Here is a 288,358-nt window from a genome sequence, read left to right as displayed (position 1 = left end):
TTTTTTTTTTTAAAGTAAGTATAACTTGACCAGTGCCTTGAAGAATGGGAAGATTTAACAGAGAGATTACCTTTGCCAACAAAGAGAAAATCCCACATAACATACTTGGGTATATCAAGAGTCCAGTAGCAGACCAAAAGAAGTAGAATTTAATGCAGCAGAAAATCATCTCTTTACCTCTACTCCCATAGTATTGTTTCTTGGTTATTATTCTTTAAAATGAAGAAAACAGATTTATTAAAAACATAAGTCACATACTAATTCAGACAGTCATGATTCTTGCCCGATAGGGGTTTTAATTTATTTAGAAATTTCAGAAAATAAACAAGTCTTTGTTTTGATTAATAGCTATAGGACAGAGCACCTATCTCAGATTAAGGAAAGTTAAAGTAAAATTCTTGGAAAAAGTAGCATCTAAACTAAAACTTTAGTAAAGTCTGAGTAGAAGTTAGCAAAGATTCTGAAATGAGCAAAAGCATACATGGTGAATCAAAACATCAAAATGGTAATAGTGAGGTACCTGAAAGTGTACAAAGGGCAACAAATGAACTTAAACTCTATGGAGGAAAAAAAGTGCCATTCAGCAGCTGTGCTCCAAGAGTGTGGGCCTCTGGGGCTCCCTGAGACATTTTCAGAGAGTCCATGAAGTCACATAATTTTTGCAATAATACTGGTACATTATTTGCCTGTAAAAGCTCATTTTCTCATAAGTGTACAGTGAGGTTTTCCACTGTACACTTGGGAAATCTACACAAAAGAATGAACCAATATGTTCCAAATAACAAATCATGCTGTTACAAAAATTATGCATAAAAATACATTCAATGTATAGACAGGCCAATGTAACAGCCTACAAAAAAGTTCATGAATATGGTTTCAGATACAATATGACAATTAATCTTTAAGAAACAACCACTTTTTGAAGTTTGATGTAGTATAAAAGAAGGATATTCACGATGATCTAAAATTGCCATCAAAATGCTTCTCCTTTTTCCAACTGTGTGAGAGCAGATTTTCTTCATATACTGCAACCAAAATCACAGATCACAATGGATTTAATAAAGATGCAGATATGATAATTCCACTCTATTAACCCAGACCTTTAAAAGATGTTCAAAAATGTAAAACAATTGTACTCTCATAACTACAGTTGATCTTTGAACAATGTGGAGGTTAATCCTCTGTATAATTTATAGTCGGCCCTCCGTATCTATAGTTCCTCCACATCCGTGGATTCAACCAAACAGACTGTGTAGTACTTTAGTATTTACTATTGAAAAATATCTGTGTATAAGTGGACCTGTGCAGTTCAAACCATCATTGTTCAAGGGGCAACTGTAACTTTGGGGGGAATAGTGTTATTCTGCATAAGAAAATGTTTATTACTGTTATTTTAAAAATAAGTTAATAAATATTTTATTTTTTTCTGTTTTAATTTCTAGTGTAAGATATATAGACAGATAGAAGCCACATAAGCTCTTTAGGGTTCTTAATAATTTTTAAGAGTGTAAAGGGGTTCTGAGACCAAAAGTTTGAGAATGGTGGCCACAGAGTGTATCATGGGGATTCTGTTTCATATCTTTTTGAGATCTCTTCTTTTCTTGATCCTGTGTGTTTGATGAACATTCAGTAAGCTCTCTCAATAAAAGTTGAGTCACTTCTTTCCTTTCATTTGGTCACTGTTTCCAACTGCCCACTGTTGTAAGCCTGAATGAATAAATGGATCTTGCTTTCACATCACTACTGCCTCTTTTTGTCCTGAATCCTCATTTCCCATTGATAATGTGTCCGAAGTAATAGCTGCTATTATGACAATTGGACAACTGAAGAGAATCGTGTAAGGATCGATGAGCAACATGATCAAATTCACAAATGTGTCTGCTTCTCGGCAAAGCTCTCTGTCTTGATGAAAAACTTGAAATTGACTGGGGAGACAGTGTTGCTTCCCTGTGGTTTGGAGTGTTTTACATTATAAGGGGCAAAACTTTAAGAACATAAAAACATTAGAATATTTGAAGGCAGCAAAAGTTATGACTTCTTCTCCAACTCTGAACCAAATACTCGTGGAAAAGATTATAATGACTAATCCCTTATCTTCAGAAGAAAAAAAATTCTGATTTCTTCCTTTGCTTTGAAGTTTCTGATTATTTCTTGCTGTTTGCACCACATTTTGATCTTTGGATAAAGATGCTGTCCCCGGGCTCCTTTTCTGCTGAGGTCCACCAGAAAAATCTGAAGACTTTTACCAGGATTTTATATTTAACACTTGATGGCTAAAAGATTTCAGGAAAAATGTAAGCATCCACTCAGATGCAAAGCTCTATGGCCCTCTGCAGGAAGGTGGTCTGGACACGGAACAGAGTGGTGCTGGGGGCAAGAAGTGACAGCTACATCAGGAACTCAGAGAAGGCTCTGCCTCTCACCTTTCTCCTGGCCTGAAGCATTGCTGTTCTTCCGGGCTCCAGCCTCCTTCTGGTGGGCTGGTTCAAGGGAGGCATTAGGTTGGCATTGCCTTGAAAAGGGAAGAGACTTCTCCTTGGAACTGAGTTGAGACCATTCCATTGTTTTCAGTTACAAATTTCGGCAATTTTGACTCCATGTTATCAGTCAGAGGACATCTTTTCAAGTCAAAATCTAGCATGTGCCTAGTTTTGATTTGAACGAAGTCTTTCTCATTCTTTTTGAATAATTAGCATTAGTTTTAAATGTTTGCTCATTTCAGGTTGACTTAAAATCAAGTTCAGTAGAAAAGGATTTTTATGTTTGTTCTTATTTGAATTTGCTAGTCAAAATCCCTTTAAAGTGATGTGCATAGTAATCTTCCAAAAATTATCTTTTCCTGTTTGCTTTTATTTATAAAAATAATATGTCATAGCAATGTTATATATTATTTTTACATTTTTTCAATCCTTTTAAAAATGCATTGATTATTAAAGTCAATCCTTTAACAACTGAAAAAGTTATGTACAACTGTATATGAAATACATGAGTGCCCTCTCTTGTCCACTTAAAAGTAAAGCAGTTTTAGTAATCAAAGGATTTTCTCTCTTTAGTGTCAGCAAACCAAATCAGCCATCTCTAATAATATGTTATTTGTCTTCCTTCTTTGAAAATTTGATGTATAAATATATGATAGAGTTCATTGAGAGGAATTTATTAGAGGATAATGAATTTTAAAGTGAACACAGCTTTTCTTACAAGTTAGAATGATAGCCTTTATAACACATTGATACCAGTTTTAATCCATTTTTTTTAAATCTCAGAGGGTACATTGAATTCAAGTAAACCTAACTTTTAAGATGAGATTCATTTTCATTTTGACTGAAACTATTGCATTGTAAGCACGTTCTAATTTCCCAGAGAGTTAAATCTGTAAATAATAATGGTCTGGTTTTCACTTTTCTTAAACAACTGAAGGGAAAGCAACACAAATATACCTATTGTTTGGAGCCAATAATTCCTCATCTTGCTGCTCAGTGTTGGAGCTGCGCAAACAGACATACTATAGCGCTGTGAATTGTAAAGAACATTCACTTACCGTTTCTATAGCCCTACTATTTTCCTCAAGAGGTATTGAACCAGGCAAAATGTACATAAGTCTTTGTGATTGATCTGAAAGACCAAATTGGAGTAGAGATTTCAGGATAGAAAGACCTTAGATCAGGAGAAATTCAATGCTACCCTCAATGAGGATAATAAGGAATGCTCTGGTTAAGTGTCAGGAGTCTTAGGCCATTTCAATTGCAGCTCCTGAATAAGAAAGCATTGGGCTCTGTATAGTTGCCTCCTAGAATCTCAAATGAGATAGTCTTCACCATAAATCCATCACATCCTGTGTAAAACATTTCCTGAAGGCAGGAAGGGAAGTTGTATTTATGAGAGGGATTTTTGCAAGAGCAGCACAGGTTTCTAAGCCTAAGAATCTAGACCCTCAGCTCTCATCACGCACTCCACCAGGATTTTACAATCTTGTCAAGTGTGCTGATTGCCATATGAGGTACCTTAGTGCTACTGCCACTACAAACCTTGTAGTGACTTCCACCAGGTGGTAGATATACTGCTAAAGGATTGGGTTGGTCCACGCTGAGTCTAGGAAGAGAGTCCCTCAATAGGTGGCTGAAGCTCTTTGCACAGTCTAGGATCACATGTTCAAGGATGATCTGATGTCCCTTTCCTTTTCCATATGCTGTGAATGATGCTGTCTGAATACTTTCCATATCCCAGTTTGATACGGATAGAGTAGGATAATTAAATAGTTAGCTTAGAAATCCCAATAGGAGATTAAAGACAGAAAGGGAATTTTAAGAGAGTTTGGGAGACAGCTGTAAGCTAACGACCACTCAAGAAAAGAATCCAGTAACCAAGCAACAATCTACATATGTACTTAAAGTACAAGACAATAGATATGGGGTCTGAATCTTGTTACATGAAGTAAGGGAGTTACTGGTCCTTAAAGAGTAGCATTTCTGCATGTAGCCAAGGCAAGAATATAGGCGAAAGGGGAAAGAAACTAGGTGAAAGGGACATTGTACTGAAACCTGAGATGATTACTATATTTTCGTATATGTTACCACCCTTCTGTTAATATACATATGATTTAAATAGCGCCATGATAGTCCCGGTTAGACCATATAGGGTAAAAGGAGGAACTAATGATGTAAGCCTTGACATCTACCCAAGAATGAGGAAGAAGGTGGTCTTCTCCCCTCCCCACTTTTTCTTTGATCATAAAAATGTAGCCCTCTCTGTTCCCAGGGCTGCTGTGCTCCCTTGCTGGCCCGCTTGTATCTTCACAAGCATCCTATGCTAATAAACTCACTCTTTGCCTGCCACTTTGCCTCACACTGAATTCTTTCTGCGACAAGACAAAAAAACCTGAGCTTCAGTAAGTCCTGAGACCAGGTGAGTGGTTTCAATTAAAAGACAGTGGGTTTGAGTCTCCTCCTAAGTCAGGGACTGTGGGTTCAAGTCCCAATCTGTGGTGCGACTGACTTCTAGCCCCATCCAGGAAGGAGTGCAGTTTCAATTTCACTAAAGAAGGTCTGAGAACTAGATCACTGGTCACCAGAATTGAATCTGATATTGTGCCTTTATCAGGAAAATCCATTCAGTAACTAGGGATATCTTCACAACTACCCTAAAAAACAGAACCTGTTAAACCATCACTATTTTACCCAGAGTGGTTAAGTAACTTCATCCATAATTTACCAGATGGAGCTGGAATTGGAACCCAGAAGCCCAGCTCTAGAGTCTATGCTATACATTATTATAGCCCTTCTCACCACACAAAATCTTACCTATTTTTCAAGGCTCTATTCATAAACTACATCCTTTCAGAAGCTTTCTTGTTTCTCTTAGATGATCATAATTTCTTCTGAACTTCCATAACACTATCTTTAATCATTCTCTAATGTCAACTTGCTACTGGTGGTTTTATTATTTATCTACTTAAGTTTTTTCTCTCTAAACTGTAAGGTCATCAGGGTAGTAGCCCTATATAATTCATTTTTGTAGGAAAAGGCACTTACAAATTTGCTGGTAATTCAAGAAACAGTTAACATTTTATATGAAGTTGTTGGATTTATAACCTCTCAACAATGTATTCATTTACTCTCCCAATATTTATTGAGATCCAAATGATATGGCAGGCCTATCTCTAGGGGCTACAGTGATAAATAAGCCAAACTGCAGACAAATCTTTAAGATATAACTAATGGATTAAATGCAATAAGATTTCTAGTCACAAGTCTTCAATTAGTGCACAACCTTACTATTAATGGTCAGGTATTAATAGAAAAGTAAATTGCTGATCAACTTTACACAATAATTGACAGAATAACTCAGAGACTGTCTACTGTATGTGAGGAGCTTTCTGGGGAGCATTTTAATATAAAAGCTAGAGGCAGGAATTGTAGACAGAAAAAGGCAGCATATCATTTATACAACAGCAAGGAGCCAATAGTGCAAAGAATATAAAATTTTCTGATGTTTGAATATGGGTAGCCACTTGGAATTAGTTTCAGATGATTTTGCAAAAAAATGGCAGAAAGAGTACAGACCCTTGGAGTTTTTAACAAGAAAAAATGAACCAGGATCCAGAACTGTTTCATTCATCAAATATCCTCTCCATGGGTTCAACTTGCCTGGGAAAGGTGAAACTTATTTAACATCATTACTTTCTGGGTTAATTTTTTTCCTTAAGAACTTTCTTTAAGGTGCTGTCCAGACCTGACCTTGTTTATCAGATAAAATTAAACCAAATAGCCTTAAGTTGTTTTGACCACTGATGAATGAGATTTGGAAAATGGCAGTCTGGAGTCCGTGAAAAATTGCAGTCATGTTAAGTTGATTGAGATTGCGTGTGGTACACTACTTTGATTTCTTCTATTTGGCCCATCTCAACAGATAACTTCTAGCAAATTCAAATTTGCAAAACAAATAAAATAATCTGACAGCTTGTAAGGGTGGGAAAGGATGTTGGCTCATTTCCCTAAAGACTTATCTCATAGAAAGGCCGTATATTATATGAAAAAGATATATAATTCAACATTTCTCTGCCAGAAAAGGCAGCCAAAATTTTTATATTGTTCCAGAAAGAAAACGATCTTTCTGCAATTTCCATTTACTCCTTCCTTACCCAGACTTGACTCTTTGGGAGATGGAAATGGTATTGCAACATTTTCAGGAAGTGAGCTTTAAAGTACAAGGAGGTTTCATTGCACAAGACCCCAGCCTCCCCCCTTTTTCTCAGTTGAAATCTATTGTGGTCTTTAGCTTCTCTGCTCTCAGTTTTGGCTTCCTGGTTACCTATATCATCTGTTTCTCTGCCTTGTCTGACCCTTCACCACGACACTGTGGTATTCATTGCAGTAACATGTGGGCCAGAATGAGCTCACACTGATTACCATAGAGCGTGTAATGCCATAGGAATTTTATTATAATTGAGCAATAGTTCTTATACACCTATATAAAAAGTTTATCAGGAAAGCAAATTACAGTAGAGTATTTCTCCAAGGCTCTTAATAACATTATCTGTTTTTAGGAATTCTCTCTCCATGTTCGTGCTCTAAACTAATTAGCTCAATAGACTTGACAAGAAAAAGAATGAAAGAGGCAGAGCTGTTTAAGTTATTTTTAGTCCAAAGCTGGGTTTATTATTAGTACTGTGTCCCTATTGTGCCACCCTAGAGCATCCAAAATAATTGGAGTAGAATAGATAGGAAACTAAACTGAACACCAATCATCTGCTAAATACATGTTTTGCCATCATTTTACCCTACCCCAACCCTCTTTATATATTCAGGTATAGGTAGAGTAAGTATTTAGTTCTCCTATTCAGTAGCTAACTGTGGATTGTTTTCTCGTTTGTTTCATCCTAGATAGAAGGCAGAAAAGGATGGCTATTCGGGTAGGTCTCAGGGTGGAGAGTAATAAAAAAGGAATTAATATTTATTTGTTCCTAATGAGATAATAAAATGTTCTTTACACATATACTCTTATTCAATGCTCATAACTAAGCCATGAGTTGCTTAAAATTGCCTTTTATAAATGAGCAACTGAGTCTTCAAGATGATAATGTATCTCAATATACTGTTAATAATTTTTACCTGTTTAAATACTATGATTCCAAGCAGAGATTTATGCAATAGAAACTTTCTTTCTTCCCTCTACCCTCTCCTCAAATCACTCCCCTGAACACATACACAAAAATACACAGACTTAGAAAATTGTATACCTATACCACCAGGCTCAGGAAAGCCTATCATTCTAAAATGGAAATGCAGTTACTCATCTCAGTTAGTAACCCTTAATAGATAGTTTAGCCATCAATGTGATTAACTAATGAACCACGCTAAATGGTATTTCTTCACCCACTAAGGCTAGGTGTTGTCCTATTTTTCTCACAGTTCCACTTAGCCATCCCTACCCCTCTCACACCACCCATTCTAGAATGAGTTGTTATGACCATGTTTGATGATTTTCCTATGGATTCTAATAAGTAAATTAGAGCTGGCCTGGTCTTGTGGAAATGACTTAGGTAACTCCCTCCACATAGTATGAGCCCAGTTGATGACGTTGAGAACACTTGCTTTCTTTTCTTTGTTCATTTTGTTATTTCACTTGCAATCCAATGAACTCTTTCTTTCCTAATTAGTTGTCTGCTCCGCAGCTAATCAGCTTTGTCTCCTGCAAACTAAATAGATCAAACAACTCTAGATCTTAGGAGACAACAAAGTTAAATCGTTTGAGGAGAGGTTAAAAATAGCTCATACTGAATCTCTAGTGGGGTTTGGGGAAAACTAAAATATGTTAATTTTTCTTTCCAATTGGCTGGCTGGGTTCAGTCTTTGTTTCTAGCATGGCAGCAAAGTGCATTATTATTATTTTTTTATCAATAGCATGGCAGTGTCTAGATAAAGCAGGGCAATACTAGTCAGGCTTTTCCACTCCTGGATGAAGACGAGCAAAATCGTATGTTTTGTCAGTATGGATTTTTCTCCACCAAGATAGTCCCCAGCTTGGTTCTTCATAAATGTTATAAAACTTCACATTAAACAGCCTGTGTGTGTGGGTACAGAGCCCAGAAGCACCTGACAGCTAATGAATAAACATATACATTATTTCTAGCAAGGCTTTTTTAAGGGGATGAGGGAGCCTGAATACTTTTGGCAAAAAGACCCATTTATTTTGTTTAAAAAACACATACGCTCACATGGAAACGCAAGTAAACCTGCAGAGTGTCACTCCAATTCTTGAGTTTATATATAGGTAAATCTCTAACAATTTTGCCCGAAGGATGTTAAAGGGACTCAGCCCCATTGAATTCAGAGAAAATGTTCCTGCTGCATTTCCAGCTCCAGGCCCACAGTCAAGAGCCTGGTGTCACTTGTCCATCTCAGGCACTCTCCAGAGCACTTATCTCTTTTTCAGAATGCAAGGACTTCTGAATACAAAGTTCAAAGGTCTTTCCAAAGCACAGCCAGTTTAGCCCTTATTTGGAGAGAGAAATAATGTTAAAAAAAAATCTAACAGATACAGCAGGTATACCCAATATAGAGTTTGGAGTTAAATTTTCATTCCTTCTGTGTGTGTGTGTGTGTGTGTGTGTGTGTGTATCCTTATTTTGTACCTGTGGGCTTACATTGTTTTACTGCTGTATGAAACATACACATGCCTAGATTAAAGAGTTTACCTTCTTTCAGCATCATAGTGAAATGAAGGATTACTTACTACTTTTTGTCTCATTAATAATGAATTTATTATCCATCTTTCCATAATTTATCTGGGAGCTATAAGGCCACTGATAGCTAAGGATATTAGTACAGAAAGCTACCTACTCTAAACGTACAGCACAAAGTTTATTCATTCAAATAGTGTATATGAACTAATAAAACTAGAAGGGCAAGTGGGTATAAAAGTTCATATATATATATATATATATGGAATTTTCAGAAACAAAGCCTACTCCTAACCACACTATAATGCCTCCTGGTTTACCAAAGTAAGAGGGACCACTTTGGTAACTACTCCTTCTATGGATGGCTGAAACTTGCATCACCCACCAAACACAAGGAAGCATTTGAGAGCTGACTTCCCGTAACAAAGTGGACATGCTCAGAAGGAAGTCCAGGGCATTCATGGTTGCTGACTGTTCCGTGGACAATGTCCTAGGCTCATCTTTGCATCATCACCTTGGCGCTGGACCTGTGATTAACAACGAGTCAGCCTGAGACTGTGAGCCTCTTGATGAGCTCTGTGCTTTAGAACAAAGCCATCATTCTAAGGCGTCGCTTAGTGTGTTAGAATGAACTGAAAGAAGGCAGAAAGTAAAGGCAGAGAGATACAGGCACTCTGCTGGAAAGCGGGGTCATTAAAAATAATGAGCAGTCTTTCACTTCCTTCTTTTTATTAACTTTCTGCAAAGGACAACCCGACACTTTATTTTTCAGCACAGTCTCTACTTTTACTAATATCCGTTAGCAGGTGGCTAAAAAGTTTTCCACACACAAAAAATTATACCCCATAATATTTAGAAACACCCTGGAAAACACTCAGGGTCTTTTCCTTTCCCTTTTTTACTTTGTACATTTTAAAACTGGCTTTTCTAATAACTGCCTCTAAGCTAAACAACAGTGTGCCATCCATCCTCACCTCTAAAATATCCAAAGGCAGCACTTTAGGGGAAAGTTGAAAGCACAAAGCAAGAACAAAGAAAAAGACTTTAAATGCTCATCCTAAAGGACGATTCATTCCAAATTTCTCCCTCCAATTGCCCCTGCAGTACTAATTCATGTCTAGGAATCTCTAGGAATGGTTTCAATGCTTAATTATGGTACAGTTTTGCATTCAGAATTCTGATAGGAGAAGAGAAGTTTGAACTAACTGGATGGTTGGTCAAAGGCCAGAATTTTAGTCTTGAAGAGATTTCTAGGATGAATTATGAAATTTACTGCTCTGAGTTGGTACTTTGTTCCCTTGGAGACCTGCTGCCTTAGTGCCAAATAACAGAACTGAACTCTAATCTTTTTCCCATGTAGTTAATAACTTAAGCCAAACTTTTGATCAAAGGGAAGGAAGCACAAAGCTAAGAACTAAGGAAATTATTGGCTTGACCAGAAGTCTCTGTGACCTGTGGATCCAAGTGACCCAGGCTTCTATTAATCAGAGAACAAGAGAGGAAGTAGTGTTTGAGCACCTATTATATATCAGGCACCTGTCAGGTACTTTATTTATACTATTTCATTTAGTCCTCACATAAACCCCATTTTTATCCATGGCATTTTTATCCATGAGTGATATATAGAAAGTTAGGATCCATTGTTTCATCACTTCATTCAACAAATATTTCTTGCACAATAACTTTGTTCCAGGCACTGTGTTAGATGCTGGGGATACAATAATAAACTAGACAGACACAGTGCTTGCCTTCACAGAGCTCCATGTTTAGCAGAGATGATAGATGTTGCATAAGTATTTACAAGCCTGATGAGCATTAGAGAAGAGGCAACAGGTGCTTAAGCATGTATAGAAAATAGGGAGATCATTTATTCAACCATTCAACACATGATTACTGGGCTCTCACAAGATACACTAACTCTGAAATCTACAGCAAACTTGGGAAACCAAGCAGTGGTTCCCAAACTTAGCTTGGGAAACCAAGTAGTGCTCTTATGGAAATGTTCTATATCTGTGTTAATACATGGACATGTGGCTATTGAACTCTGTGTAACAGAAGAACTGAATTTTTAAATTTCATTTAATTTAAATTAATTTAAAATTTATTTTTTATAGTTTTTAACATGACTTTTTCCTTTTTTATTGAAGTTTAGTTAATTTACAATGTTGTGTTAGTTTCAAGTGTATAACAAAGTGATTCAGTTATACTTATATATACGTATATTTTCTTTTTCAGATTATTTCCCTTATAAGTTATGACAAAATATTGAGTATAGTTCCCTATGCTCTACAGTAGGTCCTTGTTTACCTCTTTTATATATAGTAGTGTGTATATGTTAATCCCAAACTCCTAATTTATCCTTCCCCCTCACCCTGCTATCCCCTTCAGTTACCATAAGTTTGTTTCCTATGTCTGTGAGTCTATTTCTATTTTGTAAATAAGTTCATTTGTATCATTTTCTTTTTAGATTCCACATATAAGTGATATCATATGGTATTTGTCTTTCTCTGTCTAACTTACTTCCCTTAGTATGATAATCTCTAGGTCCATCCATGTTGCTGCAAATGGCACTATTTCATTCTTTTTTATGGCTGAGTAATATTCCATTGGAGATATAGATAGATAGATAGTTAGTAGCTACCATATTTGACAGTATAATTATAGATGATTCCCATGTGGCTGAAAGTATTTTAAACTTGCCTCCTCTGTCATTACATTTGGGAATTTGGGGGTATAAATCAGTCTAAGAAGCTTAAAGGAATTTGTTTCTGCTGGAGTCATACTGACTCCTCTAATATATAGGAGCCTTCCTTACATTTCTGGGGTGGTGCCAAGGAAGATATAAGGTAGCTCTAAGAAACCAAGTCCAACCTAGACTCCAATTAGATCCAGTCTGAAGTAGACCTGGATTAGTTCTTAAACTGAAAAGTTCTACTGGGTTTAGCCAATCAGAGATAACCCAGCGTTAGGCCATTTCAGCTAAGAACAGAATCCCACGTTTCCCTGCAACATCTCAAAAATGATGGGTCCCAAGCCCTGCTACAGTGCCAGTTAGAGATGAAAAGAGCAGGCTTGCTTCTGATTATCTCAGTTACCTATAGGGGAAGAGGATTTAGGTCCCGCCTGTAATAGGGTCAGAGCAGCAACTGTAGGAAGTATCACATTCATGCACATATACACGCCTTTGGGAGTTGGTGCTTCTATCAGACTTGGTGACTGTATGTGCTCGACATAGTTGTGTTGTTAAAGAGTTCTAATCAGGGAATGAAGTAAAAGAAAGGATGATTTAAGCCTAAGTAAAAATGGAACTGAAATTGCTTTAGATCCTTTTGCCAAAGTACCTAATTTATCACTAGTTTTAAGTAAGGAAATGCTATCCATCAAGCAATAAATAAAATTAGTCTTGTCAGATATTTCATTATTCATGATAAAATGTATTACATTGTGTAAGCTCCCATATTTGGTGGGTCTCTTGGCCTCAGAGACACATCCTTTCGGCTCCAGACTATGTTTTAATAACATACAGTCTGATATCCTTCATATTTCCTCTTGGGTGGAACAACTTGACCATTTTTCTTTGTCTCTGCTTTGAATCTACTGGATGCTACCTTCTTAGGCAGCCACTTGACCTCACACCCCCTAATTCTGAGATGATGCCCAATGCTTCTGATGTTACTGCACCTTATTACTCATTCAGGCCATTACTGACAGACTGCTGCCTCCAGGCCTGCCGTGGGATCTGGCAGCCACCTCAGGAAGCAACAGGAACTAGAGTCGTAATTATCTCTTGCTCTATTCTTAAGGAAAGGAAAGGAATCAGACCATTAAAAATATGATACATATTGTATTTTAGTATGCTTGCTAGTTGCCAATTATCCTCTCAAAAATTGGTCTTACGCAAGCACTATTCAAAAGAAAATTGGCTTGGGGCATGACTGACCTCAGATCATTTCATGAAGTAATAAAAGTTCGCATTTATTGAAAGCCAGTAATGTGCTAAGATATTTATTACATACATTCACTTTTACATTCAGTTTTCACAACCAGTAAGGTAGAAAAAGTTATTCCTGTTTTTCAAGTGAAGATACACAACATCTATGAGTCTAAACAAGTAGTCCAAGTTTACACAGTTTGGAAGTCACAAACCTGTCTACCCACTGTAGTCTGTGCTATTCCCATTTTGCCATTCTCTTTTCCTGTGATTAAGGTCCCTGGGAAGAGAGAGAAAAAGAGAGAGAGAGAGAGAGAGAGAGAGAGAGAGGGAGGTGGGAATTGGGCGGGGTGGGGAGGGGCAGGGAAGAATGCCAAGTTGTCTTATTTTATCAGGTTAGTAGAAAGTGATCAAATGTTTGTCTTTCAATATATGTCCCTTACCTTTGCCTCATATAATACTAGGCACAAATGAGGTATTTCTTGAATGAAATAAATGTTTAAAAATCTGTTCTCAAAACATTCATTTGAAATATATTTTTCAGTGTACGTTATGCGCAAGCATTGTATTAAGTACTGGAACACTGGGGAGAACAGGAAAGAAAAGGTCCCTGCCTTTGAAGGCTTAAAGTCTGGAGGAGAAGATAGAAAAAATAAGCACAGCAAGGAACAACATAAGTTCCAGATGGTGCTGAGGACTATGAGGAAAGTAGAACAGAGTGATGTGATCCGATGCTCTAGAGTGAGTGTGAGGAGCTGGGGCGCTAATTTAGTTGAGGCTGTCAGGAAGTGCTCACTGTGGACTAAGGATGTCAATAAGGAACCAACAAGATCTTGAGAAAAGTGTGCCAAGCAAATGGAACATCATATTGCACGGACAGTGAGGAAAGGGAGGGACCAGAGATGCTTCCTGGAGTTTGGCTTCAGCAGCTGAGTAGGACATCAACAATTTACTGAGACTGGAAGACTCGAAGGAAGCAAACTGTGCGAGGGCAAATAAAGCATTCTATTTCATTTTCAAAAGGCATTTCTACACTTACTTTTGAGTTGTTTTTTTTTTTTTTTAAATCAGGTAGACGTGAAATAAAATATCTTAATCCTGTTGATTTTATATGAAGATTTTATACATTTAGTGACCCCATCAAATATTTCCATTTTGAAACAAAAATTACAAGAAATGTTTATAATTATTCTTTTAAAATTAGCTCTATTTAATAAAAGCCATTCTGACAGGTGTGAGGTGATATCTCATTGTGGTTTTGATTTGCATTTCTCTAATAGTTAGTGATGTTGAGCATCTTTTCATGTGCTTGTTGGTCATCTCTATGTCTTCTTTTTTTTTTTATAAACTTATTTATTCTTATTTATTTATTTTTGGCTGTATTGGGCCTTTGTTGCTGCACGCGGGCTTTCTCTAGTTGCAGCGAGTGGGGACTACTCTTTGTTGTGGTGTGCGGGCTTCTCATTGCAGTGGCTTCTCTTGTTGCGGAGCATGGGCTCTAGGAGCACAGGTTTCAGTAGTTGTGGCACGCGGGCTCAGTAGTTGTGGCGCATGTGCTTAGTTGCTCCCTGGCATGTGGGTTCTTCCCGGACCAGGGCTTGAACCCATGTCCCCTGCATTGGCAGGCGGATTCCCAACCACTGCACCACCAGGGAAGCCCTCTATGTCTTCTTTGGAGAAATGTCTATTCAGATCCTCTGCTCACTTTTTAATCAGATTATTCAGGGTTTTTTTGTTATTAAGTTGTATGAGTTCTTTATGTATTTTTGATATTAACCCCTTAATGGATATATATTTTCAAATATCTTCTCCCATTCAGTAGGATTTGTTGATGGTTTCCAGAAATAGCAAATGTTGGAGAGGTTGTGGAGGAAACGAAAACTTCCTATGAGGCTGGTGGAAATGTAAATTGGTACAGCCACTATGGAAAACAATATGGAGGTTCCTTTAAAATTTTAAAATAGAACTACCTTACAATCAGCTGTTCCACTTCTGGGAATTTATCTGAAGAAAACAAAAACACTAATTCAAAAAGATATTTGTACCCCAATGTTTGTTGCAGCACTATTTACAATTGCAAAGATATAAAAACATCCATTGATGGATGAATGGATAAAGAAGATGTGGTATATATACACAGTGGAATACTACTCAGCCATAAAAAAGAAGGAAACCTTGCCATTTGCAACAACATGGATGGATCTTGAGGGTCTTATGCTAAGTGAAACAAGCCAATCAGAGAAAGACCAGTACCATATGATTTCACTTATATATGGAATCTGAAAAACAAAACAAATGAACAAAACTAAACTAAACTCATAGATACAAAGAACAGATAGGTGGTTATCAGGGGGGAGGGGTGGTATAGGGAAGGGTGGTATGGAATAGGTGAAAAGGGTGATGGGTCAGTTCTATAATGACAAATGGTAACCAGACTTATTGTGGTGATCACTTTGTAGTGTATACAAATATCGAATTATTATGTTGTATACCTGAAACTAATATAATATTATGCAACAATTTTACCTAAATTTTAAAAAAGAATAATAATGAACAAATAACAATAAAATTAGCTTTATTTTACACATTTTAATAAAGGAAAACAAATCTTTGGACATGTCATTTCTACTTTTTCAGATTTTCTAAAGTAATTTTAACTCCTCAATTGTATCCTTGAACATATTTTTAAAGAAAGCTTGTGCTAAGTCAAAATTCAATTTTCTGTTTGATCTACTCAAAGGTCCATAAAAGGTCATAACAAAAATCTCATTTTTTTCATGCTCCTGTGTTTCTTGGACTTGAAGAAGACTAATAAAATCTTTTATTTTAAAAAATGCAGTGATTTTATAAAGTCAGTGCTGGAAGAAACAGTATCCTAGTTACATTGTTACCATGCAATAATTGCTACAAAGGAGGCAAGAAGAAAGAGAATCATCTATTCTGTGTGGGGAAAGGAGTCAAATCTCTTAACCCAGCCTTGGAAGATGAAGCATTTCCTTAGCAGGCAATTGTTAGGATTGTGGGAAGGGTAGTCTGGGCCAACAGAGACATAAAAGCTTGAATCTTTTTGACAACATAATTTGCCAGACGACTGGACAATTTAACATTCTCCAGGTATATGCACCTTAAAAGAAAAAATAAAATCATTTGAAAGCCTTAAGATCTGATCCATCTTGATCTTTTGTTTAGTTTTTATCAAAGTACCTTTGCTCTCCTAGTTTTAGGACTACTTCAGAACATCAGAGATGATAGCAGAATCTTAAAGGTGGATTGACTTTTAAAGTCATTATATGTTACCTTAAAACTATTCCAAAGAAAGTATTTGATGATTTTAAACGTAATTATCTATATATTTGGAGAGATATTCGTTTGTCAGAGCATTGACATTTGGCTGAAAGTTTTGTTCTTTAATCAGATATTTTAGTATTATGCAGTACTATCCTCTATAAATATATCATTTTAACATAAAATCCTTGTCATTGTAACTTTTCATGTACTTGGAGATTCCTATAAGTAAAAAGCACATTGAGATGCAAACTTAATTTGAATATAAAGTGTATCTTAACTAGTTTCTTGACCTAATGATTTACTATCCATAAGTTAGTAGGATTACTGATTTTATTTAAAGATGATTATAAAATCTAAATAATTTAAAATATGAAGCCTGTATAACTTGGTCAATTTCTGCTGACTAGTAATTATATAATTTAAAATATATATTTATTAATAACAGCAGTCTACATAAATTCTAATTTCCCTTCTATACTTAGATTTAGCTGGTAGCCATTGTTTATAGAGTTTGATGATTTCTCCTCATTATCCTAATTGTGAGAACAGGAAAGTATGCAAATTACCAGAAAAATCTCCTACTGATAAACTATGCAAATGAAACCTCAAGTGAGTGGATATATTCTTTTGTGCTATTAGTCAGTTGATTAAACTCTCCTAAAATGCAAGTTGACATGGCTGACCCCAGCTTTCAAGTCTCCAAAGAATCATTTATGTTGTCAGTAATGTAGCCAAGATAACAAATGCATATTCTCTGCGTTTAGTTTTGAAAGGCTGGAGACTTTTTAGTTATCCTTGCAAGGACCCCAGATTATAGCCTATCTATCATACTACTTATAATAATATCATTAGAATCCCAGAGCAATACCTAGAGTGGTTGAACTGCTCAGCAGGCAATATTATAATAGATGAGCTTTCCAGACAACAGTTCTAAGAAAGAAAACCTGTTGGAAGAGAAAGGAGGAGAAGTTCAAGTATTGTTTGTTTTCTTTTTCAACTTGGCTTTTCTACATTCTTTTTTCTAAGATGCCATTTGTGCATACAAATCACTTCAGTTTATTTTTAAAACCCACACAGGGAGATATTGTTTTGCTGTGGTTCATCCTAGTCAGTAGAGGCCCAAAGCCTCCCATTGTGAGAGGAAATGAAGGCTGGCTGGGTCTTTAAGAAGCCTCTGTATACACGTGGCTCCTTTTATCTCAAGCTTGTAATTGCTGTGATTCAACCCCAAGCAGATTTCCAAAAATAGCCTACTGACAAAATCCTCAGTAACCAACTCAAGATACATTAAAGAGGTTGGTCCCACAAATGAAGCAAAGTTAGTATTTATATTAACAAGCAAAAGGACAAAGTCACTTTCTTCATTCATCTGAAGTTCCTTCAGATGTAACAATATGCTGAAGTCTTCCTACAACTAGGAGAGCCAATGCACTTTGATAAAGCACAACAAAACATCAAGGTGGATCAGATCCCAAGGCTTCCAAATGAAAGTTTTTTCTTTCAAGTTGCATATATGTGGAGAATGTTAAATTGTCCAGTCATGTGGCAGATATGTTCTTTCAATAGAGAAATTGCTGTGTGCCTGGGTTGCCCGAGAATGCCCTTCCCACAGCCATAATACTAGCTTGCTAAGGAAATGCTTTTTCTTCCAGGACTGGAGTAAGAGTCTCCTCAAATTTGATTCCCTTCTCGCAAGGCATAGAGGACCGGCTTCCTTCTTTCTACCTTTGTAGCAATTACTACAGTATAGTGTTACTGATTAGTGATCTGACCTCCAGATTAGAGTAGACTAAATTCCATGAGGGTGGACACATTCTTGCCATGGTTTCATCCCTTGGGAACAGCATGTGGTAGACCTAAATAGTTATTTGATGAGCTGAGGAAGCATGGTCTGACCATGTGTTCAAATTTAGATTCAGAAAACTGGATCACTCTAGTGCTGAGTCTGATGTCTTCTTAAGATGATATATTTTCTGACATTACAATCGAGAGAGTACAAATTTGTCTACCCGGAATGGGGAATTTAACCACTTTGGAACTGCAGACGCTTCTCAGAAACAGTAGAGGAAACTAATAACTAAAGAAAGTGAACTGGAAAAGGAGGAAATAGTATCATCAGACAAAAGAGAGTAACATGACTTTTTTTTAAATAAACTCACTATCAGCGCTTCACTGTGATTTTTAGAATATTTTGCAAGGCTAACAGATTTCCCCACCCTCCTTTATTCCTTTTTATACACTGTGTTTGCAAATTGCCTAGGAAACAGTTAAAGTCTTGAGTTATTTGTGAGAGATTATTCCATCATTTTTTGTAGAAATATATTTTAAAAACCTATGTGAGACATTATTGCTCTTGTATATGGTCTAACACCTATAATTACATGTAATTAAACATAGTTAACAACTGGAAATAAAAATTTAGTATATAAACCAATTAACAAATAAAAAAAAATCTTAATCCCGCTTATTTTCCAAATAAACTAAGATATAGATAATATAGAATTGCTTACCAAATGATAGAAGTTGTAGTGCCACTACTTCATCAAATCATTCTAATAAATGTTAAACCATTTCTTGAATTTTAGGAATAATTGATGTGCTTTTTGACGCTATTGTCATCAGTTAAAAGATGTCCCTATCTGAACTACAACTGGACATAGAAAGCCTGATATTTCCCCATTCAGTTGAAGGTATTAGGTTCAAGCTGGTTCTCTGCTGCTGCCAGCATGAAGCAGGGCAGGCGATGCCCAGATCCAAACAGCCTGCACCTGTACCCGCACCAACATCACTGTTATCACTACTGTCTGCCCTGTCACGTGCCTCACCACCCTCGTCTATGCTGGGCCATTCCAGAGCAGGAGATGGGCTGCAAATGCTTCTGTCAGCATCCATCTCAGTCTACACTGCAGCTGCTGAGGGTCATCCTCACCAGCACGCACTACTATGCAGCTTATTAGGTAGCACATGGGCTCAAGATTTTAAATCATTCACCATCTGGTACAGAAGCCCTGTATTTCAATATTTTAATGGCTAGTATGTTTGTAGTGGTGCTTACCAGCTGAATATCAGCCCTGCCTAGAAGGTTCTAGTCTTTATAGATAACTAAATGATGGAAGTCTAATTCTCTTAAATTAGCCAAGTCATCCTCTCATTCTGCATCAGAATTTCTAGAAACTTGGCTTTGACAGTCAGGAACATGAAGTGAGAAAGCGAAATAGACAACTACTTACACTGTTCAATTAAATGAATCAAATAAAAATGAGCACTTAGTACAAATCAAGCACTGGGTATATTTTATCTCATTCAGTCTTTATATTAACTCTGTTTTGAGGAACTTACTATATTCATTTTATAGGTGGGAAAGCTGAAGCACAGAGAAGTTAACCAAATTACCCAAGGACTAATATCAATACTTCGGAAGAGGAAAAGACAGAATACAAATCCTCACCATGTGTCTTCAGTCTGTTCTTTTAACTGCCATTTATACTGTCTTCCTATTAAATGATTGATGTATTTTCTCTAAATGATCATCCTGCTGTGGTGAAATAATAGAACTTTGATTTGAATTCTCGTTTCATCACTTGCTAGTTGAGCCCTTAGCAAAATTATTTTATCACTTGCAAGCGTCAATGTTCTCACCTTTAAACTGAAAGAGTAAAACCTCCCTCAAAACAGTTATTATGAGAATTCAATAATATAAGAAAAATAAAATGGTCGTATTGTACTTGGAACATAATAAGCCTTTAATGGATATCAATTCTTCACTGTAAAGTGCCTCTCCTTAGCACTGTGAGGGCAATGAACATGGCTGGTTCATTGTTATAATGATAATCATACTCACTAACAATGTAACCCTCATAATGTGGCTAGAGTACTATTCTCAATCTTTTACTTACATTAATTCATTCAATCTCAGCTACCTTCAATATGCATGAGATAATATTATTATTATCCCCATTTTACAGGTGAGAAAACAGGGGCAAGAGAATCAGGTAACTTGCTCTAGGTCACCCACAGAGAGCAAGTGTGGAGCCTGAACTTTCACCCAGACAGCCTGGCTCCAGAATCTGTGCTCTTAGTCACTGCATTCATTCTTAGGATTTACTAGGGTTTCAATAAACATTTGTAGAAGAAATGTATAATTCCTGAAATTCCACAATTATTATTTCTTTTGTTAGCTTTAAGACTTCTGACCCCTAAGTAATATGAAACCTAATGGTAGACTATTAACTTTTTTTTTTTACTTGAACTCTTATGAATTTGTTTATTGGTCCTATACGGCAAACAGATTTTGATAGGAAAGAGAAAGTATGACTAAGGAAGAGACCCAGTTAAGAATGTATATTAAAGTTGAGACTCCAAATTTGGGTTCCAAATTTTCAGCAAATGGATAAAATAAAACACAAATCAGAAAATACTTCAATTGCAATACATCTTCTGACCTGGATTGTCTCAGGAATGCATCACATATACTCAATAGTTTAAAAATCTTAAGTACATCTTAGAAAAAGAACATCTCTGATAAAAAATATTTTTGAATACTTCTACCTTGTCCTTCAATTTATTAAGAGTTTAAAATTTGTTCCTATATCATGTACAAGTAGGCCATCTGAAAACTGTTAGACACAAATACTAATAAACTTAGTTCTTGCTAAAAATAAATACATATTGTTTAATATGATTACTTAATCTCTATTATTTTTTTGAGGATTTACACAAAATGTGTAAGTCCAAATCAAACTTCTAAATATCTTCAATGGTTTTTAAGAGATAAAGCTTCCCTGGTTAGATTTATTTTCTCTTTTTTATTGATATTATCAGTGAAATAATTCCATGCAATGAATTTGATACTATATTTTCTCACTTTTACTGTGTTGTTAAACCATGAACCTGACAAATGGGAAATAAGTTTAATTACATCATCCTTTACAATGGTAAGAATTTCTTTTATATCTGAGAGGTTGCCTAATCGACCAAAGTCACATAATTAGTAATTTGTGAGGATAAGAGTCCTTTCAAGACCATGCCTGCAGTATGAACCTCTACATGTACAGCCAAGTATCAGACTATTTAAAAAGTGTTTTGTGGAAAAGGGAAAGATCTGAAGACTGTTGAGCCTTGACATACTAATAACTTGAAAGTTGACACACACTAATTTTTAAAGCAAGAGTTCTTCATAAGAGATGTAGGAAGGACTCTTCTCTGTAGGTCTAATTTTGAACTCTTGGATGAAGAATAATCTTCTTGCACTTCTTTGAAAATTAGCAAATAAGACACCAGGTACAACCTATTTTGAGCTTCAGAAATACTCTCAAGTGGGGAATTCAGTCATTTAAAAAGACAATAAACCATATACTGCTAAGATTATAAATTCTAAAGTTAGTCCTGGGGTGAGTCCTGCCACTATCTTTATTGAATCTCCTTTTAAATGTACTCATCTTTAAAGGGCTGCTGTAAAGATTAAATGAAGTAACACACGTAAAGTGTGTAATGCAGTGCCTGGCCAAAACACCTCCAAATCTCCCATTTGCCAGCTATTTGACACTGGGCAATTCACAAACTTCGCTCTGCCTCAATTTTAATTCTGACGAAAAAAAGGAAATGTAATACAAATTTTGAAGATTTGTTATGAGAATTAGGAAACATATGTGCAAAAATTTCTGACATTTAGAAGGTACTTAATAATTAGTATTAAGAAAGTCTCAGGGCTTCCCTGGTGGCGCAGTGGTTGAGAGTCTGCCTGCCAATGCAGGGGACACGGGTTCGAGCCCTGGTCTGGGAAGATCCCACATGCTGTGGAGCAACTGGGCCCGTGAGCCACAACTACTGAGCCTGCGCGTCTGGAGCTTGTGCTCCGCAACAAGAGAGGCCGTGACAGTGAGAGGCCTGCGCACCGCGATGAAGAGTGGCCCCCGCTCGCCGCAGCTAGAGAAAGCCCTTGCACAGAAACGAAGACCCAACACAGCTAAAAATAAATAAATAATAAAAATAAAGGAATTCCTTAAAAAAAAAAGTCTCATTTCTGCAACATATATTGGATATGTGTATAGTGTGTTATGTTGAAATTTTACTCAACAATTTTAAAAAGAGCTGTTGGCAAAGCTAAAACATAGCAGGCATAAATGAACTTGTGCTTCTGCAATATTGATGTGTATTTGAATGAGGAAAATAGTTAAATAAATCCCTTTATTTTAGCTTAAATTTGTTCAGATGCAATCAAATGCTAGTCCTAGACTAGGAACTGTTTTGGAAAGTTAGTCACTGAAATGATTTTTTTAAAAGTATCTTCAAAAATTCCACATTATAGTAGAGGCACAAACTCTTCCTTCTGTGTTCTGAGTTAATCAAGCAGGGCACTTTACGATTTCAAAGCAGTTTTCATATTTGTGTATTCTGGATATTCTCTCCGAAGCTTTTGAATTCTTTTTCTCACTTTTAGTCCCTCTGAAGTATAGTCAATATTACAATGATTTTTTACTGTATTTTTTTACTGTTTTTGTCCCAGTAAAACAGAATTTCTTGAAATCTTCCTTGTCATTTGTTAGTTTTACTTCTACTCAACACTATGCTGTTTGGCAATGAGCACCATTTGAGCATGAAGAAACTTTTTAAAAGCTTGCTATTTTGTTGAAGACCATGGGAAAATTAAGTTTGACTTTAAAAATAAAAAGCATATGTTCTCCCAAAACTTAAGCAAGCAAAACATACACACACAGCACAAACTGGTATGGTTTCATGGTCAGTGCCTATACAGCTAAAGATGGCCACAGAAGATCCAGATCTTTCATATCCATCCCAGAAGAGTGTCACAATGCACAAAGGCCCACTTGGATTGGGGCTTCATTGATGAGTTTGAGTTACCCGCTCATGCTTGAACTTGTGCTAGAGGGATGGACTCTGCTCATGAGCTTAGGCTTAGGTTACAACTCCATCTCTTAATTGGGCAATGGGGGCCATCAAACCACATGGTCAGAGAGTGGGAAAGAGGTGGATCCCTAAGCCAGAATCAGGAACAAGGACCCCGGCATGACCAAAAATCAATATCAATCATTGGACATTCATACTATTTACAAAACCAGTTCAAGTTTCTTTCCTGTGACTAGCTGGGTAGGTCCTGAGGGTAGGGTTCCCATTACAGCCCCTGACAGGCAATAGGCATTCAAACACTGCATTTGCAGGCTTTGCTTCCTCCGATTTCTTCTCAACAGCAGTCACAGTGACCTTGTAAGGGTACAAGTTAGACCATGTCAATCCCAGTGTCTTTCCAGCTCAAAGCCAAACTTACTGCAAAGGACCCAAGGGGCCCTTCACGGTCTGGTCCCCCATTACCTCTCTGACCTCATGTCCTACTATCGCCTTATCTTGTGCTCTGCTCCAGCCATGCTGTCCTCCTCACTCCTCACTGCTCCTCCAAAATGCCAGGCCTGTTGCAGGCATCCCTCTGCCTTGAGCCCTCTTCCCTCAGACCAGCATGAGGCCCACTCCTTCTCCTCCCTCAGTAGCTATTCAAATTCCCTTCAGTTAACCCTTCCTTGGCCAGCTTATCTCTGTTGTATCCACCCATGAACACCTGTTCCCTCTTTCCTGCTTTATTTTTCTCCATAGTCTTTAACTCCATCAAAAATACCCATGCTATTTTATTGTTGTTATTATTATTATTATTATTATTATTATTATTATCCCATCACTAGACTATAAGCACTATGAGGTCAGGGGTGTCGGATGTTTTTCTTCAAGACTCTATCCCCCAGCACCAGCATAGTACCAAGCACAAACGGATGCTCAATAAATATCCACTAAATGAAAAGACGATTCTTTCATTCATCCTCCAAGCCTTAGTGTGGGAAATGTCTCCTGTACAGACTGTCTCCTGTACAGTCCTATTCTGTATTTCAATAGCACTTTCTCCATCACTCTGGGCTCCATAATGTAGGTGCTGTTAACTTCACTCACTCTTATTTCCCCAGTGCCTGGCACAGAGGACATGCTCAATAAATAAGCAAATGAAGTTGAGGAGATGATGAATGCCCTGAGTATGGCATTAATAGTGAATGCTCAGAAAGATTTCAGGAAATTTTATATTGGTGTCAAATTGTCAGCTATTCCAAGCCAAGGCATGGAAACAACTGGAATGTCCATCTACAGATGAATGAATATAGAAGATGTGGCATATGTATATAACGGAATACTACTCAACCATAAAAAGAATGAAATAATGCCATTTGCAGCAACTTGGATGGACTTAGAGATTATCATACTAAGTAGGCCAGAAAAAGAAAGATAAATACCATATGATATCACTTATGTGTGGAATCTAAAATATGACACAAATGAACTTATCTACGAAACAGAAACAGACTCACAGACATAGAGTACAGACTTGTAGTTGCCAGTGGGGAGCGGGAGTTGGGGGGGGATGGATTGGGAGTTTGGGACAAGTAGATGCAAACTATTATATATAGAATGGATAAACATCAAGGTCCTACTGTATAGCACAGGGAACTATATTCAATATCCTGTGATAAACCATAATGGAAAATAATATGAAAAAGAATGTATATATATATGTATAACTGAATCACTTTTCCATACAGCAGAAACTAACACAACACTGTAAATCAACTATACTTCAATAAAATTGTCAACTATTCCAGAGAGAAAAATAGGTCCACATGAAATCAAATATGGTTATCATTTTTTGGCTATTATATCATCCCACTCATGAGAAGTCAGGTGTATGTCCTGATAAGCCTATTTCAAATCAAACCAAAGACTCAAACTTTCTTTGGCCATTCACTTTTTCTAGTTTTTTGCAATGCCCTCATCCCTAGACACACACACACACACAAAACCTGAGATAGGTTTATCATTTAGTATAGCATATTACAGCAATATATTCATTAACATAAACATACTGGCAGGGATTATAAGACTTCTAAGTCTCTGGTTTTTTGGCAGAATGTTCTGTGGAGTGGAGTAAGAGGCAGAAGCCTGAACTAACACAGGAGAGGATGGGAGGGAGGAGGGAAAGGCCCAGAAGTGATACCCAGACTCCCTGGGACCCCTTTGGCCCAGTACACCAGGCTGGCCTCCAGCATGACTCAATGTGAAGCCCCCTCAGAAGACTTGGCTGACATTACTTCCTGCCACAGTCAGACTTGGCTCAGCTACTTGAACAGGCCAAAGCCTGCTAAAGAGCCCATTAGGAGATTCCACATTCAGGAACTGGGGGAAGGGAGAGAGGAAATAAGGCAAGAACTGAAAGCTTCTGTTAAAACAACATAATTCCCCATAAATGTCATCTTTTATCAACAGAGCTCACATTGAAGACTTGTGAAAGGTTTGAAATTTTAAAAAGGTTTTTCTGTGCTGGACACTCTTCCATACCCAATATAAGACCCAGAATACTGTTAAGTTTCTAACAATTATGAACCTGAAGAATATCAAAACTTCCAAAAAAAAACAGTGAGTCAAAATAACCTGACACAATTAGTCTATTCCACCATGACTATCTGTGGGTGGTTTGAAGATACCTTGTTTGTTTGGATATTTGACTTAATTTTTAGAGGAAAAAATACATGTATAAATGTCAAATTAATTGGGACAAAAGCCAGTTACATATGGAATCACAGTGAGAAACACAGGTAGGTAGCTCAGAACATTAGCCTCCAAGACTGTTTTTAAAACCTCCTAGGTAAATACTGATTTTTAAAAATTGCAGTATTATATACCTAGAGTACTGTGGAACTTCTTGATTTTCTTGGATGATGATGATGATGATGATGATGATAATAAAGACTAATATTGAGTACTTACTATATGCCAAACAAGACGCTCTGAGATGTCTATAACGTACGTGTATTCTCATTATCCCCATTTAGCTGAGCAAAAGGAGGCACAGGAAATTTAAGAAGCTGTCCTTACACAGCCAGCAACCTGCAGAGCCAGGATTTAAACCCATACTGCCGGGATCCTGAGACCACAACCTTCACCATCTCACTGTACTTCTCAGTGAATAACAGTCAATTTTAGCAATCACTGAATCCTTGTAGCTTGCAGATTAAGTAATTCCTGGGTTAGAAGCCAAGGATGGCGCTTAGGCATTCAAGGTACATTCCCCCACCCTCTAAAAGAGCTCCATCTTGATAAGTTATGGCCTGCTGGAAGAACGTTGGACCTTCTACATTTCCCTCCCAAATTCTCATTCTCTGATGACTTGTTATCTTTAGGTTGTTCTTGGCCATGGCTCTTTTTCATACTTTGGACTGTGACATTTGTTCTATTCAGCTCTTAAATCCTCCTATCATATTTTAAAAATGACTTTGCTTCACATTTTTTACATAGCTTATCTCTCAGAATAGGTTTGTTTAGGATTTGCTTTTCTCTGTTCTGCTGCTGGGATAGGACAGTCTGGAGGACTAGAGTCCATTGGAATATTGACAATTCCATACACAAATGCACCATATGCTAGAACGTGTAATGTCTTGAAGATACGCTCTCGCCATGGGCTGTGACCAAGATTGCTTATCTTTAAGAAGATTCCAAGTGAAGACTCTATCATGATTTCTCAAAATGGTTGAATACATCCTTAGGCCCTTCTCAAATCTTCTGATAAAATTATAATTCTTCACCAGGTGTTTGCAGCACCCAACTCGGAAAATGCTACCCTTTGTCTATTTAAACTTCATTGTATTGTAGGCTGGAGACTTATCCAGGTGCTGCCACATATCACCCAAACCAGCCACTGGACTGTTGGAGGAGATTAAGTAACCATCATTGTTAACCTTCTTTATGTCCCAGCTAACATATCATGAGCAGCGGCACCACGCGTTACTAAAGGGAGGAGGGGTGTCTCGATCATTGGTCTCTATCCAGACTCAGCCAAAAACTTAAAAGACAATTATGATTTTGCTTTGGGAATTAATTTCACAAATACTTGTTAAGTATAAATTATGCACAACATAGTGTGGTAGGCTGTGGAGCTAAAAGAACAAATTATAATAATAAAAGTAGTAGTAATAATGGTTAATATTTTTAACTTCTTTCTGTGTTAAACTCTGGGCTAAGCACTAAAAATGTTTAATTTTCATTTGGTCCTCAAAACAACATTATGATAATTATATTATAACGATCCTATCATCTCATTTTATAACGGGGAAATTGAGGTACTGTACAGTAACTTGCCCGAAGTCACACAGCTAATATGCGAAGGGGCTGGATTCGAATTCTGACTTCAGTCTGGATCCAGGATCCTCACTTTGACCACTCCATACACACGCACATTTATAGGATAAAGAGGTCAAACAGATGTGCAAATAATTTTACTACTCTCTGCACTTATTCTTGCTCCATGAATTGTAAACGTCTCTCTGTCACAGATACTTTTCAGCTCCACCAGTGTGGGTGGAGTTAGAGTTTTCCATTATATGATGTCAAGAGTTCAGCCACACTACTCAGTGTGGTAGCGCCACACTGAGCAGTATTTCAGACATTCCTCCTAGGTTGTTATAAAGCAGCAGAACTCATAGAAGCATCTTTTCCATGACCACGATACCTTCAATTTTTTATTATAACTGCTGATGACTAGAGCCACAAAGTGAAAGAAACAATGGCTGTTGTTTGCTTGTTTCCCACTGCAAATGCTGATGTCTAGAGTTGCAAATTATTTCTTCTCCCATCAGTGTTTTACCATGAGAGGTTCACAACAGAATGTCACCTTAATTTTAAAAGTTCTACCTAAGATGCAGGTGGTTACAGACTACTGGGCAGTAAGGTCCTTCATTGGTAATGTTTTTATTCCTTTTCAGTTATTGGAGCTGTTGGCTAGAAGGTTAAATCCTGGAATCATGGCCAGACAATAAACAGCCTTGTCAGCCATGCTGCAAAGTTTAGACTTGATAATTTATTTTATTCTACCCCAAATGCTCCAAGCCCTAACATGATTTCTTCCCAAGATCTAGCCACACTCTTATCCATACTAACATTTGATAAAGACGTTCTCCTTGACCAACCTTCAGTCAGTCTCCTCTGAGTTGTCTTTTTGTCTAGGTCCTGCCCTTGGGCTATGCCTTTGGTCTGCTTAGTCCAGTTTTAGCAAAAATCCTGCTGAGTCAAATTAAAGAAAATCCCTACCCTTAATATTTTATTAATCTGGACTATCTTCAGCAAGAATTTTGTCAAGTCATGTTAGCCAGAATCACCTTAACCTTGATATTTACTTAGTAATTTTCCATCCACTGACCACCCCCCACCCTGCTCCTTGGCTGTAAATCTTCATTCTCTCTTCTCAAATTGAGTTGAGCCCCATCTCTCTTTCCAACTGCAAAACTCCCACTGCAGTTGCCCCTCTTGAAGAAACTTTTCCTTACCATCTTTAACAAATTTCATGGAAAACTTTTCATTAGTACTTTTAAAATACTGTTTTCTGTCACTAGAGCTGATTTTCATGTCTTTTCCCGCTTTCTGAAAATACATGTTGGTAGGTTATTACCAGATGGACCAAACCCAGCAAGTAGAGAAGACCAGATGAATTGTTAACATTCCATCTTCCTGCCTGAATCTGATCACTCAGATCATTCTTACAAGGGTCCTAAACCACATTAAAATTCTCTCTGGGGGGCATTTCTAACTGGTAATGAAATAAACAGGATGTGTTAGTTGTAATTCTAAAAGGCTTGCATAACTCAACTATGATTTCTGTCAGTTAGTTTACCAAACAGTTTTTAGATTATAGGATTTCCCCCCAACATTCCTCCCTTTTGCCTCCTCCTCCTCCTCCCCTTCTTGTTCTTTTTTTTCCTTCAAGAACTTCAAAAAATAGCAGCAAACTTATTCTATATAATCTCTTTCTAAAGTCTGCGTTTAATGCTGGCGTAAATTGGACAGACCCCTCTCACAAGGATATTTTCTGAGTGATTCCAACTTTCACAACAGGCAGATGTGAGTGGATTTTCTCCAGGCAAGCAAAGAATGAAAAAGAAAAATTCCAAAAAATTTTGGCATGTAAGTTTCTGAAACTATGGTTTGATTTTCCATAATTATGAAAAATATCAAGCATCAAATATAAAGAATAATAAATAATCACCCATTCACCTATAACCCAAATTCATCAAATTTTGGCATTTTCACTGTAATTGTTAAAGTTTTTTTTAAATAAAGTGTTTCAGATTGTTCAAGCCCACATTGTATACTTTCTTCAGTTCACTTTCTTTCCCTCACAGATGTAACTACTATCTGAAATTTGTAGCTTACTATATCCATAAATACATTATACTTTCATTACAAATGGTATATTCATTAAAAATACATTGTATCTTTTGCATGTTTTGAAAAAGTCTCTTCTGTATATATAATTTTTGTATTAAAAAAATTATATACTGAAGGTATAATTTGGTTAATATGTTCTTTTTTTTATTGATGTGTTTTTTTTAACGTCTTTATTGGAGTATAATTGCTTTACAATGTTGTGTTAGTTGCTGCTGTATAACAAAGTGAATCAGCTGTATGTATACATATATCCCCATATCCCCTCCCTCTTGCGTCTCCCTCCCTCCCTCCTTTTCCCACCCCTCTAGGTGGTCACAAAGCACTGAGCTGATCTCCCTGTGCTATGTGGCTGCTTCCCACTAGCTATCTATTTTACATTTGGTAGCATATATATGTCAATGCTACTCTCTCACTTCGCCCCAGCTTACCCTTCCCCCTCCCCATTGCCTCAAGTCCATTCTCTACTCTGTGTCTTTATTCCTGTCCTTCCCCTAGGTTCATCAGAACCATTTTTTTTTTTTTAGATTCCATATATATGTGTTAGCATACGGCATTTGTTTTTCTCTTTCTGACTTACTTCACTCTGTATAGCAGTCTCTAAGTCCATCCACCTCACTACAAATAACTCAGTTTTTTTCCTTTTTATGGCTGAGTAATATTCCATTGTATATATGTACCACATCTTCTTTATCCATTCATCTGTCAATGGACACTTAGGTTGCTTCCATGTCCTGGCTATTGTAAATAGAGCTGCAATGAACATTGTGGTTCATGATTCTTTTTGAATTATGGTTTTCTCAGGGTATATGCCCAGTAGTGGGATTGCTGGGTCATATGGTAGTTCTATTTTTAGTTTTTTAAGGAACCTCCATAATGTTCTCCATAGTGGCTGTATCGATTTATAGTCCCACCAACAGTGCAAGAGGGTTCCCTTTTCTCCACACCCTCTCCAGCATTTATTGTTTGTAGATTTTTTGATGATGGCCATTCTGACCAGTGTGAGGTTATACCTCATTGTAGTTTTGATTTGCATTTCTGTAATGATTAGTGATGTTGGGCATCCTTTCATGTGTTTGTTGGAAATCTGTATAGCTTCTTTAGAGAAAGGTCTATTTAGATCTTCTGAGCATTTTTGGATTGGGTTGTTTGTTTTTTGATATTGAGCTGCTTGTATATTTTGGAGATTAATCCTTTGTCCATTGCTTCGTTTACAAATATTTTCTCCCATTCTGAGGGTTGTCTTTTCATGTTATTTATAGTTTCCTTTGCTATGCAAAAGCTTTTAACTTTCATTAGGTCCCATTTATTTTTGTTTTTATTTCCATTATTCTAGGAAGTGGGTCAAAAAGGATCTTGCTGTGATTTATGTCAAAGAGTGTTCTGCCTATGTTTTCCTCTAAGAGTTTTAGAGTGTCTGGCCTTACATTTAGGTCTTTAATCCATTTTGAGTTTATTTTTGTGTATGGTGTTAGGAAGTGTTCTAATTTCATTCCTTTACGTGTAGCTGTTCAGTTTTCCCAGCACCACTTATAGAAGAGGCTGTCTTTTCTCCATTGTATATTCTTGCCTCCTTTGCCAAAGATAAGGTGGCCACATGTGTGTGGGTTTATCTCTGGGCTTTCCATCTAGTTCCATTGATCTATCTCTCTGTTTTTGTGCCAGTACCATACTGTCTTGATTACTATAGCTTTGTAGTAGAGTCTGAAATCAGGGAGACTTATTCCTCCAGCTCAGTTTTTTTTTGCAGGATTGCTTTGGCTATTTGGGGTTTTTTGTGTTTCCATACAAATTGTGAAATTTTTTTGTTGTAGTTCTGTGAAAATGCCATTGGTAGTTTGATAGGGATTGCATTGAATCTGTAGATTGCTTTGGGCAGTACAGTCATTTTCACAATGTTGATTCTTCCAATCCAAGAACATGGTATATCTCTCCATCTGTATGTACCATCTTTAATTTTTTTCCCCAGTGTCTTATACTTTTCTCCATACAGGTCTTTTGTCTGCTTAGGTAGGCTTATTCCGAGGTATTTTATTCTTTTTGTTGTAATGGTAAATGGGAGTGTTTCCTTAATTTCTCTTTCAGATTTTTCATCATTAGTGTATAGGAATGCAATAGACTTCTGTGCATTAATTTTGTATCCTGCTACTTTACCAAATGCACTGATTAGCTCTAGTAGTATTCTGGTAGCACATGGTAGAGAAGATTCTCTGGTAGAGAATCTTTAGGATTCTCTATGTATAGTATCATGTCATCTGCAAACAGTGACAGCTTTACTTCTTCTTTTCTGATTTGGATTCATTTTACTTCTTTTTCTTCTCTGATTGCTGTAGCTAAAACTTCCAAAACTGTGTTGAATAAAAGTGGTGAGAGTGGGCAACATTGTCTTGTTCCTGATTTTGGAGGAAATGGTTTCAGTTTTTCACCATGGAGAATGATGTTGGCTGGAGGTTTGTCATATATGGCCTTTATTATGTTGAGGTAAGTTCCCTCTATGCCTACTTTCTGGAGAGTTGTTATCATAAATGGATGCTGAATTTTGTCAAAAGCTTTTTCTGCATCTGTTGAGATTATCATGTGGTTTTTATCCTTCAACTTGTTAATATAGTGTAACACATTGTTTGATTTGTGTATATTGAAGAATCCTTGCATTCCTGGGATAAACCCCTCTTGATCATGGTGTATGATCCTTTTAATTTGCTGTTGGATTCTGTTTGCCAGTATTTTGTTGAGGACTTTTGCATCTATATTTTTCAGTGATATTGGCCTGTAGTTTTCTTTCTTGATGACGTCTTTGTCTGGTTTTAGTATCAGGGTGATGGTGGCATTGTAGAATGAGTTTGGTAGTGTTCCTCCCTTTGCTACATTCTGGAAGAGTTTGAGAAGGATAAGTGTTAACTCTTCTCTAAATGTTTGATCAAATTCGTCTGTGAAGCCATCTGGGCCTAGGCTTTTGTGTGTTAGAAGATTTTTAATCAGAGTTTCAATTTCAGTGCTTGTGATTAGTCTGTTTATATTTTCTGTTTCTTCCTGGTTCAGTTGTGGAAGGGTGTGCTTTTCTTAGAATTTGTCCATTTTTTCCAGGTTGTCCATTTTATTGGCATATTGTTGCTTCTAGTAATCTCTCATGATTCTTTGTATTTCTGCAGTGTCAGTTGTTACTTCTCTTTTTTCATTTCTAATTCTGTTGATTTGAGTCTTCTCCCTTTTTTTATTAATGAGTCTGGCCAGTGGTTTATCAATTTTGTTTATCTTCTCAAAGAAGCAGCATTTAGTTTTATTGATCTTTGCTATTGTTTCCCTCACTTTTTCATTTATTTCTGATCTGACCTTTATGTTTTCCTTATGTTTTCACACAGTCTGTATGTGTTCTTAGGTCTGAAGTGGGTCTCTTGTAGACAGCACATATATGGGTCTTGTTTTTGTATCCATTCAGCCAGTCTATGTCTTTTGGTTGGAGCATTTAATCCATTTACATTTAAGGTAATTATCGATATGTATGTTCCTATTACCATTTTCTCAATTGTTTTGGGTGTGTTTTTGTAGGTCTTTTCCTTCTCTTGTGTTTCCTGCTTAGAGAAGTTCCTTTAGCATTTGTTGTAAAGCTGGTTTGGTGCTGCTGAATTCTCTTAACTTTGGCTTGTCTGTAAAGGTCTTAATTTCTCTGTTGAATCTGAATGAGATCCTTGCTATGTACAGTAATCTTGGTTGTAGGTTTTTCCCTTTCATCACTTTAAATATGTCCTGCCATTCCCTTCTGGGTTTCAGCATTTCTGCTGAAAGATCAGCTGTTAACCTTATTGGGATTCCCTGGTATGTTATTTGTTGCTTTTCCCTTGTTGCTTTTAATATTTTTTCTTTGTATTTAATTTTTGATAGTTTGATTAATATGTGTCTTGGCTTGTTTTTCCTGGGATTTATCTTGTATGGGACTCTCTGCACTTCCTGGACTTGACTGACTATTTCCTTTCCCATGTTAGGGAAGTTTTCAACTATAATCTCTTCAAATATTTTCTCAGGCCCTTTCTTTTTCTCTTCTTTTTCTGGGACCCCTATAATTCGAATGTTGGTGCGTTTAATGTTGTCCCAGAGGTCTCTGAGGCTGTTCTCATTTCTTTTCATTCTTTTTTCTTTATTCTGATCAGCAGTAGTTATTTCCACTATTTTCTTTTCCAGGTCACTTATCCGTTCTTCTGCCACAGTTATTCTATTGATTCCTTCTAAAGAATTCTTAATTTCATTTATTGTGTTGTTCATCACTGTTTGTTTGCTCTTTAATTCTTCTAGGTCCTTGTTAAACGTTTCTTGTATTTTCTCCTTTCTATTTCCAAGATTTTGGATCATCTTTACTATCATTACTCTGAATTCTTTTTTAGGTAGACTGCTTATTTCCTCTTCATTTGTTTGGTCTGGTGGGTTTTTACCTTGCTCCTTCATCTGCTGCATATTTCTCTGTCTTCCCATTTTGCTTAACTTACTGTGTTTGGGGTCTCCTTTTCGCAGGCTGCAGGTTCATAGTTCCCATTGTTTTTGGTGTCTGCCCCCATGGGTAAGGTTGGTTCAGTGGCTTGTGTAGGCTTCTTGGTGGAGGAGACTGGTGCCTGTGTTCTGGTGGATGGGGCCGGAACTTGTCTTTCTGGTGGGCAGGGCTGCATCCGATGGTGTGTTTTGTGGTGCCTGTGAACTTAGTATGATTTTAGGCAGCCTTTCTGCTAATGGGTGGGGTGGTGTTCCTGTCTTGCTAGTTGTTTGGCATGGGGCATCCAGCACTAGAGATTGCTGGCAGTTGGGTGGAGTTGGGTCTTAGTGCTGAAACAGAGATCTCTGGGAGATGTCACACTGATTGATATTACGTGGTGCTGGGAGGTCTCTGGTGGTCCAATGTCCTGAACTTTGCTCTCCCACCTCAGAGTCTCAGGCCTGATACCAGGCCAGAACACCCAGACCTTGTCCGCCACACAGCTCAGAAGAAAAGGGAGAAGAAAAGAAAGAAAAAAAATTTAAAAATAAAAAATGAATAAATTTTTAAAAATAAATAAATAAAATAATTAAAATTAAAAAAATATTAAAATAAAAAAGTAATAAAAAAAAAGGAGAGCAACTAAACTGATAAACAAATCCACCAATGATAACAAGCACTAAAAACTATACTAAGATAAACATTAAAATCAGAAACATTCAGTCGCAGGCAGCAAACCCCAGTTTGCAATTGTTCCCAAAGTCCACCGCCTCAATTTGGGAACATTCGTTGCCTATTCAGGTATTCTTCAGATGCAGGGTGCATCAAGTTGATTGTGGAGATTTAATCCACTACTCCTGAGGCTGCACAGAGAGATTTCCCTTTCTCTTCTTTGTTTGCACAGCTCCTGGGGTTCAGCTTTGGTTTTGGCCCCACCTCTGCATGTAGGTTGCCCTCAGCCTTCTGTTCCCACCCAGACAGGATGGGTTTAAAGCAGCAGTTGATTAGGGGGCTCTGGCTCACTCATGCCAGGGGGAGGGAAGGGTATAGCAGTTATAAATGGAATGCTGGGTGAGCCTGCAGCGGCAGAGCCTGGCATGAATTTGCAACAGCCTGAGGCACGCTGTGTGTTCTCCAGGGGAAGTTGTCCCTGGATCACAGGACCCTGGCAGTGGCAAACTGCACAGACTCCGGGGGGTGGGGGGGAGGCGTGTGTGGATAGTGACCTGTGCTTGCACACAGGATTCTTGGTGACTGCAGCAGTAGCGTTAGTGTTTCATGCCCGTCTCTGGTATCTGAGCTGATAGCCACAGCTCGCACCTGTCTCTGGAGCTTGTTTAGGCGGTGCTCTGCCTTCTGTGGGCAGACAGGGAAGGAATCCCCTCTCCTCGCACACCCCAAAACAATGGTCTCTTGCCTCTTAGGCAGGTCCATACTTTTTCCTGGACTCCCTCCCGGCTAGCTGTGACGCACTAGCCCCCTTCAGGCTGTGTTAACGCAGCCAACCCCAGTCCTCTCCCTGGGATCTGACTTCCGAAGCCCAAGCCTCAGCTCACAGCCCCCACCTGCCCCGGTGGGTGAGCAGACAAGCCTCTCAGGCAGGTGAATGCTGGTTGGCACTGATTCTCTGTGCGGGAATCTCTCCACTTTGCCTGCTGCACAACTGTTGCTGCACTCTTCTCGGTGGCTCTGAAGCTTCTCCCCCAACACCCCCCTGTCTCCACCAGTGAAGGGGCTTCCTAGTGTGTGGAAATTTTTCCTCCTTCATAGCTCCCTCCCAGATGTGCAGGTCCCATCCCTATTCTTTTGTCTTTGTGTTTTTTCTTTTTTCTTTTGCCCTACCCAGGTACGTGGGTATTTTCTTGCCTTTTGGGAAGTCTGAAGTCTTCTGCCAACATTCAGTAAGTGTTCTGTAGGAGCTGTTCCACATGTAGATGTATTTTTGATGTATTTGTGGGGAGGAAGGTGATCTCCATGTCTTACTCTGCTACCATCTTGAAGATCCCCATTTTGGGTTGTTATGTTCTTTAATGTTCCTTATTGTTTTAAGCTCATTTTCTCCTGCTGATGGACATTTAGGTTGTTTTCAATTTTTTCCTATTGTAAATAGTTAGAACTTGGTGGTGCTCTCAAGTTAAACAATAACAATTTCACAGAACATCAACATCAAACAAGGCCGTTCTGTGACTGTGATAGATCAGGACAAAAACCAGGAGTACTATGTAATTGTCTCTGAATATAGACAGAAACACGAACATTGTTCAAACAACAAAAATAACCAAACATTCCTCTCTCCTGGCTAATATGAAAGACTGCTTCTCCTTTACCAATTACAGCTTTAGACTCATCCTAGACTTCCCTCTTTCTATATAAGATTTAACAAAATAATCATACAATTACTCCACTTCCGGATAACATCCCATTCAGAGCAAAGCTCCACTTCTTACATCCTTCCCCATAGCACCTACAAAAGCCCCAATCCATAACAAGTTCTTTCTGACCTTCTCTCACTGAGATGCCTCTCAGTTCACCATAGTGAGTGTTCTCCCCCAGTGCAACAAGTAAGAAACCCAAATCATTCAACTTTAGGTATGTTCCTGGTGGCCTGAGGCTAGAGAGACACTAATGAGGTTAAACATCTTTTCCCACGTATGTTGGTAAGAATTACCATTGATGGTGAGAGATGACTTTGTTTACAAGATAATCAGAAGATGCCAAAGCTCTCTAGGATCTCCTTTTGGGTTGTTCTTTTGTTTTTTTTCTAAATTGTCTATTAGTGTGATTTGACCATTTTTTATTGCATTGTTTTTCATTTTTTTATGTATTTATAGTTTTTTTGTTATGTATTTATATTTTCTAGATATAAAAACTTTATAGATTGTACTAAAAATTTGTGTTTTTATATTGTCATCTTTATTGATTTTTTTATGATCTATGATCTTTGTGACCTAAGAAATGCCTCCTATATAAAGGTCATAAATATATATATATTTAAATTTCTATTCTATTTCTAGTATCAAAGTTTTGCTTTTTTCACACTTTGGCCACTAATCTCCTAGAATTTATTTTATGTATGGTAAGAGGTACTAATATGATTCCATTTTTTTCCAATCTGGATAAAAATCTATTCTGATAAAATATATTGAACAGTCTTTCCTTTATCCATCCATTTATAAAGCTAGACCTGATATTTATCGAGTTTCCAAAGATGTGTGGATTTGGTTTTTTATTCTATGTCGTCCCACTGTTTTGTCTATCCCTGCACCAGTAAACACAGTTTTCATTACTACTAGGTCCTATTCTTTCCTTCATAATACTTATTTGTAATAAGTATGTTTTCTGTAATGTCTAACTCCTTCATTAGACTGTAAGTTCTGTGTGGTAAGCTCAGTGTTTTGCATAGTGCCTAACACACTGTAGAGACTCACCATACATTTGCTGAATGAATGGATGAATGAGTGGAAGAATAAATAACGTTAGAATATAACCATAATACTAAGCCAAATGATCTGGCTTTCAACTGCCTGTGGCCTCCTGCATGTCCAGGTCTCAACTCATCTAATTTAGGCAGATGACTCAGGTTCTATATAAAAAGATCTTCTTGATTTATTTCTTCCTTGTTTTGCTATTCCTCAGAGAAAAGAGTTGCAATTTACTTCTTACTGTTGTATTTTGATCTCACCCCCCCCCCTGTATTTTATCAAAAAGAAATACTTAAAGTTTCATGCAAGTGAAGATTTTGTTTTGTATTTCATATCCTTCAAAAATTTCCCCAATATTTGTATCAACTTCTTCCTTTTTTTCATAATAGTAATCTCAATAGTAGATGCTTACATAGTGAGTACTATTGGCCAGGGTCTGATCTATAAGTACTTTATATTAGCTCATCCAATCCTCACAAATACCCATGTTGTGTGTGTACTTATTACAGCTAATCAAAGATGAGGACACTAAGGACAGAGAGTTGAAGCTGCTTCCCTAAGGTCACTCAGCTAGTATGTGGTTAAAACAGGATTTGAACTCTGGCAGTCTTGTTTTAAGGTTCATGCTCTTGGGGAAGGAGAGAATGTAAATGCTTGTGTTCATAGCTTATTTTATATAGACATTGTCAATTATCTATTTTGGTTTTGTTTTTTTGGTTGTTTTTTGTTGTTTTTTTTTTTATTGGAGTATAGTCGTTTTACACTGCTGTGTCAGTTTCTGCTGTGCAGCAAAGTGAATCAGCCATACATATACATATACCTATATCCCCTCTTTTTTGCATTTCCTTCCCATTTAAGTCACCACAGAGCACCGAGTAGAGTTCCCTGTGCTATACAGTAGGTTCTCATTAATTATCTATGTAGTGTATATATGTCAATCCCAGCCTCCCAATTAATCCCACCACCCTCCCTTCCCCCTTGGTAGAGACGTTTGTTCTCTACATCTGTGTCTCTATTTCTGCTTTGAAATGTATTTCTGATCAAATTATTTTCATAAAGATAACATTCATTACATAAGGGGGATATTCGAGGTTGGGTCTTGCTTCACTGGTGGAAGCTGTGGAGCTGGTCTCTCCAAGCCTGCTTAGTTATGGCTTGAAATCTTAAAGGAAGAAGCTTCTTCCTCTTTCAGCATCTATATATTACAAATTATCACTACACATGCACAGATACACATTACCCTTTCTTCTGAATTATCTCTGTTTTCTCCAGAGTTGGACGTTCTCGAGTGTTCGACTGGCAAGCTTTCTTCTGCACGGTATGGGCTGGGAGCTGGCAAGTGGAAGGAGTGGAATCAGCAACGCCCACCGACCCCACTAACCCCCTTACCCTCCCCTCACATAGCTTTTAATCTCTTTTAAAAGAGGTTTGTTTAGCTTGCTCTTAAGATCTTTGCACCCATGAAAGTTGGGGTTGGAGTCAGATTGGCTTGTCTTTAATCATTCCCTGTTCTTAAGCAGGCAGTCCTTTAACCAAATTACAGCCTTCTCATCCTTCCCATGACTGTCCCAAACAGACATGCTAGAGGCTCTATCAGGAAGAGTGAGTTCCCACTGGTTAATTCTTCAGAAAAATTTCAGTTTCACATCCATCCTTCAGCTGGGATTCCTCATAGTCTCTGGACCACGGATGGCCCTGTGCTGTTATGGAATTATTTTCTTTAGTACGCCTTTTTCTGTAATTTAATTGGGTTGAAGAGGAAGGTAAGTTTAACACATGTTTTCTATCTGCCATCTTGAACTGGCAATCAGAATAGAAAAAGTTTATGAATTCTTAAGAAAGACTTCAAATTTCCCTAGATATGTTACTTGACTTTTACAGGTATAGACAAATTAATTTATAAATGAGTATCCCAAACAAAACAGAGCCATATTCTATCACGTAACTGGAAGTATGCCAAAGATCACAAACTTGGTAGTATTTTACAGGAGGTTTTCTTGGCTTCTCCATTGGTGGTAATATATTCTGCCACTTACTTTCATTTTCATTTCATTTTAAAATGAATTCTCCAGGGTAGGGTGACTTTTTTTTTCCAGATAAGGTGAAACAATGAACAAAACATTTTTTAAAAGTATACTAATATAATAATATATGTATACTTTTAAATCTATTGATAGTCTTTAATATAGTTTGACTTATCAACCTCAAGGCAAAATGGGAAATTATTTTTTAATAACTTTTTAAACTGATTATAAAAGTGGTTCGTGTTCATTATAGAAAATTGGGGAACACACACAAGCATAATGAATGAAATAAAGTAAACATATCTCCTAATCTTATCATCAGAATGAGGAACTTCTTAAATCTCTGCTTGGCCTGTGACTTCTCAAAGTATTTAATAATGGAACCAAGAAATTTATCAAAGATTTTTCTCATCTGCTCTTACTAATGATCAGTCAGTAAGTTGCTTTTCCAGGGTCATACAGAAAGTAGCCCTAATGAAGACTTTAGAATTACTTTTTCTTTACCAAGGCATAACTTAGGCTCTAAAAGATTTGACAAACTGTAATTTTCTTATACATGCTCTCTTTACTTTTTTTTTTTTTTTTTTTTTTGGTCAAAATAGGGATTCTTCAGCCATTCTGTACTGACACTAAAAGTCAGCAATTCCAAACCTGGCTTGCCTGTATTTTTCCTCTTTTTGTTTGTGCAAGTAAGATTTGAAAAATGCATATGGGTTTTGAAACTCCTGCTGTGCCAGCCACAATTTCCCATAAAACAGGGAACATTTATTTGTGTATATGAAGTCCTGGACAGCAGTACTTGGTCAGACGTGAGACAGATGTATGTGTGCACAGCTGTTTGTGTTTAAGGACAGAATACAGACATAAATAAGGTTAGATATCCTTGGTTTGATGCTAGAACATTTTCATACACCATATTCAAAGGAATATCTGTCATAACTGAAAACAAGGGGAAATTTATCAGGAACAGAGCACAGACCCCTTCCCCAGAGCCAGGATAAACAAAACCAATATGGGCCTATGAAGCTATGGTCTTATAAAATAAACTTCATTGTACAAAAGAAAACCACCTTATTTATTCATAAAAATATTGGCAGGTAATACTGTCTTTTGTGAAATTAAAGACTAGAGGTACATTTTTCTGGATTGTCTGTAGCTATCAAAATTGCTATTATGTGTAAAGCTAATAAAACTAGAAAAGAAAGCTCCATGAAAGAACACCACTGCTGTCTTTGTCATTAAGTTTACTTCCTCGGCTAAGACACACTAACATCCTTTTCTTTTCCTATAAAAAAAAGTTTGTATTGAAACAAAACTGACACTTTTTTTTTTTGGCTGCGTTGGGTCTTCGTTGCTGTGCACGGGCTTTCTCTAGTTGTGGCAAGCAGGGGCTACTCTTCATTGCGGTGCGAGGGCTTCTCATTGAGGTGTCTTCTCTTGTTGTGGAACATGAGCTCTAGGTGCAAGGGCTTCAACAGTTGTGGTATGCAGGCTCAGTAGTTGTGGCGCATAGGCTTAGTTGATCCCCTGCTCGTGGGATCTTCCCGGACCAGGGATCGAACCCATGTCCCCTGCATTGGCAGGCGGATTCTTAACCACTGCGCCACCAGGGAAGTTCCAAAACTGACACTTCTATAGTATATATCAATGGCCAAATGATTCCCAAAAGATGTTTTCCTCTGCATGATACAAAAAGCACAGAATATAAAATGACAAATCTGAGGCTCAAGGTCACAGAGATTTCTAGAGATTCCTATAATTTGTTTTATGGGGATGATGACCCTGAAGTTTGGGAAGTGTGCCTCAGGAAAAAGGCTAACAGGGAATTTTGCTAATTCATTTCTTTATTTTTATTCTAACTCTTTAGCTTAATCCAAGTAAGAAATATCATTCACATTATGTGCTACCTGGATAAAATAATTTACTTTTAAAGCAAAATTCATTCAAATAAATTTTTCTAATAGGTGGTATAAATAATACTTATTTTCACACTATATCTGCCAAGATTTTTGCATCTCAAATGCTCCCTTTCCTCTCCCCAGGTCTTCCCTTCAAGAAAATCCCTTTAAAAGCTTAGAGCAGCCCTTCAAAGTAACTACACACTTTGTTTAGAAGGTACTCTTGTTTTGATGAAAATCCTAAAACAACTCCTTTAAAGGGTTTGTTTAAAAGAATCCAAGACGCAGAGATACCCATAGGACTGAAATGCTACACTTTATTTACACAAGTGTGGACTCTGAAGAAATGTTTTGTTTTGTTTTCTTGTCAACCCAATAAATCATATTGAGAATCATGGGTGACTTACAGTGTTCAAGACCCAAAGAAGACAACTTGGAGTAGTCTGTCTTTTTAACCTCTGCTCTGATAACTTGGCCATCATTAGCTTAAGCCATATGATGAAAGCAGGAGATTAAAAGGTAGAATTGGCTGTTAGAATTTTGCCTATGTAATTAAAGTACTTTACACTGTGTCTAAAAGCAGATACCTTTTCTAAGATTTTTACATGTCTTCAAAAATTGTAAAATCTCTCTAATACATATATGCAGCACTTGTTTAACATAATTTTGAGAATTACATATTTTGTGTCATCATATGTACAGAGAAATATAACAGGAAAACAATGAAAAGAGAATAAAATTATGAAGAAGTGAAAAGTCCTTTTCATTTATCTCATAGACTTGAAATTAATACAAGAAGCAGTGTTAGAAAGAAGTTCATACTGTAAAACAAAATGTGTTTTTTATTGCCATGGATAGATGGTAACATCATAATTTGAAGGGGTAAAAATTACCTGAAGAGTTATATATTCTCAAGAGGAAACTTTTTAAGTTAAATCATATTTTGTATAAACTTCTTAAAAGTGTTCAAATTTTCTGACTTGATTATTTTATTCTCAGTCTATTTTTACTTGGAGTATAGTGTTAAGAATAAAGACTGAAGGCTACTAGCAGAGAAATAAAATTTACAGATTTACGAAGTAAAATACTGTTGTGAGTCACAAGAAAAATCATGCACTATATGGTGATGCAAAGATTTTTCCCAACACCTGCTTGTTGCCATGCCCGCCAACATAACACCTACAGAACTGGATGACAATGGCTGGTTTTCTTGTCAGTCCCTAACCTTGAACTGTGAGCTCCACCAGGGAAAACAGGATCATATCTTAAGTCATCCTTTTACACTACCCACTTGGACAACGTTAGTTTTGTAGACGAAAGAGCCAGTTCTCCCACGTGAAAAATAAGAACAATACATCATATTCCATCTGATGGTGTCACCATTCCCAAGGGGGTTCCATGTGGAAATTTTAGGCCCAGGCAGTCTTAACTTCTTCTTGGTATCACAGGACCATCATCACTTCATCCTGCTTCCATAAATATGTGTCCCAAATTCTCTTCTTTGGTCCACCCCAACATACACACACACACACACACACACACCATTCACTCTAAGATTTCTGAGTCACCAAGCAGAATAACTAGATTAGGCACAGACTTCCCCCCACTGTGCCTGAGCAGCCTCTCTGAAGCCCACGCGTTGGTGCGTTTGTCTCTAGACTCCCGTCAAGGGGCTACTTCCCCACCATGACCCCTCAGTGGCTTGGTTGTCCAGCTCCTGGCCAATGAGGTGTGAGTGTGATGGGAGAGAGTGACCAAGAGTTCCACCCATCTCATTATAAATGGAATATTCCAAGCATGCAGAAAATTGTAGATAATGATGTAATGAATATCTGTATATAATCAACACTAGCCTTATTAAATCTCAATATTTTGCCATATCTGCTTCAGATCTCTCTTTTTTTGAAACATAAAGTAGAACAGATATGATTAAGCTCATCATGCCACCCACTTTGAACTCAGTCCACCTCTGCTTATGACATATATGAAGGTCAACATTATTCCACGTTTGGTGGGTATCATTTCCTTGCATGGCTTTGTACCCTTACTATATCCTAAATACATCCATAAATATTGTGTAGTATTGACTTGCTTGTTTTACACACATATATTAGTATCATTTTTTACATTTAATTCTGCAACTCTTATTTCTTTCAACATTATATGTTTGAGATTTATATTGATTTTGAGTTATTTCTATGTCTATACTCAGAAATATATAATAATTTAGAACCTAAAATGTGCTTTTTATAATGTTTATGCATTCTAGAAAAAATACATTCATTGTAAATAACTAAATCCCAAAAATATTGCATAGGCCTACAAAAGCACTTCAAAAGTATGTCTTATTGCAAAATTAAACCCCACGTTACAGTAGACAAACAATTACTTTGTAGGAAACTTCCTCAAAAATGAACAAATTAGTTGACATATGAGACTGCATGGCATACTCATTCCTTACTTATAAGATACCAAGATTCTGTATAACTTCCAATATTCATCAGAATGATTTATAAAAAAAATTATTTCAACAAAAATGATTTTTTAAGCAAACAGGAGGAAAAGGAGAAACTACAAACATATGCATGCACGTTTATGCTATTAATACTTGGAATGAAATACATTGACAATATTAATTTTAATTATTGAAATGCTGTCTGATAGAAAAATATAATGAACTTACCTCAATTTATGTTAAAGATTATATCAAATATATATATTTTTTTAATATGTAGCATACTGCTTAGATTTTCTGAATCAATTGTAAAACAACCACAAGAGGGAGCCTTGAGTGAAAAATACATCGAGTCACACACTTTGTTCCTAAATTAGTGATACAATGATGGTAAAGAACCAAACATAAGAAGATGGTAGTGAACAGAAAGTGGAATATCGAACATGCTGATTTGTAAGCTCCATTAATGTGCTATCTAAAAACATACTGTCAATTTCTAACCGACAATATTTGTTAAATAGGCTTAGACCCTCCCTTTAACTTGTATATTACTATATTATATCAATATACTATTAGCAACAGCAATAACAATAAAAGCTACATCTTATTGAGCTTTTAATATATGCCAGACACTATAGATAGTGCCTGATAGTATACACATGAGGGGTTCCCTGGTGGTGCAGTGGTTAAGAATCCGCCTGCTAATGCAGGGGCCATGGGTTCGAGCTCTGGTTCCAGGAAGATCCCATATGCCACAGAACAACCAAGCCCTTGAGCCACAAGTACTGAAGCCCACGCGCACTAGAGCCTGTGCTCTGCAACAAGAGAAGCCACCACAACAGAAGCCCACGCAATGCAATGAAGAGTAGCCCCCGCTCCCCGCAACTAGAGAAAGCCCACATGCAGCAGTGAAGACCCAATGCAGCCAAAAATAAATCAATTAAAAAAATAAAATAAAATAAAAATTTAACTGATACATATATAAGACAACCAGTATTTTGAATTTCAGATAAACAACAAATAATTTTTAATATAAGTACATCACATGCAGAATTTGGGACCTACATATACTACTTATTTGCTGTTTATCTGAAATTTATATTTACCTGGCATCCTGTGTTTTAACTGACAGCCTTACTCTAAAACTGATCCAGAGTCTTAACTGTTATTTGACTCTCAAGAACTAGAAAGTCTGCCTTGGATGAAGAAAAGGACAGCCACTATTTTGCTTGTCTAGACAAGTGAAGGTCAGTGGACTGGGTCTCGTTGCCCCTTCAGCATCATCCAATAGTTCAGTGGTTCCCAAATTTTAGTGGGTGTAAATACCATCTAATGTGTTTATTGTAAATACACGTTCTCCAACAGCCTTTGGCTAGGCCTAGAAGTGTACAATTTTAACAAGACTCCAGATGTTTCTGATGTAGGCAGTCCTCGGCTTGTTCCCTGAGAAACAGTGAAATAGCTGGCTTACTCAAGAAAAATATAATGATACTAGAAAATGTGCTAGAAAAAGTAAAAATCATTTTAGGGACAAGGTGGGCCACCCTATGAAGTCTGACTAAAATTATTAGAAATGCAGTCTGAAAAAATATATGCTGAAGAAAGATCTAATTGAACATCATGTTGTCAGGACACACAGCAGTCAATAATATTTTTTTAATGGAGTAACCAATTAAACCCAATGTGCATTTGATAGGCTACTACTGTTCTTCTGGACACTGGCCATGGGAATTAAGGCTGATATCCTTGAACATGCAATATATATCAAAATTTAATATTTCCTTTTCTCCACTACTAAATTACTCATTTCCGTGCAAAGTCTTCTCTATTTAGGTGGGCCATTCAGGGCAGATGATTCAATCATTCTGACCTTCTTCCAGATTTTGAATTACTTACTGATCCTGAGAACCTTCATGCAGATTAAGAAATTAAAATGAGAACCAATTTAAGTAAATGAGTGCCATTAAATGTTTTTCTGCTAAATGTTATAAAGGAGCTCAAATCCCAAGAAATCTTAGAAAGATATCATTAAATTACTTTAAGATTTCATCTGTCCACATTCTTTTAAATGTTGCCTGCAGGCATTCTAGTATCTATCTTTTTAACCCTTTTTGTTATTTCAGTAAGGTAATAACAATGAGGGCAAGAAGCAGAGAAGACATGTTAAACATGGAGAGGAAAGAGCAAATACTAAAGACATTTTAATGGTAGAATTAATAGCACTTGGAAATTTATTCAATATGTAGAATGAGTACAATATCAATTTTTCTCTATTATGGCCATTATGATCATTTTATTAGTAATTCTATCTTGCTAAGTAGTATGACATGCATGTTCTTGGTATCTATTGGACTGTGAAGAATTCTTTTTTTCTTTAATTAGTGGATGGCTTGATGATGGCTATTCTTTTAAGATGTTCACTTCCAGCAACAGTCCCACTGCCCCTGTTTTGCTGTTTTATCCCTCCTAAGAAGAACTGAATGCCACCAGTAGATAATAATTGATCAAGACATTTACATGAGTAATCTTACTTTTCTATATTATCCAAATAATTTTCTCAAGTTGTGTATACTGAAAGATAATGTTAAATAGGCTTGGACTTGCAGTAAGTCTCAGAGCCGTGGCTCAGTTAACTAGGCACAGCGAATCTCCAGAAATGATGAGGTGTGAATTATTTCCCAACCATAGTGGACACTGAAACCCTTTTTTTTCTGAGGATCCTGTCATGGACTTGATGTTCCATCAAATACACACACACACACACACACACACACACACTCACTTAAAACTATGTATTCTGTTTATGTCAACATGTTTCGGACTTAACAGCAGGAGACTTGCATAGCTGTTTTATTCCTCCACAAAGACATTTTGTTATACGTCATCTGCTTTTTTCTGGATAGCTGAGTTGCTGGATAAATGGCATGGTGCTATCCTGTTTTTGCTAGGAATTATATAGTTCCATCAGTAGATAACATGTGTAATCCCACCGACCTAGAGAATTCTGGGTTCTTTGAATTTCCACATGAATTTTTTAATTGGCTTATCAATTTCTTTAAAAATGCTTGTTCAGATTTTGAGTAGGATTGCATTGAATCTACATATTGGTTTAAGGAAGATTGCCAGGTTAACAAAATTGAATCTTCCAATTCATAAACATGGTCTTGCAATTCCTGAAAGTATCCCTCCACTTGTTTAAGTCATCTTTATTTCATAGTTTATTTTTCAGTTCTAAAATTTCCACTTGGTTCTCTCTTTTTTTTTTTTTTTTTTTTGGCTGAATTTCCATTTCTCCATTGATACTTTTACCCCCTGAAAACATGTCTTTCAGGTTTTTTTCTGTTTTGGGTTTTGTTTCATTTTACTTTATTGAGGATAGTTATAATATCACTTTTAAATCCTTGTCTGAAAATTTCAACATGTAATTCATCTTAGGTTCAGACTGGATGAATTTTTTTTTCTCTTGAGAATGTGTTTTTTTCTTGGTTTTTCATATTTTGGGTAATCTTCAGTGTATCCTGGGCTTTATGAATTTTAAGTTGTGGGGATTCTGAATTCTATTCTTTTTCCCTGATGAACATTTGCTTTCAGCAAATAATTTTCTCCACTAGGCTTGAACTTCAAACACTGCTGGATTTCTTGAATGACCTCTCTCATCTCAATTCAGTTCTTTTGCCTTTAGCTGGGCTGCCTTTGGCTTTGCTTCATGCATGCATTGTTCAGGTGTCAGTCAAAAATGTAGGCAGACAGAATTTGGGGATCCACGTTTTGGCTCTTATCCTTGTGAGGTTTACCCAGTCTCTTCAGTGGATCAGCTTTTGTGGCTACATGTTTCTAATTTCACTGGTCAGAAGGTCTGGGTCTTTCCACATGAGCCCCGACTCCTTCTGTGTGTATTTCCTGGACTGCACTTAGCCCAGGATAAGAGCGGCAGAGAGGGGAATTTACTTAAAGAGAAAGCCCTCTGTTCCTTCCTTCAAGCGAGCATAGACTCCCCATCAGGTCTGTCTTCCCCTCACTGCCCAGTATCTTCAGGTAACTGTTTTATGTGTTACTTCCAGGTTTTAAATTTTCCTGCAGATTTTTTTTCTAGTAGGGTCTTAGTCCATCACTCCAAGAAATAGAACTCCCTACCTAAAAATCTGTTCTTCCAAACTACAAAGACACCATTGAATGCACAAATTCATCTAGGATTTGTTTGACATACCATCTCTACCCCACTAAAGACAACTCCCTTAAATTCTGGTGAGTCCGACATGACTATATTTTCTCAATTTTTCAGTGATGGTCATTCTTGAACATCTAGATTCCAATAATTATTTATGTTGTCATGATATTACATTCTTCCCTTCATCAGTACGGTCATCAAATGGTAAAGTTCAAAGTAATAAACTCCTGGTCATTGTTTTCAGAAGACTCAAAAAAAAAAAAAAAAAAAGAATAGGAGGGAAGCTGTATAGGTTTGACTGTAGTGAGATTTAGGAAGTTGCACAGGATCTATTTTTTCTTGCTGCCCTTAACCTTTAGCTCTGATTTAGGTGTAGAGCCTGCTCTGACAAGTTTCCTCTCGAAGTCAGTTTTAATCTCTCTTTTTATTCGGTGGATTCAACCAACTTACTCATTGCATACTTATTTTCTAAACTTTTACTTCTCCCTCCTAAATGTATTTTTTTCTCTGCTACTTATCTCTATTTCCCCTGTTTTCTTCTCTTTTAATGGGCCACCCACAAAGCCAGTAGCCTACCTTTGGTATAACTTCCTAACTAAGCAGTTTTTGAATCCCTCTTTCATTCTCAAATCTCTACCCATTATGGCAGAGACAGGTTACAAAAGTCTACATTTCTTTCCTTCCTTGACGTCATCCATTTTCCTCCAACAACTGACTTAGAGTTGTTCTTGAAATAGTGTAAATATTTGCTTAGGGTTTTATCCTAATATCCCACTCTATGAGACATTCATGCTGATAATACAGCAGGGACATGTCACAGAGAATTTTCTACATTCTACAACTTAACAACTAAAGGGAATCTTTATTTAATTAAAATTTTTTATCTGTCTTATTTCCACTTATAAAAAACGCTGAATTTCTCAGGGCCCTTATTTGCATTTCCATTTCCTTTACACTGATGATGCCTTGAATTCTTGACTAGACCTCATCAGAAAAGTCATTTTCCCTTGAGTATGAGTAACAAATGGAGTATACCTCTTAGACATACTCTAGATTTCCCAACAGTTTCAGAATGGAACAGGTCACTGCCAGGGCCATTATCCTGGAGTATCCAAAATCCCACAGGTAATCAGAGAGGTCAGACAAGATGCAAATCAGCCATCAATAATTATTTTTAATTTTTTTTTACCTGTAGGTTAAAATAAAGATAATTTGCAGTTCTATACAAATGTAAGACAGTTCTACAGTACTTTCTCTGCATTAGACACTGTTCAAGCACTTTACTAATGATACTTGAAATATATACTCAAAGGGGAAACCTAATAGTAGGTTGGAATTAAAAACTCAGGCAATTTTAGTAAGATCTGGGAATTAGTCGGGGTGGGGGCTGGGTAAGATGGCAGAAGTAAAATAAAGTTCTCCTCCCTCAATGAGGGAGTGTGGGAAAATAAAAATGCACTAAAGGTCTTATCTTGGTGAGGAGATGCACAGCTGGGAATAAGAATGCCTTCGCGTGTTGGGCAGTGGTTCAGTGTCTTATTTTTGTTGAAGAGTGGAGAAATATGTGTTTGATCACAAGCATCAAAAAAGGAAAGGTGTTTCTGGGAAATTGACCTTCACTGCAGGCATGTAGCCAGAGTCTGCAGAACAGGCTCGTCAGGAAGGGTGGTGGGCGTTCAGGACCCAACCCTTTACAAGGAATTTCTCACACCTGGTCAGAGCCTTGCTCTCTGTGGGTGGTATCATTCACAGCTGTACACAATCTAAATATGCTAGCATCTTTTATGAGCTGCCTCTGGTGGAACACAAGAACATAAAAATATTGTGACCTAAAGAAATTGCCTTGCTTTGAACTCTGGGCAAAGTTGTAAACATTGCTGACATTTCTTGATGTCAATTGGATTATGCTTTCTAGCATTCTTTCTTAATTGGTTTTGACTGGACTGAGACATACTGATGATTACAGTAATCTTAATAATTATGTCTACAATTGTCTAAAAGTCTTTAAGAAACTAGAGCACACTACTAAAACTGCTTGAGATAAAAGTTAAAAATGACTTTAATAACTATGAACATGAAAAGCTAGAAGGAGAGAGTTTTAGGTAAAATCTGGAGAGTTTTATTTGTCTCTAATGTCCATTTCATATCCCTTGCCTATTGAACTGGATGCTCTCTGAGCTATCATGTATTCTGTTCTTGGGTAGTGTGTGGAGTGCCCTTGGAGAGGGTTGGGATTTCCTTTTTACTTTTCATACAAAATTAGCACCCTTAATGGAAACAGCACACTTACGTGCAGCTCCAGCGTTATTGTAAAGGGAAATGGAGAATTCAAAATTGGGGAAAACACTAATTTGAACACATTGTTTGATATGTCTATTTTAAGATAGGCATATTTAGTGGAAAGAGGGGAAATGTATTAATAAGTTCTTACATTATCGCAAAGTAAAAAAGACACTTGAATTGGAAGTAGCAGCATGACTTTTGAACTTCCGGGAAAAAGGAGCTACTTGGAATAGATTCAGCTTGTGATAGGCTACATGTCAGTGAGGATGCTTTACAAAAACAAAAAATATAAAGTACACTCGAGAAAAGTCATACCTACTGGTGAGAGTGAAGGGATCAATGCCCAATGTCTACTAAAAGTAGAGAAGGTTCAGAGAACAAATCATTTCATTAATAACAATGATCAAACATTTTGATATGTTTAATTGATATATCCTCTTCCTTATAATTCTGGTTGAGAAGTGAAAGATAATATGGAAACTAAGAACCAAAGAAGGAAAGAAAGAAAAAGGAAAAGAAGAAAAGAAAAAGAGAAGAAAAGTCTTGCTGATTTGACACAGATGGCATTTGGGGTCCTGGAATGGGTAACAAGAACAGTCTTCAGACAAACTGAAGCCTGAGTCTGTTGAGGAGTACTCTGGGTTTTGGGGAAATTGATCTTTGTTTTGCCCAATATCTCAGTAAACATTCCGGAATGTGCTGGAATTGTTTATATCAGCCACTTTCTTCTGATGAGCAGGCCAGTTTTCAGAACAGCCAGATGTGGGGGAGATCAAGGAAGAAAGCCCTCGTGAGAATTACAAAAGGAGCTTCTCCTGGCTGGTAGAATCTTCACTCGTTGTGAGTGATATCATTCACATTCCTTAGCTTTTGTCATTGAAGACATTTTACATCCTCTTCTCTTGACATCTCTCAGTCAATAACACCATTACCTCATTGTAACAAGCATGATAAATTGTAACTGTTAGTAGAATAGACACTTCTAAATTAACAACTGGAAATTTTTTTTTAAATAGCAAAGTCAAGTATACAGAATACACAGCAGAAATAAAATCAAATATATTATTTAGAAAATTAAAAGTGATCAAGATTAATTCCCCTCTTAAAAGACTTGAGAGTAGGAGATTAGGAAAAAAGTAGGAGAGTAGGAAAAAAGTTATAACAAAATATTTTTTTAAAAACCAACCTACTCCCTTTAATGTATAGGTGCATGTGTATGTGTGCATGCATGTGTATGAAGAGAGTGAGCATGAGAGAGAAAGATGTTGCTTGCAAATATTAGACAATTGACAGTTTTAAAATTTTACTGGTATAGATGCAAAATCAATTCATTATTTCGCCACAAACAAACCTAGATGAAATCAAAATAGTAGAGATTTTACAGGCTACATTTTTTTAATCATAAATCAATTAAATAAAATATAAACAGGTAATGGGGAAACTTGATTATATGGAACAATCTGGAAATTAAGAATTATCTTTCTGAAGAAACTCTAAATCACAAGCTAAAAACAAAAATTACAAAACTATACACAGAAAAAAGAAAACATTATACCAAAATCTCCAGAGACAGCTAAAACTGTATCAAATTTAAGGAAGGAATACAATGTAAAAATTAGGGAAAGACTGGCAAAATTAACCAAAAGAAAATGCATAGACAAAAATCAATATCAAAACTTGGAAAATGAGAAATAGGAATGAAAATATTTAAGAAAGTATAGATATACTCAATTGCATTATTTGAGAAGGCCAATTAGAAAACAACAATTTCTAGCAAGCTTGATTAAGGGAAATATGCAGAAAGAAAAATCATACAAGTTTAGAAATGAGAAGACATAATACAGTTAATATTATGAGAGTTATGAAAGAATATCATCTACAATCTATAATAGACATTTTTAAGACCCAGAGGAAATTGATGATTTCTTTGCAAAATATCAAAATTGACCAAAGAAGAGGTAGAATGCTTGCATAAACTGGAGGAAGTTAAAATGTGTGGCAGTTTCCTTACTCTACGTATATCTATACCCTGGTCATTATGTATTTTTTTACCTCTTGACTTTGCACTTGACCATAAGACTTTCTTTAACCAATAATATATGGGTGAAGGGCGAGTATGCCTGTCTGAGTTTAACCTTTCAAAGGCTTCAGGTGTTTCTGCCTTCTCTCTTTGCCTCTGACACAGCCATGAAAAGGATATGGAGAAAAATAAGAAAAATAATTATAAGCTAGTTCCAAATATTTTTCTTTGGCTCATTAATTTTTAAATAATTCCTCTTATTTGATAACTTAGGGGAGATCATTTTTTCAGTTGTTTAAGAATTTACAGTGTAATGATAGCAAGTTCTAGTTTTGTTTCAAAGTTAGAATTTCTGATTTGTCTGCATATTCTTTGATTTTATCATGTATATAGAGGTTCTGATGCAGAGATACTCATATAAAAACAAGTTCTGTTATGTCATATTCCATTTGTTTAGAAGGTATTTGAAATAAAATAAAAATTATTCTTGGAAAAAAAAAGGATATACCCTCTATAGTCACCTCTCCAAGGAAGATGGTACAGAGGTGCCAGCCAAGGCCAGCAGAAATCAGTCTGTAGACAAGTAAGCAAGGTCAGTGCAGATGATCAGAGCTGTTCCAGATAATCTGTAGACCTGTAGGAATAAAACATGGTTGTTAAATCTTTGAGTTTTAGGTTGGTTTATTATGCAAACAATCCTGAGTAAAAGCAAGCACATACCAATGTTATGAAAGTTCTTCCATCATAATTAGGGCACAAATACAAGAAGGTTTCACAGCTGATTTTTCTCTTATCTTAAGAACAGGTAATTTCAGGATATATTGGATCTTTCCCTGACTATAGTAAAAGGATGTAAAGATTCTTAGTTCATTTATCAAACCAGACACTTATTACCAAAACTTGATATAATACCAATAAAAGAGGAAGAGACAGAGAGACAGTGAAAGAGATATAAATAGAGAGAGGCAGAGAGAGAAAGGGGAGGGAAGAGAGAGAAAACTATAAGCCAATCTCATTATTAAATACACAGTGAAATTCATAAACACAACATTAGTTTAAAAATCTAATTAGTAACTCACAAAATTACCATTCAACTGATGAAGAATAGTTTGTCAAGGAATACAATTTTAGTTCAATTCTCTCTTCTGCTTCTGGCATACTAATTCTATATTTATTAGACTGACTGATAATGTCCTACAGCTTTTGAATGCTCTATTCTATTCTTTTCACTTTTTTTTCTCTTTGTGTTTCAGTTTGGGTAATATCTTTTGACCTATCTTCATGTTTTCTTATGCTTTCCTTAGCTTGTTGAGTCTACCAGTGGGCCCATCAAAGGCATTCCTCTTTCCTGTTATCATGCTTTTCATTGCTAGAGTTTCCGTTTGATTTTAATTTGATAAATGTACCATGTGTTCTTGAAAAAAATGTGGTTGTGTTGCTGTTGGAAGTTATGTTCTTCGCGTGTTCATTACATCTTCCGTATCTTCCAGATCCAGTTGAGAAAGGTGTGTTAGAGTCTCCCACTAAGATTGCAAATTTGTCTGTTCCTTTCTTTTGAAACTATAATTGGATGCATCCAGATTTTACTGGCCGATATCATTATGAAATATTCTTCTTAATCTTCAATAATGCTCCGTGCCTTAAAGTTTACATTTTCTTTTATAGGAATAGTCACATCAGCTTTCTTTTGGTTAGTGTTTGTAAGGTATAGTTTTTTTTTCCCTCTCATTGTCTTTTTGAACTTTCTGTGTACTTGTATTTAAGTGGCCTCTTGTAAGCTGCCTGTAATAATCTTTTGGCTCTTTATCCAGTCTGACAAGCTTATTCTTTCACTTGAACTATGTAGTCCATTTGCTGATAGACATGCAGATGTATCTCCCACATCTTCAAGAAAGGCCTGTTGCCCTGCTGCAGGGCACGTTACCAGCAGACTGCCTCCACTATCAGCTCCCTCAGGGTCTGCCTCAACTGCAGGGGAGCACTGCACCCCACGTCTCCCTGCTTTGTCTAGTGCTGCATGCATCTGGGGATTGAGCAAGTTGTAAAGGCCTGGCCATTTCAACACAACATAAGACAACTCCTGTTCCTCTGCCCCATTCTCCTCCCTTTGGGTCTTTCCTTTTTCCTAAGGCATGGCCTAGGATGGAAGCCTGACAGACCTCTGTCACCTCAATCCTGACTGAGATCTAGCTCTGCTCTTCAGAGTTTCCAGACATCCTTCTAAATCCGTCAAATGTCTTGAGGGGGAGGCCTGTGGAATTCTTGGAGGCTGGTCTCTGTTTCCTCAGCCCTACAACACTAGGATACATTCATTCTGCCTTTAAGGCCTTTAGGACTAGCTCCTGGCCTTCTAAACAGAGCAGAATTTAGCAAATATGCTCTGGGGGAAAAAAAAAAAAACTGAATTTGAGTCATCTCAATTTTCTAACTTGTCACACCAGATCCCTAAGCCAACAGCTTTGCTGATCTCTATTTTCCCCAGCGGGGGTTCTCTCTGCTTGGGAAACCCCAAAGTTTGCCTGTGGCCATGCTCAGAATCAGCAAAATCTCCAAGCAGAAGCAAAGAAAACAGCTGGAGATCTTCTCTCAGCTCAGGAAGCTTCCTCCTCTTTGGGATTTCGGTTGTTCTAATAAGCCTTACTTAGATAGCTGTTCTGACGCCTTGAAAAATAGGGTTTAAAAAAATTATCCAGCTTTTCTAGTTGTTACAGTAGGGGCATTGGTTTGCCATAGCATCCCACCAAAGTGGGAGACTCAATTATCTCTTAAACCTTCTTTTAGTCTTCTCCTTCTTTGTGCATTCAACTGACACATCCCATTGATTCCATTTCTGCAGTTTGCTTGGATCTTCTGCTTTTTTTCTTTCCATGGCCACCACTTTAGTTTGGTTACTCCAGGGTGATCCCAACGTCACTAGTCTCTCCTGCACATCCCACTAGACTTCTCTGTAGACTAAACATTGTTAGGCACAACTCTAATGATACTAATTTCCAGCTAGAATTTATCCATGGCTTTTTGCTACAATTGAATGTCAAATTTTTGTCCCAAGATATTTCTTGTTTTATGATTCCTATTGCTTATGCTTCACGCAGACCAGACTATTTAGTGCTCCATTAACATACCCTGAAAATCGGCACTACTTGCCCTTTGTCCAAGTTATACTTAGTCATTTTCCCTTTAAACATATGCTTTAGAAATCCTACCCGTGATTTGAGTCACCATTTAAATGCTGCCTCTTTCATGAAAACTTCTTTTATGCTCCAACAAGATCTCATAGTTTGCCTCCTCTACATCTTCCTGTTATGTAGAGTTAACTTGTCTTTTGGTGCTTCCTAAATTCTGTCCAACATTATATTGATTTGGGTATCACCACTGCTAAAACGTAAAATTTTGAAGTCAGGGACCTATTTGTACTTTCTGGTAAAATATACACTTATTAAGCACAGTTTGCTCAACAAAGAATAATAAAATAGACATTGGTAAATGAACAAAAGAGTGAGTCACGTAAATGATCAAAAATAAGCTGATGACAAATTGTATACAGATTTTCTAGTGTAGGGACCTTTTCTCTCCCTTTTTCACTTTGTTTTTCACCATATTTCTGCAATATTAGGTGGGGGGGATGGATACTCAGATTACCTGTAATGATTGCTTGGACCAAAGTCAACCTCCTCCTTGCCTTTTCTTTGTTAGCTCCAAAGCCATTGTACAGAGAGAGATAATTTGGGGCAAGTACAAAATATTCCACAAAGCAGCATAAAATGTTTGTCTTAATTTACAGTCAATCTTAAAGTATAAAAATTCAGTATTTGCCCACAAAGTGCTTTCAGCACCTCAGAAGGATAACATAACCCAGATCCAAAGTGCCATTGTGTTGTTATCTTCAGTTTCTCACGTTATGAGGTCATGCTTATTACTCATGTAGTTGGATACTTTACATGTCTTACAAATCCTTCCCAGAAACAGCCTCACCCTAAATAAAACTGTTCAAAGTAAAGACCCTTAGTTTTAAAGTATAAATAAGTAAATGATGAAACTTGGTAAAATGATCTTTTAAACCCCATTTGGAACAAAAGAACATCAATGAGAAATTTTATAAATGATGCAGAGAAACATTTATTTCTGCATCAGCTAAACTCCTTTCTCTATCGCCTGCAAAGGATCAACTGTCATGTTCTATAAAACTCTGTGAGTCATATGAGTTTCCAACAAACACTTATCATTGGCTGTCATCGACTGATGTGGACTTGAAGTTGGGGAAAACAAGCATAAAGGTCTCAAGCTTGAAATATTAATAATATAGTTGAAAGAAATTATAGCAGGAGGTCCTTCTCGCATCACTGGATAATCTGATATAAGCTATTTTGGTTGTATCTACATAAGAAAAAAATAAAACTCTTTAAATCAGTAAATCTGATTTTTTAAATGGGCAAATTAATAGCTAATTGAAGCTGTGTAGTCTGTACTTAATACATGTAAATTATGTAAATAAAACAATATATATGTTGTGATATGCATAATTTTAAATCCAGCACTCTCTATCTCTATACTCCAGGATTAAATTGAAAAGCAACTGAGGATAAACAGCAAAGTCAAGGGTATGGACTCTGAAACCAGACAGCCTAGGTTCAAATCCCAGCTCAACAATTAATTATGTAGCCTTAAACAAGTTAATTAAAATCAAGTTTCCCATAGATTGCTTACCTTGATAGGAGTGTTGGTTACTGGGTGTAAAAATTTGTCAAACCCCATTTAACTGAACACTTAAAAATCTGTGGATTTTATTTTATATAAATTACATCTCAATTAAAAGGGAACAAAATTGTTTAAAAAAGCATTTCTATAAGAAGGGGAAAAAATCACTCTGCTTATCACATATGTTTGTCGTATGGATTAAATAAGACTGCATACAAAATGCCACAGAAATCATAACTATTATCATTTGAATAAGTGATCAAAATTTTGCAAGGTAAATATTGCTGCCCTTTTTTGTTTTGAACTAATGAAGGAACAGTCTAGAAATGTGTACTAACTTGCCAAAAATTTGAAGCAGAGCATTAAATCTTGGTCTGCTGAAGGTCAGAGTTTTCTCCACTCTAAGAGAAAATTATAGTGTGGACTTTTTAAAGGAAGTTTAGCTGGATTGAATGAACAGTAAAGTGTAGATTCTGTTTTTTCTTGTAGTTTAACCATGGGAAAAGAGCTCAAAGTTTCAAACGTTTTAGTTTAAAATATTCTGTTCACAGAAAATTTTAGTTTGAAAGTTTACAATTGTAAATCTTATAATAGGGTATAATAGGGAGGGGTAGTAACATTATGGAAGATGAGAACTTCATTCTTCCTTTCTGCTACCTGCTAAGGGAATATTTCGTTGTGTCAAATATGTTTAGAACTGGTACTTTTCAGACTGACAGCCTAATGGACGATACTACCAAACAGATAAAGAGACTCTATTTCTTCCTCAGGCATGTGGAGAAATATACATAAACATATGAAATTGGCTGCAAACATGTTGGTTATATGGTTTGAATAAAAAGAAAACCACCATGAACTATATGATGGCTTTCCAAATGACACATTGTAGGTTTCATCTAAAATTATTTATAATTCCTATATAAAATATTTCTATAAAAAGTGTTTCCAAATTTCTGCTAAAGCACAGGTGAAGTTAGCTCCACTTTTTAGCTCATCACCTCTTGCCATATGATGAATGTGATCTTAAGAATTAAGTAACATTTTAAATAATAAACCATCAACTTTGATTCTATATAAGTATTGTAAATTCATTCATATCTTATGATTCGTTCTATTTTTTGAAATTCTAACATTTTATAGAAATTATGTAAAAGGTTTGACTGTTTTTGGGGAAACGTCATTTAAAATACTTTTTATATAGCTCATCTTAATATAAAAAAATCATTATGCTTCCTTTATTCATTCATTAAAATACTACTAGCAATCACATTCAGAAAGAAAAAACCTGCTCTGTGATTGGTATACAAAGTCATCCTCAAAGAACTTTCAGTTTAGTGAGGGGAAACAGAATTTACACTGAAGTGACTATCATAAAAATCAATATTTAAGGACACCGTTTAACCCAAGAGCAATGGGAGCAAAGCAAGAAACATATTTCTGAAAAGGTAACTTATTCTAAGTAGAGAAATTTCAGATTGGAAAATCTTATCTTTGATACAATAAGGATATGGTAGACTTAACAGAGGGTGACCTGGAGAGAGGAACTAAAATAAGCAGAGACACAAGAACACAGGAGCAGAAACCCAAGGGTAGAAAAATGACCAAGAAGATTAATAGCAATTGGTTTAACTACACAGTTCAGGTAGTAGAGAAATGGGAGATAAGTATCTGAAAGGATGGTTGGAGCCAGATTTTGAAGGTCTGAGAATGTTAAGATAAAGAGTTTGGACTTTTATTCCCCAGCCTCTGAAATCCTGGTTTTAACATTGTTCTAAGCAGTGATTCTCAAAGTGTTGTCTAGGGAACCCCGGGGAGCCTCCATGGGTTTATAGAGTCCATGAGGTCAAAACTATCTTCATAATAATACTAAGATATTAACATCATTCTCATTGCCTCACAAGTTTACTGTGGAGTTTCCCATGATGTGTCACATCACAAAAGATTAAATGCAGAAGCAGATGTAAGAATCCAGGTGTCGGGCTTCCCTGGTGGCGCAGTGGTTGGGAATCTGCCTGCCAATGCAGGGGACATGGGTTCGAGCCCTGGTCTGGGAAGATCCCACATGCCGCGGAGCAACTAGGCCCGTGAGCCACAGTTGCTGAGCCTGCGCGTCTGGAGCCTGTGCTCCGCAACAAGAGAGGCCATGATAGTGAGAGGCCCACGCACGGCGATGAAGAGTGGCCCCCGCTTGCCACAACTAGAGAAAGCCCTCGCACAGAAACGAAGACCCAACACAGCCATAAATGAATGAATGAATAAATAAATAAATAAATAAAAATTAAAAAAAAAAAAAGTAGTCAACCTTTAAAAAAAAAAAAAAAAAAAAAAAAGAATCCAGGTGTCTTCTCTTGAGCCAGACGTTAAAGGGGTCTATAAAACATAAACCCATGCCATTTTTCTCAATAACAGTGCTTTGTTTTGGAGAATATAGTTATTTTTTATAAGACTATATAACTTACATTAACAAGTAATGGCTCTCGGTGCTTTGTGACCACCTAGAGGGGTGGGATGGGGAGGGTGGGAGGGAGGGAGATGCAAGAGGGAAGAGAAATGGGAACATATTGTATATGTATAACTGATTCACTTTGTTATAAAGCAGAAGCTAACACACTATTGTAAGGCAATTATACTTCAATAAAGATGTTAAAAAAAAAAAAACAAGTAATGGCTTATTAATCTTATTTTATAATAAATTAATAAATATTTTTAAAGTTCTCAGTTTTATTTCTGATATATAAAATATAGTCTCAGTAGATATAGCTCATCTAAATAAAAGCTCTTTGGAGTCTTCACCAATTTTTAAGAGTTTAAAGAGTTCCTGAAACAAAAGATTTGAGAACCATTGCTGTAACAGTAACTTGGACTTGATACAGATTTTATCATGGCCTCTAGAGGACACATCCAGCCATGTCGTAAATGTGGGGAAATCTGATTCAGTCACCAAAATAAAAGGACATGATTTAAAAAAATTTTTAATAGCCCAGTAAATCCAAGAATATCATTTCAACATGTAATCAATGTAAAACTTGTTGAATGAATTCAAAAGAACATCATTTGAAATTCCACCGTCAATTCTTCTTGAGACTTCACTGCAGCTCTTCTATCAGAGGTGCCATATCCAGGTGCAGCTTGGTTGGCTCGGGCCAGGGTGTCCCGAAATCTCCCTGCTTCAAATCACCTGGGCAACAGCCTTCTAAGGAAGATTCCTGACTCTTACCCAGAACTTCCAATCATCTTTTGTGGAAGATCCCATCTGCATTCAATCAAGAGTCCCACATTGTTCTTAGGAGCACTGCCATTTAAAATTCTTGTTTCAGGATATTTATGGTGTACTTAACAAGTTTACAAAGAAGCATCAAAAAATGGTGGTTAAAACACACATGGAGTCAGACATTTCACTCAGCTGGAATTTCAGTCGCCACTGACATAGGTGTTTTTCCACTAGAAGGTATCTTGTTTTCAGGCAAAAATTGAGAAACCCTCACGTTTACAGAACTTGTCCAGAGAAAAAGAATTACTCATGGGTCCCTAGTGAGACCTAAATTCATCAGACACCACTCTGCCCTCATGGAAGAGGAAACTGTGGATTAAACCTGAGCTTCTGAGACTTCAAGATACAAGAGAATCACCAAAGATTGCAAAGCCTAAAATATTTATTATCTGATCATTTACAGAAAAAATTTGCTGTCTCCTGCTCTAAATCAGTGCTTTTTAAACTTTAACAAATTAATCTTTCAAGGATCTTGTTAAAATGCAGATTCAGATTTGGTGGATCTGGAGTCAAGATTCTTATTTCTAATCAGCTCCCAGGAGATGCTGCTGGCCCACTGGCCACCTCAGGGCAGGTCTGAAATGCAAGACCTCAGGCCCCAACCTGCAGTCCCACTGAATTGGAAGCTGCATTTCACCAGGATCCATGGATGTCCCTCATGCCCATTAATGATTACACCAGAAGCACTGAAGTAGATTACAAAAAAAGAGTGTGACCTTTGACTTCAGGCAAAGCAGAATCGGAATCCCTCTCTCTCATTAGGCATGGGGATGTCTGCATGCAACGCAAGCTCTCCAAATCCCCTTTTTTTCATCTCTAAAGTGGGGACAAGAATACTTTGTTCACCCACCTCATAACTGTTATGAAAATCAAATATGGCAATGGAAATAATTTATAAATAACACTAACACATATTGAAGGTTTACTATATGCAAGCCATTATGGCAAATAATTTACAAATAAAGAGACTGAGGTTCAGAGAGGCAAAACAACTTGTTGGGAATCACATTGCCAACTAGAGAAGAGTCGAACTGGTACACAGTCCTGGCCAGTAGTTACCTGCTCCTGTACTTTTTATGACCATATAATTGTGCCACCTTGAGGGTCTTTCAGCCCTATTCAAATGCCTGTGTTGGTGGCTTCTGTTATTTTTTACAATCATATTCCAAAATACATCTCCATGCATAAATGAAAGAAATCTACAGTCTCGGCCAGTAGGGTAAATGCTGCAAACCATAGTGCACACACTTGACCTTGCCAAAAGTCAAAAAGCAATGAAGTAAATCAAAATAGTCCTAACCCATGTCCTACATTAAAGCAACTTTGTTTAATTAAGGTCAAGCTTCCAGAAATCCAGGAATGGTCAACTCTCATGATGACTAAATCATATATTGAGGGAGATAGCGGTGTGCACTGCTCAATTATATAGTTTCCTGGTCTTTGAAATCACCTTTGAGTATTGCTCTCAGGACAGCTTTGTCAGCAAAGCCTCCATCTGCTTATAATTTCCCTTGCATTTTCTTGGCTTTTTCAGTCCTTGCTGTTTTGCCCAGCAGGAAGTCAAATTGGGTGAATCGTTTTCACCAGGCAGTCCCCATCTCTGCAACTCACTTTCATTTTCCCTTCCTGCCCTAAGTAGAGGGTCACTGCTGTCTTTGAAAGAGCACTTTATAAAAGATGCAACAGCATCCTCTACTGACTGTGGCTTACTATGTCAAAGAGGAAACAACCCACTTTAGTGTGATTTGGATCATTCTTTAGTGCATTTATCAGTGCTTTTTATTTTCTTATTTTAGGCTGCTTTGGAATGAAAATAAAACCTTGGTGCTTAAACTAATTTTTAAAACCACTTTATTGAGGTGTATGACTGACATAGAAAAAGCTGTACACATTTAATGTATGCAACTTGTTGAGTTTGGAAATAAGAATACGTCAGTGAAATCATCACCCCGATCTATGCCATAAACATACCCATCAGATCCAAAAGTTTCCTTCTGCTCTCTTTATTATTATTATTATTATTTGTGATAAGAATGTTTAACATAAGATCTGCCCTCTTGAACCATCATACACTGTTGGTGTGAATGTAAATTGGTGTAGCCACTGTGGAAAACAGTATGGAGGTTTCTCAAAAAACTGAAAATAGAACTACCACCTGACCCAGCAATTTCACTCCTGGGTATATATCTGAAAACAACAAAAACACTAATTTAAAAAGATGCATGCACCCCAATGTTCATAGCAACATTATTTACAATTGCCGAGATATGGAAGCAACCTAAGTGCCAATCTACAGGTGAATGGATAAAGAAGCTGTGGTATATATATACTACTTAGCCATAAAAGAGAATGAAATTTTGCCATTTGCAGCAATATAGATGGACTTGGAGGGCATTATGCTAAGTGAAATAAGTCAGAGAAAGACAAAAACCGTATGATATCACTCATATGTGGAATCTAAAAAAATACATGTTAGTGAATATACCAAAAAACAAGCAGACTCACAGATATAGAGAACAAACTAGTGGTTACCAGTAGGCAGGGGAGAGGGGCAATATAGCGGTTAGGGGAGTGGGAAGTACAACTATTGGGTGTAAGATAGGCTCATTGATGTATTGCACAATACAGGAAATATAGCTAACATTTTGTAATAACTGTAAATGGAAAGTAACCTTTAAAAACTGAATAAAAAATTTTAAAGTTAAAAAACCTCTCCACTATCCCTGAGACCCTAGGTTTCCAAAGAAGTACCTGCCCCCATCTCTCAACACATATAACATGTTTGTATACTTTAAAACTAGTTCACAAAAGTATTATACATGATCCCAGAGGTCATGATAAAAGTGGTAATTACAGCTAACATTTTAAAAACTTATTGGAGAGAGGATTCTGGGAAAATGGCAGAGTAGGAATCATCAAGAATCTGTGTCCCCTCCTAGAAAACAATTGTACTGGCAGAACCATTTTGGATCTCTGGCATCTATTGAAGCTTTGCAACTTCCAGGGGAAGGCTTGGACAGTAAATTGTGATGAATTTTAGTCAATTTCACCTTTTAGCTCAACAGCAGCTACCTGTACCCACTCCCCAGTCCCAAGGCAGACAGCCATGGATATGTTCCTGGAACAGCTTGCACTCAGCTTGAGGAATCCAGGGTGGGCAATAAGGACCTGTCCTGAAAATTTGGGGATCTATGTTCTGTTCACCAAGAGCTGCCTCTGATCATGACAATACAGACATGGAAGCAGGCAGTCACTGTTAAACACATCTCCACATACACACCCAACGTTGCAAGCCCCTCACCTTCAGGCTGAAGCAACTTCCAGGAGATTTAAAAGGCCAGATCTTTTTCCCTCCTTTACTTTTCTCCTTTTAGAAGCCAGACATTAAAGACAAAGACATTCAAGAGCAATTGCTTTCGAATTTATAAAGTCACTGTGTGTGGTTAGGGAAAGGCACAGGCTCAAGAAAGATCTGAGAAGACTTTAAACTTATACCCAGGTTTATCATTGGCACAGAGACAGCCTATAACAGTCAAAACCAAGAGAGAAACAACAAAAAGCAAACCCTGTGAAAAGGGGAGAATCTGACTACCAGAATTTCCACATGATTAAATTTAAATGTCCCATTTTCAACAAAAAGTCACAAAACACACCAAAAAACACAGGAAGGTATGAACGATTCATTGGGGGAAAATAAACCAACAAAACTGCCCCTGCAAAAGACTAGATGGCAGATCTACTAGATAAAGACTTTAGAACAACTGTCTGAAAGATGCTCAAAGAACTAAAGGAAGACATAAAGTTAAGAAAATTATGTATGACAAAATGGAAATATCAATAAAGACAGAGAAAACCTGAAAAGAAAATTTAAAAGAAATTCTGGAGTTGAAAATACAACAATTGAAAAGTAAAATACACGAGGGAAATTCAAAGGCAGATTTAAGTAGGCAAAATAACCCATGAACTTAAAGACAGGACAATTGAAATTATCAAGTCTGAGAAACAGAAGGAAAAACACTTGAAAAAATGTGAACAGAGCCTAAGGGACCTGTGGCACACCATCAAACAGACAACCATATGAACTGTGGGAGTCCCAGAAGAAGAAGAGAGAAAGGGACAGAGAAGTAATCTGAAGAAATAATGGCAAGAAACTTCCCAAATCTGATTAGAGACATGAACAAAAGTATACAATAAGCTCAATGAACTCCAAGTAAGATGAACTAAAAGAGACCCACATGGACACACATTATAATCAAACTGTCCAATGCCAAAATCAAGGAGAGAATATTGAAAGCAGCAAGAGAGAATCAACTTATCACATTCAAGTGATCCTTGATAAGATTTTGGACAGATTTGTCATCAGAAACTTTGAAGTTCAGAAGGCAGTGGGCTAATATATTCAAAGTGTTGAGAAAAAAAAAGCTGTCAGCCAAGAATCCTATACCTGGCAAAACTGTCCTTCTAAAGTGAGGCAGATTAAGACATTTCCAGATAAACAAAAGATAAGGGAGTTTGTTACCACTAGACCTGCCCTGCAAAAAAACACTACGAGTAGTCCTGAAGATTGAAATGAAAGAACACTAGCTAGTAACTTAGCTATAAGAAGGAACAAAGATGTCAATAAAGGTAAATAAATGATTCATTATAAAAGCTTGTATTACTGTAGAATTAGTTTGTAACTCCACTTTTCGTTTTCTATACGATTTAAGACTAATGCATTATGAAAATCAATTACTGGTTTATGTTTTAGGTCACACAAGGTATAAGATGTACTTTTGTGACACCAATAACTGAAAGACATGGGAAGGAGCTGTGAACAAGGAACGTTATTGAAGTTAAGCTAGTATAAATTCAAATTAGAGTGTTGAAACTTTAGAATATTAAATGTAATCCCCATGGTAACCACAAAGAAAATAGTTATAGAATATCAAAAAAAGGAAATAAGAACGGAATTAAAACATTTTATTTAAAAAATTGACTAAACACAAAAGAAGACAGGAATTCAGGAAATAAGGGACACAAAAAGCACCATAAGTCATATAGAAAACAAATAGCAAATAACAGAAGTAAGTACTTATCAGTAATTACTCTAAATGTACGTGAATTAAACTCTCCAATCAAAAGATAAAGATTGGAAGAATAGATAAAAAAACATGATATGCTGTCATGTCAACTATATGCTATCTATAAGAGGCTCACTTTAGTCTGAAGATACAAATAGGTTGAAAGTAAAAGGATGGAAAATAATATTTCATGCAAATACTAAACAAAAGACAGCAGGAAAAGCTATACTAATAGACAAAATAGACTTTAAATCAAAAAAAGGTATAAGAGACAAAGAAAAACATTATATATTAATGAGTTTCAATACATCAAAAATATAATAATTAGAAACATTTATGCACCTAATGACAGACAATCAATATATATGAAGCATAAATGGACAAAACTGAAGGGAGAAATAGACATTTCCACAATAATAGTTGGAGACTCCAATGCTCTACTCTCAATAGCAGATAGAACAATCAGACAGAATTAAGGAAATAGAGGACTTATTACACAATAAACTGACTAAATCTAACAGACATATACAGAACATTCTATCTAACAACAACAGAACACACATTCTTCTCAACTTCACATGGGACATCTTCCAGCAAACACCATATGTTAGGCCACAAATTAAGTCTACATAGGTTTAATAAGATAGATATCATACAGAATATCTTTTATGACCACAACAAGATGAAGTTAGAAATCAAAATAGAACTAAAACTGGAAAATGCACAAATTCGTGGAAATTAGACAACACACTCTTAAACAACAAATGTATCAAAGAAGAAATCACAAGGGAAATTAGAAAATACTTAGAGATGAATTAAAATGAAGACACAATATATCAAAACTTATGGGACATAGCAAAAGCAATGCTAAGGAGGAAATTTATAAACACATTAGAAAAGAAGAAATATCTCAAATCAACAACCTAACTTTGCAACGTAAAGAACTAGAAAAAGAAGAACCAACTAAAAATAAAACTGGCAGAAGGAAGAAAATAATAAGGATTAGAGCAGAGATAAATGAAATAAATAACAGAAAAACAATAGAGAAAAATCAATAAAATCAAAAGTTGATTCTTTGAAAATATGAATGAAATTGAAAACTTTTAGTTGGATTGACTAAGAAAAAGAGAGTAGAATCAAATAACTAAAATCAGAAATGAAAGTGGAGACACTACAACCAATAATAAATACAGACAATAAAAAGGATTATAAAAGAGTAATATGAACAACTGTGGATCAAACTTGGATAACTTAGATGAAACGGACAAATCTGAGAAACACAAAACTTAACAAGACTGAGTCACAAAGATGTAGAAAACCTGATTAGACTGATAACCAGTTAGGAGATTGAATCAGTAATCAAAAACATGGCAACAAATAAAATCCCTGAACCTAATGGCTTCACTTGTGAATTCCATCAAACATTTAAAGAATAACTAACAAACACCAATCTTTCTCAAACTTCAAAAAAATATTTGAAGAGGAGAGAACACTTCCTAACTTCTAACTCCTCATTCTCTAAGGCCAGCATTCTTCTGACACCAAAGCCAAAGACTACGAGAAAAGAAAACTGTAGACAAATACACTTATGAACATTGATGCAAACTATGCAACAAGAAAAAATATTTGCAAATAAAGGACTAATATCCAGAATAAAACTCAACAACAACAAAAACAAATAACCTAATTAACAAATGGGCAAAGGACTTGAATAGACATTTCTCCAAAGAAGATATATGAATGGCTAATAAGCACATGAAAAAACTGCCAAAATTACTAACCATTAGGAAAACACAAATCAAAACCACAATGAGATAGCACCTGACACCCATTAGTATGGCTACTATCAAAAACATTAAAAATAACCACTGTTGAAGAAGATATGGAGAAATTGGAAATTTGGAAATATTGGAAATTTGTACTGTTCATGGAAAACAGTATGAAACAATATGATGGGTCCTCAAAAAAATAAACACAGAACTACCATATTATCAGCAATTCCACTTCTGGGTACACACCAAAAGAATTGAAAGCAGGGTCTCAGAGAAATTCTTGTACATCCATGTTGATAGCAGCATTATTCACAATAGCTAAAACATGATAGTAACCCAATGTCCATTGACAGCTGAATGGATAAGCAATATATGGTATGTACAATGGAATATCATTAGCCTTAAAAAGGGAAGGAAATTCTGACACATGCTACAACATGGATGAACGTTAAATAGGGAGTTATTGTTTAATGGGTACAATGTTTCAGTTTTGCAAGATGAAAAGAGTTCTGGAGATGAATGGTGGCAATGGTTGCACAAAATATGAATGCAGAGTATCACTAAACTGTGTATTTTTTTTAATGGTTAAGGTGCTAAATATTGTGTAATGTGTAGTTTACCACGATAAAAAAATTTTAAGCAAAAAAAATGTAACCCAATTTAAGAGCCTGACCTCGTACCAAAATTTTACAGATTAATATTTTCAGCCACAAAGTGAGAAAGATACTATAAACAGCTCAGATTTATAGTTGCAACCATGATGTTCAGGAAGATCTAGTGATTTTTCCAAGGTCACAGAGCTTACATAAGCAGCAGAACTGGAGTGTAGACCCTCAGAACGTGCCGTCTACTCACTATAGTGCTTTCGAGGCTATTTTCTGTATTTAAAATGAGGGAATGTAGCTAATTTGGCACTTTCTACCATTCAAAGAATATTCACAAACATAAACTCATTTACTCTCACAATTTTTATGTTAGGAGGGCAAGCAATGCAATTTTTCTTCTATCCATTTTACAATTTACAATACTGAGGTTGAGATTATGTGTTTTGTTATGATACCGGAAAGATACAAAATGGCAGAGTACATTAAAAACTCAGATCTTCTTAACTATGAAACACTGTGAACAGAACCTATCTTTGCTTTGTTTCGTAAACTGAACAGCTTCTGTGTAGTAAAAGTGAAAGTGTAGTGATCTACCCCCTTCTAGAACTGTGTTTTTTACTCACAATTAAATATCAAATAGTTTTATTTATATAACAAACGTGGTAAAATGTTAAAAATTAGTGAATCCAGCTAAAGGACATATGATAGCTACTTGTACTATTCATGCAGGTTTTTGTAAGTTTTAATTCTGTAAATTTTTATAGATGAAGTTTAAAAATATGAAGGTATAGTCAGATAAATGCAAACTGAATAAACTGCCAACTAAGGCACCAGACACAATTTACACATATAAACTTTTAGAGTTGAAAAGTACCTTGGAAATTATTTATTTTAAATCCCTTATTTTACAGCTGACGAAACAAACCTAAAGTTTAATGTTAACGCTATTTGTTAATATTAGAGCCTGGTCTAGAAATCTGACGTGTCCCCGAACCCTTGCTGAGTTTCCTCTTTTTGTAGCATAAAGTTTCTCCAAAAAAATTATTGCATTAAAAACAATTTCTTTGGCTCCTGGAAGCCAAGGAAGATTCTATATTGTTAAGAATATTCTCAGATTGAAGTAGTGAAAAGAACACATGTATGTTTGTATGACAGAGATACAGATATGGATCTGATAAGGATATAGGTAACAGTGTTCAACTGGGTTAAAGAGAACTCAAAGACAGTTCACCTACTCCATTGCAAGCATTTGCTTCTCAAGCTCTTCAGAAAATTGCAGAGGAAAATTAATTTGACATTTTTTCTTTATCACGCTGAGAAATAGTTAAGAGTGGCCAGCAGATGCCACTGTTGTCAGTTGTAAATAATTTTTCATATTTCAAATAAAGGAGATGAGTCATTACAGAAGGAAATAGGATAAGTGTAACAAAAATAATCATGTTATCTTAAAAAAAAGTAACAAAATAATGCATAATTGGATCTTATTATTTACCTTTAAGCAAAGCATTTAATTATACACTTGGTAGCTAAAAGATATGAACTAAATTATTAGAAAAAAATTAACAAGGAAAACTGTAAGTCTTCTATGTTTGAAAAGAATAATCATGCTTAAAAATTAGAAGTTGATGCAATCACCAGTGTTGACTAATAGCTATATTTAATAGCCAAGATATAGCCTACCCTGATGAGTGACATCAAGGAAGAGTAAAATAAAACATCAATTCTATTCTTTTTTGTTACTATTGAGACATTATAAAAATAGTTTTGTATTTCTCAAGCCTACACTCAATGGTGAATAAGCTGTTACTATAAAATTGACTGTTAATTATGTTACTCTCTTATATTTCCATCAATATTCATAGTGTTAAGTATTTTTAAAATAATTTAAAACATAAATTAAAGCAGACCTACATGGCCTATTCCATGAGAAAAAATATGATGGCTATTGTTTACTTCTAGGCTGGCTTCCCAAATTCCACAGTGGAACATGATTTATCACTCCTGGAATCCCTGTATCTTCCTGAACATATTTTTGGGATGACTCTTCACTTTTTTAAAAACATCAATCCCACCAAAAATCTGTAAATTATAGTTCAAATAGATTTGTTCTTATATTTTCATGTGGATTTGAATTCCTGCATATTTTAATTAATTGACAAGAAAATATTAAAACTATGCTGTAGTCAACACTCTGATAAGTAGCTGTGAGGGATTCAGAAGGGAATAACCATAGTTTCTGTTCTTAAGCAAAGAATACAGTAGAATAAAAAGAAAGGTTTTGTGTCAAGAGTGAATAGGGGTGGCAGAGGAGGACATATTTTTGTTTTAAAATATAAGAGAGGTGAACACAGTTTTTGGCTGAAAAAAAGGAGCCAGTAGAGAGAAAGGAAAAGGAGAGAGAATAATCTGCGGAGAAAGGTCTTGGGTAATTCAGAGTGGGAGGAAATCAAGAGCAGAGATGGGCAGATTGGCCTTTGATATGATCAGGGAAATCTTTTCCCCTTAAGGAGTAGGAAATATAGATAAAATAGATGTAGACAGTGCTTCACTTTAAATGGTAAACAGGTATAGAAAATCACTATACACTGCATAGTAATATTTGTAACTAAGGTACAGTGCAAAAAGCATGCTTTGTGATAAGAGATTCTCAAATGTTTTAAATCACATTCACATAAAACTGCTTGACTCCCTTATATGTTTGTTTCTTTCCTTTTTTATTTTTTTTTATTGGGGGTGGAGTTTAGAGGGTGGGGAAAGGCAGGAAAGGTGGAGGACAGGAGAGGTAAAGTGAACAAAAAATAAATAAGCAATTCTCAGAAAAAGGAACCTAATAGCAAAAAATATATGAAAGGATCTTCATCCAACCTAGTAATTAAATAAATATAAATTCAAACAATGAAATACTATGCTCTGCCCCATAAGATCAGAAAAAAATTTCACATGTCACTGAGGATGTGGATACTCTAAAATTTTTACACCCTGCCAGTGGTAATTTAAATTGATTTAACCCCTTTAGAAAGTAGTAATTTGGCAATTTCTAGGGACGTTTAAGATGGATGGATGTAACATATTATTGTTCAAAAGGATCTACTCCCTCTCTTGGGAGAGGATTGTGAGTCCTCACTCATTTCCACATGTCTGGCCATCCTGCACTGTAGAGGTAGTATATTTCCCTGCCCCATTGACTAGGATTTGGTCATGTGATTTAATTTGACCAATTGAATATGAGTATACATGGGTACCCCTTCTATGAACAGAAGCTGTTGAAGTCATTGCAAATTTTTGTCAGCCTCCTGCCCATATTTCCATGAGAAGGGTATACACTGGACAGGAGCTGTTTCCATCCCAGCTGCAACAATTTGAATAAAATCTTTTTAGAATTTCTGAAGTGATTTTAGAGTTATAGACCTTTTGGTGACGAATCCTTTTTTTTTTTTAACCTGTAAGGAAAATGAAAACAAAGTCCTAATGTATCACACAAATATGTTTATTACTTAAATGTTTATAAATTATAAGATTTTACTTATGAATAAAAACATTTCTAGAAAATGTTACACAGTTTGTAATAATGTTTGTAACTGGTTTCAGGCACATAGTGCAAAATACTTCTTTTCTGATACAGAGATCCCTAAATGTTTATCTAACCACATTGGCACAAAATTGCTTTAGTACCTTATATGGTACAATATACCCCTAATAAATCTTTGAAAAAGAAAAACTCTGTTGGTAAAACTAGTACACTACTATTTACTGGCAAAAATCTATTAGTAGATTCAGTTTTCTTGGTTTATAAAGTAGGTTGCCATAGAAAAATATTATTTGTCTATGATTCTTTTAAAATCACATTATTATATAATACACAAATTATTCACCTGAAAAAAATCTCTTAATACCTGAGAATTTGTCCATGAATAGTTAATTTTTATACTATCTTTTATGTTCTGGCTTTGAGACACCTCAGATATGAAATAACTTGAACATCTCTAATAAAAATTTTGCAAATGTAAACATAATTTTATGTTTACCAAAACAGTATCTTCAACATGTCAATAAATCTTACTTTTCTACTTGATTAGTAAAATACAGTACTTAACTGTGAGAAAATTAATTTTTTAAGAGTAGACATATACATATATAAGATCTATAAAGACATGATAGAATATAAACATTATAAAAACAATGGATTGCTCTTATAAGTACAATCAAATTAGAGGTAGGTGTTTTAAGTCAAAGTCTACTATATCATATCTTCTTCTGTATTATTCCCACAAAATTTCATATTTAGTATTTAACCAAAGCATATATTTTAAATACAAAATTATACCATAATTTAGGATGATTTTTTTCAAGCACCATAACGCACAATTAAAAATTAGAGGAAACATAAAACAAGGTATCTAAGCTGTATCAGTAGAAAGTATAATGGCTATGTACTTTTTTGATGTGACTATTGATTTGCTATTCACCTGACAGATTCAATATGTTTATGGCAGTTTTAAATAAGTTCATTTTCCTAATGTTTACTTGCTCCATTTTAACAAGTAGAATAAACATTCATTGTACAGTAGGATACCAGAGCAGAGATTTACATGTGTGTTTATAGGCATAACGTAATTGTGGTCCAGTCCAAGCTGTTAACAGCAATATTATCTTGGTATAATTCAAGCATCCCTGTATACCCTACCATAAATTACTATATCCTTTTAAGGATCCAGATTAGAATCACATATCGTTCAGTTTATTTTGAAGGCCTTGAAAAATTAAGCAGTGATGTGACTCCCTGTGGAGCACCCTGAAAAAAAGGCACAGACATTTTAGACATGGAAATCTCAGGAAGGGAAGAGTAAAGAACCAAACACCAGCTATTTGCAGGTTCCAGAGAATGTCTCCTCTTTGGGACACACTTCCCACTTCTGAATGTTCATATTACTTGAATTGGGAGACCAGTAGTCATGTGAGGAATACACTTTCCACAGAACCCTCCACATCTACCGTAGACTTTGGTTCCATCCTGAAAATAGGAAGAGGCAGAGATACAGGAGAATCTGTTACAAGCTAGTATCTGCGTGCACAAGGCAGAAAAAGCAAATGCTTTGAATCATGAGGTTGAAATAATTAGCCAAGGTTTCATACAACAATTACACTTGAGGTCAAAGATCATGCCATTTCAGGATTAGTTGAAATTTGTGGTCATGGGAATTAGATAATGTGAGATTCATATTATCTACTTAATGATTATAAACCACACTCTAATTTAGACAATTCATCTCAACCCACTTATTTTTCAACAAGATATCTATTTGCTTCAGTGAGTTTATTAAAACCTCTCCCAATCTGTTGTCTAGCATTGCCATGATTTTATATAAGATTCTCACAGACTAAATAAAAGAAAGATATTATGCAAACATGACCTTAACTGAATCCAAGCCATATTAACCTCAAATATCTCCTGGAAGCATTAGAAACACAGCCTGAAGAAAATATTTAGAAGGTGATAAAATGGGGGGGCGGGTAATAAAACTGGACTGAAAGCAGGAATTATAATTAGACAAGGACTAAAAAGGGAGATTCTTCTTTTTTTAGGAAATCAGAGCTGCTCATTGAGGAATGGGTGGGCAGAGGCTGGTGAAGGAGGTGGTCAGGACATGCTAGATTTTCTTTCCAAACTGTCTTCCATCTTTAGGTCCAAAAGTCAAAAGGCATTTTAATAGGATAAAGCAAAAATAGCTTGAACTCCTGTAGTTTCTAGAAAAGGTAAGTTTTGCTTTGTTTTTGTTTTTTTAATCTAAGGAGGGAGAGTAGAGAAGGAAACTTTGGGTTCCTGGAACTTTTGAGGATGAAGAATGTTTTGAGATCAGGGGCTTTTGAAGTTGCCTCTCCTTTCAGAAGCTTTCTAAACTCTAGAGAGTCTGAGTAAACAGAGAAAGGAATGGCAGTAAAAATTCCAATTTATATACATTCCTGTTCGCAAACGGATTGTATAAGTAAACCCTTAATCTTGCTTAAATTTACTGGGAAATGAAAATATGCGTGCATTTCCATAAGTACATTCGGGTTTCACAAGTCTCAGTTTCACACCAGGCAACAGATCTCAGGAAATACCTTCATGTGCAAAATTTTTGATTGAGGGGGAAATTCTCAATTAAATAAACAAATAATCTTTAGAATAGAACTTAAATAGAAGCAAAAGGAATGACTGTACTAAATATTCATTTTTACTGCTGCCCTCAGCCAGATCTCATTTAACCAAAAGATACCTAAAAGCTGGATAAAATCAGAATATCTCATTGCACTCTCTAAATTTTCTACTTGCTCAGAATATACTTTAACTAGGTAATTAATTTATTTCCATTCTTCTACCAAGAGGGATTAGACCAAAATTTGCCAAATAAATATTTAGAAATAGCCATTTTTAAAAAGCCTACTGCTTGCCCATATGATAGAAATAATAAAAATTTAAATTCTTTAATTATAAATTGAAACACAATTGCATAATATTCAGAAATATAATGTTTTAGTCTCTGATTATTAGAAAATTGAATTTCATTTACAAGTAGTATTCATATAAATAGGAGTGTAACAGAAGTCACTTTTATCAAAAGAAAGAAAAGTTATAAAACCTTAGAGTGGGCAGGGGGTTGTTGATGGTGCTGATTTATGTGCAATATAGGTGAGGACACTTATAATGTAGATCCTGATTTACTATAGATAGAATCATGCTATCTAAGACGTGGTAACTCCAAGTACTAGGAGACATCTCATAAAGAGTATGTGCTAGTACACCATACCAGCATCAAAATTAAATGGATTCTACTTTAGATAATACATGTGCTATAGGTAAAAACCAAATACCAATGTTCTCTAGATAAAGGTAGACAGAGGAAAACATGCATACAGCCATAAAAAATATTCCTAATTCTTGAAGAACCTATAAAGGATATTTGTTAAATGACAAATGGCTCCAACCTCAGCTCTATCACTAAATCAAAGTAGTGAGGTAAATAAACCAAAAAGTTACCTCTCACTTTGAAATATTAAAACCTACAAACCTTTAATAATTAGAGTATAGCTAAAAGCACTACCTCTTTTTGAAGTACCTGCATTTCAAGCCATCAACCCCAAACTTGAGCTACTTCAATCTATATGCTCTGGCATTTGATTTCATGTTCAGATATCTATAGGCTAAACATGAATGTGTACGTATATAAAACCTACATAAGCACATGAATAAAAATGAACTCAATTCCATAATTTCATAAATTAATGTTATATTTCATTATATGTAATATAGCGCATCATATGCAATAACGCATTAGTCATTAACTTCATATAACTCTAAATTTAAAGTAGAGGACCTTTAATGCTAGTTCACAGCACAGAAGTATTTCAGACAGGTTTTTTGGTCCAGCAGGACTTACTTGTGATCTGTGAATGATGACAGAGGCATAACTGCCCTGAGCAAGCCACTTTGCTGTACTGGATATCTTCATCCCAGTTCCAGCCAAATTAATGCTGAATTGTCCCTGGATTGAAAACAAAACAAAATAAAAATAGATAGAATTCATAAAATATTTAAGCATGCACTTGGCTGGAAACACCTGAATTGGAATTATATAAGAAAGGACTCGAATTGATTTTCAAGATTCTTTCTTTAGAAAATGAAAGAATATTGATACAATCTTACACTAAAGAAAATGAACAGGCTAAAGACTTTTTAAATTGATTACAAATAAGTCTTCTCAATTACAAGAGACAACTGAAATAATACCAGATAATGTTATTTGTGCAAAAGTAATTCTGTCCAACACTAGGACTCTAGGGTTGACAGTTAGAGCTTATGCTCCTGTAGCAACAGCAAGTCCAGTCAGAAGGGGTGTTCACAGGGATTGATACCAACCAGACTTAACATTTCTCCCGTTTCAATTTTTGACCCCTCGTTGCTAATTTCCCTAAGTTACACCTGTTTAATGTATTTCCTAGAATCTTCTGTTACTGTTCCCTTACCTTTTGTGTTAAGAATGTTACTTTTTAACCTACCACACAAAACTACTGAATGTGATATTATTGCCCCAGTTATCATGTGCTTTAAGTACCCAGAAGTACTTAATCTGGGTACGTCTGATGCCACATGATTTACACACATGGTATGTGAGCCCCCTAGTGGCTTTATGATCTAATTATTTTCAAGACACAAGAACCAGTTTCATGTCAAAATAGTCCAGACTATCTCTGCTAAAAATTAAACTTTAGGGCTTCCCTGGTGGCTCAGTGGTTGAGAATCCGCCTGCCAATGCAGGGGACACGGGTTCAATCCCTGGTCCGGGAAGATCCCACATGCCACAGAGCAACTAAGCCCGTGCGCCACAACTACTGAGCCCGCACGCCTAGAGCCCGTGCACTGCAGCAAGAGAAGCCACTACAATGAGAAGCCCGTATGCAGCAACGAAGACCCAACACAGCCAAAAATAAATAAATTAAATAAATAAATTTATTTTTAAAAAAATAAACTTTACTTATCTGTTAATTAAGAAAGTGCCTGACTAAAATTGGTAAAATTTGTGGCACATGTATATGATCTTGCAGTACACAATTATACACTGAAAAGCTGAAGTACTTAATGAAAGCTAATTAAACCTACTGCCAATATTTAATATACATACAGATTTAGAGCGATATTAGGACAATCTTAGATCAAATCACAATATCCTATGGCCTAAGACTCAGGAATCTTGAGCAAGACTGTGATAAAACATTAAAGATTATGTTATGTCAATGAAAATATTATCTTGTCATGAAAGCAAAGGCTAAATAGATTTCAAATATATTTATAATATGAATTATTACAACTGCTAAAAAATTATGTATCAGTTTAGTTTATTAAGTTAGATTTCTTAGCAATCTTATATATTTCTTATTTAAAATCAAAATAGAGATTCAAATACATTTATAATACAATGATAATCTATGGAGAATTTTCCCCAAAACAGAAATAATTTGTTTTAGATAAATTTCAAAGAAAATTAATTGCTATAGACATCATTTGGTTATGAAATTTAGAATATGACCTGTATGTTTGCTTCATTGTTGTATTCCTAGAGTCCAAAAGAAGGCCTAGGCACTCAGTAAATGTTTTTAAATGGGTGAATTAAGTGCAACATTATAAATATTAAATTTTAACATTGTAAAAGTTAATACACAAATACACAGCTAAACCCTTCATGCTCGTGATAATGAATGACACTAATGCTAGACACATCAGATTTTTTTTTTTTAAAGCTTGATGGTATTCACATTGCTTAATTTGTGTCATGCTTTATTTATTTATTTATTTTATTTATTTATGACTGTGTTGGGTCTTCGTTTCTGTGCGAGGGCTTTCTCTAGTTGTGGCAAGCGGGGGCCACTCTTCATCGCGGTGCGCGGGCCTCTCACTATCTTGGCCTCTCTTGTTGCGGAGCACAGGCTCCAGACGCGCAGGCTCAGTAATTGTGGCTCACGGGCCCAGCTGCTCCGCGGCATGTGGGATCCTCCCAGGCCAGGGCTCGAACCCGTGTCCCCCGCATTGGCAGGCAGATTCTCAACCACTGCGCCACCAGGGAAGCCCAGAATTTTATATTAGTAAATATTTGAATGAGAAGGAGTAATTCTAAGGATATATTCTACTGGTTAACACTTAGTCATCTGATACAGGTTTTGCACTGAATATCTTCATCCCACATTAACTCATAAATAGGCTTCTCACCAAATAAAAGAAATGGAACTATATTCTGTGGTGTAGGTTTCCTGTGACTAGCCACTTATTGAGTGCCCCAGTTGGGGGAATGCAATGTTTTCACAACCTAATAGTCTACACTTCCATTTATTCTTTACCTCCCTGCTCAAGGTTGCTTGGAAGCATTCAGCTGGAAAGGAAAGACAAAAATCCAACTGACTACAGTACTGAGAGACTTAGGTGGTCATTAACAATGAGTTGGGTCTAGAAATATCTGCTGTTTCATTTCTCCAGACTAATTTTCATGAGCTTTGCTTACATCTTTAGTCCTTGTTCAAAAGCTACATAATACAATCTCAAAGAAATGGCAAAACAATTCAACTGAAATCTGGGATGATATTGACAGAGGTAAAAATACACTTCACTCATTTGTTTGAAATTAACTGAGTGGCAGACTTGGTATGAAGCACTACTGCAATACAGAGAGAGGTCTTGCTCCAGGTTTGAGAAGTGAAGCACAGATTGGTGGTTGCCAGAGGTAGGAGTTGGAGGGGGAAATGGGTGAGGGTGTTACAAGATAAATAAATCTGGGGATTAATGTGCAATATGGTAACTATAGTTAAGTATACTGTATTGTATATTTGAAAGTTGCTAAGAGAGTAGATCTTAAAAGTTCTCATCACAAGAAAGAAAAAATTGTAACTATGTGAGGTGATGGATGTTAACTAAAACCATTGTGGTGATAACTTTTCAATATATACAGTCAAATAATTATGTTGTACACCTTTAATGCAATGTTTAATGACAATTATATTTTAATAAAATGGAGGAAACTAAATCTGATATACACATAAATAAATGTGATGCAATGTAGAGAATTATAGGTGCCATAAGAAAGGTACTGGTACATTCCTATGGAACTTTAGAAGTAATAAATGACTGAATAATTGTATTAATTACTTATTTCAATTCCATTACTTTATTTGAGATTAAAATTTAAACCTCCTTAAACCTAATGTTTAACTTGAAAAATTAGTTCAACATAGTAGAAACTAAAAAATATGGTTTTTTGAAGTAGTATGAAGTTTATCTCCTCTTGTACTCTCGACATTTTTTAGAAGAGGCCATCATAAGAAGTAAAATTCTAAAAGCCAAATCACAAGTGGAAGGTAAAGTGATTCAGAAGACCTAAGAATTCAACAAATTCGAATGTTTGCCCTTGAGTAATTAGCTTCATCAAAGGAAAAAGTAGTTATGGATACAAGACAGAGGGAAAGCACAGAAATAGATGCAAGTTTTAATGTTCCACTTCTTTGATTGACTGGTTGGTTCATATGTGCCCATTATATCATTAGGTTTTACAATTTTAAAGTTTGTTCCACATATTTTATTATGAATGGGATCTATAGATCTAATGCAATTCCAATAAGAGAACTGATTCTAAAATTTATATCAAAAGACAAAGAAATTAAAATAATTAAAACAAGTTTGAAAAAAAATAAATTTGAAGGACCCACACTACCTTGTTTTAACACTTATTATAATAAAGCTATCATAACCAAGACAGTGCTGTGTTGGTGAAGAGAGAGACATGTAGATCAATGGAACAGAAGACAGAGTCAGAAATAGACCCACATAAATATGTGCAATATATATATATATATTTTTGGCCTCACCACGCGGCATATGGGATCTTAGTTCCCCGACCAGGAATTGAAGCCATGCCCCTGCATTGGAAGTGTAGATTCTTAACCACTGGACCACCAGAAAAGTCCCCTCCAATTGATTTTTGACAAAGGCGGAAAGGCAATTTACTGGAGAAAGCACTGTCGTTTCAACAAATGGTGTTAGGATAACTGGATGTCTATAGGCAAAACCCTTCCGACTTCATAAAAAATTAGTTCAAAATCAGTCATAGGTCTAGATGTAAAGCATAGAACTATAAAAAAAAATTAAGAACACATAGAAGAAAATCTTTGTAACCTGGAGTAAGTCAAAGGTTCTTAAATATGACACTAAATGTACAACCCACAAAGGAAAAAAATGATAAATTTGACTTCATTAAAATTTAAAACTTCCACTCTGTATAAGACAATTAAGAGAAAAAAAAGATACGGTCCAGACCAGGAGAAAAAGACTTGGAAATGTTATATACAGCAAAAGACTTGTATCCAGACTATATAAAGAACTCTCAAAACTAAACAATAAGGAACAATAAGGAAACAAACAACTTAATTTTAAAAATGAGCAAAAGACTTGGGCATACACTTCACCAAACAGTATATACAGATGGCAAATAAGCACATGAAAGATGCTTAACATTATTATCCATTAGTGAAATGTAAATTAAAACTGCATTGAGCTACCACAGAAGATGGGAAAACAAACAAAAAACTTGACAATACTAAGTGCTGACAAGGAAGCTAATCAACTAGAAATTTAATCTTTGCTGGTGGGAATAAAAAATGGTACAGCCACTGTATCAAACAGTTTAGCAGTTTCCTATAAAGTTAAACATACACATATCATGTGACCCTACAATCTCACTCGTAGGCATTTATCCCAGAGAAATGAAAATGTACGTTCACACAAAAACCTGTACGCAAATGTGCATCTCAGCTCTATTCATAATCTCCAAAAACTATAAACAACTCATTTTCTTCCAACAAATGAACAAACTGTAGGACAACTGTATGACATCCATTTGATGGAATAATGCTCAGCAATAAGGAAGAATAAATTATTGACACATGCAAAAACACAGATGGACCTCAAAGGCATTATGTTGAGTGAAGGAAGTCAATCTCAAAAGGTTACATATTGTGTGATTCCATTTATGCCACATTTCTATGTCATCCCAGAAAATGCAAAACTAAAGCAACAGAAAAAAGATCAGTGTGTCCCAGGTGTTAGGTGGGAGGGAGGAATTGACTCCATGGAGGAAGTGTGAGGGAGCTGTTCTATATTCAGATCATGGTAATAGTAACATGAATCTGTATGTATGTTAAAACTGTATACTAATAAAGGCAATTTTATTGTTTTTTTTAACTTAAGATGTGAATGAATATAACACCTATTTAAAGAAAAAAATTTCCAATTGGCTTGCAAACAAAACCCAAGTACATGCTATATGTAAGAGACACACTTAAAGTGACTCATAAAGGCCAAAATTAAAAGCATGTGCAAGAGTATACCAGGAAAATGGACATAAAAAGAGAACAGGGGTAACAAATCCTGATAAGGTAGAGTAGAATTCAAGTACGAAATCAGGAAAACATGACAAAGAAGTGCTAAAAACCATAATCCACAATGAAGACATAACATGTGAGTATTATGCATCAAATAACACAGCAACTTTTATGAAACAAAACTACAGGAGATGAAAGGGGACATAGGTAGAAACACCCTAATAATAGGAAATTTTAATATAGCACTTTTAATAACAAAATAGATCAAGCAGGCAAAAATAAGGAGAGAGATGATCTAAACAATATAAATAAAAGGGTAGATCTTATGCATATATATCAAACTCTACACTCTGATAATAAAGAATACACTTTCAAAATATTTAAAAACTGGCTCTGAATACTCAAAATGGGTGCTGGCCATGATCCTCTGGCATTGGTTATTTCTCTTGCTCTCATGTAATCAATATTAATTACGAAACAGCTAAAGAGATACACATTGTGATTTTTTTTTTTATGGCTCTGTGAAAAGTACCAAACATTTTACTTCACTTTTGATATATATATATACATATATACATATATATACATATATATATATACATATGTATATATATATATTCTAAAGTCACATCACACTCCTTAACTTCATCTTATATTACAATGTGGCAAAGTTTATTTTCCCTAGAGAGTGCCATATGTATCCATTCTCTTTTTAGCATTCATGTCCCAGGGTGTCCTGTCATATGCAAACACAGAGGATATGGTTTTGAGGAATCCCAAACAACAGAATAAGTTCTTTCTGTGACATCAAACATCTGGAGAGTATTCATGCAAATCTTGTATAACTTAACACAGAATCTGGTTTATATATTTGACAGAATAGCTTCAAGAATACTGGGCAGTTTGTATTTTTGGTAACAGTAACTTCAGGCACTTGAATACAGACTGAAAAAAATGGGCATACCTTTTTTTGACAGCACATACCTATGCCCAATAACATCTAATTTTGGAAATAGAGCTTTGCATTCCAGAAATGCCACCTAAGTGGGGGAGCCATCTCACCTTGACTAGCAGAGAGGAGCATTTTATTACTACACTGGGGCTACCTCTGACTTCCTCAAGGATCTTGTACAGGTTGTTGACACAGAGTGTCTGTTTCTCCAACTGTAAACTGGGGTTACCCAGTTTATAACTATGTAACTTTCTCAAGATATTGTAGGGAAAAATGACGTTACATAAAAATTGGAGTAATGGAGTTAGAAATTAATGAAAATATTTGTTTTATCATTTAAAAACTTGATTGTGCTAAGATCTCTTATTCTGATTTCATGCTCATTGAGAAATATACTGTTTAGAATAATTTGCTGTTAAGGTATTTTCTACAAGGAAAGTTTACTAATGAGATAAAAGGAGTTTTGATTCCACTTGACAGTTATATTACTTATTTGTATATCAGTCTCCTGTGAACTTTGTTGATGTCTCATTGACCAGATTTATTCAATTCAACATGTAATGAAAAGGACCAGATTCCCAGAATTTCATGACCTTTCCGAGGTAATAGTACCTTGTAGCACACTCTTCACATCTCTAGGTGGCATCCTCAATTTACTTCTTTCTAATCATATCAAGTATATGACCAGAAGGCATTTATTAGAAGGAATATGGATTGTTGGACAAAGTTGACCAGTCTTGACATGGGTTGGTCATTGGAGACTGAATAGTCTCCATTTAAAAGGGTCAAAATGGAAAAGTTATTTTAAATATCCATATGTGAAAGAAAAGATTGTTTAAAGTGCTAAAAGTTTTAGATTACATATCCTTGACCTTAGAACAAGTGTTCAAAGAGACACAGTGTAAGACTTCAGAAGGGGGAGTTCATCAGGAAAAGCACAGTCCTGGGAAGAGAAGTAAATAAAAGATGTAGGTCAGAGAGTCACCATTTTGGAGGGAAACCAATCATCTGGTAGGCCAACATGAGTGAAGCAGGGAAGGAGAATAATGGACATGAATAGAGCTAACCAGGCTCAAAGATTGAATGAGAACCTGAGATTCCTCTGCAAAGCTATGTACCTTAAAAAATATAGCCAATAGAGGGAGTACATTTGGAATGGCTTTTGAGGAGACCTGTGGACTCTTTCTTCAGTGAAACAATAGAGAAAAATAGGAATAGAGAGGAACTTTCTCAACTTGGTAAAGAACACTTACCAAAAATCTATAGCTAACATTAGAGTTAATGGTGAAAGACTGAATGCTTTCCCCCTAAGATCAGAAGCAATTAAAGCATGTCCACTATCACCACTCTTCAAAATAATGCTAGAAGTTCTAGACATACGTACTAGTATGATTCCACCTATATAACATCTTTGAAAAGACAAAAATTATGGAAATGAAGCCTAGATTAGTGGTTGCTAGGGGATAAGGTGAGGCTGGTGGTAGGAGGGAAGTAGTTGTCATTATAAAAGTTCTTGTGGGGCTTCCCTGATGGCGCAGTGGTTAAGAATCCACCTGCCAGTGCAGGGGACACGGGTTCGATCCCTGGTCCGGGAAGATCGCACATGCCGTGGAGCAACTAAGCCAATGTGCCACAACTACTGAGCCTGCGCTCTAGAGCCTGCGAGCCACAACTACTGAGCCTGCATGCCACAATTACTGAAGCCTGTGTGCCTAGAGCCTGTGCTCTGCAACAAGAGAAGCCACCACAATGAGAAGCCCGTGCAACGCAATGAAGAGTAGCCCCCACTTGCTGCAACTAGAGAAAGCCTGCACACAGCAACGAAGACCCAACGCAGCCAAAAATTAAATTAAATTAAATTTTAAAAAATAAAGTTCTTGTGGTGATAAAAATGTTCTGTATATTGATGTAGAGATGTCAATATCCTAGTTGCGATATTATACTATAATCATGCAAGATGTTACCATTTGGGGAAACTGGGTACATGGGATCTCTATTATTTCTTAGAACTACATGTCAGTCAACAGTTACCTCAAAATAAAATGTTTAATTTCAAATATAAAAAAAATATAAAATACAAAACCATTTCAAGTCTCTTGAAATTGTCCTGAGGCTATACAAAAAAATGGAGAAACATTTATTCAGGAAAATCTATGAAATCTAGGTAAGAACAGTAAGCATCTGTGACATCTGAACCATGACCTGTCCTCTCTTCCCCCACTTCAGCAAGATGACAGTTCTACTCTTCGTGGGTGCAGCTATGAACACAGGACTATATTTCCCCCAGCTCTCTGCTAGGGCTAAGCTTCCTCCTAGGGTGTGTGGGGGGCGGCGGGGGGCAGGGGACACCAGCACTCCTCATCTCACCCAGCTCTGTGTTGCTGAAGCTGTCTTAGAGGCAAGAATGGCAGAGAGTCTGAAGCTCCCTTCCACCACTCAGTCCCTACTCATAGATCAGAAGATCTGCCCCAGGCATGGCAGGCCAAGAACACAAGGCCTGAATCAGTCTCACTCAAAATCACTGGTAGGGCAGAAGTTCCATGCTGAGCAAGGCAAGCCAAGAAGACCAGGGGATGTTGCCATTACCCAGCATTCTGCTTATAGACTGGGGATGTTACTCTGCAAAGTGGGTTCTACCCACTCAATCCACAGAATTGGTGCAAAGGTTCTTCCTTGGGGGAAAATCAAGCTGTAAGAACAGAAAGTTCCATAGCTTTTCCTAAGGAGACTGAGCTTATTTGGGACCAAACATGGGGAAATTTAAGCCTAAAGGGTGAATTGAAAATAAGATTTTAGTGGTGTGCAGTTAAGAGGAGGATGGGGGGTAACTGGATGAGAGCAACAAGCCAAATGGTAGGTCAAAGCTCAGTTTAACAGAGAAAAGCAGGGAAAGAGACAGCCAAGAAGTGCTCCTCTTGAAGTCTGACCTGACCTCAAAGACTGACCTGTAAGACTACCCTGGCCAAGGGGCCTGAGTTTAATTGGATCAGACCATGTAGTAATTTATGCCTCCAGGATGTTATTGAAAGAAAAGAGTGATCATATACTAATTAGTGGAGGCTAAGAGCTGAGTGTGATATCAGTAGAGGCAGACCATCTAGAAACTTCATCAAAGACAGGCCAACTAGAAACACTGTCATTCCAGGAAGATAGGGGTGACAGTGTACATGTCCAAGGCTGAGCCCTCTGAGGAGTGACATTAAAGGCTGCACACCACAGGGGAAATAGATGTCCCTGAAATAGCCCAGCCAAAGAGCTAAACAAATAAATAAGCAAGCAAACAGCAAGTCCTAGAGGGAAGGGGAAACTTAGTATCCACAGTTGCTAAAATATCTTATCTAAAATGCCCCGCTTTCAACAAAAAATTGTGAAACAAACATGCAAAGAAACTGGAAAGGATGACTCATATACAGGGGAAAAGGCAACAGAAACTGCCTTTGAGAGGTTTCAGATGTCAGGCTAAGCAGATAAAGACTTCAAAGTACCTATTATAAATATGCCCAAAGAACTACAGAAAACTGTGTTTAAAAAAGTAAAGGAAGGTATGATAATAATGTCTCATCAAATAGAGACTGTCAATAAAGAAATAAAAATTATATTCATAAAAAGAGCCAAAGGACAATTTCAGGAGTTGAAAAGTACAATAACCAAAATAATAAATTCACTAGAGCAGATCGACCAGTAGATTTGAGCTGGCAGAAGAATCAGCAAACTTGAAAAGATATCAATAGTGATGAAACAATCTGAAAAATAGAAAAAAGAATGAAGAAAAAATGAACAAAGCCTCAGAGAAATAAAGGCACGCCATTAAGTGCACCAACATATGCATGATGGAAGTACCAAATAGAGCAGAGAATATATTTGAAGAAATAATGGCTGAAAACTGTCTAGATTTCATGAAATGCATTAATCTACACAATTAAGGAGCTCAATAGACTCCAAGTTGAGTAGACACAAAGAGATCTACATCCAGATATGTCACAATAAAGACATTGAAAGTCAAAAAAATAAAAATAAATCTGAAAGCATCAAGAGAAAAATGACCACATATGTGGGAATCCCAGTAAGATAAATAGCTGAGTTCTAGAAGCCAGAGGACAGTGGGATGGAATATTTAAAGTACTGAAAAATAAAAACTGTAAAACAATAATTTTCTAGGAAATCAATCTTTCAAGAATGAATGCAAAATAAAGACATTCTCAGATAAACAAAACTGAGAGGATTTGTTATTAGCAGACATACTAGTTATTACTAGACATACTAAAGGAAGTTTTTCAGGCTGAAGTCAAGTGACATCAGACAATACAAAACAACCAAAGCATACTAGTAGAGGTGATTGTAGTAATTATAAAAAACACTATAATTGCATATTTCTTTTTCTTTATTCTCTTGTTTAAAAAGCAATTGTTGGGCTTCCCTGGTGGCACAGTGGTTGAGAATCTGCCTGCCAATGCAGGGGACACAGGTTCGAGCCCTGGTCTGGGAAGATCCCACATGCCGCGGAGTGGCTGGGCCCGTGAGCCACAATTACTGAGCCTGCGCGTCTGGAGCCTGTGCTCCACAACAAGAGGCCGCGATAATGAGAGGCCCGCGCACCGCGATGAAGAGTGGCCCCCACTTGCCACAACTAGAGAAAGCCCTGGCACAGAAATGAAGATGCAACACAGCCATAAATAAATAAATAAATAAATAAAAATTAAAAAGCAATTGTATAAACCAATATGTATGTAATTATACTACTGACCAGTATAATATAGAAATGAAGTATATTTGATAATAATGCCACAAATAAAGCAGATGGAAGCAAAGATGTTTTGCAGTAATTAAATGATAGCAGCTGATAACTCAGAACCACAGGAACAAATGAAGAGAACGAGAAATGCTAAATAAAAAGGCTCATGTAAAAAACTCAATGAAATATAAGTTCTCTCATTTCTTATCTGTAAAAGATATAAAATTATATAAAGTAACACTATAAAAATGTATTGTGGTTTGTTACACAGGTAGGTGTATGGATAACAAATATAACAAGAAAAAAAAGGAAGAGGAAAAAGAGTATATATAGCAGTAATGTTTCTATATGTCACTGCAATTAGGTAGTATAATTCTGGAGATTCTGGAGTAGAGTTAAGATGTACATTGTAAGCCCTAGAGCAACCATTAAGAAAGCAATTAAAAATATAGTGAGAAAATGATTAAGGAAATTAAAATGTTACACAAGAAAATGTTCACTGAATAAAAAAGTAGTAAAGAAGAGACAAAAACAATATAAGACATATAAAAACAAAAAGTAAAATGGCAAAGATAAATCCAGACATATCAGTTATAACATTAAGCAATCCAATCAAAAGGCAGAGATTCAACAAAGTGCTCCCTGTAGGAGACACTTTTAAGATCCAAAAATATATATAGGTTAAAAGCAAATGGGATGAAAACATATATACCATGTACTATAAGCAGCCTGAGTAGCCATTCTAATATCAGATAAATTAGACTTTAAAACAAAACAAAACAAAATGGTACTACAGATAAAGAAGAATATTTTATAATGATATAAGGGTCACTATATCAGGATATTATGACAATTACAAGCATACAGTCATGTACAACAAAATCACAAGGTAAATAAATCTAATACAAAGTAAATGAAACAAAAGGATTGAAGTGAGAAGCAGACAATTCAACAATAATAGCTGCAAAGTTTCAGTAGATAGAATAACTAGACAGAAGATCAACAAGGAAATGGAAGAGTTGATCAATACTTTCAACCAACAAGGCCTGACAGACATCTACAGAACACTTCACCCAACAACAACAGAACACACATTCTTTCCAAGCACATATTGAACATTTTCCAGGATAGCCATATGCTATGTATAAAACAAGCCTCAATAAATTTTAAAAGATTGAATAATACAAAATGTGTTTTCCAACCACAATGGAATGAAAGTAGAAATCAATAACAGAAGGAAATGTGGGAAATTCACAAATACATGGGACTTAAACACCACACTCCTAAATAACCAGTGAGTCAAATGAGACACCACAAGTGATAATAGAAAATACTTTAAGATGAATGAAAATGAATGCACAACATACCAAAACTTCAGGGATGCTGCAAAAGAAGTGCTTAAAGGAAAATTTAGAGCTGCAAATGCCTATATTAAAAGAGAAAAAAGATCTCATACCAATGACCTAACCTTCCACCTTAAGCACTGAAATAAAGGAGAGCAAATTAAATCTAAAGCAAGCAGAAGGAAAGAAATGATAATGAATAGAGTGGAAATTGATGAAACAAAGAAGAGAAAAATAACAGAAAATCAACAAAAATCAAAAGTTGGATTTTTGAAAAGAACAAAATTGACAAACCAAGAAAAGAGAGAGGAGACTCAAAGCTCTGAAATCAGGAATCAAAGAGGGGACATGATTGTGAATCCACAGGAATATAAAGGATTATATGGAATATTACAAACAATTACATGCCAACCAATTAGATAACTTTGGTGAAATGGACAAATTCCTAAAAGCAAAAACAAAAAACATAAGCTTACCAAAACAGACTCAAGAAGAACTAGAAAATCTGAAAATATCTACAGTAAGTAAAGAGACTGAATTAGTAAATAAAACAACTTTCACAAAGAAAAGCCCAAGCTCAGATGGCTTTGCTGGTGAATCCTACCAAACATTAATTTTTTCACAAACTCTTCCAAAAAAGTAGAAGAGGAGGGAACACTTCCTAATTTATTCTACAGAGCCAGTACTTCCCTGATACCAAAGCCAGACAAGAACATCACAAAAAAAAGAAAATGATAGGCCAATATCTCTTCTGAATACAGATGAAAATCTAGCAACATATAAAAAGGATTAGACCTCATGACCATGACCAAGTGGGATTTCCCCAGGAATGCAAGATTGTTTCAACATACAAAAATCAATTAGTGGGGCTTCCCTGGTGATGCAGTGGTTGAGAGTCTGCCTGCTAATTCAGGGGACACGGGTTCGCGCCCTGGTCTGGGAAGATCCCACATGCCGCGGAGCAACTAAGCCTGTGAGCCACAACTACTGAGCCTGCGGGTCTGGAGCCTGTGCTCTGCAACAAGAGAGACCACGATAGTGAGAGGCCCATGCACCGTGATGAAGAGTGGCCCCCGCTTGCTGCAACTAGAGAAAGCCCTAGCACAGAATCGAAGACCCAACATAGCAATCAATCAATTAATCAATCAATAAATAAATCTTTAAAAAAAATCAATCAGTGTGATACACCATATCACTACGGAAATGGACAAGAACCACAGGATCATCTCAACAGATGCAGAAGGAGCATTTGACAAAATCCAACAGTCATGATAAAACCACTTCAATTAGGAATAGAAGGGCACTTCCTCAATCTGATCAAAGGCATCTACAAAACACTCATAGCTAACACACTCAATGATGAAGGACTGAATGCTTTCCCTCTGAAATCAAGAATAGGACAAGGATGTCCACTCTTGTCACTTCTACTCAACACTATCCTGAAAGTTTTAGCCAGTGCAATGAGGCAAGGTAAAGAAATAAAAGGCATCCAGATTGCAAAGGAAGAAGTAAAATTATTTGTATGTGACATTACTATGTATATAGAATATCCCAGGGAATCCAATAAAAAACTATTACAACTAATAAATGATTTCAGCAAGGTTGCAGAGTACAAGATCAATTTATAAAAATATTGGCAAAAATTAGTGATTTATTGAGGCCTCGGATTTTTTTGGGGGAGGGGTGGTTTGTTTATTGGGCAACTCTCCTTGTCAAAAGTCTTCTTTATCTTGAGCTGGAATCTTCTGCCCCATTAATGTCTCCTTGAGTAACACATACTGATGTCACTCCTCTTTCATGGAGCTCCTTACATATTTAATAGTAGTTATCATAACCTCCCACTATTTTCCTGGCTACCTTCTTCATTTTCCTAACATAACGTAATTTAAACCTTCCTTTTTTTCCTGATTGTCACCTTCTACTCCTAGATAGATTACAAATTTATCTTTCCCAGACAGATATTTTTAAATAAGTATAATATTCCAGTGTCAAGTACAAATAAACCTTTTGGTCTCAATATTGTGTTTTGGTACCTTATGATTATACTGGGCAGTTTAGAAATTACTACTTGGGGATTTGGGAACCAAGATGGTGGAGTAGAAGGACGTGCTCTCACTCCCTCTTGCGAGAACACCAGAATCACAACTAGCTGCTGGACAATCATCGACAGGAGGACACCGAAACTCACCAAATAAGATACCCCACATCCAAGTACAAAGGTGAAGCCACGGTGAGATGGTAAGAGGGGGGCAATCACAGTAAAATCAAGTCCCATTAACTGCTGGGTGGGTGACTCACAGACTGGAGAACACTTATACCACAGAAGTTCACCCACTGAAGTGAAAGTTCTGAGCCCCACGTCAGGCTTCCCAACCTGGGGGTCTGGCAACAGGAGGAGGAATTCCTAGAGAATAAGACTTTGAAGGCTACTGGGATTTGATTGCAGGACTTCAACAGGACTGGGGGGAACAGAGACTCTTGGAGGGCACACACAAAGTGGTGTGTGCATCAGGACCCAGGGGAAGGAGCAGTGACCCCATAGAGACTGAACCAGACCTACCTGCTAGTGTTGGAGGGTCTCCTGCTGAGGCAGGGGGTGGCTGTGTCTCATCGGGAGGACAAGGACACTGGCAGCAGAAAGTCTGGGAAGTACTCCTTGGCGTGAGCCCTCCCAGAGTCCGCCATTAGCCCCACCAAAGAGCCCAGGTAGGCTCCAGTGTTGGGTTGCCTCAGGCCAAACAACCAAGAAGGAGGGAATCCAGCCCCACCCATCATCAGTGAAGCGGATTAAAGTTTTACTGAGTTCCACCCACCAGAGCAACAGTCAGCTCTATCCACCACCAGTCCCTCCCATCAGGAAACTTGCATAAGCCTCTTAGATAGCCTCATCCACCAGAGGGCAAACAGCAGGAGCAAGAAGAACTACAATCCTGCAGCCTGTGGAACAAAAACCACATTCACAAAAAGATAGACAAGATGAAAAGGCAGAGGGCTATGTACCAGATGAAGGAACAAGATAAAAGCCCAGAAAAACAACTAAATGAAGTGGAGATAGGCAACCTTCCAGAAAAAGAATTCAGAATAATGATAGTGAAGATGATCCAGGACCTTGGAAAAAGAATGGAGGCAAAGATGGAGAAGATGCAAGAAATGTTTAACAAAGACCTAGAAGAATTAAAGAACAAACAAACAGAGATGAACAATACAATAACTGAAAACTACACTGGAAAGAATCAATAGCAGAATAACTGAGGCACAAGAACAGATAAGTGAGCTGGAAGACAGAATGGTGGAATTCACTGCTGCAGAACAGACTAAAGAAAAAAGAATGAAAAGAAATGAAGAGAGCCTAAGAGACCTCTGGGACAACATTAAACGCAAAAACATTCACATTATAGGGGTCCCAGAAGGAGAAGAGAGAGAGAAAGGACCAGAGAAAATATTAGAAGAGATGATAGTCGAAAACTTCCCTAACATGGGAAAGGAAACAGCCACGCAAGTCCAGGAAGTGCAGAGAGTCCCATACAGGATAAACCCAAGGAGAAACATGCTGAGACACATAGTAATCAAATTGGCAAAAACTAAAGACAAATAAAAATTATTAAAAGTAGCAAGGGAAAAACAACAAATAACATACAAGGGAACTCCCATAAGGTTAACAGCTGATTTCTCAGCAGAAACTCTACAAGCCAGAAGGGAGTGGCATGATATACTTAAAGTGATGAAAGGGAAGAACCTACAACCAAGATTACTCTACCCGGCAAGGATCTCACTCAGGTTCTATGGAGAAATCAAAAGCTTTACAGACAAGCAAAACCTAAGAGAATTCGCACCACCAAACCAGCTCTACAACAAATGCTAAAGGAACTTCTCTAAGTGGGAAACACAGAGAAGAAGAGGACCTACAAAAACAAACTGAAAACAATTAAGAAAATGGTCGTAGGAACATACATATAGATAATTACCTTAAACATGAATGGATTAAATGCTCCAACCAAAAGACACAGGCTTGCTGAAGGGATACAAAAACAAGACCCATCTATATGCTGTCTACAAGAGACCCACTTCAGACCTAGGGACACATTCAGACTGAAAGTGAAGGGATAGAAAAACATATTCCATGCAAATGGAAATCAAAAGAAAGGTGGAGCAGCAATACTCATATCAGATAAAATAGACTTTAAAATACAGAAAATTACAAGAGACAAGGAAGGACACTACATAATGATCAGGGGATCAATCCAAGAAGATATAACAATTATAAATATATATGCACCCAACATAGGAGTACCTCAATACATAAGGCAACTGCTAACAGCTGTAAAACAGGAAATCGACAGTAACACAATAATAGTGGGGGACTTTAACACCTCACTCACACCAATGGACAGATCATCCAAAATGAAAATAAATAAGGAAACAGAAGCTTTAAATGACACAATAGATCAGATAGATTTAATTGATATTTATAGGACATTCCATCCAAAAACAGCAGATTATACTTTCTTTTCAAGTGCGCATGGAACATTCTCCAGGATAGATCACATCTTGGGTCACAAATGAAGCCTCAGTAATTTTAAGAAAATTGAAATCATATCAAGCGTCTTTTCTGACCACAACACTATGAGATTAGAAATCAATTACAGGGGAAAAAACGTAAAAAACAGAAACACCTGGAGGCTAAACAATACGTTACTAAATAACCAAGAGATCACTGAAGAAATCAAAGAGGAAATCAAAAAATACCTAGAGATAAATGACAATGAAAACACGACGATCCAAAATCTATGGGATGCAGCAAAAGCAGTTCTAAGAGGGAAGTTTATAGCTATACAAGCCTACCTCAAGAAACAAGAAAAATCTCAAATAAACAATCTAACCTTACACCTAAAGGAACTAGAGAAAGAAGGACAAACAAAACCCAAAGTTATTAGAAGGAAAGAAATCATAAAGATCAGAGCAGAAATAAATGAAATAGCAACAAACAATAGCAAAGATCAATAAAACTCAAAGTTCGTTCTTTGAGAAGATAAACAAAATTGATAAACCATTAGCCAGACTCATCAAGAAAAAGACGGAGAGGACTCAAATCAATAAAATCAGAAATGAAAAAGGCGAAGTTACAAAAGACACCGCAGAAATACAAAGCATCCTAAAAGACTACTACAAGCAACTCTATGCCAATAAAATGGACAACCTGGAAGAAATGGACAAATTCTTAGAAAGGTGTAACCTTCCAAGACTGAACCAGCAAGAAATAGAAAATATAAACAGACCAATCACAAGTAATGAAATTGAAACTGTGATTAAAAATCTTCCAACAAACAAAAGTCCAGGACCAGATGGCTTCACAGGTGAATTCTATCAAACATTTAGAGAAGAGCTAACACCCATCCTTCTCAAACTCTTCAAAAAATTTCAGAGGAAAGAATACTCCCAAACTCATTCTATGAGGCCACCATCACCCTGATACCAAAACCAGACAAAGATACTACAAAAAAAGGAAAATTACAGACCAATAACACTGATGAATATAGATGCAAAAATCCTCAACAAAATACTAGCAAACAGAATCCAGCAACACATTAAAAGGATCATACACCATGACCAAGTGGGATTTATCCCAGGGATGCAAGGATTCTTCAGCATACTCAAATCAATCAATGTGATACACCATATTAACAAATTGAAGAATAAAAACCATATGATCATCTCAATAGATGCAGAAAAAGCTTCTGACAAAATTCAACACCCATTTCTGATAAAAACTCTCCAGAAAGTGGGCATAGAGGGAACCTACCTCAACATAATAAAGGCCATATATGACAAACCCATGGCAAACATCATTCTCAATGGTGAAAAACTGAGAGCATTTCCTCTAAGATCAGGAACAAGACAAGGATGTCCACTCTCACCACTATTATTCAACATAGTTTTGAAAGCCTAGCCACAGCAATCAGAGAAGAAAAAGAAATAAAAGGAATACAAATTGGAAAAGAAGAAGTAAAACTGTCACTGTTTCCAAATGACATGATACTATACATAGAGAATCCTAAAGATGCCACCAGAAAAGTACTAGAGCTAATCAATGAATTTCGTAAAGTTGCAGGATACAAAATTAATGCACAGAAATCTCTTGCATTCCTATACACTAATGATGAAAAATCTGAAAGAGAAATTAAGGAAACACTCCCATTTACCATCGCAACAAAAAGAATAAAATACCTAGGAATAAACCTACCTAGGGAGACAAAAGACCTGTATGAAGAAAACTATAAGACACTGATGAAAGAAATTAAAGATGATACCAACAGATGGAGAGATATACCATGTTCTTGGATTGGAAGAATCAATATTGTGAAAATGACTATACTACCCAAAGCAATCTACAGATTCAATGCAATCCCTATCAAATTACCAATGGCATTTTTTACGGAACTAGAACAAATCATCTTAAAATTTGTATGGAGACACAAAAGACCCTGAATTGCCAAAGCAGTCTTGAGGGATAAAAACGGTGCTGGAGGAATCAGACTCCCTTACTTCAAACTATACTACAAAGCTACAGTAATCAAGACAATATGGTACTGGTACAAAAACAGAAACATAGATCAATGGAACAAGATAGAAAGCCCAGAGGTAAACCCATGCACCTATGGTCAACTAATCTATGACAAAGGAGGCAAGGATATACAAAAGAGAAAAGACAGTCTCTTCAATAAGTGGTGCTGGGAAAACTGGACAGCTGCATGTAAAAGAATGAAGTTAGAACACTCCCTAACACCATACACAAAAATAAACTCAAAATGGATTCGAGGCCTAAATGTAAGACTGTGACACTATAAAACTCTTAGAGGAAAACATAGGAAGAACACTCTTTGATATAAAGCACAGCAAGATCTTCTTGGATTCACCTCCTAGAGTAATGGAAATAAAAACAAAAATAAACAAATGGGACCTAATGAAACTTAAAAGCTTTTGCACAGCAAAGGAAACCATAAACAAGACGAAAAGACAACCCTCAGAATGGGAGAAAATATTTGCAAATGAATCAACAGACAAAGGATTAATCTCCAAAATATATAAACAGCTCATGCAGCTCAATATTGAAAAAACAAACAACCCAATCCAAAAATGGGCAGAAGCCCTAAATAGACATTTCTCCAAAGAAGACATACAGATGGCCAAGAAGCACATGAAAAGCTGCTCAACATCACTAATTATTAGAGAAATGCAAATCAAAATTACAATGAGGTATCACCTCACACTGGCTAGAATGGGTATCATCAGAAAATCTACAAACAACAAATGCTGGAGAGGGTGTGGAGAAAAGGGAACCCTCTTGCACTGTTGGTGGGAATGTAAATTGATACATCCACTATGGAGAACAGTATGGAGGTTCCTTAAAAAACTAAAAATAGAATTACCGTATGATCCAGCAATCCCACTACTGGGCATATACCCAAAGAAAACCATAATTCAAAAATACTCATGCACCCTGATGTTCATTGCAGCACTATTTACAATAGCCAGGCCATGGAAGCAACCTAAATGCCCATCGAGAGTCGAATGGATAAAGAAGGTGTGGTACATATATACAATGGAATATTACTCAGCCATAAAAAGGAACGAAATTGGGTCATTTGTTGAGACGTGGATCGATCTAGAGACTGTCATACAGAGTGAAATAAGTCAGAAAGAGAAAAATATTGTACATTAACCCATATATGTGGAACCTGGAAAATTGGTACAGATGAATTGGTTTGCAGGGCAGAAATCGAGACACAGATGTAGAGAACAAACGTATGGACACCAAGGGGGGAAAGCAGCAGGGGGGTGGGGGTGGTTGTGTGATGAATTGGACGATTGGGATTGACATGTATACACTGATGTGTATAAAATTGATGATAATAAGAACCAGCTGTCTAAAAAAATATATACATATTATTCAAGCCATCCAGTGATGGAATGACCCAGTTGATTGTATGACTGATTTGACCATAAACAGAGTGATGTGAGTAACAAAACAAAGAAACAAACAAACAAACAAACAATTGATTTTCTTGGTTTGTTTATGGCTTATGAATAAAGAACTAAAGTGCTACCTAAGTAGCTAGATAGGTAGATGGAGAAATAGATGGTAGGGAGATAGATCATTTCCCCCTAAAACATTAGGGAGATAGATCATTTCCCCCTAAAACATTAATGAGTGTACTATTTCAGATCTCTATCTTCAAAATTCCAGTAAATCTCTTATGGCCACCCCCCACACACACACCCAACCCAACATATTCTTTTTTTAAATTTACATGTCTTATCTTCTCTCCTAGACTAAAAGCTCATTGAGAGTTCAAACACTGAATAAATATTTACTGTTTATTCAGTAAATACATCAGGCATTGAAGATATACCTAGGAACCAGTTTCACCGGATGCTTACAGAGTAGTGGAGGGAAATGACAAGTAAGCAGAGAATTATAATAAGCTTATTATAGATATGATAGATATTCGGTGGATAAATAGATGAGAAAGAATGAATGGACACATTTCCCCAATTTGGTAGTTTTAATTTCTAAATCAAGTCCAACCATGGGCTGAACAATCCTGAGGCATCTCCAATGCTGTGGCAACTGGCAGAGAAGAAAGCAAAATATCAGGCAGGAACTAAAACCCCTTAATAGGATTTGCCCTGAAAACCTGGCATTTCATAAAGCAACAAAGTAAAGGCATTCTACCCCTCTGCTCAAGTGGAGCACAGACAATATCTTTCCAATGCATCATATGAACCATAATGTCTTTGTTGTTCTTTAGCCTTAATTTAATTGTAAAGAAATGTGGTATCACATTTTGTTCCATGAAGAGGAAAATAATCCATGTATTATGCCAGCCAATAAAAACAACTCAATATGAAAAAAAAAAAAAAAGAAATTACTACTTGGTCTACACGAGTTATATTGAACTCATGGTGGTTGAATAAAACACCTAGGTCTTTTTATATGACACTGCCAGGTTCTACTTGAATTTCTGGACCTAAGATTTATATATTTATTCCAGTTAACTTTTTTCGTATTCATTTCAGCCTGTAGTTCTAGTGTCTTTTGAACTCCTTTAAGTGTCCTTCTCTAATACAGAAAATGCCCTCTCTTTTTTGCATAAGCATACTTTCTATGTCATAGGATGAAAACTGTGAATGAGAAATTCTTAGAAGAGAGGGCTATGGCAAACCCTTTAGCTAGTTCTCTTCAAAATGAAATCGTTATTATAATTACTATCTCCTGGGCAGGATTTTTCATTAATCTATAAATCTACCTAATAATGGTATATTCACCTAGCTTATGTCTCTGTATCTTATCATAAAAAATGTTATTCACACAGACTTTATAAAATCCTATGTTAAAAAAATGAGAAAGCAAATTTCTTCTAGGAAGCACACTTTGTACTGGAAAGCTCAAAGATGACATAAAAGGGTGTGCAAAGAGAACTCTGAGAAAGAAAGGATAAAAACAAGAATAAAGACATGGAAATTTATTATTTCACAAGTAATGGAAAGTTATTCTGAGAATGTTACAGGCCCAGACAGCTAATATAACTGATGCTAGCAGCAGTGTATTGAAAGTCACATGTTTGTGATCCATTCCTTTACCTTGTAACTTATGTCCATTCATTTCTATGGACTAAGTTGAAAGATTGAAAGTGATAAAGCACCATGGAAGGAGAAACAGGATCTAAACAATTTAAAATTTTTATTATTACACCCTTCAAACAAACCCAGTACTGGCAAAGATGCTTTTCCTGCAAAGTTTGTCTATAACCTTTGAAATAAATTTCATGTCAGAAGTTTGCATTTTCTATTTACTTATGTTTCTTGCAGTATTTTGGTCAAGAAAGTGAATGAAGAGAAACAGTATTAACTTTACTCAGTGAGAAAAAATAATCAACTATGAAATACCTGTGGGCATCTGGCAGCACTATAGCAATCTCCAGCTGTGGCAAATGGAACTGCGTTTCCAAATATCGTCTGGGCAAAAAGAAGGTCTGTAGCTAGAAAATGATAAATGAAACTCTTTAGCACTGAGACATTGTATGTTTTCACATCTTCATTGCAAAACACGCAGTCTTCATATTACATTCTTAAATACATTCATATAACTAATCCAAAAGTTTAAGCAAAAATGTTACACAATTGTAGTACATAATATAGATCAGGGTCTCAAATTTTTATTTAATATAAAAATGTTCACCTCATAAATTGCCCTAAAATATGACAGGGACATCTGTAACTAATCCAGATGTTTTAAAAACTAAATAAATGCTCTATCATATTTTACATCATAGTGAATATCTAAAATAGATACAGTGGCATCAAGGAGCAAAATTACAGAGGAAAAAACATTATTTAAAGATAAATTATGATAAAGCAACATATACATGCTTATAGAGAGTATGCATATCAATTCATTCAGAGAATTCAAAAACACGAAGGTAAAAAGTGTGCCATTTTCTTTGATTTCTTATATTACTATTTCATTCTTTCTAATCTTACTTTTTTTTAACGTTGTTAGCAAAATTTCTTGACTGGCAACAATGCTGGGGATTCCATATGAAGTATAAGAAAGAAAGAGTCATTGGCTCAAAAATAGGTTGGGAGGAACCCTAAAGGTTAGCTGGTCCAATCACTTATTCATGCTTGAATCACTTAAATAACATCCCAACTAATGCTCATGCAGTCGGTGGCTCTCACCTCTGCTAATGTTGTTTCAAATATCTTTCAGGAGGACTGCAAGATCACTGCATGCCCCCATGATGACGCCAGTCCCCTAGAGGGAATCCCCAAAGGTAGCATTTCTGGAAATATTTATCATATCTCCAAGGGCAGTTTCCAAAGCCAGCAGGCCTTCCGTGGTGTGCCAAAGTCAGCTTGTACCAAATCATGAGAACCAACTGTGTGTGTCTCTTCCCAACTCCATGCATAAAGAGCTCATGTTGGTAGCTTAAAATTGGCCATGGTGGGAATATATACCCCATGGAAACTGGCAAAACCTACAAATCAAGCTTTTTTTCCCTGATTGTTAAGAGCTGGTTGTTAAACACTTATCCACACACCATTGCTTATGCATGGTACTTAGGGTTAGGCTGGGCAAACTGACACAATTTTCAAATTAGCCTTTGCTACTATCTCCTCCATCATTCCCTGAATAAGCCACAGAGAGCTCTCGCTTAACATGTCCAAAGCTAAATGCATTATCTTTTTCTCCAAACATATTCCCCCTGCTATATTTCTCATCTCATTGAACTATATCAGCATCTACCCAGTTATTTTGGAACTCTTTCTAAATATTCCATGCCACAAATCCCCATATTCCATCTGTTGGAAAATCATAGAGTGTATCTCTTTAATATTTCTCTCAGGCTCTCTATTCTGAACCAAGTCCCTAATTTAGTTCCTTATCATCTTCTATCTGAACTGTTATATTAGCTTCCTAAATATCTTCATGGATACAATTTGTTCTCTCTCCAACTGAGTCTGTTCCCTCCCCTGCTTATACTTTTACCCCAAAGGTCCCCATAATTTAAAAGATAAATTCAGTTGTATAGTTTAGTACACGTTGTTCTTCATGATCTGTTTTCTGGGAACTTCTCTAATAAGCTGCTATCCCCCAACCTCCATTCAACTTATGCTTAGACAAAACTGGACTACTCCTTATTCTCTAGTGGAACCAAAATGCTTCACCATTTCATGCTGTGCTCACGATGTCTCCTCCTGAAACTCCTTCTCCTCACTTTGGTTAATTCAAATTTGTCTTCAAGATTTCCTTAAGATAGCTTCTTGAGGAAAGTCGACTTTTATTCAGCAAATATTTCTTTAGAATCTATTGCGTATTGGGCATTATTATAAGTATCGTAAGAGCACAGTAGTGGATGACATAGGGGCCAATGGAACCTGAGTGCTACCAGAGAGAAACAAGTAATAGAGTAGATACTATCATATGTTCTAGGTGATCATTGCTATAGAAAAAAATAAAAAATAAAGCAGGAAAAGAATGAGAAGAAAGGGAGTTTAGGAGTGGAGAGGGTCCAGGATGAACTTATTGGGAAGGTGTATTTAAGCAGAGACCAGAAAGAAACTGAGGGGTAAACCCGACAGACAATCATTCTAGGCAGATAGAACAGAAAGTGCAAAGGCCTTAAGGAGGTGTGGAGGGCATGCTTGATGTATTCAAGAAACAGCAAAAGGACAAATGTGTCTGAACCAGATCATGCAAGGGAGGAGTGTGGAGGGAAGGAGTAGAAAGGTAATGGAGGTGGGAAGGTCTTATTGAGTTTTATTGACCACCGGCAGGATTTTTAATTCTGTTATGAGTTAGATGGGAGATGTTTGGAGAGTTTTGAGCAGAGGTTGGGGTCATTAAAAAGATGAAATGAGATAATGTATAAGACAAGACATGGCTTATGTTTTATGGGACCACTCTGGATTCTCTATTGAGAAGAGGATCTGCGTCAGGAGTTGGGAGAAAGGTGAAAAGGAACCCGAGTGTTACCAGAGTAAACAGGAATACCAGTCAGTATGCATAAGACTCCAGGTGAAAAAAATATGGCCTTGGCCCACGGTGATAGCAAATGAGATAATGTCAAAGTGGGATTTGGCATGTGTCTTAGCTCAAGCTGCTGTAACAAACTATCACAGACTGGGGGCTTAAACAAAAGAAGTGCAGGTGCAAACATGGTCAAGTTCTGGTGAGAGCCCCCCTTCCTGGCTTGGAGATCGTCTTCTTGCTGTGTCCTCACATGGCAGAGAAAGAGAGTCCTGGTGTCTTTTCCTCTTTTTTTATAAGGGCATTCATCTTACAATTATGGCCCCACCCTCATGAACTAATCTAGACCTAATTATCTCCCCAGGACCAAACACTGTCACATTGGGGATTAGGGCTTCATCATATGAATTATGCAGGACACAATACAGTGCATAGCAGCATGTATGTTAAAGATTCACCTGACAGAATTGGATGATGGATGGCATGTAGGTGTGAGGTAAAGGGAGGAGTTAAAGACATTGCTATGTTTTAGCAAGAGTAACTAGAAGTTGATAGTTGCCATTTACTGAAATGGTAAAAATTCGGGTAGAAGGACTGGTTCCTTTGTAGAGATGTGAATGGACCTAGAGTCTGTCATACAGAGTGAAGTAAGTCAGAAAGAGAAAAACAAATATCGTATATTAACACATATATGTAGAATCTAGAAAAAGGGTACAGATGAACCTATTTCCAGGGCAGGAATAGAGATGCAGATGTAGAGAATGAACATGTGGATACAGTGGGGGAAGGGGAGGGTGGGACAAATTGTGGGATTAGGAATGACATATATACACTACCATGTGTAAAATAGATAGCTAGTGGGAACCTGCTATAAAGCACAGGAAGCTCAGCTCGGTGCTCTGTGATGACCTAGATGGGTGGGAGGAGGGGTGGGAGGGAGGTCCAAGAGAGAGGGGATATATGTATGCATACCGCTGATTCACTTCATTGTACAGCAGAAACTAACACAACATTGCAAAGCAATTACACTCCAATTAAAAAAAAAAGAAAGTTCAGTCTTGGATACATTGTCAGACGCCTATTAGACATTCATGTAGATATGCAGAGTAGGGAGTTGAATCTTGGAATTCAGGGCAGCAGTCTGAATTAGAGATGTACATCTGGGACTGTCATTTAATAGATGGTATTTGAAATCTATAAGTTGAAAGAGATCCTTAAGGGAATGACTGAGTCCTGAAGTTCTTCAATACTCAGTGTTTTATAAGATGAAGAGTAACTAGCCAAGTTGAGAAACAGTGAGAAAGACGGGAGAAAGAGTGACCAAGACAGGAGCCAAATGATGAGAGTGAGAAGTCCTGGAAACCAAAGACTGCTGATGGATCAAGTGAAATGAAAATCAAGAATTTGTCATTGGAGTTAGAGAAATGGAATAAGAATTGGTGATGTAAGAGAAAAAGATAAGTTTGCTGAAATAATGTTCCTGACTTGGTACAAAGCAAGGAGCTCAGAGCACAAGTAGAAGGGGTTGCCTCAGATGACAGTAGAAATAGTTCATCCACAGTGACCAGGAGAGAAGGCAAAGTCTATAGGTCAAGGTTTAGGTAGGTTAGATGGGGCGGTGGTAGTTTGTGGAAATTCCCTTCTGGTTGTTTTTATTTTCTCGGTGAACTAGGAAGCAAGATCATCAGCAATGAGTGACTGGAGTGGAGGTATTAGAAAATTTAGACGTTTGAAGCCAGAGGAGAAGCTGTGAGTCAGACATTGAGAAGAGTTGGCGAGGAATGGACCAGGGTCCGTGCAAGCTCAGGAGTCATGCATTTAAAGTAAGATCAGTCAGGAAGGGTGTGTATTACTTGCCACATATAAGATTCATGGTGCAAGTGCAGAGTAGGTGAAAGGTTTAATTTAATCAAGACTGGGGTTTTGGCACACAAGTATGAGGAAGGAAAAGAGAGAGCAAGTGGAAAATGTATACATTTAACATTGTATCTTCAGAGCCCAGTCCAATGCCTGGCAAAATGAACTTCTTTGCCTTTTCATGTCACTATGTAATTTTCAGGAGGGCAGACTGCCTGATGCTCAGTGTATGTTAGGTTTCATAAAGTATATTTACTTACTTCCTAGAAAGGCAGCAGGTCCACAATCTGGGATCTGTGGGTGGGACTTTATCTCCCTACAATGCCAGTTACTAACTGTATGAATTGGGCCAATCACTTAATTCTATAAGTGCGTCTTAATTTCATCACTTGCAACAATGTGATAAAATTTTGCCTTATCTAGTATAGGGTTGTTAAAAAGATCAAATGAGATAAAGTATAAGAAAATACTAGACAAACTGTCACCTGAAACTAATGTTAATTATTACTTTAAGCCCTTGCAAAAAAGCTTATACAACTACATTGAGGATATTAACTTCCTTATTTTTAATGTAATTGAGGATTTTAAGGTAGAGGGTTATATCTTGGAAGGGCAGTGTCTTTACTATGACAGTATTCTTACTATCCTTACTAATGACAGTGTCATTACCACTACATTTTTATTAAGGGTTTCCATGGTCCATGTCATTGCACTGGAACTATGTAGCTAATAACATTTTTAAAAAAATTCTAAGTAATTATTGTACAATGCTAGGCCCTTCTCTATACCCTAGCTACCACATATACCATATAGTATATTGTTAGACTTGCATTAGCAAACAGATACTTTTCATTTTACAAATAGAGATTCAGCACTTACTTTTAATTTGCATGGAATTAAGATCAATTCTTATTTTGCTGAAAACAGTGTGTCCAGCAGCCAAGTAGTCATTTTTACAGTCACAGTCTTGCCTCCTGCTTCCATTAAAAGGACATTCATACGGATTTTGCAGTCTGTAACAACATTAAAATATTTTAGTATTAGATACTGTTATTAGACCATAATGCAGATAAATGGTAAACTTTGGAAGTGGGAAGGTAAAAGACACACTCTTCAATATTTTAGGGTCAACAAGTTAAATGTGAAAGAAGTAAAAATCGCTCAACAAGTTAAATGTCAAAGAAATACAAAATGATCAATGGGAAATTCAAGACCAGTTTGTGGAAAAATAATTCAGCTGTAGTTCTCCTAGCTTTTGTTACTGGAATTAATTTGATTTCTATGAAAATACACACAGGTCTTAAATTCTTCCCTCCTCTGTTGTCTCACTGCTCACCCATAGTATCCTTCTTAGTCAGTCTCTCTGTGAGTACATGTTAATGCCCAAATCTTTATTATTGAACAGGCATGGACAACATCTGGCTTAGGTCCTAATATGCCCACATGTTCCTAAATTACTTGTCCCACTGGGAGCTATTCAAGTACCACTCTGAACTCTGGAACTTCTAATTCTCTTGAAGGACCATAAAAATGCACAGATAAGGCAAAACACAGCATATACCTAAAGCCATACACTTCAGAAAAGTTGTCTTCTTCACCTTTGACCAATGATATATATTCCTTGGGGTTCTGCAAGTGCATGCCAGCACAATAGATCTAAAGAGAAAATGCAAAGATCTAGAAAAGCTTTTTTCAAAGTCAACAGTCAATGTTAAAATCAAATAGGAACTGTCTTCATAATACCTTTATTATTCTTCCTTTAATGTTAAGGTAATAGTCACCATCCTTGGTAATGTTGTTTTTCACTTGGATTTCTTTACAGCTGGTAAATGTTTTACCTTCAAGGACAAGTGAGTACAACTTATCAACAATGAACAAATTACAGACACAACATGAATTTAACTCAATTACACCAATATTGCTATACTCTGAAAAAAAACAGACGTTTCATTTTGTGGAGTGTATGACTACTCTAAATATTTATTTTCAGATTTTAATTAAAACTTCTTAGGAACGCTTAAGTTCTAGATTTTTGAAGTCTAGTACTTACAGTCATGGACATAACATTTCTTTTGAGCATCTGGTTTTAAACTCTTTAAACATAAGTCACTGGACCAACCATTGTCAGCTATGCATTCCACTCTTCTCTCCATTATCCCAACTCCACAAGTCACAGAGCACTGTGAACAGAGTAAAATTTGAAGGTAAAGTATATAATGGATAATAAGGCCAGTAAATACATATCTCCTCTTTTCAAACTAGGTCCTTTTGGAACAAACTGATGATCAATAATGGCTAGAATTACTGCAGACACAAAAATATCCTGGAGGCTAGAGAGTCACAGGTGGGGCTAATCCTTAAGAAACTGAATCTATTCTTTCTCAGTTACTGGCTTCTTTCCATTTATTTTGTATAGTTAGCTCAGCAGTATATTGTAAATACTTGATAAATATTAATTAATGACAGTTATTCAGACTACTGAGTTTTTACTCATTGCTGTATGCTAAGTTTGCAAAGCAATATTTACTTGCTTTCTATCAATTAAATTGGAAATGGAATATGGTGCAAATAACCTGTATTACTCATACATTAGATTTATTTACTTTTTCACTTAACTAATAAGTATTGCTTAAGCATCTATTCAAAATGCAAGCCACTGTGCCAGGCTCTCTGAGGAACAGAAACAAGTATTAGTTATGGTCTCTGCTTAAGGCAGGTTATAGCAAACATAGAAAAAGAGATGATAACTGATAAATAAAGTGACAGACAATAGGGGTATGAGACAACTCTGATATCTAGTTAGACGTGCAGAATACTAGGCATTCCACAACTAGAAAGTCTCATTCAGAAGATTTTAAATACATAATTATATACTGACCTTGCTCCATTTTCCAACTTTCCAAGTGGCCATATGCAAACAGGTTCTAAAATTGCATTTGTAAACCTGAGGGGAAGGCAGCACAGGGCATTCTTGATAGTCTATAGGCCACAGCTCATGAAGCTTGTATTTCTCAGTAGATCGGATCCCAATGCAATATGTAATCCTTTGTTGGTAACTAAATCCACAGTTACCTGCACACTGAAAAATACAATGTTATGAAGGCAGAAGAAGATGCCCTTAAACTTAACCCGGGTTAAGCACCACTACTTTCCAGGTGTTTAATATATACTATGTTATGGTATCCCCACAACAATCCTATTTATTAGCCTCATTTACAGATGGGTAAACAAAGTTCAGAGGTATTAGGCAACTTTCGCAGAGTTGTACCAGTATGGAAAGGATCCAGATTCAGGATAGATTGTCTATTTGTAGTGCCTATGTTTTTTCTGTTTGTTCATTTGTTTGTTTTCTTGGTCACACTACAAAGAATAGCTTAACTGAATGAAAATTTATCTCCTGATAAGCACAGCTTTAGAGAAATGAAACATATCAAGGGTTCTTACCTGAAATAAAGGACATTTATTAGTCTTAATGTACTTGTAACTCTATATAAGTTTAGCATATATTTATCTCTATACATACAATGTGATGTGTACTACCATTTGACTAGAATAGGTAAGTGATTTAGATATAAATTAACGATCCAGAGAAAAAAATGGGCAAATAGATTTCTGACTTCAGCAAAAAGGAGTGACAAGGAATAGAGTTACCATCTGACCTAAAACAACAAAAACACCTGAACAAAATATGTATTGATAAAACAATGGTTCTTAAGACACTGGACATTAGGCAATAAAGGGCAGTGATCCCTGGGAGATGGGAACAAACAAAGTGACCCTATAATTGCTCCAGCTTAATGTTTTGAGAGAGTTTCCAGGTTTTGAAACAAGGAAAGGGATCTCAAGGGGACAGCAGAGTTCTGACCAGTGCAAATATGTGAGAACACCAACTGAGGCCAACGGATGAACTGATTAAAAGACATATGGGGACATCCCTGGTGGTCCAGTAGGTAAGACTCTGTGCTCCCATGCAGGGGGCCTGGGTCCAATCCCTGGTCGAGAAACTAGATCTCACATGCATGCTACAACTGAAAGTCCACATGCCGCAACTAAGAAGTCCGCATGCCACAACTGAAAGATCCCATATGCCGCAACTAAAGATCCCGCATGCCACAACAAAGATATCGTGTGCCTCAACTAAGACCTGGTGCAACATAAATAAATAAATAAATAAATAAATATTTTTAAATAAATAAATGACATATGAATCACTGTATCTGGCACCCACGCAGGACAAAATATAGTGTCTGTTCCCTTCATTCAGACTGGAAAACCTTATATACATGCAGCAATAGATAGAGTACTCAAAAGGTACTCTTGCCACAGTAGAGAGGAATAGCTAACCTTAGACTAAACAATGCACTGGTCTCCCATAAAAAAATCTTAAGAGCAAGACAAGAAAAGATCACACTTCTTACTGACAAAATAACTGCATTCTGGACAAAGCTCAAAATATACATATAGGAATAAAAACTATCCAGTAGCCAACAAAGTAAAATTCATAATGCCTGGCATGCAATAAAAAATTAACTGGCATGCAAAGAGGCAGGAAAATATAACCTATGATGAGGAGAAATATCTATCAAAGCAGACCCCAAGGGGTGAGTGACATCAGTGAAAACAGTAGAGCAAGGACGTCTGAAAATGTTCTCTTCCATAAAGGCAATGAGAAAACTGACAAAACTTGTGAAAATCAACTTTTTCAGAGCTCTGTAAATTAACCAAAGGCTTGCAGCAATCCAGGAAGCATTTATTAAAGAAATAAGGCTAAATCTCAGTAAGAAGAGTGAGCTTTGTGTGTTTTAGTTTGCCCTATTCCCATTCTCCCTCTTCAGCTCTATAGGAGGCTTGAAAATCAATAGCCCTGTAAACATAGTGAAAAACAAAAGCATGGAAGACACCAGAGGGATTGGACATCTTTCTAAGCCTCATTTCCAGAGAACTGTCATTATTTGAACTGTTTTGTGGTTTTCTGAAAGACCTCACTTGCAAGTCTCTATTTGACTTTACCCAGCGCTTGCCCAGTGCTAAAAGCCTTCTCCTTGGAGGCATTTTTGAACACAATTAAAGGCTATTGTTTAACTTTGCAGCTTCCAGAGGAAGTGGATAACAGTCAGGCAAGCAATGGGCTACCAAAAAAAGCTTAAAAGGAAAAGCTGGGAAAGGAGATGTCCACAGGGGCTTTAAAAGCTCCAAGAGAGTCATAGATAACTAGAAGGCCATGGACATACATAAGGTTGTGCACATGTCTAGGGCTGTGTGCAAGCTTAGGAAATATCTGAGAAGTACCTACACTCTCATTTCTGGCTGATGTCAAGGCTCTACTCAAGCAGGAAGTTAAGGTTAAGGAAGAGTTGTCAACTGCCTCATCTAGTGTTGAAGATGCCCACACATGCACACAGAGCCCCTTGGCAAAGACTGGAGATTACTGGTTCCAAGTATCTCAGGAAATCACTATCTAGTCATTAGTTGAAAAACTAATCAAATAGAGACTTTAGTGACCACATGAGACAAAGAATACAGACTTTACAGTTAGTTCAGAAAAGTCACTGACCAAACAAACAAACAACAACAAACAGCAGTAACAACAAACTCTGGGAAGACGGGAGAACCTGTGTAGAAATCTGTGTGTAGAAATCATGTAGACCTATAACAAGTAAAGAGATTGAATTAATAAACAAAAAACTTCACACAAATAAAAACCCAGGACCAGAGCCTTCATTGGTGAATTCCCCCAAAAATTTAAAGAAGAATTAGCACCCTCCCCCTGCAAAACACTTCCAAAAGATAGAATAGAAAAGAACACTTCCTAATTTGTCATATGAGGCCAGTATTTCCCTCATACCAAAACTAGGCAGACATAACAAGGAACGAAAACTACAGACCAATATCTCTTATGAATATAGATGCAAAAATCCTCAACAAAACACTAGCAAAACAATCCCAGAAGCAAATAAAAAGGATCATACACCATGACAAAGTAAGATTTATCCCAGGAATGTAACATTGTTTCAACATGTGAAATCAATCAATGTAATACATCATACAAATAGACTCATAAAGACCACATGAGCATCTCAATAGATGCAAAAAAAGCATTTGACAAATTCTAACACATTTTCGTGATACAAACACCAAGCAAACTAAGAATAGGAGGGTATGATAAAGAGAATCTACAAAAAAAATCCATAGCTAACCTATTCAATTATGAAAATTGAAAGTTTTCCTCTAAAGAGAAGGATATCTGTTTTTACCACTTCTACTCAACATTGTTTTGGAGTTTCTAGCCAGGGAAACTAGGCAAGAAGAAGAAGTAAAAGGCACCCAGATTTAAAGGAAGAAATAAAACTACCTGGATTTGCAAATGATATACTTCTGTATATAGAAAACGCTAAGTAATCCACATAAAAAAAGAACTGGGCTCAATAAATGTGTTTAACATACAAAAATCAATTCTATCTCTACACATTATGAATGGACAAGTAGAAAATGAAATTAAGAGTATAATTCCATTTTCAGGAGCATAAAATATTAATAAAATTTTTAGGAACAAAATTAACCAAAAAAGTGTAAGATTTGTACAATGAAAACTATAAACTATAAAGCATCCTTGAAAGAAATTAATAAGACCTCAATAAATGGAAAGACATGTCAATTCATGGATTGCAAGACAGTATTAAGACGGCAACATTCCCCAAACTGATCAAGATTCAATGTAATCTCTAACAAAACCCTAGCTGGAGTTAACACAGAATCTGACAAGTTGATCCTAAAATTTATATAGGAATGTAAGGGACACAGCATAAGCAAATAATCTTGAAAAGGAAAAACAAAATTGGTTCTCTCGCACTTCCTGATTTCAAAACTTACTATAAAACTACCTAACTATAAGACCAAGGCTATGTGGTACCAATATAAGGATAGGCACATAGATCAGGGAGTTCAAAAATAACTCTCCAGTAATAGATAATTCAATGAGGAAAGAACAGTTTTTTCCAAAAATTGTGTTGGAACATCTGGATAGCCACATGCAAAAGGATAAAGTTGGACTCGTCACATCATATACAAAAACTAACACAAAGTGGATTACAGACCTAAACGTATCAGCTAAAATTATAAAATTCTTAGAACAAAATATAAGTGTGAATCTTTGTAACCTTGGATGGGCAATAGTTTCTTAGAAATGATACCTAAAGTACAAGTGAACAAAAAAAATAAATTTGACCTCATCAAAATTAAATACATTTGTGCACAAAAGACACTATCAAGAAAGTGAAAATGCAAAAGAAAAAGTTACAAGTGACACTACAGAAATACAAGGATCATAAAAGATTACTGCAAAAAATTATACGCCAACTAATTAGATAAGCTAGAAGACGTATAAATTTCTAGAAATGCACAAATTAGACAACCTAGAAGACATGGATAAATTTCTAGAAATGTTCAATCTCCCAAGACTGAACCAGGAAGAAATAGAAAATATGAACAGACCAATCACATGCACTGAAATTGAAACTGTGATTTAAAAACTCCCAACAAACAAAAGTCCAGGACCTGATGGCTTCACAGGCGAGTTCTATCAAAAATTTAGAGAAAAGTCAACACCTATCCTTCTCAAAATATTCCAAAAAATTGCCAATGAAGGAACACTTTCAAATTCATTCTACAAGGCCAGCATTACCCTGATACCAAAACTAGACAAAGATATCACACACACACACAAACACACACAAACACACACACACACAAATACAGGTCAATATCACTGATGAACATAGATGCAAAAATCCTCAACAAAATATTAGCAAACCAAATTTAAGTGGGATTTAGTCCAGGGATGCAAGGATGGTTCAATATCCACAAATCAATCAACATGATATACCACATTAAGAAAATGAAGGATAAAAATCATATGATTATTTCAATTGTACAGGGAACATACCTCAATATAATAAAGGTTATATATGACAAACCCACAGCTAACATCACACTCAGTGGACAAGTTGAAAGCTTTTCCTCTAAGCCTTCCTCTAAAATCAAGAACAAGTCAAAGATCCCACTCTCACCACTTTTATTCAACATAGTTTTGGAAGTTCTAGCTACAGCAGTCAGACAAGAAAAAGAGATAAAAGACATTCAAATTGGAAAGGAAGAAGCAAAACTGTAACCATTTGCAGATTATAGGATATTATATATAGAAAACCCTAAAGACTCCACCAAAAAACTATTGAAACTAACGAATGAATTCACTAAAGTTGTAAGATACAAAATCAATACACAGAAATCTGTTGCATTTCTATACACTAACAACAAACTATCAGAAAGAAAAATGTTAAAAACCATTCCATTTACAATTGCATCAAAAGGAATAAAATACCTAGGAATAAATTTAACCAAGGAGGTGAAAGACCTGTACTCTGCAAACTATAAGACATTGATGAAAGAATTGAAGATGACACAAGTAAATGGAAAGATATATCATGCTCATGGATTGGAAGAATTAATATTGTTAAAATGTCCACACTACTCAAAGCAATCTATAGATTTAATGCAACCTATCAAAATACCAGTGGCATTTTTCACAGAACTAGAACAAAGAATCCAAAAATTTGAATGGAACCACAAAAGACCTGGAATAGCCAAAGCAATCTTAAGAAAACAAACAAACAAAAAAAGCCCCCAAAAAACCCAAAGCTGGAGTTACCATGTTCTTGGATTTCAAACTGTATTATAAATCTGTAGTAATCAAAACTATATGATACTGGCACAAAAACAGACACATAGCTGAATGGTACAGAACAGAGATCCCAGAAATAAACCCATGCTTATATGGTCAATTAATCTACAACACAAAGCTAGGAATATACAATGGGGAAAAGAGAGTCTCATTGCTAAATGGCATTCGGAAAACTTGACAGCTACGTGCTAAAGAATAAAACTGGATGATTTCCTTACACCATATACAAAAATAAACTCAAAATGACTAAAGATTTAAATGTAAGATCTGAAACCCTAAAACTCCTGGAAGAAAACATAAGTAATACGCTCTTTCACACCAATCTTAGCAGTATTTTCTAGTATACATCTCCTCAGGCAAGGGCAACAAAAGCGAAAACAAACAAATGGGACCACATTACAATAAAAACCTTTGGCACAGCAAAGGAAACTATCAAAAAAGTGAAAAGACAGCCTACTGAATGGGACAATATATTTGCAATGATATATCGAGTAAGGGGTTAATATCCAAAATATATAAAGAACTCACACAACTGAATATCAAAAAGAAGCAAACAATTCAGTTTAAAAATGGGCAGAGGATCTGAATAGACATTTTTCCAAGGAAGACATACAGATGGCCAACAGACACATGTAAAAATGCTCAACATTACTAATCATCAAGGAATTTCAAATAAAAACTGTGATATCACCTCATACCTGTCAGAATGGCTATAATCAAAAAGACAACAAACAAACAAGTGCTGGCAAGGATATGGAGAAAAGGGAAACCTCCTGCACTGCTGGTGGGTGTATAAATTGGTACAGCCACTATGGAAAATATTATAGCATTTCCTCAAAAAATTGTGAATGGGAATTACCATATGATCCAGCAAAATTCCACTTCTGGATATTTTCCTGAAGAAAACAAAAACACTAACTCAAAAAGATATATGCACGCCAATATTTATTGCAGCATTGATTACAACATTCAAGATATGGAAGCAACCTAAGTTTCCATAAATAGATGAATAAAGAAGCGATAGATAGATGATTGATAGATAGATAGATAGATGATAGATATAGATAGATGATGATGATAGATAGATAGATAGATAGATAGATAGATAGATAGATAGATAGATAGATGGATGATAGAGATAGATAGATAGATAGATGGATGATAGACAGAGATAGATATATGCTGTACCCCTTAAACTTATACAGGGCTGTGCGTCAATTATATCTCAATAAAACCGGAAGAGAAAATTTTTTTAAAGCAGCCAACTATGCAGGGACAGATGCCAAACTGTTCCTGGTAGTAGGTTTCAAAGTTGTCACTGCTTCAGAACTGCACCAGAGTTTAACATACATGTCGCTATTACTCTATTTGCACCATCCAACTGCCAGCAATTTTGTCCCTTAGATTGATATGCACACCATCATCTGCTCCCATGTTCAAATTTAGACCCAGTTTCAACTGGGTCAAGTTTGAAACTCAGTTGTGTTTTCCAGGAGCGAAAATTCTCAACTTCTTTTCTTTGCCTTACCTGTGACGAGTCTCCCGTTACCACAATATACTTGCAGGGAGGGTTTCTGCACTTTCTGATTGCAAGAGGTCTGGTTGAAGGATCGCAGAAACTTTCATTCACTTGCATGTTTTGTGCACCCACGCACTTCACTTGCCGATGTGTCTCTCTTTTCTTACATGACGTTGAACACTAGAAATACGATGATGAAATGAAGAACACATTCTTTCACTGAAGGGCTGTCAAAGTTTACTTGACAATACTCACATCCAGCCACTCTCCCGCCACCCAATGGTACTGTATGCAGTCCTGACGCCAACATTGTCTCTGAAAAGAAGGCCGCGTGGACTGATCACACTTTTCTTCCGCCACCCGACCAACGCCTCGCAGTCTGCAGTACACATCCCTTTGCTGAACTCCAGAGCCACAGGTCACAGAGCACTACGAAGAAGCCCAAACGATTGGAATAATTAACTAACAAATATCAAATTATGTAAAAATCACAAAGTAGAGCAAAATTATACCATGCATTAGATAGAAAATACATGCAAGAAGTATTTTTAACCTTGCCTGGTCTGGAGCACCTATACAACTATACAAATAGATGTTCTTTATTTTGCAATACCTATTCAAGTCTTGTAGAAACTATGACCAGATACTCCATCTGAATTGATAGCTCTCTCTTCTGACTTAAACATACTTAATATCTATAAAATTTACCACACAAACTATTCTACTACTACATTGCTTTTGAACATTACTTAAATATTGAAATTACGCTGTATGCATAATCTCCCTCAAAGCAACAATAATTTCCAAGTTTGGGTTCTATCCATCTTTATACCTGCCGTCCCTACTACAGCTTGGGGATCCAAACATTTGCTGATTTGTTGATTTGTGATTATATTTCAGTGGAGAGGTGTTTTGGGAAACTGATCGTGTAAGCTTACAGTTTACTTAGACAACCTTGTCTTAGCCTCTCCTCTCACTTGTCTTATCTGTACAAAGAAGATTTTGTGTTATTTGTAAAATTTCACAGAACATGTCCCACACATTTATTCCTCGCAACAGCTCTACAAAGGAGGCACCAGGGCTAAGGACCCGGGACTTAGCTAAGAGATGCTAAGTCATTTGTCTGAGCTGCTACGCGAAGTCAGTGGCGAAGCAGGTTTAAGTCCACTTCTTTCTGACTGCAGCCTTTGAGCTCTCCCCGTGCTGCCTCCATGGGATGGAGAAGGACTTGGCAACTTCTCAGGGCTTTCTCAATACCGCAAGGCCAAACCATAAAACAGCAGAGCCTGACCACAACCAAGAGCTGGGATGCCAACATTAATAAAGTGGGGAGAATGTCTAAGGGTATTTATTTAATTTGTGAGCTTGGTTTTTATACTCTTTGTTATTCCAGAAGGGATTGGAGGTCACATTGAGTGTTACATGGGGCCTCATGGCTGTTCGCAATGGTGACAGTATAAGGGTAAAAATTCAGGTTTTTCATTAAGGTCTCTATTTCTGCAGGATTCAGAGTCAGTGGTTGCTTTTTTCTCTAACAGTAAATATGTCTCTGCAGAATATGGTTTCACCATGAATTTTAAAACACTTAAAGCCCACAAAAGCTAAGAACTTAGTTCACCTGTTAGAGTCAAGTTCCTCTTATAAACTCTTGCAACAATTTTACTCTAGTGGCACCTTTAAATTTAGTTTTCTGTCTTGTGTGTATAAGCGGCAACCACTGACTTAAAAGAGGATTTTTATATTTTTTTAACTTACAAAGAACATTATGCATATCTACATCGCTTACTTATATTGACCCTCATTTTATGCTTTAGCAGTTGAATTTTGACAGCTCATTGAACGTTTTCACAAAAAAGACATGGCTCCTTTGTATGGAGATAATAATAACTTAATGTGTATTTTGTGCAGGGCACAATATTAAGCAGACTAAGATGTCAGGATGTAGTTTAACTTATCTGAACCTCTGCTGAAAATGTTTAGTCTATAAAATAAGGCTCCTGCAAACATTTTCCAGTGATAATTTCACAAATACAAACCATATTCGGAAAACTTCCTACTTCTAAACCTGAAAAAAAATTCCTGAAAACAAATTTCACAAAACACAATTTAGCAAGAAGTTCTTTCAGATAAATATCGTTTTCTACAGTTCAATAATCCACAGTGGCTGACTGATCCTTTGACCACAGCATGCATTCAGAAGAATCCACTGACACCAGGGAGCTACTATAATGGACCTCACCCTCAAAGGAAAAAAAAAAAACTGGACTACTGCTTGGAAGGACACAAGTAACTTTTGTTTTTCAGCATTTTTTAGAGATAAGAGTACAAAAAACTAAACTGATGTGATTTCAGATTTGAATAGAGGAGAGAATTCATTGCTTAAATGAAGTATTTCTTAGCCTCATGTCATCAATAACCCTAACTGCCAAGTCCAAGAGACACTTTTCAAGTCTTTTCTTAGTTAATCTCACTGACACCTTCAGCACCAGTGACCACATTCTGTTGAGCCTTTCTGGCCTCTGTGATTGAAATCCCCTCTGGTTCCAGGTACTCTCCTCTTGGAGTCCTTAACTGACTCTATTTTCTCTGTTTAGCCTTTGAACGTTAGCGTCTCCCAGGGTTCTCTTTATAACTTGCTTCTCTTTATACCCTCTGAGCTCTCTCTGAGCAATTTCTTCTATGTCCCAATAATTTCTAAATCTGTTCTCTCCAGCCTTGATCATAATTCTGAGCTCTCCATTTATATTGTCATGTATTTACAAGGAATTTTTCATGTATTGACAAGAATTTTCATGTATTTTCTACATAGATATGTCAAAGGCACCTCAAATCCAACGTTTCCAAAGCCTAACTTATCGCCTTTGCCCATCAGTTCCTCTTCTGGGCTGCGGATGCTGCAAAGATATGATAACTCACTCTTACGTCCAGCGACGTATTAGAATGACCTCCCAAGGTACAGCTGTAACTCCAGAGTAGTCACCCTTATTCAACAGCTTTATTGAACCATATTTTTATAAGCATGTTAAATTTTATCTTTCTTTAAAAATCCAAGTAACTCATATGAAAGCAATGCGAGTTTATCATTACGAGTATGACACAAATAATTGATTGGAAGGCACTAACTGACCGCCACTGCATAATTTAACTCAGAGAGGAAAAATCAGCCAAATTTCCTATTCATGCGTACATGTACTACAACACTGCATAGCCTGGCACTTTAGAGACTTGACAGTGGAAATGGAGAAGGTAAGTTTTAGCCAATCCACAGGTACTGTAGCTGTTTTAGCTACTGTAGAGCAGAGATGAAGAAATGTTAGAACATGCATTGCCAAAATGGGTTCATTAAGGCTAACTCACTCTGCTATTTAGCAAATAATTATTTAAAATGTAATAGTAAAGTCCTTTCTTGATGCATTATTTATAATTTCTTGTTAATGGATTAAGGTTTTGATTTTATTATAGTCAGTTATTTGTAACTATAGTTTATTTCAAATGCATCAATATTGTAGCAGTAGTATTAGCAGTAGTACAGGATTTTGAGTTGGAAAAGACCCTAGGAATATTTAATTCCAATTCCTCTTCCATCCTGAAATCCATTTTACAGCAGTAGTGAATGAATGAATATCAAACCTACCCATACTTCCATAGTCTCAGTATGAATAAGTTCACTATATCCTGAAAGCAATCATTTCATTTTTGGGTGACTCTGCAGTTTTAGCAAATACTCTCCTATATTGAGCTGAAATATTCTTCCATAAACTTTATCCACTGTCTAGAACCTGTCCTCCTTATCAGCATAGAACAAATACATACTTACTTTCATGTGAGAAAGTATAAATGTGTGAGGCCTGGAAAGGGAGCAGCTATTTTATGACCATTAGGAGTTGATCAACAGAATCACAGAAATGCCCATCCAGCACCCTGCCATTGTGGAGCTACTGAATCAAACTTAAATCTAGTGACCTTCTGGTCTTGTTAAGTAAAGAATAAATGACTTTGAGTTCAAGCCACTAATAATCAGTGCTTTTCCTACTTGCAACAGAACACAGTGGAACTGATACAGAATAGTTATAACAGTTCGATTGTGCTTCTCTGGGGATTTGATAATTTGTCAAGACTTTTCTTACAGTGTGGGTCTCAGAATAGGTACTGCTCCAAAAATCTGACCAGAATTTATTAGTGCAAAGTTTTGAACACTCTTCATGTATTAATGTAGCCTAATATGTTGCTAGTGATTTAAGCAACTACACCATAGTCAATACATGATCAATTAAACCCTCAGTTATTTTCCTAAGATATGTAAAATCCATATATATCTTAAGTTTATGCAACAGACTTTTTATATATAAATAAGCCTGTAATGAACTCAACACAACATAGAAATTACGTTTCTGTTGAATGCATTGTTAATGTGTCATCCAGTGACATTCTGCAATTGTTGACTTCAGGTGCCTTGTAAGAGGGGAGATACATTGCTAAGGAAGTATAAAGATGAGCTCAGGTAAAATGATAACTATAAAATAATTATGACAGCAACTACAGTAGGTAAGACTCAGACAAGTGTTCATAGGCTCACCCCCCCCCCCATCACTTCCTGGCCTGTGACCTGCACAAGCTATTCAGTACTTAACCCCTATAAGCCGTTGTTTCCTCATCTGCATAATGAATAATACCTACAGTTGGGAAGAATACAGAAGTCTCTCAGCAGTGTCAGGAAGTGACTGTCCCTTGCTGCTTCCTTCCTATTCCCATTTTTTTCACTTTTCTTACAGAGATACAAATATTTTTGCCTTGAAAAGTTTCTCAATACATGCCTCAAACCAAAAAGTATTAGTCATCTCAGCCCACTCAAAGATAGACCATCTTAGGTATCAAGAAAGATGATAAAGGAAGAGAGTTAACAGGCAGCATAGAAATTCGAAAACAGAATTGCTGGCACTAGCTAGAAAAGATTGAGAAGCATAGTTCACCCAGCCCCAGAACAAAAAGACATCCTCTCTGGCCTTGGCCTCAGCCTGTCTTCCTGGAAGAAAACTCACTTAACCTGGGTGTAAGGATGAAGAGGCTCTGCATTCTTGGTCAGGGGCTGTGGGGACTTAAGATTTACTATCTTTTTAGATTATAAAAGATATACATGTATACATCACAATTTTTTCAAATATGACTATATTTGAAATCAAATATGATTTATATATGTATTTTGGAAATATAGAAAATATGGAATTACAGAAATACAAAATCACTTAACCATGTCAGCATTTAGCAAATAGTTTCCAAAAAAATATTTTTTCAGATTAGGTGTTTTGGGAAAAGGGGGCACTAGCCGGTAGACTTGTGAGATTTTGGAACTCATATCACATTTGGTTCCAGCTCTGATCTTAAAATACTACAAAGAAAATAACGGGTCCCTGAAAAGAGGGACCAAGTAAGTGGCTGCTATCACGAGGCTCTAGATTCAATAGGGTTGCCTGAGATTCTTCAAGTATCTTTCTAAGCTGTCCGGCAGGTTTGCCATGATCAAGGGGAGGTGAGACTTCTGGATGATTTTTTTTTTTTTCTGAGTATAAAAACTACGTTTGGAGGCTTCCCTGGTGGCGCAGTGGTTGGAAATCTGCCTGCTGATGCAGGGGACACGGGTTCGAGCCCTGGTCTGGGAGGATCCCGCGTGCCGCGGAGCAACTGGGCCCGTGAGCCACAACTGCTGAGCCTGCACGTCTGGAGCCTGTGCTCCGCAACTAGAGAGGCCGCGATGGTGAGAGGCCCGCGCACCACGATGAAGGGTGGCCCCCGCTTGCTGGGACTGGCGAGGGCCCTAGCGCGGAAGCGAAGACCCAGCATAGCAATCAATCAGTCAATGGATAAATAAATGAATCAAAAAAAAAAAAAAAAAAAAGTAAGCAGAAACCCACAGGTTTAAAAAAAAAAAAAAAAAGCAGCCCCAATCCCAGTCTACTAGAGGGCACACTTCCATTTATATCTATCTATCTATCTATCTATATATATATATATAAACTACGTTTGGATGGCACTGAACTAAGCATGAGACCATGGGGATACTAACACCCCATGCTAGCCTTAAAAACTTGAATTTACAAGTGAAGCTGGTATTCCCAAATAGGTAAAATTAGGTGAAAACAAAAACAAAAAGCCTGGTTCCAGAAATAAGAGGATGAGGCTTTTTTCTTTTTAAATGATTCCAGTATTTATTTTGCCTCTAAACGTATACATCTGGACCCTAGGGACAAAGGACTCTATATAGCAATGTTTGTTCCTGTTTGGCTGAAGTCATTAAAATGCATTACTAAATCCTTTCATTAAAAAAATGATATCAAATACCAAATGAAGAGTGTTAACTTCAGAACTCATTTGAGCACCTCTGTGGTCACAGTTTGCCAAATAAATCTTTCCATTAGAGGTACAATGTAAAATAGTAATAAAATGAAATTATAGTGAGGGATTCTAGTAAAGCAATGTTACAATTTATGCAGTTGGAACAAAGTAGCAACCAGTGATTATCTTGTAACTACCTCTGAAATTACACTTCTGTTGAATATATTATTATATGCACCTCACTGACAGCCTGCAATTGTTAACTTCATGTGGGTACTTTTTATAGAAGAAATCAAAGCCAGCGACTTCACTAGTGGTCATTTGTTTCTGGCAGAGTTTTGGGGACTGTGTGGGTGTATGAAGCTAATTTCTATGACAAGGAAAACCAGTTCAAAGAAGAAAAGCTGACTCTGTACAAAAGCATCTGTGTTTTTTATCATCTTTACATATTCATATCTGTATCTTAGAAACCCCTGAAATACATTCCTTTAGTGAATCTTATATAATTTCAGAGTTGGTGGCAAGCCAAGGACAAGTTGTTAGCACCGATGATTGATTCACTGTTGTGGAGCTGGAGGTCAAGGGTCAGGAAGTGTCCCTCATGAATAGCAACCACAGCAGCTGCAGCAGCTGCAAGGCAGCAAAAGAATCCTGGGGATCAACAGGGATGCTGGTGGCCGAAAAGCAGAGTCTCTCCCACTTCCACCAGCGGCTCCTGCCTGTTGTCAGGTTTAGAAGGTATCTGCCATGTGCTGGATGCAGTGCCTTTAGAGTGTTTCCCCCTCCCAGGGAAAGCTACTTTGCTGTTATGCTGTCATATCTTGGTCCGGATAAACTAAGGCAAACTCCCACTTTAAGCAAAATCACAATATGACAAATATATAAATTAAGAGACAGCAGGGTTTTTTTTCAAATAAATTACAGTATTCAAAGTAAGAAGTATTTAGCCAGATACCAAGCTGGGTGCTTAGTGAACAAGATATCCATTGTATCTAAGATTCTGTGGCCTGAGATAATGCTGAAGAAATAGACATGGTTAGGCTTTAGACTTACCTCCTAAACACAACGGTAAGTCATAGAAGAATTAAGAGACACGATAACATGAGTTCTTCTAGAGCTCACACTAAATGTAAGCAAATAATGGCAAATATATATGTTGGGAGGTCATCATACACCTGGAAACAGATGATGATGAACTAGACTGGGATGATTGCCATGGAGATTCAAGAGTTACTTTTTTTTTTTTTTAACATCTTTATTGGAGTATAATTGCTTTACAATGGTGTGTTAGTTTCTGCTTTATAACAAAGTAAATCGGTTATATATATACATATGTTCCCATATCTCTTCCCTCTTGCATCTCACTCCCTCCCACCCTCCCTATCCCACCCCTCTAGGTGGTCACAAAGCACCGAGCTGATCTCCCTGTGCTATGCGGCTGCTTCCCACTAGCTATCTATTTTACGTTTGGTAGTGTATATATGTCCATGCCACTCTCTCACCCTGTCACACCTCACCCCACCCCCTCCCCATATCCTCAAGTCCATTCTCTAGTAGGTCTGTGTCTTTATTCCCGTCTTGCCACTAGATTCTTCATGACCTTTTTTTTTTTCCCTTAGATTCCATATATATGTGTTAGCATACTGTATTTGTTTTTCTCTTTCTGATTACTTCACTCTGTATGACAGACTCTAACTCCATCCACCTCACTACAAATACCTCCATTTCGTTTCTTTTTATGGCTGAGTAATATTCCATTGTATATATGTGCCACATCTTCTTTATCCATTCATCCAATGATGGACACTTAGGTTGCTTCCATGTCCTGGCTATTGTAAATAGAGCTGCAATGAACATTTTGGTGCATGACTCTTTTTGAATTATGGTTTTCTCAGGGTATATGCCCAGTAGTGGGATTGCTGGGTCATATGGTAGTTCTATTTTTAGTTTTTTAAGGAACCTCCATACTGTTCTCCATAGTGGCTGTATCAATTTACATTCCCACCAACAGTGCAAGAGGGTTCCCTTTTCTCCACACCCTCTCCAGCATTTATTGTTTCTAGATTTTTTGATGATGGCCATTCTGACTGGTGTGAGATGATATCTCATTGTAGTTTTGATTTACATTTCTCTAATGATTAATGATGTTGAGCATTCTTTCATGTGTCTGTTGGAAATCTGTATATCTTCTTTGGAGAAATGTCTATTTAGGTCTTCTGCCCATTTTTGGATTGGGTTGTTTGTTTTTTTGTTATTGAGCTACATGAGCTGCTCAAGAGTTACTTTGATGGGAGAATTGAGAGAAGCTAGGGAATAACTAACTGAGGGGTCAAGGGAGATGGGATGGACCCAGTGTTTCTTTTTTGAACGACTTAGTAGGTAGTAGTGGCATTCACTAAATAAAACAGGTTAATGGGATATCTTTTAAATAATGGCCTCTGCTAAACCACAAAATTAATTTTATTTACTGTACCAAAATTCAGGGTAGAAGTAAGTGCTCAGATATATATTTTTTTGTTTTGAGAAGAAAAACAGAGACATGTTTGCCCCTAGTTTTCAGTCAAAGATGAACCACAATTCTCAGCACCCTAACACTTGACAGAGGCCAACTCCTCTACACAGAAACCTGAGATGCTCACTCAGTTTGGGAGCTTTTTATTCAAAAATAATGATGCGTTGACACCGTCACTTTAAAAGCTGGTGCTCTGCTGCCAAGGATCTGATCTCACGGAGTGAAGGATGAAAACTTAGAGGCCCAGGGAAACCCCACTTCTAGCTCCTGTCTGAACCCCTATCTTCCTAACGTAGCTCCAACATCAGACAGAGACAAGGAAGTTCCATCAGCAGATGAGGTTATTTTTCCCATCGTAGGACTAGCTCCTCTAAGACATGGATAAGTATCCTGAGATACTGCTGAGAGCAGCCAGATAGCTTTGCTGAAAGCCTAGCCCCACTGAAATCAGGCCTCAGGAAATTATTCTAGTTAACATTTCTGGCTTCATTTATAGCTTTTTCCTCTTTCATATTTCCCAGGCTGGTCTTTGCTGGACAACCACATTCAAATATATGGCTTTCCCAGTTTAGATCTGGAGCTTACTTCCCTGAGTGTGCCAGAGCAAGTATCCATCACCCTTCTTTTATAAACTGAGTTTTCAGTCTTGGTCACATCTCCACATCAGCTTCATTTTTGCTGAGTCTTTCCAAGTGCGTCCACTCTGGCCTTAGACCAGCTGGGCTCCCTAGTTCTGTCATGTCCCTGACTCTTAAACCATCTCCAATTATGATCCATCTGGAACTTACCAGTCCCTTTTCCAAGTTGCAAACTCAGCTCAAATCCAAGACTTTAGTGTGGAAACAAGGCAGTTACTAAACATCTTATCATGTATATTTTACTGTTAGGCCACCTGGAATAATATTATAATCATCAATAGCCTCCCTAGTATTCAGTAACAGAATTTCTTGTAAAGTTTATGACCACAAAAAAAAAAAAAATCAAAAGACGAATTTGTTATTAAGCTATGAACTTAACAAACGTGTTAACACTGTGCAGTATTAATTCAGAGCATAGTGCAAAAAAATTGTGTGATAGAATAAAACACATTTAGTGGAGTAAAACTTTCAAGGTTATTGAAAGCATACAGAATGAATGAAGATTTTCTTTGTAAATGCAAAAATACATATATAATCATAAAACATCTTACATACCTCCTTCCATCTTTTGACTTTCCATGAAGGGCATCTGACAGATCTACAAGCTTTATGAGTTCGAGGTTTCTGTAGATGACTGCAATATTTTTCTTCTAATTTCCCGTGGAATTGGTCAATGCAAATCACCTCACGGTATTTTAAACCTTTACCACAAGGAGCTGAGCACTGGAAAATAAATATGAATGCACTTGATTCATGTTATCTTTACTAATTTAAGTTTATCTGCAAGAAGTGTAAAATGAAGCAATCAAAACATTTGATATTTCATCAAGATATACTTTGATATTTCTAATGAGAGAATTTAAAATTTGCCAATCTGCCCTCGACCATCACTGATATTGATATTATAAGGTATCCATTTATTCTTCAAAAGAGTATTGATTGTCTACCATACACCAAGCACTCTTCTGGCACATAAATGCTTTAGATCTTTTGAGGTTAAAGACTATCTGCAGCTAACTCCTGTTATCACACATTTTTCAATAAAACTTGCTTTCAATTTTGTATGGTCGCCACCTATTCAATTTTTAACCCCATATGTCTTGCCACAGTGCAAACTATGCTTTGGATGTCAAAATCAAAACAAAAATCTCTCAATGTAGGAAACTATAAGAAAGCAGAAAATTTATTTTTTTAAGCGCAATTCAGTTCAGGTTTGTTTTTCGTATCCATCTGGCAACTGTATGTCCCCATCATCAACCCTCCAAAATACTTAGTGAAAAACAAATTACCTAAAATCTCTGTAAGGATATATGTAAAACAATGATCGGACTTCGTTTTTCAGCCATTTGCCATTTTATGAGCAAGGCCAGTGCAGAGGAGAGGAAGGGCTTGGGCTCTGGCATTGAATACCAGCTCTGCCACTTACTATTTGGGTGACTTTAAGCATATTTCATCCCCTGGCCAAGCCTCGGTTTCTTCATTATAAAATAATGATAATGACACCAATATTAGTGGTTTATTATGAAGATTAACATGAGATAAAGAATATGAGATATCTAATCCAGTCCTTTTGCACAGGGTACATCTTCGGTGAATATTAGCTTCCTCTTCTACCATTTTCCTTCATATACTCTGAGGATGTTGACAATTTTCAGCATGATATATGTACCAGCGAAAAGTTAAGCAAAGAAGACACGGATTGCAGATAACTCCTCTCATTACTCTGAGACAGCTGGCTACATATGGTTTCATTTAGAAACATATACTGAGTTCTGAGAACATTAGATAATATATTATACATTTTATGTATATTATGAGTTCAAAGACTGGCTAATATAGACTATTAGATGCTTAAAATATTTTAAATTAAAAAAATGAATAGTTTGGGGATAATTTACCTTTATATGTTATCTGCAATACTATATCCCATTTGTGTAGGCAATTAATTTAACTTTGTGCCTTGATTATTAAGACATTACCATATCTCAGATGTTCTCTTCCCGTTAACACCTACAGCTTTACATACCATTTAGAACACACTTTAATTCCATGTGAATCAATACGGGTCTTGATAAACTGTATTAGATGTACATTCTTTCCTGCTATTTTTTTTTAATTTTTTATTTTTGTATTGAAGTGTAGTTGATTTACAATACTGTGTTAGTTTCAGGTGTATAGCACAGCAATTCAGATATATATATATAGATAGATATAGATATAGATATATACACACACATATATGTATGTATATATATTTTCTTTTTCATATTCTTTTCCCTTATAGGATATTACAAAATATTGAGTATAATTCCCTGTGCTATACAGTAGGTCCTGTTGGTTATCTATGTTATATATAGTAGCATGTATACGTTAATCGCAACCTCCTAACTTATCCGTCCCCCCACTTCCCCCTTTGGTAACCATAAATTTGTTTTCTATGTCTGTGAGTCTATTTCTTTTTGGAAATAAGTTTATTTGTATCTTTTTTTTTCAGATTCCACATATAAGCAATATCATATGATATTTGTCTTTGTCTGGCTTACTTCACTTAATATGATAATCTCTAGGTCCATCCATGTTGCTGCAAATGGCATTGTTTCATTCTGAATGTGCCCGATCTCATCTTTCCTACTACTGACCTTCTCTTTCAGATCTACCTTTATGCTCTACTCCTCTTGGCCACTTATCTTGGACACTTCCCTGCCTGTTTCTTGACTACATTGTTTATTTTTCAAAGACTATAACATAGTTTATACTAAAAACATCACATACTATCGAGTACCGGGTGTATATTATCTGGGAGTATACACACATGTTCACACATACAAGGATGTTTTTCTCCTTGGTTGTGTATTATTTTTTCTAACTTTTAAACTGTGACTTTTTGAACAAAGGAGGATTTATTACTCTCCCTGATAGTCCCTTGTAAAAAGTAATCATTATCGTGAATACTCATGATATGAGCCCAGTAGTACTTATGGAAGATGGAAAAATGTTTACTATTTTATTCATTCTATGAATATTATTGAGTTTCTGCCATATACCAAGAGTAGCATATAAATATAGATTCATTAACCATCTTTTGCCTTGACTTATCCTCATAGGGCTTATAATCTAAATGACACCATCTATTAAATGAATAATGCCAGAGTACATCTTAAATAATATTAAATTCAATAAAGATCAGAATAAAAATACTACAAGACAGTAAAAACCATTAAGATAATACAATAAAAATATTATTGAATTAAGAAAATAGTGAAAAACAGTCATTTCTTTATGGGATATTTGGTAAGTACTCAGGGAGAGGTGATATTTAAACTCAGTCTTGAAGATGTAGGTTTGTTGATGGACAAAGACAGATGGTCTTGTATATTTGTCTGATGTGCCTTACCTAGTGCCCATGTGTCTCTGTTTTACAAAATTCTCATAGTTCTTTTATCAGTGCCAAGAATCCAAGAATCACGCAGTAAACATGCAGTAAATTGTTGATATTTCTGATAAGAATGACCAATTCATTTACCAAACTAAGTAACACAAGAAGTGACATTAAAGATTCTACTTTAGAATTGAACAATGCATTTCCTCTATAAGCAGCATTTGTGAGTGGAATGTAAACTGGGACATTACAGTTCACTACCAAAGTGAGGACTGTTTCTCACAAAACTGAATAGCCTCTCCTCATCTAACTGGAAGTCACCTTTTATTCTTTCTCTTCTTTGTTATTCTAATCTGTAACCAAGACTAGTGTTAAACATAATTTTAAACATATTGCTTCTTTATTTTTTTCAAGAACTGATTATGAATCTCTGTTGTCTTTAATACAATACGAAACCAAACCTCTTCCCTGCTTTCTTGATCCACCAAATTTCAGTCAACATCCCTTTCCAGCATGATATTCTGTTTCTTTTCAACACGCAACCTTTGCTCTACTTACGTATAACATAATTACTTTCTCTTTAAGGTGACATCTTCACTCACCACAGTGCCTGATTCCTATTATTTCCTTTTACTTCGACTAATCACTTGCCCTGGTGCTTTCTAAATAGTACTTATCGTTAAAGCTCTAAGTCCACCCCATGTCTAAGGTGAACACATATCAATCTTTCACTTCTCTGAACTCTTCTGTCTCTGTTTTTGGCACTTCATCATTTTCTATTTTTGTCACATACTTTATCCAAACTTCTAGAGGTAAAGGACCTTTTAGATCACCCACGTCACCCACAAAGTGGAAGGTATGATAAATATCAGCTGATTAATTGATGTTGATCCTTGGTGAAAGCAGTTATTTGTTTTTATTAAACTCTAAAATAATTTATTAAAACAGTTTACTTTTCCATGAAATATATTTATTGGATATTAAACTCAAAGTCCTCTAGGAAAGATAGACAAAATGTATAAAAACAAAGAATTGCAAAGTAAATTATGCTTTCATTACACTTTTAAAGTAGCGCTCTCTTTCCCCAAGATCTGAAAAGGAATAAGTACATTATTTTATCATGTCTGATGAATTCCATGTGGGGATTTAAGTAAAAGAGAACACATTATGCAAAGAATTATGTTTTGGTTGGAACGAAGCAGTCATAGAGTAAATAACTAGTGAAATGTTACCTTCCTTCTCTCAAACCACAATACATTCTGAGTTGTAAAGTTTCCACAAAATAGCTTATTTGGTAGAAAAACCCAAACATGGTCATTCTTTGCTCTGGGACCCCAGTAATTCTTTTCATTTTTGTTTTTCTCTATTTTATATCCCTGATACCATCCTATTCCCTTGAGGTTTTATTAACTGTATAATTTATTTTGAACTTTATTTTATTTCTTACACAGCAGGTCCTTATTAATCTGTTTTATACATAGTAGTTTATATATGTCAATCTCAATCTCCCAATTCATCCCACCACCACCACCACCCCACCCCTCTTTCCCCCCTTGGTGTCCATACATTTGTTCGCTATATCTGTGTCTCTATTTCTGCCTTGCAAACCGGTTCATCTGTACCATTTTTTGATTAACTGTATAATTTATTTCCAGCATTCTCATCAAAAAATTTTTTTCTTTAAAATCATCTCTGTCATCCGTAGTTGACAGTCTTACTAACTAACTCTTTCTGAGATTTTTCCATGAATACTAAGGTGCAATAGCTATAGGAAGTGGTGACATTAAATGTAAGTAATCTGAATTGACTATTCTTATAAATTAGGTGAAGACACGTGCCTATTTAAGGAAAACAGGGCATTCAAAGCAAATGTAGAATTTGCAAGCCCTAAAAATAAAACAGAATATCCAGACTTGTGCAAGTTGACTGGCACATTCAGTCTCAAGATGGACAGTTGGAATTAATGAGTCCATTTTCACATGATTAACTTTGGAACAAGTCTATTCTTGTTTTTCAAATGAAGTTGTACATAATTACAGAATGATTACTTCTGATATTGGAAGTGTGGATTATTGCTTTGTTTGCATATTAGGATACTATAGAAGAATGAATGAATTGACAATTTGTGAGAAACTTGTTGTTAATTTAATTCTAGAAACTTAAATTGCAAGACACAATAAAACAAGGAAATGAAGTTTACCTAGCTCCAGTTCTAGGAAATGGAAAACTGTGGGGTGTGTGTTTGTGTGTATTAGACTTTCATAAACTGTAATGGTGATTGGGTCTCTATCCTCTCTGAAAGTAGTGGGAAACATACTGATATTGGGAGAATTAGTATGTACCCTAATTAACAATAAAATAGATCTGAAAAGTAACTGTTACACTATACCCTTGTCATGTATAAACTGCCTTTTACTGACAACAAACTGGGTAACTGTATGTAATTTCTTTAATCTCACTCAACCTCTATTTTTCATATGTAATATTAGTAAAAGAATAACTATTTCATATAAATGTCTGGGTAAAGGTAAGGAGAAAGGAATTTTTTAAACGAGAGAAGGGGCCAAACTTAAAAAACTCTAAAGAATTTATAATGCTATAGCAAAATGTAAAAAAAATTACAATTAATAAAGAATAAAAAGAATCCTGCAAAACTTAATGTTAATTATATGAAGGACAATCTTGAAAATTTCTCCCATAATGTAAAAGCGAATGGGAAGATGACATAGAGAGAGAATATTGTTTCCTGGAAAACACTCTGCTTATTCCCAGCTCACGACATTTGCACATGTCACGTCCTCCAGTCCCAGCACCCTTCTCCCATTTCAATCCCTACATATTTTTCAGTGCTGAGTTTTAAATCTCATTCCCTCTGCAAGGCCTCCTTTGGCTGCTGGAGGATATCAGTCCAGGCTAGATTAGATGAGGCTCTTACAGAGATTTTATACCTCAATACCTGGTTACCTCTTCCCCTCTTATCCCTGCTAGACTATAAATTCTACTGGGAACAGACTTATTGCAGGAAATCATGAAAAGTAGAAAGAACCCCAGAATCGCTTGTTCCTAATTTAATGTGTTATGAACCATTCTTCTTCTCAAAAGAAGAAATAATTCCATTGTACCATGAACCATAGTTCTCCTAAAATAATAACTATTCCACTGGTGTTACCTTAGCTGACTTTAGATGGTATGTTTTAAATTTCATGCTTAAATCACATAGTAATGGTCAGCCTCAATTTTAGCTATAAAGATCCCTTAGCTAGCTCTTTGAAAACCAGAGGAAAAAAGAAAAAAGAAAAAGAAAATAACCTAAAGTTTGGTCTACTGAAAAACAAGTGAAGTCAAAGTTAAGAGTAAAAATTAATTATTCATGGGATCTATTTTAATTAAGTTTGACTAGAAAAGTAGCTAGGCAAAAAAAAGTAGCTGAACTAGAAATTTGGCTAGAAATGTCTATTTCACTTGCCACTGCATAGTGTCATCTATGGATGAAGGAGTATATTTTTGTTTCTATGTTCCTCACGTAAACTTTAGCTAAATAACTCTAAGAATTAGTACTAAAACTAATATTTGACATTTTATATTAGAAAATTATTATTAGAAACACTTAATATTAGAAAAGAGCTATAACATCAACTATAAGTTCTACATTAAATATTTTTAATGATTATCAAGATAAGCAACCAATCAGTGAAAGCACAGGTTTTACAGAAAAACTTAGCAATTCACATAGATTCTCGGTTTTTCATTTAAAATTTCCTAATTAATTCAATATATAGCCTAAATAATTTCTAGTTCTCTAAATGGACTTCAATCAGTAAATTTGGCAATGACCCCATTGTTTAAAGTGAGCAGGGTCAGTTAGTAGTTCAAAGTCAATTAGTCAGAACTAGAAGTATCTTGTAACAATAAAACTACAGCTTCCTTAACATTCCTCTTCATTTGCTGATAAGGAAAATATTTAACATTAAACAAGTATTATCAAAATTTGATAATACTATTGTAAACATTTTATTCTATATTATGGTTTATCACAAACCATTTCAGGGATAGTTAAAAATAATGACATTTAGTTTTTCAGCTATAAGAAATAGCATAATTTGACTTAATTTTAGTTTTCCAATGTTGTTATTATGCAAAAAATGACTAACAAGAAAATACAAAACTGAATAAAAATGAGTTACTATTAATCAATTTCACTTTGCTTTTCAGAATCTTTGGAATTTTCTGGTTGTTTTTCGAAACATAATCGTTAAGTCATCAAACAATCTAATGAAGAAACGAATTTTTACTTTATTTCTAGATGTCACATTATCTCTGTTTCCTGACAGCAAGGTCCACAGTCATCTGTTGAAAATGTAAAAGCTCACAACTGGATGGCTGGGAGCCATGTCTATCCTATTGCTTACTGTATGACAGGTATTAGCTAAGACAACCAAGGAAAACTTGCTACCAAGTGACAAAGGGGTTCACACAGTCTTTTTGTTTTAGGAGAGCTAAACTCATAGAAATGCAATCATTACACATTATAAATCTAAGTCCAAATATACCTTCTCACTACAAACCAGAAATGCTTTCCATCAAGACAGGTGCAACTGAATAAGAAGCATAAATTTACAATGAAGAAAATGGAGAGGTTTTGATTTAAACACAAATGTATCATAGTAGCTAAAACATAATCAGGTATTTGAAGTGTCTCTGTGGAAATAATTTGAGAGGATTAGTTGTGGTTTTCTTTGTCTTTATGGCAATTCCAAAGGTATCAATGAATTTCTCACTATAGGAACATGTATTACTTATCTTTGTTTTGAACTTTTCAAAACTAAACAATTGTATGCTTCTATAGTAAAGTGAAATTTTAAATTTTTCAAGGAAAATTTTTGATCATAGCTATTTTGCCAGAGAATTTTTTTTAAACGACGTTTTGGTGATTATGTTAAATGTCTTTACAACACTCTTATGAAACAAAAAAAATGTCTATTAAATGACATATTACAAAGGGAAATGATAGAGTTTCAGGCCAAAACAGTCCAGAAATTAGTCTATGGAATAAAACACTATTGTGTGTATGCATCCATGGATATATATGTTTCATTTTTTCTTTCTGATTTTTAAGAAGCCTATTATAACATTCTTTAAATAAAATAAAGAGGCTAATCAAACAAACAGGCCACATCTAAACCCCAGGAACAGCATGGATTTTTAAATTTCAGGAAGACAATAACTTTCTATCTAAGAGAAAAGCCCCACTATAGAAAAATCTTAGCTATGAGTTTTATACAACTATTAATACTTTGTAATTAAGGGCATTCCTTACAATGGTGGAATACTATTTTAAATTGAGCTCCAAAATTATTAGAGAGGTAAAACATTAAAGTAGTTGGAGCAAAACAACCAGAGTATAGCAGAGTAGGGTATCTCTCTGTTTAAAGAGAAGCAAAAAAATGACAAAAATATGCATATTAAGAGTAGAGTGTCAATTCTGTAAATATAGTACTGCTACTGTTCCTTTAATTCAATGCATATGTGCAGTAAGGAATAAGATACTAAATTTTATCAACAGGGACCCCATTCATAGTATTTCCTGAAAGATTATACTTAGAGTTTTAAAGTTTAATGGAGTTTGAATATTTCCTTTTTAACCTGTTACAGATACCCTTTGACTATGCAGCTTTAATAATCCAAGACAGCATTTGGTTTTTAAAATATGTACTACTGAAATATTTCATTCAGTTGCATTGTATCTGATTATATTTAAAATCTGCAAATTTAGACATTTAAAATTTTTCATGTCAGATTCATTTGCAAAGATGTTTGAGTCTCAACTTAAAGGACAAAGAAATATATGCTTAATAACAAACATATCCAGTAAACTTTCACTACATTTATATTATTGTAAAAATTATAATATTTTAATTTCTATTTCATGTTCTAAAATTTTTTTGGGGGGTATATATGTATATATTTACATACACACACAAAATGGATTTACAGTTCTAAGCTAATCAATGCAACACAATTATCTCATGTATAATTTATCTGGCTAATTCAATTGCAAGTAATATTTAAAGATAATCTACTATAATATAATTATGGCTATGGAAAAATTTTGTGATTATTTTCACTTTCAAATACAAAACCTGAAGCAAAATTGCAATAACTCATGCAAATACTTTATACAGAAAATTTCACTTATCATATACTGTTTTCCACACATCAATATTAGGAAATTGGGATAAAAATTACCCCAGTATATGATAACTAAAATACTCAATTATTGGATTCATTTTCTTCAATAATAAGATTTGATAAACGATCCTTATAAACCTGCAAACATGAGTTACTGAACTCAGGTTTATTTTGCTAGAAGCAACAGTAAATGTAATTCTAATTCAAAATGTAAGCATTATTTGCAGTAAATAAAATTACTCAGGAAAAACTGGCATTAGTTTAAAGCTTGTAGATTATTCTTTTAACTTTCTGTCTAATAGTATAGTGTGTGTGCATTACAAAGGAGTAATGAACATTTCAGACTCCTCTGTAAAATCTCATCTAAAGAGTTCCTGTTCAGAGATTTTATTGACTCACTAACACAAATCTTAACAATTACATGGTATCGGGAAAAAAATTGTTACTGTCAATATAAGAATAATATAACTCTTGTCTAATTTTAACAATTCTTTAGGGGCCATTATTGTGCATTTACTTTTTCTTGATGCCTTTATACAAATCACAACAACTGGGACGTTACTTTTGTTAGATGGTATGGCACGTTCCGTGATAAAAACCCACATTTTAACCCCTGGGAGCTGCATTCAGAACCATGAGCATCTGCTTTCCTGGATGGAACAAAGCAGAAAACTATTCAGTGTGGGTAGACCATAAAAAGGTAAAGAGATCAGAAAAATAACTAAAGCATACCTTTAAAAAAATAGATTGACTTTCAAGGCATTACTTACTATGGTAACATTTACAAAATTCTTAAAATCAAGTGCCAGCAGAATAGCAGGATTTACCATTTCAAGTTTCTACAAATGTTTTCATGCTAGCTGTGGGAGTTAACAGAAGTAAAGCCAAGAAGTTTGCTTTCAAGTAGGGTTATAAAGATCTGAAAAGGAATATGCACAGAGAACTCTCAGATGAGAAATAAAAAAATGAGCTCTATGAAGGCTTTGATAAGGGAAAAGTCAGAGTTGAAATTAAAGGAGCGATACCCACTGCACCTATTTATGTCTATTTATCATATGCAATAAAAGTTGTGAGGCAAAACTGTTTTCGGGATTAATCTTTCTGTGAACTTAAGCTAATTTTAAAATTATATTAATCAGATAAAGATTATGTATGTTAAAATTTAAGGCAGGGTTTTTATAGTTTTTACTACTGGGGAGTGGAAGATAGAATAATAAAAGGGGCTTGGGATTTGGAATCAGAGACCTACACTTGAACCTCAATTGTCAGCAGTTGAACAGCCTTGGGCTAGATGCTTAACCTTCCTGGTCTTCAGTTTTCTCATCATAAAGTGGCAATGATAACACCTACACCTCAGGGTAGTTGTGAGATTAAAGGTGATAATGGATGAATGAACTTAAACCAGTGCTTGACACAATACTCTAAAACCATATTAAACCTCCATTCCCCTGTCTTTTTCTTCCTTTCCCAAATCCTCAGTAAATAAAAAAGAAAGGTAGTGAAAATACAATCCATGGTGTGGGTTTCTCTATTAAACACTTGAATGGAACAGGGGCATGGTTCAACACTCATACATTTGTAGCTCATTTGTGGTGAGAGAAGGAGGGTAACCACCTCAAGGGAATTCAGGTAAGACCTTATCTTGTTCCCCCTGTAAAAAAAAAATTCTGTTTACCAAGATGCTGAAAAACACATCAGACATACTTCAAGTTATTTCAGAGTAGAGAGAAGGAAGAAAAAGTAGAATAGGAGGTGAATAGACATATGGTCAAAAAAAAGAAAACAACAACAAAAACCTAACCAGCTTCAGTTAAAAATGATGGAGTGACCATATGTGTTCATTTCCCCCTCCCTCCTTGATTTTTTTTTCAACCCACAAAGTCAAAGCAAATAAAACAGACTGGAAGATGCAAAGAAGAGAAAAGACCAATGTGAAGCAAGACAACCTTGTACCTACAGGACCTCTGAACCACTTAGCACCTGGATGCAACAAGAAGGGCTACGGCTCCTCAACTCCTCTTTAGGCAGATGAGGGGGTTTATTCTTTGGAGAAATTAAATTGCGGGAGTTCCAGAGTTGGGGATGCTGGAGGGAGAATAAGGGAATTCTACACATTGAACTCTTGACCTTTAGTCTCTCTGCCCAGAGTACTCTTGCTCACTGGCAGGGCGTTCAAGGGTCCTTCTCTGAGAAACAGGGTCTCCAAGAGAAAAGACCTTAAACTATTGACTTACAGGGAATATCATCAGCCACCAGACGCTATCCAAATGCAGTTTCATATCAATTCTCTAGTGCCTTACTCTTAAATATGAATGAGCTGCAGAAAATTATCAACTTTTGAAAAAAAAGACTTCCATAGGAAAACCAGAAAACCATTCCCACCCTTACCCAAAGAAAGGGTCCAAAGGATAAGGAGACCATCAAGAGAGAATCTCCCCTCAAAAAACAGTAATTAATATGAGAGAGAGAGAGAGCCTAGATGTTGTATGGACAAAAGAAGAATAGACTACTATGACCCCAAGGCAATTAGAATGCAAGAAAAGGCTTTGGATAATTAAATATGTAATAACATAAATAATTCAAAAGATGGTTTATACACTGACAAAGTTTCCCATCAAGTAAAACCAAATGACAGAGACAGAACATAAGAGAATAAAAACAAGAGAATTAGAGGATCAATTCAAGAATTCTAATATTCAACTAGAAAGAGTTCAAGAAAGAACAATGAAAATAGTTGCATAGATATTATCCAAGAAATAATAAAATTGATTTTCTCAGCACAAGTCTCCTTAATGAAAGGGCCTATAGAATGCCTAACTGAATTTTAAACACACACAAACACTGTCACTTTATCACGCAATATCAGAACAACAGGGACAAGGATACCAAAAGCTTCAGTGGCATAGACATGGAGACAAAGACACCTACAACAAATCAGGATTCAGAATCACCAGACATCTCAGAATGCTAGAGGATAAGGCAATCCCTTAAAAATTCTGAGGGAAATTATTTTCAAGCCAGAATTCTAAAACCAGCCAAATTATCAATGAAATATGAGGACTGACCAAAGACATTTTCAGATTTGCACAAAAGGAAAAATGTATCTCCCATTTTTCATCTTTCCAGAAGATACAGGGAAAAGTGTTTTCATATGCAAGAGTAAATTTAAAAAGAAAAAAACATGTGATGCAAGAAAAAGTCATCAAAATCGAAATTGAGTGAAAAGACTTCACAGGATTTAGAGAATGGTCAGCAAGGTTGTTTGTCCTGGCCAGATCAGAGGAGGACGAATGGGGGTCAGGGGGCTCTGGGAGGAGTCTAGGAAAGAGAAATATCTGAGCATTTAGAAAAAAACATTCATAGAGATTTTATATACCTGTTCAAGCACTTGAGAGAAAAAATAATAATTGGAACATTCAAAGAAAAACTAAGCAAATTTTTAAAGGAAGCAATTATTAACTCTAGGAAAATCAAAGAGTTGTGCAAGAAAGGAGTAGTGCTTAGGGACTTCCCTGGTGGCACAGTGGTTAAGAATCCGCCTGCCAATGCAGGGGACACAGGTTCGAGCCCTGGTCTAGAAAGATCCCACATGCTGCAAAGCAACTAAGCCCCGTGCGCAACAACTACTGAGCCCGCGCGCCTAAAGCCTGTGCTCTGCAGCAAGAGAAGCCACCGCAAGGAGAAGCCCACGCACCACAATGAAGAGTAGCCACCGTTCACTGCAACTAGAGAAAGCCCGCGCGCAGCAACGAAGACCCAACGCAGGCAAAAAATAAATAAATTAATTAATTTTTTAAAAAGGAGCAGTGCTTCAAAGTACACTACTTGGCTTCACACTGACGTAAGGAACACTAACTGTTGACTGAATCAAGATTTATTTTGAAGATAGGATTGTAGAATTAGCGGTCCATTTAGGAATTAAATAGTCAACCTCTATAAAAGGAAGTCAATAGGTAATTTTTTTTTTTTTTTTTTTGATGCATCAAGAAATAGTAGAGTAAGCCTGTTTGGAAATAAGGAAGTACATATCAGAAGACATAGATAAAAGGATTTAAAGATTAATTCTGGGTTAGGAAAGACTGCAACAGGAGACCGCTTTTTTTCTTTATCAGCATTTTAGCACCACTTATTTTTTTAACTATGTACATGTATTACATTAATAAGACTCTATTCAAAACTGTAATCGATGATATTTAGTTCATTAATGGCGATCAGTGCCAAACTGGGTGAGCTCTCTCTAGAGGTATGTGCTTGAGCTCTGAATCCACCTGGGTATGGAGGAGACTATTAATTACTTTATGAAGACATGAAATGCATGCTTCCCAATTTACTTGTGACATAAAGTTGGAAGGATTTATTTAAAAGTCAAATATGAGAATTTAAATAAAAACTATATGAATGCAAACTATTAGAGAAAAAAAATAAAAGTTCTATACTTTTACTTAAAAGTATCTACTGCTAAGGAAAATTAAAATGATTAATAACAGTATCATATACTATACATACTAGGCTTATACTGATGTAAGATCAGTATAAAAAAACTAGGTGACCACTGGGAACTGAAATTTGATGCAATATTGATTATATTGGGCTCAGTGTTCATATCAAGGGTGGCAATATTCTTTTTACAGTTAGACCATTTTTGCTAATGAATGAAATTCTAGATGTTAGATTTTGAGAGAGAAGTAAAAAAAGGCGATTGCGATGATTAAAGAGTTTAACAAATATATTTAACCAGGAAAACAGAAAAATAGCTGCCTTCAAGTATTTGCCCTGTAGAGGAGGAATTTGATGTATTCCTACTTCAGGGTGCAGAATGAGAGTTACAGAGGACTATTCCATATATATCAATTTTACCTCAAAATACAGAAAAGCAGTCATATAATTTTCCTTAAAAGAAGTGGATTATGTTGTGTTATGTATGGTCTCCAACTTTAGAAAAGTTCATCAACATAGAAACTGTGCATAATTCAGATGAGAAACTTAGTAAATAATGTATGCTTTGTGTAGAAGGATAGGAAAGAGGAAATTGAGTCTCTCCCAATTTTAAAGGTATAATACCAAAAACTGTAAGAAAACAGTATTTTTAAAACATTTCAAGAATCACAATAATTTAACTTTTTAGATATATATTTATGGGTTTATTTTTAAAGTTGTATTATTTACTCAAACGAGAAAATGCAAATTTCTGCACACCTGAATTATGGGACATCCGTTGGTAGGAGAATATGCCATCCTTTACTTCTTAAGAAATTTCAAATAAATCTTATAGTTTTATATTGCCTCATTTACTATGACATAGGTATCTGAATGAAATCATGAAGTTATTCCCAGATTTTAAATTTTAGTTTCTGATAAAGTAGTTTTCAAAAAAAGAGTCTGCTTTTTATTATCATAGCCACAAGCTAAAATCTTTCCAACTAATTTCTCTTTTAAAAACTTCTCTAGAGTTTTCCTAAGCATTAAAATATATGTACATGGAAACATTTTCCCAGTCGATAAGGAAGTGAGTTTTATTTACAAGTTTTCTCCATATTTTGACTTAAAAATAACTGTAAAAAATCCTCATAGTTTGAGAGTGACACAGGCATAAAAACTTGAAGACAATGTTTAATTTCATAAAATACAAAAAATGTCTCCAAAGCTCTCCTCAATATAAACCATAATCTTAAATGGCCTATTTAATATATCTAAATAAATACCATATCCTTGTTAACATAATAGAAATTTGGATATTAGGATGATTTTCATGTATAAATTTTGCATCAACAAAAATAACTAGACTTTCTACCAAAATATACCCACACATTAAAGATGCTGAAATAAAAAATAAATGGGAATTCTAAACTTAATAAGGCCAAAAACCACATCTATAAATGTTTACTGAATAAATGAATGAATAAATGCTATGTAGAAAATAAATGAGCAAATACATACAAACAAACATCACTTAAATATGCAGTTTATGTTATCTGAATGAGGTAGAGTTGAATGGCCTTTAATTCTACAAAAATTACACAGAAAAGAAAGCTTCATGTAATTTAGATCTCTTTCTCCAAGACTTTTGTTGTTGTTTTACTGATTCTATGGGGTGCCTTGTGGATCAGCAGAGATGAGAAGTGTCTCCTGGTTTCATCTAAAATTAAGATCTTGCCAATTTTAGCAACAAAATGCTGACTTGGAGACTGGAGCCCATATGAGCTCCTACTGTTCTTTTGAGCCTGGATGCTGAAGAAATATCCACTGATGTGAGAGGAGCCAGGCCTGATTATCTTCCCTATTCCTAGATCTGAAAATGTTCCTAAGGCCCATGAATAAACAGTAAAAAAGCTTCCCTCAGATGGAAGGATGCAAACTCTGGTGGTAGAATATGGAGTCATTTTTTATTAGTGTGGCAGTAAAAAGTTCCTTTTATTCTTTCATATAGAATAATATTCTTTTATTTTCTTTCATTTTTTCTTTTATTTCTTTTTATATAAAGAATATATTCTCACAGAGCACACATCACCATTTACACGGTACAATTTGCACATTTTAATTCTCACACTATATTTAATGATATCCCAGAGTGATTAATCTTTAATCACACAAAATGCTTTCTCATTCTACCTACTGAATATTATTATATTTGCATTTGTTTATGATGGGTAAAGTCTACTATAAGAAAAAAAACTTTTGTGAATATGTTTATACCCTGAAAAAATTACAGGCTAGAAATAAAAATGGTTCTACTTTGGGCAAGCCTTTTTCTGACAATTTTAATAATTTCACCAAAGTTCTTCCCCAGAAGTCTGACTGCTTGCCACAGTATTTTCAATTCTGTTTTTATTTATATTTTGGAACTAGGTTAGAGTCATATTTCCTGCTATTAATAAATATCACATTAAAAGAAATGTTTGTCTCAAAAATTATGATAGTCATCTCTTTAGACGTATTAACTTGTTGCTGCTTTAGTCTTTTTTTATCCAGCTGTAATATGTAACATCTTCTATCTCCTGATACCTTCGTGTTTTTATCCTCCACACCTAGTACTATGCAACCATCGTTAACACACACTAACTGCTACGTAAATATCTACTGAATGAATAACTTAAGAGAAATCCATGAAGCCCATCCATAAATTGGATTTAAGAGAAATCCAATTTATAAGATTATAAATTTTAAAGTCTGATAATATCAAGTGTTGAGAAGGATGTGGAGCAACTGTAATTCCCATACAACCCTTCAGAAAACTGTCTGTCAGTATTTACTAAACCAGAACCTAAGTATTAACCAAGATTCAACTCCTGTCTACCTACCCAACAGATGTGCATATACATGTTCACCAAAAACATGTGTGAGAGATGTTCATAACAGCATTATTTGTAAATCCCAAATTAAAAACTTCAATTGCTTGTCAACTGGAGAATATTCATATAAATTCATTAATTTATTCACACAACAAATTTATTCATACAATACTAGAATGTAATAAGAAACTACAATTACGTGCAACATGAATGAATCACACAAATGTAATATTGTGACTCTCACAAACAAATTCTCTAAGTTCCATTTATATAAAGTCCAAAGACAGGCAGACTTATCAGTGATATTTGATGTCAGAATAGGGGTAGCTTTGGGGGGTATAGTGATTGCAAGGGGTATGTGGGGAAATTTCTGGGGTGCTGTTCTTGGTCTGGGTGCTGCCTACTCAGGTGTGTTCACTAAAATTCACTGAATTGTACCTTTATGATTGAAAGTATTGCTGAATGTCACATTTCCTAAAAGTTTGAAGAAGAAGCCAAACTCTAGTCTGAATTGATTTCTTTCTTACATTATTTTTGCTTCAGTAGATCTTGTTTCAGATTGTTCAATGTGTTATACTTATCTACTGCATTTGGATTTTTAGCTTTTTGAGGAAAGAGAATTAGTACTTATTATTGGATAAGTGATAATAAAAAGCAAAATACATTGAGTCTTTAAGTAACAGGCCCTATGCTAATCACTTTACCCATTGTCCATTTAATACTAAAAAGTGTCCTCTTTCGGCAGGCACTATTATTATATTCTATGAAACAAAATCTTCGAAATGTTCAGTAACTTTCCAAAAGTCACTCAGTTAAATAATAGCAGTTTTAACTCAAACATAGGCATTCTAACACCACAACTCTTAATCACAAGATCTAGAATAGACTTACTATTAAAAGTTTCAGTAGGCTTAGGAATAATGGTATTGCTTCAAACTCTTTTGGTAAATGAAAATTTACATTTCTCTTGGTGAAGTCAAGATTATCTTCTTTTACGTGAAACTAATACAAAGCCAAGTTATACACCATCAAACGGGCCGCTCAATGTGCAGTTTGCAATCATAGTAAATTCTTGACTCATTGCCCAAACTTTTTACTCTCTTCAAGCCCAAACTTATCTCAAAATTATCCAACATGACTTTTCTCAACTTTATTATCTTGACAATACAGTACTTCACAAGATGTTCTCTTACACATCTTTTCCTCCCATTTGCAAAAAAATAGTCCCATGAATCTCTCCTCTACCAGCTTCTTCTACTCCACTACAATTTGAGTGTTGTGATTAATCCATAAATACGTGATGAGTAACTGAACGGTCCCTAAATCATCACTCTAAACTTTCAGAGGAGTCCCCTCTTGGACTTCTCATCTCCAGTCTCTCATATTTTCAATGCGTTTATACTTTATGATGAGAATTGCCTATTAATCTTCCTAAAACACTGCTGTGTTCCCACTCCAAAAAATTCAATGTTTTTTAATAAACTTAAAGAATTTTTCCATTTTTAAATTCTCTTAAGCATGATACTTATTGGTCCTCCTTGCTATGGCCCAATTCATATTTCATCTTTCTAACTTTATTCTTGCCCCTTGTCTCTCACAAACCAACCTACACTAGTCAAATAACTACTTTTTCTGGCCTCTGGTTTTGCTCAGGGTGGTCTCCAACCTGGTTCCTCCTTCCCCACTCAAATCTTAGCTTCCCATCAAGGCTTATGCCTTCTTCATAAAGCCTTACGTTCCTCCAACTGGATGCACATTTTCTGACTTTCCATGACATCCATTTCTGCCTTGTTATTTGTGTATATATTGATTTTTCCCTGGATTGTGAGTCCTTTGAGTACAGTATGTCATTCTTATTCATCTTTAGCTTTCTTAGCCCAGTGCCTGTTACAGATGGGCTCTTAATAATCTTGAATGGATTGATGGGGATTAATTTTTGGCAGCTCAGTGGCCACCATTCCCTTCATAGTTACCTCCAAAGTCTCTGAGTTTCCCTGGGTCACAACTGCAAAATGTCAAAAGTTCAGGGAGATTGAAAATAGCTCAGAGCTGTCTTAGAGGATCACCTTAGAGCTCAGTTACAACTGACAGAGAAGAATTTGTTATGTGATCTGCCAAAAGCTTTGTAATATATCATTTAACTTTCACAAATATATGAATGTCATATGATGTATATTATATGATACCAGGGTTTTAGTACAAAGGTTATATCACAATAGGACATGATAGAGTACCTTCCTAGATATAGCCTACTAGATTTAGGTACATTGGTGAGTTTAAGTTTACCCAATCATGTGGGTAGGGGAGTACAACCAGGAAGCAGATGATGGTGTCTATGAAAACAAATTACATAATTCCAATCTTTACTGTGTAACATACAAGGTTTTAGAGATGTTACTGAACCTTTAAGTCTCAAGTATATCTCAGAGGCAAGGTGATTCAATGGAGTACCAAAAACATTTTTTAATAGTCTCTGTTCACATTTGTTTTAATCTAAAGTAAGAAAATAAGCTTTACTATATGGGGTTATATGTCAGCCTGATATGTAATGCATATAATACATTAGGTATCCTGGCAGGGAGATCATCACTTGCCATTCACTTTCAGTGTGCCCACCACACTTCACACACACCCACTTAGGAAGATGAACAGATTATAGTACATGTATAAACTCATACTCTAATCAGATGAGTGCCATGACACACTGCTCCTGTTGGTTTTTCAGTTTTAAGCCACAGAGTTTTGCAGATCGTGTTCAAATTACCAAATGGGATTGTGAAGATGAATTACTAATTTTTCTATTATGAAAAGAGGCTTGTTCCAAATTTGCTGATTTTTTCTATGATAAGGATTAAAGTGTTATACCTGTCACTTAAACAAATAGACTTATAATCTCTCCTTTAAGATAAAGGAGACATTTAAGATTGAATGAGAAAGCAACTGCTTTTGGAAAATCCTTCTAAGGAGAGAACATTTTGAAATGTTTGGAGGTGTTTCTAGTGTTACGGGACTTTGTTACCATAAGTATGCCAACGATAAAAATTCTCCAGTGTATTTTTAAAACTTTGGAGCAAGATTTTCTAATATGTTTAACTTGCTTCCAAATCTTTCAAAGTTTCACTGTTTTAACAGTATTTGTTAAAATATAAAGATATAACCCCTTCCAGTACTTTTCAAGAGGCAAATGACAGAATGGAAAATGGAAATTTGTCAATTTTCAATAAAATTTTTTAAAATAACTGGTATGATCCAATGATTTAAAATCAATGACTAGTTTATAACAGGAACATCCAGTGATAAACTTTGCTATATGGAGGTATGCATTTAGCAAAGTAATTTTTTCAGCTATGGAAGCTACTGAAATCACATATTGGAATAAACCAGACTTCTGAATTGCTCTAACAGTACTGAAACAAGATTTTCAAACTAATGAAACATTCTCCCACTTTTTAAAAATGAGATGAGTACAATAATAGTTCACTGAGAGAAAAATTTTATTATCCATAAAATTAAAAATATATTTAATATTAAATATTCATCTTATCCTTTTAAATGTATATGTTCTATAAATCACATTTATATATTAGTTTATGTCTGCAATGTATAGATATATAATAATATATAAGGGTATGTGATCAAAATATTTTACTGAGAAATGCACGTATGATTAAAAATTAGAAATTAATTGTCTAGAAAATGTCAAATAGACTCTGTAAAGTGTTAATGTTTGATTCTGTTGTAATTATATAGGAACTAAATTCTGATTCTCAGTCTACTGCAAGTTGACACAAAATTATAACAAAAAATTAGGGATCTAATAAATGCACTAATATTAACAATGCCTATATATCTCATACAGCACATAGATATTGTAGAATACTGAGACTGTTCTTCTAAAACATCTAAAAATCTATTTCCAGAAATTCTTAAACATTCTGAAGCATTATGCCTGGGAAAATAGAATTACAATGGAAACATGACCATCCATTTTCTTCATATAAAGAAAAATATAGCATTATCACCATTTCACGTTGACATGTTTTTTAGAGTTATTTTAAACTCTACATTCTAACTTCACTCAACCAAACACACTTACAAGTATCTTTTTTTACATTCGCATCATTAGATTATCTCCTTAAATTTTTCCTAAGAAGTCACACATTTCAAACCTGCAAGGTCCATTTGTATCTCCAAAATTATTTTCAAAGCATCATATCTAGGGCAAACTATAAATCAGTCTATATTCTCCCTTTCGGTGATTCATGAAATCTATGCACACACACAGACAAAAGAAAAAGATGCTGCGATTAGGCAAAAACTAACCTATTCTTCTAGCACAGAGACTTGGACGCCACTCATCTCTAGCCAGGTTATAATGGAATACCTCCTGCTAGTTAAGGCTTTCTAGAAGGATCTACTGGAATAATTACTATGTTGTCAAATACAATCCTTATTATCAATTCTTGGATAATTATAATCTATTGAGCCCCCAATATTATGAGCCTTCAGTATTATAAATCACAAAGTTGTTACTGAAATAAGATAGGAATCCCATTCTACTTCTGATCATCTGTTTATCTGGTACATTCACCACTAAACTGCAAACTCCTTGTACACAGGGATTGTGCCTGATTTACCTCTAGTGACTAACACAATGCCGAACATGTAGGGGATGCTCATAATTTGGGGGAGAGTTGATGAATGTACCATAGCATGATATGGCAATATAATAAATGGAAACATTATTTCAACAGATTTCTATGATAAATTGGAAATAAAATAGATTTCCAGTCTGTTGCCATACTTGCGTGTGTCTTTTCCAAATTTACGAAAATAACCAATTACTATAAATTGTTTTACTGAGCACTCCACTTCACAAAGAATTGACAGTTTCTTGAAACCATTTCCCCACACATTACCTTGTTCCCCTGGCTGATTCTGGTCTTAGGAGCACTGGAGCCAGTAACAAGTTCCTTCCCGAGTACATTCCACCTTGAGTGGGAGCTACAGTTTAAGAGGCTGCCCGACCCCTCTGCTCAGTCCCTCAGTGTTCTTTTGTTACACAAAACTGTTAAATTGACAAACTGCAGATTTACTAGGTGTGTACGGCTACCCCATGCTCATTTCTGAAAGTGCCTCTATTTGTCACATTCCATTGTATCGTATTAGAAATTTAGTGCTCTCTCTCCATATATATACACATATATACATTTTTTAACACAATGCTACAGGAGGTTATTATTTTAAAAAGAGACACTTGGGGAAAAGGACTAGCATCAAGAGGGTTCAAGTATCAAGCTTTCCTTTTTTAAAAATAATTTTCTCATTTTTAGAGGAAAAAACAAACTTGAATGGGAAAAATATTCTCTTTACCTCTGTGTGATCATTATTAACCCCGGAACACAATGGAATACACATTATTTTCTTACCAAACATGAATTCATTTTATGTAGGGAATAAAAAAATATTCATTTTATGTAGGAATATTCTAGGAAAATAAGTCACTTAAATGAGGTTTAGGGGGAAATAAAGATAAGTTAATACAAATTTATTTAAAGAGCATTTGCTAGAATAGTTTATGTTACATGTAGTGTCCCTTACAATATAAAGGAAAAATAAAACTTTTGCTCATCTTTTAAAGACTGCCCTGGGCATGAGCACATCTATTGTTAACTTACTAAATAAATTTGCTTACATCACAAATTTTTATTCATTATTTATAATATATGAAAAGAATATTAAAATTTCTAGTATTTAAAAATTGATAGCCAACAATAAATCTTATTTTTAAATACCAATGTTAGTTTCTAATAGGATTATCTGAAAAATAGCAGTAGCTTATACATATACTCAGTAAAGTTATGAAAACATATACTATTCAACAATTAAACGTTTAATAAGAAAAATTAACAATTTGTTATTTAAGAAAAATACATCAAAAGAAAAGAGGCATTCATTACAATACAGGATCTGTTCAGTGACTTAAAACATTTTAGGTATTGATCCAAGGAATAAAAATATAACATACATGTGAATTATGCAAAGCACAAAGCCACAACACATCATTAATAAGCAAGGGTTAAAATATAATCATTTCACATTGACTCAGCACAAAAATGCAGTCATTAAATTAACAGACATACGTTAAGATTTATTTATTCCTTTCTTTAATCATGCTTATAAATTATTACAACACAAGGTTTCCAACATGGAGAAAATTTAAATGTATATTTACAACTTTTTTCCTAGTTACATTTTAATGATTTAGCACTTGGTATTTTAATTTTGCTTTAAAATGAAAAGTGTTTAAGATTTCATGTCATTCATATATGTGTGTGTGTGTGTGTGTGTGTGTATATATATATATATATATATATATATATATATACACACATGTATATATATACATATACATACATTTCTTAATTTTCTAACCTAGTAAATAGGATCTGAAATTAAAGTTATACATGAAAGAATATCAACCTGATATGTTAATTAGAGGTATTCTGAAATTTGGCTAATATGTAACAACACTGAAAGAGGTAAAGGGTTATATCTGGTTTTAACAACAAAACTTCAGATCCCTTAAACCCTTTTAATATAAAAGGCTAATTTAAGGAATAAACTTCTTCATATAATAAGAAATCCAGGCACTCTAATGATATATATTTACTTTATACCTATAAAAAGTTAATAAATAAAGTTTATAAAAATTCTGATATATACATCTACTGTGACTTTTAAATTTTTATCTTCAATTTATCAAAAAAATTATAGTTCTTTCCTAGTGCAAAGACTGAATTAGTCAATGAACTCCTTTGTGGAACAGACACGTATTAAACAATTGAAGACTTTAATATTCCTGTCTTACTATTTTATAATTTGTGGTTATTGTTTTCTTGGTCATTTGTTTTTTGTGAGGTTGAAAAAAGTTACCTCTACACAGGGTCTTTAATGAACATTCAGGTTTTTCACTCATGACATCATTTACATACAAAAAAATAACATGACACAAACATATTGGAATGTAGTATTAGATATATTCCAATACAAGAAACATTGTGTGATGTTGTACACCTTAAACTTACACAATATGATCATATATATCTCAGTAAACTGGGGAAAAATTATGTGAATACTACAGTGAATATGCAGAGAAGATTGATAAACATTAAGATATTTAAAAATGTTAAACAAAGGATCAAAAACATCTAAAACCAAACGAATATTTGGTTTTAGACATCTATTGACCCCAAATGAATATTTGCAATTCTAATATGCTATAACTTTAAGGACATTTTACATTAAATTTAAAAAGTTTTATAATGTTATTAAATAGAACAGGAGTCAACAAGCTTTCCCCAGAAAGGACCAAATAGTAAATATTTCAGGCTTTGAGGGCCAGTCTCTATTGCAACTAATCAACTCTGCTTTGTAGTGCAAAAGCAGCCCTAGATAATACATAAAAAATTGTGCATGACTGTGTTCCAATAAAACTTATTTACAAAAATAGGCAATGGGCCAGATTTCATAGTTTGCTGACCTCTGAAATAGAAAATCTGATTCAAAAGCACTTAATTTTAGGAACTTCAATATCTAGCACAAAGCAGGAGACATAAGTAAATGTCTAATGCTTCATGAATTAATGAATTCATGAACGAGTGGGGAAAATAAAACCTTTGTGTCTGCTTTCCTAATTGAGGCAAAATTCCAAGAAGGCAATCTATGGATTAAGTCTTATTAAGAACTAGGCTTGCAAATTAAACTAATAAAATGAAAGAAAATGTAACAGAGATATAGTAAGGAGAAAGTAAATTTCCAATCTAAAATGACTAACAAAAAATATCTTTATAGTGAGTTCCTACAGTATTTCACATCTCTCCAGCTAAACTGTAAACTCCATAGGGGTAAGAAATTGAAACAGGTTTATATTTCATCATAAAGCTTTGACTTGGGTGAAGTAAAACAAGTGTACACATCAGGGTTGGATATAAAACCAGAGTTATAATTATTTTCCAAATAAAGAACTGTTTAACTTTATAAATTTAATTATAAATAGATTATAGACTCCAATCAGTTTTTCACCTGAGAGAAGTATACCTAGTTGTTCATGATTTAAAATATCAAAAGTGACCAAAATGCTAATTTCAATATATTTATATATTAATTATTCTTCAAAGCCTGGGTATTTGAAAAATACTAGAGGAAATTAATCATTCATAAATATTTATGAACTTTGTCTATGGCTCCAAAAAAAATAAAAAATTAAAACAGCTCAATACACAGTAACTCCACACAGTGGAAGAAATGAATATTCTCATAAACTACTATATAAATCATACTTTTCCATGATGTATGTGACAAACTGTAAACAATTAATTTACTTTGTGTAAGTAAATTTCTCTATATTTTTTAATACAATATTTTCACATTTCCAAACAAAATACTAAGTTTAACAATGATAAAAACAAGAATGTTATTTGCTTTTAAATCAGTTATTGGACATTGACAGACAAAAGCCACAAACAGTTATATACTCAAACAAGACACAGCCTTAACTCGCCATTGTTATAAGCACAATGTTAACATTATGTACAAATGTAAATAATAAAACATTTCCAATTAATTTGTGGGCAAGCCAAAGATGTACTGGAGAAAGATACTTCCATTAGAATAGTGCTATGGTTCAAAATTCACTTATAAAAAAATAAATACATATAAAACTATTATATATATGTATATATTACAGTACTTGAAATTGAATGATTCTTCTTTCAAACTATCAAGCCAAGAGGGCCAATGGTCTGCTTTAAAAAAAATCAGAAGATAAAATGTGTGCATCACAATTTATGAAGAGAGGAAATTAAAGTAAAAGGAACATAGAAAAACAAAACAAAACAGAAGGATAAAAATAAGAATACTATCGTACCGATTTCCATGGTCCCCGATGCCATGATACATCATCAGGGCAAGCATGCACATGACATTGTACCACACTAGGTGGCTTGTTTGAGATTTCACAGTTTTGCTCTCGTGACATTTGGCCATTGGGAAATTGACATATTACGAATCGTGATTTTATTCCTCCTCCACATGTTTGTGTACACTAAAAATAAGAAGAAAAATCAAAACTATGTGGCTTTAAAAAGAATATTATATTGCTTTATTCAATGTTGAGTACATAATCAGTATTGCTAGAGTTTAAAGTTATCCTTTCTTATAATCTTATAAGAAATATATAAGAATCCTTATAATTCTCAACATTTCTTCCTGGGTAAAAAATAAATCAAAGTTTTAGTTCTATAATTTTTTTTAAAAAGACAAAGTTTTGAGAATTGGTACTGTAATAGGTATTAACTACATAATGTATGGTATCCTATCAAAAGATGTAGCCATGAAAGCTAATAAGGGAGATCTAAATTTATAAACATAGAAAGATGTTCAGTATATATATATTACATGAAAACAGCAGATGGCAAAGTGGCATGTATAGTATGAACCTATTTCTGGAACCCACAAAGAAAAAAAAGTCTGGCAGGAAATGTATCAAATGTTAAAAGTTCTTATCTTTTCACAATCTTTCATTTTATTTGAATTTTCACGATGAGATTTAACTCAGAAATGAAAAAGTTACTTTCATTTTGGAAAATAGTAAAAGTACATTTTAAAGAGGTACTTGCTATTTATTAGCACCTGGTCAGAGTGTATCTTTAAACAATGATTTCCAAACTCCTTATGGAGAGAAAATATGTACTAAAATCATTCAGCAAAAATATTTGACTAATGAAAAACTCTAATGAAAAACTGATGAACTCATAAAAGTGCTAACAAAAGATCAAGATGAAAAGAAAAATTAATTACATGGGACTGAGTGAACTGATGAGGATGATTATAATTTTTGTGACCTTCTGTTTGAATTAAAAAAAAAAAAATCCCCCCCAAAAAAAAATTTGACTAATTAAATTAGGTGGTTTGTTTTATTCATCCAAAGCCAATGTAAGTCTTTCTTCTTTCTCATGCATAATATAGGTGGAATTAGTATTCATTATAACCATTTTTAAAACTATCTTCATAATCCCAGTGCCTAAAAGAATGCCAGGACATGAAGAAAGCACTCAATAATTGACAGCTCTCCATTTAAAAGATTCACCAAATGAATGGTTCAGCCTTCATTTGATATGGATATAAGGATATAAACATGCCTATATATCACTCTAATTTTCTATCTTTATATCAGTCTAATTTTCTAAGAAATTAAAACAATAATATACTAGTTTTAGAGAGGTTTTAGTAGGTCACAGACCTACTGGCTAGCACAAAGGATTCTGTTAAAAATCTGGAGTATATATTTCCTATCATGAATGAGTGATTTATACCATGACACAATGTCTATTAAAAGAACATGTTTTTACTGACTCAATTTAAAAAAAAAAATCTTTTCTCTGTAGTACAGTGAAGTAAGATTATCCAACGGTAACAATATGAAGTGCTTAACTTTCAGTCTTGGGAGATGTCATAATCTCCACAAGTTTAGGAGATCGTATGACTTACTTCTCCCCAGCTTCCGTAGCTCCACCGTGGACAAGGCCCCGAATCACAGTGCTTTGACTCTGGGGGTTTGGAGGCTGCATCGCAGTAACCAGCACTTTGTCCATTTTCATCCTGGCAAACCACAACTCTACGCTGAATACCTCCAGCACAACTGCTAGAGCACTGAAAAGGATGGAACACAGGAACACACAAACTGCAGATTCCACGGCACAAAATTACATCCAAAAAACCCCACAAAAAACAAACAGTACTTTGACTCAAATGCAAGCTCTCCACGTTAAAACCCCCCTCACTGGAATCATAATTTGAATCGAGAATATCTGTCAAAAAACACTTGGGTTGTTTTTTTTTTAATACATAATGTGTTTTATTTAACCCAACATAACCAACACTTGGGTTTTAACTAGGGGTTTCATTAGAATTTGTTGATGGAAAGGTGAAGTTTTAAAGCTTGCAAAAGGAAATTCACCCTTGTCCTAAGTGTTAAGTAAAAAGGAATTAAAAGTTTTCAGGTCTCACTAGGAAGGAAAAAAACCAAAAGATAATGTTAAGTTACTAAACTGTCACATAGTTTTTCTTTATTTGGTATCTTTACCCTCATATAAAGTATGAACCACAGTTGTACCTTTTCTAGTAATCATGATTTTATTCCAGCTTACTGCACTGCTATCAGAGTAATTTCAGGGTTTTTTGGTTTTCTTTCTTCATAAACACTGGTAGTCTTAACACTTAAAAGATTTTATTTTATTTTTACTATAATAAACTCTGAGATTGTTTTCAAGTGCATTCCTCTGTCATCATAATATCACATTACTGTATAATTCAATAAGAACTCTGGGGATTTGTAATCTGCATCAAAAATTGCTTAATCCTTTTAAGATTTAAACTACTGATCTTCAGAAAAATTTAGCATTAAAAGCATTTGATGTCTTTACATACGTATCTGTTAAAAGGCCATATAACATAACAAAATTACAGAATTAGTATAACTCAATAAAGAGGGCTTACTGATCCCCATGGTCCTGTTCTCCACTGGTTTCCTCTGATGGATGGATGGACCCCCTGATTTTGATTATCTTCTGGTTTGTGAGTTAATGGAAAATTCCTGCCTGGAAAATGGCTTGGCTGCTCAGAGGAACTCGGAAAGTGGCTGTATGTGGGAGGGCAGGCTGCCAGGTTACATTCTTGTTCTATCACAGGGCGGACTTCAGGGTCACAGTAATTCTCATTAATTGGCTGATGATAGTTGATGCATAAAACTTGTCGAGTTGTTTTTCCATGGCCACAGGAAGCTGAGCACTGATCACAAATTCAGCCCATAAACTACATTATCTTAAATAGCAAGTATTATATTTAAATTTTTCATTTCATTTTCTTCACATAAAAATACTTACAGGTGACCAATTCCCTGTTTGCCACTCTCCACAAGGGCTAAAACAGACAGCTATTTCAGCTGGTCGAGGTAAGTGGGCACAATATGATTCATCTGCTATTCCATCGTGAGCATCACGACAGCTTACATAGCGGGCTTGATTCCCTCTTCCACAAGACACAGAGCACTAAAAAAATTGAATAATACCAAGGAGTTATACAGGACATTTCCACATCCCTTACACTTGGCTGTTGCTCAAATTTCTAAACCTCAAGTTTATTGAAAAAAGTTAAATTATAAATACTATCACCTGGCATCATTTCTGAGTCAAAGACAGGGCAGTGAATATCCCAATGAGTTTAGAAAATAAATTTCACAAATCAGATATTTGTGATAATGAAACAAAACACTCAACTTTTTGGAATATTGATTAGTTGATTGCCAAAATTTAAAAAAGAAAAGAAAATATTTTATATAAGAGAATCTTAAGATATCATTTAAGATAACTTTTAAAGACCTAGGTAACAGATAGGCTCTCATAATTAAAATATTCAGAGAATATATGAAACTTAAAAATATATCTTTCATATATTTTCATATATCTTTCATATATTTAGTATATATTCTCATATATACTAAAGCAAGTATATACTCCAAATAGATTAAAGCCTTCAGTTTAGAAAAACAACATGAATATGTGGTAGTTTAAATAAAGGCTGATAAAAAGCCTATCACATCTGCTTCTCATAACAACCTGGGACATAAATATTATCATCCCTGAACTGGTTTGCAAGGCAGAAATAGAGACACAGATGTAGAGAACAAACGTATGGACACCAAGGGGGGAAAGTCAGGGGGTGGTGGTAGGATGAATTGGAAGATTGGGATTGACATGTATACGCTAATATGTATAAAATAGATAACTAATAAGAACCTGCTGTATAAAAAACTAAATAAAATAAAATAAAAGTTAAAAAAATAATCAATAAATATTATCATTCCCATTTGGTAGATCAGAAAATAGAGCTAGAAAATTTAAATTTCTTCCCCGAGACACAGAGCTCTTGAAAGGCAGAACAGGATTTAGTCATTAAATTATCTAATTCTAAACTTTATATTCATCAAAATACCTGAGAATGAATGCATACATTAATTTGGCAAATCTGTAGCAACTATTTTGTGGATGTCTGAAAGGCTCCATAGTAGAAACACTGTACCTCTTAAAGGAATTCACTTACTGGGGTCCAAGAACCGTATCGCCATTGTGCTATCTTTCCCAGGGGAAGAGCTGGTAATGAAGTGGCCCCAATTTTAGGGATAATTGGGCAAGGTGTAACAATACAGTCCTGTTCAGAAGAAAAATGGGTCTCACAAAACATCAATGAATTAATTAACATTCTGCTTTATACTAAATCCTATACTTCATTTCATCCTCCACATATATAAGTAAAGAACATTTGCATACTAAACTACAAAGAAGCGATGTAAAGGTTTATATTTTTCAAAAGTACAAAATACTACCAAGGGCTAGAAGTGGATAGTATGACTCTGAAGGCTAAAGTTTGGATCATTCTGCCTGATGGTTGAAAAGAAAAGAGTAATAGTCCTTCAAAAATACCACTAAGCTGAAACCTCCTGAATGAACACAGGATGCTACCTTAAGCAGTACGACACGCTTTAGAGGTTCAGCCTTCTGCAGTTCAAAGGACGGAAATATAAGTTAAATGAGTGATCCAATGGCAGATAAAGAGTAAAAAAAATGCATCAATAAAGCTGGCAAAACCAGGAACTATATACTTTCTGATGCCCACATACCTTTTTTAAAAAATATTTCTTTATTTATTTGGCTGCGCCAGGTCTTAGTTGCAGCATGAGGGATCTAGTTCCCTAACCAGGGATCGAACCCAGGCCCCCTGCATTGGGAGCACGGAGCCTTTGCCACTGGACCACTAGGGAAGTCCCCCACATACATTTTTAAGGCATAGAAGTTTAAGTGGAAAAAATACGTATGGAAATAATTTTAACATATCAATAATCCTCCTGTATCAAACATTTTTGTTTATAATCCATGAAGAGGTGTCCTTTACCTGCCTGTCACTTGGGCGACTAGCTCCATGGCACAGTCTATCATCTAGCACTGCACTAAGTAGCTCATTGACACATTTCACAGCACGCATCTGGTACCCCTGTCCACACGAGGCTGTGCACTGAAAGAATATAAGCAGATACCAAACACCATTGTTCAAAAATTACATAAACTTAATTTTCTTAGTGCATAGACAGTTAAGAATATACTTTCAGTAGATATTCTTATTAGTCCTTTATACCAGATTCTAGACTTAAAATGAGCAAATTGAATCAACATACATCTTTATTCAAATTTATGGAGATACTAATAAAATAGTGAAGTTAAAATGGACAGTTATTATATCTTTAAAAATTTATCATGTAAAAATATCAATAGAAGCCTGATATTTTGGAGGCAGAGTCAATACAGTTTAGAGAAACTAAATACTTTTCAAAATCGACCTGGTGTATGCATGTCATTTAATATGCTAAGTAAATTTCAAAGAGATAAAGAAGGAAGGGCATAGGACAGAGTTAAAGGGCAGATGAGAGAAGGTTTCCCAGCAACTGTGGCAACCTGCGTAGGATAATAAGCTGCCCACTCTCATCCAGCAGATTCCTAGCCGCCTGTTTGGCAAAACTTCCCAACAATGCCTACTCTAAATACAGTAAAGATAATAATTTAGACACCGAACATGAAAATGTCTATAGTTTAAATAAAGCTGATGAAAGCATAAAAAAATTGTTATTGAAGTATAGTTGATTTACAACGTTATGTTAGTTTCTGGTGTATAGCAAAGTGATTCAGTTATTTATATATATATATATTCTTTTTCATATTATTTTCTATTACGGTTTATTACAGGATATTGAATATGGTTCCTCGTGAAAGCATAAAATTTGTAGCATTTTGCTTAACAAAACTGAATTAAAAAGCAAAGCTAGAATATTTACCACAGCAACATTAGCAGTACTGACAAAATTGTGCAGGTAGGGATTTACATTTCAGGAATCTTTTTCCAAAAAAACACCCAAATTTAGATGCAGCCACTAAAGAGTGAATACACCACAACTTCTGTGTTATTCTGTAATGATGGATTAGAGCAGAAAAACCCTTATCATATACTCACAGAACCCCATGGTCCTACTTGCCAGGAAGCACATGCGTGAAGCTCACATGGTCTCCTAGACTCAGGTTTGGTGCTTGGATCACAAAAGCCATCACTCAAGTGATCTTCATTCAGTTGACACCACACCTGCCGCTGCCTTGTTCCTTTTCCACATGTAACAAGACACTGTAAGAATACAATTGACCATTATTTTCAGTATTAGTCAGCACATATACCTACAAAATATATAATGAATGATCAATTTGCATATTCAAATACAGTTGAAAGACCATTCCTAAGGACATTTTCCCTTCACTCCTCAGAAAAATCAGAGATATTCATGGGGTAAAATCAGCCATCCCAAACTTCTGCTGCCCAAATCCCAGTGCAACATCCATTTGTTCCAGAAACAAAAGTACAAAACTAACCTTAGAACAAGTGTATATCTCAGCCTACTGTGGACACTATGAAAGCGGTTATAGATTAAACACCAGTATGTCATTGTTGGCCAGATATTGTAAACAGTTAAAGAACAAACCATTTTTTAATGTTTTACTACCTTGATAAAGTTATTTACCACATGATAAAATAAATTGAAATTATTTTTTTGAATTATATAGCCTTCGATTGCAAAGCTCTCCTACACAATGTTATAACAGTTCTAAGCCTCATGGGTTTAATGTTACCTCACTCCACTCACTAGTGGCCCAACTGGGACAGGAAAATTCATTGCAATTCTCAGTTGTCACTCGGGGAAGTTCCTGGCATTCTCTGTCAGCAAGACGGTGGCCAAAGTTATTTACACAGTAAGATTCTCGAGACCTCTCCCCTCCTCCACAACTCCTGGAACACTGATTAAAAAAAGAAAAGTGGTGACAAATGGACACAAAATAAAAATTTTAACAAAACCCTAGAGTGACAACTATTTAATTAGAGGTAAAAAAAAAAAAAAAAAGGAGCAACTTTTCTTAAGCAATCTTTTTCTTTGTACCTGGGACCATTCTGAATAATGCCACCTTGTTAAGACACAGTCACCATGGCAGGGTTCTCGGGTCGGAGGTTTAAGCTGGTCACCACAGTAGTGGTCATCTACTGGAACAGTATGTCCTTTATGAATGGAATACTTCATACAGTGGATGTCCAATGACTTATGTCCTTGGCCACAAAGGGATGAACATTCACTTTTGCCAATGATGCGCCACCTTCAAAGAACGAGGTTATTACACTTAGCAGGCGTGCCAATGAACACAATTGACAAACCGGATTCAGAGAAACTCACGCGTCTCATTCATCTTTAACATTTGGTTGCAATTAATGGACAAGCCACCTAAAAATATTTGATGTATCATTGATTGAGGGATGAAAACTCCTTAGACGTCACAGGGCCCAAACTTTCATTTTATAGATGAGAAAATGAAGACCAGAGGTGCTGTACATTCAAATGGTATGAACGCCTGACTTGTCAGAAATCTTACTTTCTTCCAAATAAAATCTAACTTGGACTCCAAATACATAAACATGGAGTGTCTGGTTAAAGATGGAGGTAGGGAACCAGCTATACAGGCACCTGGAGGCAACTTTGGAGGTCCTAGGAACCCCAAGCCTCCCGCTAGACCTTTGAAAACAACTAGTTGAGATCAAGATTGCTCAATTATGTAGTGGAAGATTTAAGACTAGAACTGAATATTATTTGACTCATCATCAGGGAGTGCCTCCCTATGCAACCGTTATTTGACTGAGGATCAGGGAATATCTGGGAATATGACTACATCAATAAAGATAAAGCCTTTACAAGTTGGCAAACTTGGTTTTTGTAAGGCATATCACATTTTCTCATTAACTCAAGTAATCTATTTTTAGACATGTTTCTAGGGAAAACATTTTTTTTCCACAAGTAAAATCTGCCAGTTTGAGCCACATTATCCCAATTACAGTCTAGCAATCTCTCAGACAATATGAGTGCCCTAGTACAGCAGAGCAGAGAATTCATGGAGTTCCTTTCCATCCCACCTGCATCTCAAGGGTTTCACTGTGCTTCACTCTACTGCAATGTAGAGGATGCACCTTGTACAGGCTGTTCTGTCATTAGCCTTTCACTATAGGCCTTCAAACAACACCATAAATGTATAAAAATTCTCATCCTTGCTGAGTGAAAGAGGTTCTGGCCATCCCTGAAAGTTGACTGTCACCTGCTACATGGGGGTTATTGCTCTTAGCGTCACTCTAAGACCCATCACAGATAATCAAATAACAAGAATTTTAGAAGAACAAACTTTCCTGCCATGATCTAGGATCATGTTCCTAATGTTTAATGGAACTGATAAGATAAGATGTACTGATACTGATAAGATATAGAAATCAATTTATTGATTCTCTAATCCTCAAACTTTAAAAGTTTATTGGTTCATGAGTTCAATGGGAATTATAGGATAGTGCTACAAAATGTATTGTTTCAGATCTTTAAACCATAGGTTTTCAGATTACAGTTTTCCTGTATTTATTTTACAGACAAATTTTATTCAATTTCTTACGCAAAATATTGAGGCCTCTATTCTGGAATTCAGCAAATACTATGAATAAAAAACTCAAACCGGGGCTTCCCTGGTGGCGCAGTGGTTGAGAGTCTGCCTGCCAATGCAGGGGACACGGGTTCGAGCCCTGGTCTGGGAAGATCCCACATGCCGCGGAGCGGCTGGGCCCGTGAGCCACAATTGCTGAGCCTGCGCGTCTGGAGCCTGTGCTCTGCAACAGGAGAGGCCGCGATAGTGAGGGGCCCGCGCACCGCGATGAAGAGTGGACCCCACTTGCCACAACTAGAGAAAGCCCTCGCACAGAAACGAAGACCCAACACAGCCATAAATAAATTTTAAAAAATTAAACTTTAAAAAAAAAATAAACTCAAACCAATTGCTGAGTTTCACAATAAGTTAATGAGTCTAAAGTTTTTTAACTGAAGGGTCAAAGGATAGACATTAATTACATGTCCACTCTGTGAGAGGCACTGCACTAGATGTTTACATCTTACCTCACTTACTGATTTTAATCTGGTTACATTATACATTATTTCTCTTTTACTTACCTTAGTTCACAGTCTGTATTGCACCTTTCAGTCACCAACAATGGAAGTGGTAAGTGGTCACATCTTTGATCAGACACTACCATATGATCACTTTTACGTACACAGGTAATTTTTCTTCTATGAAGACCTTGGCCAAAGCCAAATGAAAATTTAAAATTAAAGGAAAATTCACATAAGGAGATGTTGCATAATCATTTACTTCTGCTAATAGCCTGAAGGATTAAGCTAAGAAAGAAAAAAAACCAAAATTCCAACATAGCATACAAATAGGCTAGCATATTGATCTAGTCAGGAATGACTTTCTGCAATAAGCAAGCTGAACCCTGAAACACTGAGGAGTTTGCTTAGTAGAGAGACATAAGGGAAGGTGGGACAGGTGTGGAGTAGAAAGAAATTTATTATAGCTGTATAGAAGGGTTGCTAGTAGAGAACTGAGTGGCCAGGGTCAGTGCTGACGACACATGATACAGGATACACAATACACGATACACTACACCCCCCGTTCCCCATTATTTGCTTCCCTTTTCCCTGTAACAAAATTACACATCTCCACTTGCTACAGTGTTACTATAACTTCCTATAGGAGGAGCAGACTTATGCCAACCACCTGTAAGGGGATGTGACCTATTCCAGTTCCAAGCAGAAGCTCTAAAAGCCACTGTATGCTTCTGCCAACTCTCTTTCCCTTTTCCCTCCGTCTCTAAAACAGCTTTTCCCAGATGGGGCTGATCTTTCAGCCTGGAATCATGAATGAAAAAGGCAGCACGGACAGACTTTAGTTAATAATAATGGATCAATTGTAATAAATGTGCCACCCAAATGCAAGATGACAAGAATAGGGGAACTGCGGAGGGAGGGTATGGAAGAAGGGGGAATATGAAAATTTTCTGTACTTTCTGTTAACTTTTCTATAAACCTAAAACTGCTTTAAAAAAATAAAGTCTATTAATTTTTTTGAAAAATGACATGGATGCAGATACCAAGCTGGAGAAGAGTCAGAGCCAATTAGCAGCCAACACATAGCATGAGCGAGAAATAAACCTTTGTTGTTCTAAGTCATTGAGATTTGGCAGTTGTCTGTATGGGGCATAACCACAGCAAAAGCAAACTAAGTGAAGCCGCAGGGGCCAGAGTAGACTGAACTTTGCACTTTCTGCAATGAGGAGACAGGAAAAAGTTTAAGCCATCAGTGCCATGATCAAATTTCTGTTTTATCCAAGTTCAACTGTATACTTTCAGTTAGTTAAACATGAACATGCATGTTTATCTCTGCTCCTTCCTAAATACCATCTGAGGTAACTATAAAGAATTTTGACAAGGCAAAAACCTGAAGGAACAAAAAGAATAAAGAAGGAAACACAGTAGGCAAGAAAAGGAAATTCTGAATATGAAAAGAAGATGGAAATAACTATTTTAATAGAGCCAAGGAAGCTGAAATCTAAGGCTGTGGAGGAAGAAAGTAAGAAACAAACCATTCATGCCACAGAATCCAAGCAAAGTCCAGGAATCAAAAACACCAGGTTTCTCTAAAGAGGTGAATGTGTGAGGGGTAGGCCTGATAAAATGGAGAAGTGACTGAATACTATTTATGAAGATCGGTCAGACTCCTACCTTCTTGTTGACAGCAGCACTGTCCAATAAAAACATAACGTGAACCACATGTAATTTTACATTGTCTCGTAGTGACATTAAGAAGTAAAAAGAAGAATCTAAAATATCCAAATATCCAAATAGGATCATTTCCACCTGATAGCAATATAAACATTATTGATGATGTATTTTATATTCTTTCTTTCATACTAAGTCTATAGAATTCATTGTGCATTTCACACTTCTACCACATTTCAATGGGCTAGCCACATGTGGCTAGTGGCTACCATATTGGACAGCAAAGCTCTAGAGAGGGTGAACTTGAGGGCACAGACACAGCAGCTGAGGGAAGTTAGGGAGTTGTACTAAAAAGGGAAGTTGTACTAAAAATAGGGGTATTCAGTAAAAGCCCCATACTGAATGATGAGACCCAGGCCCACTGGGCTCTCCCTCCATTTCCCTCTGGCTCCAAGCCAATTTTTATGGTTTCTCCCATCCCCTAACTGACCATCAGAAGATGGGAGAATCCCTCTCTTGGAAAACTCTTCAGCCCAAGAAAAAAGATCAAATGACAATGACATCTGGGGCTTCTCCCCCAGTGACACAAGAAAGGGCTACTTAGAAATCCAATTACTCTATAATGAGGGTTGACTTATCTAACCCACAAAGGACTTTCAGTTAGCATTTTAGTCTTAAATATGAACAAACAGCAAAGGATGAGCGGACACTTTAGGAAAGTCACTCACACAAAAGAGACCAAAAGAAGCATAAGCAAAATAGAACTAAGATGAAATAGATATGTCAGGGAGCAGAAGAAACTTACAAGACTAAGATTAATACTCTCAAGGACATGGGGATTGCATCCATGAAACAAAAGCAAGCTGTTGAGAAGAAACATTAAGAAAACAATGTACATTTGGAGAGGAAATTAGGAGATAAGAGATCAAGTCCAGGAGGTTGGATATCCAGACAATACAAATTTTACAAAGATAGAAGAGAAAATTTAGCGTGAAGAAATTATCAAAGAAATCACGCACAAAACTTCTCAAGTCAAAGAATCTGTGTTTCCCAATTGGAATGCATCCTAATTACCTAGGGAAATAGACGAATAAAAAAGCCGCACCAACGCACATGGTCCTGATATTCCACACCACCAGAATTAAGGTGGGGAGAAACAAAACTTCCACACCAGGAAGTGTCATATCCAAGCACGGGAAATCGGAAAATGAGCCAGAAAACAAGATTTTCAACATTCTAAAGGAAAGTAATCTAGTTTAGAATTTTATATGAGCCAAGCTATCAATCCAATGTGCGAATAGAATAATGCCATTTTCAGAGAGAAAAAAATTTCAAAAACCTGCCTCTCTTTCTCAGGAAAGTACTGACAGATATGTTCCCCGCAATGGAGGAAATAAAAAGAGGAATTCATAGGATTTAGAACGCAGGGAATCAAATACATAAAAAAGGGTAAGTGCATGATGACAGCCGTGTAACAGGCCTGAAAAGCAACACGGCCAAGTTAGAGCAGGAGAGAAGAGGGCCACAGGAGCAACAGATGAGGAAAAATAAAGGAAAATTGAAACTGATACATTGAATAATGTGCTTCAAAATATTAAGACAAAATTTATAGCACTCACAAAAAGTTGGGGGACTGATCATTTTCAGTACACAGGGAAACAAGTAAACAAAACTGAAGAAACTTCACTTTAAAGAAACCCCAAAGTTACACACACACATCAAAGGAACTATAATCATAGTATGCGTTGTGGCAATTGAATTAATAGCTCCTTTCCTCCTGCACACAGAGAGCTCTCCTGGTTCAGACTTCCAAACTATCTCCAAATGCCTCGTCCCACCTTTCATTTGGATCTTGTTATTTTTTATTTGCTGTGTTCCCCACATTTTAGAATGTTCTTTCACTCAACTGTTACTTAGATTTCTTCTAGCTCCCCATATCCACTGCCACAGACCAGCTTACCCAGTTATGTTGGAATGCTTGTCCCAGCTCCCCAAACCGAAATTCTCTTCTATAAAGCATAACCAGGGTCTTTCGTCAAAATGAATTCCTCCATCTTCTGTGTTACCAAAGCTTTGTTCCTACTTCTAGAGCTGTCCCAGTCAGCCTGGCATCATCTACTTCAGTCTCCCTCCCCGGAGACACTGCTCAAACAGGAATGCCTGTTTCCACGCTATCATCTGGGCACCCCTGTCCCGACACCACAGGACCAAGTCTGTGCCTTTTTCTGAATGGGATACCACAATTTCTTTGGCACCTTGAGGTCAGTTTGTTAAAATGTCCCGCATGTTCCCATCATCTGTGATCACTGCCTCTGGCCACCTACCTTCTCTCAGCTCTTTTCCATACTGTTCTGATCTGTCTCTCTTCTGACTCACTGCTCCCCTAATTGCCAAAACTTGTCTCTAGTCCCCATCGGAACTACCTTTCCATTCTACACAAACTTCCCTATATCTTCCCATTTCACCTCCTCAAACTGCCCCCTCCATCTTTCCTGGGGTCTTCTCTGTGCATACCTGTAGCATTGCATTTACCATTTAAAACTAAGATGACAGGGCTTCCCTAGGTGGCGCAGTGGTTGAGAATCTGCCTGCTAATGCAGGGGTCACGGGTTCGGGCCCTGGTCTGGGAAGATCCCACATGCCGCGGAGCAACTAAGCCCGTGAGCCACAACTACTGAGCCTGCGCGTCTGGAGCCTGTGCTCCGCAACAAGAGAGACAGCGATAGTGAAGAGGCCCGCGCACCGCGATGAAGAGTGGCCCCCGCTTGCCGCAACTGGGGAAGGCCCTTGCACAGAAACGAAGACCCAACACAGCCAAGAATAAAAATAAATAAATAAATTAATAAAACTAAGATGACCTATGCATGCCTCTGTTTCATCCATATGACTTTAAAGCTTTAATGCAAAATCAGGGTCCTAATAATTCAAATCAAAGTAGCCCCTCAATAAACATTTACTGATTTGCACAAATGTAGCATCACACAACTAGGTATTCGTAATTACAGATTGCCCAAAGACACCACCAGTCTCTTCATTTGCTTTCTCTACTACAAATTTCGCTGTTTTTCCATCTCCCTCTGTATTCCTTTCAGTTATCCATCCATCAGTACAAACACATTTCCTTGTGGTCAGGGAAGGGAAATAAGAGAATGAGAGAATGTTGACACCCCAACACTAAAAGAGGGAGATGGGTGGCTGGGAAAGTGTGTTGAGGGGAAAGGACAAGAGGGCGGGTATTTCACTGGGAAACAGAGTCCCAGTTAGAGAACCCTTCTGTGACGGCGAGAAAGAGAACGAGGACGTGATAGGGAAGAAGCAGTGATAGAGAACATTGAAAAGGGTAGAGATAAGGGAGGCTGTTAAGTATAAGAACCAAAGAATAAGTGGGGAGAAAAGCAGGAAGAGAAAAAAGACAGAAAACCTCTGTATGTCTGTGTGGTGTACATGCGTGGATTCCACAGGCAGCCAGACTCAAGAGTACCCCAAATTATACCAGCATGCAGAACTGAACTTTTGTCTCTTTCATTTAATACCAGTGTACCTTGACACATTTTTGTACAGTCTTGCCATGGTCCATATGGGTCCCATGTGAACAGATCGCTCTTCTCTTCCATGGGGATATTGAAGGAATAACGTACATCAGGGTTGTACAAATTACCCACACATAAAACCTCAATAAAAATACAAAGGAGCACACCATTAATTCATAAAAGATATATTCTTAAAAGATATCATTTTTGTGTTTAATAATAAATGCAAAGCACTTAAGCATCATACTTTACTAACATGATTAAAACTTATTAACAACTACTGAGAATTTACCTGCAAAACAAGTTCTTCTTCCAGCCGATCAGTACTATTAATTCTTTCAATCGAGTTGTTTGAACCACTGTATTCAAAAATAGCTCCTTGTACGTTGATTTCCTTTTTGGACATACTTACAACAAAATTCCCATTCAAAAGAAAATTCCCTTGAGTGTCTGATAATGCTGTAAAAGGATAGTGCTCATGAAATAGCAAAACCAGTCAATGGTACAGAAACATTTTTAACTTTTACAATTCACATCCTTTTTTTGAAATTAGAGAATATAAACGTAAATTAATATGGAGGAAACAAACTTTATTTTACTGTAAAGTGGTATCTAAGCCCTAAGCAGGGAAACTTCAGCACATCAGCCAAAGACATGAAAATAAATTCACCCTATAATTTTTCTTTCTGAGAAGATCATCTTCCACAAGGCGTGCAGCTCTGGGAGAGACACACAAGAAGCGGGAAAACAGAAAGAAGTCATGCACGGGCCTGCAGACAGATCAGCTAAATCAATCCTGGTCATCCATGGTGAGGAAAGAAAGGGCAGCCAGACTACTGCAGCATTCCGTTAATGCTTATCTTGGAAAAAATGTACAAAGCTTCAACACTCTAGGGTCAATGTTCTAAAAGGCCATGCCTCTCCACTCTTCTCTCTGTAAACATCTGGATCTTCTTCATGGCAAGGCACTCATCACTGCTCACGCATACGTGAGTGACTGCTTTTCAGAATCCTCCTACCTCCCTCTCTGTTCTTACCCCTTCTTATTCTCTCTTTTTCCCCAATGACAGGTATTAATATCAGCCTATCAAATATGTATCCGTATGTCTATCTATATACTAATATTTACATATGTATATAATAGAGTATGTAACAGTATGTATTCATGATTTGTTACTTTTTAAATGCAAAAAATACATGGTGTCCACAGTGGTGTGATAGTAAAAAGACCACAGAATTTGGTATTAGAACAACTGGCTTAAATTCAAGTTGTTCCAATTAATTACTACGTGATCTTGGATAAACTACTTGCTTCCTAATTGCATAACAGGAATAATAAAAATTCTTACCTCACAGGCTTTTAATCGGAATCAAATTTGGAAAGTGTTTGTAAAAGTGTATAAACTATAAAAAAGCACTGTGCTTTTTTTTTAACTTTCAAGAGGATATATGATATTTTAAATTTTGCACTAATAAAAACTCCATATTAATAAAATATATTTTTTGTTGCTTTACTTCTCAGTGGAATAACTGTTTTGGAAAACATTTGTTTTTGGTCTTCCAGGGAACCCCACCCAAAGCATACAAATTACCTATGATTAAACTTACTAAATACTACACACCTCAAAGCAACCATGAAGGGATTACTGCCAAAGACATTTGGTGTTTCTGTGTCTGTATGGACTATTGTGATTGTCTTTATACATTACACTGAATTCAATGAAGAACCAATAAAGTTCCATATTTATCCTATAAAATGAAAATCTGGACATTATCAGAAGTGGATAGGCCTATTTAAGGGACTACCAGTTACATTAAAATTAAGGGAAATAAACAAAACTTTACTGAGAAAAACTGTATACATTTCATTATTTTTAGTTACAAAGCAAATTTCATAAATATAAATATTTTACAAGTCCTTTCTAATGACTTCACATGTTTACTTTGCTCACTCCAATTTAGATTTTGATATTTCCATTAGTAGTTCTTTTACAAAGTATAGTGATACTTTATTGGTGAACATTTCCAATTTTTAAACTTGGGCAGAACCAAATATCTATATTTGGATCCTAAGAGCGACATATTAAGTTATCTACAATACGGTAGCATATATCTATGTATATGCAAAAGAAAAAGAATTGCAACTAAATGCAAAAAGTTAAAACATTTACATTTGATTTTCTTTGGGAAATTTTTTGTATTTTTTATAGAGGTGAAATTGACATAACATAGAATTAACCATTTTAAACTGCAGAATTTGATAGTACTTAGTACATTCACAATGTTGTATAACCACCACCTCTACTTAGTACTAAAACTTTTTCATCATCCCAAAAGGAAAACCTGCATCCATTCAGCAGTCATTCTCTTTACAATTGACTCTATAATGCCAAATATAATTCTTGAGATAAATTGTTCATCATATATTCAGATTCCAAGTTAGAAGCGTTGATTACTTGAGCCAATATTTCACATTTCATTAATGTGAAGCAGGTACTTTCTCATTATCAGCTTTGCATCACCAGTTTGGTGAATTACGAATTAGTCAATATTAAGGTGTTTATCAGACACAAAGAAAAGGTTTGTAAAGCATTCTTTTCATCTCTGGGCCTAAGTGAAATTCTTTGACTCTAAAAGCTAATTTCCAAAAATAAACAACAACTGAAATTTATACTCTAGAATTAGCTAAAGGACAATACACTATGACTATACTCATTAACATCTAAAAATATGAAACCATAGTTCTCTTTCTGCCTTTCTGTAACATAAGAGCTTTGTAAAAGTTGTATTTAAAGACTTTTGCTACATGGTAAAGACATTTAAGAAAATTCTTTAAAACATTTAACCCCAAAGAGGTCTATAATTAATTTTAGATAAAGATAGAAGAGGATTTTATTCTAAATACACACACAACTTTAACTGAATATAACCTCTGGTTTTCTAAAACACCCTCATGGGAAAAAAAGTTTAATTTACTTTCCAGAATTTAGTTCAGGATTTTTAAAATAGGATATGGTGTGTAGCTCAAAAAGAAATCACGCATAGGGAGTCAGATGACTTAAGCTCAGTGTGAACTGAAATTGCATGTTTGTTCAAGGGGCTCTTCTTGCCTTCCAAGAATTTACAACACCCACAGACCTCCGTGAAATTGCACACGAACCACATACTGGCTGCTGTTTAACTAAAAATGTTTACCCAGGTAATTGTCATCTTCTGGTTTTCCAGAATAGCTGTGCTGAAGTATATCAATGTTTGTTGCTCCTGGGGGAATCTTTACAACGACATTATAACCTGCAATAGAAGTTTACACATGTTAACTTTCACAAAAAGCAGAACGGCCAGGAGGCTAGTACTGCTGAAAGAAAAATCTGAATAGCATAGCAGACTTAATTTCATTTTATCTTTGAAAGATGATATCATGCTTATTCTTTTTGAATCAATGCCTTATATAAATTACTAAGGATTAAGAAAAAGTGGTTGTTGTCTGGAAATACACAGCCTGGGGTTCTTAAAGTGCATTTCTTAATTTCTCTTACTTCTAAAATTCTGAATATAGAATAAGAATGAAACTAGTATTTTAGCTCCTGAACTATTTAGTACACATATTCATTTTAAAATTTGACCAATACTTTTATATCTTATACTTCCTAATGGGGAAAAAAATTCTAAATGCTATTCACAAGCCCAGGAGATATAAAAATAGTTGGTCATTGCTATATGTGTACATATAGCAGTGAACAGCAAAATAATGAAAGTTGAAGAGAAACATTTTTCTTAAGCTTTTAGGTTCTAGTGTAAGCAAGAATCCCTATAGCTAACCCCCAAATTTTACATCATTTTGTAAAGTCTACTAACAAATTATCAAGAGAAAAGTAAAAAGCTTACTCAAGAGAAATGAAAATATTTCTGTTTTATGAGACCAAATTCAACAACACTGGCACTTCTCAAAAGATGAGGAAACACTATATCAAATATACATTAAACAAGAAGCAACGTTTTTCCTGCACTAAAACCACTCATGTCAGTTTTCCAAATACTCTCAGGTTTTAAGTCAACAATTAATTTTGCTCTCGTGATATTATTCTAAGTTTTTCCTTTCCCTTTTTAGGATTTTCCTCTTTTATTTAATACATAAACAAAAGGAGATAGAATTTTTCGTATGTACTTACTTGATAAATATAGAATGAACTTAAGAAAAGGAAGTTTTAAAAGAGCTTACGTTTGAAACCATGATATGAGATTACCTTGCATGTTTTTAGAGCAGCCTTATTTATTTATATCTCTTTAAGATATCACATTTAAAGTAACAAATGGTCTGATGATTCTGTATACACTATATGCATATTGGGTGTAGGTTATAAGCCTACAAAAATAATTTTGACTCATGATTTTTTCACTATAAAATATCCCTACCAGCTCCACTATTTATGTCTTTGCTATTTTTTCAAGAAAGCATTCCTGGGCATTGCAAATGTGACAAAATGAAGGCTACCACCAGGGGGCAGTAATGTGACAAACGCTATTCAGACCCTACACATGAGTTTAAGATCTTTTTCCGTTTGCAAACTGATTAATTCATAGTACAATTTTGTCAAGGTTAAATATATGATCCTAATTTGGCGCATGTGGTTTTACAAAGAAAAAAAAAAGTTTTTCAGTGAATACAGACCAGACTTTGATAAATGTGTGCCACTGGTTATAAAAGGGGATCAAATATTTACGGCTCCCGTGAAATAATGAATCATAATAACTAGAAAAATAATGTCAAATTATCTAGTAACTCAGATTCATAAGCACGACCAGAGTATGAAATGTACTATGCTTCTCATATAGATAAAAATATAAATTGTGTTTTAAACTATACTGCTTTAATTGAAGCAATTCTTACTAACTTAAACTACTTTCAAAAATAGGTGAATGCAATTTAAAGCTGAACAATAAAGCTGTAATAAAAAATACATTTTTACTTTGCAAGGAAAGTTTAAAAAGGCTGCTTTTTATTACCATAAAAAGAAAAAATGTTTTCTCAGAAAGTTTAACGGAAAATGTCTGACATATTGTATTCTCATAATAATTTTGAAGAAAAATGAAACCATGGCCAAACATCAATTATATCTGTAATCCAGATACTTCCCGAAAAATCAAATGTAACACTAATTCCAAATTAGCATTGAAGTTAATGGTTTCATCCTTCACCTTCAATCCGTTTCAATATATCATCAATATGAAACACAATAGATAGGCCAGGTCATGCATGAAAAAATGTGGTTCAAATGATTAAAAATAATTGAAAGCAAATTTCCTGGAAAAATTATAAATAAATACAATACAAATTACAGGAAGAGCAGTAAAAACATTTCTTTAACTGGGGGACTATTCACACACCATTGTCAAACTGCACCGCATTTACTCTAATAAATGCACCTAACAAATTTTTAAGGATCAGATTTGTCTTAAAGCAGGTAAATTCATTAATTCAATGATACATCTGGTATAAGATTTAATTAATCATTATGAACTAAGGTACAGAATAGACAAAACAATAACAAGCCATTACTATTATTCCTTCATTATATACTCCACTATTATACCCAAAGAGAAAATTAGAAAGAACTACACAGCTCACCATAATGGGCACTGTTGAAGGCGCCTGCCATTGTCCTGCATGAGGAGTTATCCCCACCACACACTCCACATCTGTCTCTCCTGGCCTTGGAGTTTAATACGTGATCACAGCCAGCTTGCTTCAAAATACAATAATTACAATGAACATCATAAAAAGGACTAATGAAAAGCATGGTGCTTTAAAAACAAAGTTCTTTTCAAAAATATTCTTTCAGTTAATAGGAGATTCAATACAACAGGGTTTTTTCAGAATACTGATCTTGTTTGTACACCAGTATTTTCACACATCTGTTCACATGGTTGAAAAAGCAGTGTTTTTTAAAGGGTCATCCACATACTTCCTGCATCAAAATCACATGGCGTGGGATTTAAAAAGACAGATTCCCAGATTTTCTGAATTAAAATCCTTGGAGGTAAAAACCTAGGAATCCACATTGTAACAAACACCGACAGTGATTCAGACATCCGTCATTTGAAAATCACTCTTTAAATACACGTAATTCAAAAGGGACAAAAAGTAACCCATTACAGTAACTCCAAAAAGATGTCTTTCATGATTCACTTTTTTCACTCATGACCTTAGAACTCCGGGAATTAAATGAGCACGTTTGAAAGAAACAATTTACTTCTTTAAAATTAATACCTAAAAAAAAAAAAAAAAAATTAATACCTAGCATAATAAAGTGATTATGAAAAAGAATGAATAAATAAATAAAGGTGAAAGTATACATGGTTTGTTCTAGGGCTTTGAAAGAACAAGTGCAGCCCTTCTCCACACCAATGGTGTCCTCTGCACACATTGCAGTAACGTTTAGTTCTTTGGAATATTCCTTTAAATTTAGTGATTAGGAAAGTAAGAAAAATTCATAAGCCTCATGACTTTTTGTTCACAAGGCAAATATTTCCAAAATGAGAATTTCATCCAGATATTTTCTGAAAGTAACATGCATCTTTATGTTCAGATACTTGTCATATTTTTTCATGGTATCTGACTTCCTGCTGTTAATTTAGATAAAACAAGTTTTTCAGGCCACCAAGTACCCTTTTTCTAGTATTTAGTCTATTCCCAAAGTGTAATTTAAGTTTCTCTGAACATCTCATTAGCCCTTTAGGTGCAAGGCCTTTCTCACCTAGGTAACTGGTAATAGATGTTTGGTTATAGGGAGAAGAAATTGGTCCTATTAAGTTCCACTTAATGAAAGGAATGAGTTCACAAGATGGCATTTGTATTCTTTAGACAGCATTCACTATCCTAGTTCTCAGACTCACCATCCATTTTTAAAATCACCATCTGCAATTTGCATGCTTTAATTCAGGGGCTCATATGCTCTCACCTAGAATCCTGCTAAATGGCCTACCTAACTCCAATTTCCTAACAACCCAGTATATTCTGACGATTCTGACATGCAAATCGAATCACATCTCTTGCTTAACTCTAAATCCTTGGATTTCCAAGGACTTCAGGAAAAAATTTCATATAACAACCATCAGCTGGTAGCTACCTCCAACCCTGGCCCCTTACTTCTTCACCTTTCTAAACCTACTTACCCTGATAATTAGCTCCAGACTCACACCCTTCAAGAGCATTCCCCAAATCCTTTACCCACTTCCCCACAGAACAAGACACTCCTCCTACATCGTCCCCATGCCACCTTGCAGATGAGCCCATAGCACTGCATTCTAATTGTGCGTGTGCCTATCTCCCCCACAAATCTGTGTCCACGTTGGAGGTAGGTGCTCTGTTCCATTCTTTCATCTTGGTGACTAGAACGGTATGTGACATCTAGCAGGTATTCGGTAGAAGTTTGCTGAATGTACATAATAAGTAAGAGAATGGAGAGAGGGAGGGAGGATATCACTGCTTCTAACACTGAGGGGAAAAATGTCACCACAGAAGGGTCACGCTCGAAGTAGCAAAAGGACTTTACAACCCTTGGGTCCTAATACGTTCTATATTTTTAGGAAGCTGACCTCATCTTTCATCTTGATTTTAAGTGCCATAGGCAAAACAAAATCAGCAAACTCATCTTACTGCTTCATGAGTCACTCCTAATGACGGAGAATGGCCTAGTAACAGCCTCCTAACCATGTTCCTATAGACAGCCCGGTAGCAACCAAGGATGCTGCACTGAATTCGCAAGAATGTATCTGAAGTCATAGAAGTAATATTTGGTTAGACTTACAGAAGGAAAATAGTACTCTGAAAGTCATTTAAAATGTAGTAAGTTTACTTACCCGACACAGACCTTGAACACAGATGTCATTTGTTTCAGTTCCACAAGGAGTACCGTCGGCAACCCTGTCCTTCAACTGGTAGAAGTTAGAGGTTCCAGCCACCCGACAATACAGTTTACAACGATCTTTCATGGCAACTGTAAGAAAAAGTCAAATTCTGGGTGTACGATAACACAGCTATGTGTTCCTATGTCTCCAAAAATTTTACATTAAAAAAAATATTCTAATTACTTACTCCCACTATACTTTGGAAGCCACCTCACATTAGGGGACAGACCATGGATGTTGAAATGTTTACCATCAAAATCAGAGCACTGCTTCTCACGAAAGTCCTGCTTGCCTTTTGGACATGAATCAGTGTTACATGATCGAAATTTCATCCTGCGGCCCACACAGTACATTCCTCCGTTTCTTGGCCTAGTCAAATTCATTACATTGTAAAGCACATCAGTACAAGATTATTTCTGCCATTTACTTCTAAAACTCTTCCATTCCTTTCCAGGATCTGGAAAACCACTGATGTCCCACTAACACTTTTTGTTTTTAACAGAAGTATGTAACATGGTTGTGAAGCAATTCTGTGGCTAATGAACTGTAGAAAATACATTTTAACATGGACACTGTGGCCTGGAGGGCAGAAATGATGTCTTATTCACGACTAGATTAACTAACAAGGACCTAACTAATGATGGGGATTTGTTTTAAAACCTCAAAAAAGGGTTTCTTCATTTTGGAGGTGGGGGGACACATAGAGTGAGCCAAAGACAATCAGAAAGGAAGATGATAACATGTTAAATTTTAAAAGAAGTATATATGCCTCTTTGTTGTGTATATCCTACTTATCACTCAGTTCAAAGAGTTTCATGGTATCAATCTATAGCCATCTATCTCTATATCAACTTATGCTGGAACGTAAAAACTCTTTTGTCAGTGACAAAAGTGAAGACTTTCAGCATAATTTAGCTTTTCAAAAATTCAAATAAACTAAGTCGGATTTTATTCAAAGTATGTCACATTTCTGCATTAAAAAGTCTTTATATATATAACATATAACAACAGAAACATTATTTTAAAATTTTTATGGAATCCCTACATTCTTTTAAATAGTTCGGTGAGCAGGACCTATGCGTCAGTACTTATTCAAACTAAAGACACTGAAGCATCTATAACATGAAAAGAAGAGAAAGAAAATATGACATGACAGATTATACCAAACAGTAAAAATATGGTAACAAAACTACATATTTTATCCAGGAAAGCCAAAACATAGTTGAAAGGGGCCAGGATCTTTCAATAGAAGCACAGTAAAAGTAAAAATGCCATTATATTACCATCATTATTGACAACTATTTCTCAAATTTATACCAAATTAGAAAAGAAAGAAAATGGCTTGGTCTTGATTCAAATTCTCAAGACTATTTTAATTTACTTTTTTGTTTAAGGTCTGAATCTACCAAGATATAAAGTAACATGGCTTAAAGTACTCCAGAAGTTTTCTGAATCTCAGAAACTTACAGACTGACCTCCAGTTTTAGAAGTGAATGAAATTGATGTTTACTTTCTGGTGCCTTGAGATAATCTTAATTTACAGTGACATAAAAAAGACATACTCGGGCCGATTACAGAGCCTGGTTGTGCTTTTGATTCCACCTCCACATGTTCTTGAACAAGAACTGTAAGGTCCCCATGGTCCCCAATCGCCATCTACAGGACGTGTGTCCATTTCTTTGTTTACACATAGCCCATGGTGGCAATGCTATAAAAATAAAACAAAAAGAAATGATTCATGCATTATCTAATTAGGACATCACAGTAATAATAGCAATAGCACAAAGATCAGTAGAAAAAAAGGTATACAATTTTAAGCAAAATGTTATCAATTCAGAAATGAGATTACATGCGACACCACTTTGTGAATATTTCCTGAGTATCTACTGAGTAACTGTAAAGTGATCGACAGAAGGCAAAAAAGAATAGGAAATTTACCTTGCCTATGAGATCTAGAGTCTCATTGGAGAGGGAAGACCTACACATATGGGGAAAACTTAAATAGTATAATGAAAAATATTTTTACAAAAGAAGCAAACAAATATTTGTTAATATAGTATTTGTCCATGCTTCTATTTTTTATGCAAAGATATCTATCACTCTCCCATGCCTTAAGCTAACTTTCTGCTCTATCTCGTTCAAAGTCTCAAAGATCACTTCATCCCTTGCTTTCATCAAGAAAGTGGAAATGTACAAAAGAACCTGCCCAAAATCTCCCACCATCCCTTCTACCCACCCTTTGTGCCCTCCATTGGAACAAATCATTCAATATGAGAAAGCCATTATAAAAGTGAACAAAAACAAACTCTCAGAATAGAATATACTACGTGCATGTAAATTTTGTGGGCATCTTCCAGAAACATTTAAAGATTCCTTGTATGTTCCTTATTTATTTATGTATTTCTGAGACATCAAAGCATGAAAAAGAATGTTATACTATTCACCATGTAGTAAAATTAACTCATCATCAGATGGGTTCAGCATGTCTTCATGCAAATAGATTTACTACCAAAAGCATTTAACAGACATCTCACATGTAAGATAGTCACAAGATAAAGGAACTAGAGGAGAGTGTTAAGGCCAAATTATAGGATATTTGTTTAAATTTTCCTTTAATAACAGGTCCATTTAATACTGAAAATGGCTAATGCATAGGGGCTCACTATTTTTAATTGATTTTTTTAAAAAGGGAATTTATACCTATCATGATCCACATTTTATCCCAAATGCCATCTCTACCTTTAATCTACATGGGCTTTATAGTAGGTTTCAGTATCTCATCATATTTACCTGAATTCCAGCAAACCCATGCCCTCCATACCATATCACCGGGGGAATATTTAAGTGGCTAATAAGCAAATGAAAAGATGCTCAAAATTGATAATAATCAGAATAAGGCAAGTTAAAATCACAATGAAATTCTATTTTGCACCCATCTAGAATGGCTAAAATTTTGTTAAGGCTAACACTATCAAAAATTGGCAAGGAATGCAAAGCGACTCAAACTTTCATGTTTACATTGCTTGGTAAGTCTAAAATGGTTCACATATTTTGGAAATTTTTTGGTACTTTCTTATGAAGTTAAACACACACCTACCCTATGACCCAGAAATTCTACTCTAGGTATTTACTCAAGAGAAATGCAAACATATGTTCACAAGAAGACTTATACAAGGATGCTCACAGCAGCTTTATTCATAAAAGCTAAAAACTGGTAATGACCCAAATATCCATCAACAGGAAAATGGCAAACAAATTATGGTGCAGCTGAATTACACTGCAACATAAAGGAATGAAGTACTGATGCACACAACAATTTGAATGAAACTCCAAAACATTATGTTGAAAAAAAGCAGCTTGACCCACTTGCTCCTTGCCAAGACAGAGTATACTGTATAGTTTCATTTACTTAAAATCAAGAACACACAGGAGATGGGGCAAAGATGGTAGACCCTGAGCTCACCTCCTTCCATGGGCACACAAAAATTGCAACTATTTACAGAGCAACTATCAATGAGAATGACCTGAAGACTAGCAGAAAAGATCTATAACTACAGATATAAAGAAGGAACCACAACGAGATGGGTAGGAGAGAACATAATACAGTTAAGACCCACACCCCTGGGTAGGCAACCCACAAACAAGAGGATAATTACAATTGCAGAGGTTCTCCCCAAGGACCCAGAGGTCCAAAACCCACATCAGGCTCCCTGGACTGGGAGTCCTGCATTGGGCAGACGAGCCCCACAATGTCTGGCTTTGAAGGCCAGCAAGGCTTACTTTCAGGAGAGCCAGAGGGCTGTAGGAAACAGAGACTCCACTCTTAAAAGGCACACAAAAAATCTCATATGCTCCAAGACCCAGGGAAGAAGCAGGAATTTGAAAGAAGCCTGGGTCAGACCCACCTGCTGATCTTGGAGAGCCTCCCAGAGAGGGAGAAAGCAACTGGGACTCACATTGGAAACACAGACTCTGGCAGGAGACATTTTAGGGAGCTCATCCTACCACAAGGACACTGGTACTGGCAAGCACCATTTTTAATCCTCCTGCTAGCTTATTAGCATCAGGACCTGGCCCCACTCACCAGCCTGCTGGCACCAGTCCTGGAATGCCCAGCCCCTAGATCCCCAGAGACTTGCAGCCAGCCACCAGACAGAGCTCCACCCACCAGGGGGCGGGAACCAGCCCTGGTACCCCCTGGGCCCTGGCCCCGCCACCGGCTGGCCTACATGGACTCTGGGACGAACAGGGCCCTGCAGCCATGGACCTGGACCAGATTCAGCACACCAGTGGACCAGCACTAGCCCTGGGACGTCCTGGGCCTTAGCCCACCTACCAGCAAACTGACCAGCTCTAGGACCCCTAGGCCCCACAGTTAGAGACACCAGAACCCAGCTCCACCCACCATGGACTACCATTAACCCTGGGACCAGAGTCACCCACTAAGGGGCAGGTACCAGTGCCTGGACTCCCTGGACCCCACGGACACCATCCCTGGGAAGCACCATGGCCCCACAGCCAGCTGTCCTGGGATCCATCCCCACCCACCAGTGAGCTAGCACCAGGACCAAGCCTCTCCTAACCATGCAGCCAGCCGCACCAGGACCCAGCCATACCCACAAGTGGCCAGCAGCCTCCGCACAAGGCAGAACCTGGCAACCAACAAGACCAAGAAGACTGAAATCATATCAAGCATCTTTTCTGACCACAATCCTATGAGACCTGAAATCAACTACAAGAAAAATATTGTAAAATACACAAACATGTGGAGGCTAAACAACATGCTACTAAACAACCAATGGGTCACTGAAGAAATAAAAAGTACCTAGAGACAAATGAAAATAAAAACACAACAATCCAAAATCTATGGAACGTAGCAAATGCAGTTCTAAGGGGAATGTTTGTGGCAACACAAGCCTACCTCAGGAAACAAGGAAAATCTCAAGTAAACAACTTAACCTTATACCTAAAGGAACTAGGGTAAAAAGAACAAACAAAACTCAATGTTAGTAGAAGGGAAGAAATCATAAAGGCCAGAGGAGAAATTAATAAAATAGTTACAAAAAAATAATAGAAAAGATCAATGAAACTAAGAGCTGGCTCTTTGAAAAGATAAACAAAATTTATTTATTCAGACCCATCAAGAAAAAAAAGAGAAAGGGCTAAAATCAATAAAATCAGAAATGAAAAAGGAAAAGTTACAACTGACACCACAGAAACACAAGGGATCCTAAGAAATTACTATAAATGATTATATGCCAATAAAATGGACAACCTAGAAGAAATGGACAAATTCCTAGAAATATACAATCTCTCAAGACTAAATCCCAGGAAGAAAAAGAAAATATAAAAACACCAGTTCATGAAGTTCACTAGTAATGAAATTGAATCAGTAATTTAAAAAATCCCAACTAATGAAAGTCCAGGGCCAGAGGGCTTCACAAGTGAATTTTACCAAACATTTAGAGAAGAGTTAACACTATTCTTCTCACACTATTCCAAAAAATTACAGAGGAAGGAATGTTTCCGAATTCATTCTACAAGGCCAGCATCACACTGATACCAAAACCAGACAAAGATATCACAAAAAAAGAATTACAGACCAGTATCACTGATGAACACAGATGCAAAAATCTTCAACAAAATATTAGTAAACTGAATTCAACAATACATTAAAAGGATCATACACCATGATCAAGTGGGATTTATCCCAAGGATTCAATCGTTCAATATCCGCAAATCAATCAATGTAATATACCACATTTCATTATCTTGGTGAACCCTATCACTTGACATCATGTTGGCAGATTTAGATACGTTCATGACTGATGCTAGAATGGCAAAGATGTAGTATGGTAGGCAGTTTATCTTGCAGTACAAGGTATTTTAAGCATTAACACCAATAAAGATCTGAAGAAGCCACTTAAAACTTTCAATTATACTTATCTGAATTTTTAGGATAAAACGTATACAGTGGTAACATCCTTGAATTTGGGGGATTTGCTGTAATATCTATGGCTAGACTCATTTTTAATAACAAGACTATAATATGCTTAGATAACTAAATACCCATGTTATTATGTAACTATAATATCCATCTGCTAGGTCTTGAGAAAAAGGGTAAAATTAAAATCTTAATTCACTTGACAACATACTACATCAAACAAATATGGCAAAAACATTAATTCAACTAGCAGAACAATAGTTGACAGCGAAAAGGAAGAATGCTGAAACGCAGAGCAATCGCATCCTTGGATAATCTCTTGATACAAGACTCACCCTTCGAGAAAACCTACCATCCCAGGACCACAGTTGGTTCCATCTGCCAGTGGCATGTGTTGAGTGCGACAGCCCTTGTGAACTCCTTCTGCACTCGTGCACCAGAGACGCCTGCATTGTTTCTGCAGAGTAAGAAAAGGCAGGCAAGCAAGAGTGAAAATAACATTGTAACCACGGAATCAATTCAGTATCATGCATTGGTTTATAAGCTGATCTTAGGTACTTCCTGGTTTCATGGTCAGAGCGGGAAATAATCAGTAAACAAATCTTTGCTAAGTCAGTCCTAGTCATCGATTTTCCTCTAAACACATAAAATGGCAACATTTCATGTTTTAAAACTTTTGGATTATCATCAAACACTGAACAATGGAAGAGATGTCTTGAAGTAGAAGTATTCAAAATTATGTGAGACATTTTTCTCTCTTTGCAAGACATTTTTCTAAAGGACTTTTTGTTGTTAAATGTTATTCACAAGGAGTTTCCAAAAGTCCCTTTTGATCCAACAGTGGAATGTATGAATAATGTGCACAGAAATATTGTATAATGTATACTGGTTTCCTATTTTGTGAATATAATGCATACTTTCAACTTTTGAACAAAGAGTTCTGAAGTTTTCACAAGATAGGAAAATTCACAGAGGCTCACAGGAGCTATACCCAAGATAATCTCTTTCTGTTTCTGAATTTAAATTCAAAGTTCATTCAGTACCTAAGTCAGGCAGGAAAGAAATGTATCTTTTATAACAAAAAATTAAGGTAAATCTTCCCCCCTCCAAAGTAGATGTTTAAAAGCTTATAAAATTTGTGATTATAAATTTAAGATTTTAGGAATAATATTCACTGTACGGAACATGCTTTGTATGTCCCTGTGCTCACTGTTAAGTAACTTTCATTCATTCATTTACTCATACATTCCTTCATTCATTCCCACATTCATTTATTCATTCATTCAACATGCAGTAAGCATTTATTTTCTGGTGCCTATTATGTGGCAGACCCTGAACTGCACCCTGGGGATATTTAAATGAATAAATAAGGCTGGATTCCTGGTCCAATGATCCTCACTATCGAGTCGTATAGTAAGCAATTTAGCAAAGTTTTATACAGGAATGAAGAAAATGGAATGAGTATTCTGCTTGGAAAAGTAAGGCATGGATTCACCAAAGTAGTGACATTTATTCAAACTAAATCCTAAATTTAATTTACCCTCAAAATAAGGTAAAATCTTGGTTATAGATTCAGTAAAAATGTTAACTCAGCTATTTCGGTGGAAATTTAAAGCATCTAACCTGTGAAAAATCCTCAAAATAAATTATAGAGTAATGGTTTAATGAAAACTAAACAAGACTCAAATTTCATTCCTTTGGATTCAAATCTGTATAAATTAAAATGTAGTCTCTGAGATTCCTGGGGCCTTTAATACAATTCATTATCAAAACACTTATATTTTCTTCTCCCACCCGCAAAACAACATCATTTGAAAATAACTATTTGAATGCTTTTAATTTTCAGTAACCTCTCTGTGACTCTGTTTTCTGACTGGGGATACTTTTTTAAACCTCTTCCTGACAAATACTAAATTTTTCTAACACTTAAAAATTTTAAGATATATTCAGCACACTGCCTGTCCAAGAGAATAAATGTACATTTCTAAATGTAGTCAAACTACAACTTTATGGTAGTTTTCAAACAAAAGGACATAATTTTTCTTACCAAGTAGGGACACACTTGTGATCCAGGACCAAACATAAGTTCACATTGCTTGTTTACATCATACACTGATCCAGGAAGTTGTGAAGACAGATCGTATATTCTTCCATTTGGTTTGTCAAGGAGGCATTCCCCATGACCAGTACTGTAACAATGACAGAAAACAAAGTATTGTGAATACATATGTATGCATTTCAGTATAAGATGCTTTATCACATTTTCTATAGCTCTGCACTTTCAAAGAGATTATCAGTATTTTTTCATAATTTAAAAACCAATTCACATGAAAGTCAGTATGAAAACCTCAGTTTATAAAGGACATTTTATGTGTTTGTTCTCATTTGATCCCCACAACTGGCTTAAAGGTAAACATTTTTAAAAAAGAATAACAAATAAACAAAAATTCATCACAATATCATGTTTGAAACATACATTCCTATTTTGATCACACTACACTTTTGGTCTGCTTTGCTATCCAATAGCAATGCCCTATATCTAATGTCCAAATTGTCAAAATGTAAAAAGTAAAGTTTTCAGATCATCTGAGAAAGAACATTGATAGCTCTAAGTGACAATAAAACAAAGGAATTTCCAAAAGTGTTATGTGGTCTCCATCTCAAAGAGGTTTTTTAGGAAAAGAATGTAAAGCAGAGTCAATAATGTCAGCTTTGGGAGTTTGCATTTGGGTCTCATCATTTCCCAGAATGCATGGTGTGAACAAGTTATTTAGTCTCCCTGAGCCTAAGTCTCCTCATCTGTAAATTGAGAGTGGTAGTGTCTACCTTGCAAATTGCTATTAAAGTATATGATATAACATCTTTAAGGAGTTAGAAAAGTGGTAGATAGTGGTGAAAATGTGTATTTGCTATTCCTAGTTTGTCACACGATAGATAGTCTGCAGAAAACTTTGTGAAAATGTTCAGCCATTCTAATTGGGTTAAAAGCAGCAATTTATTCAATTGAAATAATTAGAAGAAATATCTTGGGGGGGATTTTTTTACGGCTAGAGGGCATATTCAATTTTGTCCCAAAAATGAACATGTAATTTTTAAAATACCCATTGGCTAGAATCATATTACCCCCTTCCAAAAATAAGCACACCCACTGGTATTTTTAATCAATACCTCAGTCAGCAATTGAACAAAGCTATATGCAATCATGTATAGATCAGCAACTGTGTATTGTGCTTTCAAATCAAGTTCCCATACAAGGATAAATAATCACTGCTGATTATAATTAAGGGATATATTTATACATATATATTCCAAAACATGGTTTCATTTATTCCTGTAGTTCTCGTAAAGATAGGTAACTAAAACCGCACAAATTGGTGATTAGAATATGTAGTAGAAAAAAATCAAACAGTATTGTGTTTATAAGAGCTTGGCCTTGCCTTTTGAACAAGTTTCAGTAAGTAGGACAAAAAAAAACCATTTGGATAAGAAGTTGGGAAGCAGAGAAACCTGTTAGGAGTTGAAGAGGCAAGGCAAGAACAATCTGGATCTGCCTCCTGTCTTCAGAGCTGGGAAGAGCCTCCAAAGAACAGGTAAACCTAGAGATTCCATATCCCTTCAGAGAACTATTTGTAATATTCATAGTTTGAATTTAGCTATTCTCTGCCCTTCAAGGGCACCTTAAACTTAAACTAAACTCCTCTTAAACTATTACCTAGTAGTGTCTGAAAAAATTCAAACACACACAAGGAAGCTTTGATTCCCATTGTCTCCCCCTAAAAGAAGTTTTTCCCATAACAGAGAGCCCAAATAATAAAAAAAAAATGATAGCTAGATCTGAACTGCCCCCACACACACCAAAAATATTAGTTAAGAATGAAATAATAAAATTCTTTTCTTGTTTTTAAACATCCATTTGTACAGTGAAAGTAAGCTTAAACAATCAAAAACTCAACAGAGATTGAACCACTCTAAAAGAACATACAAGTTTCAAATTTCATAATCTAATAAATGTTCAATTATTTAACTAAAGTAACACAAAATCACTTACTCTAGGAATTCAGTGATATATTTCTGACTACATTTTGACCAGGTCCAAGGACTTGTGTGGTAATTTAAAGTTGGAGCCATTACATGATATTGATGTTTAATTCCAGTTTCCTTACATTTAAAACTATCATCGTGTGGAACATTAAATCTAAAAATAAAAATAAACACTTAAAAAAGAACACTAAAATATGTATACAACATTAGAAACAGATCTCTTATATTTAAAGTATAATCTAAAATGCAGATAAATCTGATTACATCAGGATTTGTACTCTTGACCTTTCCATAAAGTATTGTAATGCTAGGGTTACCTTCATGTTTAGAAGCACATGATGTCTGAGAAACAGTAGATTATAACTTTGATCAGTAGTACAGTCTGTTGATTTGGTATTTGAATTTAAACAATCAAAATATTTGGATTCTGGCTCACTTCATCACAATATGGACTTAGCATTAATATAAAAATAACTGTAGTTTCCAACACACATACCCTAGGAGATGTGTGTGGAAAGATTAGGTGAAGGCTCTACCACACTAAATTCCAGACCATCGACTATCGCTACAGTATCAAAAAAACAAAAAACAAAACACAAAAAACACTTCTTTAATTTCGTATCACTCTATATTTTCCATCTATTTCATATGAAACAGCCTAAGTGCTCTTTCTGGTTTATAATCAATAAGTGATGATTTGATTGAACTGGAATAATAAAAATATTCCTAAAGGGCAACCAAATCTTCACAACAAGAGCAATGATATTAAATGATTAGCTGGTCAGCAACAAATCCTACACATTCTTTTGAGGACCCCAGTAAAAACTCACATTTAGAAGAAACCACTTGATTCAGATCCTTGCCTGTCGAAATTTGTACTTAAATCAGTATTTTAATTAAACTACTTACCTATATTCTAAAGACACGTAAAGAGTTTCTCAGGAAGAAAATAAATGTCTAAGATGGTACCCTCTGCAAGAACACTCTTCTCCTAGTTAGCACCAGTAGTAACCAGAAATCAGTGCTTTCCAGATGTTGCAATGCATGAGGTACCTCAGGCAGGTTCCTGATCTGCCCCCACTTCAACAAACAATATAAAAATCTGAGTGTGCATCTTGTGGATGGTCATGAGATATAACCATGCTAAAGGGAACTGAAGAGGCACTAGTTTAATAAAAATGATCTCCACTTGAAATTATTCCAGCTGAATACTCTAATGACGTTAAGCCATGACCAGGAAAAGAAAATGTAGTCAAGAGAGGCAACTCTAGCCTCAATTCCTTATTAGCAGATAACCAAGAAATCAAAGGAGTACTGGGGGTACATTTGGGGTCATTTTTCAGGGGATGAGTTTCAGAGGGGTTTCTGATTTTCTCTGGGAGCTCCAAGGGTATCATGGGAAATCACAGCCTCCACATTCTTAGAGCATAAAACCCCAGTAGAATTTTTAATAATGCAGGAACAGATAGGAGAATCTCAAATTTAAAAAAACAAAAAAACAAAAGATTATGGAACTGGGAGGAAATTTTTTTTTAAATCTTTTAGTAATTAAGAAATTCCCACAGGCCACATCTTCTGCTGGGGCTCTGAGCTATAAAAGCAAGAAATGAATTGGTACTACAAATATTTTGGGGAGTTCCCCAGAACCAGGGGCCCCTGCAGGCCCTCCCATAAGATGGTAGAGCACAGTACCTGGTCATGTATAGGATAACAAGGGATAGAGGCCAGAAGTGCTTGTCATGTAATCCAATACAGTAAATGAAATAAAAGAATTCCCAAGCTCTAGTTCTTTGCTTAGTCTGTTGATCTGTGCAGCCTGTCTGACCTAACATAGATCACAAAAGAGCCAGAGTTAGAATTTCAGGGGTGAAAATTAAACTACTAATACTTTATAAAGATATAAAGGTGCTAATTACTCAATTGAAGATGGAATTTTAGACATTTGTGCAATGGTATATAGAAGGCATGTTACTGAGGTGACAGAAGGTACTTACACATGCCCAAGCTCGTGGGCTATGGTAAAGGCAGCACTGAGTCCATTTTCTTCACTAATAGAGCAGCTCCGTAAAGGATCACACAGGGTACCTAATTCTGCTAAACCTGAAAAATTTCACGTTTGTATTTCAACAAAATGGGAAATACCAGAATCATAAAGAAAGCACTAAAGCATTTATCATTGGCATTACTACTTAGAAATGAATGCAGTTGACTGTTAATATTGCATGAACGTTTTGTAAGGTGAAGAAAAAAGAACAGAATGATTTGTCTGTAGTTGAAATCTTTTTAGCAAATTCTTGGATTCTTTTACTGAAGCAAATAATCCAAAATATGGGATAGGCAAACAATTTTTTAAAAAACAGAAAAATGAAAAGAACATTTATTACAGGAAGAATGAAGTTTTAGGCCACATTAGTGTACGTAATAGGAAAGGTAATAAATGTTTAAATTGGTAATAGCAATAATAAAGAAAATAGCACAGAACAATATAAATTATAAATTTTCTTTTATTTTTTAAAGTTTTGAAGCAGCATACAATTATTCAATTACCATATGATAATTAAATGAGTAAAAATATGTTAAAAGCTTAGAATAGTGCCTGAATTTAATATGTGTTAAATAAAACATGATAATGATATAATCACTGGAAGCACTTGATTTTGTAACCACTTCAGCAATGGGAAATGTATCACATGTCAAGATCTAGTCACTCATTTAAATAACAACGTGCAACTCTGCAACTCGAATTGCTGCTGAAAGAAGAAGACAGCATGAACTGGTTGGACACCAAAGACAGCAATAGTTAAAACTGATATAGTCTTTTAGTCTAGAAAAAGAAATTCAAAATTAATGTTCATTATAATAATCCTACTCCATCATCAACCAAGTTAACATTTCATTTTACTTTTCAACATAATACAATGGCTTTTGCTATTGCTAGCCTTCAATATTTGCCTGCAAATTTATCTGCTCTCCTACAATGATTCCTTTCATTAAAAAAAGATTATCATATATAAAATAACCAGTTTCTTACTGTAAAGTTTTGCATTTAGAAATTTCTTAATATAAAATAAATACTTATATTAGCTACTGTGTTTTAGCTCCCTCTTCCTATGTATTCTTTTAGTCATAAATGTTTAGTCATAAATGTCAGAATAAACTGAACACATTTCTTTCATGAATATGCTGGTGTTCCCTTGCCTTCATTAGTATTTTCAATTTGCCTAGTGGCTCAATTCCAGTGTATTCATTTTCAGGGCTGTGTATTTGGAACACAATATTGACTCCATTACCACCTAAACTTTATGTTACATGCTTAAAGATAGATATATTCTAAACTGAACATTTTAGTCACATGATATATCTGTAAAAATATGCATTGCATATGATTAGAGACCACGATCAAATATCTCCATAGGCAAGACCAACAAAAATCAAAGTGAATGTATAGCCTTATGGTACCAAGCAGTCGGCTGAGGGTTTGTGCCTAGATTCACTCATGTTGATTAAGGGTTCTCTAAAACTGGGCAGAGATAGAATAAAGTAGCACAGGCACAAATCTGACACAGATTCCCCATGTTTGGAAGTGCAAGAAGCTACACAGAGTTACCAATCTGTCATGTTAAAGAATAAAAACCATGTTTTAACATACTTTATAAAACATGCTCAGAGACTAAGGCAACAGTACTTGCAAAAGGATATATAAGCAGGAAACCTAGTAATTATTACCAACATCTTGTATTTATCATTAAGAACTATCCTTAGGGTGTGTTCAATTGAGGAGTTAAGAATAAAGGAGCAGCAGCTACTCAGGGGAGGAGTTTTTGGGGTAACAGGAGAAGTATAAGAAAGCAAATCCAACTCCAAGAAAATACTGAATCCTCTCCTATGTCGTGTTCTGCAAGTTCCCAAATAGAGGCACTTTTTGGACTCAGAACCCATTGCCTAAAATCCTGGCCGAGTCCCTGGGTGGAGAAAGACCCTGTAAAACATCAGTGTGGCTGACAGGGACTTGGTGCTCCAGCCTGGGGTCAGGGCTGAGCCTCTGATGTGGGAGAGCCGAGTTCAGGATACTGGACCACCAGAGACCTCCTGGCCCCATGTAGTATCAATCAGTGAGAGCTCTCCCAGAGATCTCCGTCTCAACGCTAAGACCCAGCTCCACCCAACAGCCAGCAAGCTCCAGTGATGGAGGTCCCATGCCAATCAACTAGCAAGACAGGAACACAACCCCACCCATTACCAAAGAGGCTGCCTAAAATCATACTAAGTTCACAGACACCCCAAAACACACCACCAGGCGTGGATCTGCCCACCAGAAAGAAAACATCCAGCCCCACCCACCAGAACACAGGCACCAGTCCTTTCCACCAAGCCTACACAAGCCACTGAACCAACCTCACCCACTGGGGGCAGATACCAAAAACAACAGGAACTACGAACCTGTAGCCTGTGAAAAGGAGACCCCAAACACAGTAAGTTAAACAAAATGAGAAGACAGAGAAATATGCAGCAGATGAAGGAGCAAGGTAAAAACCCACTAGACCAAACAAATGAAGAGGAAATAAGCAGTCTACCTAAAAAAGAATTCAGGGTAATGATAGTAAGGATGATCCAAAATCTTGGAAATAGAATGGGGAAAATACAAGAAACATTTAAAAAGGACCTAGAAGAACTAAAGAGCAAACAAACAATGATGAACAACACAATAAATGAAATTTAAAATTCTCTAGAAGGAATCAATAGCAGAATAACTGAGGCAGAAGAACGGATAAGTGACCTGGAAGATAAAATAGTGGAAACAACTACCGCAGAGAAGAATAAAGAAAAAAGAATGAAAAGAATTGAGGACAGTCTCAGAGACCTCTGGGACAATATTAAATGCATCAACATTCGAATTATAGGGGTCCCGGAAGAAGAAGAGAAAAAGAAAGGGTCTGAGGAAATATTTGAAGAGATTATAGTTGTAAACTTCCCTAACATGGGAAAGGAAATAGTCAATCAAGTCCTGGAAGCACAGAGAGTCCCATACAGGAAAAATCCAAAGAGAAACATGCCAAGACACATATTAATCAAACTATCAAAAATTAAATAGAAAGAAAAAATATTAAAAGCAGCAAGGGAAAAGCAACTAATAACATACAAGGGAATCCCCATAAGGTTAACAGCTGATCTTTCAGCAGAAACTCTGCAAACCAGAAGGGAGTGGCAGGACATATTTAAAGTGATGAAAGGGAAAAAACTACAACCAAGGTTACTCTACCCAGCAAGGTTCTTATTCAGATTCGATGGAGAAATTAAAACCTTTAGAGACAAGCAAAAGTTAAGAGAATTCAGCACCACCAAACCAGCTTTACACCAAATGCTAAAAGAACTTCTCTAGGAAGGAAACACAAGAGAAGGAAAACACCTACAAAAACAATTAAGAAAATAGTAATAGGAACGTACGTATTAATAATTACCTTAAATGTAAATGGATTAAATGCTCCAACCAAAGACATAGACTGGCTGAACAGATACAAAAACAAGACCCATATATATGCTGCCTACAACAGACCCACTTCAGACATAGGGACACATATAGACTGAAAGTGAGGGGATGGAAAAATATATTCCATGCAAATTGAAATCAAAAGAAAGCTGGAGTAGCAATTCTCATATCAGACAAAGTAGACTTTAAAGTAAAGAGTATAATAAGAGACAAAGAAGGACACTACATAATGATCAAGGGATCAATCCAAGAGAAGATATAACAATTGTAAATATTTATGCACTCAACATAGGAGCACCTCAATACATAATGCAAATGCTAACAGCCATAAAAGAGGAAATCGACAGTAACACAATAATAGTAGGGGACATTAACACCCCACTTTCACCAAGGACAGATCATCCAAAAGGAAAATAAATAAGAAAACACAAGCTTTAAATGACACATTAAACAAGATGGGCTTAATTGATATTTATAGGACATTCCATCCAAAAACAACAGAATACACTTTCTACTCAAGTGCTCATGGAACATTCTCCAGGATAGATCATGTCCTGGGTCACAAATCAAGCCTTGATAAATTTTAAAAAACTGAAATCTTACCAACTACCTTTTCCAACCACAACACTATGAGACTAGATATTAATCACAGGAAAAAAACTGTAAAAATTACAAACACATGGAGGCTAAATGATATGCTACTAAATAACCAAGAGATCACTGAAGAAATCAAAGAGGAAATCAAAAAATACCTAGAAACAACTGACAATGAAAACACGAGGACCCAAAACCTATAGGATGCAGCAAAAGCAGTTCTAAGAGGGAAGTTTATAGAAATACAATCGTACTTCAAGAAACAAGAAAAATCTCAAATAAACAACCTAACCTTACACCTAAAGCAATTAGAGAAAGAAGAACAAAAAACCCCCCAAAGTTAGCACAAGGAAAGAAATCATAAAGATCAGATCAGAAATAAATGAAAAAGAAATGAAGGAAACAATAGCAAAGATCAATAAAACTAAAAGCTGGTTCTTTGAGAAGATAAACAAACTTGATAAACCATTAGCCAGACTCATCAAGAAAAAAAGGGAGAAGACTCAAATCAACAGAATTAGAAATGAAAAAGAAGTAGCAACTGACACTGCACAAATACAAAGGATCATGAGAAATTACCACCAGCAACTATATGCCAATAAAATGGACAACCTGGAAGAAATAGACAAATCCTTAGAAAAGCACAACCTTCTGAGACTGAACCAGGAAGAAGCAGAAACTGTAACGAGACCAATCACAAGCAGTGAAATCGAAACTGTGATTAAAAATCTTCCAACAAACAAAAGCCCAGGACCAGATGGCTTCACAGGAGAATTCTATCAAACATTTAGAGAAGAGCTAACACCTATCATTCTCAAACTCTTCCAAAATATAGCAGAGGGAGGAACACTCCCAAACTCATTCTACAAGGCCAACATCATCCTGGTATCAAAACTAGACAAAGATGTCACAAAAAAAGAAAACTACAGGCCAATATCACTGACGAACATAGATGCAAAAATTCTCAACAAAATACTAGCAAACAGAATCCAACAGTACATTAAAAGGATCATACACCATGATCAAGTGGGGTTTATCCCAGGAAGGCAGGATTCTTCAATATACGCAAATCAATCAATGTGACACACCATATTGACAAATTGAAGGATAAAAACCATAATAGAAAATAACACACCATTGTAAAGCAATTACACTCCAATAAAGATGTTAAAAAAATATGATAATCTCAATAGATGCAGACAAAGCTTTTGACAAAATTCAACATCCATTTATGATAAAAACTCTCCAGAAAGTAGGCATAGAGGGAACCCACCTCAACATAATAAAGGCCATATATGACAAACCCACAGCCAACATTGTTCTCAATGGTAAAAAACTGAAACCATTTCCTCTAAGATCAGCAACAAAACTAGGTTGTCCACTCTCAGCAATATTATTCAACATAGTTTTGGAAGTATTAGTAACAGCAATCAGAGAAGAAAAAGAAATAAAAGGAATCCAAATTGGAAAAGAAGAAGTAAAACTGACACTGTTTGCAAATGACATGATACTATACATAGAGAATCCTAAAGATACCAGCAGAAAACTACTAGAGCTAATCAATGAATTTGGTAAAGTAGCAGGATACAAAATTAATGCACAGAAATCTCTTGCATTCCTATACACTAATGATGAAAAATCTGAAAAAGAAATTAAGGGAACACTCCCATTTACCACTGCAACAAAAGAATAAAATACCTAGAAATAAACCTACCTAAGGAGACAAAAGACCTGTATGCAGAAAACTATAAGACACTGATGAAAGAAGTTAAACACGATACAAACAGATGGAGAGATATACCATGTTCTTGGATTGGAAGAATCAACATTGTGAAAATGACTACAATACCCATAGCAATCTACAGATTCAACACAATCCCTATCAAACTACCAATGGCATTTTTCACAGGACTAGAACAAAAAATTTCACAATTTGTATGAAAACACAAAAGACTGCGAATAGCCAAAGCAATCTTGAGAAAGAAAAATGGAGCAGGAGGAATCAGGCTCCCTGACTTCAGACTATACTACAAAGAGACAGTAATCAAGACAGTATGGTACCAGCACAAAAACAGAAACATATATATATAGATCAATGGAACAGGAGAGAAAGCCCAGAGATAAACCCATGCACATATGGTCACCTTATGTTTGATAAAGGAGGCAAGAATATACAGTGGAGAAAAGATAGCCTCTTCAATACATGGTTCTGGGAAAACTGGACAGCTACTTGTAAAAGAATGAAATTAGAACACTCCCTAACACCATATACAAAAATAAACTCAAAATGGATTAAAGACCTAAATGTAAGGCCAGACACTATCAAACTCTTAGAAGAAACATAGGCAAAACACTCTATGACATAAATCATAGCAAGATTCTTTTTGACCCACCTCCTAGAGAAATGGAAATAAAAACAAAAATAAACAAATGGGACCTAATGAAACTTAAAAGTTTTGCACAGGGCTTCCCTGGTGGCGCAGTGGTTGAGAATCTGCCTGCCAATGCAGGAGACGCGGGTTCGAGCCCTGGTCTGGGAGGATCCCACATGCCACGGAGCAACTCGGCCCGTGAGCCACAATTACTGACCCTGCGCGACTGGAGCCTGTGCTCCGTAACAAGAGGCCACGATAGTGAGAGGCCAGTGCACCGTGATGAAGAGTCGCCCCCGCTTGCCGCAACTGGAGAGAGCCCTCACACAGAAACGAAGACCCAACACAGCCATACATACATACATACATACATAAATTTTAAAAAAGAATGTAAGCAGACAAGAATCTCATTAAAATATTTTTTTAAAAAAAGTTTTGCACAGCAAAGGAAACCATAAAAAAGACCAAAAGACAAATCTCAGAATGGGAGAAAATATTTGGAAATGAAGCAACTGACAAAGGATTAATCTCCAAAATATACAAGCAGCTCATGCAGCTCAATATTAAAAAAAAAACAACACAATCCAAAATGGGCAGAAGACCTAAATAGACATTTCTCCAAAGAAGATATACAGATTGCCAACAAACACATGAAAAGATGTTCAACATCACTAATCATTAGAGAAATGCAAATCAAAACTACAATGAGGTATCACCTCACACCGGTCAGAATGGCCATTATCAAAAAATCTACAAACAATAAATGCTGCAGAGGGTGTGGAGAAAAGGCAACCATCTTGTACTGTTGGTGGGCATGTAAATTGATATAGCCACTATGGAGAACAGTATGGAGGTTCCTTAAAAAACTAAAAATAGAACTACCATACGACCCAGCAATCCCACTACTGGGCATATACCCTGAGAAAACCATAATTCAAAAAGAGACATGTACCCCAATGTTCACTGAAGCACTATCTACAATAGCCAATACATGGAAGCAACCTGAGTGTCCATCCACAGATGAATGGATAAAGAAGATGTGGCACATATTCACAATGGAATATTACTCAGCCATAAAAGAAATGAAATTGAGTTTTTTGTAGTGAGGTAGATGGACATAGAGTCTGTCATACAGAGTGAAGTAAGTCAGAAAGAGAAAAACAAATACCATATGCTAACACATATATATGGAATCTCAAAAAAAAAAAAAATGGTTCTGATGTACCTAGAGGCAGGACAGGCATAAAGATGCAGACGTAGAGAATGGACTTGAGGACACAGGGAGGGGGAAGGGTAAGCTGGGATGAAGTGAGAGAGTAGCATTGACATATATACACTACCCAATGTAAAATAGATAGCTAGTGGGAAGCAGCTGCATTGCACAGGGAGATCAGCTCGATGTTTTGTGACCACCTGGTGGGGTGGGATAGGGAGGGTGGGAGGGAAATGCAAGAGGGAGGGGAAATGGGGATATATGTATACATATAGCTGATTCACTTTGTTATACAGCAGAAACTAACACAACATTGTAAAGAAATTATATTACAATAAAGATGTTAAAAAAAAACTATTCTTAGTTTGTTATTTTTTTCCACATATTTTAGATGGGAAAATAAAATACTAAATCTTGTATTAATACACGCTATGTAGCCTTGGGCAAATTATTTATCCTCATTTATAAAATTGAAATTATAGGTCTTACTTCATAGGTTTGTTGTGAAGATTAAATAAGTCCAATAATGTTAACCTTAATATAGTGTATGATACATAGTAGGCACTCAAATATACCAGCTATCATTATCATCACCATTACTCTTGACTTAAAGGATAATAGGAATACTTTTATTTTCACAGTCTATGTTTCTAGATATCACTATGATTTATGTGCACAGGAGTGGCTGAAAACTGCAAAAAAAGAATGGGGACCAAGAGACCACCCACTTCTACATGAATAGCCCCAAATGTCTAGCATTAAATCATTAAAAAATAGTAAGATATGGCTGACATATTCATACTTAACTTTTAGTGTAAAGATGTGACAACAAGGCATAGATAATGTAAGAAATATAACATATTCAATGGATTCTTCTTAGATGATTGACTCAAAATATGTCTACAAAGTCAGAGAATAGTTTGCAAGGAGAAGAGAATGGGGTCTGTTGTAAAAATTAGAGTAGCAGGTGTCTGTTTCCACATTTGTGGAAGATTAGAGTTTCTAGACAGTCCTCCTACCACAAAGAAACTAGACCAGTATTAAAAAGTACTTTTTTAATGAATACTGACCTCACAGTGTACAAGAACTATCAAATCCCCACACCTCCAAAACCTAACATATATTCTCTTCCTGCCCATCTCATAACTATGCATGCATGCACACATACATATAAACATTTATACCATGGGCTAAATTCTAATTGGTAAGCAATGAATAGTAGGGATAGGAATTACTCTGAGGGAAAATACTGATAAAAGCAATATGATCCAGAGCTTCCCATAGGAAGTTTCAAGGTAGAGGATCTGATTCTGAATTCTCTGCCTTAAGTCAGGGACCTTGGTTAGTAACACCCTTTGGATTACAGCAAAAACAACTGAAAATCCTCTCTAGAAGAAAGAACACACTTTTTAAGTGGTCCACCACTAATCTTATGGATTAATATTAAGTACACATGAGTTTATGATCAGAGATCACCAAACATACAAACCAACAAGTCAGCATATGAGGAAGTTAGCAGAAACCACATATTTGGCTATCAAATATTTAGGATATGGGAATTGTCAAAGATGGTATATAAAATTACTCCAAATGAAATGTGTCAGTAAACATGAAAGGCAATTACAAATATAAGCAAATATAAAAAGAATGTAAACAAAATGAACACACAGATTTTGAATAAGAACTAACCAGGATATTTTAAATTGAAAAACATATGTTGAACTGGAAAATTCAGAGGACAGGTGAAATATCAGATTAGATGCAGCCAAAGAGAAAAATAATAAAATGCATGTTAGAGCTGCTTGAATAAAGCATGAAGATAAAAAGAAATAAAAGCATGGAAAACAATTATAATAAATGTACATGGACTAACTTTGGTAGTTAAACAGAGATTACTATGGACGTTACTTTTAAAATCCAATTATGTGTTCTTTCCAATAAAAACACCTGAAGTAACAGGACATTGGAAAATTGAAGGAAAAGATATCCAGCAAATACTAAACAAGAAAAAGTTGGGCTAGCTATAGTATTGCCAGACACAGTACTTTAAACATAAAGCTATACTGACTTTATTTTCTTTAAAAAGCATTATTAGAGATAAAAAAAAGTCACTACACAATTGTAAAAAGTTCAATTCAAACTTATATATGCCTAATAAGTTAGACTGAAAATAGATGAAACAAAAAATTTGAATACTGTAATTGTAAAAATTATAATGTAAAATTGAAAATGGAGAGAGTGACAGAGATATACTCATGTTTCAAGTAAGTGACCTAGTAAGCAAAAAATTAGTAAATATATAGTTGATTTGACCAACATAATTGGCAAGTTTGATTTAACAGGTTTTATAGAAACCTGTATACCATAGTTAATGAATATACATTCTGTTTAAACATACATGAAACATTTTTTTTAACATAATAGACCATACAGGTAATACCAAAAGATTTCAAAGAATGGGTATCGTGTAGATCATGTTCTCCAACTACAGTGAAATTAAATTAGAATTTAATAAACAAAAAACAGTAAGTCGCAATATATTCATAAAATTTTAAATGCATTTCTAAATTAATAAGTCAAAAAAGAAATCATGATGAATTTATACATACTTAGAATTTAGAATTTTAAATGACATGAAAAATAACTATCAAAATTTGTGGGACACAATAAAATGATACCTTGAAGTAAATCGATAGTCTTAAACAATAAAATTAGAAAAGAAAAAATCCTAGATGTTATTGAGCTAGCAGTCAGTTTACATTATAAATAGAACAGCATGAGTAAATTGGAAAGAAAAGGAGAGAGAGAGAGCAGAAATTAATGAAATAAAAATGAGACTGAAAGCAAAGAGCTGATCCTTTAAAAAGACAAATGCAATAGACAATATCCCAGTGAAACTAGGCCATTATAAAGAAGTGCAAATAGATAATATCAGAAATAAAACAAGGCAGAAGTATAGCTATTGACAGAACTTAAAAGAAAATGCTATGAGAATAATTTAAGCTAATTAATTTTACTACTACTAAAAGAAATGGTCAGATATCTAGAGAAACACACTTTTTAAAATACCTTCAAAAAGATTTTTTTAAAAGTCTGATTACCGTTGGAAAAATTAAACAGTTAAATACCTTTCCACAAAGGAAAGATGAAACCCAGATGTTTTTCTAGGTGGGATCTCCCATGCTTTCAAGATATAGATCATTCCAACATTATATAAAATCTTCCAGAGAATGGGAAAAGAAATAATACACTTCCAACAAATTCTGTATGGTGAATAAAACCTTGGTATCAAAATTAGACAAATATAATCAAAGGAAGATCATTTCACTTTTGAAAATATATGCATGGAATGGAATCTAGCAGTGTGTTTAAAAAAAAAAGGAAAAACCTTGATCAAGTTTGGTTTAGTGTTACAAAACTCATAAAAGGAATTCACAGGATTAAATTAATCGTATGATCATTTCAATATCCGCAAAATTTTTTAAATAAAAATGTATACATTTTTTAAGTCTCAGAAAACTATGATGATAAGCTTATCTGCCAAGAATCTATGTCAAATATTATTCCTAATGGTGAAACTGCACAAGTATTCCTTTTAAAATCCAGGAAAAAAGGCTACCATCATCATTTCTATTCAACATTCAACAAGGTTTTTGTCTTGCTTTAAGACAAAAGAAAGAAAAAGAGAAAAATGAAAGAAAGTTATAAGGATTGAAGAAGAGGAAGAATAATAGCCATAATTCACAAGTGATATAAATATCCACAGGTAGATTATAAGGATTAATTAGAGTAATGAATCAGGTGGCTAGATTTAAAATCAATAATCCAAATAATCTAATGCATTTCTATCAATCAACATCACAGACCATACACTAATAAAAGAGGTAAATGAAAGTTGTGCATGACCAGCTTTGAAAGAAAATATTATATACTACTGAAAGAAATTTTTAAAAGACCTTCATAAATAGACAGATAATTGTTTTATAATGACTTGACATGCTGGTCTAAAATTTTTATGGAAGAGCAAAGGTCCAAGAATAGCCAAAATACTCTTGAAGAAAATTGGATGGAGTTATATATCCTATGAATTATGATGATTTATTATATAGCTATAAAATTTGAACTAATATGAAATTGGTACATGGACTAAATAAAAAGTATTGATTAATGAAGCAGCGGGATGATTTGCACGTGCCAGTGCAAACAGAAACTTTATATATGGCATTGCAGATTCTAATGAAAGGAGGTGAACTAGTCAATGTGTGATCTGAGGAAACTGGACATCCAGAGAAAAGGAACTTACAAAACTAGACCCCTATTTGATACCACATCAAAAAAATTATGCCAAATGGTTTAGAGATTTAAATGTGAAAAGACAAATTTTTAAATATTTACAAGAAAACAGGATAATACACTCAGAGTTTTGAGCTACAGAAGGCTCAGAAGGCTATAATTTCTTTAATAAGATACAAAAATTGCTAAACCTAAAATTATAAACTCAGCTACAGCATACATTTTCACACACACAAAACAATTAACACTAAGGAACAAATTATTAACAGATATTTACAATACATATAAACCAAAAAGGGTTTGGTTTCAAGAAGTTATAAGAACACTAAAAGGCAGTAAGAAAATGAAAAATACCACAGCAGAAAAATAGGCAATGTTTTTTTCATTTATTTCATTCCTCTCCAAAAAGGAAATATAAATGGCCGGTAAATATATAAAAAGATGTCCAAACTCATTAGTGACCAGGGAACTGAAAATTATTGCTATAATGAAATATATTAAATTTAGATTGGCAAAAATGAGAAATTTGAAGATCCTGGTATTAATAGTGATATAATCAAAATGAATGCTTATACACTATTGATTAAAGGTATAAATTGGTACCACTTTAGAAAATAATTTGGTATATCTTATAAAGTTAAACATGGGCACATGTAATGGCATGCAATTCTAACTGTAGGAATATACCTTAGCTCTTATAATAAAGTTCATAATAGAAAACAGCTGGAATCAGCCCAAATATTCACTGACAGGATATAGATATGTGAACTGTGGATGAAATATTGTACAGCAGTGAAAATGCATGAACTAAAGCTCAAAAATAAGCATAATCAAGTAATTTCTTTTAGGAATATATACATATACAATAAAACTATTTTTCAAAAGATGGAAGGAACTGCCACAAAATTTATGCTATTGGTTACCTCTTGGGGAAGCGCAAGGGAGAGAATAAGGACTTAGCACAGGCCATAGAACAGTACCGATAAATTTCTAATTCTTAAATCAGGTGGTGGATTCATGACTACTCTTTTTTTTTTTTTTTTGGCTTTAAATTTGCATATAAGTTTTTATGTACTATTTTGTATGGATCAAATATTATACAATAAAACACTTTAAATATGTCAAGCTCTGCATAGCACTTGATATTTAGAAATTAATTGGTACATAAATATTAGTTCTTATTATTCTTTAAAACTTACAGCAGAATCAAATAATAGTGACACTAACCATTAATTAATAATCAAAATGATTAATGTGTAAATTAAAAGGAAGATAATCGAAACATCATTTTAAATAATTCAATAAACAATTATATAAGCTATATTTTATTTACCAAATAACTTACCTAATGTGTCACATTTCTCTCTAGCTCCACAAATGTCTTCCCTTAAAACAAAAGATTTTGAAGCATTTTCAGAAAATATTTTTGCAACGTGCCAAAACAAAGATAAAGAAGCTTTATCTATGACATGACTATTACCCTAAACCTAGAGTAATGCACCATTTTTGCATATCAATAAGCAATACGTGCTACATAAAAGTGATTGCCGTGAACAGCTGAAGCTTAACCAAGTTCAATGAAAAGCTTTCTAAGTGTATTTTTCTCCTCTCTGCCTTTATTTATGCAGTAGTATATGTAATATACTGTTGATGTTTCAATGCCTTTATGAACTTCAGCTATTATTCTCAGCTGCAAAATAATGATGTTCTCAGATGTTACCAAGTTGCTTAAATTTTTTCCTTCTTAAATTACTTAGTCCCTAAACATTCAATATGACAGTTCTCTAGTCTCCTTCCTCATGGTCTCCTCTTACAGCCCTTTTCCTCCCTCTCATCATTAATCTGTTATCTTCAGTCTTTGCTGCTTGGCCTCTAACTATAACCCAGGGCAGAACCATGGATTGGTAATAGAATACTCTGTATAAATTTGAGTCAATTCTGTTTTAGTTTAGGAAAGAAATAAAGCACATGGACTATATGCCAGCTGTGCATATGGACTAAAGGTTTTCATTTCAGGGTTCTAGAAAGCCAAAATTTCTCTGAGTCTGACCCTCAAGCAAAAGATTATCCCCCCTTGGCCAAGCAACCAACCAAAACAAACAACAAACTCAGGATCTAAATATTCTGGTAGCATGACTGCTGCTGAAACAAAGATGTGAATTAACAATGTATAGTGGTACATGTAAAATGGATACTCATTTTATAATAGCAGCAGCTGCATATAAATAAATAGGTTTGAGAAAAACCCTAGCAAAAGCAGCCCAGTAATCAAGTCATGCATTTAGCATCAAAACAAGGAGCAGATAGATATTTTTAAGTATAGGGAGTTCAAAATAAATTCAAAGGCTTTCTTTTCCAAGCGATTGAAAGGTCAAGTTAGGGAAAAAACAAAACGTATTCTCAGTTCCATAACTATATTAATTTCCAAGTAATCTTCCTAATTCTTACTCTGTCACTAATATAATAAGGAAATTATCTTGTTTATGTCAAACCATTACTTAGCAACCTAACGTTGCTAATTTCCTAAGGAATCAGGCCAGTGTTCTGGTCTGAAGAAAACAGAAGAATGCTTTCATTCAATGGTATCTTTTGTAATACAAGTTCTCATAGAACGTTTCTATGTATTATCGATAAAGAATTTCTAAAAATCTTATATGTTCTGGTATAATGTTATAAGTAATAATCCTAGTTATTACTTTAAAATGTATATCTCAGAAATAACTAATTTTCTTGTCAACTGCATTATTATGAACTTTCATCAAATCTTTAACAGTGGTCATTTTTAAGTCTTTTGTCATTTACAGACAGTTCTGGGTGTACTCTGATGCTTTTGCAAATATGTTCCTGTAAAAGGCTTTCATCTTCAAGAAATTCATGGAAAAAACTCTGACAAGTACAGGTTTCTGGTAACTGACTGTACTGCTGAACTGAATGAATAAGCATTTTCAGAACTCTAATGAAAAACTAATGAACTCATAAAAGTGCTAACAAAAGATCAAGATGAAAAAAAAAATCAATTACATGGGACTGAGTGAACTGATGAGGATGAGTATAATTTTTGTGACTTTCTGTCTGAATTAAAAAAAAAAAAAATCCCACAAGGACTCAGAGGCAAAGAATATACAAATCAATTTTCACTGCAAAGTAAAGGAGCTGTTATAGTGGAGAGTTGCTGGACTGAATGTCAATATTATGACATAGTATGAGTGTGTTTCATGTTTGGTAATTGCAATCATTGTTGCTTTTGTTGTGGTCATCCATGTACAATGGTTGGTGTCAGTCTATTTATCTCTTGTAAAAATAAAATACAGTGCGTGTGTGAAAAAAAAAAAATTAACGGAAGAAGAAGTACTGGTGATCACACAGGAGATAAAGGGTAAACAATTTCATTGCAAGGGTTATTTCTAGAACCATACCTAGTGATAAGAACAGCAGTATCATGGTGGGATGGGTGGGCATCATCAAGAACATTCTGAGTTTGCTGCCATAAACAGAAGTTGCGTAACGTGGTAGCTGCATTAAAACTGATGACTGGTCCTTCCTACACACAAAAAATCAGCAATGCAACATTACGTCAAAACATTCATGGTCTTTTTCCTTCCAAGCCTGTCAATGTTTACGCAATTCATTAAATAGCATTTTCACAGGCAAATGAAGAAGTGGTATCATCTCTCCCTCATATCTAAAACATATCTCAGCAATACTTAAAACACTGGGATCAAAACAGAATCAAACTAGACCTTCCAGTATTTGGCACTGAAAAACTAACTTCTGAAAATTACTATATTTTATATCTTTCAACAGTAGGATTATGAAAGTGAATACCTGAATGTTTTCAACCTTAAATTTTTTAGTTGTTTATTAATTTTTGTTACTTCCTCTTTTGTCATTCCATTTTGTTTCCATCATAACAGAAAAAGTTAACCTCACTCTTTTTCAAATCAAGTTTTGTAATATACATTTTTAAAATATCTCATTCCTAATAAGAGTTTCATGATCTCTCTATATATTCCCGCTAAGAGCCTACTACAGCTAGGATTACTACTTTTAGAACTGTTTCTTACCTGTTCATCATGAATTATAACTAATTTTACAATTACTATGTTTATAAGATTTCCAATACTTGAGTCCTTGTAGATTGCTGCAACCTGCAAGGAAAAGAAATAGAAGATTAGATGCCTAAAATGAATACCTTTTCTCAAAAGTAAATTGAAACCAGTCTGAGCCAGAGCATCAATTCTCTGATTTAGCTGCACACTGGAATCTCCTAGGGAGCTTTTCATAAATCCCTAAGCTCAGGCCACATCCCTTATCAATTAAATCAGAATCTGAAGGGTTGAGACCCAGGCATCAGCATCTTTTAAAATTCCCTGGCTTTTTAATGATTCCAATGTGAAGCCAAGTTTGAGAAACAGTATCCTAAATCTTGCTACTGAGATTCACTCATTCATCAGCAGCATCCGTATCACCTAGAGCTGATTAGAAATAAGGAATCTCAGGCCTCACCCTGGACTGGTGAGTCAGAATCTATATTTTAACAAGATCCTCAAGTGATCTGAACACGCATTAGAGCTTGGAAAATACTGTTCTAGATGATTCAGCAAAAACTTCACTACATTCTGTGTCACAATCCACAATTTATGTGTCCACAATACACCACAAAAATAAATATATAAGGTTTACCTGTTCTTTTCTGGCAGTTTTACCTCATCTTTCTGCCATGATTGCATATTTTCAACTCTGAATATGCTTATGGTTTTTAATTGTTTAGCACACTAGAATCCATGGAGACAAATTCATCCAGAATCACACAAAGAGCCGTAGGAGAGGTCATGCTTCACAATCTGGTCTTTCATTCTCCAAAACTGGAGAATGCAATTCTAGGAGGTACTCTGCATGGGCTTATAGTGAAGGTACCATCCAATTCACTAATTCATATCCTCATCTTGTAGCCACCATAGAGGCTTCCAGACAGCAGGAGTGTATTCCATGGCCAACACCTCTGCCTTGCACTCCTTATTATATCCTTTAGACATAACCTTCTGGACCTGGGCCACCTGTGCCATGAAAATTACTTCTGAAATGTGGATCACCATCTCCTGAACCACTGCCCAAACCAAGACAGCAGAATTGGAGGTGCTACTTCTCTTGTTTATTTAAATAATGTTCAGCAACTATTCCTTCCTTCGCTGGCTATAGACCCAGAGATAGGGAAGAGGACATGGTCCCTGACCTTGTGGAGCTTAACAGTTTCCTAGAAGTACCAGTAGTGGAGCCCTCACCCTAACAGCCAAGGTTGCTTCAACACAATGAATAATATGACTGCTACTGTTGCTTCTAATGCCACATGGGGAAGCACCAGAACCAGAGCCAAAAGCATCTCTGACCCTATAGGGTCAGCGTGAACTTAAATACACATTCCAGCACCTTTCCTATTGTTTTAGCTGTGCAGCCACAAATACAGGTTTGCTGTCTTTATCTGCAGTGATGCCTTTGGTTCTAGCATTTTTTGGCAAGAGTGATGGTCACCACAGTGGAGTTGAGAGTAAGTACAGTTAAGACAGGGACAGGCAGATGACTGGCCATTTCAAGCTGGTCTGCCAGCACTGCAGTATTGCTCACTTTAAAATCCCAGCTGTGGAAATCTATGGCTGAATTGATTAATATATATTTTAAAAGTTGCATGGAAAATGAATATATATTGTAGAAAACAAAGTATACCCATATTTGTGACTTCAGGGTTATCCTCTGATCATGTGAAGTTAACAGTAGATGCTTTAACCAAGTCAAATTACAAGGTAAACAAAGTACCTCAAAGGTATGCACAAAGGCTCTTTTCCTCTAAAAATGAAAACCAGTTGTGAAGACTTGTCACAGGCCATCATGCATTGCCAGTAGCTCAGAGAAAACAGCTTGGGCGCTGTAAAGTATCTAAATGGCTAATTTCTCTACTCATTGCCTGAAATATGTTGACTACAAATGACAATCTGGATATTGTAATATTAGCTATAAAATATATAACCACAAAAATGTTTTCAGTTTCAGAAGGAAATAGACGTGGCACCTTTATTGAAAAGTGACCAACCTACCAGCTGGAATTTGGAAACATATCCTCCCAGTGTTCTGACAGTATGTTTTTAAATATATTACTACAACAAAATTTCTTTAAAATGTAACATTAGGGAAAAGATAATTCAAATCATTATGTAAGATGGGCAATGTTATGAAGCAGAGTCCTTCAAATTAAACAGGCCCAGGTTCAAATTCTAACTGCCACTTGTTGATAACACCTACTTACCAAGCTGCTATAAAGATTAAATGAGATGGTGTACAAAAAGCATTTAGATCAGGGCCTGGGTCATAGTGATCTATGATAGCTATTATTACTACTTTCAGAAGAAAAGGCATATATTATATATAATGCTAATTCTAGTTCATTTGTTTGAAATTTCAATAGTTATCATAGAATGGCAAACTGAAAGCAAAGGATCCAAAAACACAGTTTCATTCTTTCTTTCAATATTTATTGAATTATCTGTTGCCTGTCAAATACTGTGTTGCTTGCCTAATACACAAATGAACAAAGCATCATCTCTACCCTTAAAAAATTCAGTCTTCCAGGGGTAAAAGGTATAAAAACAGATGGTTCAGTTTAAATAATTATTCATATACACCCAAAAAAACCCCTCAGGTTGGTATTTTGCTTTTACACTAAAATGGCTTATGTCTTCAATAAGGTCATGTTGCTCATTTAATTGTATGCACCTCCTATTGTTTTATGTATTGACCTTTATAATCTATGTGCTCACACTCTATACATACATACCTTTTACAATATTTGGATATTTAGAGGTGCTGTTATTGAATAACTATTCAATTAAGCTGAATTGTGAATCAAGCAGATGAATGACCAGAAGGCCCACTTGTTACTTCAGAGAATTTTCCAATTAGCATGCACAACATGCTTCTCTTATCCCTAAAACTATGACACCATATTAGGTCACCATAATGGTAGGGTATCCATGTTTGCTACTTCCTTATAAATACATAATTAGAAATAATATTTATTGAATGTTTACTATGTGTGTGATGTGATCTAAGTTTAAATGTATTAATTCATTTAGTAATTCTCACAACAAATCCTATGAGCTAGAAACTATTGTATCCATTTTACGGATGAGAAAACTAAGGTACAGAGAAGTTAAGTAACACACTCAAGGTTAGGTGGCTGGTAAGCAACGGAACAATTTCCATCCAAGGCAGTCTAGCTTCAGCTCTGACTACTTTATCTGATCTTATAGAACTTCAGCATTCTACCCTAAGTATTTCCTAATTAGCTCTTGGTACAAAAGTTATTTCAGAACCCTGATGTGGGTCATGCCCTAGCCCCTGACACTGTCCTGCTATAGTCACTTGAGCATGGCCTCAGAAGTCCTACACAGTCAGGAGACCTGGGTTTTAGTTCTACTCTTACTAGTTACAAGCCAGTTGTCTAACTCTAGAAATGGATATATCTACTTTTTGTCTCAATACCACAACTACATTGAGGCATTGAGCACCCTTGGTCACAGTGCCCTGGTATGCTGGATTAGTATTTACCAGATGTTGTTGGGGAAGGGGTGTGAGAACGTTGGTTTTAAAGAACAAAATCATTCCACAGTTTGAGAAAAGTTGAGTAAAAAAATTAAACAGATGCCTTCATGGAGTCTTGAATAGGCTAACATATACGCCCAAATATTAAATCTACATGAGAGGTATTACATGCAACATCTCACACAACTACTTGGCCAAGTCCTCTTTTCCCCTTCATGGAATATGCCGAAGGATGAGTATCCCATCCCAGACTACACTGTAGGAACTGCTAGATTAGATTTCTAAGGTACCTTTTCTGCTTTATAAAACCATGTAATGTTGTTAAATATTACTGTAATCACGCCACTTTATAGAGTGCTATATATTAGAACTTTTATTGATCCAGTTAAAATGTATTCAATCTTTTATTCTTTTTTTATCTTTTTAAAAAATTTTATTTATTTTTTATACAGCAGGTTCTTATTAGTTATCCATTTTATACGTATTAGTGTATATATGTCAATCCCAATCTCCCAATTCATCCCACCACCACCCCCACCACCACTTTCCCCCCTTGGTGTCCATACGTTTGTTCTCTACATCTGTGTCTCTATTTCTGTCCTGGAAACTGGTTCATCTGTACCATTTTTCTAGGTTCCACATATATGCGTTAACATACGATATTTGTTTTTCTCTTTCTGACCTACTTCACTCTGTATGATAGTCTCTAGATCCATCCACATCTCTACAAATGACCCTGTTTCGTTCTGTTTTTTTTGGCTGAGTAATATTCCATTGTATATATGTACCACTTCTTTATCCATTCAGCTGTCAATGGACACTTAGGTTGTTTCCATGACTTGGCTATTGTCAATAGTGCTGCAATGAACATTGGGGTGCATGTGTCTTTTTGAATTATGGTTTTTTCTGGGTATATGCCCAGTAGTGGGATTGCTGGGTCATATGGTAATTCTATTTTTAGTTTTTTAAGGAACCTCCATACTGTTCTCCATAGTGGCTGTATCAATTTACATTCTCACCAACAGTGCAAGAGGGTTCCCTTTTCCCCACACCCTTTCCAGCATTTGTTGTTTGTAGATTTTCTGATGATGCCCATTCTAACTGGTGTGAGGTGATACCTCCCTGTAGTTTTGATTTGCATTTCTCTAATAATTAGTGATGTTGAGCATCTTTTCATGTGCTTCTTGGCAATCTGTATGTCTTCTTTGGAGAAATGTCTATTTAGATCTTCTGCCCATTTTTTGATTGGGTTGTTTGAACTGCATGAGCTGTTTATATATTTTGTCTGTTGATTCGTCTGCAAATATTTTCTCCCATTCTGAGGGTTGTCTTTTAGTCTTGTTTATGGTTTCCTTTGCTGTGTAAAAGCTTTAAAGTATCATTAGACCCCATTTGTTTATTTTTGCTTTTATTTCCATTACTCTAGCTGGTGGATCAAAAAAAGATCTTGCTGTGATTTATGTCAAAGAGTGTTCTTCCTATGTTTTCCTCTAAGAGTTTTATACTTTCCAGTCTTACATTTAGGTCTCTAATCCATTTTGAGTTTATTTTTGTGTATGTTGTTAGGGAGTGTTCTAATTTCATTCTTTTACATGTAGCTGTCCAAATTTCCCAGCACCACATATTGAAGAGACTGTCATTTCTCCATCCTTCCCTGCTTTGTCATAGATTAGTTGACCACAGGTGCGTGGGTTTATCTCTGGCCTTTCTATCCTGTTCCATTGATCTATATTTCTATTTTTGTGCCAGTACCATATTGTCTTGATTACTGTAGCTTTGTAGTATAGTCTGAAGTCAGGGAGTCTGATTCCTCCAGCTCCGTTTTTTTCCCTCAAGACTGCTTTGGCTATTCGGGGTCTTTTGTGTCTCCATACAAATCTTAAGATTTTTTGTTCTAGTTCTGTGAAAATTGCCATTGGTAGTTTGATAGGGATTGCACTGAATCTGTAGATTGCTTTCAGTAGTATAGTCATTTTCACAATATTGATTCTTCCAATCCAAGAACATGGTATATCTCTCCATCTGTTGGTATCATCTTTAATTTCTTTCAGCAATGTCTTATAGTTTTCTGCATACAGGTCTTTTGTCTCTGTAGGTAGGTTTATTCCTAGATATTTTATTCTTTTTGTTGCAATGGTAAATGGGAGTGTTTCCTTAATTTCTCTTTCAGATTTTTCACCATTTGTGTATAGGAATGCAAGAGATTTCTGTGCATTAATTTCATATCCTGCAACTTTACCAAATTCATTGATTAGCTCTAGTAGATTTCTGGTAGCATCTTTAGGATTCTCTATGTATAGTATCATGTCATCTGCAAACAATGACAGTTTTACTTCTTCTTTTCCAATTTGTATTCCTTTTATTTCTTTTTCTTCTCTGATTGCCGTGGCTAAAACTCCCAAAACTATGTTGAATAATAGTGGTGAGAGTGGGCACCTTTGTCTTGTTACTGATCTTCGAGGAAATGGTTTCAGTTTTTCACCATTGAGAATGATGTTGGCTGTGGGTTTCTCGTACACGGCCTTTAATATGTTGAGGTAACTTCCCTCTATGTCTACTTTCTGGAGGATTTTTATCATAAATGGGTGTTGAATTTTGTCCAAAGCTTTTTCTGCATCTATTGAGATGATCATATGGTTTTTATTCTTCAGTTTGTTAATATGGTGTATCACAATGATTGATTTACATATATTGAAGAATCCTTGCATTCCTGGAATAAACCCCACTTGATCATGGTATGTGATCCTTTTAATGTGCTGTTGGATTCTGTTTGCTAGTATTTTGTTGAGGATTTTTGCATCTATGTTCATCAGTGATGTTGGCCTGTAGTTTTCTTTCTTTGTGACATCTTTGTCTGGTTTTGGTATCAGGGTGGCCTCATGGAATGAGTTTGGGAGTGTTTCTCCCTCTGTTATATTTTGGAAGAGTTTGAGAAAGATAGGTGTTAGCTCTTCTCTAAATGTTTGATAGAAGTCACCTGTGAAGTCAACTGGTCCTGGACTTTTGTCTGTTGGAAGATTTTTAATCACAGTTTCAATTTCATTACTGGTGATTGGTCTGTTCATATTTTCTATTTCTTCCTGGTTCAGTCTTGGAAGGTTATACCCTTCTAAGAATTTGTCCATTTCTTTCAGGTTGTCCATTTTATTGGCATAGAGTTGCTTGTAGTAGTCTCAGAATGGTTTGTATTTCTGCGGTGTCTGTTGTAACGTCTCCTTTTTCATTTCTAATTTTATTGATTTGAGTCTTCTCCCTCTTTTTCTTGATGAGTCTGGCTAAGGGTTTATCAATTTTGTTTATCTTCTCCAAGAACAAGCTTTTAGTTTTATTGATCTATTGTTTTCTTTGTTTTTACTTCATTTATTTCTGCTCTGATCTTTATGATTTCTTTCCTTCTGCTAACTTTGGGTTTTGTTTGTTCTTCTTTCTCTAGTTCCTTTAGGTGTAAGGTTAGATTGTTTAGGATTTTTCTTGTTTCTTGAGGTAGGCTTCTATTGCTATAAACTTCCCTCTTAGAACTGTTTTTGCTGCATCCCATAGGTTTTGGATCATCGTGTTTTCGTTGTAATTTGTCTCCAGGTATTTTTTGATTTCCTCTTTGATTTCTTCAGTGAGCTTGGGTATTTAGTAACGTATTGTTTAGCCTCCATGTCTTTATGTTTTTTCACGTTTTTTTCCCTGTAATTCATTTCTAATCTCATAGTGTTGTGGTCAGAAGAGATGCTTGATATGATTTTAATTTTCTTAATTTACTGAGGTTTGATTTGTGATCTATCCTGGAGAATGTTCCATGTGCACTTGAAAAGAAAATGTAATCTGCTGTTTTTGGATGGAATGTCCTATAAATATCAATTACATCTAGCTGATCCATTGTGTCATTTAAAGCTTGTCTTTCCTTATTAATTTTCTGTTTGGATGATCTGTCCATTGGTGTAACTGAGGTGTTAAAGTCCCCCACTGGTATTGTGTTACTGTTGATTTCCTCTTTTACAGCTGTTAGCAGTTTCCTTATGTATTGAGGTGCTCCTATGTTGGGTGCATATATATTTATAATTGTTATATCTTATTCCTGGATTGATCCCTTGATCATTATGTAGTGTCCTTCCTTGTCTCTTGTAACATTCTTTATTTTAAAGTCTATTTTGTCTGCTATGAGAATTGCTACTCCAGCTTTCTTTTGATTTCCATTTGCATGGAATATATTTTTCCATCCCCTCACTTTCAGTCTGTATGTGTCCCTAGGTCTGAAGTGGGTCTCTTGTAGACAGCATATATATGGGTCTTGTTTTTGTATCCATTTAGCAAGCCTGTGTCTTGGTTCGAACATTTAATCCATTCATGTTTAAGGTAATTATCGATATGTATGTTCCTATGACCACTTTCTTAATTGTTTTGGGTTTGTTTTTGTAGGCCCTTTTCTTCTCTTGTGTTTCCCACTTAGAGAATTTCCTTTAGCATTTGTTGTAGAGCTGGTTTGGTGGTGCTGAATTCTCTTAGCTTTTGCTTGTCTGTAAAGCTTTTGATTTCTCCATCGAATCTGAATGAGATCCTTGCCGGGTAATCTTGGTTGTAGATTTTTCCCTTTCATCACTTTAAGTATATCATGCCACTCCCTTCTGGCTTGTAGAGTTTCTGCTGAGAAATCAGCTGTTAACCTTATGGGAGCTCCTTTGTATGTTATTTTTCATTTTTCCCTTGCTGCTTTCAATAATTTTTCTTTGTCTTTAATTTTTACCAATTTTATTGCTATGTTTCTCTGCATGTTTCACCTTGGGTTTATCCTGCCTGGGACTCTCTGCAATTCCTGGACTTGGGTGGCTATTTCCTTTCCCATATATGAAAGTTTTCAACTATAATCTCTTCAAATATTTTCTCGGGTCCTTTCTCTCTCTCTTCTCCTTCTGGGACCCCTAAAATGCGAATGTTGTTGTGTTTAATGTTGTCCCAAAGGTCTCTTAGGCTGTCTTCATTTCTTTTCATTCTTTTTTCCTTATTCTGTTCCGCGGCAGTGAATTCCACCATTTTGCCTTCCAGGTCACTTCTCCGTTCTTCTGACTCAGTTATTCTGCTATTGATTCCTTCTAGTGTAGTTTTCATTTCAGTTATTGTATTGTTCATCTCTGTTTGTTTGTTCTTTAATTCTTCTAGGTGTTTGTTCTTTAATTCTTCTAGGTCTTTGTTAAACATTTCTTTCATCTTCTTGATCTTTGCCTCCATTCTTTTTCCAAGGTCCTGGATCATCTTCACTATCATTATTCTGAATTCTTTTTCTGGAAGGTTGCCTATCTCCACTTCCTTTAGTTGTTTTTCTGGGGTTTCATCTTGTTCCTTTGTCTGGTACATAGCTCTCTGCCTTTTCATCTTGTCTATCTTTTTATGAATGTGGTTTTTGTTCCACAGGCTGCAGGATTGTAGTTCTTCTTGCTTCTGCTGTCTGCCCTCTGATGGATGAGGCTATCTAAGAGGCTTGTCCAAGTTTCCTGATGGGAGGGACTGGTGGTGGGTAGAGCTGGCTGTTGCTCTGGTGGGCAGAGCTCAGTTAAAGGTTAATCTGCTTGTCTGCTGATGGGTGGGGCTGGGTTCCCTCCCTGTTGGTTGTTTGGCCTGAGGCGACCCAACACTGGAGCCTACCCGGCTCTTTGGTGGGGCTAATGGCAGGCTCTGGGAGGGCTCACGCCAAGGAGTACTTCCCAGAACTTCTGCTGCCAGTGTCCTTGTTCTCACAGTGAGCCACCCCCTGCCTCTGCAGAAGACCCTCCAACACTAGCAGGTAGGTCTTGTTCAGTCTCCTATAGGGTCACTGCTCCTTCCCCTGGGTCCCAAAGCTCACACTACTTTGTGTGTGCCCTCCAAGAGTGGAGTCTCTGTTTCCCCCAGTCCTGTTGAAGCCCTGTAATCAAATCCTGCTAGCCTTCAAAGTCTGATTCTCTAGGAATTCTTCTCCCATTTCCAGACCCCCAGGTTGAGAAGCCTGACGTGGGGCTCAGAGCCTTGACTCCAGTTGGTGGACTTTTGTGGTATAAGTGTTCTCCAGTTTGTGAGTCACCCACCCAGCAGTTTTATTTTGATTGAGCCCCTTTTACCGTCTGATTGTGGCTGCTCCTTTGTCTTTGGATGTGGCATATCTCTTTTGGTGAGTTCCAGTGTCTTCCTGTCGATGACTGTTCAGCAGTTAGTTGTGATTCTAGTGCTCTCGCAAGAGGGAGTGAGCGCATGTCCTTCTACTCTGCCATCTTGAACCAATCCCCCAATCTTTTATTCTTTAAGTATTTGTTTCCCTGGCATATAGAATTCATATTGCTTTACCGTAGGTCTCATAAAATAGTAAACATTACTTCATAGACAATTAGCAAAAGGAAAAGAAATAGTATGAATTGTTCAAATAGTTTAAGAAAATCCTAGGCAAAATAAAGTTCATGCAAAGCATGAAACAAATTATGTTGCTAGTAACTGACCAACTATTTTGAAATAATTTCCAAATAGTGCTTCAGCAAATGTTCATACATGGCATGTTTAGAGACCACCTTCTTTATTATTCTAGTCATTTTTAAAAATTAAGATAATTGACATATATCATTGTATTAGTTTTAGGTGTACAATGATTTGATATATGTACATATTGCAAAATAACCACTACAATAAGTTTGGTTAACATCTATCACCATACATAGTTGCAATTTTTTTTGTTATGATAACAACTTTTCAGATCTACTCTCTTAGCAACTTTCAAAAATACAATACAGTATTGTTAACTGTAGTCACCATGCTGTACATTACATCCCCAGGAGTAATTTATCTTATAACTGTATATTTGTACCCTCTGACCACCTTCACCTTCAAAGTCATCTGTAAAGAACTGATTTTAACAAAGTGAACACATTTTGCTTACAGAGACCATTACTCTTATCAGAAAGATGTTTTCGTTTTTAAGTTAGAAAATGACATTCTGCATATGCACAAAGTAAACATGTGCAAAGAATTAAGAACAGGTAGAGCACTGGGTTGAAGGGAAAGGTAACATAAATGGTTGAACATAAAGTACGAAAGTAAACCATTAGTTTTTATTTTAGTGTGGTCGAAAATTTTCCCCATCCTAAATAACATCAGTAAAAGCAACTCAAAGAATTGAAAGCAATGATATTAAGTCAGTGTAATGTAGGTTAGGCTTTCTAGTTGATAAGTGTCTCTAATAGCAACTGTGTTTTAATAAATAGGGCTAATTCCTGAGAATCAAATGATGCTCTTGAAATTTACATTATTAAATCTGTAGCAAGGTGAATAGCATCAAGTCAAACCTTTGTAAACCCAAAGGAATGTGGAGATTTCTGACACAGTAAGTATTTCCAAGATTAATTAAACAGTAAGTCATTGCATATCAAAATAAATCTGTTGAAAAAATAATAATGCATGTAAAATTACATTTTAACCTGATCATGTCACCCAAATTCTCTAAGGATAAAAGTTATGGAATAGCAAATAATTGAACATCTCTGCTCATTTAACACACACTTTTTTCATTAGATATACTATATACCACATATGTGCTCTTCCCAGCTAATTTTAATGTTATTTCCAGAAACTCTTTGAATAGAGATCACTAAGCTATTTTTACAACATGAGTAAAGCACTCTAAAAGGTGAATTAAATCACACACATTATTTCTATATCACTGCACTCAGATATTGTTAAACTGTTGAAAGCAAAGGAAAAGTTTGAGAGCATAATTGTTTACTTTGTACAGGATGAGTAAGTGTAGGTAATCCTCTTTCTAAATTATGTATATAATCCATCTGCTCAATGCTGAAAGCATTCAGCAGTTTCCCCCACTATATCTGGAGCTCAACACAGAAACTCTTTCATCACTTTGAACTTCTCTTTAAATGGCTCTCAATCATTTTCCAAGTCCAAATTACATATTCATGTCTTTTTCCTAAATTACTATCACCAAAAAACATTACCAATATCTCGAGTGTGTGCTTGAAATGCAGTTAATGCCTTTTTAAAAATTAGGACAGGGGCTTCCCTGGTGGTGCAGTGGTTGAGAGTCTGCCTGCCAATGCAGGGGACACGGGTTTGAGCCCTGGTCTGGGAAGATCCCACATGCTGCGGAGCAACTAGGCCCGTGAGCCACAACTAGTGAGCCTGCACTTCTGGAGCCTTTGTTCCGCAACAAGAGAGGCCGCAATAGTGAGAGGCCCACGCACCGCGATGAAGAGTGGCCCCCGCTTGCCACAACTAGAGAAAGCCCTCGCATAGATACGAAGACCCAACACAGCCAAAAAATAAATAAAATAAATAAATAATTTAAAAAACTAAAAAAAAAAAAAAAATTAGGACAAAATATGCAAAACTTGAATGCCTTCTTCTTCAACTGGAAACATCTGGGGACATTTATGTGGAGTTAGTATTCCTCTTACTTCTTTAGAGCAATTTTGGAAATGGACTTCACAAGTGGAGATAAAATAAGTTGGATTAGATTTGACAATCTCTATGTAGTGTGACCAGCTGTCCCAGTTTGCTCAGGACTAAGGGATTTCCAGAGACATGAGACTATTAATACTAAAACTAAGAAAGTCCCAGGCAAAACAAGAGTCTGTCGACTCTTTCTCCAAGTTTCCATTCACCTTTAACATGGTTTACATCTACAAATATAGTTATGACCACTTTTTTTCACTAATAAAATAACAATAACTGCCCAGAACCATAAAGTCTGCTGACTTTCCTGCATCCTTATCTAAACATTCAACAAAAGAGAAAAAGAACAAAGAGAGCAAAAACCCCAGGTAATTTGAAGTCATTTGAAATTCGGCCTCTGAGGAGGAAAGAAAGTATGTATAAAACCAAGACTACCTCAAAAGAGAGATTTACCCTCCTGAATTTTTCCTCCTGCCCCATCTGTATTTGGAATGTTCCTCTACTCCTCAACCTGTGGCAGTATCTCCCTGTGAATGAAAGCTTAACACAAACCAACTGACTACATCTACAAACATCTCGTCTTAACTGAAATTGGCTCTCCTAGTGGGACTAAAAATCTAGGAAATGGTATGTGCATGCACTGGTCTTCTGTTTCAAGCAATCTCAGAAGCAGATTTACTTTCCATGAAGTCAGAAGGTCGGCTTTGTCCTTGATGAACTCTGGCTTTAAAACTCCCATGGACACAAGGTACATCACAATAACTTCTAAATAGTGATTACATTGATTTTTATGTAAAATACAGATGACAAAACTTTTCAGAGGATGGCATCATCACCAAAACTGTATTACTGAGAGCTATTTGAAAATTACTCTTGTGTTCCTTGACTTCTTCTAGTCATTACTTCCAAAGCACTGATATGGGAGTTGTCACTTAACATGCTACAAAACCTGATGCATTTATAAAATCTAATATTTTCCTTCAGTATCTCTATCCCCTCCCCAGTTTTCTTAATGAGTATCTCCTTTAACCATTTAAAATTGCCAAGCTTATCCCACACTGTTCCATATAATTGATATAATTTCCTACATATCAATCGACATCCTCCATGTCAATGTTCTCATTAGAATCCCTTCATAATGAGCATGCCACACCCATATCTAGATAATTATACATCTAGATAATTACTTCAGTTCGGAAGTTAAAAAGTCATCAGAATAAATCTGTATGTATAGCTCTGTTGCCATTTAAAAAATTCAATTCAAGTAAACAAAAGACATCTATACTGTACAAATTTAGGAAAATCATTTTGGATCATCTCTGGTTTTTGTCTGTTACAATGTCATTTATTCTGAAAAAAGTATTACTTTAATCACTTATTTACTCATTCTTTAACTAACTAATGAGTGCCCATTTCATACCAGATACTGTGTTTAGGCAGCAGAGATCATGTATTCTTAGCACTTATAAGAATTTAAGATAAAATGTTATACGTAAGGAAAATAACAAAGTCTTAGGATCTTTAAGTCACAATGAACTTAACTGGCGAGTTCTTGTTAAAGGAAATTTATATTGCCTATATATATGTCCTATAATTTATATATTGCCTATAAATTTATATATTGCCTATATATGTGTCCTGGTCAAGTTTTTTCCACCAAGTAGGCCTGAATTCCCTACCTGTGAATAGAGATACTTCTAGCCATGAGATATGTTCCAATATCCTGTATGTGTATAAATAGGGGACCATATAATTCATCAACTAAACCAAGATACTCCTGAGAATGAAAGAGGTACTTTTAGTAATTACTTCAAAACAGCAGGACTTAATCCAGCAATGCCCCAGACAGTAGGTATATGTGTGTATATATGTATATGGGTGCCTATATACATGCATGTATAGGACATAGAGTGCTACCACTAACACAGAACCGGTGTTCTTTACTGGCACTAGAATTCTGTTCTAATGATACTGGCACCATCATTGCTCAAAGAGATATTAACATCAGCTCAAAAGCTCTTATAGCTACTGTGATCTTACACCCTAAATTTGCTAAAGCAGCTCTATTAGTAATAGGTTATCCTTTTATTACCATAAATACTTTTATAACTTAAAATATCATGTGTCCCAATTTGATTTGGCGAACGCAGTAGTAGTAAAATTAGTATCCCCTCCTTCTGTGCAGAAATAAGATAAGGTTTAAAAATTCAGATTCAAAGGGCAAAAGATCAATTCTACTAAGATCTTCCCTGTCACTAGGGGGCAGAAGCCATTCATGTGATGAAGTTAAGATTCAAGCAATTTCTGTAAGTGGTTTGTTTCAAAGATTTTAGATTTTTTAGAAAACTGTCCAAGTAACAGAATGGGATACTTGCTATATATATCTATTTAAACTAAATTTCAATGAAATATTTTTGGCTTAAATATAGACAATTTGCTTACATCTAAAGTTTGGGGAAACATTTTAATTAAATGTGAAAAATATTATGTTAAACATTTTAGGAAATACAAAGGACCTGTTAAGTTTACTTACAATTGACATTAGTGTTAGTACGTAGTGCTGCAAATTTTGTCCATGATGATGAACCATTTTAGCATCAGCTGTAACCATAACTTCCACGTATCTTGGATACGATAAAAAACGTTTTTTCCTGGAATGTAATTGACTTCTTTCATCTTCCAATGATATATTTTTTGAAGAGTCTCCTAAAACTATTTCCTCCTTTATATTAAGATCTTCATTCATGTTGCTGTAGTTATGAAAGGGTAAAGTGGTTTTCTTTATTTGACTTTCTGGTGGGAGAAGAATACAATAACGTGGAGTCATTAAGTTGGAGGTGACTCAAAATACTGCACAGAATAGAATAACCAAAAATATTGAATACTTACACATCTGCTTCCAATATGAAATAAAAGGACAAAAAGAAATTATTTTAAAGTGTTATACCATATTATCATAAGCATTACTACTCACAGTAATATAATGTTCACATTTTCATAGATTGCACTAACAAAACTGTATATAAGTCTTATTTTAACAGCTATGACTATTCAAAACATATATTAACCACTGGGCAGAAAATAAAAACAAATCAAGGAGAACTTATTTTTTTTCAGTAGGTAAATTGGGTCCTCAAGCCACTGATTGCATCTAATCTCATTACAGAGAAATATTTTGTAGGATGAAACTTCATAAAATACAGAAAAGAAACATATTTTTTGTTATACAACATGTGAAGAGCACCAACAGAAAATGAACCCATATAACAATAGACAGCTTTTCAAACCCAGAAAGTCAAATGTTGATATAAATTGTATAATACTTGATTATATAAGATACCTGATTACTTTTATTACATTTATTTATATATAAATACAGTATTAAAACTGCTGAAACATTAGGGATTATAATGGCAACTACTTGAAGTCCTATGCATTTATAAAAGTCACTTCTAAATTCTTATTTGTGCTAATGGAAAAAAATTCATAGGCAGCAAGAGTGTTTGTCCTATTTCCTTCTCTTTAAATTTATTCCTCTACTGTCTTTCTTATTTTTCTCTGATAATTGTTTAGTGAAACTATTTAGAACAGAAAAGTGGACCAAAGAAATCAGGTAAGAAGAAATAAAAGGTGCTGAATAGCTCATAAGGAAAATCATCAATACCACAACAATCAAGATTTAGTTGTACTATAAAGATAAGACAAAATATAAAACTATATTACAGGGGCTACCCTGGTGGCGCAGTGGTTGAGAATCTGCCTGCCAATGCAGGGGACACGGGTTCGAGCCCTGGGCTGGGAAGATCCCACATGCTGTGGAGCAACTAGGCCCGTGAGCCACAATTACTGAGCCTGCGCATCTGGAGCCTGTGCTCCGCAACAAGAGAGGCCACCATAGTGAGAGGCCCACGCACCGCGATGAAGAGTGGCCCCCACTTGCCGCAACTAGAGAAAGCCCTCGTACAGAAACAAAGACCCAACACAGCCATAAATAAATTAATTAATTAATTTTAAAAAAAAGAAACAAAAGTCCTTGAACAATGTTTCCACAGATGAACTACTTTTTCTAATTCTTAAAACCATCCTGCCTTTTAATGTTACTATGATCTTAAGTTTTAAAATTTATCTCAATGGGAGATTGTGGGAACCTGGTAAACTGAAGATACATTCCTAAAACTTTGTCCTGCCATATTTTTCCTAGGGTGATTCAACCACCAAAATATCCATGACTAATTATTAGACCCTGGAGAAGATCCCAGATATATCTGATGAATACAAATCTCAGATTTATCAGAAAGAAGCTAAATATTCATGTTTTGATTTATTTTTTCATCCACTTCATTCATTCAAAATAAACTTTCATTGAGTACCTACTCTATGTCAGCAAACATTTAGAAACTGAGGAGCAAACAGCATCTAATAAGGCTTATACTCTCGTGGGAAGAGAAAAAAATTAATGAACACATATTGAAGCACTTAAAGTTACCTCAAATTTGTTTTCAAATAACAATTCAACCAAAAGACAAAAAAAGTGACTCAACCTTACCAAAATGGCTAAAACTTAAAAGACTGATAATACCAAGTGTTGGTACAGCCACTTTGGAAAACGATCTGGCAATTTCTAAGTTAAGTTACACGTGTACCCCACGGCCCTGCAATTACAATCCTAGATACATACCTAAGAGAAGGAAAATATATGCCCACAAAACACTTGTATAAGAATGTCCATAGCATGACCAGCATAGAGACCAATGGAACAGAATAAAGAACCAAGAAATAAACCCTCACATATATGGTCAAATGATCTTTGACAAGGGTGCCAAGGACACTCCATGGGGAAAGAACAGGCTCCTCAACAAATGGTGTTGGGAAAACTAGATATCTCCATGCAGAAGAATGAAATTTGACCTTATCTTACAACATATATAAAAATTAACTCAAAATGGATTAAGATCTAAAAGAAAGACCTAAAACTTTGAAACTCTTAAAAGAAAACAGAGGAAAAGCTTCATGACAGTGGGTTTGGCAATGATGATTTGGATGTGACACCAAAGCACAGGCAATAAATGCAAAAAATAGACAAATGTGACTACAAACTTAAAAATGTATGTGCATTAAAGAACACAATCCACAGAGTGAAAATGCAACCTATCGAATGGGAGAAGATATTTGCAAATCATATCTGATAAGGAGTTAAGCAGGTAATATACAGAAAATATACATATATATATATATAAACTCTTACAACTCAATAAAAATAACCTGATTTCTTAAATGGTAAAAGAACTTGAATAGACATTTTACTGAAGAGAATATAAAAATGGACAACAAGCATATAAAAAAAGATGCTCAACATCACTTATCATTAGAGAAATGCAAATCAAAACTACAAACAGATATAATTTCACACCCATTAGGATGGCAACTATTAAAAAAAAAAACCGAAAATAAGTGTCAGTGAGGATATGGAGAAATTGGAACCTTTGTGAACTGTTGGTAAGATTATAAAATGGTGCAACCGCTATGGGTAACAGTATAAAAGTACCTAAAAAATGTACATATAGAACTACCATATGATCCAGCAATTCTACATCTCAGTATATAACCAAACAAATTAAAAGCAGGGTCTTGAAGTAATAGTTGCACATCCATGTTCATTGCAGCATTATTCACAACAGCCAAAGGGTGGAAGCAACCCAAATATCTATTGATAGATAAATGCATAAATGAAATGTGGTATATGTATAAAATGGATTATTCAGCCTTAAAAAAGGAAATTATTTCATGCTCTGACATGGATGAACCTTGAGGATAGTATGCTAACTAAAAATGAGCCAACCACAAAAATATAAATCCTGTATGATTCCACTTACAAGGTATCTAAAATGTCAAAATCATAGAAACAAAGTTGAATGGTTAGTTACCAGGGCCTGTCAGCATCTCACTACCTGAGATAGCTCCCAAAGTCTGTCCAGCCTGGGTGCTAAGAAATCAAACATCTCACTGGCTAACAGTAAGTTAAACAACACATTTCATGAAGCACTATGTCTTGAAGGAGTCAGACTGATAGTAAGTTAGAATAGATGGTTCTGTGCAGGCTGAAATAATGAAAGAAACAAATAGAATTCCAAACTGGAATGAAAACACTGGATATAGTAATATAGCACAGAGAAAAAAAAGTCTCTAGAACAAAAGAATATATAAATTTTAAATTTAAATTCAATTCTGGAGTAATTAATCAATTAAAAAAGGAAAAAAATAGCCAATATCAGGATCCTATAAACACTAAGAAGATATTATAAACAACTTGATGCAAAAAAATTCAGAAATGTTTTCTAGAACATTTCTGAAAAAAATACAACTTATCAAAACTGACCCATAAAGAATTAGAAAGCCTAATAGCCACATAACTTAAAAAAAATTGAACTCTAATCAAAATCCAGTCTCAAAGGGCTTCACCAGTAAATATGATTAAACATTTAAAGAAGAAATAGCTCTACTTTCTCAAATACTTTTCTAAGAATTTTAAAAAAAGAGGGAGAAAGATCCCAAACATGTTTTATGAGGATTTTAAATGACGATATATCAGAATATCTTCAAGATCTTGGTTTTTATTTTTAAAAAAGGACTCTTTAGGACACAAAAAATATTAACCATAAAGACTATTCATCTGAGTAAGTTAAGACTTTGAATTTGTGTTTACCACTATGGGAGTAGGAGAAGGTATCTGCAATAAATATAAATAAAGGGCTTGAGGAGTCAAGATGGCAGTGTGGAAAGATGCAGAGTTTGTATCTCCCCACAATTAGGGTGCCTGCCGGATGCTGGTAGGGGACCCCGACGCCCAAAGAGACAGGAAGAACCCCCAAGCAAACTGGTAGGACGTGGGGGCACTGAGCAGGGAGGAGAAGTGGAGGCCGGACAGAACCAGTGCCTCTGAGGGGTGACTGAGAGGGGGTAGGGGTTCCCACGCCTGGAGGGACCCTCAGGGGCTCAGATTGGGGGGAACAGACCCAGCGTCTCCCCTGCCCAATTGGCCGGGGAAGTCTGCCCGGCTCTCGGGCCCGGTCCTATGCCCTCAGAGGACCCCTCCTGCCTGGGTTGGTCCTGGGGGCATAGAAGGGAGGACAGGAGAGAACAGGAGAGGCAGGAGGGAAGGGTCCTCCAGGACCAGAGGAGTAGGAAAGGAGCGGAGGGCATTTGCCCCACCCAATCAGGTATGGGGAGCCTGTTGAGTTCTCAGGCCAGTCCCCCACCCTCCAAAGCCCCCTCCAGGCCATATGGGTCGTGGGAGCATAGGAGGGTGGCCAGGGAGATCAGAAGAGGCAGGTGGGAGGGGTCCTCCAGGACAGGTGGAGCAGGAGAGGAGCTGAGGGCATTATCCCCACCCACTCGAGCCCAGGAAGCCTACTGGGCTCCCTGGTGGGGTCCCCCACCCTCTGAGACCAGAGGTGGGGGGGCACACCTGGGCCTCTTCTGTTCTGTTGAGCCTAAGCCCCACCCCCCCACACCCCAACCCACCCCTGCCATTTCCAGCCCTGTGGGTACTAAGCATATGCCCCGCCCACTGCCCAAACCTCACCCCTGCTTAGGCCCTGCCCTCCACAGCCAAGGCCTTTTTGACTTTTTCATTTTCCTCCTCTTCTTTTTTACTATTGTGGTTCTGTTTTACCTTCTGGTTGTTGTTTCATCTATATTTTTATTTTTATATTTTTTCTAACGTAGCTGGGTATTTTTTTGCACCCCCGTGTGGCTTGCAGGATCTTCATTCACGAGCTGGGGGTCGGGCAGAAGCTCCTGTGGTGGGAGCTCCAAGTCCAAACCACTGGACTACCAGAGAACCTCAGACCCCAGGGAATATTCATCGGAGTGAGGTCTCCTGGAGGTCCTCATCTCAGCACCAAGATCCAGCTCTACCCAACAGCCTACACACTCCAGGGTTTGAAGCCTCAGGCCAAACAACCATTAGGACAGGAACACAATCCCACTCATTAAAAAAAAGAGAAAAAAATAAAATTAGACAGCAAAAAAAATATGTCACAGATGAAGGAGCAAGGTTAAAATCTGCAAGACAAAATAAATGAAGAATAGGCAATCTGCCTGAAAAAGAATTCAGAGTAATGATAGTAAAGATGATCCAGAATCTCGGAAAAAGAATGGAGGCACGGATGGAGAAAATATAAGAAATGTTTAACAAAGATCTAAAAGAACTAAAGAACAAGCAAACAGAGATGAACACCACAATAACTGAAATGAAAAATACACTAGAAGGAATCCATAACAGAATAACTGAGGCAGAAGAATGAATAAGTGAGCTGGAAGACAAAACGGTGGAAATATCGGTGAGGAGCAGAACAAAGAAAAAAAAAGAGAAAGAATTGAAGACAATCTCAGAGACCTCTGGGACAACACTAAACGCACCAACATTCGAATTATGGGGTCCCAGAAGAAGAAGAGAAAAAGAAAGGGTCTGAGAAAATATTTGAAGAGATTATAGTAGAAAACTTCCCTAACATGGGAAAGGAAATCGCCACCCAAGTGCAGGAAACACAGAGAGTCCCATACAGGATAAACCCTAGGAGAAACACACCAAAGCACATATTAATCAAACTAACAAAAATTAAATTGAAAGAAAAAATATTAAAAGCAGCAAGGGAAAAACAAAAAATAACATACAAGAGAATCCCCATAAGGTATCAGCTGATATTTTCAGCAGAAACTCTGCAGGCCAGAAGGGAGTGGCAGGATATACTTAAAGTGATGAAAGGGAAAAAACCTACAACCAAGATTACTCTACCCGTCAAGGATCTCACTCAGATGTGACGGAGAAATCAAAAGATTTTCAGACAAGCAAAAGTTAAGAGAATTCAGCACCACCAAACCAGCTTTACAACAAATGCTAAAGAAACTTCTCTAGGCGGGAAACACAAGAGAAGAAAAAGACTCACAAAAACAAACCCAAAACAATCAAGAAAATGGAAATAGGAACATACATATTGATAATAACCTTGAATGTAAATGGATTAAATGCCCCAACCAAAAGACACAGACTGGCTGAATGGATACAAAAAGAAGACCCACATATATGCTGTCTAAAAGAGACCCACTTCAAAGTGAAGGATGGAAAAAGATATTCCATGCAAATGGAAATCAAAAGAAAGCTGCAGTAGCAATACTCATATCAGATAAAATAGACTTTACAATAAAGACTGTTACAAGAGATAAGAAAGGACACTACATAATGATCAAGGGATCAATCCAAGAAGAAGATATAACAGTTATAAGTGTTTATGCACCCAACATAGGAGCACCTCAAGATAAGGCAAATGCTAACAACCATGAAAGGGGAAATTGACAGTAACACAATAATAGTAGGGGACTTTAACACCACACTTTCACCAATGGGAAGGTCATCCAAACAGAAAATAAATAAGGAAACACAAGCTTTAAGTGACACATTAGACCAGATGGACTTAATTGATATTTATAGGACATTCCATCCAAAAAACAACAGAATACACTTTTTTCTCAAGTGCTCATGGAACATTCTCCAGGATAGATCATATCTTAGGCCACAAATCAAGCCCTGGAAAATTTAAGAAAATTGAAATCATATCAAGCATCTTTTCTGACCATAACACTATGAGATTTGAAATTAATTAGAGGAAAACACTGTAAAAACCACAAATACATGGAGGTTAAACAGTGCACCACTAAATAACCAAGAGATCACTGAAGAAATCAAAGAAGAAATTTAAAAATACCTAGAAACAAATGAAACAGAAACACAACGAACCAAAACCTATGGGACACAGCAAAAGCAGTTCTAAGAAGGAAGTTTATAGCAATTCAATCTCACAACAAGAAACAAGAAAAATCTCAAATAAACAATCTAACGTTATACTTAAAGCAACTAGAGAAAGAAGAGCAAACAAAACACAAAGTCAGTAGAAGGAAAGAAATCATAAAGATCAGAGCAGAAATAAATGAAATAGAAACGAAGAAAACAATAGCAAAGATCAATAAAACTAAAAGCTGGTCCTTTGAGAAGATAAAAAAAATTGATAAACCCTTAGCCAGACTCATCAAGAAAAAAAGGGAGAGCAAATCAATAAAATTAGAAATGAAAAGGAGAAATCACAACTGACACCGCAGAAATACAAAGGATTGTAAGAGACTACTACAAACAACTATATGCCAATAAAATGGACAACCACGAAGAAATAGACAAATTCTTGGAAAGGTACAATTTTCCAAGACTGAACCGGGAAGAATTAGAAAATATAAACAGACCTATCAAAAGTAATGAAATTGAAACTGTAATTAAAAATATTCCAACAAACAAAAGCCCTGGACCAGATGGCTTCACAGGTGGATTCTCTCAAACAATTAGAGAAGAGCTAACACTGATCCCTCTCAAACTCTTCCAAAAATTGCAGAGGGAGGAACACTCCCAAATTCATTCTAAGAATCCACCATCACCCTGATACCAAAACCAGAAAAAGATATCACAAAAAAAGAAAATTGTAGACCAATATCACTTATGAACATAGACGCAAAAATCCTAAACAAAATATTAGCAAACAGAATCCAACAACATATTAAAAGGATCATACACCATGATCAAGTGGGATTTATCCCAGGAACGCAAGAATTCTTCAATATACGCAAATCAGTCAATGTGATACACCATATCAACAAATTAAGGAAAAAAAAATATGATCATCTCAATAGATACAGACGAAGCTTTTGACAAAATTCAACACCCATTTATGATAAAAACTCTCCAGAAAATGGGCACAGAGGGAACCTACCTCAACATAATAAAGGCAATACATGACAAACCCACAGCAAACACCATACTCAATGGTGAAAAACTGAAAGCATTTCCACTAAGATCAGGAACAAGACAAGGAGGTCCACTCTCCCCACTCTTATTCAACATAGTTTTGGAAGTCCTAGCCATGGCAATCAGAGAAGAAAAAGAAATAAAAGGAATACAAATTGGAAAAGAAGAAGTAAAACTGTCACTGTTTGCAGATGACATGATACTATACATGGATAATCTTAAAGATGCCACCAGAAAACTACTAGAACTAAACAATGAATTTGATAAGGTTTCAGGATACAAAATTAATGCACAGAAATCTCTGGCATTCCTATACACTAATGATGAAAAATCAGAAAAAGAAATTAAGGAAACAATCTCATTTAACATTGCAACAAAAAGAATAAAATACCTAGGAATAAACCTACCTAAGGAGGCAAAAGACTTGTACTCAGAAAACTCTAAAACACTGATGAAAGAAATCACCAGATGACATAAACAGATGGAAAAATATACCATGTTCTTGGATTGGAAGAATCAATATTGTGAAAATGCCTATATAACCCAAAGCAATGTACAGATTCAATGCAATCCCTATCAAACTACCAACGGCATTTTTCACAGGACTAGAACAAAAAAATTTATAATTCGTATGGAAACAAAAAAGACCCCAAATAGCCAAAGCAATTTTGATAAAGAAAAATGGAGCTGGAGGAATCAAGCTCCCCAACCTCAAACTATACTACAAAGCTACAGTAATCAAGACAATATGGTACTGGCACAAAAACAGACATATAGATCAATTGTACAGGATAGAAAGCCCAGAGATAAACCTATGCATATATGGTCACCTAATATATGACAAGGAGGCAAGAACATACAAAGGAGAAAAGACAGACTCTTCAATAATTGGTGCTGGGAAAACTGGACAGCTACATGTAAAAGAATGAAATTAGAACACTACCTAACACCATACACAAAAATAAACTCCAAATGGATTACAGACCTAAATGTAAGACCAGACACTATAAACCTCAGAGAAAAACATAGGAAAAACACTCTTTGACATAAACCACAGCAAGACTTTTTTTGACCCACCTTCTAGATTAATGGAAATAAAAACAAAAATAAACAAATGGGACCTAATCAAACTTAAAAGCTTTTGCACAGCAAAGGAAACCATAAACAAGATGAAAAGACAACCCTCAGAATGGGAGAAAATATTTGCAAATGAAACAATGGACAAAGGATTAATCTCCAAAATATACAAACAGCTCATGGAGCTCAATATCAAAAAAACAAACAATTCAATTAAAAAATGGGTGGAAGACCTAAATAGACATTTCACCAAGGAAGACCTACAGATGGCCAAGAGGCACATGAAAAGATGCTCAACATCACTAATTATCAGAGAAATGCAAATCAAAACTACAATGAGGTATCACCTCACACCGGTCAGAATGGCCATTATCAAAAAATCTAGAAAAAATAAATGCTGGAAAAGGTGTGGTGAAAAAAGGAACCCTCCTGGACTGCTGGTGGGAATGTAAATTGATACAACCACTATGGAGAACAGTATGGAGGTTCCTTAAAAAACTAAAAATAGAACTACCATAGGACCCAGAAATCCCACTACTGGGCATATACCCTGAGAAAACCATAATTCAAAAAGAGACATGTACCACAGTGTTCATTGCAGAACTATTTACAATAGCCAGGACATGGAAGCAACCTAAATGTCCATCTACAGATGAATGGATAAAGATGTGGCACATACATACAATGGAATATTACTCAGCCATAAAAAGAAACAAAATTGAGTTATTTGTAGTGAGGTGGATGTACTTAGATTCTGTCATACAGAGTGAAGTAAGTCAGAAAGAGAAAAACAAATACCATATGCTAACACATATATATGGAATCTGAAAAAAAAAATGGTTTTGAAGAACCTAGGGGCAGGACAGGAATAAAGACATAGACATAGAGAATGGACTGAGGATACAGGGGAGGAGGGGGAAGCTGGGGCAAAATGAGAGTAGCATCGACATATATACACTACCGAATGTAAAATAGTTAGCTAGTGGGAAGCAGCAGCATAGCACAGGGAAATCAGCTTGGTGCTTTGCGATGACTTAGAGGAGTGGGACAGGGAGGGTGGGAGGGACACTCAAGAGGGAGGGGATACGGGGATATATGTATACATATAGCTGATTCACTTTGTTGTACAACAGAAGCTAACACAGTATCGCAAAGCAATTATACTCTAATAAAGATCTATTAAAAAAAATAAATAAAGGGCTTATATGCAGATTATATAATTAACCACTGCAAATAAGAAATAAGACAAAAATAAGGGAGACTTGAATACCTCACAAAAGACAAAAGTCAAAGGCAATAAATATATGAAAACAGTGCCAAAAAATTATTGATAATCAGGGAAATGCACATTAAAACACAATGAAACTTGACTATTTACCATTCCAAATGGCTAAAATGAAAAATATTGAAAATAACAAGGCATGGTAATATAATGTTATTACCACGAGCCTCTCGTATACTACTGGACACAGTTAAAAGTGGCGTATTCACTTTGGAAAATTTCAGTGGGGCCAGAAGGAACTGGGATAGGTCACATAGCTTCATGCAAAAAAGGATATAATTATTATTTACTTTTAATATCAGCAAGTATCAGGTGTGTGTATATACAACTGTCAAAATAACCACATTACCAAAGGAAAAAGATACTCAGTAGAACTTCTAATTTCAAAAGGGTGGGGGATGACTTAAGAAAACTCAGCAAAAGTAAGGAAATGGAGAAAAAAGAAATCAGAATATCATTAATATGAAATACAAATAACACAATATATTGGTTATTATAAGCCGAGTACAGATGACCCTTGAACATCATGGGTATGAGCTGTGTGGGTCCACTTATACGTGGATGTTTTTCAATAAATAGGTACTATAGTATTATGACCTGCAGTTGGTTGAATCCACGGGTGCAGAACCACAGATATGGAGAGCCAACTATAAAGATACATGCGGATTTTCCACTGAGCGGGGGTCAGCACCCCAAACCCCCGCCTTGTTCAAGGATCAGCTGTACATTTCTGACAAATTTATTTGTATTAATTAATTTAATAGTGGCATACAAAATAAGTACTATTTTTTTAAAACATCTTTATTGAAGTATAATTGCTTCACAATGGTGTGTTAGTTTCTGCTTTATAACAAAGTGAATCAGCTACACATATACACACGTTCCCATATCTCCTCCCTCCCGCATCTCCCTCCCTCCCACCCTCCCCATCCCACCCCCCCAGGCGGTCACAAAGCACCAAGCTGATCTCCCTGTGCTATGTGGCTGCTTCCCACTAGCTATCTATTTTACATTTGGTAGTATAAATGTCCATGACACTCTCTCACCCTGTCACATCTCACCCCTCCCCCTCCCCATATCCTCAAGTCCATTCTTTAGTAGGTCTGTGTCTTTATTCCCATCTTGCCACTAGGTTCTTCATGACGTTTTTTTTTTTTTTCCTTAGATTCCATATATATGTGTTAGCATACTGTATTTGTTTTTCTCTTTCTGACTTACTTCACTCTGTATGACAGACTCTAACTCCATCCACCTCATTACAAATACCTCCATTTCATTTCTTTTTATGGCTGAGTAATATTCCATTGTATATATGTGCCACATCTTCTCTATCCATTCATCCGATGATGGACACTTAGGTTGCTTCCATGTCCTGGCTATTGTAAATAGAGCTGCAATGAACATTTTGGTACATGACTCTTTTTGAATGATGGTTTTCTCAGGGTATATGCCCAGTAGTGGGATTGCTGGGTCCTATGGTAGTTCTATTTTTAGTTTTTTAAGGAACCTCCATACTGTTCTCCATAGTGGCTGTATCAATTTACATTCCCACCAACAGTGCAAGAGTGTTCCCTTTTCTCCACACCCTCTCCAGCATTTATTGTTTGTAGATTTTTTGATGATGGCCATTCTGACCAGTGTGAGGAGATACCTCATTGTAGTTTTGATTTGCATGTTTCTAATGATTAATGATGTTGAGCATTCTTTCATGTGTCTGTTGGCCATCTGTATATCTTCTTTGGAGAAATGTCTATTTAGGTCTTCTGCCCATTTTTGGATTGGGTACTATTGTTAATCCCATTTTATAAATGAGGAATCTATAATATAAACAGATTACAGAATTCACATAAACAGTTAATCATTGATAAAGCTGAAAACGAAAACAGATAAAACTAACTAAATAGTTCATAACATAATAAAGGTAGTTTAAATTTGCCTATCAAAAAGCAAAAGCTTTATAGAATTGGGTTAGTAAAATCCAGCCCTATGTAACTAATAAGTAGCACATCTAAGATTTAAATCCTGGGGATCTGGCTCCAGAGTCAGTGGTTTTAACCACTAAAACATACTGCTTGACAATGAAGGTTAAAGGAAAAAAGAAAGAAAACCATAATTTAACAACAAATACAGTGTTATCAGTACAGATCTCAAGAGTTTAATCTCTATAGCAAATGAAATAATGATAAGAATATTCTAGAGGACTCTGTCAAAATCATTGAATAATTTAGAAGAAATCTAATTTCATAGTTCAACACACAACAGTATGAATCTATTTTGTCACTATAAATGACAAAAGTGGAAAAATTAAAATACAACGTATTTTTATATAGCTTAAAAGCTAAAAGATATATACTTTAAGAAATATCTATGGATGTAATAACACTACATGAAAAGCAAAGCAATGACAAACATGACATTCAGAATGATGCCTCAAGTGAGGGGAGGTAGGTGGATGAATGAGAGGGTGGGTGACAGCGGAACTGTGTGGCCATGTATGAGCTGTTATCCAAGTCCTATATTTCGTATTGGTTCATAGCTTCATGACTTGTGTTATAGTATTAACAAGTTCTTAACAGTAATTTACACAACTAACTGCCATTAAAATAATAGGACAGCTCTCATCACTATCATACAGTATTGTTTTGGTAATGTTAAAGCAGTAAGACAATAAAATGAAATATACAGAATGAATATTAGGGAGAAAGTTTTCTTCACTATTGTTTTGATTTGATTTTGCAAATATAATTTTGCAAAGACAAATGGCTTTGGTAACTAAAAAAACCAAGAGACGCAACTTAAAACTTTTAAAACCAAGAATCCTCAGCACAGGAATAATTCAACAACAGAATGTTATGCAGCTGTGAAAAAAAAAAGAATGAGGTCTATGTGGTTTTATAAGGAAGGATGTTCATGATGCATTTTTAAGTAAAAAGTGTAAGTGGCAGAACAATATGAATAGTATGTTCTCATTTTTGTGAAAACAAACTTTCACAAAATATTGATATATACTCATAAAATTTTATAAAATGAGCCAAAAAGATATGGAAGTATGTACCTCAAACTTTTAGCACTGGTCATATGGATAGGTGTGACTGAACAACTATTAAATTCTTTCATTAAATCTCAGTGCCCTTTAAATCATTATAATGAATTTGTTTACTGTTTATTTCAATTACAATATTATTTTTTAAAACAGTACCTATAACTATTTTATAGGCTAAATGTTTTATCTCATTACCTTTTTTCTGATATTTATACTTAAGGAGTATAACAAATAATGATAACGTAACCTTTCCAAATACCCTAAATAAATGGGCATTATTCAACGTTCATTTGCCAATTCAATTACATCGTTTCTATGCAATGCTCGTCTATGTTCCATTGACTCAAATGTTTAAACTACGTCTTGTCCTTTATTAATAACAAGTGTATTGTGACCCAAAACTAATTTAGACCAAACCACCACATCTCAAACATCATCCAACAATGATAATCTACTTACTAGAACATAAAATACTTAAAATTACATCCGTGAATATAACCCTTAAAACAGCATAGTGTATTCTAGAATGCAAGGAGATTAAGTTATAATCTATAAGAATATAAACTACTAAAAAATTTGTCAAACAATAATGAAATTAGAAGACCATAATTTGACTTGCATGTCTTACTGGCACCTCATACTCAAAATATATAAAAATGAGGTAATTTTCTTTTCCCATTCCCGGTTTCCCCATTTGTATTAATGTGAACAATAACTTCCAAATACTATACTGACGCTAAATTGTACACCACCATTGCGCTCTTCCTATCCTTCCTTTACCCTTTGCATCTGGTCACCAAGTTTTGCCACTTCTCCTTCAAAACGCTCCCTGTATTGCTCCTCTTGGCAACAATATTGTTGCCTCTAACTTCATTCAGGTCTTTCTCACTTTAGAGCAACACTGCTGGAATCATAAATGCAAAATAAGAATCAAAGAGTCTCCAAATGGTCCCACCATCTTCAATCTCTTCTCCCTCCCATTCATCCTTCAGTGGTATCCAAAAAGATTAATTTTTAGAAACATCTCTTTTATCTCACCCTTATTCAAGGAATTACAATGGATCCTCATCGCCCATAAGATGAAGTCCAAGCCCCTGCCCATCAGCCTACCACTAAACACCGTCATCCCCACTACCATCAAGCTATACCCTCCCTAAAGCCTGGGAACACTGCTGGGTAATGTGTTCTGCCCTTTGTATGTGCTCAACAAATGTTCATGGAAAGAAGGGAAAAGGATTAGGAGAAAGAAAATGAGGATGATAGAAAGTTGGGGGTGAGATGGAAAAAAGGAAGACAGAAGGAGAGAGACAGAAGAAAGGAATACGCTGAAGAACAAGACAAAAGATTTATCAGACCAGAACATCAGAGAAGGGGTAATACTAATCATGATGTACAGCAGCAGCTATTCAAAGACAAGAGGGATTGCCTTTGACTTTCCTAATATCAAGTACAACATTCACTCCAGTCTCTGTGCTGAGGCTGGAATTGATACTCATGCTCTGTATTTGACCAGATGAGTAAACAAATTTTATACTTCTCCAATAGCACCTAACCATCCATTTAAAACATGATGGCATGAAATCAAATGAAGCTTATTCTAGACCATCAACATTTCAAACTACCTGTTAAATACCCAGTAGCACTCCCAGCTCAAAGAACTGGGTGTGCCTTGAAATAAAGGATGACCATAGCAGGTATACTGTGAAATCTAAATTATATTTTCTCATGGTTTAAACTGTTTTCTGGATCTATTAAATGTCCTATGTTGCAACCCTATTGAGTTTTCTTATTAATACTACTAGCAGCAATAATGGCAAACATAATACTCAATGACTGCTTACAATGTACCAGGTACTTATACATTTCACATAAATTATCTTATTATTAACAATAACTTTATAAGGTAGGTATTGTGATTATCTTCACTTTATATATGAAGACAGTGAGGAACAGGAGGGTCAAGTAAACTGCCCAGGCTAACATAGCTTATAAATATAATTCCAGAGCATATTTTTTAATAGTAGTATTCCATAACATAAAAAGTTATATAAATCTATAGCTCTCTGATTTGTCAATATTAGAAATCTCAACTACTATTATAGAATTGTGGCACTTAGATTATGAAATATTTTATAGTGCTTTATTTCAAAACAGTTCACAAGTTAATAATTAGAACTCCACCTACTAGTAATTCCATAACATAAAAACTTATAAAAATCTATAGTTCTCTGATTTGTCAATATTAGAAATCTCAACCACTATTATAGAATTATGGCACTTAGATTATGAAATATTTTATAGTGCTTTATTTAAAAGCAGTTCACAAGTTAATAATTAGAACGCCACCTACTAGTAATAAATATGCAGAAGATTATGGACTTGCCTGCGGCCAGCTGAAACCTGAAATATAAAAGAATCATTACGTCATTAGTCCTCATTGCATCCCTGAATCAGCTACTATTACAGTACACTTTTTAAGACAGAGATGTGACACAGGTTACATAAAATTTCAACAGCCACCAACTAAATCAGTGGCATAACAAAGAGATGAATTCATATTTCCTCAATATCAATTATTACATCTGAATTCCACATCACATGACTCTTCTAAAAGTCATATGTGGGTAATACATGCAGAATGTTAAGAATTTAGTAACCAAGGTCATAATGGAAAATCCTGCCTCCTACAAAATTAAAAGAGGAACTAGCTAGTCATACTAATGAAAATACGGGGTCTAGTCTTCTTTGCATTACAGAATCATAGAGTTGAGCCAAGATTTGGATATAAAGGGATTCAGCTCGACCTTGCATAGACTTGAGACAGACATGGTACTGTCATTTTACTCTACTGGCCCTCAGAGAGAAGAAAAGAGGGCACTGGAAACCCCCAAATTACTCCCATTAATCCTATATCCAGCAAGAAATTCTAGTTCCTTCTGCTATGTGTGCTGACAGGGCAAAGGGCACAGTGGTCAAATATTACAGAGTAAATACCCTTTCTTCTTCCATATTCTCAAGAAGTCAACCCTAGGGGCTTAATCTAAAGGTGTAGAAGACAATTTCCCTAACAAGCTGCTCAAGGATTCTTGCATAGATCAAGAGCTGAGGGACTTCCCTGGTGGTCCAGTGGCTAAGACTCGGCACTCCCAATGCAGGGGGCCCAGGTTCAATCCCTGGTCAGGGAATTAGATCCCACATGCTGCAACTAAGAGTTCGCATGCCACAGCTAAAGATCCCGCACATGCTGCAACTAAAGATCCCATATGCTGCAACTAAAGATCCCACATGCTGCAACTAAGACCTGGTGCAGTCAAATAAATAAATAATTTTTTTTAAAAGAGTTGAAAACAGGCACATATTCATTCATAAATTCAAAACCTTTAAGTTTTTTTTAATGGAAAGGAATACACACCAGTTGTCTCTTTTCAGCTTTTGGCATCCCAACCTCTACACTTGATGGTTATAAAAGAGGAACACTTGTATTGCCCTTTGCATTTTATGCCTTTTCACATCTTCAAATCCTATCCCTTATCAGAAATTCTAAGCAAAGTGAGACTAAGACAAACTAACCAACCAACACAAATATCAGAAGAATTTAGATGGACAATTACATATATAACAATGTGATCTTCCAAACTCCTACTCCATTACTGCTTGAAAAGGTGTTTGAAAATCTTATCAATGAGTTAAATTTATACCCTAGGAACTGAACATGTAAATGAAATGCATCACTTCATTCTTTAAAGAAAAATTAGTTATTCAGAATTCATGCTGAACACTACATATCACACTGATATGTAGTGAGTTTATTTTGCAAGGGTGCAGGGCTGCTAAAATTAGAATATAGCATAATGCTATTAAAATGGACACCAGTACAGAATTCTACCTTATCAATCTTATCTTCTTGTTTTCAGATGAGCCTTCATGGCAAGCCACTCCTAAACCACATCCACTTACTATTATTTAACAGTAGATAACATAACTCCCTCTGTTTTTCAAACTTTGCATGAGTTGCTCCTAGAGCTCGGGTTTTCCCACATTATCTGACAATCTGGTTCATGTGGAATCATTCCAGGACTGCCTTGGGGTAATTTTAAGTACTAAGCGTTGTAAAACACCTCCCAAAGTGCAAAGTTAGTTCAAAGTAGGCACTTATATAAGCATTACGCCCTGTTTGCTCTATCAATTCAAGTATTGATATAACACTATTTTCTACACTATTACTAAATAACTCATTAAAATCTTAGATGAGCACTTCCTTTTGTGTTATTAACTATAGTTTATGTCTTGGATATTTTTGGAAAATAAAGTTATAACTCATAAAAATCTAAAATGTAATCTAAGGTTATACTTTAACTCATTCTTTATTCCAATGCTACTCTGGTCATTACAGTTTATTTCTTAAAATATATATCTACTTCTCCTGACTAAAATTCCTGAAACAGCTTTGACTGAAAATAGAATTCTTATATGAAATATTCTTTGAACCTTTAATATTTGCTTGAAAGATTTTTTAAAATAAGGACTATTAAAGGTGTTTTCCAAAGTAAATATAACACTGAAAAACTTAGAGATATAATTAAAAGATAGTCATTAAATGAATATAAAATGTTAAAAATTAAAATTTTATGTGATATCTTAATAGATATATGGAATCAGTTTTTATTCACATTGCTTTTGTAAAAGCTTCTATTAAGTCCAGTATTTGTAGTTTTTGACAAAAGTGGGAAAAAAATCCAACTTTGAAATTAGATAGATTGAACTCATATTTTCAAGCAGGTATTTTATTTTATGCTACACCTCAGAATTTAACACATCACCACTTTCTGAAAGAATGTTCCCATCAGTCTTACACCAGGAAGCGACTGTAACATCCAGGTACATTTGTATTTATGCAAAAGAAGTTGCAAACTGCAGCCTGACAGATCAGAGTGGGAAGGGAGTTTTTCGCTTCAGTTTTCTGGCTCTCTTCCAAGGAAGAAAAGCCCAAGGAAGAAGCCTTCTTGGGGTAGATCCAGAGATCTGGATGTTCTCCACATGTAACAGTGTATCTGTCACTGACCTGGCCATTGGCCCAACTTTCACTCCGGCAGTAATGATCTTCACAAATAGCGGAACACAGGCTGAGACCAGCCAAGAACATGGCCCATCCTTGTGCAGTTTTCCCCTACATTTGTACTCATTGTGAGAGCAGCCCAGTCTCATGTCTCAATGTCTTTAAGCAGGGCTGCTTTTGAATGCTGCAATTCTGAATTGGATTTTAATTGCAAATAATTAGAATCTTGCACCCTCTTCATGAGGAAAGCATAATGTGACTCAACAGTAGCAAGCCAAAGATAAAAATTTACTTCACTAAGCATTTGCAGTTAAGTCATGTGTTTGGTAGATCAAAAGAAAACTGTAAAATGAGCTACCTGGCTGATTAGTAATCTAATACTTTAGATAGAAAAGTTTACACTTATTGCTCTCCACAAACCTATTGACTTATTGACTTCTCTCCTTTACCTGATGAGTAATCTAAAAGAATATCAAGTGTATAAAACAAAAATGATTATACAGCTCATATTCCATGGTCCACCATTTTAATCATTCTTTTCAATAGGCCCTCATATTCCTCGCTCTTTTCTATGCAAAAATGGAAAAAATTACAAACCATATTCATTCATGAACATAGATGTAGAAAGTCTAAAGAAAATATTAGCAAACCTAGTCTGATAAGAACCCAAGCCAGACTTGCCATTTGAGAATCAAATAACTGAACAAAGGGGGAAAATATGATCACCTTGGTACATGCAGCATAAAATGTTTTGATAAAATTCAATATCCATTCATAATAAAAGTTCTTAATAAAGCAGGTGTTCAGGGTAACTTTCTTAATCAGATAAAAATAGATTTTTCTTCCTAAGAAAAACATACATTTTGTTGTAGACACTGTACACATCAGAACAGGTCAAAAGCTTTCATTCCAAAATTGGTGATGAGGCAAGGATTTTCACCATTGCCATTTCCATTCAACATTGTTCTAGAAATCCTAGCCAGTGCATTGAAGCAAGAAAAGAAATAAAATGTTGAAATAATCTTTCAAAGGAAGAAATAAAACTGTCTTATATGACTGTTCACGTACAAAATCCAAAAGTATGAACAGATAAACTATTAGAATATATGAGCACAGTTGCTAAATATAAGATCGATATAGGGACTTCCCCCGTGGCACAGTGGTTAAGAATCCACCAGCCAATGCAGGGGACATGGGTCCAAGTCCTGGTCCGGGAAGATCCCACATGATGTGGAGCAACTAAGCCTGTGAGCCACAACTACTGAAGCCCACGTGCCTAGAGCCCATGCTCCACAACAAGAGAAGCCGCCACAATGAGAAGCCCACACACCGCAATGAAGAGCAGCCCCCACTTGCCGCAACTAGAGAAACCCCACACGCAGCAACAAAGACCCAACGCAGCCAAAAATAAAATAAATTTTAAAAATAAAAAAATAAAGATCAATATAAACTTTGCCTGCATTTTTATGTACAATAATTAAAAGATGAAATTTTTTAAATTATACCATTTACAATAGTGTCAAAACTGACCAAATACCCAGGAAGAAAACAAAGATACAAGACCTCTACAAAGAAATCTATAAAATATTAAATGGGAAATTAAGCAAGAATATATGGATATGCCATACTGATGGATTAGAAGACGATATTAGAAAGATGTCACTGCTCCAAATTGATCTATTGTTGCAATTAAATCCAATCAAAATCCCTTTTTTTCCTTTTGTGGAAACCAACAAGTTGATTCTAAAATACATATATGTAAATGTAAAGGGTCATTTACATATAACAAGGACTTGTCCTACCACATTTCAAGACTTATAATAGAGCTATAATATTTTTAGGACTATTTTTAGCAACATTGTTTTTGGTGTTGGCACAACGACAGATATATAGATCAATGGAAGAAAAAATACTATGCGAAACAGATCGACATATAAGGACACTTTTCAGAATAAATGTTATGCTAAATGTTTTCAATTTCTATGAAATACCTCAATTAACTTTTACACAAAATAAACTTATTTACACTGCTTTTCGTAGTTTTAGTAAGTCCACTATTTCTGGATTTTGACAAAAGGAATAAATCAAAATTTGAAATTGATAGATTGAGCTCTTAATTTCAAAGATTTATTTTATTTTATTTTATTTTTTATTTTATTTTATGCTACATTCCAAAGTTTAATATATCATCTTTTCTATGAAGGTTTTCACCATTGACAGGATTAGTCCTCAACAAGGAAAGCCTAAAGATAGTTCATCTAAGTCTCCTTTATAATACCTTAATTTTATGAGTTTTATTCCTGAAAATATTCTGGAACCCATTCCAGTCAGCACAACAGTTAGGGTCACCAATCATCTCTACTTTGCAAAATCCAATAATCAGTTCTAAATCTTCATGATCTTTGAATTCTCAGCATCATTTAGCTAATTAATCAGTCCTACCTTTTTGAAAATTTTTTTCACTTGGCTTTGGGGTACACATTCCTCAGGGTTCTCTTTAATTATCACCATGGCCTCTACTTTTCAGTCTTCCTAGTTTTCTCCTCATCTCCCCAACTGTTAAAAATCGACATGCCCCATAGTACAGTCCTCGGACGTTTTCTCTTCTCTATCTAATCCATTACCTATGCAATTTCATACAAACTTATCTTTAAATATCACTTACGGTCTGACTCCCAAATTATTATCCCAAGCTCAGACTCCCCTACTGAGCTCCCAACTCATATTTTCTATTGCCTACCTGACTATTCTCCCTTTGGATACCTAATTGGCACCTTAAATTCAAAATGTCTAAAACCTAATTCCTGTTATTCCCTCCTAACCTGTGGTTCCTTCAGACTTCCCCATCTTAGCAAGTGACAACTCCATCCTTCCATTTGTTCAGGCAAAACAAACAAACAAACATAAAACTTAGAATTAGGGGCTTCCCTGGTGGCACAGTGGTTGAGAATCTGCCTGCTAATGCAGGGGACACAGGTTCGAGCCCTGGTCTGGGAAGATCCCACATGCCGCGGAGCAACTGGGCCCACAACTACTGAGCCTGTGCGTCTGGAGCTTGTGCTCTGCAACAAGAGAGGCCACGACAGTGAGAGGCCCATGCACCGCGATGAGGAGTGGCCCCCACTAGCCGCAACTAGAGAAAGCTCTCGCACAGAAAACGAAGACCCAACACAGCCAAAAATAAAGAAAGAAAGAAAGAAGCTTTCATTTAAAACAAAACAAAACTTCGAATTATCTGTGACAATTTTTACTGTCAACCCTCACCCTTAACCCACCTATCAGCTTGACAATTAAAATGTACAGAGTGAGACCTTCAAGATGGTGGACGAGTAAGACATGGAGATCGCCTTCCTCCCCACAAATACATCAGAAACACATCTGCATGTGGAACAACTCCTACAGAACAGCTACTGAATGCTGGCAGAAGAACTCAGACATCCCAAAAGGCAAGAAACTCCCCACGTACATGGGTAGGGCAAAAGAAAAAAGAAAAAACAAAGACAAAAGAATAGGGACGGGCCCTGCACCAGTGGGAGGGAGCTGTGAAGGAGGAAAGGTTTCCACACACTAGGAAGCCCCTTCGCAAGCTTTAAATGATACATTAAACAAGATGGACTTAATTGATATTTACAGGACACTCCATCCAACAACAACAGAATACACTTTCTTCTCAAGTGCTCATGGAACATTCTCCGGGATAGATCATATCTTGGGTCACAAATCAAGCCTTGGTAAATTTAAGAAAATTGAAATTGTATCAAGTAACTCTTCTGACCACAACGCTATGAGACTAAATATCAATTACAGGAAAAAAATCTGTAAAAAATACAAACACATGGAGGCTAAACAATACACTACTTCATAACCAATAGATCACTGAAGAAATCAAAGAGGAAATCAAAAAATACCTATAAACAAATGACAATGCAAACACGACGACCCAAAACCTATGGGATGCAGCAAAAGCAGTTCTATGAGGGAAGTTTATAGCAACACAATCCTACCTTAAGAAACAAGAAACATCTCAAATAAACAACCTAACCTTACACCTAAAGCAATTAGAGAAAGAAGAACAAAAAAAACCCAAAGGTAGCAGAAGGAAAGAAATTATAAAGATCAGAGCAGAAATAAATGAAAAAGAAATGAAGGAAACAATAGCAAAGATCAATAAAACTAAAAGCTGGTTCTTTGAGAAGATAAACAAAGTTGATAAACCATTAACCAGACTCATTAAGAAAAAAAGGAGAAGACTCAAATCAATAGAATTAGAAATGAAAAAGGAGAAGTAACAACTGACATGTCAGAAACACAAAGGATCATGAGAGATTACTACAAGCAACTCTATGCCAATAAAATGGACAACCTGGAAGAAATGGACAAATTCTTAGAAAAGCACAACCTTCGGAGACTGAGCCAGGAAGAAATGAAAATATAAACAGACCAATCACAAGCACTGAAATTGAAACTGTGATTAAAAACCTTCCAACAAACAAAAGCCCAGGACCAGATGGTTTCACAGGCAAATTCTATCAAACATTTAGAGAAGAGCTAACACCTATCTTTCTCAAAGTCTTCCAAAATATAGCAGAGGGAGGAACACTCCCAAAGTCATTCTACGAGGCCACCCTGATACCAAAACCAGACAAAGATGTCACAAAGAAAGAAAACTACAAGCCAACATCACTGATGAACATAGATGCAAAAATCCTCAACAAAATACTAGCAAACAGAATCCAATAGCACATTTAAAGTATCACATAACATAATCAAGTGGAGTTTATCCCAGGAATGCAAGGATTCTTCAATATACGTAAATCAATCATTGTGATACACCATATTAACAAACTGAAGAATAAAAACCATATGATCATCTCAATAGATGCAGAAAAAGCTTTAGACAAAATTCAACACCTATTTATGATAAAAATCCTCCAGAAAGTAGACATAGAGGGAAGTTACCTCAACATAATCAAGGCCATATATGACAAACCCACAGCCAACATTGTTCTCAATGGTGAAAAACTGAAACCATTTCCACTAAGATCAGGAACAGGACAAGGCTGCCCACTCTCACCACTATTATTCAACATAGTTTCGAACTTTTAGCCACAGCAGTCAGAGAAGAAAAAGAAATAAAAGGAATCCAAATCGAAAAAGAATAAATAAAGCTGTCACTGTTTGCAGATGACATGATATTATACATAGAGAATCCTAAAGATGCTACCAGAAATCTGCTAGAGTTAATCAATGAATTTGGTAAAGTAGCAGGATACAAAATTAATGCACAGAAATCTCTTGCATTCCTATACACTAATGATGAAAAATCTGAAAGTGAAATTAAGGAAACACTCCCATTTACCATTGCAACAAAAAGAATAAAATACCTAGGAATAAACCTACCTAAGGAGACAAAAGACCTGTATGCAGAAAACTATAAGACACTGATGAAAGAAATTAAAGATGATACAAATGGAGAGATATATCATGTTCTTGGATTGGAAGAATCAACATTGTGAAAATGGCTATACTACCCAAAGCAATCTACAGATTCATTGCAATCCCTATCAAACTACCACTGGCATTTTTCTCAGAACTAGAACAAAAAATTCACAATTTGTATGGAAACACAAAAGACCCCAAATAGCCAAAGCAATCTTGAGAAAGAAAAACGGAGCTGGAGGAATCAGGCTCCCTGACTTCAGAGTATACTACAAAACTACAGTAAACCAGACAGTATGGTATTGGCACAAAAACAGAAATATAGATCAATGGAACAGGATAGAAAGCCCAGAGATATACCCACGCAAATATGGTCACCTTATCTTTGATAAAGGAGGCAAGAATATACAATGGAGAAAAGACAGCCTCTTTAATAAGTGGTGCTGTGAAAACTGGACAGCTTCATGTAAAAGAATGAAATTAGAACACTCCCTAGCACCATACACAAAAATAAACTCAAAATGGATTAAAGACCTAAGTGTAAGGCCAGACACTATCAAACTCTTAGAGGTAAACATAGGCAGAACACTCTATGACATAAATCACAGCAAGATCCTTTTTGACCCACCTCCTACAGAAATGGAAATAAAACCAAAAATAAACAAATGGGACCTAATGAAACTTAAAAGCTTTTGCACGGCAAAGGAAACCATAAACAAGATGAAAAGACAACCCTCAGAATGGGAGAAAATATTTGCAAATGAAGCAACTGACAAAGGATTAATCTCCAAAATTTACAAGCAGCTCATTCAGCTCAATATTAAAAAAACAAACAACCCAATCCAAAAATGGGCAGAAGTTGTAAATAGATATTTCTCCAAAGAAGATATACAGATTGCCAACAAACACATGAAAGAATGTTCAACAGCATTAATCATTAGAGAAATGCAAATCAAAACTCAATGAGGTATCATCTCACACCAGTCAGAATGGCTATCATCAAAGAATCTACAAACAATAAATGCTGGAGAGGGTGTGGAGAAAAGGGAATCCTCTTGCACTGTTGGTGGGAATGTAAATTGATACAGCCACTATGGAGAACAGTATGGAGGTTCCTTAAAAAATTAAAAATAGAACTACCATACGACCCAGTAATCCCACTACTGGGCATATACCCTGAGAAAACCATAATTCAAAAAGGGTCATGTACCACAGTGTTCACTGCAGCTCTATTTACAATAGCCAGGACATGGAAGCAACCTAAGTGTCCATCACAGATGAATGGATAAAGAAGATGTGGCACATGTATACAGTGGAATATTACTCAGCCATAAAAAGAAACAAAATTGAGTTATCTGTAGTGAGGTGGATGGACCTAGAGTCTGTCATACAGAGTGAAGTTAAGTCAGAAAGAGAAAAACAAATACCATATGCTAACACATATATATGGAATCTAAAAAAAAAAAAAAAATGGTCATGAAGAACCTAGGGGCAGGATGGGAATAAAGACGCACACCTACTAGAGAATGGACTTGAGGACACAGGGAGGGGGAAGGGTAAGCTGGGAGAAAGTGAGAGTGGCATGGACATATTTTCACTACCAAATGTAAAATCGATAGCTAGTGGGAAGCAGCCGCATAACACAGGGGGATCAGCTCGGTGCTTTATGAGCACCCAGAGGGGTGGGATAGGGAGGGTGGGAGGGAGGGAGATGCAAGAGGGAGGGGATATGGGGATATATGTATATGCATAGCTGATTCACTTTGTTATAAAGCAGAAACTAACACACCATGGTAAAGCAATTATACTCCAATAAAGATGTTTAATAAATAAATAAATTAATTAATTAATTAAAAGGTACAGAGTATGTGGCCACTTCTCACTAACTTCATGGCTATCACCCTAATTCAAGACATCATTTATCAACATGATTACTGCAATAGCCTCTAACCCTCTTTGCTTCTGCCCTTCTCCTAGCCTTACAGTATTCCTTACAACAATCTGAGTGATCCCTTTAAAATGTAGGCTGATCAGGTCACTCCTAAGTTCAAACTCCTACAATGGTTTCCAGTGTTAAAGTTATAGCCAAAGCCATTACTGTGACTTACAATGTTCTATGGGTTGAGGTGGGTTCACCATGAACCTAAAACAGGTTAACTTCTGATCTCTCACTTACAAAGTCCCTTTCAAAGACCTTGAAGGAACCCTAGAAATTTTGTATTCATAATTTCTCTATTATTTTTCTTAAAGAAGCCCCCCGCCCTTTGTTTAATCTTCAGGCCCCACAACCTGGATCCACCTACAACTATAGGATCTAGCCTCCCACTACCATGCTGACTTCATCTCCTACTACCGTCTCCCCCTCCCTCACAGCAACTGTACTTGTACAGGCTGGTCATGGTACGTGTTATGCAGCCCCAGAACCTTTGTCGCTTCAGTGAAGGAGGTACTCAATAAATATTTTATAAATGAATGAACAAATGAATAAACAAACCCATGTGTAGGGTAAAATTGAGACCTCATCCTCCAGAGTGATTGCTGTAGAACAAGGACCAGAGTCTCCTCTTAGCAGTCGCCTTCTTCTCCACTTATTAAATTCAACCCCACCCCAGAACGTGGAGCAGGGAAAACCTGCCCACACACACGTCACCACTACACTCTTCTTGCTTTTTCATTGTCCTTTCTTCTCCCGGCACACCACGAGATGGGAAACAGAAAGGGCAGGCTTTTTATTTATTGACCCTACATCATACATTTTCTCTTTCCAGCTGAACTATAAACCGAGTCCTCTAGGGCTAGCAGTGGATATACTACTACAGTAAAAGATAAAGAATTCAGAAATTTCTTCTATTTTCTTGTTGCACAAATTTTGAAAGTCACAACCTGAATATTAGCTTAGTCTTTCTATTTGCATTCTCTCCAACCCCCCAAAAAAAGCAGAGGTGTGGTCAGATAATCCAAGTTTGCTAGAATATATGTGAAATTATTGAATTTTCTGACAGTGGAAAAAATGAGTTAACTGAAAATTCTGGACAGTGGTACACTAAGAATAATATTACCAGTTCTCTTTCTTGTACCATAGCCTGTATTTTAGCTATTAATAACTCAGTCCTCTACCCATTCCATGTCTTTCAACATGAAGGTCAGCTACTAACCTATTAATGTCAGAAATAACCCCTTCATTCTGTACTTATCAATTGCTGGCATCTCCTTTTGCAGTGCTCAAAAGCACTTCAAACACAATTTTTCTAACCCCAGTATCACAACTGTCCATCCTGTGTTTCTGCATGTTATGGTTTTCTCTACCCAGCATTTATTCACCTAACTTCTTACAACACTCCCCAATTTCTCTTTGGGTATCTATCCCTGTCTATCCACTTAGTCTATAGTTCCAGCTACAGTGATCTGACCCCACCAGTAGGGTGGGTGTGGCTGATTACAGCTCTGTCTCCAATAACAGCAATTAACTCAGGCCAAGTCAGGCCAAACAAAATAATCAGACCCTATACCAGGAACTTTGTTTGAACTACTGGGGGAGACGACTCCCAATATCTATTGGATGGGTATTGAGTTAAAGCCCAAACACCTAATCCAGGTTTACAATGACCTTCACAAGCTTTCCCCTGCTGACCTCCCCAGCATCAGGTCATCTCACCGTCTCCTGGCATCCCATAGTTTTTACTAATTACTTTTAGTTCCCACATGGTTCTAGTACTGTCTCATCTCCAGGTGTTTATACATGCTGTTGCTTCCATATGAAATACTTCTCACTCTCTCCCTGACTAATCCCTACTCTTCTTTTGAGTCTCAGATAATGAGTTATTTTCTCCAGTAAGCTTCTATGACTTCCATATCTGAGTTAGGTTCTCTTTCTATGAGGCCCCAAATCATCTTCTGAATGAACCTCATCTTACATGCCTACCTGTAAGCGGTTATTTTAGTACTAACAATTCCTCAACTATTTACACAGCATTTATTATATGCATAACATATTTCAATAGTATTAGTTGCTGTGAGGAATGTAAATAAGGAAATAAAATGTAACCTTTTACTTTAAGGAGCATAAACAAAGAATCAGAAACTGAGAGGTAGGATAACAGAGCACATAAGAAATTTTAAAACAATGCAAGTGGTAATTATGTGCAGAATAAATAAAGTAGCCCCTAAATTGTGAGGCATTCTATGGGACATTCAAAAGCCTGTGTTCTTAGTCTTACAAAATCATGAGTAGGTACATTAACCACAGGAGAATGAATAAGATGCTAATTATAAGTAAAATGAATAGCAATTTTTAGTAAAGCAAGAACCTGTAATAAGATACAATTAGTAAAAGAGCTAAAAACTAATGACTCCATTCACATTTTTATCTCTGTAAGTGAAGAGCATCTAAATAAACTTCTACTTAGAGCAAAGGGATTTTTTTTAAAAAATTTGAGGAGACACATCTCATTGTAGAGGAAACATTAAGGAGAAAACTTCTTAAAGAACATGTGATTAAGTATGAAAGAAGCCAAAGAAAATACAAGGTGGTAGATCACTGAAGAACAAGCACTGTTGTAAGAAAGGGAAAATGGAGATGTATCCAATTCTAGCAGTGAGGCTTATATTACTGTCAAGTTAAAACACATAGAAACTTTACCAAGTTGCAAAGTGACTAAAATCCCTACAAGGAATTTCAAAACAAGAAGTAGACCAATCTAAAGCAAAGACGGAAAAGTTCTTAATGGAGGTGGAAGGGAAACACACACGCACAGTACATTTCAAAGAAGGATTAATAATCTCATTCCCACCTCAACAGTAGATTTCATGAACACATGAACCAGAACAAGTTGACATCAGGATTCCTAGCAACAAACAAGAAGCTCAAATTTTACAGTGAGATGTAATCAAATCTTAACAGAAATATGAGAAGTGGTTTGGCACTATTTTATTTAAGACTCTGATGTAGCTTACTTGCCAATCAGGGGTTATAACTATAATAGTTTCTCTTCTACCTCAAGATTCACAATTCTCCCTATTCATTCCCAAGCTAGTACAGAAACAACATCAAGAAAAAAAAACAATGCTTCAAAACTAGAAGAATGAATCATTATTTCTACCAGAAAGACATTCTCCAGTTTAAGGATATAGTATGAAATATGTAATCCCAACACAGAGAAAAAGATTTTTAAAAACTGTTTAATTCTAAAGAGTATGTAGTTTTCGGGTAGTCCTTTCTGGAAAGAACTATTGTTACCACAGTTAAAATATAGAGGATTTCAGTTACCTATCGTGATATATACATTTCAAAATACACCTGACAGACTGGATAAACATACCTTCTGGTTCCTAACATATTGGTTCCCTTCCTCATTTGCCCATTTCACAAAATTCACCCAATGTGGGAATCATTAACTTCACTATAAGTAAAACTAGACAATACAAGACTTCACAAATAAAATAGGACTTCAAAGCTCTGGGAATTGCCACAGGCCTAATAATGCAACACAAAATAAGCATCAAGTATAGCAGACTGATTCTTCTCTTTGGAATGCATTCTTAAACACACGCACATTTCACAATTATGGCAAAGCAGAGCACACAGCTGGCAAAACAGGTCAGCTAATAAAATAACCCTGTACGTGTGGAACAAACAATTGTCACAGCACCACAAGGTCTTCCCCTCACAGAAAACATGCATAAGTTGAGGATGATTATAGCTCAGAATTACTCTAAGGATCAGTGACATATGACTATGAAGAGTGCTTTGAAAAGCATAGAACCATATATATGTATCTTCCATTCCATAGCATTCACAGTCTCAAAATCTGAATAGGTCAAATTTCACAGTTTAGGATTTTTCTTTGGTTTGGGATGAAATTTAACTTAAGAACATTACTAGTACAGTAAGACTGAAGAATAGCCACTTAGGAAAATAATAAACTACTTTCACGCACTTTAGAATACTGATGAACAAATAAAGCAAAACAGGAAAACCTGAGTGGGTGAGGCAAATAATTTGTTATTCAAATATAAATCAGTCTTTTCTAGTTAATTGAATAAGGCTTTAAAAAGCAATACTTTTAAAATTTCCACTATAGCATGTGCTTGATTTAGACATAAATTTGGACACCAAAAGAATAAAGGCTTCTTTTGGGGGTGCAGGCGAAGAGCGAGATAGAAGAGAGAATGGCTTCGGATTTAGATGTATTGAGTCTAAGATGCTGCTGGGACATCCAAGAAAACATCGGCATCAGGCAGTTGTAAACCTGAGATTTCATCTCAAGACAAGCTGAATATAAACGTTTTTAAGTTCTCTAACATTTAAGTTAGTAGTTAAAATTAGAGAAGTACAAAAAATCACAGACTATATACGCAATGGTGTAAACTGGTGGCCAAGAAGAGCACTTTTAAAAAATGTTTAACTTAGAAGATGGTAAAGTAACAACAACCAGGAACTGAAATGGGAAGAAAGGTAAGAAAGAAGAGCAGCAAAGATGGACACAAAGTCTGTCAGAGAAGCCAAAGTTGATCAAGAGTGAGAAATAATCCCCCCAAATGATGTAACAGTAAGCCTGAGAGAGATGACTGCTTTTGGCCAGTAGAAGCTCATAAGAGATCTTTGAGGGGCTTCCCTGATGGCGCAGTGGTTGAGAATCTGCCTGCCAATGCAGGGGACACGGGTTCGAGCCCTGGTCTGGGAAGATCCCACACGCCGCGGAGCAGCTGGGCCCGTGAGCCACAATTGCTGAGCTTGCGCGTCTGGAGCCTGTGCTCCGCAACAAGAGAGGCCGTGATAGTGAGAGGCCCGCGCACCGCGATGAAGAGTGGCCCCCACTTGCCACAACTAGAGAAAGCCCTCGCACAGAAACGAAGACCCAAAACAGCCATAAATAAATAAATAAATATTTTTTAAAAAAAAAAGATCTTTGAGAGAGTAGTTTTAATAAAGGGTGGGCAAATGAGTGACATCTCTATAGTCATTTCTATAAATATTTAGAAGCTTGAGCTGACTCTTAAAAATACCAGTAACAAGTTATTAGTTCAAAATATTGGCCATGGTCATGGCCATATTTACAATCCTTTCTTCCTAGATTAATGGTACCTCCTTCTCTACCCACAATTTTTTTTTTTTTTAAAAGGATTTTCTTATTTATTTATTTATTTATTTATTTATTTTTGGCTGTGTTGGGTCTTCGGTTCGTGCGAGGGCTTTCTCCAGTTGCGGCAAGCGGGGGCCACTCTTCATCGCGGTGCGGGGACCGCTCTTCATCGCGGTGCGCGGGCCTTTCTCTATCGCGGCCCCTCCCGTCGCGGGGCACAGGCTCCAGACGCGCAGGCTCAGCAATTGTGGCTCACGGGCCCAGCTGCTCCGTGGCATGTGGGATCTTCCCAGACCAGGGCTCGAACCCGTGTCCCCTGCATTAGCAGGCAGATTCTCAACCACTGCGCCACCAGGGAAGCCCCTCTACCCACAATTTTATAAAATGTAATAAATGTCAGGAACCTTAGAAATCATTAAAAGATTGCAAGCTGGCAGCCAACGGGCCATATTCAGCTCTCATGTTTCTTTTTCCCCCACTTAAAAAAAAATCTTAGATTTTCAGCTTCTCTGTAAGATACAAAGGATCTGGTAATAATGGTCCCACACTTCCAATGCACATTTTGCAAGAAGCGTGTCTATTCCACTGCCCTAAGGACACCTCAACGTCCTAATGACACCTCACTTCACTCATTTCTGGTAACTGCGTTCCCCGTATCTGTGAGGTATCTAAGATAGAAACTCCTAAACTTGACTTAAATAGGAACCATTAAATTCATTAGCCATTCACTGCCTACTCTAGGTTAAGACCCAGAGAGGTTAAGGTCTCAAAGTCAGTTAGAGAACCAGAAGTAGAACTCTGTTCCCTGACTCCCAGCTTACTAAGTGAACCGTGGCTTCTGCTGACACTAAAGACCTCTGGGTTTCCCCAAACACATGCTGATTAATTATCTTTAAAGGAAAGGGAAATAATCTATATCTAAATATAATTTTATTAAGAAGACAATTCTCAGACATTCACAGAAATATCCAAATTGATCACTCACAAAAAAAAAAAATCTTTACCATATCATCAAAATTGAGGGAAATGCTTTAAGGAAATCATCTTTAATTTATTCTTTATGTGCACTTTACTTGTTTGACACGTCCTTTGTTGACAAGATAGCTGCTTTCTTGGATTCGGTCTTTCTGCTTTCAGTCTCTTCTTATTCAAATCAAAAGTTATCTTTAAAAATAATCTGCCAGCTGAGTAATACGTTATAAGAGAGGATGTGTCTGTGTTGGAAGTTCTTCATTTCCCCAGGGCTCATGGAATAGCCTACAAGACCCTTGGAGTCCTTTCCGGTCAGGCTGTGTGCCTTCACGGCGTCATCTTCCCTTACCTCCTACACCCTTCTTCACACACATCAGGACTCTGAAGACACAAATATTATTCCCCCTTATCTAGAGGTCTGTCCTAACCAACTGCTGTAGTTTTTGTAACTGATGAGATGGCATTAATCACAGGACCAAACTAACAGCCAAAGTTGTTTATATGTCCGCGACAGTCCAGCTTTCAACAAGCACACTGAAACCGTATTACGAACCTTCCGACCGCAAACCACAAATTGTGATCAGTGTTTCACTTCCTGCCCAACAGGAGACACCCTGTGTAACAACTTCCCATCACTGCAGAAACAAAGCCTTTGCCCATGCTTTTCCCTCCCTCCTTCGCCTCCTGACCAAGCTGGGTGCTTCTCCATGAGACCCAGGGGGGCATGTCCCCATCTCTTGGGGACTGAAAGTAATAAACTCTTCTTTCAAAGGCAGTTATCTCTATGTCTATCTTCTTAACATACTTAACTAAAACAAATCCCGCAGATGTTTTAATATAAGCCCATCCTCCTTTTTTTTTTTTTTTTCTTAGACAATACCGATAAATTCTTCACAGTGAAGATTAAATGGTTTAAATGTCACCTCCTTGGTGACACCCAGGGCAGTTTTTGTTGCTCAGCCGCTTGATCTGCTCCTAACACAGGTAGGGCAGCCTTCGCTCAGTTTTGCAATTTTTCTCTTTTTGTGTTTATTTGTACCCATTGGGCTTGGAGAACCTAAATGAAGAGAAGCACTCAAGTCTTACCCAGTTCCCTCCTTTACATATATTAAGGACTCAGTGAATAAATTTGCAATGGGAGAAAGGGAGCAAGGCTCACTGGGTCCCCTGAAGAACACAGACCCGCTCTGATCCGCCTTGGGGGCTAAACAACAGCAGAACCACACTTAACAGAATCCAGAGGTTTATTTTCATCCTGTCAGGCTTTTCAGGGCTTCCCTCTCCCTTGGGTTTTAATTTTGTTACTATGTGGTTGTGTGTTCATTTCATGGGTTTTATGGGCTTGTTTTGCTATTTCCACAGGATTTTACTTAGACTAAGCCTGATGTCTACCTGGGAACCTGGCATCCACAATGGCTTAGGTTTGGCTACCAAATATAATTCGTATGGCCTCAAGGCATGTGGTGAAATCTGATGTTAAAAACAACTTAATCTAATTCATCAAGGCTGAAGTCACTATGAATTACAACATTTTAGGGTTGTAATGAATTAAAATCAATAGAAATATGGGGGGAAATGACCTTTCCTTTTCCAATTAATCTTTTTGGTTCACGTGCTAAATCTTTAGGCTTACCTATGTGAAGAATTCTCCTGAATGAAGGTTTACCTTTAGAATATGTAAGATTCTGCAAGTATTTCTGAACAACAATGTGTGAACTGGGGAAGAGGAAAAAAGCCTTTGATAACATTTTACTAATTACATTTATAACTCTCCATTTTTACTAACAAGATGATGATTAACAGCTAAGTATTTAGGCCACTAATTGATTGCCTTTTTTAGTGATTAAAAATATGCATGTTAATTATACCTAAAAATGTAGGTAATTTAAGAACTGAAAAGAATGATACTACTTTTAACATTTTAGTAGATAAATGTTGTGGGAAATAATATCACGATTAAAAGTAAATCCCATAGCTTTCTACTTGCTTGTTATTTGTAGCTTTATAATAAATCTAACTTAGTATAAGTTTTTTGTTTTTTTAAACAAAAGGGCCTAGCTTTTCTTGAACCATTCTCTTTCTGATAATGAACACTGATTGTGAATGCAAAACCTTGCATATCATTATGTGAAACATTTATGCATTCAGAGTGTCTACTTGGTGGCTTTCTTCTTAAGAAGCTAAACAATTCATTAAACAAGCTGCTCCTGAATGGTAGATCAGAACAAGCATAAGCTGCCTTCTGTAGAGTTCTATTGTGGAGCTGTACCCATTTGTGTTTTCTTTGAAGCCACAAAAATGAAACCCTTATGCTCATATTAAAAGCATAAGAAAGGCATCTATTGTGTCAATAGATTTAAAACACGGCCTTAGACACAGTGAGAACCACTCCAAAATGGCACTCTTATAATAGCAAAGGTTAAGAAGTGCATTCCCAGGGAAAACCTTCAAAGGCCTACATATCATTATATCCCAAAACAGATGGCATTGCAGTGTTTGGAACTATAGTTTATGGACACCTACAATCTCAAATAAATCCTTTCTAATCCCACTCTTTTGTCTAGATTTTGTACTTTGATGATAACTGCAGGTTCTTTTCTCCATTCTTCATAGAGTGACAGAGTGACAAAATGATATAGTGAAGATTCATGTACATATATGGACACAACTCTTAATACAACTTCTATGCAATGTACAAGTATTCTACTAGCAACAGACTTACACTTTATAGAAACTGGCAATTCCTAGATTCTAATCTATGATAAATCATTAGTCTGAATTTTATAGGAAATAATGGAAAAAAACACATCTCTCTCATATATTGCTGAAAATATAAACTGATAAAAACCACTTTGCAAAACAATGTGTAGTTCTCTAGTATCTATGTGTATACTTTGGAAAAACTCAAACACAGGAGATGAGGACAAAAAATTTCACAGCAGCATTGTTTATAATAGCAAAAAACTGCAAATAACCCAAAAGCTCATCAACAGGAAAATGGATATGTGAACTGTGATATACTCAGCAATGAAAATGAACAGCTGCTACATGTACCCACGTGGATGAACCTCAGAAACAATGCTAAGCAAAAAAGTCCCAGAAGATGATCTGCAATGCTTCCTTCATGCAAATTTAAAAGCATGCAAAATCGAGCAACATGTTATTGTTACTTAGGTTCAGTTTTTTTTAATCATGTAAAATTCTGCTGAGAAAAATCATACTACTGTGACTAACAGACTGAAATAAAAGTTTTCTGATTCTTTGCTACAAATCTCATATACAGTGGACCCTTGAACAACACGGGTTAGAACTGCACGGGTCCACTTATGTGAGTTTTTTTCACTAAATTTGTACTACAGTACTACACAATCATGGTTGTTTGAATCCATGGATGGAGAACTGAATATAAGGAGGGCTGACTGTAAAGTTATACATGTATTTTCAACTGTGCGGGCATCAGTGCCCCTATCCACCATGCTGTGCAAGGGTCAACTCTACTGAATACATTTTTGGATTCAAATTTAGCCTACAACAAAATTGCCTACAGATAATTTCTACTGGATCCTTACAGGTCAAGAAAATTTATTAAAAATATCATATATATCAATATTTAAGGAAAATATGTAAATTCTAACCTGAAAAAGATTTAAATAGTGCCATATTTTTACCATAAAGAGTTTTACTTCATAGTTTACCTGAAACTTCACAAGGCTTGTGAGACTTCAGAAAATAGTTCCCCTTTAATTCCTGTCTGTATATAAGATGTGGCTTGTTATGATCATCTTCATGTTCACTCCCATCTGCCTTCATTATAGGTTCTAAGAAATATTCACCATCATGTGCTTTAAACGTTCCCATCTGGAAGTAAAGAAAATAAAAATTAATTTTCTTCTGTCACTAAGCAGAGAAAGCACGTTGTGTACCACAGGTTAAAATGAGAGCACAGAAACAAGACAGCCAGGGGTTCATTCACTCAATGCCATCAACTAAACATAATGTTTCTTTCCTGGCTCACTTCTCCCTCTTATGTATAAAGTCATGGAGACTGGATAATATTCCAATAAACCACGGTGAAATGACAGGTATTCCAGGTATAAAGAATAGCATAGGCAAAGGCATTAAAATGGCCAAAAGCTTAGCACATTCTAGAAGTAAGAAAGCCTCTTTGGCTTGGTCTATGTAAGGTAATAGAGTGAGACAAGACTTAAAAGGAAGGCTGGGGTCAGATGAAAGATCTTGAATGTGACGCTAGCAATTTAGAATTTGTAAGCAATGGAGAGCCATTGAAGAGTTTTCTCAAAGACCTGTCTCCTGAATTCCAGAATCCAACATCCAACTTGCTTTTTGACACTTCCTAGTAGCATTCTCAACCTCAACATGTCCAAAGCCAAACTCTTTCTTTTCAGTCCAAACCTGCTATTTCTTCAATGTTCCCTCTTTCAGTAAATGGCAACAGTATTATTCAGATAGCTTAGGACAAAAATCCTGAGAGAGAAACCAAGGATGGGTCTCTCTCAAATCCCACATTCAATTCATCTGCAAATGTAAATGGCTCAACCTTCAAGGTATAACTGAAATCTAACCGCTTCTCCCAAATTTTATCACTATATCCATGATCTAACCTAACTTTCTCTCCTTTCTGAACTAAATCAATAGCCCTCTATTGTCTCTACAGAGGAGTCACAGTAATTTTTAAGTCTAGATCACGTTGCTCTCAAGTCAAAAAAACAAACAAAAACAAAAAAGTAACATGACTTTTCATGTCATTCAGTAAGATTCAAATTCCTTACCATGGTCCACAATGTCCTGCGTGATCTGCCCACCCCTTTGCACCACCCGGTCCCTCCAAGCACACAGATGACCAACAGTTCTGACTTCACCTTCTCCCATTCTACCTTGGCTCATTCTACAGCTCCATTCCTGATGTCTTTGCTATTCCTCAAACATGACAAATATTCTCTCACCTCAGGACCTTTGCACTTTCTAAACCTGCCTCAAGCACTTTTCCCTGCTCGCTCCCACTATCATTTGTTTCAGGTCCCTACCCAACATTCATGACCCTATTTTAAAAAAAGGTCATGAAGAACCTAGTGGCAAGACGGGAATAAAGACACAGACCTACTAGAGAATGGACCTGAGGATACGGGGAGGGGGAAGGGTAAGACGTGACAAAGTGAGAGAGTGGCATGGACATATATACACTACCAAACGTAAAATAGATAGCCAGTGGGAAGCAACCACATAGCACAGGGAGATCAGCTTTGTGCTTTGTGACCACCTAGAGGGGTGGGATAGGGAGGGTGGGAGGGAGGGAGATGCAAGAGGGAAGAGATATGGGAACATATGTACATGTATAACTGATTCACTTTGTTATAAAGCAGAAACTAACACAACATTGTAAAGCAATTATACTCCAATAAAGATGTTAAAAAAAAAAAAAATGTTACCCAGCCTCCTACGTCTATCCCCACTATCCAGTTTCATTTTTCTCCATAATGCTTATCACTACCTGATAGATTATTATTTATATTTGTTTCTTGTCTGATACCATCCACTAAAATATAAGTCCATGAGAGTAGAGCTTTGCCTGTATTCTTCTCTGCGTGCCTGTCATGCCTACCACATAGCGGATATTGGATAACATATATTAAAGGCATGAATAAGACTGTAAGACATGGAACTTAATCTAGTGACACTGTATGGTAGAATACTAGCAGTTATAAGATAGAGGCTATAGCCCAGAAGAGAGGTAACAAAACCTGAATTATGGTGACAGTGATGGTATAGCAGTTGGAAGAGAAAGATTACAAGAGGCGAATGTCTGAGGAAAGCAGAAAAACAGACAGTGAGAAGGAGAACTTATGATAGAGATAGTTTTCTGGGAAAATATTATTTACCAAAATGACTCCAGAAATGTTAAAAATCCAAACAGACCCCTTTTCTACCAAACAATAGAAAAAGATGTCAGAGTTACATCACAAAAACTCCTGGCCTTGAAAATTTCATAGAGGAATTCCACCAAACCTTGAAAGAGCAGATAATTCCATTGTTATTTGAACTGTTACCAAAAATGAAAAAAAATCCAAGTTATTTTTATAAAGCTAGTGCAAACATATAGCAAAGCCTGGTAAAGACAGCACAAAACAAAACAACAACCCAGAAAAACAAAACAAATACAGGACAAGCTCACATATGAATATCAAGCTAAAAGTCTGAAACTGTATTAACAAACAAAAGTCAGTAATGTGTGAAAAATACATGACAAGATGGAGTTTATCATTAGAATGTAACTATGGCTCAATATTGGAAATCTTAATTCATCATAACCATTTACACAAATGGAAAAAAGATCACATGCCTTTTGAAAAAAATCACCAAACATTCTTGATCTTAAAAACATCAATAAAATATAAATAGGTAGATGCTCCCTTAACAAGATAAACTCTATCACAGCCCAAAGACAGTATCATGTATAACAAAGATACATGCAAGGCATTCCCACTTAGATCAGGAATATAAGGATGCCCAGTATCACCTGTCCTAGACAACAGAATTAGATAAAAGATTAGAAACATAAAATTGGAAAGGAAGAGTTAAAACTTTCATCTTCATAGGTAACATCAGTGTATACCTTAACAAATAAGAACTAACTGAAAAACTACTATAAAAACTAAGCAAATTCAGTGAGAAAATACACAGGCTTCAATAATATTCATGTGTATAAAAACCAGTAAGAAGATACTATGGAAGAAGCAATCCAATTTACAAAAAACAGGTTAAATGCCCAGGAATAAAACAAATTTGTCAGATTCCTGTAAAATGTCAAAGGTCTACTGGAGAACAAAGGAAGAGAACTTAGAAACCACTTGCCATGTTCCTCAATATAACAAGATCTCAAAAAAATACCAACAGATTTTTTAACATGTAAACTGCTTCCAAAGTACATACAGAAAAAAGAAATAACCAAGATAATTATAAGAAAACAGTGAGGTGGGACTAAGACTACAAGATATTAAAATATTATAAAGCCACATTAGTTAAATACTCCAATACTGGCATATGAGGAGACCAACGGACCAATGAACTGAAAAGAAAGGCAAGCAATAAATCCTAAACCATAGGACTTAGTATTATTAGTACATAGACTGCATCTCAAATCAATGAAGAAAGAGTATATTTAATAAATAGATTGCGACATGTGGGCAGACATCTGGACAAAATAATTTGGATACATCCCACACAGAATAAATTCCAAAGGGTCAGTGATGTAAACTTTTGAAATAAAACTGTAACAGCACTAGAAGGTAACATGAGAGAATACCCCTTTAACTTTGGAATAGGGAAGGTCATTCTAACCATGACTCAAAACCCATTAAAAAAAATGTTAAACTTCACTCAGGAAGAACAGAAATTAATACTAAACTGAGAAACCATTTTCACCTATGATACTAGCAAAATTCTAAAAGTTTTATAACATACTTCAAATGTGTCTGTGGAAAAACGGGCACTCTGATACACAGCTGTTGAAAATGTAAATTAGTGCAATCACAATGCAAAGCATTTAACAATATCTATCGCAATTACAAATGTGTTTGTTCTTTAACACAGCAGTTCCCCTTTGGAAAATTTATCCTACAGATACTGTACATTTCCACACATGTTGAGCTAACATAATTAAGGTTACTAACTACAGCACTGTTTTTAACAGCAAAATATGGGAACCAATTCAAAAGTCCACTGTTAAAGTATATTTACATAAACTATGGTATAACCATATAATGGAATATCTTGTGGTTATAGACAAAAAAGAATAAATATTTTATGTAGTGATATGGAAAGACCTCCAATACAATTATTATACCAAAATATAAAACTGTAAAACAGGATGTATAGTATACTACCATTTGTGTAATAAAGGAAGGAAAAAAAACTAAATATTTCTATTTGACTGGTTGCTACTAAAGAAATGCTAGAAGGATTCATTAGAAACAGTACAGGTAGGGCTTCCCTGGTGGCGCAGTGGTTGAGAGTCTGCCTGCCAGTGCAGGGGACACGGGTTCGAGCCCTGGTCTGGGAAGATCCCACATGCCACGGAGCAGCTGGGCCCGTGAGCCACGGCTGCTGAGCCTGCGCATCTGGAGCCTGTGCCCCGCGACGGGAGGGGCCGCGATAGAGAAAGGCCCGCGCACCGCGATGAAGAGCGGTCCCCGCACCGCGATGAAGAGTGGCCCCCGCTTGCCGCAACTGGAGAAAGCCCTCGCACGAACCGAAGACCCAACACAGCCAAGAATAAAATAAATAAATAAATAAATAAATAAATAAATAAGAAAATCCTTAAAAAAAAAAAAAAAAAAAGAAACAGTACAGGTAGAGGTGGGAGAAAGCAGATGGATTCAGGATGGACGAGGTATAGCGTCCTTTTCACTTCAGGTACTTCATATACGCTGTTCCCAATTCCCACCCTTCACCTCATATTCCTGCCACAGTCCTGTGCCTGGTGGACTCCATCTCATCGTTCAAGTCTCAGCTTCAAATAGCAACTACCCAGAAAGTTTTTCCTTTACCAGCTAACTAGGTAATCGCATCCCTACCCTTAATCCTGAAAATATATTACTTTTTTAGAGTTTACTACTGTTTGATTTCTTCAGAGCACTTACGATGTTGTATTTATATATTCGTTTGCTATTTATAACTGTTCTCCCTCATTAGACAGGCTTCATACAGGAAAAGACCTAGCCCTGAATTTACATTGCCTTATACAGTACCTGACACACAGCCAGCATGGTACACAGTAAATATCTGTTACACCAAGGAAGAGATTATTTCCTACTTTTTGTAAACTCAGCTTATGTTGAGCAGAAGTAGGACAAATCTGGACACGCAAGCTGGAGCTAGAATATGAACTCTTGAATGTAGGGATGTTATAGTAAAAAGAGTCCATAAGCAGGTGAGAAAAAAATTGCATTTTTATTACCATGAACCTATAACTGAAAGTTAGAATTTTCTTCAACTGTGAATGTAGGCAACAAATCCCAGTGATGTTGCCAGTGGAGAGCAGATATTTTCATCACATGAAGATGTTTGAGGTCTCAAAGTATTGTTTATGCTCAACAACTGTGTTATTAGATCTGCCATTAGATCTTATTTAATGTGTTAATAGGTAAAATTTTACATAACTATTTTTAATATCCTGATAACTGTATTTCAATAAAATTGGTTTATTTTGTCATTTATCTTAGGCACTTGAAAACATTCTGAGAAGGGCTCCATTGGTGAATTACCAACAGGTTTGAAGAGAAATGGGAGGAGGAAGGAGAGTCAAAGCAATAACTTCAGAAGATTAAATAATATCTTTGTGCAGCTGCTAAGACAGCAAGGGATGAAACAGAAAGAACTTGCACCCACTGGTAGTCAAGAGAGTGGAAAGAATCCCTCGAATGGTCAGCTCTGATCGATAAATCTCTTTCTCTAGTTTGGTGAGGCTGAATCATCGAGGGTAGGCATTTATCATAATTTGAATAGCTAACTCGGATCTATACAGCAGACATCATTCATATACACTTATAATTTATTTCCATCTAATAATAACTGAGGTAAGTTATTATTATCCCCACTTTACAGGTGAGACGAATGAGGAACAGTGAGGTTAAGTACCTTGTCCAAGTCTTACACCTAGTAAGTGACAGGACCAAGATGTGAGCCCAGTTAGGCTGGCTCCACAGTTCGTGCCTTAACCCAATGCACCGTGCTAGTGATCATACACCAATTCTGACAAACCCTACAAGACAGCTGACAAATATTTAATGAGCAGGCAGAGTTCTAGGGGCTAGAGATACAGAGGTGAGCATGACGAAATCCCTGCCTTCAAAGAATTCATACTTATATGGGAAAAGACAGATAATAAAGATGTAATATGCCTGGTGGTAACAAGTACCATAAAGAAAATAAAATAAGGCAAGGAGACAGAGAATCCCAGAGGGTGGGGGGAGGCACTCTAGGCTGAGGCTAGAATAACGAGGGGGTGTCCATGGAAAACTCTGGGAGAACACTGCAAACAGAAGAGCGGTGACTGAAAAGCCCAGTGACGGGGAAAAGCTTGGCAGGTTCAAGTGACAGAGAACAGTGAGGCTGAAACTTTGCCAACAAGGGGATACGCAGCAGAAGCTCAGCAGGTAGGGGCAGGCTGCACTCATTATGCTTGACGCTGAAAAGCACTCATCACGCCTCCGAATACACAAATGTACATTTACCTACATGTAAATCTTGGCAAGTTTCCACTTAGAAAAGCATATTTCTGTGAAAAACCAATTCAGAAATGAATAACTAAATTATGGATGCTATGATAAGCACAGTTTTAGTGAATGAGGCTTCATTTTCATTTCTTAATTATCTTTAAATTATTTAGGGATAATAACTGAAATTGTTGCTTTAAATTCCATTGTAAATAGCATATGTAAATCACTATTTTAACTGAATAGTCACTGCAAGCTGTTTAAATGATTAGGGCAATTATAGTCATAAATTCTTCTTTACATTCATAATTATTACCACATCAACCTCTCCTTAAAGGTACCAAAGCCTTTACTATTTTTACAGTTCCCAAACCTAAAACATTGCCTGAGACATAGCAGGCACTCAACACATATCTGTAGAAATAAACATTTTTTTAAATAAATTTAACTATTTATTTTATTTTTGGCTGCGTTGGGTCTTCGTTGCTTCATGTGGGCTTTCTCTAGTTGCAGCAAGCAGGGGCTACTCTTCGTTGCGGTGCGCGGGCATCTCATTGTGGTGGTTTATCTTGTTGCGGAGCCCGGGCTCTAGGCACACGGGCTTCAGTAGTTGTGGCTCACGGGCTTAGTTGCTCCATGGCATGTGGGATCGTCCCGAACCAGGGCTCAAGCCCATGTCCCCTGCATTGGCAGGCAGATTCTTAACCACTGCGCCACCAGGGAAGCCCGAAATAAAACATTTTTGTAACATGGTAAAGTACCTGATTTTTCCCCCCATATACCCTTTAGTAATCCTTTTTTTTTTTCCTCTAATATTCTTAAGTTACAATAGTTTAGGGACTTGTCTGAGATATAGTTACATGATTTTGTTTTCTTTTAATGCTGAAAAGTAAAATGTGTAGGTGCTCTTGGTTACATAATGTGCTAGTATATTAGGATTACACATTTTTAAAAGGCCTAAAAATTAAGGAAATTCCATCAGATATACTGAAATTCTAGTCTGTAAAATAGAAGAATTTATAAAGAATTCATCTATTTCTTAGATACTTTTCTAGTATACTATACTCCAGCATATTTCATTCATTCTACCAGTGCTTATTTTCCAAATATAACTACAAATCACTTATTTTCAATACATACCAAAATTCCAGCTTTCTTTGCTTTCCCAGAAAAAATAATTAACTATACTTAGAGGTAACAAAGACTACTTTTGAAACCTGAGTAAATGGACCCATGGGAAAAAATCACTTTCTACCTTTTTTAAAAAGCATGCTGAGCAGAAGAAATGTGATAGCATCCTGGTAAAAGATACAAATAGGAATGAGGCAGCTTGTTACTCATCCCAAAAGTATTTTGAAAAATGTCACACACTTCAAGGTATAGATATTTACAGTATTGTTTGGGAAACTTTTTTTATATACCTTTTGGATCAAAATCTGACTATGGGGTACTTCTATGATAATGTTCCAATAAACCCACACATGGGTCCAACCTGCACTCTCATGTGAAAGATGAATATAGTTGTATCGAGTCCATCAGCACTTCCTTTAGTCATGCTAGAACACTCTAGCCTGCTAATAATACTGCCTTTATAACTTAGAGGCCTTTTCTTCAACAAAACCTTATGCTTAAAAGAGTAACTTCAAGAAAAAATAATTTGTCCTCAAAGGGGTTTGCCCGTATTTATCAATGAAGGACTTAAAAGCATTTTGCTTCCAGCAATTTTTCTATAAGCTACCCCACTGCAGAAGACTTTCTCTTCAAAAAATAAAATTATTAGAGCTTTGCCTAAAGGCTCCTAAGGAAGCACTTAATTTTTTTTTTCAACTTGGAAAGGAACCTCGTAAGGCATCGGAGGACTTAATAAAACAGGTGGTTCGTAGAATTATATTTAGATCATGCCATATTTTTAGCAACCTGCCTATCTGCCGAGGGGCACTGCAATTTGATTCATGAGAAATGCCAATCAAATTCCAAAGTCTTTCTTTTGATGACTATTAAAAGTAGCATAACTAGTTTTCACTCGGGCAAGGGGGTCCCAATTACTTGAAGCAATGATCTTCTATTTGCCAAGGCAGCAAGTGATTATGCAACTGGCTCCAATTTACTCTCATAGGTCAAAATTTTTATGTTTAGAGAATTTTTATACAATAGTTTTTCCAAAATGTTCTTATTTTAGTATTTTGACATTCATTCATATATTTTTTCCCTAAATACATGGCAAACACATGTATTATAGCCACAAATAATAATGTGCTCTCAGATTTTATTAAAGGGTAAAAACAACAAGCACAAAATGTAAACCATTTGGACTCTTTTCCCAAATCATTTACAGTTATCACATTAGCACTGGCAGCTATAGAACTAGTTCAAAATAAAGGTACTATTAAACAAGGCAATTAATTAGAGCCAATACTGAGAATTTATTTTAGTAACAGATTGCTCTCAACTATTAATAAAGTTGGATTTTCGTTTAAGGCCTGAATCACTGGTAATTACTACCATGAAGACTAAAATGTTTAGTTTCTCAATCTTTAATCATAAGTCATATTAGAATCAGTTTGATGCTATTTGTAATAAGAAAGCCTGACTATGAGTCCTGGGTCTGCACTCATGGAATCTTGGGCAAGCCACTTCATATCTCAAACCTCAGTTCCATGACTTATAAAACAAAACAAATAATTCTATCTACCTAACTTCCTTAGAAAGACAATGTGTGTTAAAATGATGTCAGTAACTGTTTTGAAAGTGAGTATATTTTGATATAGGATGGAAAAGTCTCCACTAAAAACACAAATGTTACAGCTACCCTTTTTTACCCTAAGCAGAGTGTGTTATGTAATAAAAGATCATGAAGATTAATTCTGAGATTCATCTTTATTTTGGGGTACTCTGTTCAATGCAAAAGATTTTTTCCCCTGACAGCTCCTCATTATAACACCACTGATCATACCTAGGAAATTGCGTATTATACATAAGCACACATTGAACGAATGAATCGATGATATGAAGAATATGTAATTGGCCGCAGAAGCCTAAAGCAGAAGATTCATTGCAAAGTTTTTGAAAAGAGAGTCTTCTCTCCTCTAGTAGCATTCTTTATTCCCCATTCCACAGGGCAATTCCAGATCTCCAGTATAAATGTTTCCAGAGGCAACATTGCTGATACTTGCCTAAAAAGACACTGCTCTCTCACCACGTCCCTACCCATGAGGATCAAGAAAATAAGACAGACTCTGGACTCATCTACCCGAGATTCATGCAGCCAAATGACTCAGCTACATAAATAGTAGTGTCCCAGCAACATCACTAACAAGGAATAAATTCTGTAACATTTCTCTTTTTTGTAGGCACTGAGGTATGTTTGAAGTCACATGAACTCACTAAAAGTGGAGAGAACTGTCAAAGAAATGGCCACGTTCTTGTGGGGTCCAGGTCGTGGTTCTCAGGACAGCCTCTTACTAAAATGTCTGCGAAGACATAAAGCCCAAAGTCATTATAACAATTAGAAATTTAAAACAGTAAGAAATGATAAAGAACTACTCTGCAGGTAGATAATGGAAAGATGTTCATGATATATTGTCAAAATGTTATAAAGCAATATTACTTAACAAAGATATATGTATACGACCTGGTCAGCTCTTTCTAGAGAAGATGGGGCAAAGAAAGGAAGGCTCAGGATGGATCTGGAAAGATGAGTAGGAGTTTAAGGCAAAGGACATTCTAGACAAAAAGAAGAGTAAATATAAATTCAAACCATTATGAAGATTAAAGTAAACCTATGACAGAATCAAACAAATGTTTCTAGAATAAGTATCTCTTTCTTGCCACCTCTCCTGTTATTAACTTTCCTGGTTAATGGCTACAGGATCACTCAGTCATCTAAGTCAGAGTCATTAGAACCATTTTGGTTGTCTGCTCTTCTGGTCCACAATTTTAATGGGTCTCCTACAAGGTGGCTTAACTTCAGTGCTACTGACATTTTGATAATTCTTCATTGTAGGAGGCTATTCTGGGCATTGTTGGATGTTTAGCAACATCCTTGTCCTCTACCCACCAGATGCCAGTAGGTTCCCTTGCCCCTGCACAGCTGTGACAACCGAGTGTCCCCAGACTCTGCCAAATGTTCCCCAGGGGACAAAACTGCCCCAGTTGAGAACCACTGGTCTCATAGTGCACCTTCCACAGGGACCCAACTCTTCTCGCCACTGCAACCACATTACTTCCTGCGGCTCCCATTCCCTACCTTTACAGTGGTCTTCCTTACTGCAGTGGTGGTCTTCTCAGTGCCTCACTGCCTCCCCTGCTCCTGGCACAGTGGTGCATAAGGGCAGACCCCTCCCAACACATCAAACTAACTCACCATCTACAGTCTAAGCCTTCATGCCTCCACAGTACATTCCAGGCCTTAATCTGACTTCAACCTTACCTTTCACCCTCACCTCCTAATCCACCCTACTCTTCAGCTGCAGAGACCCACAAGAAGCCCTTCAATTTTCATATCCGCAAATGTTTATTCATCCCTCAAAGTCCAGCTGAGAAGCCTCCTCCAGCCCAGGTCTCATGATACTCTTACTCCCTCCTTCCTCAAAGTTCACCCAGCACTCCTTGTACTCCTCTGTTAACGGTATTTAACAGACTATTTTCATTGAGTGTGTGTACGTGTGCCCGGTGTCACTATGGGGTGGCCCTGAGAATGCTGACCATAATTGACCAAGGACCCCCACTCCAGGCTTTGAGATCCATCTGTGCTTGTGCCCCAGCCATATCTCCCATGCACTACTCCAGCCAGTAACTGAGTGTGGCAAGGATATGAAGAGGAAATTCATTCTTAGGAGGCAAGGGACCGTTCTCCCAGGCAAATCTGGCTTGAGGGGGGCTTTGCTGAACCTTACTTAGACTGCCCGGCAGCCTGGGATGCTTCTACCCAACATTTTCATCCTCTCTTCACCTGTTTCAGACTCCACTGCTCGCTCCTTTTTTCTAACACAGACACTTCCCCTATTAAACTCTTTGCACATTTAATCCCACCTTGCCATCTGCTTCGTGGAGGACCTAGGCTAACACTCGAAATGTTAAAGGTAGAGGCATAAGAAATTCTCCCTAGTGTTGTCTGAGTATTTGACTAAGTATAGGAATAACTAAAAGGGGTCCTTATGAATTTTCCAACAAAAAAAATATGAATACAGAATGGCATGTGTAATGACCTGAGGCTGTGTGACTTCTAAGCAAATAGGAAGTTTAAAAAATAAAGTTTTCCAAGAAGACAAAAACCGGTAAAGACACTATTGATAGTTTCTATACATTTATTTCCTGTCTGAACATGGAGGTACTACAGCACCTCAATAATCAGTCATCAGAGGGCATTAGTGCCTGACATGCCACAGAATGGTTCACATGAGAAACTTCAAAAAAGTACACTCAGCCCCTGCAAGCTACTCCGTGAGAATACTGTACAAGCCAGATGCAATGTCTGGTTTTATGACATCTGGAAACTGTTTCTTTCAACCAAAAAGACTGCATTGATTCAAATCCCACCAAGAAACAGTGAAGCTAATTGTCTAGGCGGTCGGGTTAGTCCCTGAGGGCCTTTGGAAGAAGGGAACGCACCAGGTAATGTAAGAGAGCTGGTAGAGGGACAGGGGTTGTTGAGAATAGCCTCTATACAATTTACACATGCCATTCTGACAAGGATATGCCCCAAATATTAAAACTTATGGAATACTGACCTCTACTTTGGCAAGAGTGTATCAACATCATGAGAAAATAGATAATATGACCATGAAAACAAAGTTTAGAGTTGAATCTAGAGATATTAATGCCTGATAACTATATATTCTGTGACTTTATCAATGAACTAAAAACAGAGTTTGATTAGCCATTATACTACATATAGGTAATTTTATGATTTGGCTCTATTTTCATATCTAATATAGATTTTAGAAATGTCAAAATAAATAATCAGAAATGTTTGAATTATGTGATAAATACTTACACTTAGAAGAAAGAAAAATTAGAGGAGGAAAGATTAGAAAAGCAAAAGTTATACCCACATAAAACAAAGAAAATTTCTGGCAGGCTCATAGCCCCTCTGATTCTTGGGCCCAAAACACTTTAGAAAACTAAACAATACAAGTCATGGTTCAGTGGTTTAGTGAAAGAGAAAACCACGTAAATACTAAGACGTCTCGAAGTGGGGAAAAAAAATAGCTGTGTAGGGCTTCCCTGGTGGCGCAGTGGTTGAGAATCTGCCTGCCAATGCTGGGGACACGGGTTCGAGCCCTGGTCTGGGAAGATCCCACATGCCACGGAGCAACTAGGCCCGTGAGCCACAACTACTGAGCCTGCGCGTCTGGAGCCTGTGTTCCGCAACAAGAGAGGCCGTGATAGTGAGAGGCCTGCGCACCGCGATGAAGACTGGCCCCCGCTTGCCGCAACTAGAGAAAGCCCTCGCACAGAAACGAAGACCCAACACAGCCAAAAATTAATTAATTAATTAATTAATTTTTTAAAAAAAAGGAGCTATGTAGAAATTAAAAGAAAACGTTAGTTTATATGTTTGAGGTTAATGCAACACTAGCAACTGAATGAAATCATAAGTATGTTGTGATGTCAATTTTTTTAAAGGGTTGTATGTACAGAGATATTTGGAAAGTAGTAACTTGGTTTGTATTCCCTACCTTTAAAAGTCACATTCCTCAGTAGCCACCAGAGAAAGGAAAGGTAGATGCTACCTCAAATGGGAAGATGGAAGGGGAACAGCTCAAATGAATGAGATGTGAAAGGGGAACTTAGTGGATTCCAGGAAGAAAAGAACGATGGAGGCAAAGGATACGGCTAGGAAGATGTATGTGCGCTGACTTCTCCACTGGGGGTTTAAGGCCCTGGAGGCAGAAGGCATGTTACATAGTTTAGGAGGACTTGCCAAGAGAAGTGCTTTAGCATGCTATGTGGGACTCAAGGGAGGGACCTCTACAAGCCCCGCCCCACACACACACACACATGCACTCACTGAAATAAGAGGTGTGGCAGAGTTTGGCGAAGGGAGGAATCAAGTCCCCCTAGACTTTCATATGCCATGGAGGGTCTCAGAGCCTTAGAGGGGTCTGGAAGATTACCAATGGCATCACCAAACCACCTTATGTGGAGAGAGCACTGCAGCAGGAGCTAAGTGACCCTGTGTTGAAGGCTGCACATGCATCAGCCAGACAAGAAGCCAAATAGGTGCTGCATCCAGAACTCAGAGGGATACGCAGCAACAGAGAGATCCCAGGTAGGAAAGAGTCAGAGAGCCCCAACTGAGCAAAGAAAAGCCACAAGTTCTCAGGCCCAGAATTCAGCGGCTGGTGCCAAAAAAATGCAAGGAGACTGAGGCACAAAGGACATCGGAGGCTAGAGAAACTGAAGGACAGTATGATTTCCCCACCTTCCTCCCAAACAATACAGAGGCCTCAGAACACTTTACTGCCCTGTATGAGGTCAGTTTTCATCAATGGTCAACATTTGTTTGAATCCAGCCATGACAATGAACATCAGCAGAAAAAAAATGAGGAAGTCACACACTCATTCAATATATTCAGGAAAAGCATTTGATTAAGTACAACATCCATTCATGATTCAAAGCAAAACTAAAAGCAAAGAGCAACTAGCAAAAGAGAACTTCAATAGGACTGGCTCTGAAAATCCTTCAGTAAATCTCAACTTTAGTGTTTAATGGACTGACAAAAATCAAAGCTGAAACATCACAGCCGCACACATGCAAAGTCACGAAGATGAGTTGGGAAGTAGCAGGAGCAGGGCTGGAGGTGAGCATTACTGACATCTTGGGCATTGTATCAAGGAGGATCTGCAAAAACTCAACTGGTCCAGGTTGTGGGTAACACAACTTTATCTGGATCTAAAGATTAATCTGAGACTGAAAAACAGGAATCTGATATAATAATAAATGGACTCTAAAACCTACCAGAAGTTCCACCATTTGATGAAACTATTATTCTAAAGAGTGCTAAGGATAGAGTCGAGGTAGAAATAAAACAATCATAAATATACAGCTAATATCCGTTATAGTGCTAATATCACAAGGGAGAAAAATCAAAGAAATGTCACTAATCTCATCAGTGATTTAGACTTATAATTGGTCCTGATCATACTTCTACAAGATTTTTAGATCCTGGTACCTCTAGCTATGTGCTGTATTACGGGAAACTTTCTATCTCTGCCGTGACTGATGTCCTCAACGCAGCCCTACACATACAGAGAAATGGAGATAAAGCTGAGTTACATAGGTATGAAAATATGTTTTTTGATGTTAAATCAAACTCTGATAATATCAGTAAGTCTATCAAAAGCAAAGTACATACATAAATCAAATGGACTTATGCATGATAATGCATAATAACTAGACAATTATATCCAAATTTACACAGTGACAGGAAAGGATGAACTCCTGTTATGACTTAAAAACATTTCCAGGGGCTTCCCTGGTGGCGCAGTGGTTGAGAATCTGCCTGCCAATGCAGGGGACATGGGTTCGAGCCCTGGTCTGGGAAGATCCCACATGCCGCGGAGCAACTAGGCCCGTGAGCCACAACTACTGAGCCTGCGCCTCTGGAGCCTGTGCTCCGCAACAAGAGAGGCCGCGACAGTGAGAGGCCCGCGAACCGCGATGAAGAGTGGTCCCCGCTTGCCACAACTAGAGGAAGCCCTCGCATAGAAATGAAGACCCAACACAGCCATGAATAAATAAAATAAAACAAATACTTAGGAAAAAAACAAACAAACAAACATTTCCAACTGTTTTCTGATTTCAAAAAGGAGATATTGAATAATAATTTGAACTGCACAAAACTTATGAATCAACATGAGCAGAAACATCACTCCTAATAATGCTTCCCATCTGGAATTTTTTCCATGCCTTAAATACTAAATCAAGAAAACATACTGACCATGACAAATTTGTGGTAGTAAATCTAGAATTTTCTAGACAAACTAAACATTTTGAAAGGTTCTAGAAAAGAGAATATTTTTCTTTCCTTTGATGTGTAGATGGCTGTGTAAATATTAGTGTGTTTCTGCCATTCTGATGTTGTATTTTACATTTAGCTACAGCCAAAAAGAAAACTGTCCAAGGCATATATATACATATGTATAAGTACATATATATATCAAGATAATAGCAGAAAAAAGAACAAAGAGATGTTCCAAATCTACTTGGTAATGACCAATACTCACACCCAGGAAGACATCTTACATCAATTACCCTGAAAGGAAGTATTACATTTGGCCTAGAGAGAACTGTTATCAATTTTCTACTTCATCAAAGAGTAAACAATGTTGATGTTCTGAAACTCATCTAAAATTTGCCCAACAAAAGCTAGAATACTTGGAAAGAACCCTGTAGCCAAATTCTTAGTTGTTTCTTCTTGAACACATATTTATCAGAGGAGTTAATGATGAAGTGAGTTCATATATGTTTTAACGTAAGTGTTCTCAACCAGAGGTTCCATGAACTTGGATGAGAAAGACATCTTTATTTTCCCTAACCTCTGATACATAACATTTCCTTCAATTATGATTGTAGGTAAAACCACAGACATTGTGACTTTGTTAGCAATAAAATAATAGCTACTTCAACTCTAATTTAATGTAACACAAAACTATCTGGATTGTTTATTCTCATTGCCACAAGAGAAGTATAGAAGTAAGTAGTCCCCTCCGCAATAGATATTATTTAACACATTAATAAAGGATGTATTATGACACCACAAATTCTAATACTTGTAACATTTTGATTACTGTTAGTATTTAAAAGGAAGCCAATTAAATAACATGTATGCTATTTTACACATTTAAATCATGCTGAGAAGAGGTCCTGGGTTTCCCCTAGAATGCTGAAAAGTTGATGGCAAAAAAAAAAAAAAAAAAAAAAAAAAACGTTTAGAACCTCTGTTTTAGAGGGAGAGAAACAAATAAAACACATAGAACCCAATATTTTATTTCATTTCCTCTCTCCGCAATGAGGTTTTTACAAAATCCACATCTTTTACTCTTGTCACTCTAATGATCATTTCTCATTTGCTGGCACCAGATCTTTGTAGATGCTCTACATTTTTAAGTGCAGTGCATTTTAAACTGGCACATTCAACCTTTTCCCTATCTTGTACTTCACAGATTAATGGCCATCCCCATAGTAGCAAAAACAAAAACAAAAAAAACAAAAAACAAACAAAAACTCTTTCTTTTCAAACCTTTTCATTTTATGTATATTCATTCTCTTTTCATTCTATCATTCTTCATTCAAGGAATGAATTTAAGTAAATTCAGGGGAGTCTGCCTTAATAGATGGTCCAGAATGGGTGTGTCTGAATGAAGGAGCCTGTCGTCCTGCTGGAAATCACACTTCCTGTGTAGCAGAAAGCCACTGCCCACCTCCCTGACTAGCTCAGCATCTGACACTCTTTCTCGCAGCTTTGCACAGAAGGGTCAATTTGGCCCAGCAGGGAGAGACACGCTGATCCTCCAAACCCTTCTCCCCACTGCAAGGAAAGAGTGGCCTCTGGCTTGGGTTCATCTAGGTGTTAATCCCTCTGGTGGCCCACTCTGATCTCTTGGGTCAACCAACCGCCCATTCGGCAAAAGCCAATGCCCGGCTCCCTGGACGAGCAAGGATGGATCCCAAGAAAATGCCAAGGGACCCGAGGGCGCTTACCAAGCCTCCACAAAGGCTGAAGACGGCTGTGTGATCCTCCCGAGCATTGACCTGGCCGCGGTAGAAGCAGTGGCGCAGGTCTGGGGGCGCCGTGCGGCGCTCCTCAGCCCGGAGCGCAGGGGTTCCCAAGTGCACCTCTGTGTAGCCGGCAGCCAGGAAGGCCGCGTCGGCGCTCAGGTTCAGCTGGAAGACCTGCCCGTAGGCGCGGATTCGGTAGTGGGTCCTGAACGGCGTGGGCTCCAGCGCCTCGGCGCTGCGCTTCCTCCGGCTGAAGTGGTGGCTCTTTGGGAACACTTCGCCGAACTCATTGACCCGCGCGGGGGTCACCACTTCGTAGGAGGCCAGTGTCCTCACCAAGGCTTCTGCAACCACAGCGATACGGCCGTTGAGCCCCTACCCCCTTTCCAACTCCCCAGCGCCGAACTTCTTCAACCAAACGTCCCAGTCAGAGGGCCGAGGCCCCAGGTCCCCATACCCCCGGCGGGGCGCGACGAAAGAACACACGCTGGCGAGCGCGCGCGCACACACACACACGTGCGCTCTGTGAGTGTGCCTGCCTGCTTTCCCACACCCCCGATTCGCTCCACCCTCCCCAAGCAGGGACCCTGACACTCAGGGCCCTCAGCAGCACCTCCTTCCCGCGCCCCTCTTCACCTCCCTGCCGCCGCCAACTCGTGCCCCGCGGGCGCCCGCGCCACCCTGCCCCACGCGTCCCCGCCGCGTGGTCCCCGGAGGGAGACGTGTGCCCCGCGCGCGATTCCTCGAAACACCGCGCAGCCGCAACCTCCGGGGATGCTTGGGGCTGACTGATTCCGGAGTCCCGAGAGCCCCGGCAGGGCCAGGGTCCCCCAGCGGGCAGAGCCGCTCCCCCCGCCTCCCTCCGTCCGCCCGTCCCACTCGGGCCCGCGTCCCACCTCGCTGCTGAAGGCGCCCCGCGGTGACCTTACCCTGCCTGGGGTGGAAGTGAACTTCCCAAGACCTGGTGATGAAGAGCGAGAGCTGGTAGAGCAGCCCCGTCAGCCACTTGGCCACCCGCATGGTTCCACCGGGGGGATTCCGACCGGGGAGGCCAACCAGAGACGCCCGCCGCCCCGCCGGCTTCCCCGCGCTCCGCTGCCTCTCCTCCCTCTCGCCCGCCGCTCTCCGCGCCGGCAGCCGCGGCGCCTCAGCAGCCTCCGGAGCAGCAGCCCCGGCCCCGGGCCGGCCCGTCGCGCCACACCGCCAGCCTCCGCTCGCTGAGCCACTGCTTCATCGCACTGCAGCCCCGCAGCCTCCGGCTCGCAGTCGGCAGCCTCGCTCCGCTTCCTGCGCCCGCACAGCCCTCAGAAGCCCTCTCCTTGCGTCCAGCCCGGCGCGAGGAAGCGACCCGACCTAGCAGGAACGGTGCCAATATAGCCACCCCGGGCCTGGCGAGCTGGGGGGGAGAGCCCGCCCCCAGGGGCCGGGCCCGGCCAATCAGCTGGAGGCGCGGCCCGGGCTCGCCCTCCGGCGCGCTGCCCGCCCCCAGCCCCTAGCCGCAAGCGGAGTGCGGTCGCTGCAGGCTCCCGCTGTGGGCGTGCAGCGTGGTGAGTAGCCCGAGGCCCAGTTGGACACCCTCCCGGTACCCGTAAAACCTGGGACTGATACAAGCTGCGCGGCCGAGGTCCAGATAGGGGATAGGTACGTGTGTGAGGTTTTAGTTCTCACAATGAAATGGCAAGCATCAGAAGGAAAGTTTCTGTTATTTATGTTTCACGGTAATTTTAGACTTCTCAAACAAGATAAAGTAAGCTACAGCGGGAAATTCTTGTAGGCAGAGGATGGCCAGGCCTTATTTGCAAGGACCCCTGTGCACCCGAGGGGTTGTTGTGAGTTTCAGTGTTGGAGGGGAAAGCAAAGGTGAGTTTGCAGTCAGCAAACACTTCTGGGTGAGAATTTCTGGCAGTTGCCAGAGAAAAAAGGATCTCAGTCTCCAAAGTTCCAGTAACTTATTGTGACTTTTTTCATTTTAATATTCATTTTTGTACTTAATTTTGTATAAAGAGCCCCCCAAAATTATATAAATGTCAAGCCCCACAAAACTTGGATCTGCCCCTGCCTGTGGGTCATTGTTTTTATGAGATTTTCTGCTGGTAGTTTCACAGTATTCATATGTCCTTTGTTTATAATATCCAAATGACCCCATGTATCCACAGTTATCTTCCTCAGCAATTATTGTAGCTCTGAATCCAGTTGAGTCATCTTGTGTCTGTTAAATTGGATAAACCTCAATAGCAGCAGAAAGCAGTCATCATTTCAGAACTCCTTTCTCATTTCCCAAATCCACCTGTTTGATTTGCAGGTTCCATAATTGTTTCTCCCTATAACCAGTATGAAAAAAAAAATGAAGTGGAAGTGGTCAGATATTGTTGAAATCCAACCAAGAGAGAGAAAGAATATGAGTATAAAAAGTAAAGGAAATATATGAGTAACTCTTCACAAACACAAAGGAATACACTCTCAATTTAGTCCCTGGCTGCCCTTTCTCCTCTGAGCTCACAACAATGAAAATTCTGTTTGCTTTGAGTTGACCTCTCATGACAGACCACCTTACTTTTGTATCAAATGTGGAACAGTCTTGTCCAAGGAAGGAGAGTTTCTTACTTTTGCCAAGGAAATTACCCAGCTCTGTAATGGTAATTCTTCCACAATCTATCCCCTTCTTTTGTACCCCTTGCTCACAAGTGTCATTTTATTCATCACAGAATTACAGACTTCTCATGTTGTTTTTCTAAATTAATCCTACTGTTACTCTAAGCAAAACAAAAATGGACTTGACCCACACTTGTCTGTTTAGTGGTTACCTTCAGTACACTGTAATTTAGAGTCATTCTGATTACACTGCAGCTCTGAATGCATCTTTACCTTAGGAGCTATGCCTACCTTCATACAAATAACAGAAAATAGATCTGCACCTGTTTAACTGGCTATCTGACTGCCGACTGCAGGCAAAGTAGATACTTCATTTCCATCACAGAATGTTTGTCACTCAAAGTAGTATTTGCAATGTGATATTTGATTTTCAACCTGCTCTTTTTGGAAACAATGGTCTAAGAATAGGGCTGTTTTTTCCTGTTTTAAAGAAGCGGGAAAATGTACGGGATATGTATTTTATGTCATTATAATCTTTACAGTGTTCAGTAAAGAACATTATTTCCTTCATTTTATAGAAGGTAAATGTTACACAGTATCTAAGTAACTAACTGGATATCTACAAACCCTTTCTGACACCAAAGTTTTTTCATTATACTAGACTAGGCCCATTACGATATTCACATTATTTGTCTCTCTTCCTTTCTGCTTCCCTACCAAGTGAAAATGTCATGAATAAGCTAATCTATGCCATTTAAATCAAGCATTTCTCCACATGGGTAATTATAGCTACCACTTATGGGATTCCTTTGACATACCAGGCACTGTACAAGGGACTTTAGAAAGGTTACCTCGTTTAATTTATGCATTCCCCCCAAGAGAAATTAAGTAAATCACCCCAGATCACACATCAAGTTAGACTCAAATCTCTTTGGTCTCAAATTCCATACTTTTTAAGAGTAGATTGTATTCTTCATACTAGCTCAAATCTCATTACAGTCGTAATCATCAATCAACAGTAAAATAGATCAATAGATTGTGATATATGCACACAGTGGAATGCTAGACAGACTGAGAACATATAATCTACAGCCGCATGCAACAACATAAATGAATCTCACAAAAAATATTATTTAGAGAAAGACTTAGAGCCCCCCCCAAAATATAGTGCATATAAAATGACTCAATCTATATGCAATATACAAAAGCAGGCAAAACTGCTCAATTTTATTAGAAGTGGCTAATTCTTAGGGTGGGGAGAATAGAGATTGGAATAAATATGAGTGAGCTTCTAAGATGCTGATACCATTTTGTTTCTTGATCTATGTTCTAGTTGAAGAGGTGGTATGTGAAATTTCTTACATCTGCAGTCTTGTGTATTTTCATATCATAATGATATGTATCATTTTTCTGTGTATATGTGCATGTAATAATATAATAAACTTTTTAAGTAAAATATTTGCTATAAAAAAACACCACTATTTCTTTACTATATGGAAAAAGTTTAAGAGAACTTCAGGTATTAAATATTAAAATAATCTTTTGAGGTAAATATTTATTTCCAGACACAATTTAATCCAATAACCAGAACCTATAACTAGAATCTCACGAGCCAAAAATGTTAAGAAAATTCTAACAAAATATCTTCCATGGCTATTGTCAGTCACTTAACTACTTATTCGATTTTTCTTTTAAAAATAAGAAAGGAAAGAAAGGTTCAACACAACAACAAAAAAGGAAAGGAAGAGGGGTATACATCCCTCCGAAGAACATATTTTTATTTTATTAAAATACATTGCTAACTGCATGGTATTTAACTCATGACTTAGAAAAGGAAGAAAGGAGGGAAAGAAAGAAGGGAGAGAAAGAAAGAAAGAAAGAAAGAAAGAAAGAAAGAAAGAAAGAAAGAAAGAAAGAAAGAAAGAAAGAAAGAAAGGAAGAAAGGAAGGAAGGAAGGAAGGAAGGAAGGAAGAAAGAAAGAAAGAAAGAAAGAAAGAAAGAAAGAAAGAAAGAAAAAAAGAAAGAAAGAAAGAAAAAGAAAGAAGAGAAGGAAGGAAGGGAGAAAGAAAGAAAGGGAGAAGTGGGGGGGGCGAGGGAAGGGAAAAAAAGGAAATCTAATAACTTTCCTCTGATTTTGAAGAATTCGTAAATAATTCACAGGTTTTCTTTTAAACCATGATGTACTAAGTTTACCCAAGAGAATGTAGAATTCTGATGGATCTAATCATTATTTTACATCTAAAATGTTACTTTTTTACCTTTTATACTATACTGCATATTAAGGTTCATAACCTGTTGGTTGTACAAATATTATAGGATTATTTGATAGAAGTATTTTTGACACAATGGATTCACAATGAATACATCAACTGAGTTTCTATAGAGAGTAATGATAATAGTCCATGAAAAATGAAATATAATTGGAAGTATCAACTGCTTTAAAAGGATGTAAGTTTTTCCAAACATTTACACAATTGTTTATGTTTAAATGGCCTTTATATTTGGAATTCTGCAAAATATAATGAACTGATGTGTCTTGCTCCTGAAAATTGGTTTTCTGATCAACTATTCTTGAAAAGAAGTTCTTGATCGTTTATGGTCTAAGATCCATATAGACAAAATGCTTCCTTCTAGACAAAGTATTAAATAAGTAATATATTGTTCATTTCATTTTGCTAATGAGACAAAATTCTAGCAATGTATTAGGGATAGAAAAGGTCAGGAAAAATTATTATCACTAAGATTTATTTAAAATTCTACACTAAGGCAAAGATATAATACATTTAGAAAAAGCAAGAATAACTTTCCTCTAAGGTGGTGTTAAATTGGAACTGGACACTGTGGCATATAACCAGTAGAGTTTTACGCCAGGAAAACAAAAAAATGGCAGAAGATCAGAAAACACAGGAGCCAGTCTTGAAGTTTACCCCAGTGACATGATTGAATGCGAAATAAGGTGGAATGCCACCAGGATGGGGTGAAAATAAGGCAAGGAGCCTCAGCAAACAAATGAAGGAAAGGATGGCATCATCCCAAGACAGAAGAAGAAAGGAGTACTCTTTCCCAGTCCAGCTTGAATTACAAAACTCTGGAAGCAATGGGAGGAGCTAATAATACAACTCTGTTCTAGCTGGGGAGGTCCCTGGCTAACATGATGATGACTGAGCAGTTTAAATATAAGACTCTACTGGTGTGTTTGCAAAGAGCCAAGTAAGTGCCTTCACTCAGGAGAATATGACACCAAACAAAAATTCACCTGTGCTGTTTGGTTTCAACATACATTACATTTTTCAAATATTATAACCATTTATTTTATAAAAATATGGACTAGTTAGACTGATACTCAAGGACATTGTCACACCAAAAAACAAATACGTCAAATCTCTTACTTAGCCTTTTGAGGTCTCAATGTGTTTTCTTACTGATAACTTATGAAGACTGGACTGGATAATTTCTGTGACCATTTACAAGCCTAACATTTTATGTCTCTCTAATTTTATGATTTGAAATAAAGTATAAAAAACACACAATCACTGGGGAGTGGAAAAGTTTGTGGACTGAAAAAGGTCAATATGGATATTGGATCTTCATTTTAAAGGGAGGGTAGCAAAAATGGACAATGCACTTTGGGATGTAATACAGGAATTTGAAGAAATTCTTTATTCCTTTATGAGACAAAATAGGGTGGGAACCAAAAGCTGAAATCAATATTTTGGCATCCAGTGGAGATCTATGCAGCTCGAATGAATTGCATGTAGTCAACCAAGTTTCACAAACAGGTTAGAGAGAAAAGTAGGCATTGCACAGCCATTTTTGAGATATTCTATAGAGGTAAGATTTATGGACACTGATTTTTTTTAGTTCCATCCTTTTACATTGCACACAAATATAGGAAGAATTCCTTAACTATTAGGGTGATAAAAACTGAAATGAACTCAACAGAAATGCAGGGTCTCCATTACTTCATATACTCACTGTGTAAACTGAGACCAAAAATATATTTCATGTAAAGGCATGTAGTTTTTACAGAAAATTAAAGTAAGAAAGACACTTTGAAGCAAGCATAATTTTATATTGTTTTTTGATTGTTTGCTTTTTCCTAATTTTATTTGCAGGTGCAGGAAAAATGGTTGGGAAAGTGTGTTTCAGAGCCCAATTATAAGCTATATGAGAAAATCATTTTACCTATTTTATTGCTGCATACTTTTTGTTAACCCATTGCCCAAGCTGCATATTTATTTACCAGACTTACTCTCAGTTGCGTAGTGAATGTATTCAAAACTCAAATACATTTCAAGGCCTCCACTGAGGACCTTAAATTTTTTTTTTTTTAATGACTCTAAGAAAAATTCTTAAAAAGAATTTCAATCTGTTTTAAGAAAAAGTAATGGTCCCTGTCACACAGTACAGTAAAACAAATATACTGTTTTGTTTAATTAATATTATAAATGAAAATATTCTTATTTTTGGAACTGTGAGCATAACCTCTCTATCTAACCATCTATCTACCACATGATTTGCTTGACCAGAATTATTCAATGTATATAATTAAAAGATAAAACCATCTTCAGTCTGGCATAGCTAAATTAAGTGAACTCTTAGAAATCACTTTGAACGTATACTACATCTGCCTAAGGAATGCCTTACATAGCCTTTTTTCACTTATGTGGTCTTAGATAAATACAATAGGTGCTATTCTAACTTTCTTCTACCTTTGAGGTGATTCTGAGAACACACAAACTTTGTAGTATCCAACATAGAAAAGTTGCTGAAATGCGGACCAGATATCATCTCTTACTGTCATGTTTTCTCCATTCTTCCAGAAGGAAACAAAAATTCTAACATGCCCACCGAACATGAGCCATATGAAGTTGGAAATCTGGAAAACACCTAGATCCCCATTTCCTTGAGTGAATACAAAATAAGGAATGGTAAGCTAAGTTATCTATTTTTGACAGCAGCTTTCCAGGATCTGGATCAGACCTTAAAGCATTGAAATATTTATTAATTATTCTTGTTAGTGGTTTGTCTCACCTAATGTAAGCTACAGTGAAGGTAGGAGGAGCAGGGTGGGGAGCTTAGCCTATGTGTGAAATCACAATGGAAACCACATCTATGACTAATCAGTGAGAACTGGCAAGCACCGTTCTGCACTTATTATTACAAAGCCCCACATGTGAACTTATTCAAATCCCCTCTCACTTTGTCTCTATTTTGCATTAAAACAATACTCAGGGTTTTATTTTTTCCAGAGTAGTCCCTGAGTGCTATGTAACCACAGATACCCCCCAGCCTCTCCTCTCAAATCTTGGCCCAGCATTTCTCAAAGCATATTGGAAACATCTATCATCTCTCTCTCGTTCCCTCTCTCTCTCTCTCCCCTCTCTCTCTTTCAGTCTCTCTCTTTCAATCTCTCTCCTCTGCACCATGTCTCTTTTTAATATAGGAACAAGGATAGAGATATGCCCACCTCTGTGGGATTGGTTAGTCACAGCTGGAATTGGAAAAAGAGCTATTAGGATGGTTCATTTCAAGATGCTGTCTTAAAGAATCAAGAAAGAATGTTGAAATATGAATCAAAATTAGATTACTTAAGAACCAAAGTATTTCCAGAAGGACAGGTGTAGTCAAGTAAGAAGGGGAGAAAGTCAAATAAAATGAGTGTTAAGTATCTGTTGGATTTCACAAAAACGAAATCATCGACAACCTTCATGGAGCTATTGGTATGAAACGGGAGTAGGATGAATGTGAACCAGCGGGGAGGGGGCGCAGACAGTGAGCTCAGAATGAAGTTCAGACAGCTTCGTTATGAAGAGAGAGTGGCATCTGAGAGACGCATGTTTGAAAAGGGCTTGTGTTTTCTAAACTTTTTAAAGACAGGTGTCTTGAGCACATTTAAAACCTGATAGGGGGCTTCCCTGGTGGCGCAGTGGTTCAGAACCTGCCTGCCAATGCAGGGGACACGGGTTCGAGCCCTGGTCTGGGAAGATCCCACATGCCGCGGAGAAGCTGGGCCCGTGAGACACAATTACTGAGCCTGCGCGTCTGGAGCCTGTGCTCCGCAACAAGAGAGGCCGCGATAATGAGAGGCCCGCGCACCGCGATGAAGAGTGGCCCCCGCTTGCCGCAACTAGAGAAAGCCCTCGCACAGAAACGAAGACCCAACACAGCCAAAAATAAATAAAAATAAATAAATTTAAAAAAAAAAAAAACCTGATAGGATGGAGCCGGGAGACAGTGAACAGTTGAAGACTGAGAGAAGAAAGAGGAGGCAAGGATGGGATCCTGTGAAGCAGTGGATGGCCTGGCCTTGGGCAGAAGAGATACCCGGCTGCTAAAGGGTGGGTTACAACCCAGGTTAATATGTCAGTGTAGTGGCAGGAAGTTGAGGAATTACACTTTCAGATTTCGACTTTCTCTGTGAGGTAAGTAAGTCACTTTCTGAAAAGGAAGGACAGGGCAGCGGATGAGAGGTGTCAGGTAAGTTGAGAAGGTCTGAAAGGAAGGTTTTGGTCCTGATGAAGCCACAAAGGGAGATGCTGGGGGAAATACTGAAGGATGGCCAAGAAGCATTGAGAAGCCACCTAAGGTCGGAGAGTTTGTAGTGGCACCAGACCCATGTTTAGGCCATTTTCTTCAGCAGGACCTAGTCACCTAGTAGAAGAAATATTGAGGGAAAATAAAATAGCCTTCTAAAGTATTCCTAAGACTACACCACCTAGTAGAAATTACTTTTGCCAGCCTTAAAGACCAATTTAAATACATGCATACTCAAGCTTCCACAGGGCACCCAAGATCTGTCATATTTCTAGGTATTAATCACTGTAAACCTATTTGAGGCCAGAGATCATGCCTTTCTGACATTGTGTCCCAAGGACCTAACAGGGCCAAGCACATAGCAGACAATAAATGTTGATAAATATTTACTGAAATCAATGTTAAATGGATGGATTTCTTCAGTCTACTGTGAAAATAAAACACTGGCCACTTGTCCTCCAGACCAAAAGAAATCAGTATAAAGTAAAAGAAAGGTAGATTGCTTACTGGCAAATTGCATGTGGAAAGACATAAATGTACTTTTAGTTTATTACTAAAGACTATGTATTTAAAAGAGACCCAAGTACACTTACTAAAAGGAGATCATTGTATTTAATTCATGTGTCAGGAGAACAGTAGAAGGAGACAGTAGCCAAATGACAGAAGGCTGACCTCAGGAAACATAGTCAGTACAGATATAAATTTCATAGCCTCAGGTGATGATCCATGGACTTAATCATGAAACCAGAAATAATAGTAGGTAGTCATTATTAAAATAATATTCTGGGATGCTTATTCTGTGCCATGTTCTGGGCTTAGCACTTAGATGAATTCTCTAATCTTCACGACAACCCTGGGAGATGGGCACTATTAACATCCTCTTTTTGCACATAGAGGAACAACACTTAGAGAGGTGAAATAATTTGCTCATGAGTACAGATCTGGTAAGCGGCAGAGCTCATATGGGTTTAGTTCTCTCTGTCACCAGAGTCCACTCTCTTCACCATGCTATCTTCCCATCCAGTGCAACCCTTCATTTGTCAAATGTGAAAACCAAGGCCCAGGGAATTAAGTGAGTTGTCTGTATTCACACACTGTTAATTGTTGATCCATGAGTAGAACTCAGGTCTCTTCATCTCCAGCCCAATAATCTGTTACCCATTCTTCAAAGCCATAAGCCCTGATACATTAATTCCTAGTATTTGAAAATTTACCTGACTCCAGTTCATTGACTCAATGAACAAAATTTGCCCTTAGCTGAGTGACTGGATCCATTTTTTATCTTAACACTTTTGACCAAACTAAAGTGGATCTATCGTAATTCATCACTTAAATAGAGAACATATTTTTAACTCAGATATTTGAGAGAAATCCTGTCATAAGAATCTTCACTATTACCCCACTATTGTGATGTGAGAGCAACAAGAAGCAAAGACCCTATAAGACTATGGTCAAGCAATAACCTAAGCTCTTTAGATTTATTATTCATTTAATTTTCACAGTATTGTATCACAGAAGATAGGTACAACTAGCACCCCATTTTTCCAGTTCAGGGAAGTGAAGTACTGAGTGTTCCTGTCATATATCTAGGAAATGGCAGACTCCAAATTTGGATCTTGGCAATTCCTACTGAGAACCTTTCATTCGTATTCACATTTATGAATATAAAAGAATGTTAAATAGGACCTCTATAAAGGACCTATCATAACAGGACTTACCAACTGTTCCAGAAGCCATCACTTCTAATAGTCTATGGAAGATAAGGATAGAGATTCATTAGAGAGAAGTTCCCTCTAAAGGGGTTATTAGGATGAATTCCTAGTGATAGGGGCAAAAAGGAATCTTTGGATAGATTGGTGGGGGTGGCATACTCATAGGGAAAGTCAACAGGCATCTCATTCTCCAACTGGATGCTTCTTTCTGAGTGGGTAAACTGGATAAACCCCTTGGCTCATCCAGGGATAATACAGGAGTGAAGTAGAAGAGTCCTTGAGAGAACCTAATGAACCCCTGGTGTCTGGAGGGCAGAGAGTCTAGGTATGAGATGCACCTGGAACAGTTTGGAGGTGGCGTCTGGCTGCAGTTGCCTTTGGCGGCTAGGTGAGTAGAGAGAAGAGGGAGGGGTAGTGGGAAAAGCAGCTTGCATTTCCAGAGTTTGGCAGAACCTGGAGGCAGAACCCAGTTCTGGTGGGCCAAGCAAATGTCACTGAAGTAAGCCAGATCCTAGCCTAAGAGAGTTGTCTGGTGGGGGAAGAGGAGCCAGCAGAAAAGACTATGGGGTGGGGGGGTGGGTGTCTACCTCCAGGACAGAAGCTTGAAAAGCTGAAGGTTGCCCTGAAGGGTAAGCTGGAGAAAGTATCACCCATGACAGGGGATGGTACAATATGGAAGTCCTGAGACCTTTGTCGGGTGGGTCTCAGAGGAGCCACAGAAGAGCCTCCAATAGGAAGAGAAGCATTCAGGCATCTGCCCTACAGGAAGCACCAGCTGCCAAGGTAACAACAGCGGCATCAGTCAAGGAAGAGCAGCCCTTTCCCTCTCCCTGACCTCCAAAATTATTTCCTGATTTATTCCCTCTGAATTCAGGCTACTTAATAAACTGGTCACTCTCAATCCACAGTAGTTTCTTAACTGGTCACCTTATCTTCAGTCTAGCAGTTCTTTATCCAACATTTACATTGCTTTCAAAAATATTGCTTTCAAAAATATTTTTCAAAAAAATATTACTTCCTTGCTCTGGCCCTTTCATAATACTCACTCCCTCCCAGTTAAGACTGAACTCTTCAGTATTCATGGAAGGGATTCAATCATCTTTTTTCTGTATTCATTTTCCAACATATGAGTGGTTTGACTTATATTTGGACCCACTATGGAGGGAAAAAATTTAATTGATTTCTGAGAATACATTTTAGTCCCCCAAAATTCTGTGGATGTGTACTTTCATTTCCCTAAACTCACTATGGATGTCACAACTCTGTCTCTCAAGCTGAAATGCTTCCATATCCCCAATCAAAATCCAACCCACCCTTCAAAGCTCAGCTCAAATATCACGTCTTCTTAAATTGTTACCTGATTCCCCCAGTTGGAATCAGTTAGTCCTTGGTCTGTATTCTCCTGACCTTTTCTGTATTCTTTTGGTTTTGATCTTATTTCATTCTGTTTCATATTATAGTTAGCCATGTAGCAAGCGTGCATGACAAAAGGCCAAAATGTACATCCACTCTCAATTTCAATATATCAAGAAATAAAACAAGAAGGACTTGGAAGATTCTAGTTGCATGCAAGTTCAAGGAGTCTGCTTGAAAGAGAAGTGACTGAGACCCTTGAACAAGTCCAGGGTCAAGCAAACCTCCTGACCTATGAGGAGTATGGTCTTTAGTTGAACCTGAGTAAGCAGGGTAGAGGTGGTAGGACTCAGTCCTGAGGCACCAGCAGAAGCGCGCCAGGGACAGAACTTGAGGGATTCATAGTAAGCAGCACCAGTTCCCAACAACTGAGTTTAGAAGCCTCAGGTGAAGAATTTTAAGAAATTGAGCCTAAGAAAGGGTTTTTATCTCTAGGGTAGTACAAAGGATGCTACTTCGGAGACAGTTAAGAGTTATTTCATTGGAGGGAAGAAGGCTATTTCTTACCTCAGCTGAAGATGAAAGTGATGGGGAAAAAAAAAGAAAGTATTGACAAGCATGAGGATATGGGCATGGTATCAGAGGGAAGATGACAAACCCTGAGTCATGATTCGGTCTGTCCATATGGGTGCGGTGAGAGGCCAGGTAACAAAGTGTGTGGGCTCAGTGTGTGCACAGGCACAGAGGAAAGGAGATCAGCAGGGCAGCCCTGACTGTGATATTGTGTAGTGTCAGTAGTAGTGGCCTCTGACGAATTAGAGAATTAATTTGGAATTAGAGAAACAACCTCTTGTGGCTGCAGGGGGACACTCTCAAGTCACAAGAAGCATGTGTAAACCACTCCACCAGGGAAAGGGGTTTGGATTTGAGTATCACCTACTTCTCACTCCTAGGTCCCAGGACGGGAGAAACTGCATGTCAAGGGTTACAGTTGGAGACACTTCACAAATGTCTATTGCATCAATAAGGACGTTGCCGTCTTCTGTGGAAGATCTCCTCATCAGTTCTTGCAAAACAGTGTGTCTGGCAATTCTCACTGTATCCTTAATTTTCCATAGAGTAGACACCTGTATCTCTGTCGGTTGAACATGCCCCTTTCCCCTTCCTCTAGTAAATGCAACCTCTTCTTTGGCAGACCTGGTCCTCCCCTGCTCTAACTTTTGATATGAGTGAGGTTGCCAGTCATGGTCACATGAACCAGGCTTGCCATTCAAATGGTCCCATTGTTTTAGCAACAGGGACTGGTGCGAAGGATTGGCACAAGACTCAAACTCTGGTTAATCAGCATTTTTCCACAGACATGTTATATATAGAAGCAGGGACCCTGTCTTTCCTCACAGTGACGAAACTACCATGTTTACAACATTGGAGCTGCTGCTCCCCGCCATGTTCACGGTCGTGTGGAGAAAGCCAGTGGGGAGGAGGAGAGAATGAAGGCCAGCAAAGACAAGCTCGGGGATGTGTGTGTGTGTGTGTGTGTGTGTGTGTGTGTGTGTGTGAGAGAGAGAGAGAGAGAGAGAGAGGCAGACAGAGAGTAGAGAAAGAAAATACAAGCTTTATTAGGAAGGTAGTAATTATACTTTTCAGTGTACATTTTCTTTATTAACATTTTCCTGCTGTTTAAACAAAAATTATTTTTTAAATCAGAAGAAAACACAAACACATATTGGGAGGACACATGTGAATGTTTATCATCTTTTAGCTGATCCAGCCCCGCCAGACTTGCCTGTTTTAGACTGTTTATTTCCACTCTATCACCATGTGTGACACTAATGAAGATTCTGGCTTCCTAGTCCATATGCTGGAAGCTGCATTGTTTTCTGTAACACTCTGGGGTCCCACTATAAATATTTAAAGCATGTCAAGCTTGTTATCTACAAAGGAGATTCCGGGTAAGAAGTGAGCTCTAAAGCTCTCCTAGAACATTAGAGTGGGGTAAGAGAGTCATTATAAAATCATAAAGCTTTGTAAAATTCAGGCTGACTTCTTATTTTAGAAGTTGTTTTTGATTTTTCTCATCTATCTTTCTTTGTATATCCTGTTTCTGACTAGATAGCCTTGCTTAATATTTCTAAAGGAGATCATCATACTGATTCTTAAAATCAAAGAACTTAAGGCAGAGGAATTTTTAAAAAAAAAAGGAAAAAGAAAAACTGGGGATGAAAACTAAGCAAAGAATAAAATGTTAAGGAAAAGTAAATCAAAATTGTCATGAACACCAAGAGATTTGAAAGTTGAATTATTCAAGGCGGCACATTTTCTGGATTCCAGCTCTATGCTGCAAGAATTGGAAACAGATAACAGAGGCATTGTTACATATTTTTCACTGCCAGCCTTCTGCTGCCACCAGAAAGCACCGCCGTCCCTGTCCTCACTGCCAGGATAAGAACCTTGTATGGAAAATAAAATGCAGAGTCCCTAGTTTTGTTTTTAAGAGATAAAGACTCACTTTTAGATGTCTACAGAGAAGCTACTCCATCCAAAGTTTTACCTAATCAATTTGTCTAATCATCTATCAGGGAAGACTTGCTTTATTTTTTTTTTTTTAAGTTGGGCACAATTGCAAATGTAAAGACTGGATATAATAAGGCAAATAGTTTTAAAAACTGGATACAATTCCTACATTTCTCTCCAATTTGTAATCTTTAAATTGACATTGCCCACATTTATCCTAAGATCATGTAAATAATAGACTGTCTCCAAATTTAACTTTATTACAAAATTTCGTGCCTCCTAACTCCATATATTTTATAATTGAGACTTCAACAAAACACTGCAGTCACTCCTTTTCTTCTTTCCCTTCTTTTCAAATAAACTCCTTTTTGTTTTCTTTTTGAAATTTTTTTACCCCTCACTTCCACAGGACTATCCATGGGATTTATTTCTTACATGAAAGCAGAACTAGTCTCTGTGTGATTTGAAGAACCTTGCCCACAATACTCTTTTTTTTTTTTCTGTCCTCAGACTACTTTCTGTTAAGTCCTGCATCTCCAGAAAGCCACAGATAAGCTGCTGGAAAATGCCTGAAGGGAAAGAGAGGAAGAGAGAAAGCCGGAGTGGGCCAGTCACTGTCTAGGAAGGGTAGACCCAAAAACAGAGTATCATGGCAATGCCCAGCAAAGGAATACCTGAAAAGTTGTAGTGAAGAGGTGAGTTTTTCTGCAGACTTAAGTGATGTAGAATAGGAGAAAGCACTACTACAGAGCCTGGCAGAAGGAGCTTTTGTACAGTGTTCCCTTCCTTTCTGCCCTCATTCCTGGTTGTCCATATAACAGAGAACAAGCCTGATGGGGGACACCGCTAAGACACCTCTTAAAGATGCATAAATGTCCACATTTCCAACAAATTGGACTTAAGCTTACTTAGTATTACGCTTGCAGCAGACTTGTCCTAGACAATGCATGTCTAATGAAATAAGTTTGGAAGGACTAAAAGTTCCCACTCTCTCAGCTAAAATTACATACAGATGCTGCTCTGTGCCTGTATTAACTTGTAACTGTGAACAAATTATAAGGTTTTAAGATCACAGAAAAGTTTTTGAAGTTGAAAATAACCACCATTACAGACAAAATAACCTGTCACTTCTTTTAGAGTTCAGGGAAATAAAATGTTGGTAAGAAAATAAAACATTCTGGCTCCATACCAGAACATAACATTATACTCTCATACACTTCTAAAGTGCTTAAGTGTCAGCAAGTGGCTGTTTGTTGAAATCCATCTCCCTTAAAAATATTTAAGATCTTTTTGATTGACAGTACTGAGTGTCTGTTATACATTAGATTATATGTTAACTTTGCTCTAAAGAAATAGCATCAGCATCCAAACATTTATTTCTTCGGAATCAAACTTATACTTATTGCAAAACCCATCCACAAATCAAGGAAAGAAAAATATTTGATATATTTAATGAAAGAAGTGATAACTATCTGTATTTTAATTCTGCAATGTCATTATCAGTTTACTGGTTTTTGTTCTTTGAAAGAAATAACACACAGTTTAGAATCTGGGTATGATAACTTTACATTTCTGTCTGCAGATACTACATCTTATAATAATGTGTTTAAGACATGTGTAAGTTCAGAAAAATGAGGCCTAATTATAATTTTATGCTGTGGTTTTGATAGTAATGGTTTAATCATAAAGCATAAATAACTGATATGAAATTTAAAGGGAAGTGGTTTTCACCAACACTCTGGTTAATCAGAAAATATGCATTGTTAGGTCTCAAAAGGGAGAAAACCAGTTTTCTTGAGATTTCTCTTCTGCAGCTGCATTCTACAGAGGCCTAAAAATCATTGAATTTTTGAACTATCCCAAGGTTCAACCCAAGCCTTTTCTTTAAAGGACACACTGAGGGTAAATTTTTGAGCCTAATTATTATGCCACTTCAAATACACTCCTCCAGCGGAATCAGTGGGACACAGCTATCCGCACACATGTTGAGCATCTCAAACGTGTACCCTTCTGACCCTTTTTAGCTCCTCTTCCTGCAAGCTGAGCCATTCTGGCTTTTACTTTCTTTATTCCCTCTTTCCTACTCTCAAAGGGGAAAAATGAATGTGAAAGAAACTGAACCACAGTACCAAGTGCTTGGGCATATATAGGTAAGCAGATAGACTCTCTCATACCTCGATTTTTAAACTCCATGTGTAGTTTGTTTCAAATAATGAAAATCAGGAAAATAATTTTTAACTTTCAATAGCAATATAGGGCCCAATATGATATGTCATATATGCCAGGAAATTCAGAGTCTGGGAGCACCTTCCGAAGATTAGAATTGATACATCAGGCCATTTAGCATACACATTATAACTGAATTTTGCCTTTGTGTTAATAAGTCTAATGCTTTTGGCTATTTTGGACTCATATTAATTGGTCTAAAGGTCAGGAGTTATAGGTTCTACCCCGACCTTAGAACCCTTTGTAACCTTAAGCAATTCATGTAAATGACCTGTTCTAAATCATTTGTCCCCTCATCTGTGAAGTAAGGAAGTTGGATCAAATCAGTTTCTAACCTGTGGGTCAAAAACCTATTCAGGGGAATGGAGTTACTAAAAAGATTCAGATAAATCATATGTACAACTGAGTAAATACTACTAACACATGTGATACTAATGCTTCAAATGTGTGCAGATACTATTGCTCTTAATAAAATATAAATTCATTTAAAAGGCTTACTGAATTCAGAAAAGCATTTGTAATATTAATCATCCAATAGTAAAATTACAACTGAAATTATGTGAGAGGTCCTACTAAAATGGTGAAATATGAAATTATGCCAGCTCTAAAACACTAAACATCTGTGGAAAACAAATTCCATGCAGAATTCTTAGGCTGCTCTTTGGAAGGGCTGTAGTAATGTAAAAACAGAGCTTATGGGCACCTCTTTGTCCTGTGGCCTGTTTTCTGCCTCACTAGTCAAAGGTGACCCTTACTGCGTATAGGACCGCAGATTCTAACCACAATGCTTTCAGACTCCAATTTAAGCTAGGAACACCAAAGACGGGAAACATGTCTAGTTCTCCTTTTCAGAATTACCCAGGAAAATAATCTAGCCTATAACAACTGCAACATTCTTCTCTGAACACAAAGCTTAGGCTATGAAATTCCATATTAGAAAATAGTTTTGAGACTTGACATGAGAAGTATGAAAAAATTCCTTTAGAATAAAAGAAAGAGTATTGGAGAGATAATATACGTCTATGAAGTTAGTCTCATAGACACAGGAAAAACTATTTTCTGTATCCATTGTAATGCTTTGGGCATGATATTTTTTTTCTCGCTTTTTTTTCTTTCATTAGTCTTATATGTGTCCAAAACTGAAAGTGAGCTAAAGTTCTTATTGGGGATACCAACTGATCAATTATCAAGATAATCAGAGTTAATCTGTCTTTCTTTGGTTGATTCTTCCATTGTCTTTATCTCTATTGTCTATATATCCTCACAATCCTTTCAATGGAATTTTCTCAGCTTTCCATACCTTGCAAATCTCAGCGCTCTGGATTCCTCTCAGCATCACTCAGAATGCTGATGCTTACCTTCTACCTACACTCTGATTTCTTCCAGGTAGTGTTCATTTTGTCCCAATGAAACCACCCGTTTCCCACCCCTGATTGATTCCAGATCACTCCCTACTCAAATCCATTCTACTCCGCCATCAGAATTGTTTTCTAAAATAGATTTGCTTACATTAAAAACTGCAGGGACTTCCCTGGTGGTGCAGTGGTTAAGAATCCGCCTGCCAATGCAGGGGACACAGGTTCGAGCCCTGGTCCGGGAAGATCCTACATGCCGTGGAGCAACTAAGCCCGTGCGCCACAACTACTGAGCCTGCGTTCTAGGGCCCGCGAGCCACAACTACTAAGCCCACGTGCCACAACTACTGAAGCCCACGCGCCTAGAGCCCGTGCTCCGCAACGAGAGAAGCCACCGCAATGAGAAGCCCGTGCACTGCAAGGAAGAGCAGCCCCCACTCGCCACAACTAGAGAAAAGCCCGCGCAGCAACGAAGATCCAATGCAGCCAATAATTAATTAATTAATTAATTTTAAAAAATTTTTTTAATAAAATAAAAACTGCACCCAAGTTTTAAAACATCTTAAATTACTCCCCGTTATCTTAGAGAGACATTCCACCCTACTTAACCTAGCCTACAAAGTTTCACAACCTGGATGTGAACCTCCTTTTTAGCCACATCTCCAACCAGCTCAATCTTACTACTACACCATGATTTTTTGTAACTCATTGTCTTTGCTACTGCTACTTAGTGTGTATAGATTATTCTCTGTCTAAAGCCTCCCCAACCCTGTGTCCCTTCCTGTCAAGCTTTTATTTATTCTTCAAGATCCAGATTAAAATATTCACTCCGTTTTCAGCTTTTTCTTACTCCTTTCTCCGTAGTAGAATTGACTGAACTCTTCATGCAACAGTAACTGAACATCTGTGTGTGATATCATACTAGATACTGAGGGTACAAATGTTTATAACAAGACAAATTCTTGTTTTCAGTGAGCTTTCAGACTAGTAAAGGATACAGTTCTGAAAAGAAATAAATGCCACTTAGTGTGTCAGTTCTATGACAAATCAATAGGTATACAACAGGGGATAAATAATGATCAAGAGGGGAGGGAGAGACCATCTAGTCAGTCATTCAGTTATTCATTTAGCCAACATTTATTGAGTGACCATGATATGTCAGGCACTGCACTAAGGGCTGAGAGCATAAAGATAAATTAAAATACATTCTTTATCTTGTAAAAGGCAAACAAGTAAATAAGCAATTATATGACAGTGGATATGGTAGACCGCCTCTAAAATAGCCCCTTGTAACAAGGAGTCTGACTCCAATTTCATTTTGCTGGTTGACCCCTGACAGCACTCATGCCCTATACTCCCCCTTTCCTTTTTCCCCATATCAGACCAAGACAGTGAGAAAGCCTTGGGGCTCCATCCATTGATGCTGGTGGAAAAGTTTAGACCATCCAAACCCCATTCCCGTGGGAACCCTCACCAAGGCCCCACCTCCTCACCACAATAAAAGCTAAAGCCACTGGCTTCTCTCTTCTCTCAAGACATTCCAGACTGGCTTTTATGCCTGCCCTACTTTCTTCAGAAAGACCCATTATGTGAGTAATAAATACTGTTGTACCATCTTGGTGCATGTGTGGCATCATCAGTCTGGACATACAAACCAGTTATGGGTGGAGTTATTGCCTCCACCAGCCAACCACAGAGCATTCTCAGTGACCCCAGCCTGGGCGTTCCAGGCCTTGGATAATCCCCTCCATCTGAATGTGGGCTGAGACTAGTGACTTGCTTCTCACAAACAGAATACAGCAAAAGCGATATATCCTATCACTTTAAAGGAGTTAAAGTAGAGTAACCCTCTGTGATTAGATTATAAAAGATTCTGTTTTTCCTCTGCTCATCCTCTCTTGCTGTCTTACTCGCTCCAGTGGAAACCAGTTACCATGTTGTGAGGTACCTATGAGGTCCACATAACAAAGAACTGAAAGAGGCCAGTGGTCAATAGCCAGTGAAGAACTGAGACCCTCAGCCCATCAGACTATGTAGACCTGAACTGGCCAACACCAAAGTCAGGGAGCTTCAAAGCGGACCTTCCCACAGTTGAACCTTCATATGAGACCACTGCTCTGACCAACACCTTGATTGTAACCTTGTAAAAAAACCCTGGGATAAAGAACCCAGCTGAGCCATGCCCAGATTCCTGACCCACAGAAACTGTGATATAATAAGTGTTCATTGTTTTAAGCCACTAGGTTTGGGGATAATTTGTTAAACATCAATAGATAACTAATACAAAGGAGTATTACAGTGGTGAAAATACATAATGATAGTATGCTACTTCTGGACATCATGAGTAAAGCATGCAGACATGAGAAGCCTGGCAAATTTATGAAATGTATTGCTTAAGATAATTCAATGTTGCTGGGTTAGAGGGTTGGGGTAGGGTTTGTCTCCAGCTGAGCCTGGAGAGATGTACTGAACCAGGATAGGAGAGTGCCATATAAGGCCACGGGAAGTGGCAGAAAGGAGGCACTGAAGAATTCTAAACAGCACAATAACATGATCATATTTATGTAACTTGAGCCTGTGCTGTTTTCTTCTTCAGATTCAGACATGCCTGGACAGGTTTGGAGGGCTAAGTGGCCTAGGCCCTCAGCAGTCTGTTTGCATGAGTGATCAAGAAACATCCTGGAAGATAAGTCAATCGGTAAGAAGAGTTCCTAGGTCTCTTAAAGTCAGTGATGCAAGAGCCGTGGCTCTAAGCTTAGCAACACAGTGTCGGCAGCTCTGATTATCCTTAATTCCAGTCCCTATAGATTGATGCCTGAGCCCCAAGAAGAAAGAACTGTAGTAACAAGCAAGGAATCTAAAAGGACTGTTTCACAAGATTCCCATGAGAATCTCAGATCCCAAGACAATATCATCAAATCAACAGCAGTGGAGTCAGCAGATTTGGCAGGAAGAAATGTACTGGCTGCTTTGCAAGGACCTTGGCGCCTTAAACATTGGACACCAGCATTGGCATCAGTGCCCTGGCGAAGACTCCAGATCTTTCAACAGAAAACATTATTCTCTTTTTTCTTTAGGAGCCAGAACAAGAGAGAAGAAAAATAGCAGATGCCAAAAAGATTTCTTGAGAGCACACACGGATCAGCACCAGCCTCCCAGGCTCCCATGTTTGGGGAAGAATCTGAGGGGTCTAGAAGGTCTCAGTGGGAGGGGGTCAGTGAAATAAAAAGACAAACACTATTTTTTTTTCACTGCTCCTTTAAACTTTACTATATTTTAAAATCTAGCAAAATAGATGCTTAAAATATATAAACTTTGCTCATTTATAACTATATATCTATATATACTTAAATATCTAACATATACTTAAACATATAAATATAAATGAGTAATGTTTATAGCAAAAAAAAAGGCTGTAAAACTGAAAATCCAATACTACGGCGGGAACAAAAAGTATATTTAAAGATATATTCTGACCCAGAGGAACTAATATGTCCTATGTTATGTAAACTCTTCTAAAGTATTCATTGTAGATAGAAAACTGCTCAATCATTATAAGATACTAGATACCAAAACCACCAACATGTGCATGCACACATGCACAAACACTCTAAGTAAAGTCCCATTTTTATACTTACATTCAAAATCTCCTAAATAATGTATTTTTAAAAATCTGACAAGTAGTGAACTAAATGTGTAGTATATTTTGTAAAAAAAAAAATTTCCCAAGAGTACATTTTCTTCCCCTCATTTGATGTGTCTGTAGTTTGTTAGAATTTGTTAAATATAGATTAGAATTTGCCTGACATATGTTATATTTCAATTTTTTTAAAAGTTATAAGTGTCTCTTCAGAATAATGTTTAACTGATTATTTTTGTTAGTTTTTTATTAACTCGTTAGCTTGACTTTACCCAATTCAAAAGTGTCTGTCTTTGGAAGGAGATAATTAATCCTTTTATATTTATTGTAATCCTTATCTGTTGATCCTATTTCTCTCATCTGTTTTTTCTGTAACAAACACTATTTTTTTTTTAAACTTTGGGTTTATTTATTTATTTATTCATTTATTTATTTATTTATTTATGGCTGTGTTGGGTCTTCATTTCTGTGCAAGGGCTTTCTCTAGTTGCAGCAAGTGGGGGCCACTCTTCATCGTGGTGCACGGGCCTCTCATTATCACGGCCTCTCTTATTGCGGAGCACAGGCTCCAGACGCGCAGGCTCAGTAATTGTGGCTCACGGGCCTAGTTGCTCCGTGGCATGTGGGATCTTCCCAGACCAGGGCTTGAACCCGTGTCCCCTGCATTGGCAGGCAGATTCTCAACCACTGTGCCACCAGGAAAGCCCTAAACACTATTTTTTATTAATAAACTTTATTCTTCAGAACAGGTTAGATTTACAGAAAAATTGAGCAGGTAGTGCAGAGTTCC

General features: G+C 36.4%; 1 protein-coding gene across 3 annotated transcripts; it reads right to left on the bottom strand.

Annotated features, from left to right (window-relative positions):
- Positions 1-71,353: 71,353 nt before the first annotated feature.
- Positions 71,354-266,977, bottom strand: ADAMTS20 (ADAM metallopeptidase with thrombospondin type 1 motif 20). 3 transcript variants are annotated; one of them, XM_007168333.2, is made up of 39 exons: positions 266,569-266,977; positions 265,622-265,983; positions 248,377-248,539; positions 212,415-212,674; positions 197,938-198,021; positions 197,290-197,414; positions 195,219-195,259; positions 181,908-182,013; positions 179,921-180,067; positions 177,920-178,061; positions 176,225-176,329; positions 171,491-171,636; positions 170,116-170,297; positions 169,881-170,017; positions 167,647-167,764; positions 165,216-165,311; positions 162,313-162,479; positions 162,032-162,161; positions 156,883-157,009; positions 154,795-155,005; positions 154,490-154,654; positions 153,825-153,989; positions 152,715-152,834; positions 151,866-151,973; positions 150,650-150,814; positions 150,264-150,554; positions 149,256-149,417; positions 147,634-147,810; positions 122,403-122,570; positions 112,623-112,796; positions 112,377-112,547; positions 104,990-105,190; positions 104,162-104,291; positions 103,855-103,949; positions 103,673-103,767; positions 102,991-103,124; positions 97,671-97,762; positions 75,214-75,318; positions 71,354-72,806 (listed from the first exon to the last, which is right to left on the bottom strand). In XM_007168333.2, exons 1-39 carry the CDS (start codon positions 266,657-266,659, stop codon positions 72,717-72,719), a joined length of 5,748 nt encoding a protein of 1,915 aa, XP_007168395.2. In that variant the 5' UTR covers positions 266,660-266,977; the 3' UTR covers positions 71,354-72,716. The 3 variants fall into 3 exon arrangements, with proteins under 3 accessions (XP_007168395.2, XP_057413395.1, XP_057413396.1); XM_057557412.1 differs by having other exon boundaries at positions 170,179-170,297; XM_057557413.1 differs by lacking the exon at positions 150,264-150,554.
- Between the last annotated feature and the right edge of the window lie 21,381 nt (positions 266,978-288,358).

This window comes from Balaenoptera acutorostrata, chromosome 11 (genome assembly GCF_949987535.1).
Source record: "Balaenoptera acutorostrata chromosome 11, mBalAcu1.1, whole genome shotgun sequence".
Classification (NCBI taxonomy): Eukaryota; Metazoa; Chordata; class Mammalia; order Artiodactyla; family Balaenopteridae; genus Balaenoptera; species Balaenoptera acutorostrata.
Note: the sequence above shows the minus strand (reverse complement) of the source record. Positions and strands in the feature narration are given on the sequence as shown.

What these genes read in the sequence shown, in the direction of transcription:
- ADAMTS20 (XM_007168333.2), bottom strand. Translation starts at nt 266,659, where the DNA reads ATGCGGGTGGCCAAGTGGCTGACGGGGCTGCTCTACCAGCTCTCGCTC. An exon ending in TCACTTCCACCCCAGGCAGG is followed by an intron (nt 265,984 to 266,568) that starts GTAAGGTCACCG and finishes CTGTGGTTGCAG; the next exon opens with AAGCCTTGGTGAGGACACTG. An exon ending in GAAATGTTATGTCCATGACT is followed by an intron (nt 103,950 to 104,161) that starts GTAAGTACTAGA and finishes TTGTCCTTGAAG; the next exon opens with GTAAAACATTTACCAGCTGT.